Source organism: Rattus rattus, chromosome 8, assembly GCF_011064425.1.
Source record: "Rattus rattus isolate New Zealand chromosome 8, Rrattus_CSIRO_v1, whole genome shotgun sequence".
Taxonomy (NCBI): Eukaryota; Metazoa; Chordata; class Mammalia; order Rodentia; family Muridae; genus Rattus; species Rattus rattus.
The window spans coordinates 104,563,926-104,796,162 of NC_046161.1; the positions used below are offsets into that span (position 1 = coordinate 104,563,926).

Here is a 232,237-nt window from a genome sequence, read left to right on the forward strand (position 1 = left end):
AGGCAGAAAGAGGGCTGGGGATGTAACTTGTGGTAGAGTGTCTGGGAGCCACAGGTTCAATTGACAGTTCCAAAAAAGGGGGGGGGGTACAACTCTCCTTATTTCTCTTCTTTTTGTTTTCCTAGACAGAGTTTCCCTGCACAGCCTTGGCTATCCTTGAACTCTGTAGACCAGGGTGGTTTCGAATTCACAGGGATCCACCTGCCTCTGCCTTTGCCTTCCAAGTGCTGGGATCAAAGGCCTGCAACCACCACACCTAGCTTTCTTCCTAATTCTAAAGTAAGTTTGACCCATATGGAACTTTGAAAGATCTTAGTTTCACTTAAATCATTCATCAAAATACAACACAAAAATCTTTAAGCTGAATTATAACCTCCCAACACACACAACTACCACACCCATCTCCATTCCCCAAGCTCCCAGCAGCTTCTGCCTTTGACTCTTGAATTCACCTACTCCAGGCTCCTTTCCTGCCATCACACAAACACATCCACACATGCACACACCTTTCACCCTGGACTTCCTTAAAGGGAGTCTCAACAAATGATAACTTCATCTGCAAAACTATTAGTACAAGAAGAGGCCAGGCACCTGAGTTACAGCGCTAGTTCCAGGACAGTCAGAGATTCACAAAGAAGCCCTGTGTTGGGGTTGGGGATTTAGCTCAGTGGTAGAGCGCTTGCCTAGGAAGCGCAAGGCCCTGGGTTTGGTCCCCAGCTCCGAAAAAAAAAAAAAAAGAAAAAAAAAAAAGCCCTGTGTCAAAACCAAAAACCAAGCAAACAAACAATAAAGGCTTTGCCAGACTTGGGGGCCTTTAATCCTAGCAGAGGCAGACTGATCTCATGAGTTCAGGGCTACCCTGGTTTACATAGTAAATTCCAGGACAGCCAGAGACCCTGTCTCAACCCGCCCAAAAAAAAAAAAAAAAAAAAAGTCAAGGTTGAAAATAGCAGATTATTTTCATCTATGAACAGATCCCATTAGTATAAAATACAGACTAACACTCTATACAAGTTTCAAAACTGACTGAGGACATGAAGAAAACTCAGGAGAATCTTCAGAAGGACAATATTCATATCAGACAGACTCAAAACTTATGATTTATATAAAACAGTCATAGAGGCCTAAACATAGTAAAGACACATCATTGACTTCAATGAAACAGACTCAGAGGGGAAGGAAATGGGTGATCTGTAACCACAATTTGATAGCAAAATTTACAGCTTACCTGATTTTCAGAAAATGGGAACTTGGGTTCAATAGAACAAATCTGGTCATAATATCTAAAAGAAAAAAAGATAGAAAGACTAATTATTAGCAGAGTAAAATGAGATGAATTTATATAAATCCAACTATATTTATATATATTTATAGAGGGGGGGGGACTGGAGAGAAGGCTCAGCAGTTAAGAATACTGGCTGCTCTTCCAAAGGACCTGAGTTCCATCCAGAACACAATTAGTCGCTCACAACCATCTCTAACTTCAGTTCAAGCAGATCTTCTAGACTCTACATCCTCTTCTGGTCTCTGTGGGCATTAGGTATGCATACGGTCCACATACATGCAAGCAAAACACCCATACACATAAAATTAAAATAATAAATTAAAAGAATAAACCAAAACTATTTTTGGTGGCTTAAATGAGAACAGCTCCCATAGGTTCATAGATTTGAATGTTTGGTCATTAAGTAGTGACACTACTTGACAGAGATTAGGAAGTGTAACCTTGTTGGAAGAGGAGTGGCCCTGTGGTGTCACTGGGATAGACGTTGGGGTTTCAAAAGTCCAGGCCAGCCACAGTCTCTCTTCGGGCTGCCTGTGGATCTGTTTGTAGAACTCTCAGCCACCTCTCCAGCACCATGGCTGCCTGCTTGCTGCAATACTTCCCACCACGCTGATAAGGGACTAAAACTACAAGCAAGCCATGGTTAATAAGAGCTGCCTTGGTCACAGCATCTCTTCACAGTAATAGATTATTACTAAGACTCTACTTGTCCCCAATTACAGTGGCCCACAAATCCAACTTAATCATTTGTTTTAAGGTTACTAAACGCAATCCTTAAACCACACACTAAATTATGCACATTAAAGAGCTATACTAAAATGAAAAAGGACACTCACCACCACGAACAAATATTCACCTCATATTATTCAGTACAAGTCAACAAACACCTACTTGAAAACTTTGTATTTCTTAAAATACTTTATTAAGATGGCTATGTTTGGCCTTGTATGACAGCTCACACCTTTAATCCCAGCACTGGGGAGGCAAAGGCAGGCAGAGCTCTGTGAGGCCAGCTCTTTCTACACAGCAAGTTCCAGAATACCTGTGGTTACATAGTAAGAGCCTGTCTCACTATTTTAAAAAGGTTCGTTATGTCTAAGTTCACATCCCTAATCAACCCATTAATAACTCATCTATCGACTTTCAGACGGGTTAGGCATATCATTACTGACACACACAGCTCCCAAAAAGCTCACAAATTACATGTATTTCAGGTCCACCAACCCAAAGTCCTCACTTCTTGTTCTTTGCAATATATGGTTCACAGAGTAATCGGTATTTCATATAATGCAGTAAATCAACCCTTACCCAAGCCACCACACTCAGGGTGAGCCTTTAAGCAGTAACTGGAGGATAGAGGGTCAAAGCTAGACTTGCTGGCTGGCCTCCTCCCTTCACTTTATTCCTGTCCATACCCCACCACCTTCATCATGACTAACTTTCCAATGAATACTTGTGGGGAAGGTTTCAAGAAGGCAAGCAAGAGAGACAGAGAGCAACATGCATGACAATATGTTTGCCTGCAAACTGAGCAAACTGAGCCCGTACTTAAATGCACACAGAAGCTAATGGGGGCCAGTTATCTCACTATCAAAGGAAAGAATCCCAAATACTGGAGGGGGCAGGGCTGGAACAAACTGTAATTATGGACTGGACTGGAAGTATCAATGTGAACTCATTTTCTTAACACTGTAGAGATAAACAAGAACAACTACAAAAAGAACAATACATTACATTCACTGAGAGGGCCTTGAAGCAATGACACCTCACCAGAACAAGAACACTTAGTGGCCAGATAATCTCCTACACTAACTGGAAAGAAATGGATGGAAAACAAGAACCAGGCCAGAAAGTGATGAGGATGTGAAAAACCAAGAGTGAAGCCAACCAAACCACAAGGAACTAAACTAGTCTTAAGGAGCTCCTAGTAGCCACACCGAGAATAATCTAACAAGAGTTGAGGAGATGGCTCAGTCAGTAAAGTGCTTGCTGTGCAAATAGAAGAATTTGATCCCATACTTATAACCTCAGCACAGGTACCCTGAAGCTCTGTCCAGCCTAGCCTACTCTGTGAGCGGCGATCAGGAGAGAGGCTTGACAGCTGAGTACTGAAGATCTTCCCAAGGACTTGGGTTTGATTCAGCACCCATAGGTGACTCACACACATCGTTTACTCCAGTTTCAGGGCATCCGATGTCCTCTTCTGGTCTCCACAGGCACAAGGCGTGAATGTGATGCACAGACATATTCTCAGACAAAACACCCATATGCGTTAAATAGGCAGACAGACAGACAGACAGACAGACAAGTTTTAAGGAAAATAAACAAGTGGATGCACCAGAAGAATGGCATCCAAGGTTGACTTCTGGCCTCCACATGAATGTACACACAAGCACACAGACCGATGCACACATGTGACCACATCCTGACGAACACACGCACACTAAATAAGTCACACTGACAAATCACAATTCACTGAGGAGAAGAACAGTGTCGTGAAGTAAATAAGCAGGTGTCTGGAGGTAGCGCCACATACCATGTAATGACAAGTAGTAAATCTTTTCCCACGGTAGGTATCTATCTGGCTGGCTGCGGGGATATTCATCAGTAGACACTAACAATGGTCAAAGCTTGTACGTACAGAGCCCAGGACACAATCTGTCACTCGCTATGAGCTAGGGGAAGTGCTCTGCAGCTGTGATCTCAGTTCTGGGGACGCAGAGGCAGGAAGAACAGAAAGTTTGAGGCCAGCTTCAACAGAACAAAGCGATAATAATAAAAGTTTGATGTGGTTTCTCTACAAATGTTTATTAAGAAATATAACCTACTCATCGACTATACGGTCAAGGACCTGCCAAACGTATCCTAACCAAGTCATAAAAAGCCAGTCATCAAATGGCAGGCACCACACCCTAAAATGCCCTGAAAACAGCACGGTCCACCTAGCACAAACACCCAAGCCACGAGGAAATGATACAAAACCTTACCAAGGGGGCCAGAGGGGCCAGATATGGTAGCACATACCTTTAGTCAAAACATTCAGGATTTCTGTGAGTTCAAAGCCAACCTCGTCTATACAGTAAGTTCTAGAACAGCCAGAGCTACATAGAGACCTTGTCTTTTTATAAAAAAAAAAAAAAAAAAAAAAAAAAAAAAAAACACTTTATCAAGAGACATTCACAAAAAAACTAGCCTGAGTTCTTCAAAAATGCCAAAGTCATAGGTGGAGTGTAGAATGGCTGAGCCCCTGCATTTGATTCCTAGCAACCATAAAAGGGAAGGAAAGCCAAGGCTCAAATGACAAGAGGAGGACTACTCGGACTGAAGGACATTAAAGAGGCATTCGTAACTGAAGCAATGCACTGGTGGGAGCCAGACCCTGGACCTGTAAACCTCACCAACGGAGTACCAGCAAAACTTGAATTAAACAGATTAAATAAAGTCAGCAAGCTTCCTGATTAGGAAAGACACGCTGGATTACATATCCCTAGGAAAAATTTTTAAGTACTAAAACCTTTGGGGGGATTACTGTTGTGGTAGTGAATGAGATGTCCTCTACGGTCTCAGGCATTTGAACACTTGGTCCCCACTGATGGTGTTGACCGGGAGGTGTGACTTTGCTGGAGGAAGTAAGTCTCCCGGGTAGGCTTTGAGACTTCAAAACCTCTCACCATTTCTTCTGTGCTCTGTCCCAGCTTGTGGTTCAAGATGTGAGCCCTCAGCTTGCTGCTCCAGCTGCCTTGTCTGATGCTTCCACATAAGGGCGATAAACTCACCCTTCTAGAGCAGCGGTTCCCAGCCTCCTATTGCTGAGACCCTCTACCACAGTTCCTCAGGCTGTGGTGACCCCAACCGTAAAACTATTTCTGATGTTACCTTATTACTGTCATTTTGCTACTGTCATGAATCGTAATGTAAATACTTTTGGAGATAGTGGTTTGCCAAAGAAGTTACCGCCCACAGGTTGAAACCCACTACTCTAGAACTATAGGTTCAAATAAATCCTTCCAAGCTGCCTCTGGCATGGTGCTTTATCATAGCAACGAAAAAGTAACCCCAGTATACTTAAAGTGACATTCAGAATGTTTAATGATGCTGTGCATTATCTGGCCACCAATCAACTCTCGGGCTCAACATCAGGCTACAAATTATACATCCAAGACAATAAATTACCTTCTCTCTGGTTCAGGGCCTTCACTGCCTTCACTAGATCCTACTGAGGCTACAGGAAGGCCCGGAGCACCAGGGCCTGAAGACATACCTGCCACACAGTAAGGCCAAGCTGGATAAACTTTTTCAGAAAAGGGATATTCTAGACTGCTAGTGAAAGGGAAATGCAAAACCTGTGTAAGTACAAGAAAAAACTTCCCTGCCCCTGCCCTGCCCCTGCCCCTGCCCCTGCCCCCCTGCCCCCCTGCCCCTGCCCCCTGCCCCTGCCCCTGCCCCTGCCCCCCTGCCCCTGCCCCTGCCCCTGCCCTGCCCCTGCCCCTGCCCCTGCCCCTGCCCCTGCCCCTGCCCCTGCCCCTGCCCCTGCCCCTGCCCCTGCCCCTGCCCCTGCCCCTGCCTAAACCTCTACCCCAAGCCTAAAGACACAACAGCTGGTCAAGTCTCGTCAACTAGATATATTCTCTGAAATGTGACAGTTTGACAGGAAGTGGTCAACACAGCCAGCACCCGCTGTAGTTTGGCTATTCAGTGTCACCCCAAGACTGACTTGTTAAAAGCTTAGCCCCCTGCCAGTGGTACTCTAGAGAGGTGCCTGAATTAGGAAATGCTCATCCATGAGCTAATCCACTGGTGAGTTCTATGGGCTACTAGGAAGTATCATTTCGCTGGATGAAGATCACGGGCAGCATGCCTTTGGAGGGCACATCTCCTCTCTGGCTGCCCCCATCCCCTGAAACTTCCTAGCTGCCATCTCACACTCAGGCTGCCTCACTCCAGGCACAAAGCAACTGAACCAGCAGCCACAGATCAAAAACCTTTGAAATCATGAGCAATAACAAACCTTTCTCCCTTTGTGTTTCTTGGTAGTCTGTCACAGCAACAAACAATACCCAAATTCTAGTGCACTCTCCTCTCCTCTAGGAGAACGAAACTGTGAACCCCCAGACTGGGGGTCCACTGGGGAGCCAGGCATGGCTGAGCCAAGTAACCGATGGATACGAGTAGCAGCACAGTAAGTCTAGATAGCCGTGGTTGGTGGGCACACCAGCCAACTCAGGAAAAGCACTGAAGCAAAGTGCAGAGTAAGCACAGAACACCATTAGGCCACCAAGACTCAGAACTAACCAAGTGTTGTCTGCAGGTCATACAATAACAGGCAACCCATCAGTCCTAATCCCGACCCCTGCTAGAAAGTAAGCAAAGAAGAAAATATGAAAGAATGACTGCATAGAATATACTGAAACCTTTGTCCCAAGCCTCTTCCTCCTTGAGGGCCACTAGCAAAACCAGAGTTGCATGGGAGAAGAAACCGTGTATATTCCACATTGACATGATCACGAGGTATGAAATGGCTGCCTTAGAACATGTTATGGGAGGTGACGGGAAGAGCAATCAGTCAGTGGAAATCAAAAAGCTTCTGACCAGCATGGTGCAAACTCCAAAAAGATCAGCTATGGCTCTACAAGAGAGAAAGCCCACAAAGCTAACTAGACCACAGGCAAAACTGCTGCTCCTAGAGAGACAGATACAAGAGCTATGTACTTCCGAGAGCGACTAGCTACCCTCTGCTTCCTAACTGTAATTCTGCTACTGTCATGGACGGTAATGTATATATCTGACTCGCAGGGTGTCTGATATTCGACTCCAAAGGGGCTGTGACTCACGGGTTGACAACCACTGCCTTACAGGAACAAATGATACAATGTTGCATGGAGCGCTTGAGACAGCAGCTCACACAGGCCACACACGCCACCCATAGGGACAAGCACTGTGCTGACTTCCCTCCTGTTTTACAAAAGCCAGGCACTTTGAAGCAAATCCACTTTAAAACTCTAATGGGAGAACTGTTTGAAATCTGGCTCCGCTGTCTGTCAACAGATAAAGTTTACTCGGTGCTGGGAGCCGTTATGCCTATGCTAAGGGCTGTTAGCGGCCAGCCATCTCGCAGCACAGAAAGTTCATCTCTGAAGGAAACATCATGGGGTTAAGATGATGACAAAACTAAGGGATGTCTCTGGTCATCACGGTTCCCAGAATTTCTGCACCTTGCACCCGAATCCACCAGCGTCTCTTGCATGAAACAAGATCAATTACCGGAAATTGGATCATAAGGTACCACGGAAATGTTCTCATCATTAAGTACCTGGGTTCTCACCAATTGCAAAAAGAACCAATGTATTACACATGTGCATATCCCCCCCAACACCCTCCCCTTGTCAAAAAGTCTGAGTGGTCTATTATGTCATTCAAGTTTTCGTTCAAATGACTGTAGCTCCTAACTTTTACAACTGTCAATCTGTCACTTGATTATTTTGAACATAGGATGACTTATTTCAAGTGAACAATGTAATAAGTCACCGACATTTGGTTCAGTGTGCCAATTCTCTCCCTTCCCTTACTTAACTATTATTAGGAAATCTGGACGTGGCCCAATCAAGTCACGAAGAGGGATTGTAAAACGAAGACTTCAGTTATAACACCCAAAAAGTGAAAACCGGTCAAACAGCTGTAACCAGACAGACCATTACATGGCAGACGTCCTCCCAGGTAAGGCGTCTAGGTGACAGAAGCCACCCGGAAGGGAGGGCAGGGTTACGAGAGTCCTCTCACCAGGAAAGAATGCTGACCACACCTACGCCGCTGGCCTGAGTCAGAGTGGAGAGGCCAGGCGCGGGGGAGAGGGGAAGGGAGCGAGGCTGTGAAGGGAGGAAGCAGAGCTGGGAAGGAAGGACGCTGGGAGGGGAGGATAGGAAAGGGAGCTGGGAGGAAGCCCCGCGACCCGGGCCCACCTCAGCAGCGTCTCCAGCGCGCCCTCGTGCTTGTCCAGCGGGCGGCCGAGCGCCGAGCGCCGCAGCTTGCTGAGCTCCTCGGCCGCGCGGCAGTACTGGGCCTGCTCCTCGCCGCCGCTCGGATACGTCTGCTGGATGAACTTGACCAGCGGCTTGGCCAGGTCCACCTCCGAGGTCTTCTTCAGCTGCACCCAGATGAACGACGCCATGGTGAGCGCCCGGCCGCCGCGTCGGGCCGGACAGACGAAGGGACAGCGACGACGGCCTAGGCGCGCTCGGCACCGGCAGCGGACGAGCGGACCGACGGGCCGACGGACTGGGCCGCCAGCGCTTGGAGCCGGCCACTTCCGGGAGCCCCCACGCAGGCGCAGTCGGAGGGGCGCGCCGCTTGGTCACGTGACCGTGCCACCAAAGCGTCGTTCACCTGGTCTAGCCAGTGTGGCGCCTGCGCGGTGCGATCAGGCAGTAGCTTCCTGCGATGATTAAACTTTCAAAAAGATTCTTTTGGTTGTTGTGGTTTGGTCTGCTTGATTTGTTCGAGACAGGGCTTCTCTGTGTACCCCTGGCTGTCTTGAAACTCACTTGCAGACCAGGCCGGCCTCGAACTCTCAGAGATCCTCCTGCCTCTGCCTCCCCAATGCAAGAATTAAAGGCTTGCACTAACTACCACCTGGCTCAAAGATAATTTTTAATTTGTCTTTAAATTCTGCTTTTACTTTTTAAATATTTTTATTTTTTTTATTAACTTGAGTATTTCTTATATACATTTCGAGTGTTATTCCCTTTCCCGGTTTCCAGGCAAACATCCCCCTCCCCCCTCCCCTTCTTTATGGGTATTCCCCTCCCCATCCTCCCCCCCTTGCCACCCTCCCCCCAACAATCTAGTTCCCTGGGGGGTCAGTCTTAGCCGGACCAAGGGCTTCCCCTTCCACTTGTGCTCTTACTAGGATATTCATTGCTACCTATGAGTTCAGAGTCCAGGGTCAGTCCAAGTATAGTCTTCAGGTAGTGGCTTAGTCCCTGGAAGCTCTGGTTGCTTGGCATTGTTGTACATATGGGGTCTCGAGCCCCTTCAAGCTCTTCCAGTTCTTTCTCTGATTCCTTCAACGTAAATATTTTTAATTAACTATATTTTTCCCTGTTTTAGTACTTAAAATTAATTTTTAGATCAATATATTCTGCCCTGTGGTGAAATACTCCTTTGTTATGCTTTCTCGTATGAAGTCAGATTCTGGGGCTCTGGGGGTATTGTGATGTACCGTTGAAGGTCCACTGTGTGTGCAGCTCTTCAGTCCAAAGTAGGCAAAGTCTACTTCGTGCAGTCAGCCAGGTAAGGACACAGATGGGAGTCTCTTATAAGAACGTAGCATAAGCGAGATAATTTAAGATACATTCTTCCAGAAGATGAACTTAAAGAATACTCGCAGTTTGAGAAGATGCCTTGACATTTAAGGAGGGCACGGGTGTGGAGGACTTAAGTGGAAAGAGCCCCCCAGACTAAAAGCACGTGTGTCCCATATCTAGAACTTAAAAGGGAAGTAGAGACTAGAGTGAAAGGAAGTTGACGAGTTCATTATGGAACTTTTAGTCAATGTATAGAATCTGTTTAGTACGATCAGTGGTACTTAGGCAATTGATTTTTATATTTTAAAAAGGCCTCCCTCTGTAACTGGAGAAATAGATTAGCAGTTAAAGATTGTTTGCCGCTCTGCCTGTGAGCCGGAGCTGGGACCCCAGCACCCTCTTCAGGCACTGCGCTCAACACCTATAACTCAAGGTGACCCATCGCCCTCTTGTGGCCTCCTCTGGGACCAGCTTCCAAATGCACATACAAAAAAACGTTTTTTGAAGGCCACCCAGAGGACGAGTCTGATATTTTTTTTTCTTTTCTTTTTTTCGGAGCTGGAGACTGAACCCAGGGCCCAAGCGCTCTACCGCTAAGCTAAATCCCCAACCCCAAGTCTGATATTTTTAATGTTTATATTTTTTTCTTATCTTTCATTTATTTGCAGGTATGCAGAGGACAACTTCTGGAGTCAGTTCTGTCAACCATGTGGGTCTCAGGGATGGAACTCAGTTGGTCATGATTGGCAGCAAGCACCTTTACCTGCTGACCCACCTCAGCACTCCTGATGGAGCAGATGTAGATGAACAATATCATCTATGAACCATTCCAAGCAAAACTAACTTGAATCCATCAAGCCTTCCCATCAAACACGCAATTTTTTAAATTTGTTGTATTATTTTTTTTTATGTATGTGTGTTATGTCTGCATGTATGTCTGCGTGCCATGTTTGTTCCCGGTGCCCCCTGAAGTCAGAAGAGGGAATCAGATCCCCTAGAACTGGAGTTTCAGAAAGATGAGCTGCAGGTTGGGGCTGGGAATTGAACCTGTGTCCTCTGGAAGAGCAGTGGTGCTCTTAACAGCTGAACACCTCTCCAGTGCCAAACACACGATTTATAAGAAATACAACAGGTGAAATAACAAATTCTGTGCCATTCTGGAGGATAACTGGTGTATAAGCTTCAACAATGTATCATCCTAGAAGAAACAATGGCTGTGTGGGAAAAAAAAATTTAAGGGACATTACAGCCTGACCCAGATCCTATTCTGAACAGTCAAGCTATAAAACACCTTTCAGCACAGCTGAAGGAGAAACGAAAGCATGGAATATTTGATGAGATGAAGTTGTGTTGCCATGCAAACCTTGGAGGTTATTAAGAAAATGGCAAGTCACAAAACAGTGTGTGTGCAGTAGTATCTCGGTTTTAAAAAGTTAAATGTGTGTATTTACAGACTATGAAAAAGGATTGTACCCTGAGGTTGTGCTGATTATAATCTTTGGAAGTAAAATCATACATTTTTGTCTTCTTATATTTATCTTCATGTAATATTTTTGCTTTACACACATACATTACATTAGTTCATTAACAATGAAATTTATTTTATGAAAGTTTATTTTATTTATTCATTTGCATTTACTTTTTTAATTCGGGGGAAACGAGTGTGTGTGTGTGTGTGTGTGTGTGTGTGTGTGTGTGTGTGTGTGTGTGTGTAGATCAAAGGACGACTTGTAGGAATCTTTTTCTGGTCCAGCTCAGGTCTTCAGTCTCGCCTGTGGAGGTCAAGGACACCTTGGGGGACTCAGTTCTACTACTCTGTGAGTTCTGTGAATTAAACTCGGGTCATTGGGCTTGGAGACAACCGCATTACCTGCTGAACCATCTCACCTGTTTATAATTTTTTAAAGATTGATTGTATTTTTGAAAAGTGTGAGTGTGTATGGTGTGATATGTGGTGTATGTGTGTGCTGTGTGGTGTATGTGTGTGTCTGTGTGTATGTGTGTGTGTGTGTGTGTGATATGTGGGGGGGTGTTGTGTGGTGTGTGTGTGTGTGGTGTGTGTGTGTGGTGTGTGGTGGGTGTGTGGGGTGTGTGTGTGGGGTGTGGTGTGTGTGTGGGGTGTGTGGGTGGTGTGTGTGGTGTGGGGTGTGTGTGTGTGTGTGGGTGTGGTGGGTGGGTGTGGTGTGTGTGTGGTGTGTGTGTGGTGGGTGTGGTGTGTGTGGGGGGTGTGTGTGTGTGTGTGTGGGGTGTGTGTGGTGTGTGTGTGTGGTGTGTGTGTGTGTGGGGTGTGTGTGTGGTGTGTGTGTGGTGTGTGTGGTGGTGTGGTGTGTGTGTGTGTGGGGGGTGTGGGGGTGGTGTGGTGTGTGTGTGTGTGTGTGGTGTGTGGGGTGTGTGTGTGTGTGGTGTGTGTGTGTCTGTGTGTGTGTGGTGTGTGGGGTGTGTGTGTGTGTGGTGTGTGTGTGTGGGGTGTGTGTGTGTGTGTGGTGTGGGGGTGTGTGTGTGTGTGGGTGTGTGTGTCAGTGTGTGTGTGTGTGTGGGGGTGTGTGTGTGTGTCTGTGTATGTCTGTGTGTGGGTGGAGGTGGGTGTGTGGCGGGTGTGTGTGGGTGGGTGTGTCTGTGTGTTGGGGTTTTTTTGTTGGTGTTAGTGTTGGTGTGCGTGTGTGTGTGTGTTGAACTGGAAGTTTCTGGTTGAGTAATGTAATGCAGACTCACATGGTGTTTTGCTGGAGCAGACTCATGTGATGCTGAAGCAAACCCTTGAGAGGACACGTGATGTGTATAAGGTATAAGAAGGACCCAACAGACAGTGACAGGATGCTCGCACTGCTAGCCATGCAACGCTTCCTCAATCTCACATCTTTGGTGATCTTCACTTCCTTGAGAGAGGCACAGCAGAAAACTGCCTTGAATTTCAGCTGGGTCTGGTTGCTTTTGCGGACTTGTGCCTATCTAGTAAAGGCCTGGCTGGACCTGGCTGCTGCCACTGATTCGTGTTTGGTGACACTCTTTGAACTGAACTGTTGGTATCCTGATGACACCCTGGAATCATCCGCCAAGAGCAAGTTTGTTTGTTTGTTTGTTTTTTTCGGAGCTGAGGACCGAACCCAGGGCCTTGAGCTTGCTAGGCAAGCGCTCTACCACTGAGCTAAATCCCCAACCCCAAGAGCAAGTTTTAAACAGGTCTAAAGATTTACCATCTTTTCTCCCCTGCCTTTAGATGGTGGCCTAGAAGGGGCGCGGGGGGGGGGGAGATCAAAGCATTTGAGAACCCTTATTCAAGTGTACATGTGATACACAGACATGCATGCAGGCAAAACACCAATACACACAAAATGAAAATAAATATGTTTTGAGTCAGAATTTCTCTGTGTAGCCCTGGCTGTCCTAGAACTCTCTCTGTAGACCAGGCTGGCTTCGAACTCACAGAGAACCACTTGCCTCTGCCTCCCAAATGCTGGGCTAAAGGGTGCACCACCAAAAGCGTTCTCTTCTAGTTACTTTGGGGTGATGCAGGTCGAGATGAGACAAGGGCACAGAAGCAAGATTACAAAAGAAGTTGCAGTTTGCAAAGTGTTCCAGCAAGACATAGGTCCTGCTGCTGGGGCAGCTCCAAGGCCTGCCGCTTTGAGAGATCAACCAGTGTCAAAATGTGACTGGCCGGCTAAGCCCAAGAGAAAGTGCACCTGGAGTGCCAAGAGGAAGAGTTGAAGTACAACTGGGACCGGGTCAAAAGGAGGCACTTAAAACATGCCTATCACAGAGTCAGGCATGAATTCACAAAGGGGCACGTGTGACCCTAGACCCAGGAGGGGACCTCCTGCAGCATCTGGCTTCTCTCATAGATCCCCACAAGCATCAAAACATTCTGATTTTTTTTTTTGGGGGGGGAGCTGAGGACCGAACCCAGGGCCTTGAGCTTGCTAGGCAAGTGCTCTACCACTGAGTTAAATCCCCAACCCCAACATTCTGATTTTTAAAACTAACTTTAAAAAGCCAATCCATTTGATTGTCCCTTGGGAAAGTAAGATTGATACAAAGTTTCTCTAGGTAGCCAAGGAGGGCCTGGAAATTGCTCTGCAATGGCAAATAACCCCCAATCTTTGATCCTCCTGCCTCCACAGGGGTGCTGGGATCATAGGCCACACCCACCCACCTCGGTAATGACTTTTTATTTATTTTTATTTATTCATTTTACATCCTGACCACTGCCTCCCACTCCAGTCCCCCCTCCCACAATCCTGCCCCCATCCCCCTTCCCTTCTCCTCTGAGAAAGTGAGACATCGAGTCTCTTCAGGGCTTGGCACATTCTCTCCCACTGAGGCCAAACAAGACAGCCCAGCTAGAAGAACATATTCCACGGAGAGGCGACAGCTTTAGGAATACCCCCAGCTCCAGCTGTCCGGGACCCACATGAAGACCAAGCTGCACATCTACTACCTACCTGCAGGGAGGCCTAGGTGCAGCCCATGTATGCGCTCTGGTTGGTGGTTCAGTCTCTGGGATCCTCAAGGGCCCAGGTGAGTTGACTCTGTTGGTCTTCCTGTGGAGTTCCTGTCCCCTCAGTCCTTCCCCCCCAGCTCTTCCATATAAGAGTCCCCAAGCTCCATTCACTGTTTGGCTGTGGGTCTCTGCATCCATCTGAGTCAGCTGCTAGGTGGAGCCCTTTAGAGGACAGCCATGCTAGACTTCTGTCTGCATGCATAATATCATTAATAGTGTCAGGGGTTGGTGCTTGCCCTTGGGATGGGTCTGAAGTTGGGGTTTGGTGTCTCTGCTCCACCCTGAATTTCTTGTGGATGGGTCTTGAAGTCTTTGGGGGTTGGGGATTTAGCTCAGTTATTGCCCTCAGTCTCTGGGTTCGGTCCCACTCCGGAAAAAAAAAAAAAAAAAAAAAGAAAAAGAAAAAAAAAATTGGAAAAAAAAAAAGGGGTTGGGGATTTCTCAGTGTGGACAAGGGTGGGTTTGGTCCAGCTCGAAAAAAAAAAAAAAAAAAAAAAAAAAAAACGAAGAAAGTCTTGTGGGTGGGCTGGTGAACTTATAGCTCCCCCAGGGTTCCTGCCTGGTCACAGGAGGTGGCCCCTTCAGGATCCATATCCCCAATGCTATGAGGTACACTAAGGTCATCCCCATTGATTCTTGGGTGCCTCCCTTATCCCAGGTCTCTGACAGATCCTTGAGATGCTCCCCACCTTCCCACCCCCCTGACAGTTGCAGATTTCCATTCATTCTCATGGCCATCTGGCCATCTCTCCTGTCCCTCCTCACCCCTAGTCCCCTCCCCATCTCCTCTCTCACCAGGTCCCTCCCTCCCTCCATCTGCCTCTTATGACTATTTTATTCCCCCTTCTAAGTGAGATTCAAGCATCCTCACTTGTTCCTTTCTTCTTTAGCTTCTGGGTCTGTGGAGCGTGACATGGTACCTATATTTTATGGCTAATATCCACTTACAAGTGAGTACATACCATGCATGTCCTTTTGGGTCTGGGTTGCCTCACTCAGGGTGATAGTCTCAAGCTTCATCCATTTGCCTGCAAAGTTCGTGATGTCTTTGCTTTTCATAGCTGAGTAGTATTCCACTGTGTAGACATACTACATTCTATTTACCTATTCTTCAGTTGAGAGACGTCCAGGTTGTTTCCAGTTTCTGGCTATGAACACAGTCGAGCAAGTGTCCTTGAGGGATGGTGAAGCATCATTTGGGTATATGCCCAGGAGTGGTGCAACTGGGTCTTGGTGTAGAGCTGCTTTTCTGAGAAACTGACAAATTGATTTTCAGAGTGGCTGTACAAGTTTGCACTCCTACCAGCAATGAAGGTGCTTTCCCCTTGCTCTGCATCCTCGTGGGCTATCACTTGAGTTTTTGATCTTAGTCACTCTGAGGGGCATAAGATAGAATCTCAGAGTTGTTTTGATTTGCATTTCTCTGATGACTAAGGACATTTCTTTAAGTGCTTCACAGCCATTTGAGATTCCTCTGTTGAGAATTCTCTGTTTAGCTCTGTACCCCATTTTTAATTGGGTTATTTGGGCTGTTGTTGTCTAATTACTTGAGTTCTTTAAAATTTTGGATATTAGCCCTCTGTCAGATGTTGGGTTGGTGAAGATCCTTCCCCAATCTGTAGGCTTCCGTTTTGTCCAATGACAGTGTCTTTTGCCTTATAGAAGCTTTTCAGTTTCATCAGGTCCTATTTATCAATTGTTGATCTCAGAGCCTGAACCATTGGTGTTCATCTTTTTACCAGTACTTAAGAGATCTTAGTAACAGCGAAATTTCTTCTTGTTGTGTGTCCTATATCCCCTGAACCACAAGGGGGAGCAGAGGCCCAGGAACATGTAGAAAGATTAGCGTGACTATAGATTGTCTTAGACTTCTGCAGTCTCTGGAGCTGTGGCTCTAAAGGAACAGCTGACGCTCCCTGGCATCAACATCCTCCTCCTTCCCCAACAGAAAGGCCAGCATTGTTTCTAAACACTGAGACAAGCAGAACAGAATCTCCCCAGGAGGAGAAGGAGGGTAAGTGACCTTGGTAAGGAACGATGTGGGGTGGGAAGGCCGGGTACACATTTTGCTGGGCCAAGAGGATGACATATGCTTGTCTGGGTTTGTGAGGGACACTCATGCCACAGTGTCCTAACCCTGCATGGAAATGCAACTCTTGGGTTGGCCAAGCTTCAACAATACCTAAACCCCGGATGATAAGACACCCTCTCTTTCCCGCCATCCAGGGGGTTCCTGTTACCCAGGCACCTTTGCTTCTTTTCTGTTGTTGTGATAGAATACCCTGACAAAGGCAGCATAGGGGAGAACGGGTTTATTTTCCCTCCCAATTCCATGTCACAATCTATCCTTGTGGGGAAGTCAAGGTAGCAGAATTGAAGCAGCTAGTTCTATTACAACAGCAGTCAAAGCCACTAATTAATGCCTGCACGCTGGCGCTCATCGAGATGTCTCCCTTCTCACACAGTTCAGGACCCCCTGTCCAGAGCACGTTGTCTCTCACAACACACTGGTCTTCCCACCGATTAACACAATCTAGGCCAGCCCGATGTCCAGGCGGTTCTACCCACTGCCATAGTGACAGTCAAAGGTAACCTGAGCTCAAGACCCGGGGAACAAATGGCGGAAGAAAGACCAGACATCCCCAACTTGTCCTCTGACTTCTGCCTGTGCACACAAACGAAATGCATGCCAATTAATAAGGTGGAAAGTAACTGAGGAAGAGACCTGATATCAACCTCTGTCCTGCACATGCATGCCATGTACACACATAAACATGTTATATGTGTATACCTCATTATACCTCATACACCGACTATTCAATCAGCGGGTTCCTTTGGTTTTTTTACTTTTTCTATTTGATTTGAGACAGGGTCAAATGCATCGCAGGCTGGCCTTGAACTCATCACAAAGCCGAAAGTGAAAGTGATCTTCAGTCTCCTCCTCCACCACCTGACCTTTCCATTACCACCGTCCTGATTCCTGTCAGCGGTGTCTCCCACTATGTGTGGGTTTGCTTATTTCCCTGATGGCTAAATGCGTTGAGCACTTTTGTCAGTCTCCATGATGCATTTGTGCATCTTCTTTTTAAAAAGCTTTTAGAATTATGTGTCTATGTGTGTGTAGTCTGTGTGTGATTTCGTGCACACATGTTTAGATGCTGTAGGTTAAGGGACTGTTGGCTCCATTTTTCTTTTAGTTAAACATTGTCAGACTTTGATTGTGCCCTTAGCTAGTGGTCCCCTTGTTTGTTTGCTTTTTAAATGGGTTCTTTGTCAATACCCTTATGAATTACACATTGTAAATTGTTTCCGTTGTCCCAAGAATTGATTGGCCATAAAATGTTTCACGATTTGTTAACTGACCACAAACTCGTAAAATATACCTTCCCCACCATGATAAAAATAACTGTGAGATTCTGGGTTTTTTTTTTTTTTTTAATCACTTGCTCGCTTGTTCCAAAAGGGTCCTCTTGCTTCTGGTCTGTGCTGCTTCATTTTCCTGCCAAAGGAGCATGTAAGTCTGGCCTAGCTTAAAGATCAAACTTTGCCTTGCAGCATCTTGGTGTTGGCTCCTGGTTTTCAGCACCATAACATATGGAAGTTAGAAGAGGGGGTCAGAACCCCAGGAGCCAGAGTTGGAGGCAATTGTAAGTCTCAAGTTGAGTGCTAAGAACTGAACTCAGGTCCTAGGGAAGGTCGGCGAGTCCTCTGACCACTGAGCCATCTCTAGTCCTGAGGAAGTGCTTACTCAGTCCCATGTCTTTTCTTAAATTATTTGTCCTGTTCGTTTCTATGCATCTTTCATATATTGTAGGTGAAAGTTCCTACACAGAGAACTTTACACTTGATACCTCACAGTGGTAAAATGACATGGCCTTCCTCCTCTTGAAAATGTGACTAACCAAGATGGTGGCCATGTCACATGACTGTTGCCATTTTGATGATTGTCTTAGTTAGGGTTTTACTACTGTGAACAGACACTATGACCAAGGTAACTCTTAAAGGGACAACATTTAATTGGGACTGGCTTACAGGTTCAGTCCATTATCATCAAGGTGGGAGCATAGCAACATCCAGGCAGGCATGGAGCAGGAGCTGAGAGTTCTACATCTTCATCTGCAGGTTGTTAGTGGAAGACTGACTTCCAGGCAGCCAGGATGAGGGTCTTAAAGCCCACACCCACAGTGACACACCCACTCCAACAAGGCCACACCCACTCCAACAAGGCCACACCCACTCCGACAAGGCCACACCCACTCCGACAAGGCCACACCCACTCCAACAGCGCACCTTCTAATAGTGCCACTCTCTGGACCGAGCACATACAGACCATAACAATGAGGTAACTGGCCAAAATGACAATAAAGCCTCACAGTTACTTTTTTTGCTCGTAGTGAGCTCAGCTCCAAGACCCTCCATGACGATTTTATCCAGTTAGAAATACATCTTCCTGAGGACCACATGGTGTAGAGCAGTGGTAGCCTAACCACACCAGCAGCTGTCCATTCTCCATCCCTCAGCCCTGACCCGAGAGACCCATGGCATATGGGTAGAAGGGAATACTCGACCAAGGAGTTGAACTTAGCATCATCTAGCTCCCACCACATGGCCATCAGTCAGCTGGAAAAGCCTGAGAGGAGAGACTCCTTTTAAAATTGTGTGTGTGCCTGGACACATGTGCATGCCATGGCGTGTGTGTGGAGGTCAGAGGGCAACTTCATATTTTCTCAGCTCAGTCTTTTACTCCTGAGACAGTAACAAGAGAGTGATACCTTTATACCACTGACACGCTGCCGGAGGAAGCCTATTAAAATGACCCTGAACTCTCCTAACATACCGTCCAAAATGTCCAGCACCTAATTTTTTTTAAAAGATTTATTTATTTATTATACATAAGTACACTGTAGCTGTCTTCAGACACACCAGAAGAAGGCACTGGATCCCATTACAGATGGTTGCGAGCCACCATGTGGTTGCTGGGATTTGAACTCAGGACCTCTGGAAGAGCAGTCAGTGCTCTTAACCGCTGAGCCATCTCTCCAGCATCTAATTTTTAACATATCACTCATTATATAAGAACTGAGAAAACTTCACTCTAGTGAGAAAAGGCAAGAGCAGGTGGGAACTCCCAGGATGTCAGACGTGGGAACTGTCTTAGGGTTTCATTGCTGTGAAGACACACCATGACCATGGCAACTCTCATAAAGGGAATTATTTAATTGGGGTTGGCTTATAGTTTCAGAGATTTGGTCCATTTTCATCTTGGCAGGGAGCACAGCAGCATGCAGGCAGACAACAGCTGAGAGTTCTACGTCTTGATCCTCAGGCAGCAAGGAGAGATCATACCACACTGGGCATAGCACAAGCATAGGAGACTTCAAAGCCCACCCCTGTGATGACGCACTTCCTACAACTAGACCACACCCACTTCAACAAGGCCACACCTCCTAACAGTGCCCCTCTCTATGGCCAAGCATTCAAACACATGATTCTGTGAGGACCATTCCTATCAAACCACACAGGGAATGTCTGAAAAGGATTGGAAACAGAAAGTGACTTGGGAGAGACTATGGACAAGCTTGAAGCAAGGGGGAAAGTTTCCGTTAAAGCCAGGCATGATGGTTGTCTTAGTCACTGTTATATTGCTATGAAGAGACACCATAACCAAGGCAACTACTATAGGAGAAAGCATGTACCCGGGGCCTTGCTTACAGTTTCAGAGGGTTACTCCATCATCATCACGGGAGAGAGCATCACAGCATGCAGGCAGACACTGGAGTAATAACTGAGATCTTGATCCAGAGGGAGAAAGAGACTCTCAGCCCAAGTCACTGGGCATGCGTTTTTGAAAGTCCACCTCCAGTGACATAATTCCTCCAGGGCCACACCTCTTATCTCTTCTACTCCTTTCAAATAGTGACATTCTCTGATGACTAAGCATTCAAATATATGAACCTATGGGGACTGTTCTTAAACACTGCGGTGGTACACACCTGGAATCTTGCCCCTCAGTAGGCTGAGGCAAGAGGGTTCTTGAGAGTTCAAGTCCAGCCTGGGGTTCATAGGCTATGTCTCAAATAACAATGAGGTTTCAAAGAAAGAGAAAGGAAGGAAGGAAGGAAGGGAGGAAGGGAAGGAGGGAGGAAAAAGGAAAGGAAAGAAAGAAAAGAACTAAGTGAAAAAAAGTATAGGGACTGGAGAGATGACTCAGTGGTTAAGAGCACTGACTGCTCTTCCAGAGGTCCTGAGTTCAAATCCCAGCAACCACATGGTGGCTCACATTCACTGTATTGGGATCCGATGCCCTTCTCTGGTGTGTCTGAAGACAGCTACAGTGTACTCACATACATTATATAAAACTAAGACCCAGGCCATAGCTCAGTTAGCCTTCGGGAGAACACTTGCCTAGCTACAATAACGAAGCCCCCGCAATCAGAAATAGGGTGGTGCACACTTGTAATCTCCATATTGATGGCAGGGGCAGGAGGATCAGAAATCTAAGGTTGCACAGAGAGTTCAAGGCTAGCCTGAACTACATGAAATTAAGTTGAAACAATGAAGATGAAAACGGTGTTTTGTTTTGTTTTGTTTTGTTTTTGGAGCTGGAGACTGAATCCAGGGCCTTGCGCTTGCTAGGCAAGCGCTCTCTACCACTGAGCTAAATCCCCAACCCCGAAAACAGTGTTTTAAAAACAGTGAACAGGAGCTGAAGAGACGACTCAGTGGTTAAAAGTGTGAACTGCTCTTGCAGGCGACCAAGTTTGGTTCCCAGCATCCACATCAAGTAGCTCCCAACCATCTACAGCCGCAGCTTCAGGGAGATCTGATGTCTCTGGCTTGTGGAAGAGCACACACACATGTGCAGGATGCATGCACACACACACATATTGATAACATACGCACATGGCTTACACACTCATCACTGACATACATACAGACAGACACACAGGCGCGCGCGCGCGCACACACACACACACACACACACACACACACACACACACACACACACACGGTGGGATCAGAACGGACTGGAGAAGACAAGATAAATGGGTGGACCTGGAGTCACTTTCAACAGTATGAAGACAACGGACTAAAATAGAGGCAGTGAACACCACCCTGGGGCCGGCCAGCAAGTGGGACAGTCTGTGCCTAGCGATGGAAGAAGGGTGTTGCCGTAAAAATAAAAAACAGGGAAACCGGGGTTGGGATTTAGCTCAGTGGTAGAGCGCTTGCCTAGCAAACGCAAGGCCCTGGGTTCGGTCCCCAGCTCCGAAAAAAAAAGAAAAAAGAAAAACAACAACAAAAACAAACAAACAAACAAAAAAAAACAGGGGAACTGATTCCCGCGCATACTGGCTCCAGCAGGCCACTGGAACTAGCGCTAATTTATCTCAGATTAGTATCTTTCCTGGTGGCTAAATCTCCAACCCCTATATGTTAAATTCTTAATCTGCAATACATCCACGCAATAAACTTACAACCAATTGATAAGGATATAAACTGCCCACCTGTATAAGATAAATTTGCCTACAGAAATCCAACCCAACTACCTTGGCAATTTAAGACCACCGGATCTGGGTCATCTTTCTCAGTCTCCATCTTGAGCCGGCCTTCTCTCTCCTGCCTTGCAAAAACTTTGTCCCCGCCTATTTTTTTCTACTGTCCAATCATGGCCTTCACTTAACTTGTCTGCCTTCACCTGCTTAATGACATCATCCCTACAGAGGGAATGAGCGGTGAAGTGGAAGGGGAGACTGACAGCCACGGGGAATTTCACTGAAGTTAGACAGGAGCCTATAATTCTAGCAGCTGACTGAGCCCCACCAGTACTTCCTGTGCCGGGGTGGAGGACGGGCCCTTTTGTGTGCCAGGCAATCACCATCTCTGAGTTACACTCCCAGCCCCATAATCAAACTTCTGAAAAACCAGAAACAGAAAAATAAAAAAGAACCCTTGAGAAAAATGAAAGGGAAGTGATGTTCTACCCACAGAGAAAACCAGTTCCCTTTGACAACAGATTACTCATCCCAAACCATGAAAACCAGAAGGAAGCAGGAGAAGGATGCTAAAAAACCGTGAACCCAGAAGTCTGTATCCGGTAAAAATATCCAAATAAAGGGGGAGGGGGGGAAAGAGCATTATAAAAATTATATATGTAGGGGGTTTCTAGAGATGGTTCAGCGGCTCGGAGCACCGACTGCTCTTCCAGAGGTCCTGAGTTCAAATCCCAGCAACCACGTGGTGGCTCACGACCATCTGTAATGAGATCTGATGCCCTCTTCTGGTGTGTCTGAAGACAGCAGCGACTGTGTATATATATATATATATATATATATATAATAAATAAATAAATCTTTTAAAAAATTATATATGTGTGTTGCCGTATGTTTAGTGTATGCACAGTGTGTGTGTGTGTGTGTGTGTGTGTGTGCAAGCATGTAGATGTGTTGGTGCAAATGCAGAAGCCAGATGAGAATGTTGAGCATCCTGCTCACTGGATCCAGAGCGAGGCGGGCAGACAGCAAGTCGCAGGAATAACATTGTCCCCCTGCCTCAGGACTCAGGGTGCAGGGTTTGTGCTCAGGTCCAGCTTTGTACTTGGATGCCGAGGTTTTGAACTCAGTTCCTCAAGCTTGTGTCTCAGGCCCTGTTATTCACTGAGCCATCTCCTCGGCCCATGTAAAGAACAACAACAAATAACTCATGTGACTCATCTGGTCGAGCGTATGGTCTATAGTGTACTCAAGGTCCTGGGTTCAAACAGTCCCCGGCACCAGATAAAAAAGCACCCCAAAATAATTCACCAAAAATAGAAAAATCCTTTAAAAGTAGCCAAAAGAACAAGGAAAGAATCCATGAATTAAAGGAACATTTTTAAAAGGTTGAAATAAAATTCTCCCATGTCCCTCCATGCTAGCTACTTGAACCCTCATGGGAGGGAGGGTTTATTTTGGCTTTGAGAAGAGTAAGGAAGAAAAAACAAAGAAAAGACTAAAAATACAGATGATAACAATGGTACAGTGGACTCTTTGTGCCTTCAGTATTATTGTGTTTTTGCTGTTTTTGTTGTTGTTGTTGTTGTTGTTTAGCCGGAAGCCCAGCACGAGTCAGGAACAGTATTTACCCTCCCACCCATCTGCTCCTCTTCCGTCAACCCTGCCCACACAGAGAGAACTCTGTGCTAACAAGTCATCACCCCTTGGCTCTGTGTTTCAGTGACCAGTCCGAGAGTGCCTGCCCAGGGACTCAGTTCTTGACCATATATGGGCACAGTCCCAGCTCCTAGCAGACACGTCACCACTCCTCACTGAAACAGCTATAAGAACCCCTGGCTTAGCCCAGGTTCACACTGACTTCCCCCTGTGAGACCCGTGAACCAACAGGAGAGCTGCCTCCCAGTAAACCTGCCTTTTTACTCTTCATTTGGCTCCAGTTGGCTTGTTGTGTCTTTGGAGAAAGCCTATTAGTTGTCTGTTGTTGTTTTTGTTTTTGTTTTTCAAGACAGGACTTCTCTGTGTGGCCCTGGCTGTTCCGGAGCTCTTTGTAGACTAGGCTGGCCTTGAACTCACAGGGATCATCCTGCCTCTACCTCCTGAAGCATGTGCCAACACACTTGGCACTGCCTCCAGGATCTCCTATAACCCAGGCTAGCCTTGAACTCCTCACTAGTCAAAGATGAGATTGAACTCCTGACCCTCCAGGCTCCGCCTCCAAAATGCTGGAAGTGATGTTTAGAATTAGTATATCAACTTGTCAGAATCTAGAATCACCCGGGAGATGGACCTTTAAGTATACCTGTATAGGGTAATCCTTAAATTTTAAAAATCTGTGTCTGGTTGGTTCAGCAGCTGAGAGCGCTGTTTGCCTTTCCAGAAGACCTGGCTGGATTCAGCACCCAGCCCTCACTTGGTGGTTCCTGGGAATCTAACGTCCTCTTCTGGCCTCCATGGGCACTGGACATACAAGTGATACACATATGTACATGCAGATATACATCTTTCTTTGAAAACAGAGGAAGAAAGAACCTATCCATCGTGCTGGGGGAAGGCATAGACAGCAAAAATAGGTGGCCTAGTAATCTGGAAGCAGAACAGGAAGTGGGCCACGCTCCAGAGCCTCAAGACCTACCCCTACTGACCCACTTCCTCTGCCCAGGGTCAGCCTCTTTTTTTTTTTTGGTTCTTTTTTTTTCGGGGCTGGGGACCGAACCCAAGGCCTTGCGCTTCCTAGGCAAGCGCTCTACCACTGAGCTAAATCCCCAACCCCCGGGTCAGCCTCTTAACAACATTCTAAAACAACCACGTCAGTTGAAGACACTATTTAAACGCATAAGCAGAGACTAAGGAGGGAGGTTCTGGGGGGGCAGCATTGCGTGGTCACGTGGTCACGTTACTACGCATGCGTGGAGACTCTCACCCCTGGGAACCCAGGGAGCACAGTGATTTGGCTTGGGCAAGTCGTTGGGCAACCCAGATGGCCAAGGAAGCTGTGGATGGGCATAGAGCGGGTCCACCTTGTTCCCAGCATGAGGCAACGCCTGGAAACTCTGAGAAGCAGCCGGGCACTTGTGAGCACTGGCAGGTTACAAACGCCACGCCTTACCTATCGCTCTGATTGAGATAATGAAAATGGAATTTGATTTTATTCCTAAGAAGTACAGGGTGTAGCTGCCTTTCTGTGTCTTAGATGTACCTGCTCTTCAGACCCGGTGTCCAGACCCTTTTGGATGAGTGACCAGTTCTACAAATACGAAAAATAATTTTTTTCAGATTTTTTCATTACTTATTGTCTGAATTGTCTGTCATTTTACTATTTTTAAATTATTCCTCGGGGCTGAAGAGATGGCTCAGCCTTTAAGAGCACTGAGTGCTCTTCCAAAGGATCCACGCTCAATTCCCAGGAGCCACAGGGAAGCCCAGAACTGTAACTTCCTCCAGGGGATCCGAACCTTCACACAGGCAGACGAAGCACCAATGTGCATAAAATAAAACCTAAGAAAGTATTTTTAAAAATTATCCCTCATCATAACCCAAACTTTTTTTTTTTTTTTGGTTCTTTTTTTCGGAGCTGGGGACCGAACCCAGGGCCTTGGGCTTCCTAGGCAAGCGCTCTACCACTGAGCTAATTCCCCAACCCCCATAACCCAAACTTTTAACTTTTCCCAATATTTTCTTTCATTAGAGTTGGAAGACATCTAATATTCAGATTTATTTTAACCACATTTGAAAAGGTGTCATTTGAGCATTATGGTTACATTAGTCAAGTGTTTTATTGGTTGCAAGTGGAAAAAAAAAAACCTCAACTATATCTGGGGTTGCATAGTTCAGTGGTAAAGTGCATACCTAGGGCCAACTCCATGGCTCAGTGGATAAAGGAGCTTGCTGCCAAAACTGACAACCTGGGTTCAATACCTAGAACCCACATCAGGGAAAGAGAGAACCAACTTTCAATGATGTCCTTTGGTCTCCACACAAACAATATAGCAAACAAATGTCCCCCAACACACGATATATTTATATACACACATATACATTATGCATACATATACACATACACATACATGATGCATGCTAGGTTACATCTTTGTGGAATCAATTAGAGAACATTTGCTCATGTTTGGCCCTGGGAATCTGGAGGCTCAGTCTCGAGACACTCGTGCTTGCTCTTTGCGGATCAGGAAAGTCCATTCTCAACAGAGAATTAGGAAAAGCTCTGGAGGAGCAGAGAGACGGCTCAGCAGGTAAGGACACTGGGTGCTCGTCCAGAGGACCTCAGCTCCATTCCTGTACTTGGATGGCAGTTGTCCCGAACTCCAGTTCCAGGGGACCCAGTGCCCTCTTCTGGCCTCCAGGATATTGCATGCACGAAGTGCACATACATATATACATATATATGGGGAAAGACCCACAAATCAGATCCTGGGGAAAAGTGAGAATAAAAAAGAGAGAGAGAGCCCCAGAGAGGGGAGATGGTGAAGAGGAGACCAGAGGAATATATTTATTTAGAGGTCACATCCTTGAACTAATCCTAAGGACAAAGGGAATATTGGGCTTTCATAAGTTTGGGGCCTGGCAGGAAGTTTCACATCACATGATTTATTTCAACATAGTGGTGTACATGACCAAGAGCATGGAAGAACCAGGGACTGGTCGGTGTCATACTATAAGGACTGCTGATAAGCCATGGCACAGACAGCTTCTATCTCCGTCACAGTGAGGGAGCTTCTGGGATTGGCTGATGCCCTCTGGCCTAAAGATGCAGGCTCATATTCTAACGATGTCTGCCGACTGTCCTTGTCAATGTGAGCACGAACGGGCTAGATCCCAGCGGCTAGCGGGATGTAGCAGCACGAGCCTGGTATCCCAGCATCCACAGAAGGCTCGAGGATTAGTAGTTCAAAGTCATCCTCTGCTGCATACCGAGGATGTGCTGTCTAGCCTGTGCTAACTCAGACTCTGTCTGAAAACAGCAAAGCTTAGACACGACCACCACCGCTAGCTTCAAGAGCTCCCTGTCTCACGATTTCTTCCTTTGACAATTTGCTGGAGCCTTCTGATTTCTATCTAAAGATCTTTCAGCTCTGGGAGTTTCTCAAGGTTTTGTTGCTGTTGTACTCTAGAAAAATTTCCACTTGCTGTGAAAACAGACATTTTAAACTGAAAGCATTACTTGCCTTCTTGGGTCATCAGCAAAACTAGGAAAACCAGAGGCGGCTTAGTCTTCTAAAAGACTTATTCTTAGTGAGTAGAATTCCGAGGAAAAGGGTTCCAATCTCCATCCAGCCATCACATAGGCGCGCCTCTGACATGTCCACACATGTCCTGGGCACGGACTCACTCCACCTATCTCAGAAGCTGGAGATTCGAGGTCTGTTTCAGGTCTTACTGTGGTGTGGTAAGGAAGAGAAATGGGCTTATGTACGAAACTGCAAATTCCCGAGACCCATTACCTATTTACCAGTCTCCTTCATTGTTACGGTTGACCAGTTGTGATGCAACCATTCAACGATGTATCAGGAAGAAAATCTAAGGGATTCTTTCCCTCTAGTCTCTGGCTTTAGGGACTGAGGAGTTAAACCTTCAGGCAGCAACATTCCATTCACCTTGGTAATTCATTGCATCTGGGCCCAACCCCAGTACCCAACCCAGAACTCAGATAGATATAGAACAGAGGGCATGAGGGATGGCAACGCTAAGGGCCATGGAGACTAAGCACAAGGAGGAGATGGGATTTAAAATGAAGATAGGGTTTTGTTTTTTTAATACTTTTCTACTTGGATTCTTGTTTTTAAGTGTCTTCCTTCTTCCCTCCCTCTCCCCCTCTTTTCTTATTTTGGGGTTCTTGCACCGACTTCTGAGAATCAGTGTCTCTCCCTTCCCCATCTTCCTTTTTTCTTTTTTGAGAGCAAGGTCTCATGTTGCCCAGAGCTCCCTCAAATTCACTATACAGCCGAGGATGGACTTGCCTGGACTCCTGGTCCTTCTGATGCCTGCCCCCTCTTTGGGATTCTGAGGGAACAAAAACATTGAAAAGAAGTACAGGGTCTCACTCAGTAGCCCTGGGTGGCCTACAGAACTTGCTGTGTGGACCGGGCTGTTTCATAGGATCTTCCTGCCTCTACCTACTGAGCTGATATTACGGACATGCACCCCATGCCTGGCAAACAAAAAGGCTTTTTAAAAAAATTTGTCCTTACAAATACCAGTTAATTCAAAGAGTTCTAAAAATAGGATTTTTAAGTCCCGGATGAAGGCTTAAGTCTTCTTTGGGAAGTAGGAGCTGGAGGAGGTCAAACTGCTCTACAGAAAAAGAAAATGGAAAGAATTTTATGTATTCACTCTTTTTCACGTTGGTTTGTTTATCTGTTCTGAGGGTGAGCCAGGAGCAGATCTCAAGGGTGGAGACAGCTGGGAACGGCTGGGTATGGGGCTTGAGGCGAAGGTTGCTTCTGTGGTTCTTGTCCCCTGACCGTTCATGGTAGACCACTATCTACTCAGAGCCTCGGGACCATTCTTGGTATGAAAACTATGGGATGGACTGATGATAGGGTAGAGTCAGATTGCTGACTGAAGACCAGGAATCCAGCAGAGGCAGCCAGCGGATCATGAGCCCACAGCTCCACAGGGAGTACACGGCGATCTCGGCCAGGACTCGAGTTTCCTTCTCCCTGGGGTGGGGGGTGGGGGTGGAATATGAACAGGCCAATCTTAGCTGGATCTGTCTGAAAACTAACCATACCTGGGATGGGAAGTGCACATCGCATCTTTGCAAGATGCCTTTATAGAGCAACATCCAATCAAGAAAACACCAGAAAAGCGAACCACACAAAACCCACAAAATTCAGCAAGAGTGTATGTGTGAGATCTAGAGCAGGAAGATCAAGAGTTCCAGGCCAGTCTGGGGTTACACAGCAGGATCCTGTCATAAAACAAAGCATGGGAGGGTGTCTTAGTTACGGTTTTACTGCTGTGAACAGACACCATGACCAAGTCTTATAAAGTACATTTAATTGGGGCTGGCTTACAGGTTCAGAGGTTCAGTCCGTTATCATCAAGGCAGGAGCATGGCAGCGTCCAGGCAGGAATGGTGCAGGAGTAGCGGAGAGTTCTACATCTTCATCTGAAGGCTGCTAGTGAAAGACTGACTTCCAGACAGCTAGGATGAGGGTCTTAAAGCCCACACCCACAGTGACACACCTACTCCAACAAGGCCACACCCACTCCAACAAGTCCACACCTACTCTAACAAGGCCACACCTACTCCAACAAGGCCACGCCTTCTAATAGCGCCACCCACTGGGCGGAACGCATAAAAACCCTAACAGAAGGTGTAAGGATACTAGTTGGATCCACTACTATGTAACATTTTTTAAATAACAATTTGCTAAGACAGGGGCCATGCTACAACCACACAGAAAGCTCCTCTAAAAACCTTAATAATTAGTCATGGATCTAATAAGTGGGTTCACTTAAGCCCCTTCTGCTGCATAGCTGCCCTGAGACCGGCGCTGATCCAAGCTGCTATACGCCTATGGTAAAATTGCTGGCTGCAGTTGCATTTCCCATGATGCATAGATCTATTCTACTTTTTCTGTTAAGTTTCTGGCATTAGCTGGGTGTAGTAGCACACTCTTCCAATCCCAGTATCTGGGAGCCTGAGGCAGGAGGATCTCAAGTGGGAAGTCAGCCTAGGCTATGTAGTAATGTCCCCAACCCCCAAAACAAAGCAAAAGAGCACTTCGATGTTAAGGAAAGCGATTATGCAAGATTATTGAGGGCTGGTGACATGGCACAGTGGATACAATGTTCCTGTTTGGGTGTGCTGCTCCCGAAGCCAGGGGAGAATGACAGGCGTCCTGCTACTCTCTCTTACTCCCTTGAGACAGGATCTTTGACTTGATCTGGAGCTTATCCAGGAAGCCCAGCATTTCTTCTGCATGGGATTACACCTGACTTTTTTTTCCGTTGGTGTTAGGGATTTGAACTTGTATCCTCTCTCCAGCCCATCTGGGCTCTTTTTTTTTTTTTTTTTTTTTTTTTTTAGCCAAAATTTTATTTATTCATTTCTTGCATTTGACGTACTCCTCGATGACTGGGCTCTTCTTTTTTTTTTTTTTTTTTAAAGTTTTTTTTTTTTTTTTTTTTTTTTTTTTTTTGGTTTTTTTTTTTCGGAGCTGGGGACCGAACCCAGGGCCTTGTGCTTCCTAGGTAAGCGCTCTACCGCTGAGCTAAATCCCCAGCCCGGGCTCTTCTAATAAGAGCGATTTCAGCCAATTTGCTTTCTCTGTGACCATCCTCCACCCTCTGACCCTTGTGACCACAGTTAGGACAATTAAACATTTTCCTTTGGTCAGGGCATGAATCACACCAGGAGTGCCTCACTATCATGATTTCACGTGACCCCAACCACCTCCTAATATTCATATGGGGCTTTTGGGCTTTGGTGTGAATATGGAGGAAAGGCCTGAGAACTGTCATCTGGTGGTGTGGGCTTCGATCCACATATAAAGGCTTGGGAATCCAACCACCTGTGGCGGAAGTTCAAGTCTGGGTCTAAAGGCCAGAGACCAACGTCAAACGCTTTAAGTGGAGAGCAGACGCTGCCATACTCACTCTCTGTTCTCTTCAGGCCCTCAGCTGATTGGGCGAAGCTCTCCTGTTAGGGAGTAGGGAGGGCAAAGCTTCTTCCTTCACCAATCCCTGGTTTGTACATAAACCCATCTAGGGACGTTAACAGCTACACTTAGAATAAGCACCTGACCTGATAGCTTTGGTACCCTGTGGCCTGGTCAAGTTGACACAAAGCAAACTCCACGGGCCCCATTTTATTTCAGGCTTAGCTGTTATACGTGTGTGGGTGTTGAGATGTGCACTCATGTTTGTGTGGGTGTCATACGCAAGTGCGAACGTGCCTGTGTGTGGAGGCCAGATGCTAGTGTCCGGTGTCCTCAATTGCTTCTGTCTCCGTTTTGAAACAGGGTCTCTGACTGACTGCAAGGCTCAGTGATTTGGCTAGACTAGCTGTTCATCAGGGATTAGGGATTCCCCACTCCACCTTGGAAGCATAGGATTACAGACGCAAACCACCAAACTTGCCTTTTACCTGTTATCTGGGAATTGAACTCATGCCCCAGCAAACATGTTACCAACTGGATCCTCTCTCTGACTCTGAGGCATTGTTAAACTTTGTGCCATACGACTCATGCTTGGTCATATCTTTTTGCTGGTGGGGGCTGTACTTCTAGAATCCAGATGCTCCAGTGCATGGATACATTGTTGTTTTTTGAGATAAGATCTGATTGTATACTCTTGGATGCCATGGGGCTCTCTGTGTAGGTCAGGCTGACCTCAAACTCACAGAGATCCCACCTGCCTCAGAGTCCTCGGTGCTGGGATTAAAGGCTGCTGGTATGAGTGAAGCTTTAAACTGCTTTATTATGTATGTAAGATAATCATTAAGTAGATGCCCCAGAAGCTGATAAAGAACTAGATCAATACATGAGTAGGCTACCTTTTATTTTTCCTTTTTTTTTTTTTTGAGAAAGCTCTTTTTTTTTTAAAGATTTATTTATTTTATTTGTATGAGTACACTGTTGCTATCTTTTAGACACACCAGAAGAGGGCTTCGGATTCGGTGACAGATGGTTGTGAACCACCATGTGGTTGCTGGGATTTGAACTCAGGACCTCAGGAAGAACAGTCAGTGCTCTTAACCGCTGAGCCATCTCCCCAGCCTGAGAAAGCTCTTGAATGTAGCTCAGGGTACCCTCAATCTCTATCTTGGGTTAGCGTTTCAAGTGCTGGGATTACCAGCACATGCCACCAGGCCCCAAGAGTACTATTAATGAAACTCCTTACACCCTAGCACTTAGGAGGCAGAGGCAGGTGGATCTCTGAGTGTGAGGCCATGAATTGGAGGCCAGCCTAGTCTACACAGGGTAACCCTGTCTGAAAAAAACAAAAATAAAACTCATGATATACTCTTGTCTTTCCCGAGTGCTGGGCTTGCAGGTTTATGGCACTGTGCCCAGCAGCAGGTAGGATAGATAGTGTTGCAAGCAGCAGAAACACGAGTTTAGGCAGAGAAGTAACTGCAGTGCTTGGAGAGGTGGTAGCTCAGGTTTGCAGCTCCTTTCAGTTAGACCGAGTGGTCCAGCAACGAGGGCCTTGGATCTCCATACCAGGCTGGATGTAAGTTACTCAAATTTTAAAGAGATCCATTTTCCCTAATGACCCTAGCAGAGAAGTCCAAGGGATAAACTAGCTTTGTTTAGAACCAGCTATTAAACAACCACTACAACCACATGGTCAGGACTTACTCATTATTAGAACGTGACCATGTGTCCCCAACATCGTCAGAGAAGAAAGAAGGACTCCGGCTGCCAACATAACCACAAGAATAACCCCCCAAAATAACCAGCTCTGTTTTCCTGTGTCAGTAAGAGCTAAAACTGAGGCATTCAGGTCAAACCAAGCAGCTCCCTTACCCTCTTGGCAACCCAATGGAGGGTGGTTTTCTTTTCTTTCTTGTCTTTTGTTTTTTTTCTTTTCTGAGTTTTTTTTTTTTTTTTTTTTTTGGAGCTGAGGACTGAACCCAGGGTCTTGCGCTTGCTAGGCAAGCGTTCTACCACTGGGCTACATCCCCAACCCCCTTTTCTGAGTTTTTTACTTCATTTTGTTTTGAGGCAGCGTTTCTGTGTGTAACCCTGGCTGTCCTGGAACTCACTTTGTGAAGATCAGGCTGGCATAGAACTCAAGAGATCTGCCTGTCTTTCCCTCTTGAGTGTTGAAATTAAAGATGTGTACCAGCTCTGGATTTTTTAAAAATCTCTCTCCCTACCTCCTGCCCCCACCCCTTCTGTGTGTCTGTGTGTGTACATGGTGTGTGTGTGGAATATGTTCTCTCTAGAAGACAATGAAGGGTGGTAGTCCGCGCTTTTCACTTTGTTTCAGAGCAGCCTCTGTTATTTTTCTTTGTGTACACCAGACTAGATGGATTTTATTGCTGTGAAGAGACACCATGACTAAGGCAACTGTTATAAAGGAAAACATTTGAGGCTGGCTTTCAGTGGCAGAGGTTTAGTCCATTGTGTTATGGTGGGAAACGCAGCAGCATGCAGGCAAACATGTGCTGGAGGAGGAGCTGAGAGTTCTCATCCTGATCCAAAGGCAGCAAGGGGAGAATGTGTGCCACATTGCCATGGAATAGGAGACCTCAAAGCAGGCGTCCACAGTGACATACTTTCTCCTACAAGGCCACGCCTACTCCAACAAGGCCACGCCTCCTAATAGGGCCAACCCCTATGGGCCAAGCATTCACACCGAAGTCTATAGAGGTACCACAGTGACCCACAAACTTCCGGGATTCCCGTCTCCGTCTTCATCTCCCTATAGGAATGCTGGGACTACAGATGTGCCCACTTGCTGTCTGTCCAGCTTTCATGTGTTCTAAGGCTTACTTTTACCCACTGAGCTCTTTCCTACCCATCACCCATCTCTGGAGTTTCAAAAGGCCACATTTACCTTTTGCTACCCTTCCCCAAAAGCATAGAAAGAACTCTTTGCAACAAAGTATTCTGGGACAGAATTGAGCTATTCTGGAATTCTGTCATATATTTGGTTTCATCTCTACATATGCCCATACATTTGTTTCTAGAAAATTCAGTGTGCCAAAGACTTTTTTTAAAAAGGGTCCCACTGTGTAGCCCTGCCCTGCCAGGAACTCACTATGAACACATTAGGCAAGCATTGCCACCTTCTGCCTACCAAACTTGCTGGCATTACAGGTGTGCATTACTACACCCAGCTACGATTTATGTTCCTGGAAAATGATTTTTAGTATTTATTTTATCAGCTAATACCTCTATAGACGTCTCCATTACACATTAACAATTGCCAGCAGGGAAGAACTGGTCCCAGCACTTGTTAGCTGTGGTGAGGGAGAGATGCCCCGCCCCCACTTGCCACCTGCTGCAGGCAAGAGAGCTGGCCCTGGTGGCTAAGGAGCTGGTGAGCCAGCCCTAGGGGCAGGAGAGCAGAAGTGGCCCCACTCCTTGCTGGTTGCAGCATTGGCCGAGGTAGGGCAGTGCTGCTCAGTTACCCAAGGCCCAATCCAGGGCTTTGAGTTGGCCCACCCAAGCCCTGCCCTCCATTTATGAACTGCTGGAGCTCATGAAGGGACCAGTTCTGCAGATCTAAAGCTGCAGGGTTTCCAGGATGCAGGGCAATAGGATATTCAAGAGGTTAAATTAAAAATTAACAATTGCCTTGTTAATAACATATTCATCTAAATGTAAGGAGGCTTTGATTATGTATGATCCTGAATATATATTTAGATGTCATTTTTACAAGAAAACAACTTTTCAGATTGGCAACTTGTTTTGTCCTAAACAAATTTAGAAATATCATCTAAAGTGTCACGAAACTAACTTCTTTCCTTCCTTCCTTCCTCTTCAATTTCCCAAGGTAATTAAAAATCAGTATCAAAGTTTTGAGCAATTTTAAGTTGAGCTGTATATTTTATCGTGTTTAGTCAGAGTATTCTGTTCTTGAAAAACAGCCACCAGAGTTTCCTTAGACACTTGCATAATTTGATTTAAATGTCACTTTTTTTGTTGTTGTTCCTGAGGAACAGTTCTGGCAATGCAGCCCAGGGTGGCTCAAAAGCTGACTTGTAGCCCAGGATGGTCTCAATTCTCTGATTCAGCCCCCCAAATTCTGACAGTAAAGTTATGTGTCACCATATTGATTTTAAATGCACTTTTTTTCGCAAATACTCTGCCACTAAGCTAAATTTCTTAAATGTCACATTGTTTTTTATTTTGTGTATATGAGTTTTTGCCTGCTTGTATGTCTGTGTACTACCCGTGTGCCTAGGGACTGAGAAGGCCAGAAGAGAACAGTGGATACCCCCTGGAACTGGAGTTTCTGACAGTTGTGAGCAACAATATGGGTTCTAGGAACTAAACCCAGGTCCTCTGGAAAGGCAGTCAGCACTCAACTGCTGAGCCATCTCTCCAACCCCCTAACATACTACTTTTTCATTAATTCATTTATTCACTTTATATCTCAATATCCCCCTTCCTCCAAGTACCCCCTCCCACAATTCCTCCCCCTGCCCCTCCTCTTCTCCTCTGAGAGGGAGGAGTCCCCTTCCTGGGTGTCACTCTACCCTGGCACATCAAGTCTCTGCAGGAGTAGGCACAGCCAGACAAGCCAGGCCAATTAGGGGACCAGGATCCACGGACAGGTAACAGAGTCAGGGACAGCCCCCGCTCCAGCTGTTGGAGGACCCACACGAAGATCAAGGTGCACATCAACTACATATGTGCGGGGTCTAGGTCTTTGGTTGGTGATTCAGTCTCTGGGAACTTCCAAGGGTACAGGAAGTTGACTCTGTTGGTCTTCCTGTGGAGTCCTTGTCCTCTTTGGGTCCCTCAATCCTTCCCTTGACTCTTCCACAAGACTCCTCGAGCTCCATCCAATGTTTGGCCGTGGGTCTCTGCATCTGTTTCAGTCAGCTGCTGGGTGGAGCCCCTAAGAAGAAAGTTATGCCAGGATCTGGGCTGCAAGAGTAGCAGAGCATTGTTAGTAATGTTAGAGATTGGTTCTTGCCCATGGGATTGGTCTCAGTTTGGGTATTTTTTAAGCATTTCCAAAGCAAGGATGAGAACTTATTAGATTTCTGAAAAACAAACTGTAAAGACGCCACCTCACCGCGTGGACAGGAGACTTCCTGAGAGTCTACAAGGACCCACCGATCTCATGTTAAAAACTTCCACTTTATGAAAGATCATTTTAAAAACATTTTGTAACAAAAAAAAAAAAAAACCCTACAAAGTCCTGTAAATAAAATCCTGTCCCCGTTGCCTGCAAATGAATGTTTTAAGCAGCAGGTTTCCATTTCATTTAGCGGAGCTTTCCGATTAAAATTTACTAAAAAGTTTGAGCTGCACTTTGGCTCGCCTGACTTGCTGTATTGGCTATGTTGCTAGCAGCAGGCGGCCGCACTCTGGACGGCCTAGAACAAGGGTACCATTCATCATCTCTCACATCCCAGCAGGGCAGGAGCTTGAGAGACTCCCCCACTTATTTGGCTCTGGTTCTTTCCTGAGGTGACAGCTAAGACAGCAGCCAAGGCTGTGATTGTCTGAAGGCCACGGGGAGGCTTCAAGGTCATCTGGCTTTCACCAAGCAGCAGCCGTCCTGATTGTCTTGACAGGGCAGCTGGCTTCCTCTCAAGAATTACCGAGGAAGAGACAAGTTGAAGCTATTTCCATAGCCATCTTTCGTTCTCATAGGTCAGCTACGCTCACTACAGAGAGCAGTCCTCCCGAGAGCATAGGAATCTACAGGTGAAGATGGGGGGCCATGTTGGAGGTTGATGAGTTATGTTTACTGTTATATTGTATTTTCACGTGGGAACATGCACAGCTCCGTGCTTTGGCCATGTCCCCTTCCCTCCTTAGTAAATAATGGAATAAAAAATTGACAACAAAACAAAATGGAACCTTCAGCCCTGAGTGCGGATTCAGCATTTTTAACATTCCTGTTTCTGAAACTGAAATGTTGGGGTTGAGATCTTTTCCTGAAGAGGTGCTTAAAATCCTTCTGTCCAGCAGTTAGCTCAGAATCTTAAAAAAAAAAAATCCAGTCAAGGGTGTTTTTCAACTGAAGGGCTACATGGAGTCCTGCACGCCGGCACACAGTGAGAGGGCCAATCCAAACCACTGTTGATGTGGAGATGTGACAAGAGGAGCCCACAGCCCCCAGTGTTTCAACTCAGCGGCTGTTTTGGTTCTGTCATCTTACCCAGGCCCTTTCCCGTCCAGGCAAGTGTTCTACCACTGAGTGACATCCCTACTTTTGTCCTCACCGAGTCATTTTATTGTTATTTCGACAAGAATTCTACTGTGTGGCTACGACACATCTATTTCCTAGTGTGCCAACATCGGTGTTGTTTCCAGTTGGGCTGTGCCAAATTTTGAGTAAGCCACTCCCATTGTTCCCTAATACCCCACCCAGGAGAGAACACAATGCCTTTCTTGGTGGACATTTGTTGAAAACAAGACTTCAAACTAGTCGTGTGCTCACTTCTTTCCTAGCTTTTGTATGGAAAATACTCCCATTAGAAAAAAATTTCCTCAGAGTTTCCACTATTTTCACAAATATCTAATAGGCCAGGAAGTCAGTCTCCTGTCTTGTTGAGAATAGACATGTGCTCCTGGGTACATTCTAGTGACTGGTCATGACGGGATTCTCAGGTTATCATTTTCTTTTCTAAAATTCCATCCAATCCTTTCATTTCCCTGCACCTTTGTGCTTTTAAAGATTTATGTGTATGGCTATATTTCCTGCGTATCTATATATGCACTGCGTGTATGCCTATTGGCCAAGGAGACTAAAAGAGAGTGTTAGATCCCCTAGAACTGGAGTTACAGACAACTGTGGCTTGCCATGTCGGTGCTGGGACTCAAGCCTGGGTCTCTGCAAAAACAAGTGCTCTTGACCACTGAGTAATTTCTCTATCTACTGTTTTGTTTTGAGAGAAGATCTCAGTAGCCTAGGCTGGTCTTGAACTCCTGACCCTCCTGCTGCCCATGTGCTAGGATTACAGGAGTGCTCCACCAAGAGAAAGACAGTTCTAAATAGCAACATTCAAAGCAACACCTGCATTATTTAAGGAATGGTATTTTAAAAATTAAAAAAAAAAACTTTTTTTTTTGGTTCTTTCTTTCGGAGCTGGGGACCGAACCCAGGGCCTTGCACTTCCTAGGCAAGCGCTCTACCACTGAGCTAAATCCCCAACCCCCCCAAAAAAAAACTTTTAAAAATACTTATTTTATGTGCTTTTTAATGTGTATGAGCATTTTATATATGTGTGCCATGGGTATGCCTGGTGCCTTTGGAAGTCAAAAAGGGCATTAGATCTTCTGGAATTGTAGGTAGATGGTGGTGAGCTGCCATGTGGATACTGGGAATCGAACCTGGGTCATCTGCAAGAGGAAACCTGATGTCTCTGCCTCCAAGGGCATCCAAACTCAGGATGGAAATATGGAAATAATTATAAAAACCATGAACAACCCAGATGCCTATTGCTATATGAATGGATCAACAAGCCAGAGTATAAAAAAGTATAGAAAAGATAAGTATAAAAAAGATAGAGACCTTAAAGATACACACTTCATGGAAAGAAATACCAACATTTTGCTATGAGAAGTTAGACTCAAAGAATACAGCAGCAGATTGAGCCCTACGGATACTGAGATCAGAGTTAAAGAAATTGGGAGTGGGGAAGGAAAGGAAAAAGAACACAATGTAGAGTTATATAATTTAAAAAAGGGAAAATTACCCTACCATGTTAGAAATAAATTTAGAATGCAAGACACCAAGGGAGAAGGATCAAGAGTCCCAGACTAGTTCAAGTTTCTCAGCTAAACCTATTCTCAACAACACTGGGCTGGAGAGAAGGCTCAGCAGTTAAGGACTTGTTGCTTTTGCAGAGAACCCAAGTTCGGTTCCCACTACCCACATCAGGTGGCTAACAGCTGCCTGTAACTCCAGATCTGACTTCCTTTTTTGTTTTCTGTAAGCAAGCACATGTGTGCAAGTGTGCACATGGTGCGCGCACACACACTCAGGTGCACACATATACACATAAAATAAATCTTATAAATTAACAGCCCCAGCCATCCCAAAACAAAACTCGAGTTTTGTGGTTCAGGCTTGAGAGGTAGGGCCAGAAGTTTAAGATCATCTTCTGCTATAGGGTAAGTTCGTGGACATCCTGTACTATAGAAATCCCTATCCAAACAAAATCTTCCTAGGGCAGATTAGAGGCAGTAGGTTAGAGCGGTCTGGGAACTCTCCGGAGTGAGGTTGGGAGGTGAAAGTGAGTCAACAGAAATGTGGATCCATTTGCAAAAACTCGGTATTAACTAGAAGAAACAGAAAGTCTTCCAGGGCGACTGTGTGGGCGGCTGCAGGAAGGGACAGCCAGGCCTTTGCCGAGGAAGAATACGACCCGTGTATTCCGGTTTTAAAAGACGGCAGAGGCGGGGCAGGGAGAGAACAAGTACCAGAAAGTTTTCTTTTAGTCTTGATGATGGAGGCGGGGCGAAACGCCGGAGACGCCGGGATTCACACAGGGGCTTTCTGGGGTCGCCCACGCGAGTCAACCCACACGGCCCCGACCGCCCAACGCTCCGGTCCTCAGTAACGCCACAGGCCGCAGCCCACGAGGGGCTAGGGCGCGCCGGGAGGCCGGGAGGGCGGGCGCGTCGCTCTGACGTCACGCGCGCGCTGACGTCGCCGGCAGCCGCAGCCTCTGAAGCGGGGCTGGGACCGGGGGGCGCCGAGTTTGATTAGTTTAGGGGGGCCGTCCCCCGCCGGCCGCCGCGCCCCAGGGAGCGGCGCCTCTGGGTGGCGGGCGCGTCCCGGAGTCTTCACCGCCGCGAATCGGCGGTGCTGCGAGGAAAGTTGGCGGCGGAGGGGCGAGGGCGGCTGAGGGGCGGCGGGCGCGGCCATGGAGCCCCGCGGCGCCGAGTACTTCTGCGCCCAAGTGCTGCAGAAGGACGTGAGCGGCCGGCTGCAGGCGGGCGAGGAGCTGCTGCTTTACCTCGGCGCGCCCGGCGCCATCCCGGACCTGGAGGACGACCCGAGCCGCCTGGCCAAGATAGTGGACGCGCTCACCGGCTGGGTGGGCTCGAGCAACTACCGGGTGAGCGGCGGTGCGAACGGGCGCGCGGCCGGGGCGGGCGGGCGCGCTCCTCGCCGCGGCGCTTTAACTCTGGCGCGCTGCCGCCGGGGTCCCGGATCGCGCTGGCATCGCCCCTCGGCTTGGGGTACGGCCGCAGGCGGCTGCTCGGTGACACGTTGCGGTGCTGCTTGGCGCTTCGCAAAGTGGTAACTTGTGGCCAAAGGCTTAAAGACTTTGTAACGTTTGTACACGCCCGTGGGGAACGCCTGCGCTGAGACAGGGCGTTTGTGTACAGCGTGAAGTTGGACAGTCAAGTTCATCTCTTCCGAGTGGTTTCTGTTTTACTTAATCTCCAGTTTCTTTTCTCTCTCCCCGTTCTTCCTCTCCTTTCTCTTTTCCTTTTGGTATCCCTTCTTTTTGCTTCTCTCTCTCCTTTCCTCCGTCTTTCTCTCCCCCTCTCCCTCCTCTCTTTTCCTCTTTCCCTTCCCTTCCTCCCTCTTTTCTTTCGTAGTCTTTACGTGAAGGTTGTGATCTCCCCAAAGCACCTCACCGTTAGCGCGTTAGCGCTTATTCGGGTCCTTCGCATGGAGGGTCCTTCGCTCATCCCATGACATTTATTCACTTTTTCCCCGTAATTGACAGCAGAAAGCCATTAAACGTTCATCTGTTCTCTTGTTTTCACGCACTTGGGGACGAACGCAGATTTGAAACACCATGCAGTATCAGGTTTACTTGATGCTGCAAACAAAGTGGGGAGGAGTGGGGTGAGGTACAAGGAGTAATGGGTGTCCTGTTGGCATCAGGGAGTTGTTAGGTAGTCACCGATGGAGATTAGTAAATATCCTGTAATTAGCTGGAATTGATGGCCGTTACTTTTCTTTTTAGTCTTCTGGTGGCAGTATTGCTTTAGAATGCAGGCAGGAATTTCCCCTGGATGGAACGGGTTCTTAGTTATATATCCAGCAAATAGGCTGTACTTTGGAAGTTTTTATCTATAGAGACAAGAAAAACAAACTGTACAGTTAAGCAGACTTAATGATGAGACCTATAGGAGTTGTAGGATGGTTAGACTTACCAAGATTTAAAATAAAGTTTTCCTAGCATATATTATCAACCACATATAATGGGTTTCACTGTGGCATCTTCGTATGTATGTTTAATGTACTTTGTCCACATTCACACTCACTGCTATTTCCCACTCTTGCTGTTTCCATATAGTTCCACTCTACCTTTGTGTCATATATATGTATATATATAAAATGAATCAGTAAGCTTAGTTAGGGTTATTTAAAGGAGCATGAGTGAAGGGACCGATACAGGAACAACATGGGCATCTTTCTAGTGGCTACATCACTGAAAGAAATGTTTCCCCCATAGATAATGTTTGAGGCCAAATTAGACTATATAATGAGGCCCTGTCTCCAGTAAATAAATAAATAAATAAATAAATAAATAAAGAGAGATGGGGTTTGGGAAAGCTAATATTTACTAAAATACAGGGAGTATTAATTTCTTTTGAAGAAATTAGCTAGCCACCTTACTGTGTAAGCGCGCACATGTTTGCTCATGGCTGTTTTGTGCTATGTTGCAGCATTGGCTGTTGTGGGAAGTCAGCCCTTTCGTAATGTTTGCTCACCTTCAGAGAAAGCTGCTGGGCTTCATTCTCCATACTGACAGTGGATTGCCTTTGAGCCTTTGCCGTCAGATGTCTGTCATAGTGATACCACAGTTTCCAACTCTTCTGTCATCTCCAAGAGTCCTTCCAGGAAGTATCTGATGTTCACACGTTTTCTCCATGTTCCTTCCAAGATACCGTAGCATGAGGCCGCTTGAGCAGTTGGCAGCACCACAGGCCTTATGGCTCAGTCTAAGCACTTTCTGGTAGCACTGTTCATTAGTCTTTATTTCTGGTGCATGAATGAGTCACCCGTCTTCCTTAGGTCAGTTCCTTGGCTCTGCCATTAGATGCCACGCCTTCTTCTCTACTCAAGGACACTCATCACTCAGTTTTCTCTCTTTCAGAAATTTTAGCATAAAACCTTTTCTAATGTTTGTTAGAGGCATTCTATTCTTTTTTTTTTTAAAGTTTATTTTATTTATTTTATGTATGAGTGCTCTGCTGCATGTGTACCTGCATGTCAGAAGAGGGCATCAGATCCTTGTATAGACGACTGAACCACCATCTGGGAATTGAACTCAGGACCTCTGGAAGAGCAGCCAGTACTCTTAACCACTGAGCCATCCCTCCAGCCCCGAGGCATTCTATTCTAATGAGCCTGTTGTTGGGTTTTCTTTGTTCACTTACTTAGTGATACAAGCTCTCATTTTTCACTATGTAGCCCTGGCTAGCATGGGACTCACTGTCAGGGTTGACGGGACACAAGTTTTTAGAATTTTAAATATTCATAGCGATCATGTTTCTAGTTTAATTTTTTTTTTTTTTATTCTTTTTTTTCGGAGCTGGGGACCGACCCCAGGGCCTTGTGCTTGCTAGGCAAGTGCTCTACCACTGAGCTAAATCCCCAACCCCTAGTTTAATTTTTTTAAGATTTATTTATTTTATATATGAGCACACTGTAGTTGTCTCAGACACACCAAAAGAGGGCATCAGATCCCATTACAGATGGTTTTGAGCCACCATGTGGTTGCTGGAAATTGAACTCAGGACCTCTGGAAGAGCAGCCCGTGCTCTTAACCTCTGAGCCATCTCTCCAGCCCTCACAGCTAGAGTATAATTAGTATGGTGTTAAGACAAAGTTGAAAGCCGCTGGATATACAGACGTACAGGGTTTATTTTGTTTATTTTTTTGAGACAGGTTTTCATAGGGCTTAGGCTGGCCTCAAACTTACTGTACATCTAAGGCCATGTGATCCTATTTTAAATGTGGTAGGGTTTATATGAGGAACAGTCCTTTAATCCTTGGTGGGAAAGGAAAAGAATAGCAGAAGAAGCCCTTGGTAGCAAGGGCTGGCTTGGTAGCAGTGACAGTGCTGTGATTTTTTTTTTTCTGTTTCTTTTTCTTTCCTCCTCCTCACCTTCCTCCTTTTCCTCTTCCTCACCTTCCTCCTCTCTCTCTTTTTTTTTTTTTTTTTTTGAGACAGGATGTGGTGGTTTGAATGAGAATGTCCCCCTTAGGCTAATATATTTGAGCACTTGAGTACTCCATCTCCAGTTGGTAGACTATTGAGGAAGGATTAGGAGGGGTAGGGGTGTGTTTGTGTCCGTGTGTTTGTGTGTCTGTGTGTCCTTGTTGGAGCAGGTGTGTCACTGAGGGTGGGCTTCGATGTTTCACCAACCCATACCAGCCCTAGTCTCACCTTTCTCCCAGTTTTCAGGTCAGGATACAAGCCCTCAGCACCATGCCTATCTGCTTCCTGCTCTGATGTTCACAGACTAATCTTCTGAAACTGTAAGCAAGCCTTTGAGTGAATGCTTCCTTCTATAAATTGCTTTGGCTGTGGTTTTTCTTCATAACTGAGTAACTAAGACACAGGTCTCTGTAGCCCTGGCTGGTCAGGAACTCACAGATCTAACAGTTTGAGTTCTGGAGTTAGAGGTGTGTACCACCAGCTAACCATTTGACATGTAATTTGGGGTAGGTCCAGGAGGACTTTGTTTTGGGTTGGTGTGAGGCTTGAGAGGAATAGTAATTAGGGATGCTACCTTCTTGAGCAGTAGGCTAGGCATGCTGCCTGCTGAGTTTGGTTGTGACTAGGTTATGTTGGAAAGATGTTTGGTATCAAAGTTAAAATGTTGAGATGGTTGGGGTCTCAGATCTGGTTGGAGAAGTCATAACTAGAGACTTAAGCTCAGATGGGAGTAGTATATGTGTGATACATGTACTTTGGTATTTGAGTGTCGCCAAAAGCATTGTAGACTTTGTAGCAATACTATGTTAATACGGTTTCCTTCTTCCATATTGTTAAAATGAGAACCACTTAAAAGCAGCCCTTGTGAGTCTTGGGGTCTGTCTTAAGGGCTAAGTTTGCATGATATCATGTACTCTCTAGGATGGCTTTAGGAAGTCTGCATCCTTACTTTCCTCTTGTAGAAAAGATGACCTAAGAAGTGTTTTGACTCGGGTCAGAGCCTTTTATTTTTTTGTACTTCTTAAGGATTAATAACATTACATTTGCCTACAAACAACAGTAAATTGACTGAAAATAGCAACTTGTAATAGTAACCTTTATTCTCCTGAAGTAACTGCTGTCTCTGAGACTCACTGCCTCTGTCTGCTAACCTAGGGCTACTCCTGTAAGCTTCTAAGCTCTGGACAGTCTTACGTAGCCCTAGAGTGAATTCAGCCTCTTTCTGAACTTGCTGTCTGATTCAACTCAATGAGCTGTTCTGCCTCAAACTCTCCACACTAACTGGTTCAATCTAGCCTGTCCCTTCCCCCTTTCTCCCACTCCCCCCCTTTCCTTCCCTATTTTTGCTCTGCTTGACTTCAAAATAACTCCAGCAATCTTTTCTAATCTCCTGGCTCCTTCTCATTCTCTGGCTTGTTCTGTCTTCACCTGTGTCTACCTTGTTCTCCCTCTGTATCCTGGCCCTCTGTCTGGTAAAGCTGCCTCCTTTGTCTTCTCTGCACAGCTCCCTTAAGTAGCTTCCTTTTCGTCTCCTCTTGGGAGAGTTGGGCATTGCCTACTTTGTCAAATCTTTCTCTGATTTGTCACTTTGTCTGCCACTCAGTTAAACAACACTTTAATGTGAGTGCTTCCTTCTACAAACTAATTTTACCTTCGTTGTCTGGTATTAAAGGTCTGTACTGAGGGCTGAGCCACACCATAACTAGAAACAGTTTTTTTTTTTTTCCAGTAAGTAACACAGTCTCATTATGATCAGATATCCTGCATCAATAACTAGCATTTACAGTAAATGCATACTGCTAGGCTTACACATGTGCTAGTAATTTTTTAATTCTGGGTATCCAAGATCACAGCCTATTTGCCATTTGTGTGTGCAGGTTTAGGTGCACACTTGTGCCCCAGTTCACATGTAGAGGCCAAAGAATAACTTACGAGAGACAGTTTCCTCCTTTTTACCGTGTGGGTCCTGGGGATCAAACTCATGTTGCCAGTACCTGACCCAATGGTCCCTGAACCATCTTGCTTGCACCGTTTGGCATTCCTATACCACCCATTAATATCATATTACCTAAGTCCCACTTCCTGTTAAATACCACGTTCTTAAAATATACCTGTTTTATTATATTTTCCTGAGAGAGAGTATGGGTACATATGTGTAGAGTGTCAGAGACAGCTTGTAGGAGTCAGCTTCTACCATGTGGGCTCTGGGGAGAATTCAGGGTGTCAGGCTTTGTGACAGGTACCTCTACCTGCTATGCCATTTTATTATTCCAAGTGTGGGCGTTTGGTTAAGAGAAAGGAGACAAGGTTTTTCTCTCATACTGTTTTGTTTGTTCTTAATTACCTGATGGGCAGGATGACCATCCAGGTTGTTTTAGCTTCTTTTCTTTTCTTTTCTTTTCTTTTTTTTTTTAAAGATTTATTTATTTATTATACAAGTACACTGTAGCTGTCTTCAGACACACCAGAAGAGGGCATCAGATCTCTTTACAGATGGTTGTGAGCCACCCTGTGGTTGCTGGGAATTGAACTCAGGACCTCTGCAAGAGCAGTCAGTGCTCTAACCACCGAGCTTCTTTATTACTTTTAACATTGTCTCTTTATGTTGCCAGTCTGGTCATATCCGTGTGAAACTTTGTCCTGAATGATTTTCAGTATAACCCAGGACATTTTGAATCCTCCTGCCTCAAGCTCCTGTGTGCTGGGCTACAGAGCCTGGCTTAATGTCCCCCTTTAATGCTCCTTTTACAATTCTGTGTGTGTGTGTGTGTGTGTGTGTGTGTGTGTGTGTGTGTGTGTGTGTGAATATAGTTTATTTAGGACATGGAAAGTGGGGTTGGGAAGGAAGGGAGGAGGGGAGGGGAGGGGAGGGGAGGAGAGTCCGGAACAAGTGAAGAGAGGGGGCGAAGGGGAGGGGAGAAAGGACTCAGGGAGAGAAGGGCAGAGAGTAGGAGAGCTCCTTTTACAGTTCTGAAATGACATATTTGGTATCAAGTACTTCGTTCAAAAAAGATTCTTGTAATATCCTAACTACCATAAAGGAAACAGACATAATTTTGTTAAGAGAAAAAAGTGTAGTTTCTCCATAATATTAAAAAGGGATTGGTTCTAGAGCTCTCCTTCCCTTGGATACCAAACATGCTTGGGTCTGTTACATAAGGATGTGTATGCCTGTACATATCCTCCAGTGTACTTGAAATTACTTCCAGAATTTTCCATCTAATGTCAGTTGAATCTGAGAATGCAGAACCTGTGGGTATGGAAGCCTGATGGTATCCAAATGTTCCACCAGTCTGACTAACCAAGAAGATATAACAGTAGTCATGGCTGCAGCCGAACATGTCATTGCTGGAATGCCACCACAGCAGTTCAGACCATTACAGATGAGTGGTTGTTAGTGTCTCAGATGCTGAAAGTGATGATGTTATTGGCAAACTTTATTTCTCCAGTATACCTGGACTTAGAAGTTTGACTAATTGGGCTGGGGAAATGGTTCAATGGCTAAACTTAGCTTGCCATGGAAGTACAAAGACCTGACTTTGAATCCCTAGATCCCACATAGAGACTGATGGTGGAAAGCAGGTACCTGTAACCCTAGTACTTCTGTAGGAGATGGAAGGAGGCGCTAAGTGAATTCCTGGCTAGCTCGCCCAAGAGTACACATAGGCAAAACAAGAAGACACCCTGTTTCCAACAAGGTGGATGTCAAAACCAACACTTGTGATTATTAGCTGTTCCACACACATAGATGTATTGTACCTGTGTGCCCCACCCCATACACATACACACATGAAAAACTGGCTTGACCACCCTATGGAACTTTCATGTCATTAAGACCTCCTTTATATTACTTTGAAAATGAGAGGTGGTTTCTAGCAGCACCATTGTTTAGGGTAGCCTTGAATTTGTCATCTCTTACCTCCACTCAAAAATGGTAGGGTCCTAGGCGTATGTGCCATTACACTTGGCTTCACTGACTCCTCCATCTCTGTCTGTTTCATTTAGCTTTGGTCTTTCTTTTTTTTTTTTTTTTAATTTGTACACAGATTTACCTTTAATAAAGATATATACCTCAATTAATATCAAGACAACAGCAGTGTTTTGTGTTTATTCCCACACATTACAGCCTCTCAGGTGAAAGCCAATTAAGTAGGCCTTTGCTTACTTTCACTGCCCAATAAACTGACTGAAACAATTCTGCTTTTTTGGCTTTCATTTGGATTTAAAATAACAAAGGATTTTATGGAGAAATGAATTCTTAAGGTGTTATGTAAAATCATTTGGTAAACACATAATATAATTCTATTAATTCAAGTACAATGTTAATGGATAAATGTGACTTTATTATTGTCATAGTAATGCCATTCAAATACTTAGATATAACCAACATACGAGCAGAAAGAGAGAGAAAAAAAAAAAAGAACAACAGCTTAAAGTACCAAATGGCACGTACAAGATTTGAAGCTTTTAAAAGGCACAATTCCCTTGTTACCTGAAACTGGAATTAAATTAACCTGTCCCTTATAAAATGGTGTGTGTGTGTGTGTGTGTGTCTGTGTCTGTGTGTGTCTGTGTGATCGCGTGTTTGGGAATGTGTGAAGCATTAAAACTTCTAACTGTTCTTTCAGAATTTTTTAGTCATTTCTTTGGAACACTCATTACTAAGACTTGAAGTGAATATGTATTGTTATTCTTTCATGGAAAGGTAACAGCGACAAACATATATAGAGATTTACTATGATGACAGTGGATTTAGTCTGAGTTTTAAATTTTGTAATTTTATCTCAATTTCTGTGAGATAATTTTTTTTTTTTATTAACTTGAGTATTTCTTATGTACATTTCGAGTGTTATTCCCTTTCCCAGTTTCCGGGCAAACATCCCCTTCCCTTCCCCCCTTCCTTATGGGTGTTCCCCTCCCCACCCTCCCCCCATTGCCGCCCTCCCCCCGACAGTCTAGTTCACTGGGGGGTTCAGTCTTAGCAGGACCCAGGGCTTCCCCTTCCACTGGTGCTCTTACTAGGATATTCATTGCTAAGCTTTGGTCTTTCTAAGTAGCCTTGCTGTTGTGGGACTTGGCTATGTAGACCAGGCTGGCTGGAAGTTATAGAAATTTGCCTGCCTCTGCCTCTTGAGTCCTGGAATTAAAGGTGTGTACCACTATGCCCAACTTCATTAAGTGTTTAACTCTTTTGCTTTCTCTCTTTACTTTTTTTTAGATTTTTTAAAAATTTTGTTTTATGTTTATGAGTGTTTCACCTGCATGCATGTCTACCATATACATGTTGTGTGCTCTTGGAGGTCAGAACAAGGTATTGGATTCCCTGGAACAGCAGTTATAGATGACTGTGAGGCACCATGTGGGTGCTGGGAGTGAACCTGGGTCTTTTGTAAGAACAAGTGCTCCTAAGCACTGATCATCTCTCAAGGCCCATTCTTTCTTAATTCTCACCTCCCTCTTCATGCCTGCCTTACGGTCCCTATTCAATAAAACACAGTACTGGCTAATTCCACTCTTTCAGTCCTGAACCAGTGCTACCGCAGATCAATGGGAAAACGTCTTTAACTGGCTTAATTTACATTGCTGCACTCTGGTGGCCCCCTGGCACTCAAATTATATTTTCTGAGTTCACTCACTCACTTATTTTATATCTTCTGTCTCCTCAGACCACACCAGTGTTCTTCCCTCTGCTGGGACTGTGGCTCCCTCTGCTTTATTCATTTCACTTGTGTGGGCTCATTTGCCTGGCCACTTACTCTATAATATTCTTTCACTAATTTTCTTAGAGTTTATAATTTTTCTTAGATATTTCAAGTTAATTTAAAAAAATCCTAGGAACTTCTTTCCAGCAAGAGGAGCATTGTGGGTGTGTGTCCTTTATGAACCACACGTTTTCTTCCTTTAGTGGAAGACCATCCATGATTATGAATTAAGCTTACATGATAGCTACAGGTTAAAAACTCTTGTCTGGTTTGCCAATGTCACAGGTGAAGTTCTCAGTCGTGAATCTTAAATCAGGTGTGATCATTACTATTTTACTGTGGGGAACCTCCTGGTCTCACAAGCACGGAGGTGGGACAGAGTCAGAAGAAAGGGGAAGAGAAACTGATGGCCTCTGGAAACTCTCTCTTACTGTTCTGTGCTAATAAGTGATGGTTTCTTTTCTCTGCAATGCTAATTAACATTGGTTTCTTTTTTTCTGTTGCTTAAGGGACTCACTTGACAGGCTTGGACTCGTTAACTCTTCATGAACCAGTGAGAAAGTAAAAGAAGAAAAAGAAAATTCATCTACACACACACACACACACACACACACACACACACACACCGTTCTGGTCCTACCACCTGTCTCATCAGCTTTACAAGTGTTCATGCATACTTACATACACACACATATAGCTATACATGTATGTATATACACATATACAAACAAACATACAAACATACATACACATACATACGTTTGGATGGGTGGCACAGAGCCCTCCAAGCCACACACACATTAGGCGGGCAGATGGGGCAGAGCCCCAGAAGCCACCACCTTATTGTTTCTCTCGCTCTTACACCTTCTCAGACAGAAGTTCTTTAGGAGCTGCCTCATAGCTAAGATGTTACACACAAGGGGAGTTACAGAAGGATGTTGATGTTAAGTTCAAAGCATGTTCCATTCTATAAGCTCATTATAGGTTCAGCAATAGCTTCACATGGCCTTGATTTATCATGGTGCACCCCTGTGGCTTCATCCATGGACCTGACCTAGAAAGAATGTTTTTCTTTGATCACAAATTTGTCCCAAGTCTATTCCTCTTTTTAGTGTAATTGTGAAAACTTGTATTTCTTATTATGCAGCCTTTACTTACTAGTCTATGAGGAATGGACACATTCTATTTTTGATTCTGACTTTATTATATCTTTTGGCAAAACAACTAAAACTCATCTCCAAAAACTTTCTAAAACTATTTAAATAAAATCGGTAATTCTATAAAATCATTGATTAAACATCGTTAATTCATGAAAGTTCATCTTCATGTTGATCTGCAGGAAATCTGCCCAATAGGGTGGGCTAATACCCAGGAATCATTAGATTGAATCATAGTGATAGGGAAAGGCATAGCAACAGTAAGAAGCCATCCTGACATAAAATATCTGAAGGCCTGCAAGTCAGAGCTTACCTGTCACAGGCCATGCACAAATGGTGGGCCATCTCCAAAACGTGTTTTTGCCTAGATGGCTCCTGACATTTTATATAGTTCTTTAGCTCTGTAGTTGACTGACATTTCTCTCAAAAAAAAATTTTTTTTTTATTTCATGTGTGTGTGTGCACACACACACTAACGGATCATCATGTCTTGAGGTCAGAGGAATACTTTAAGGAATCAATTCTATTTCCACTATTGGTTCTGGGGATTGAACCAATGCTTGGCTAGAAGTATTTTTACCCACTGAGCCCTCTAGCAAGCCATTGACTGACATTCTGATCTAACCTATTTAAAAGATTATACATTCTTTTTTTTTTTTTTTTTTTGAGCTGGGGACTGAACCCAGGGCCTTTCGCTTCCTAGGCAAGCGCTCTACCACTGAGCTAAATCCCCAACCCCTAAGATTATACATTCTACTGAACTGAAACTAAGCTAAGATGACAATAGCATGTTCATTTGTTAATACCAGTACCGGACGCCGAAGCATTTGGGATGCAGATGCGAGGAGAAAGGGAAAGATTGATAAGGAAAACAGGGAGATGATCCTGGATACTGAATCTTCTCAGGATAATAGCATTCATTAAATTTGTAATTAAAATTAAAGCGTGAAGATGCTGCTGTGTATCCAGGCTAACTAGATCTTACAGTCTTCCTGCCTTAGCCTGCTACATGCTAGGATTGCAGGCTCCTGCTGCCAGGTCTGGCTTTTTAAAAGTTAAACAGTTGTGTGTGTGTGTGTCTTTGAGTATGCCATGCTTGTGGAGGTCAGGGGACAGCCCATAGGAGTTGGTTCTCTACTGGGCCATATGGTTAAGGGATTGAACTCAGGTTGTCGGTCTTGATTGTAAGTACCTGTTGAACCATCTCCCCAGTTCCTGTCCTGACTTATTTTAAATCTTAGTTTTATGATTTAAGAACACACCAAAATAAAACCCTTAAAAGTTGGCTTTAATTGATGGATTTAAAAATAGTTCTTGATTTTTGTTTGTTGCAGTTTGTTTTTGTGTTTAGAGTAAGGTCGGAGCAGTCTGTCAGTGTGTTTATGTTCCTAACTGGGTCTAAATCCGCTTGTTCTGTTTCCAAGAGCAGGGTGTAGCGAAGTGGTACTGCACCTGCATAGATGCATAAAGGCCCTGCCCTTCTGCAAAAAATAAAATAAATAAAATGGACTATTTTTGTGAACCTTAACACTTAAATAAATGAAAGTAATTTTTATTTATGTCTTTGATATGGTTTTTGTTTGTATAAGTTGAGGCCTATTCATTTTGAATGTTGACATCTAATTATAGCAACATTTGTTTAAAGGCTAATCTCTTCCTTGAGGTCCTTTGTGCAGCTGCTAGATAACCAGCTAGTTTTTGTCTATTTTGTACTCTTGTCTTCTATTTCATGAAACTCTGTGTTCATCTCTTATTAATAACTATATTTTTAAAGAAGTTAATTTATTTTTATGTGTGTGGGTGTTTTTCCTGCATGCGCGTCTGTGACCACATGTATACCTAGTGCCTAAGGCCAGAATTGGGCACTGGATCTCCAGGTACTCGAGTTACAGTTGTGAGCTGCTGTGTGGTGCAAACTGGCCTTGAATCTGGGTCATGTGTACAAGCAGTGAGTGCCTTAACTGCTGAGCCATCTCTCCAGTCCCAGCTCTCTTTCTGGATTGCTGTAGCTTCATATAAAGTCTTGAAACCATGTGATTTGTTAGCTTGTTTTTAAGTTTAGTACTGTATGTGTAGCCTACTCATTTACCTTTTCATCGTAAGACCAGTTTAGGTCTCTGAACAAATCCTCCTGGCAACTTTGGGATTGCATTCCTGCAACCTTGAACTTCCTTAGCTCATCTTGCATTATTTTATTAGCATTTTGTAATTTTTGTGTATTGACTTTATGTAATTGTTATAAGTATTTCCCCCGTGTGTTAGTTATTTGTTCTGTGACAGAATACCTAACAGGAGCAATTTCAGGGAGGAAGGACATCAGTTCATCTTGGTCTGGAAGGCACGGAAGCTGGGGCTGTTCTGTTTATGGCAGTGGGAGCTTGTGTTGTGGCTTCTTCATGTCCTGGTGGATCAGGGAGCATAGAGTCCAAACCAGAAGGAGGGAGGGAGGGGGGGAGGCAGGGAGGGAGGCAGGGAAAGATGGGGTTGGGGTTGGGGGCCGTGAGTGTCAGCTTCCAGGCGGCCTGTCTCCAGCAATTCATTGCTGCTACATGGGCTGTAATCCCAAAATGTCCATACACTCTCAAAGCAGTGTCATCATCTGGGGACCAGTTGTTCAGACACTTGACTTTTTGGGGTCCATTTGACATCCAAACTGTCATTGGTTTTACTCCTCAGTTTTGAGTGCTAGTGTGTAGAAGAATCACTGTTTTGTAGCAGGCTCTCACTCTGCAGCCCAGGCTGACCTTGAGTTTGTGACATTCGTGCTTTAGGATTTTGGGTACTAGAATCTTAGCAGGGATCCTCACAGGCTTGTGTTTTGTTTTGTTTTGTGATAGAATCTAAAGCTTTTCCTGATTGTCCTGGTACTTGCTATTCAGACTAGTAGAGATCCACCTGCCTCTGCCTCTGCTGGGACTAGAGGTGTACGCCACCACCATGCCCAGCAGTCAGTTTTTATAACAACCTTTAATCTCAGGGCTTTACTGAACTCATTGGCTTTAGTATTTACTTATAGCAATCATTTTTAGTGATTAAGTACTTAACTTATTTTTGAGATATGATCTCTTGTAGCCCAGACAGGCTGTGAATTCTCTTTGTAGCCAAGGAGGGTGGTCTTGTGTTTTTTTCTTTGTTTTCTTTTTTTAGGAGCGTGGTGGTAGTTTTATTTGTTGGTTTGGTTTTTTGCTAGCTCTGATTCTTTTTTGAACGCATTTTGCGTACTGAGTGCTGGGATTATGAGCATGCCATGGTGCAGTGCTGAGAATCTCATGGAAGGACTTGTACGTACAGTCAAGATTGCAGCCCCAGTTCTCCTGCTTTGTTTTTAAAAGTTTTTGTATTACTATTATGATGTCGATGCGATGATGTGTATTGGTTAGGTTTGTTTTTTTTTTCCTTCTTGTCAACTTAACCCAAACTAGAGTCCTCTGAGAAGAGGAAACCTCAATTGAGAAAATATCTCCATGAGATTGGTCTGTAGGCAAATGAGGCATTTTCTTGATTAATGATACGAGATGGTCCAGCCCACTGTGGGCATTGCCACTTCTGGGCAGATGGTCTTGTGCTATATATATTTTAAAAAGCAAGCTGAGTGAGTCATGGGGAATAAGCCAGTAAGCAGCATTCTTCCGTCACCTCTGCCTTTAGATCTCTTTTCCTTCTTTCTTTCTTTCTTTCTTTCTTTCTTTCTTTCTTTCTTTCTTTTTTTTTCTTTTTTGGTATGGTCTTTCTAGTCCTGGCTGTCCTGGAACTCAGTATGTAGAGAAAGAAGGCTGGCCTCAAACTTAGATTCAACTGCCTCTGCCTCCTGAGTGCTGGGATGTACCACTATGCCCAAAGGTTCCTGTCTTGAGTGTCTGCCCCAGCTTGCCTTCATGATAGACCACAAAGTTTACAGTATAAACAAACTATGATGGAGATGCGCCCCCCTCCCCACTATTCCTCCCTAAGTTGCCTTGGTCATGGTGTTTATCACAGCAACAGAAACCCAACTAGGACTGTGTGTGTGTGTGTGTGTGTGTGTGTGTGTGTGTGTGTGTGTTGCAGAGATGGGGTACTGTGCTGGTGGGGTGGGAAGTGCACATATGCCATGGTGCGTGTGGAGGCTGAGGACAACTTAGTGCTGTCGGCTTTCTCTGTGTGGGCTCCAGGGCTGAGCGCAGGGTGTCTGTCTTACACAGGGCTTTACCTGCTGAGCCAGTCTCCCGCGCCTCTCCTCTTTTTTTTTTTTTTTTTTTTTTTTTTTTTAAATAAAATATATTTTGGATTATATTTTTTTTTTTTGAAACAGTGTCTCACTATGTAGCCTTAGCTGGCCTGGAACTTTCTGGGTGGACCAGCTGGTTTATGCTTCCCCAGGTTTCCATCTGAAGGCAGAAATTGCATATTTATTCATGTATGTTGTCTGGGTGTTTCTCCATGCTGCTTGTCGTGACAGCATATGTCTTTAATTCCAGCATGGGGCGTGGGGAGGCAGAAAGAAGAGAATTCAAGGCCAGCCATGTCTACAGAGTGAGTTCCATGACAGCCAGAGATACAAAGAAGCCCTGTTTCAAAAAACAAACAACAAAACAAAACAAAACAAAACAAACAAATCTTCCCCATGTAGTGCTGTTCCCCATGTATCCTCCATGTCTGTTGTTTTCTACCATGTTCAGTTTGTATGGTTCTGGAGATTAAATCCAGGGCCTTATGCATGCTAGGCGAACCCTTTACCAACCGTGCAGTGCCCCGTTACTTGTTATTTTAGAAGGTCATTTTGTGAAGGTTCATCTTTGGTCCTTTTGGTCACCAGTCAGCTTCCCAGGCCTCTGCTAGGGCCTGAGCCAAGGCTTCTCGTGTTCTGGGTAAGGGCTCTGCTACGGGCTGTCACCCTGTGCTGTAAACATGTTAATCATTGGTTTAAACTTAGGCTTCAGACCTATACATTGTATTTTGTTTGTTGATGGTTTTGCTCTTGATATTGGGGTCCAAATTCCCTATCTTTTGTTCTTTTTCCTGTGCCTCATACTTCTTAGTTGAAAGTTGCAGAGTCGAGAAATTTAAGACTAAACTGAATCGTTTCTGTCATTGAAGTAGTACCTTTTCCTTCTGTTAAGCTTATAGTATAGAGCTGTATAATCAGTGTAGACAGGAGTTGAGTTAGGTCTGTGTGCTGTGTTTGCTGTTGATTCCTGTTTGCTTCTGGTTCCCCTGAGTTACCTTGATGATGGGTTTTCTTCTGTATTCTGATCAGCCCTCTGCTTGAATCCCTGTTTCTGTAATGCTCTCTGCCCTGTGCTCTCGCTTTGTCTTGCCAGCCTGATTGTGTGGTGTGGGACGGCGGACTGTGCCAGGAACATTGGTATGGTTGAGCCAGATCCTGCATAGCATCGCTTGTCTCAAGGATTAAGCTATGCATGTCTAAGTACGCATGGCTGGGTACAGTGAAACTTCGTGTGAATGGCTCATTAAATTAGTTTGGTTCCTTTGTCACTCGCTCCTCTCCTGCTTGGATAACTGTGGTCATTCTAGAGCTAATAACACACCAATGGGCACTGACCCCCTTCCCCTCAGGGTGGGGAATTCACGCATTTATCAGCAAAAATCAACCTGGCCGGGGTGAGGGGGCAGTGATGGGGGCTTTGGTGACTTCAGATAACTTTGGGCAGATCGATGGCTCCTTGTGGCGGTAATGACCCATTTCAACATCTGCCCTATCAACTTTCAATGGTAGTAGCTGTGCCTACCATGGTGACCATTGGTGACAGGGAATCAGGCTTCCATTCCAGAGAGGGAGCCTGAGAACCAGCTGTCACATCCAAGGAAGGCAGCAGGTGTGCAAATTACCCATTTCGCCCCAGGGAGGTAGTGACGAAAAATAACAATACAGGAGTACTTTCTCGAGGCCCTGTAATTGGAATGAGTCTACTTTAAATCCTTTAACGAGGATTCATTGGAGGGCAAGTCTGGTACCTACTACGTGGGGCATACCCTGCTGGTGACCCACACAGAGCCCCATCGGAACTCCAGATTAAGCAAAGACCCAGACCTCCCAGCTCTAAAAGCAGACACTCTGTCTTCTTCCTACTTTTGTTTTCGGGCAGAGCTACTGCACTGACACGTTCCAAATCCAGACAGTCCAACTGACCATTTACAAAAACTCTGATCCACACTCTCCTCTCCCTGCTCCCCACTCCCTCTGTCCCCACCAAGTCTCTGTGCTTCTCTTTCCACTCTACTTTTAGGGTGTACAAAAACACCCCACCCCCACCGCCTTCTAGCAATACCAGCCAAGGAAAAACATGCAGGGAGAAAAAGGGATACCTGCCTGTTAGAGCATACAGCCACAGCCACGGCCATAGCCACGGCATGGCAGAGCAGGCCCTTCCCCCTTTACCTTGGGGAAAAGAGCCCACCAGAGTAAGGACTACAGATGAGATCTTGCTGCTGAGAATTTGAAACAAAAACCACACCTGCAACCTTTAACATAAAATTTTCATACTTCTTTATTTAAATGTTTATTTTTCTCCCTAACAGGAACACCTGAAATAATGTTTGTGCCTTCAAACTAAAATTGTCCTAAAATTCATATTTAATCTACTCCTATAGGTCAAACTGACTACATTAATAACTATTATTTAATCCTTAAATAACAATGTTTTCTTTTACAGGCAAACTGCTACTGCCTATCCTAGACACATAGTTAATATGGGATTTTCTTCCTCAGCCATCCAAAGCAGATAAATTTCCAATTCTTCCTCTGCTTTCCTTAATACAACACAGGCAGCTGCTCACTTAAAGGATTCCCTCCAGGACTAAATTCTTCACCACCCTTGCCTTTTTTCTAGGACCATTACAACAGGCTACGATATGCTCCCAAGCAAACTGTTACACTACCCACCCTGTGCAGACACCCACTGCTAGGGTTCTGCTCACCTCTTACTAATCTACAAGTTAATCTCTACAAAAGGGAGAGAGAGAGCTGCCGCCACGGGCCAGATGGAGACTGACCTGCCATCTCCTTGGACCTGCCTGGGGCAATAAGGCTGCCTTCGTCCAGACACAGCAGCTGAGGACTTCTGAGACAAGCATGCACTGACAGCTTCCGGACCTTCCAGCCACACATGAACTCTCTTACCAGAGCCTAATGGCTACCGAGCTTGGGGAAACTTACATGATGTCTATATAGATAAATCAAATGTTGTTTAAAACCGATGTTAATACTCTCACAAACTCTGTACAGACTCACTCTCAATTTCAATTTACTGAACAATTAATTAACCCAATAATCCCTTGTCTTTCTAGCCCCTACCCCTCTGGCTTATGTTGTGTTTTATTTTGATGCTTACACCCCAACCCACCCCAGATTTTCACTGTAGATAACATAAGAGATAGTCACTCCAATGGCATCTCTCCTTTATAAAAGAGGAGTTGTGGGGCAATGGATTGTGCCAGGAAACTCAGTAAGGTTGAGGGGGTTGGAAGCCCCAGAACCTTTGAGAGGACAGTAGGAGCTTCACCTGCTTCCAGCCAGGCCCCTTGACACGTGACCACACTTCCTACATAGGATTGTGACCTATGGTCACATAGATCAGAACAGTTCTCCATGCTAAGGAGATATCTAGATGGGCCCTGAGAGTTTAGCCAGTAAGCTTCTCTGCCTGAACATTCCTTCCTTCAAAAGGTATTTAATCTCTGGTCTACCTTGAGATGGTATGCACCCATTTTCCACAATGAACAATCAGTAAACAGTTTGAAACCAAGGACTGTCTCTTTTATCAAAAGCATGGAGAAAGCCTTTGTCTGCAGAGCCACTCTGCCTGAGTCTCCCTTGGAAAGTCCTTCCGAGCTCCCTGACAATCTGCTAAGCTAAGGACAGCTGCCGATGAACTAAGCCAGAAGACCCCTCTCCTCATCCGGGGGGCCCAACTCTGTTCCCAACTCCCTGAGACACAGGATTTCCAGGAGTTTTGGAGCCTCTGGTCCCAGGCTCCTCATTGCAGGCTGGCGGACCCCTTACCCTATGACCCTCCATTCTCAACTTCTCTGCACAGTTTCCAGTGGGGACTGGACACTTGGGAGTCAGGGAACCCCAGCTTATGCCTCCCACATCTTTGGCTGCGTTTTCCCACCCCCTGAGCAGTGTATTAGCATTTTCCTCAAGCCGGGCACCAAGAGCAGCACAGGGTAATCTAGGGCTCCTTGTCTAGGCTGCCTGGCAGCATTCCTGTACCCTAGTGGTGAAACCACAATATAGAGTCAGTCTTTGGAGGCTCTTTGCCCTTGAGCCTTGTGGTGAGTGAGGTTTTATCAGAAACAGTCACCTGGATAGTGTGGTTGAGGATGGCTTTCTGTCTCATAGCGGAGTAGACAGCCAGCTTTGGATCCTGCTCCTTCCCTCCACTACAGTTTATTGCCATTGGATACTGGATCTTCTTCCCCCAGGACTTCAAGTTAAGCTCTTCTTTTCTAGAAGACAAGGGGACTGAAAGCATTACCTTTACTGTGTAGGCCATACTGATCTCCAAGACTTCCACCAGCCACAGAGCCTTCTTTAATCTCCCGCCTAGCTATGGGTCTTAACTATCAAGTAATCTTGTTTTTGGGTGCAAGCTGGGGCCTGTGAGTGGGTATGAACTCCTGCGTCTCTGGCTATTTGAGAGATTTTATACTAAGTGCTGGACACAAGGCTCAGCAGTTAAGAGCACAGGCTTCTCTTTCAGAAGACCCAGGATCAATTCCCAGTACCCACAAGGTGGCACAACTGTCTGTAATTCCAGTCCCAAGGAGCTCTGAAGCCCTCCTCTGCCCCCATGGGCACAGCATCATGGATGTGGTGCACAGACGTTCACAGGCAAAACATCCATGTACACAAAAATAATAAAATGCTCAAAAATATTTTTAAAATTTTCCATACTAGTCTACACTCAGATTATTAGCAGTTTGTTAAATACAATGGAATTCTTCCTACCCATTCTTGTCACTGCAACTTCATTTTCTCCTGTCACTTGTGGACGTTTTGTTTGTGTCTGTCTGTCTTTTTTTTTTTTTTTTTTTTTTTTTTTTTTTGGAGCTGGGGACCAACCCAGGGCCTTGCCCTTCCTAGGCAAGCGCTCTACCACTGAGCTAAATCCCCAACCCCCCCCCCTTTTTTTAATATGATATCTGACTGGCTAGTTTACACAGTGATTCTCAATCTGTGGGGCATGATCCATTTGGGAGGTCCAACAACCCTTTCACAGGGGCCACCTAAGACTTATCAGAAAACACAGATACTTACATTATGATTCATAATAGCAAAATTACAGGTATAAAGTAGCAATGCGGATAATTTTATGGGTGGAGGTCACAACAGCACAAGAGTTGTAGCATTAGGAAGGTTGAGAATCACTGCCCTACATCCTCAGTTCTCTCATGCATTCAAGAACAGTGTTCCAGTCTCTACTCTCCAGACAGAAATGGGAAATCCTTTGTTATTAACTTGTATTACTGATTGCTCACTGTTTAAATGTATTGCAAACTGAGAAGTGAGTTGCAGGTATGGTCACTAAGCCTTTGGTAGCCGTCACCCATTTTATCAGTTATTAATTTAGTGCACTGAAACACTATGACCAAAAAGCAAGGTGAGGAGGAAAGCATTTACTCTGTTCTACTGTCTGATATCACTCTTCATCACCAAAGGAAGTCAGGATCCTGGAGGCAGAAACTGGTGCAGAGGCCATGGAGGGTGCTGCTCACTGGCTTGCTTCCCTGGCTTGCTCAGCTTGCTTTCTTATAGAACCCATAACCACCAGCCCAGGGATGGCCCCACCCACCGTGGGCTGGGTCCTCCCCCTTGATGCTAGTTGAGAGAATGCCCTTTGCTGGGTCTCATGGGGGCATTTCCTCGGCTGAGGCGCCTTCCTCTCTGATGGCTCCAGCTTGTGTCACATTGTCACACAAAACCAGCCAGTGCACTCTACATTTATAAATTGTTATTATTGATGTATTTGAGAGTAGAATCTTCAGTCTTATGATTACCTACCTCTAAATATATCAACTCACTAAAAAAATTTTAAATTTATTAAATTTTATTATTTTTTGATACATGGGGTGAAACTCAAAATGTATAAAAATATATAGACATATAATGTTTTTATATATGCATATGTATTTGTATGTATGTATATACACATGTATAATACACATGCATATATAATGTACATATATAAATGAATATATAAATAAATTTTGAACCAGGGTCTCACTATGTGCCCTTGGTTGGTCTGGAACTCACTATGTGGGCCAGGCTGGCCTTGAACTCATAGAGATTCTCCTGCCTTTCCCTCCTGAGTGGTGGAATTAAGGGCCTGTGCTACTATACCCAGCTAAACTTACTTTTAAAAATCTTAGTAATATGTGAAGATTGCTGTATATTAAGTATTATATACTGATAAAATATGCATCAGTAATTTTTACTTATTAAATCTTTCTATTTATAGGTATCATTATTAGGATTGGAGATTTTAAGTGCCTTTGTGGATAGATTGTCAACACGATTTAAATCTTATGTAACAATGGGTAAGTTCACTTTAACAATCATCATAGAATTTGATATAGTGACTTTTACTTGTAGTTTTTGTTAACTAGAGTTTGGAGATTGGAGAAATGGTTCTGTGGTGAAAGCGTTTGTTCTTCAGAAGGCCTGCGAACGGCCGGTGTTAGTCTCACCACTCAGAACAGGGGTTCACAACCATCTGTAACACTAGTTCCAGGAGCTTCCGTGCCCTCTTCTGGCCTCTGGTCTTTGACAGTACTTGCACACACACACACACACACACACACACACACACACACACACTTATATATAGACATATTAAAATCAAGTAAATACAATTAATTAAAAATTTAAAAAAATATAATTTTGAATAACCCAGAGACATTTTAATTTACTAGAAAACCTTTAAAGCTTCTTAAGCAGGTAATTCTGCAGGAGGTATACAGCAGAAACAACAGGACTGCACAGCGTCCTGGATGCTGTTAAGTATTTGTGCCATGTCCTCATCTTTTTTAGTGTCTTCTCTCTGTAAAATGACATTTGTAATATAAACCACATGCTATGGGTTGGTTTTGTTGTTTTGATACAGTCTCACTCTGTGGCCATGGCAGGCCTGAAACTTGTTCTGTACGTGAGCCTGACATCCAACTCACAGAGATCCCCTGCCTCTGCCTCCCAAGTTCTGGGATTACAGGCACGCGTCACCATCCAGGCTACATTGCTAGTTTTTTGTTTGTTTTGTTTTGTTTTTGTTTTTTGTTTTTGTTTTTTTTTTTTTTGGTTTTTTTTTGAGCTGGGGACCAACCCAGGGCCTTGCGCTTCCCTAGGCAAGCGCTCTACCACTGAGCTAAATCCCCAACCCCGTTTTTTTTTTGTTTTTATGGAGAAGTCTGCTCAGACCAATCTTTTTATAAAACCTAAGTTTCTAGTTATTCACGTTTAATCACTAATTAGTATTTCCCATCCTTAGTATTAAGATAAAATTTTTACCGTCAGTCTTCTGCTTAAAGTTCATGGTAGGTGTTTAAAAAATACATGCTTTGGGGTTGGGGATTTAGCTCAGTGGTAGAGCGCTTGCCTAGCAAGCAAAGGCCCTGGGTTCGGTCCCAGCTCAAAAAAAAAAAAAAAAAAAAAGAAAAAAAAAAAAAAATCCGTGCTTTAAAAACATGTTTTATGTATTTGAGTGCATAAATGGGGATTTTAAAAATTAAAATTTTGAGGCTGTGAGAAATTGGATTCTAAGGTGTGTCTGATTTTCTCTTATGTGTAATTATTACTTGAAGTTGTATTGCAACTTCCTTCTGTCTAGGTCCATGGAGCTTTTCTTTGCTTTTCTCTCCCTCCCTCCCTCCCTCCCTCTCTCGCCCCTGTCCCTTTTTTACTTCCTTTAAATAAAAGCTCTCCTCTCTGTGTAGCTCTGACTGGTCTAGAACTCACTGTTTATCTCAGGCTGGCCTTGAACTGTTCCTACAATCGAGAATGGCTTTGAATTTTAAACGCCCAGGCCTCATGGATGATGAGCACTGCCTCTTCCCCAGGCCTCTTCATGCTAAGCATGCCTTTTCCCTATTGCCGACTGTCTTCACCTGCCAGCGTCCAGTAATGACACAGAGGCTTTATTCCTGAACTGTTTATTTATTTATGCGTGCTTAGGCCTTATAGTTTAGGCTCGTTCCCAATTAGCTTGTATAAGTTAATTTACTCTATTACTCTAAAGCTCCTCCCCTTCAGCTCTGGCGCCTGTTTCTTCCTCCATGTCTGGCTGGTGAATCCCACCAGCAGCGGCCTGCCTGCCTGGTTCTTCCTCAAGTCCTGTCTCCTTTCCTTTCCTGCTTAGGTATAGGCCATCAGCTCTTTATTACAGCCAGTCAGAGAATGCCTTAGGCAGTCAAACAAACCTTCACACAATGTACAGAAAGATCACACCAACACTTTCCACCTGAGCCTTCAGCATGGGCTTTCTCATTCATAATTCCTTTCATCTCTTTTGTTATTTAACTGAGAATATTGACTGCAATATTGCAAGGCTGAAATACTGCACTGAAATTGGCACACGTGGCATTTCTCGTCTCTCTATGGTTGTGGGCATGTTTGTGATCCCCTCAGAGTTGTAGCTCTACAGATAGCAGTTTACACTGAAGTGTACTCTGGGTATCTCGTGTCTTACGAATTTTTCAGATCCAGGGTATACTGACAACTCACTGAAGCATGATGGACTGGAGTTGTCACTGAGGTTGAATAGTGTTCCCAGACACTGGAGTGGTGTTTCCTTTACATACATGTGCCTTCTCCCTTCTCAGTTATCTTCTACACAATCTTGAGCAAGAATTCTCCACTATAGTTTAGCAAAAGCCTGCTCACCTATTTTTTTTAAATTAATTTATTTATTATATATAAGTACACTGTAGCTGTCTTCAGACACACCAGAAGAGGGCATCAGATGCCATTACAGATGGTTGTGAGCCACCATGTGGGTGCTGGGACTTGAACTCAGGAAGAGCAGTCAGTGCTCTTAACCGCTGAGCCACCTCTCCAGCCCTCCTGCTCACTTGTTTGGATGACCTTAACTTGCATGTGCTGTGCTCTTTCATTTGCAATACCTCCTCTTCTCTGAAGTTCTTCCCTTCATGGTATCTCAGAACTTTTCAGGTTAATTCTTTATACTCTAGACTTTTCTTTATAGTTTTTTTTGCTATTAACTATAATATTACATATAATATATTAATATTATATATTAATATATTACCTATATTACATTAATATAGTATCTTATTTATGTATGTAATATTATATATAATATATAACGATATAATAACTATTAATTACATTTCATTGGCTCATGCTTTTCATTTGTGTTCCCACTTCACATGTACACCCAGCCTTACTGCAGTGTACAGTTTATTCTTTTAATCTGTTACTTCGGCAGATTTCCTGTTAGTCACCATTGTTTTACTTTGAAGATCTTTCATGAATCTTGAACTTGTTATTACATGCAAGCTTATGTAGTAGGATGGGAAAATGTGACCTTATTTTTTTGCTGCCATTTATTGGATGCCTCCTTAAAGTATTGATTATGTCTGTGAAAGAGTATCATCACATATTTCTGACTCAGGGTAAATAGAATGTCTGCATGCTCTTCAGGAACTGGAGAACTTCAGATTTGCCTTTCACAAGTCTCAACCAGATTACCTGACAGTGGCTCAGTGGGTAAACCTTGCTTCTCAACAAGCCTGGTGACCTGAGTTCAGTCCCCAGGTCCCACATGGTAGAGAAACCTGACTTGTTCAGATTGTCTCTAACTCCATACACATGACATGGCACATGTTCACCCCCCCATACACAGCAGAGGGTAAATAAATACAGAACAGTTTAAAAAGTCTCTCTATAAAAGGACAGGGTTGAATTAAATTGGGGCCTAATGAACAGTTTTTTTTTAAACAAATTATTTTTATTTTATGTACATTGGTATTCTGCCTGTGTGTGTGTGTGTGTGTGTGTGTGTGTGTGTGTGTGTGTGTGAGAGAGAGAGAGAGAGAGAGAGAGAGAGAGAGAGAGAGAGAGAGAGAGAGATCTCCTGGAAGAGGATTAACAGACAGTTGTGAGCTACCAAGTGGATGCTCGGAATTGAACCTGGGTCCTTTGGAAGAGCAATCAGTGCTCTTAACCACTGAGCCGTCTCTCGAGCCTTAATGAACATTCTTTAAACCTTCCTCATTCTCCCAGATCCTTCTCAACTCTTCAACTTTTCTTTCTTCTTCCTTAGAAAGTGAACAAACAGAAAACAAAACAAAAACACCCAAAGAAATACTACAGGAAACATACACAAAACTCATAGAAATACAAAACTGGAAGTCACTGTAGAAAGCAGAAGAGTAAAACCAAACGAATCAAACTCAGCAATGGGAGACAAGTCAACGAGTGCCACTGAGTGCATCTTGTGTTAGTCGTCTGCTGCTGACCACGGGGCCTGCCACAAGCCTGCTTAATATACCCTGTGCGAGTTTATTGGGAAAAAACAATTTCCTTTACAAGTGCCAGTTGCAGATAGCTTCTTGGTTAGGGGTGGACCCCTGTCCACTACCCTTCTTACCACGGGGATCCTGCCTTACTTCAGTCTGTGTGGGTTTGTGCATGCTGCAGTGTCTCTGTGAGCTCAGATGTGTACCGGTCCTTTGGACACTAAAAGTAAAAAGTTGAGAGTCCTATTCAGTTTTATTTCTAGTTCCAAAAAGAGATTTGTACATAGCTCAGTCATCAGAGCATCAGGGACAGTGTGGAAGAGAGTGGACTCAGCTTCGTGTTTAGAGCAATAATCTGTTCACATTGATACGGGGCAGTAACTCTGGTTTTATGGTAACTCAGCTTAATAAAGAATTTTGTAGTTTAAAATTTTTATCAGGGGGTGGGGGATTTAGCTCAGTGGTAGAGCACTTGCCTAGTAAGCGCAAGGCCCTGGGTTCGGTCCTCATCTCCGAAAAAAAAAAATTTTTTTTATCAGATAGTTTAATCCCTAAATGGTGTGGTGGAAACTGTCAAGAGTCTTTAGGAGACTCAGTAGTGAGTTTTATGTCTTGTAAAGTAATTTTACATTTTACAATGCCAGTAAAATGAAAACTACTAACACCCACACTTCAGTTTTCTGTATTTCACCTCTCAGTGCATTCTGTGGTAAATCAACATACTTGTTTACGTCCTCTGGGCTTACAGAATGGAAGTCTCTTCCCTGGGTCTCTAGGAAAGATACAGAGAGTTCACTGTTGTTACCGATGATTCACAGATGTTCACATCCGTGAACAGATCTGCGCATATAGTGTGGGTGCCTTCCTCTGTCACCCAGACTGGTCTTGACTCTCATGGCTGTTTTTGTGCCTCAGCCTCCTGACTGCAGGGCTGTAGGCACAAGCCATCAAAACTGGTGTAAAGTTTTCTGTTCATTTTGAGACAGAGCCTTACTGTATTGATCCCAGCCTTGTCTGGAAGCCTGGGCTGCCTTGAATTTCATCATCTTGCCTCCACCTCTCCAATCTCAAAAACTGAGATCCCAGGTATAAACCACCACATTTTAAGTGTGGCCTAAAATACTTCGTGGTATTAAAATGAACACCTGTTTAGTCCAACTTTTGAGTTTCCTTTTGAAATTAAGTTTTACCTCTCAGGAACAGAGTATCTTCTTACCTTGTTACTATTATATGGATGCCAACACACACATACACACACTCTTTCTCTCTCTCTCTCACACACACACACACCACACACACTCACACACACACACACCTCACATACACACACACACACACTACACACACGCCCACACACACTCACACACACTCACACACACACACACACACACACTCACACACGCATACATTCACACACACACACACATACACACACACACACACACACACATGCTCTCACACACACACTCACACTCACACACATGCACACACACACACACACACACACTCATATACACACACTCCTCACACACACTCACACACCACACACACCACACACACACACCATATACACACTCCTCACACACTCACACACACTTTCACACCTCACACACACACACCCACACACACACCTCATACTCCACACACACACACACCTCACACACACACACACCTCACACACACCACACACACACACACACACACCTCACACACACACCACACACACACCTCACACACACACCTCACACACACACACCACACACACACCTCATACCACACCTCTCACACACACCACACACACACACCTCACACACACACTCACACACACACACCACACACACACACTTTCACACACACACTCACACACGCACACTCTCTCACACACTCTCACACACACACTTTCACACACACACTCTCACACACGCACACTCTCTCCCACATACTCACACACACACACTTTCACACACACACTCTCACACACACACAGACTCACACACACTATTCCAATTACCTTAACTAAAAACTGTGTATTTACTCAAATTCTGGTTGTACTCCCTAATAGTAGTTTAGTCTAATAGTGTTGTAAGGATTAAGTGGGATACTTTTTTTTTATTATTATTATGTTCTGTGATTTAGAAGAAGCAGATTTCCATAATAGCCAGCCATATAGATATTGAATGATTCTTACTAATAATACATCTAAACAAAATGAAAAGATGCTGGGTTAGAACCCATTGGCTAATACTCTACACTGAGCCTATTCCTAGCCATGAGCAGTGTGTATATGATTTAATAGACTAGCGTATTATGGATGGAAGTCTTGCCTGCATGCATGTCTGTCATGCCGTGGAGGCTGGAGGAGGACATGAGATCTCTTGGCGCTAGGATTAGGATCAGTTGTGAGCTGCCACGTGAGTGTTGGGGATCGAACCCAGCTCCTCGGGAAGAGCAGCCAGTGCTCCTAACCACTAAGCCACCTCTTCAGCCCTATGTTTATGATTTTAATTGTGAGGGCCGCTTTTTGTTTTATTGTGACTGGTTCTCTTTATATAATCCAGGCTGGCCTGGGGCTCTCAGTCCTGCTGACTGAGCCTCCCAGTGCTGGGATTAAAGCATGTACTTCCAGACCTGGCTTGAAGGCTTCCCCTTGATTACACCTTCTGTAGTAAACTAGATAGATGCACCCTCCAAACATGTTCATCTCCTTCTTACACGCAAGCTTACGTCTATGTTTTTGTTTCTGTTTATCAGATTGGAAATATGTCCTACAAGAAGAATGTATAATATACAATTTAAAGTCTAACTATAAAACTGACCCTTAGTATGACTGGGTGCAGAAACTCAAGCCTGCCGGGTTCTTGGACTGTCCCTGTCCATCCTTCCTGAGGATGCCCTTTCACTCTCCCAGAGGTCTCCCTTGCATTAACCTCGACAAAAGCATTTACTTGCCTGTCTTTGACCACATACAGAGTTGTCCTGGCTTTGAACAGTGTCCTAAGTGAATATGATTGTACTTATTACATTGAATTTTGAAATTTGTTCATTATTTTCACTTGAACTTATAACTAAGGGACTTAGCGTAATTTCTTATAATTATTTATTGAAATAGTTGCTATTTATAGTTTTGTGAAATATGGTTTGTGATGGAGTTGATTTTCAAATACTTATTCTTTCCCCATTAGTTACCACAGCTTTAATAGACAGAATGGGAGATGCCAAAGACAAAGTTCGAGAAGAAGCCCAGAATCTGACCCTGAAGCTGATGGATGAGGCAGCACCGCCTATGGTAGGCTTACATTTGAATGAGCGTTCTAAGTAGATAGATGGCTGCCCTAGCAAACTAATAAATCATCAGGGGCGGAAATAGTAGAATTGTAAATACTGGATTGTTGCTAAGGTTTTAAAGAAATTCAAATTTAAGGTAAAGTGCCATTTTTCCACTTACCTTTTCTTATTTCAGTTACTTACTGTTTTTACAGAACCGAAAGACTCGAGTGATTTGTCAGTGTGCTGGTTGTAGTAGTGTCAACATTTCCTGGTTTCTCTTACCTATACATTATAAAATACCAAAGTTGTTATTTTGAAAACTACTGAATATTATGTTAATTTCTGCAACTCTTTCAGGAGCAAGAATATTTTTTTTAATAGGCAGTTATCGATTATGTAAAGCATAGTTTATGACAACTTGTGGTTTTTGTAATATAGTAGAAATAATTCTTGCTTAAGGAATGTAGTAATTACATTGGATGCATTGCTGTCAGTAAGAAAACCTAAGCTTGCTCTCTAGAGGCCTGTTTCTTTGCTTTCTTCTCTTTTAAAGTTAGGCTTGGTGGCATGTATTTGTCATCCCAGTGATAGGGAGGCGGAGACAGGCAGATCCTTGGGCTGGGGCTTGCTCAGAAGCCAGTAGTCTGGCTTAGCCAGCTTTGGCATGTTCTAGGCCAGTGAGAATCTAGTGACCAGAAGAACAACACACAAGGTCATCCTCTGCCTTCTAAATGTACACATACATATGTACTTCCACACACATTCACCCCCACACATATGTTCATGGGCATATACTAGTTATGTATTGATCTGTTTTATGCTGTTACAAAATGTCTGAGGCTGTACTTGTAACAAAAAATGTAGTTACCTCATGGCTTTGGAGGTCATAGTTTTGTGGGCACAGTTCATGGAAGGTGGAACCATGTTGGCAGGAATGGCTTCTTCATGTTTTTGAGAAACTAAGAGCCAAGATAGTGGCTCGTTTGTTTGTTTGTTTGTTTTGGAGATAACATTTCTCTGTGTAGCCTCGGCTCTCCTGTAACTCTCTGTAGATCTGGCTGGCCTCAAAATCTTAGAGGGCCACCTACCTCTGGCTCTCATGAGCTGGGATTAAAGGCAAATACCACCACTCTGGCTACTATGTCCTGTTGCTTAAAGGTACTTCTATTAAAAATATTTTATATGTATGTTTGCGTGCATAAATATGTATACCATGTATATGTAGGTACTTGTAAAAATCAGAATTGGAGTTATAGAGGTAGTTGTGTGGGTGCTGGGAACTGAACTCATATCCTCTGCAAGAGCAGCAATTGCCCTTCACCATGGAGCCATCTCTCCAGTCCCCAGGTCTTTCCATCCTAACACTGAGGACCAGGCCTCTGACACAGAAGCACTTGTGCAGAAAACCACGTCCAAACCAGAACATGGAAATGTTTTGAAGGAGAATAAAATAAGCTGACGTGTATACCACGTTGAGAGGGTAGCTTAATGCTCATAAGTATAATATGCACAGTGATACCATGTGACGCTTAAAGTATAATGTCGCATATAGTTAGTGTACCATGAGCACTGAGTTATAAAGGGAAGCCAATTCAAAGGGGTTTAGTGCTTCATAGCAATCCCTTTAAAAAGGCTTTGTGGATAGCCTTTACGGATTTACATTTTAAATTGTTTCTCAGGTAACATCTGTGTATACTAATCTTTAGACATAGATGTAAGCATTTTTATAAAAAAGGGTTCCAGAGTTGAGTTACCTGACACAGGTTATTCTAAGTGAGATGTATGTATGTATGTGTGTATGTATGTATGTATGTATGTATGTATGTATGTATGTATGTATGTATGTATATTTATTTGGTGGTGGTAGCAACAGAACCCAGGGCCTTGTAGATCTCAGTGGTAAATGTTTTGTCATTGAGCTATATACCCAGCCAAAGCTAACAGTTTTAAATTTCCCAAACCTGATGACCCGAGTTCAGAGTTTGGTCCCCAGAATTCATGGTGGAAGGAGAAACCTGACTCCTAAAAGTTGTCCTTGGACCTCTACTCACATATCTACAGTCATGCAAACATATACATCTCATGTAAGTACAGAAGCACATACACGCAAATAGTAAGCACTTTTAAAAAAGATTTTAAAAATCAGTTTTCAGGTTGGAGAGATGGCTCAGTGGTTAAGAGCACTGATTGCCCTTCCAGAGGTCCTGAGTTCAAATCTCAGCATCCACATGGTGGCTCACAACCATCTGTAATGAGATCCGATGTCCTCTTCTGGTGTGTCTGAAGACAGCTACAGTGTACTTACATATAATAAATAAATAAATCTTTAAAAAAATCAATTTTCAGATTATGTTTTTGAATATTTCACATACACACATGGTTGGGGGTGGAGGATGAGAATGTGGATTTGGTATGTTAAGTTGGCTTTCTAAATATGAAGTGACAATTTATGGGACAGTTTACTATGTTTAGGAAGCTAGAGTTGAAATCCTTGCTACACTGTTCCTGAACAGTTGTTTTACATTTTTGGTATAAGCTCATTTTTCCTCTCCCCACAGACTAGGTAGTCATAAAACGACCTGTTCCAGATGTTTCTGTACTTATGTCTGGTATTAAAAAGAGAAAAGCTTTAATTATAAAATGTTTGCAGTTGCTCCATGTGGCAGTCTGTTGTAGGGAATTCACCTCTATTGAGTGCTTCCCATACCACTGTGCCTATAATTGCAGTGTTCTTAGCATCAATGAAGCCGATGTTCTTAGAACTGCTTACATGCTACTTATGGGTCACGGTGTTTCTTACAGTCATTGAAACTTCAAGTGGAAAGTATGTATAAAACTCAGAATTGTGGTTTAGCTGTCAAGCAAGCAGCCCCCCCCACTCCAAACAGCAGGAACAACAACAACAACAAAGCAAGCCAGACTTTGTAAATGGGAGTTGATCTGAAAATCTAAAAGTTTCATCCATTGATATAGCATTAATACTGTAGGTGGAAAATTGCACACCTGATCCCCATGGCTGGCTTACAGTCAGAATTTAGCTGCACTAAGAATATTATATAAATTATGCTCAGGTTATATGTATAAAGTAAGTATGAAACAGACATGAACCGTACATTTTGGGTTGTTTCCTAGCAATAAGGTTTCTTACTGTTATTATGTAAATATTCCAAAATTTGCAAAATGTCCCACATATGGAGCACATCTGATACCTGATGACTTGATTGTAAGGTTAGGAAAAGTTCTGTTTGTCTCGTGCATTTCCTAACTTTTTCCCATGCATGTCTACTTGCTTTCTTAACAGTACATCTGGGAGCAGCTGGCCTCTGGCTTCAAGCACAAGAACTTTCGATCTCGTGAAGGCGTGTGCCTGTGTCTTATTGAAACCTTGAATATGTGAGTCCTGTGGTTACTGAAATGGCCGCCTTTCTCTTAGTCCTTTCTCAAGGGTTTTTACAGGGTGATGGGAGAGAGAAAATAAATTTTAAGTAGTTATTAATTGATTTCCCAAACAAAAATATAAACTTTAGTGCTACTTTTGTATGTATAAGATTTTTTCATGTTAATTTTTGAATTTATCATTTTTTTACTTAGCCATCCACAATCGATGTTTATAGACGTCATAATGTTGATAACTTTGGATCCTTTTTCTGTTAGGATCTGCTTCAGAACTTTTGAACTCAGTGCCGTGTCACATGTTAAGCCATTTCCCCACACCCCTTTTGTCAGTTGGCCCTAGGCTGTGTGGAACACTGTAGGTGACTGCTAGAGGTTTACAGAGTCTCTCTGAGATCTGCCTGGACTCTCTGCCCCACACTTAGTAGTAGTGGGCGGAGTCCTGACAGCGCAGGTGTCACAGGGCTAAGAAGGAGGCAGGAGTGTAAGCAGAGGCTTCTGTTTCCTTTCTAGAAGAGTTTTCCAGGCTGTGAGGTACGTTAGGTAATGCAGACCCCCTTTGCCTTTTCCTGGGGCAAGACTTCTTCTTTTACTGCTCTGGGTCCTTCCTGCTAGCAAGTGCTAGTCAGGGCCTTTAGTCAGCACACCTTCTGAATGTTAGCACTTCTGTCCTTTGCACTCAACCTAGACTTCAGAATATTAGTAAACACAAATATCTGTTACCTTACGTCATCTCACTGTATGATGAGACTCAACTCAGGTTTTCTCAAGTAATTGATAAACTGCTAGGGTGGTCAAACTGCTGTTGAGAATTTTGCCCAGTTGTCCTGATTAGTTTATGTCAGTTTGACACAAGCCATAGTTATCAGAAAGGAGGGAACTTCAGTTGGGAAAATATTTCCATCCGATCTGACCGTTTTCTAATTAGTGATTGATAGGCGAGGCCCGGCCCATTGTGGGTGGCGCCATCCCTGGCTGGTGGTCCTGGGTCCTGGGAAAGCAGGCTGAGCAAGCCCTGGTCATAAGCGAGTAAGCAAGACCCTCATGGTGTTGCGTTAGTTCCCGCCTACAGGTTCCCGCCTCAGGTTCCCAGCCTGTGTGAATGATGGTTGCAGTAGTAACCCTAGCTAGGGCTGTCCAGGTCTACTTTGTGCTGCTTAGCATCACGCTGCTCACTTCTCATCTTTCCTTATCAGTCTGTGTCCATGCTTCCCGCATAGAGATAAGAAGAAAGGCTGGTCGGTGTCCAACACCTTCAATCCGAGTATGAGGTAGAGGCAGGTTGGTCTCTGACTTGGAGGCCAGCCTGGTCTACAGAGTAAGTTCCAGGAAAGCCAGGGCTACACAGAGAAACCCTGTCTTTAAAAACAAAGCAGAAAAGGTAGAAGAAACAGAAGATAACATCAGGATATTTTGTTCAATATTTAGATGAAACTAATTTTTTTCTCCCTTAAATTATATTTAGATTTGGGACTCAACCACTGGTCATCAGCAAGTTGGTGCCGCATTTGTGTGTCTTATTTGGAGATTCTAACAGTCAGGTAAAAATGACTTACCTTCAAGCATTGACTGGTCTTTTTTGAGGGTGGGGAGGGGGCAGCCCTTTCTTGTGCTCTTATCTTAAGACATAACATTGAAGAGAGAGAAGAAAGATAGTGAAAGTTTTGCCTTTTTTTTTTTTTTTTAAATTAAATGAATGTCTGGCTGTTTTGCTCAGAATCCACTGGGCTCACGTTATCTTCCTGCTCTACCCCTCCCAAGTATGGAGAACTCCTGGCCTCTTTTCCCCACTCTCCCTCTCCCTCCCTCTTCCCTCTTCTACCAGGAGTTGTTTGTTTTGAAAGGACCTTAAGTTGCTTGTCAGTACTTGGGCTTATAGTAAAGACGGAAGGACCTGAATGGTTAGTTCTTGAGTTCGGCAGACTCAGAGACTTCTAGTTCCTTCTATAGTCCAGCCTTAGGTGAACTGTGAGGCTAGACTGTTAGCGGCCTGTGTGCTTGAATGTGCGTAGACAGGAGTGGTTGCAGCTGTTGATGGCTGTCTAATTAGGGAAGGCCCTTGTGTCCACAGCGCATCTCTTTCCTCGAAGTGTCTGTGCTTTGGTGAGGAGGCTGAGGTCTGCACGGCCTCAGTCTTCCCCTGAAAGTCACTGTAATATTTCTATAGTTACCTGTAAACTAGCAAGGGCATTTAGGTGACAACAGTAAGATCCTTCCTTCTTAAAAGTCCTCGCTGCCCCTCAACAGTCTATAGTTTCTCTCTTCAATGGCTTTTTATTTATAGACCAAGCTTCTCCTTTTCCTGACCACCCTGGCTTCAAGCTCTTGAATGCAGTTGGTTTTTTCCCACCTTAGTGAGTCTCCCGGGAAGCCAGGGCTGTGGGTGTGCGCTAGCACATCTGACTCTGAGCTGTTATCTGACAGTGGGTTTTTCTAAAGAGTAAGTCTTATTTTTCAGATTGTTCTCTTTAGACCCCATTCTTTTTTTTTTCTCTCTCTTACTTAGAATTTAAAATTTACCATTACAACTTTTTTTTAAGTTTATTTATTTTATTTATGTGAGTACACTGTTGCTGTCTTCAGACACACCAGAAGAGGGCATCAGATCCCATTACAGATGGTTGTGAGCCACCATGTGGTAACTGGGAATTGAACTCAGGACCTCTGGAAGAGCAGTTAGTGCTCTTAACCTCTGAGCCATCTCTCTAGCCCCTCATTGCAACTATTTTTAAGAGTACATTTCAATGGTGTTAAATACGTTTTTCTTGTTTTGCAACTATATCACCATCTACATGCAAAATGTTACTTCCTCAGCACTCAGACTCTGTATCCATGAGACAATTTCCCAGTCCTCTTCCCTAGTTGCTGGTAACTACCCTTCTTCATCATAATTTGACTATTCCATGGACCTGGTGGAAGAAAGTCAGATTGGTCCCATTTAGTATGATGACCACCACAAGTTATCCATGCTGCAAAATGTGTCAGAATTCCCCTCTTCTTCTAAGGTTGAGTAGTTTTCATTAACACACAGGCATCACATTTTGTGTATATAGTCATTTAAGAATAGGATTTTTTTTTTTAAATTTTTTTGGTTTTTTTCCCTATCTTTTGACTATTTTAGAAATAGTGATGTCAAAGTTTTTGTTTTTGTTTTTTTTTAAAGTTCAATTCATATCCTTGGAAGATAGTTTTGTTCCAAGAAAATTAATTAACTGTACTTTAGGTTAATACAATTACTTTTTAAAATCCCAATTGGTAGCTTTTATTCACAGATTTCTATTAACCACATCCTGACTTTTCTTTCTTTTTTCCTGCTGATAGTAGGGATTGACCCCAAGGTATCATGCTTGTGGGGTAGGTGCTCTGCCACTGAGGTCTTAACCCTTTTCAATGGGTTTTTTAGGGCTTTCCTGACAGGCCTTGGCTTTGGTTTTCCATTAATAAGGTGTGATATTATAATTTACTCAGGGACTGAAAAGACATTAAACCCAGCTTAGAGTGTCAGGTTGGGCCTTCTAGTTTATTGTTACCTTAAAATGAAGTATGTGTCACATCTGGATTTCTTTAAAATGTCTTGGGTTCTTTGACAGGTGAGAAATGCTGCAGTATCTGCTGTAGTGGAGATTTATAGACACGTAGGAGAGAAGCTGAGGATTGATTTGTGTAAAAGAGACATTCCCCCTGCTAGGTAAGTCTTCCTAAATTTATTTTTTGCTACAGACTTTTAAAGTTGTATTTTTTTTACTTTATTAAGGTAAATATTATAACTAGGTGTGGTGGTGTATCCCAGCATGTGGGACACAGAGGCAGAGGCAGAGGCAGAGGCGGGCAGATGTCTGTGACTCCAAGGCCAGTGAGGCCTGCATAGAGAGTTCCTGGCGAGCTAGGGATCCACAGCCTGTTCAGTTTTAGAATCCTGAGCTTCCTGGAACCGATCTGTAGACACAGAACTACACCAGTACCAGGCACTTGGTGCTCATGGAGCTTCAGGCTTCCTTTAGCTCTGCCGTGTAAGTGCTTAATATTCTCAGGGTAGGGTGTGTGTGAACTAGGGCTTCTCCGTAGGCAGTCTCACCACCTGCAGAGACAGCTGTATTTTTCCCAGTCTGTCCATTTTCATTTCCCTTTCTTGTCTTCATTTTCTAGGCTTTCCTGCGTGCTGTTGAGAAAGAGTAGAATGGGTTACATTCTTGCCTTGTTCTGATCTTAGAGCATTCTAGTTTCTTAACATTAAGATTGAGGTTACTTGCAAGGTGATATTGCATGTCTTTAACCCAGCACCAGCACGTGGAAGGCTGAGGTAGGCAGATCTCTGTCAGTTTAAAGCAGGTGAGACCCTGTCTCAAAAGAAAAGAATAAAAAAGAATGGTGTTAGTTGTAGGCTTTTGGTAGGTGTTCTTTTTTTCTTTAAGAGTTTATACTTTGGGGCTGGGGATTTAGCTCAGTGGTAGAGCGCTTACCTAGGAAGCGCAAGGCCCTGGGTTTGGTCCCCAGCTCCGAAAAAAAGAACCAAAAAAAAAAAAAAAAAAAAGAGTTTATACTTTTTAGTTCCATTTAATTTGGGTTTTGAGTGACACTCATGTTGGGAGAGGCTTCAGGCCATCTTACAGTCACCTTTTTCTCCACTAGGCTTTTTTGGTTTGTTTGTTTTAACTTTTTATTGGTTCTTTGTGAATTTTACACAGTGCTCTCGGATCCCACTAATCTCCCCCTTTCCCTCATATCCAACCTCTACCCTTCAACCTCCCTACAACAAAGGAAAAAAAACCTCAGTGTGGAAGCTGTAGTGTGTCACGGGGTGTCCCACAGTTCACCCTTTTGTCCACACTTTGCTTGCAAGTGCTCATTGCACTGGCTTGTTCTGGCACAGGCCTCTCTCTGACTTCTACTCTCTCAATACTGGACCCTCACTGGGACTCCTGTGTACTCTGTTGTTGCCGCCCTGTGTCATGGACATCCTAGAGCTTTGGGTCTGTAGGACGTCCCCTTCATGCTCTTCAACAGTTCACTGATAGGGTAGATGTTGGGTAGGCCAATTCAAAGTCCTGGGTCTGGGCCTGAGAGGTATCTTAGCTGGTCAGCTCACACCCCAGGGTGGGCTTATCACCAGCCCCACAACCAGGGCCAGTTCTCCCACTCTCCTGACCCTGTGGCCAGCTCTCCTTCCTACCATAGATGGTGAGGGTTGAGGGAGGTGGGGAGGCCATCACTCTTTAATCCACACCACCACTCGGCAGACAAGAGACAGGGGTCAGCTTTCCAATACTCACACCCTGGGGCTGGCTCACTCGCAACCCCCTCAATCCAAGGTCAGCTCTATTGTGCTGCCTGGGTGAGGGGCAGGGCCAACTCTTCCTCTCTGATGACCTTAGAGCCAGCTCTCCTTCCTGCCGCAGGTGGCAAGGGTTTGTAGGGGTTGGCACACAGTGCCCACTCTAGTGTTCATATTTTTGGGGCCAGCCCACTTACCATTCCCGCAATGTGCAGGTCCCACTCTCAGTACTGTAGCTGGCAAGGGGTAGGATCAGCATTCTGTTCCCATGCCCGAGGGGCTACCTCTCCCATGATGCCCAAGTAAGGGGTAGGTTCAGTTCTACACAGCTCTCAGTCATTAACTTGCCCCCAAGTGGCAGCCCAGAACAGGAACTGCTATCTGGCCTTTGGTGGTAACAGACCCCTACAATTGCAGGGCCATGTATCCAGAAGTGGCCCCCAGTGGCAGCACAGGCCAAGACCCCACTATGGTCCCAGTTGGTATCAATGGCTACTTACATCAGGCTGTTCCTTACTACCCTCAAGTCTTAGTTTTTGCTCTCTTCATTGTACCCAGAGCCTCTGTTTCTCTTTCTCTACCACTTACTTGCTCCTTTTAGTGGCACCCAGGGTCTCTAAGTGTCTGGGCTCATCTCAGGAATGGTCTCAGGAGTGCTATGCCTTGTTTGTGCATTATGGTACCAGGCAGGGGTCATCTTGGGCATGATTCCTCCCTCCCCCACTCCAGGCCATTGGTTATCTTGGCCCAGCCGGCCCTAGTTGTCCCTTGTGAGGGTCATTTGTGACCTGATCCCTTGGTCCTAGGTGGATTCTTCTACTTTCCAGCTTGTTCCTCGTATTGGGAGGCAGTGTGGGCCTTCCTGGTTCAAGACTGATAGTCGTCTCAGGCTAGCTCCCTGCCCAGCCCCATGGCACAGGACTGATTGTCATTGTCTCAGGCTCCTTTTTAAAATTAATCTAATTATTGGAATGGTCATAGGTCTGAACACTGAGTGTAGACATAGCCTCTCTCCTCTGCCACCTCCTGATGTACATGTGACACAGCGGCCACACCTACAATCTAAGGGCAGGCCACTAAGCTATCTTTCTACCTCTAAACATGCACTCTGATGAGGTTTCAAGTATGTGGAGTTAAAACTAAGGTCAGTTGGGCATTTTAAGTGCAGAGATGGGCTGGGCAAAGTGACTTGTTGTTGTTGCAAATCGTCTTAATGGCTACTGACATATTTTCCCTAGAGCTGATTGAAGCCATTTATTTTCTACTTACATCGTTTGTAGCTGTCAGTTATCTGTGCTTTCACCAGTGGTTACTATTGTGAGTCTTATTACTAATGCTCGGTTTCTGCTGGTAATATATGGTGGCTTCGTTTTGGACGTAATATACATTTTTCTGGTTTCTAGTAAAGAGAAGTGTTCATATTTTTTTTGCCATTTGGCTCTTTTTAAAATGTTTATTTTGGAGTGTGGCAGGGGCTAGTTTTTGACACAAGGGTTTCTTATATATGGACCAGGTTGCCTTTGGAGTGTTTCTATATAATATATCAGATATAATATATAGACATAATATATAAACAAATATAAACATATATACCCAAATGCTCCCAGTCTCCTGAGTGCTAGGCTGACAGGTGTGTACTCCCATGAGAGTAGAATTTATTTTCTAAAGAAGTATTCTTTTCAAGTCTCATGTCTGTTTGTTAGTTTTTTTTTTTTTTTTTTTTTTTTTCGGAGCTGGGGACCTAACCCAGGGCCTTACACTTGCTAGGCAAGTGCTCTACCACTGAGCTAAATCCCCAACCCCTGTTTGTTAGTCTTGATTATCCGTTTTCTTAGATTATTTTTATTTTTTATATATGCGAATATATCCATGTGCTGTGCCTGTACCATGGAACCGGAGTTACAGACAGTTGTAAGTTATCCTAATCAAGTAGTGCTAACAGCCGAAGCCAGGTAGTAGTCTGGAAGAGAGTAAGCACTCCTAAGTGCTAATAGGTTGTCCGGCCAATCCCTAAGAAATAGGGCTCAGACAAATAGGGCTCAATCCCTCAGAAATAGGGCTTGGGACAGTCTGTCTGTGTTGTAGATAAAAGCGTCCTTAACCACGTAAGGCCCATTTATCTTATGCTCTGTGACTGGAACTTTTCCTGACAGTGGGGGCTTTTTGTTTGTTTTTTATGTGCATGGCTTTTTTGTTAATTTAAAAAATGATTCATGTGTGAGTGTGGGCCAAGCATTGTTTGTATGGAGAGGTCAGGACAGTGTGTAGGACTGTCTTCTTGCCATCACATATGATTTCTAGGGATGGAGCTGAAGTGACCAGGCTGGGTAGCCTTTTACCCAGTGAACCATCTCACTGGGTCTTTTCTGTTGTTTGTTAAATTTTTAGGATAGCATACAAAGTAAGAAATTTTATTATGGTATTTTCATATCTGTGTCATTCATTATTCTTCACTTATAATCATTTCTATTCCTCACAGCCCCTCAACGTGCTCCTGCTCATGTCTAGTGGGTCCATTCTCTCCCTAGATGGTCCCTTCCCCTTTGCTTTCTTGTTTATAATCTGTTGCCCACTTCCATGGCCTTAAGATCCTGCCTCATGGTCATCTTACTAGTTTCCTGACTTCTACATACATTTTAAATACAAACACACACACACACACACACACACACACACACACACACACACAAAGAGAGAGAGAGAGAGAGAGAGAGAGAGAGAGAGAGAGAGAGAGAGAGAGGCATATTTGTAAAATTTTAAATCTAGGATCTGCATATGAGAGAAAATACGGTACTTGGCTTTCAGTTCCATCCATGTTCATGTAACTGTCACAATTTTTTCTTTATACCTGTGTAAACTCCTGTTGTGTATATATACACCAAAGTACTGTTCATTCACCTGTTGATAGGCATCTAAGAGATGACATTTCTTACTTATTCTAAGTAATTCATCAATAAATACGTATTTCCAGGGGTGGAGTGACTTAGTCTACTCAGTAATTGAACAAGCAATTCACAGGGTAGTTCTGTTTGCATGGCATTTTTTTACCTCAGTGTCGTTCTTAATCATTTGCTAAATGAATGGAGGGAAAATTCTGGGCTTTTGTTTGAAACCATTCCTCATGCAACTGGAGCTCATGTAATCCTTCTGCTTCAGCCTCCTGGGTGCTGGGATTCAGTCATGTGCCACCGTGCCCAGCATGGATGGACTGTGCTGTGATTCCTCCTGATGAAGCTTTACCTGCATGATTGCATGTAGTCACAGTCAATGACCTTGGTGTGAGCCTCGTGTGCCACAAGTACACGTGGCTGCTGTGCTGTGCTTCTCCTGTGTGCAGAATCTTTCCTGTCCTGTCCTTCCTTTCCTTTCCTTTCCTTTCCTTTCCTTTCCTTTCCTTTCCTTTCTTTCTTTCTTTCTTTCTTTCTTTCTTTCTTTTGGCATTTTAAACTTTTAAATGTGAAATCTGAAACACTAAACCTGCTAGAAGAAAACACAGGCAGTACCAACAGGATATAGGTGCAGGACAGGTTAATAATTTTATGTGCATGGAGGGAGGGTGTCAGATACCCTAGAACTGGACAGTTACAGATAGTCCTGAGCTGCTATGTGGGTATAGAATCCTCTGGAAGAGCAGCCAGTGCTCTTAACCACTAAGCTATCTCTCCAGCCCCGAACTTGTTTTATTAATAGTGTTTTTAATCTTTAAGCTACTGGAAACATAAAAAGGTTATAACCTTCAACGGGCTAAAATCTGACTTATTTTTATTTACCCTCCTTTTCCTCTTTCACTATGCCAGTTTTTCTTTTTCTTTTTTAATATTTAATGTTAAGAACTAGCTTTATGCTAACGACTCATTGCTGTGATGGCTCCATTCTAACTTTAATTTTGCTGCTCTCTGGATAGAACTCTCTAAGTCTAAAGTTACATTTTGTTTATATTCAAATTTGTAGTAAAGCCATTCTTTATTTCAAGCAGCTGAAGAATAATTAAATCATAGCTTTAAAATAATTTAGAGATGTTCTCCTTGAGATGTTCTCAGGAGATGTGTGCTGATAGCAGTGTACTAGTTGAACAGTATACAGTGCTACTCACGGCTCACCAAAACATAGCTGAGAGTCAAGAAATAACCTCTTACTTATTGGTCATTGATGCATATCCTCTGTGCAAGACCATGCAGAACAGCAAGAGGTGCTTACGGTGCATTTCCAATGTCCGCATGCAGCATTTCATCCCCTCATAGCATACTCAAGAGTAATTTAAAAAAAAGTAAAATCAGAGGAGCTAAAGTGATAAAACACTTAGAAATTGCTAGATAGTTTTTAAACACTTGAAACCAAATCATATGCTCCAAAAGAGAAATGTTAATAATTTGATCTATCAATGATAAACAAATTTCTCAGTGTTGCAGCATACAGAATCGCTTACACAAATCAGTAGCTTTTTGTATACTTTAATGATTTTTTTATACCAACAGCAATCACAGAGAAAAAGATTTTGGACATAGTCCTAGTCACAGTAACCAAGGGAGTGAAGACCTCCAAGGTGAAAACTTTAGACCTCTGAAGAAAGACATAGAGAGAGACAGTAGAAGATGGAAAGGCATCCCATGTTCATGGATTAGTAGAATTAATACTGTGAAAAGAGCTATTTACCAAAAGCTATTTGCAACTCCAGTAAAATACCCATCTCAATTTTTACAAAAATAGAAAAAGATATTCTAAAATTCATATGGAACCACAAAAGACCCTGGATTGCCAAAATAATCCTGAGGAAACAAACAAACAAAAAATAACTACTGCTGGAGGGCTTACCACTCCAGATCTAAACATGCATGAGAGCCAAACTAACACAAATAACCTGGTGCTGGTACAAAACCAGGCAGCTTAACAGTGCAGCAGAATCAGAGAGCCACACAGGAGTGCCTGCAGCTTCAGGCATTTAATACTCGATAAGGATACCAAAACCAGAAACTGAAAAGGAAAGCATCTTCAATAGCTGATGCTTGGAGACCTGCAGGACAATGGAGTTCCACCTATATCCACCCCCTTGTAAAAAGACTAGCTCCAAATGGATCCAAGACCGAAATGTGAAATCTGAAACTCTAAACCTGCTAGAAGAAAACACAGGCAGTGCCAACAGGATATAGGTGCAGGACAGGTCTTCTGAATTGGATCCCATTTGCCCCAAATTAAGACCAACAGTTGACAAGTGGGACTTCACAAAAGTAAAACACTTCTGTGCAGCTTAAAAAACAAACAAACAAACAAAAACCCAGTTAATTGGGCCTGAAGAGATGGCTTAGAAGTTAAGAGCACTGACTGCTCTTCCAGAGGTCCTGAATTCAACTCCCAGCAACCACATGGTGGCTCACAACCATCTGTAATGAGATCTGATGCCCTCTTCTGGTGCGTCTGAGACAGTGACAGTGTACTCATATACATAACATAAATAATAAAACAAAAATCAAAAAACCAAAACGATTAATTGGGTGAAGAAGGAGCTCACAGAATGATAGAGAAGCATTGCCAATTATAAATCTGACAGTATATTAGTATCCAGAGTATATAAAGAACTCAAAAAGCAGTGAGTGAAAGCAAGCAAACAATGACCCATTGAAGGATGGTGCCTTCTACCTGAACAGAAGAAGAAAACAAAGCCTAAGGAATATCTCAACAATGTTTATCGACCTTAGTTACTAGGTAAATGCAAATCAAAACCACTGAGATTTTATCTTACTCTAGTCAGATTGATGGAACGTCCTCCGACAGATGCTGGCAGGGCTGAGGAAGGAGGTGGCAGTAAAGGGAAACCTTATTGGTTGGTGGTGGGATTGCAAATTGGGGCAGCCAGTGTGAAATCAGTGAAGAGACTTCTCAGGAAGTTAAAAGTAAATCTTGTATTGCCCAGCTATAACCCTCCTGAACATTTGCCCCACAGGACTCGACATCATACTCCACCCATAGCTGCTCAGCCAGGTGCATTGCTGCTGTATTCACAGTGGTTAGAGACGGAAACAACCGAAATGTCTTTCAGTTGACAAATGGGTGATGAAAATAGGGTACATATCCCCATGGAATACTACTCAGCTGTAAAGAAATATAAAATTAGGAGTTTTGCTGGTAAACGGATGGAACTTTAAAAGATCATATTGAGTGAGATAACCCAGACACAGAAGGGCATATATCACATGTTCTCTCTTATTATATGTTCCTAACTACAAATTTTCAAGTGTGCACACATATCCTGGAGTACCATTGTTAGAGGAGAGCTTGGCTAGGAGTGGAGCAATAGTGAAGGGAGCAGCAGGCTACAAGTGCTCTGAACGGGAGAAATGTGCGTGGGGTATTAACAGCCTATGTAAACAAGCCTGTATTGTGTGCCGTCTGTATAAATATGCATGTGTAGTTTAAGTCTCAGAGATGATGAAAACTCCCAACACCAGGCATGGAAACCTTCCTTTGAATTATCGGCCAGGGTTGTCCAAGAGACTCCCGAAACATTCCAGGTTATTGCTGTTGCCCTTGTTTTGTCCCCTAGAGATGGAAAGTAAGTCCTTATTGTTGAATACACAGCACACGGTGAAACTCTAGGCCCAGAAGGACCCTTCACTGGGATCATCTGAAAGCTCCCCCCTGAGAGACTGACCAACAGTCCTACCCAGCTCTGAAGTCTGTGAACCACAACAGTGAGCAGAAGGACACAGTATCCCTAAGGGTTCAGTAGTGCCATGCATACCTTGGCAGTAGCCAGCAGCTCTCTAATTGGACTTAAGACCCACTCAACAAGAGGAAATTGTGCCTGGTATTGGAAACCTAGCCAACTTCTCACAGCTAGTGAAGTCATGGATCTTGGAGAAAGAACCTATAGCCTCCACTTTACTAAACCAGCATAATCCAGCTACACTCCAAATAACTGTCCTTATTATTATTATTCCAAATAACTGTCCTTATACTCACAGACGAATGTAGTCCTCACCGGGGCCTCAAAAAGCAACTTCTTTTTGTAACAGTCAGAGTCCATTGCAGAAAACCGTAACTAATCACAATGTAGAGTTACGGAGCCAGTCCCGGTGGATAAACATCTACCAAGCGACTCTTAAACCTAAGGCTCAGGCGACACTGCTGAAGAGGGGCAGAAAGAATGTAGTAGCAGCCAGAGGAGCAGGAAGCTTACTGTGCGTGGGAAAGGAGTTTATAACTTTCAGAATGTCAATCATAGAGCGATCACATGACCCAACAGTTGTATTCATAGCTATATGAGCAAGGAATAGACAACACGTCTCTACAAAGACCTCTTATGTAAGTGTTTCTGACTGCTTTCATCATAGTTAGCAAACCATGGAAATACCTGTCGCCCACACATCTCTCAGCTAATGAGTGGTTATTCAAATGGAGTAGATCCATGCACCGGAATATTCGGAACCCGGTCATAAAAGCTCCACATCCTGTGATCCCATTTGAATAATGTGACATGTACCTCATAGGTCATGTATGATATACAGCAATAGGAAGTGGATTAAATATTGCCTAGGATTGGGGAGAAGTAAGAAAATGGGGAACAGCTATTGCTAATGGGTGTGTGGGTGTTCATTGAGATGATAAAAATGTAAAAGTTGTAATAATAGTTGTACTACTCAGGGACTGTTCTGTAAACTACTGAGTTGTGCATTTCACTTTCTTTTATTGTGACACTGGTGATAAATCCCAACGCCTCACACTTGTAACACAGATATTCTACTACTCAGCCACACCCTAACTTTGAAAGGCACTCTTCAAAGCAACGAAGTATCTGATACTTGAAGCCCGTCTCAGTCACGCCTAAAGAAGATGTGCTCTGAACACCGCACTTTAATGTACCTTCTTACCTGGGAACCTAGGCTGCACTTACGTTAGAGTTGCATTTCCCTGTCTGTCTTTCTTAGCCTGTAAACCTGAACCTCCCTCGAGTTTCTCTGGGCTCCTATTGTGCTGTGTTCTTTTGGACACCCCTGTCTTTGTTGTGTTTTTCTTCCATTTAATTTGCTACTCTCACCTCACACACAATTATTTAAAACTATCTAGAGTCTTCTTTCCGCATTTTCTTCCCTTGTCTTTAGATTATATATGTAAAGATGTTCTGTTAAGAATAACTCTGACTTTCATTTCAGCATGCAGAAGGCAGGGGCAAGTGCAGTTTTAGTTTGAGGCCAACCTGGTCTATATAGGGAGTGACAGGCCAGCTATGGCTGCGCACTGAAACCCTGTCTCAAAAATTTTTCTAAAATATGTGTTTGAAGCTTAATGACGGGGATTGGAGTCTTGAATGAAGTCTATGTTGTGCTTATGTCATGCTTGTATTTGCTATAAAGTAATGCTCTGAATAGGAGATTAAGTATTTTTAAATAAATACCAAGGCTTCCTGTGAAGGTTGCTGAAGAAGAGTGCTTGGGAAGAAGGGAGGTGAAGGACAGACTAGGAGAGCATAGGAGGAGAGTGCGGCTTGCAGCAAGGTGCAGGTGTAAAGTAAGCTCTGCTCTTCTCCAGCCTCGCCTGGGTGCAGCTTTGGAGGCTTCCGCTTCTCCTCCCCTCTCATGGCTTCTAGAGGTGCTGTTACTCTCCAGCTGTCTCAGCCGCTGCTGCTTCAGTGATGCTGCTTCTGTCTCCCTCCCTCGCTCTGTGCTTTACTGCCTCGCTTTAATTCCGTGCCAGTCCTGTTTCCCTTCTGAACTTTGTTGTTATTGAAGACAGGTTCTTCTGCATACATTGGTTTTGAACTCACTGATGGCTTAAGCTTGCCTTCTGCAGCACCTACTCCTGCTTTCTGCCTCTCAAGCAGGATTACACCCACCCACCAGGCTTATTCTGAGCTTTTGTCTTAAATTTCTTGTTCCCATTTTCCTAATATTTAGAAGAGTTGCTCTTAGGCTTTTTGTCTTTTTTTCTTTTAGTGTTGCGGAGGGAGCCCAGCTCTTCACGCAGTCTCACATTTCTCACAGCCTTATTCTGCTTTGTCTTCAGAAAGCTTTTCCAAATCCTTTCCTTTCTGTCTTTGGCCCATCTGGACTGGTTCTAAGGAGTCAGCTTGCAGTGTTACCTTGCATCTCATGCCCACATCATACCTACTTTAAAGGCTGTTCAACCCCGTGGACGGTAGGCACTGTGTTGTGTAAGAGGTGACCTGTGTCTTTCCTCTGCAGATACATTAAAACTGTTCTTGTTGGATCTGTTGGGGTTGGAAGTAGGTTAAGGTTTAGAAATTGTTTCTAAGGAGTTCCTAAGGGGTTTTTAGCTAAAATATATATTTTTCTTTTTCTTTTATGTGTGGGTGTTTTGTCTGCACGTATGTCTTTGCACCATGTGCATGCAGTCTTGGTGAAGGCTAGAACAACATCAGATACCCTGGGACTAAGTTACAGCTGACTCAATGCCACATTGGTGCTAGGAATCAGTCAAGGGCCCTGGGGAAGAATGTCCAGTGTTCTTAACTGCTGAACCATCTCTCTAAACCCTTCCATCTCTCCCCTCCTGTCCTCGCCTCTTCCCTTTCCTTCCATTCTTTTTTCGATTTTCCCCTACATAATATTTCTGTTGATTATTTGGGAATTTCACACAGAGCACCCCAGTCACACTTGCTTCCCATTCCTCCCAGGTCCACCCTCCCACTCTTGTTCCCTCCCAAAACCACAACCACAAGTCCAGTTAGTGCTGTCCATGAAAGATATTTAGTTATTTCTTTAATAGGTATTGGCATTCTCACCATTTTTTATAGGCTCACTTTATAAGTAAGAAATGGCACGATGTATCTGAAGACTTCACCAGTGTTTTAGAAAATAAAATTATGGAAGAAATGTAAAAGTAAGCCAAAGGTAAACATTTGGCAGTTAAAACCCATGGAACTATGGTTCTCTTTCGTTTCCCAAATATATATCATGAATTTGAGAATAAGCCACAGAATGGCAGGTTAGAAAGTTAAAGAAAAAGCAGACTAGATAAAGTAAAGCAGTGATGGCAAGGTTTCATGCTATCCCACGGAGACCTGTGTGAGCGTGAATGCTCCAGGAGAGTGAATTCTCGGCACGGTTCCTTTTATAAATGAAGGGAATCAATGTTTGCATGTGGGTCATTTGGAAGTGTGGTTGCTGCTGTGTTTGACAAGATTGCTCTCGCTGCCTCCAGAAAAGGAGCATTGTTGTTCCCTGTTCCACTTCTCTCTCTTCTGTTTTTCTCTCTGTAAATACAGCAGTTTGAGGTTAGAATCTGGCATTTATTTTTCTTGGTGAGAGTCCCAAAGATTGTCTTGGAGATTGTGATGTAAATATTGCAAGTCTAGTTGAATATGAAAGTTAAAATTGTCTGTAATAGAAATACCGAATAAAGAAGTTAGTTACATTTTTTTCTGTTTTCAGTTAAGAAGTTTTTGATGACAGCATATTTGACTCCATGTCTGTAGCTCCACATTTGTGGACACGATAGCCACAGATTGTGCCAACCACACATCAAGTACCATTGTGCTTACGATGAGCACCTCTGTTCTAAACATGGGCAGATTGTGGAGTATGTTATTGTCACCTCAACCATGTGGTCACGTGTAGACTTATACTGCATGTTTACGTACTACTCTAGAGATGATTTAAAGTCTATGTAAGGACACATCTATGTGTTGGTTTTTTTCCCCTCCCTGTTTGTGTTCCCGATTTTATTCTGTAATGAGTATGCATTTTATTTCTAGTAAATATGTTTTGCTGGGCAGTGGTGGATCATACCTTTTATCCCAGAACTCAAGAGGCAGAGGCAGAGGGATGTCTTGGCTAGTCTGATCTACAGAGTGAGTTAGGCCCAGGACAGTCAGGACTACACAGAGAAACCGTGTCTCAAAAAAACAGCACAAACAGAAAAAGAATGTATGTTTTGTGGGGTTTTTTATTTTTATTGTTTTAAGTATTAGTTGAAGTGCGGAAAGCGTGGAGAAAGTTAGTGGACTTGGTGCTGTGGGAGGCAGGCGTACAGGAGAGTCCCAGCTCCTGCCCCAGCAGCACCACTGTACTTCGTCCCTTCTTTACGTCAGGTCGGTCTTTCATCTCTGGAGCAGGAGTCTCACAAGCTTTTGAACTGTGTCTGAGTGGATCTGTTACAAGGATGGAACTAGAAAGTTTTTTGCTGGGCTTGGAGAAATAATTTTGATGAAATTGTTTTGTATGAAAGTTGTCTGTTTTGTCAAGGTATCCATACATAGAAAGGTCAGTATTTGACTTCTCATGAGTGGAGCGTGTAGGCTTTGTGTCTTCTTTTTGAGTCACTTCTATAAATAATAAGACAAAGCCCTAGAATCTTTTCCAAGAGATGTGGTAAAGGAAGTTGTTTCTGTTCATCTCTATGTAAAAACAATTTATTCTTTATTCCTAGATTAGAAATGATACTTGCCAAATTTGATGAAGTTCAGAATTCCGGTGGTATGATTTTGAGCGTCTGCAAAGGTAAGAGTAATTAAGTTTTCCAGCTCTTAAACATTTCTGAGATGACTTAGTAAAATGTTAGATATGAAGTTTGTTTTCAAGCCAAGTTTGCATCTTTAATTTCAAAAGCATTGTTTTTGTAGCTTGTAAACTTAGCTAAGGTGTAGCAGCGGACTCTTCTATCCCGGATCTGCACCTTCTTTGAATCGTTGGAGTCGTGAAGATTTTGTAATGCGATTGTACTCTAAAGGGATAACTTTTTGTCTTCGTGTGTGTTCCATGTGTACATCGTGTTCTTAGAGTCAGAGTAATTATTTCATCTTGCTGGGGGCAGTTGGCGGAAAACTCCAGCGTGCTGAGCCTGAGTGACAGTCTGTGAAGACACAGCAGGACTTGTGTACAGTGGTCATCTTTGTCTGCTGAAGTAGAATGGGTTTAGGGAGGTTTGGGATTCGTGTCTGTGTCCACTGATAAGTTGGCATTTGATTTGTGGTTCCTTTCTTTTTTATAATGTTGATAAGTTGTGTTTATAGTCTTATCAAATAGCATCTCCCTAGACTGTACTTATCAGCCACATTTGTGAAGAATAGATTGTCTTCCTAAAGATGATGCAGTTGTTTTTCCCCAAGTGGGAAAGCAGCTTCACGTTAGACAGCGGGCTAGCCTGACAGAGTAAATGGTGTTGGAGGAAAGTTTTGTATGACATTAAAGCCATACAATAGGAAAACTAGCTAACATATCATTTAGGTTTTTCCTCTCTGTGTTCACTTGAGGTCAGGCTTGGTTGTACTGTTTGGTGGGGTGACAATTTGGTGTTCTGCAGGTTGTGTGTACCTTAGTTTATACTTAGATCCTAAGCACACATTGACATTGTTCTCACTCAGACAGCTGTTTCTCACATCTCTTCTTTGAATAGAAGGTGTCTAAGAACAGCATCCTAACTGGTTTAGTTGTTGTCTTTACTGGTGCCTGTAAAAAACCAGAACAGCAGGAAAAGGAAGAGCTGTTAAATTTTGTAACTTGGGGTTTTCATAGCATCCTCGTGTGTTCCACACTATTTGGTTATAACTAAGGACATGTTTAGGTTATCTCAAATATATATGATTTTATATGAGAAAGACTTGAGCATCCTTAGATTCCCTGGACCAATCTCATTATTATGGAGGTACTATGTTGTATTGTTTTTTTAAACAATATATCAAATTGTTTAATTTTACTAATGAAGACTCAGGAGCCAGCCGATGGCATGAAAGCCTGCTATCTCAGACAGACAGAGAAAGCACCCAGCCGACCTTCCTCTTCAGCTGAGGCCCTACCACGAATGCCCTTCTCTCACTCACACCATCTTACAAAAACCTTCTTCAAATTGAATTTCTCTCCCTTCTATTTCCTGTGTGTCTCTCTTCTCATCCTCTTGACTCCCTCTTACTCTATGTTTTTTTTTCTTTTTTTAAAGATTTATTTATTTTATGTGTATGAGTACACTATAGCTGTCTTCAGACACACCAGAAGAGGGAAATCCCATTACAGATGGTTGTGAGCCACCATGTGGGTGCTGAGGATTGAACTCAGGACCTCTGGAAGAATAGTCAGTGCTCTTAACCACTGAGCCATCTCTCCAGCCCTATGTCTTTTCTTAATAATCTGGTATTCATTTCCTGTGGACTGGTCATTTGCTCCAACTCTTGACCTATGGTTGACTTTATGTAATCCTGTTTATGATATTCAAACAGAAAGCTATGAATTAAAGATGTGTGCTAAGGGTGAGCCACACCACAGCTAAAAACAGATTTTTCCAGAAAATAACACAATCATAGTGTGATCAAATATCCTGCAACACAAAATGCCATTTGCTTAGCTCTAAATCTTGGCAAAGGGTTGATGCCAGTGAGGCGTCTGTGTCAGAACAGTGGTGGCTCCTGCTGGGCTTAGGCTGTGCCATCTGAGAGCATGAGGATGGCCTGTGTCCGGGTGGTCAGAGAACAGCTGGTTCTGACAGGTGAGTGTGGACAGGAGTAGAGCACTCCCTCCAGTGACTCACATGGCAGTCTCGTATCCTCTCTGACACACTGGTCCTCAGTGTCTGAAGATGGGCTGCCCTGAGTTGTTATCTCCAGGTTGGTAGCAGCCTCTGAGTCTCTGGTTGAGCGGGGTCAGTGTGAAGCAGGTGAAATAAGAACCACCAGGCATGTGGGTTCCCCTCCCCCTCTCCCCACGTTCCCTTGGGATGTGAAGCTGTTGGCTCCCTAAGGCTCTCCTGGCACCCCTGCACGCCATAGGTTCCGTAGGACGTTGAGGTTCTTCCCTGAGCAGCATTTTCTGATGAGCAAGGGAAAGAGGCAGGGTTTAAAGGAAGCCTTTGTGCAGCTTCGCACCCAGTGTTTGAGTGGTTGATGTGAGAGCAGCAGAGAGGGTACTAATGCTCTCAGAAGTTATTGAGAGAGGGGTGGGGAGGGAGGGTAGGCCTGTGAGCAAGCATGACGTATGTACGAGTTCTGTTTCCAACTCAGAGCCTTGTGGGTAACGGGGAGTACTCAACCACTGAGCCCTATACTTTGGGGTTTTCATTGGTAAGGTTTATTTTTATGTATATAAGTGTTTTCCCTGCTTATATATGTACGCACCATGTTCGTGTGTGGCCCACAGAGGTCAGAAAAGGTCATCAGAGTCCCTGAAACTTGAGTTATATGTGGGTGCTGGAAATAACTGGATCCTCTGGGAGAGCAGCAAGTGCTCTATACTGCGGTGTCATCTCTCCTGTACTTTGTATTTTAACAAAGGTAGGGAGAGGAGAATCAGGAGTTCATGATGAGATCATCCTGAGCTATCTAAAACGTCATCTCAAAAATAAACAAAAAGACAGCTTTCTTATTTGAATTTTTAAATTCACTGATAAATTCTAGGTGGACTTACACTTGTTAAGAAAACTTGTTAACTGGATCTAGAGTCTGGAGCAAAGGCTTAGTAATTAAGGATTACTTGCTACTATTCCAGAGGACCTGAATTTGATGCTCATCATCTCTATCAGGTGTCTTACAAATCACCTGTAACTCAAGTTCTAGACTCTAGAATCTAGACTGGATCTGACCCTTTCTTCAGGACTCCTTGAACACTGCACTTGTAAATCCCCACGGAGGAACACATATACATAATATAAAAAAATAAATTTAAATGAGTAAATAAATGAATGAACCTCAGTCTGTCTGTCTGTCTCTCTCCCCTTCTCCTTTTCCCTCCTGATTGCCCCCTCCCCCCCCCACTGACCTAGTCTAGGCCAGGCCAAAGACTAGCAGGTTCTGTGCTGACGACCCACGAGTGTAGTTGTCACTGTTTATTCTTCTTTATACTTTGCTTTTGGAGGCCTGTGGTCTGCATGACATTGCTGTTTGCATTTTAGCTTTATCATGTCCAAAAACAACCCCTGGTACCTCCCTCTTCTCCTCCCTATACCTCCCTCCCACCCACTCCTCCACCATCCCTTATTGCATCTCACGTGGCCCTGGCCAGCCTAGTACCTCACACGTTTTAAAACTATAGACATGTGCTCAGTCCTAGCTCTGTTCTCTTCTTAACCTGTCTCCTCCCCAGTTCCAGTCCTTTCAGTCAGTTGTCTCCAGTGTGATTTGATTATCCCTTCTCACTAATCCATTGTTTCTACCTCTGATACGTCCTGCTTGCTTGGTTTTTCCACCTTTACTATCAATACTTAAGGTCTCCTTTAGTGGGGTTGGGGATTTAGCTCAGTGGTAGAGCGCTTGCCTAACAAGTGCAAGGCCCTGGGTTCGGTCCCCAGCTCTGAAAAAAAAAAAAAAAAAAAAAAAAAGAGGTCTCCTTTAGTGTTTCCTTGAACCACTGTAGGAGACGTATGTTTGGTGTCAAACATACATAGTGTGGTAACAGTTAGCAGTGGGGAAGATACAGGTATTCCTTGTTCATGAGATTTACATTTTTCCTAAATAACCCTGCTGCTAATTGGGAAATCATTAAATGAAAAAAAAATTTCCACTTATATTGAGAAAAATTGTGATGCATTTTACTTTAACTCAGGATACTTGAATAGTGTGTGTGTGTGTGTGTGTGTGTGTGTGTGTGTGTGTGTGTGTGTGTGTGTGTGTGTGTGTGTGTGTTGGTGACTCTTGGAGAAGTCCACTCCCTTGCTTTCAGGTGTATCTTGTTTAAAAAATCTATATTTAAAACTTCTTAAAAAAAAAACTTGTGTAAAGATTTCAACTCCGCTTCAGCTCAGCACCTTGTGGGACTGAGGGAGCAGGGCTCAAGGTAAGGGCTTGTCTGGGAAATGCAAGCTGGGGGCTGGGGCTAGAGCTCAGAATATTCCCCTGTATACAGAGCTACAGAGCTGTCAGATCAGTCCCCAGTAGTGCTAAACAGTTGTTAATTGAGCAATGAAAATATTTTTATGGGCCATACTGGGAAGACCAATAGTTTATAGAAAAAAGTAATTTAGTAAAAGTTAATTCAGCATTTATTTCTCTACATTTTTTTGTCCCACAAAGTTTTCCACTCTTTGCTTTTTTTTTTTAAATCACATATTCAAAGTAAAATTACTGAGATCAGAAACTCTTTAGGACAAAATAAACGCCCACTGTGAGATGTGGGGAGTGGGTCTTTGGCACAATAGGATGCCACCTCTTCTTCTCACGTGGTGTCCCTACCCAAGGGATATTATCTTGGGTTTTTCAGAGATAACATGAGTTATAAATCTGTTCCACATGGTAGTCTGTGGCCAGAAACTGGTATGGCAGACAGTGTCTTTGTCTGTGACTTCTATAATGGAATAGCAGGTCTTGCAGTATAATGATTTAGAGTGTTTGTGATGAGAAATATAAGCAAGAAACCCAGGGGATTTGAGGTAAAGAGTCATCGTCTGAGCAGTCATTATGTGAAGAAAATAGAATACTGAAATTATAAGTAATTCAGTGATGTTAAGTCAGCTTCTCTCAAGAAGTGTCATATTTCAGTTGAAACTTGATAGCTTTGAATAACTAGTCAAGAAATAATTGTCAGGAAAACACTTTGCTAGAAGAAATAATGACTATGAAAGCTCAGAGGTGAGCAGGTCTTGATTATTTGAAGAACAAAGAAAGACCTTGGCTTCCTGGAGCCCAGTCAGGGAGAGGAGACAGTGTTTGTGGTGTCAGACAGTGAGCAGAACCATGTGTCGAATGTCTCATAGGCCAAGAGAACTTTTGATAGGTTCCTAGAGGTCGGAGCCATGAAGGATTTTGGTCTAGAAAGGGACATATACATGGGGTGACATGGTGTCACACTATCTTCTTGGCTTGCCTGTTGAGAGAAGCCTGCTTTTGTTGCTCTTATGTCCTGCTGTATGGCTACACATTATTCTTTGTTTCCCTTTGGCTTCTTTCATGAGTGCCATTGCAGTGCTCTTGACTGAGGCTCTGATTACACTCTTTGACTTTAGTTTTAAAAGAACTAGTCGGTCAGAGTCAAGAACACTAAATAATATCATCAGACTTGAACATATATCGTTTGGTTTAGGAAATAATGAGAAATGCACATTTGTTTTTTTCTGGGGATTTTAAGAAGCTGGACTTTAATTTTCATGTTACAAAAAACAAATTGGCAGAGTCCCTGAGTATAAAGGAATTAAGTTTACAATTAGAAGGAAAGTGGAATGAAAAGTAAATGTATTGTGTCTGGAAGGCACCAACACCAGCCCAAGAGGAAAAGACGACAAATTGGGGTGCTCTGTGATTGTGAAGGACCTGGTGCTGACATGGAGCTTTCTAGACCATCTCCTAGTACCTGACAGATGTGAACACTAAGCTTGCTGTTGGCTGCAACTGTTTCCTTTTCCTTCATTGTGAAAACACTGTTCTGTCTGAGGTGCTTAGGACCAAGTACAGTTTGGCTTATAATCACAGTAGAGTGATTTCCAGGTTCTCTGAGACAACTGCCAGGAAGAGAATTATTTACCTCAGAGGCTGACAGTAAAGGAAAGCCTAGGACTTAGACTTTAAAATCACCGTGGTAGTCAGCTTACGGCAGTCTGCACCGTAACGTGCAGTCCAGTTTTGTGTATATTCATAGCATGCTCTTTGGTAGCGAGCAGAGACTCTCTTTTCTTAGGTTGATTTAAGAACATGTCTCTGTGGCCGTGAGCCCCAAGGCCTTCTCAGAGCTTCATAATGTGGCGATGGCTCTGCAGCCTGGGTAGTGGGTGCTTAGCTCCCCTGCAGCTGCGCACTGCCTGGTTCTGTCTTCACCAGAAGCAAGCTTTGTTCCGTGTGGCCCTACTGTCCGCGCACAGAGCTGCCTTTGATGGGCTGTCTTTGACGTGATTTGTTTACAGCAGCCAGAATGCTTCCTGCATAATGAGAACAGTTAATCATGGAAACTGGGCTCTTCCTGTCTGTGCACTTGTAGCGGCTTCTGTTGTAAATATTAAAAGGTAATGACCAAAGGATGAAAACCTTTTTTAAAAGGTGCAAACCATCTAATCCATCAGATCATGTGACTGCTACTGATTTCATGGATATCTTTAGGGAAGCAGAAAACGATTGCTGAACACATGCCTTGTGTTTTGATGATTGCATTAAAAGTCCCCGAGTGGGATGACATTTATTGGCTCTCAGAGCTTTTCTTAGATTAAATTTCAGACATCCGTTACAAGGAGAAATATCACAACGTGTATCTAACAGCATATGTGCAGCTAAAGAGTAATGTTGATCAAGCCCTGCTAAGGTCCGCTGAAAAAACGAGGGTTTTCAGCAAGACCCCAGACTTTTATTTTGAAGTGGAGTAGCAGCTGTTGGCTATTGCGGTGCAGAGCTGCAGCGCGGCCTGGGTCACACAGTGCTCCCGGTGCCTGTAGGCTGCAGGCCGAGCCCAGTGGCGCAGGCACTAAGCTACACTTATTTTGCTGTGATATTTGACCTTTCGGTTTGAGGGAGCTCCCTGGACCATCTGAATGGCTATGGGAGATGGTGAGTATGATTTATTTTTCTTGCTGTGCTGTGTTATACACTTCGCTTTAAGGTGATGATCGTTTGCTGTGTAAGAAATCTATTTTCCCCTACGAATGAAGGACATGTACGTGTTTGTGTGTATTTTTGCTGTATGTGGGCTTTTCTTGGGTGTCTTTTTCACTTGATGTGTCAGTGTGGGGTCTGGCAAACATAAGGTGGAATTTGCCTTGCAACCCAAACACGGCTTCCTCAGTCTTTGGTATTGGGTCATGAAGGATAGTGGACGGATAGTGTCATGAAATGTGCCCAGAAGCCCTGGAGGGGGACATGGCCTTTGGGGCAGTGGCAGATTTAGGCACGGAGGTTTGATTATCTAGCTTGATATTTCCTGTTGTATTTGACAGAATTTCAATTCTGTGGTAATAAAATACTTAGAGAAGCAAAATGGCTTGCCATGGATACTATACTAATTAGTATGCTCATGGTTTGTCAGTGTCTTTAGTAAACAGCCTTTAAGAAATTTATATAGGACATAATTTGATCACAAATTGCCTTTGTTGGTGTTTTGGTAAGGGCAGTCTTAAAAACACCTATTTGGACAGTGTTTTATACTTTTCAGAGGCACTTTCATATACTTTATGTACATTGTTTCCTTGGACACAAATGACCAGTGAACTACACAGATATTCAGTGTTTCCATTTCACAGATTCGGAAACTAAGACCTGCTTAAAGATCTGTTCCAGGTCCTGAGAGAGAGCAAACTGGCCTGAATTGAGAGCCACAAATGCTCTGCTATTGTCCTTCAGAACACTGAGTGTTCGAGCTTTTCCTTGTCACTACCCTTTTATTAAGATGCCTAGAGATCTGTTCCACAGTGACATCAATGTCAGAGATGTGTACAGACAGTGTGAGGTTTTACAGTGTTTTGCCTTTTTCTTTTTCTGGTGTGTGTGTGTGTGTGTGTGCGTGTGTGTGTGTGTGTGTGTGTGTGTGTGTATCTGTGTATGTTTGTGTATCTGTGTGTCTTTGTGTGTCTAGGTTATTATTCAGGACTCCTTGCTTGGATTTGTAGATTTTATATATTAGTAGTGACAGTCTTCCTATGATTAGATTATGACCTCTGCCCAACGAGAGTTGGTCCTCTTGACAGTATTAGGAATAGGTTGCAAACTTACCAAGTTGCTGTTATTGATAGTTGTTTAAAGTATTTATGTACATTTAAATAGAAATATGATCATAAATTTTGTATTACACATTGTTATGAGTGATTTTTTTAGAATTTAGATAACTTTTATATGACATTATAAATAAGTTAGATATACTTTATTAATTAAAGTAAAAAACAGTAAATTAATTTCTTATGTACTTAAGAGCATTTCCAAGTTTCTTAGGAAAAGAAAATAACAAAAATGCTTAATTTTTAGGCAACTAAATGTTGGATTTGCTTTGAACCATATCTAGGTTTCACTTTATTTTTTTTTTTTTTCTTTTTTCTATTTTTCGGAGCTGGGGACCGAACCCAGGGCCTTGCGTTTGCTAGGCAAGCGCTCTACCACTGAGCTAAATCCCCAGCCCTCACTTTATTTTTTTTATAGCAAAGCGTTTTAGCTACTCATGCATGTTTACTTGGTTTTTACTTTCCAAATAATACATACATTCAGGCAGGTTAGCAATAGATTAACTTTTGTTTTTCATTCAAAGTAATGACCTCTTGTAAAGTTTTCAACTAATTCTCTTTCTTAAAATAGTAAGGCTTTTGTTGGGTTAAAATATACCTTTTTAAAAAGTCTGAACAGTCGAGAAGGGCATGTGTGCAGCAGGCAGGACGAATAGTTAGCGTCGGGGTGGCCGCCCAGTGTGCTGAGTCTCTCACGTGCAGTTTGAATGTGCGAACACCGTGCACGGTCTCATTGCTCTGCCTATTTGCGCATTTAAAAATTTTAACTATGAACTTAGTGTGTAAATGTCATCTTTTTAAAATTGGAATGATGGTCATATTACAAAAAATTCTGTAAACTTGTTTATGCAGTGAATTCTGCCTCTTATATGCTTTAACATATGAACCTTCACACAGACTCTGTGTGGTTTGTTGCTTATTTGCCTTAGCAGTGGGGACTGTGGGAATGGAACCTGGGGCCTCCCTCACTCTGGGCAGTCATTTTACACTGAGGCACACCCCTTGAAAGCAGTCATTCTGAGTATATTTTCAAAATTTGCTCTATCTGCTCAGCATATGAAGTGTTATAAGTCATATATGTCAAGTGTTACTCTGCCTCCTCTGTGTAAACTGTTGAATCGTCTTCCACTGTACAGATGCAGTCTAACGGTTTTACCTTCAGTGAAAGTTTACATCCTTTGCCATGTATAACTTAAGTTGTTCTGGGAAAGACACGTTTGCTTGGGCTGTTTATGTGAATACAGAGACATGCATTTTTTTTTCCAAAATACTTTGTAAATGGCATTTTAGAGCCAAAAATCTTGCTTTAAATTGTGTTAGCTATAACAATACTCCAAAAATACTTTATTATATACATTCCAACAGTAATACCTACTAGCCAACATTCTTTTCAGTTCAGTGCTTGCTATTATTAATTGTTTAAACAATTTGCCAAACAAATCATATCAGTGAAAAGTGTCTCAGACATTATCAAACATACCTGCTTTCTGGTAACCCTAGTCATCTTCCTATGACCGTGTGTGTGTGTGTGTGTGTGTGTGTGTGTGTGTGTGTGTGTGTGTGTGTGTGTGTGTGTGTGTGTGTTGTTCATTCATTCGTTCTGTGAGTTGCCTTTTAGCTTGCTTTATTTATTTGGTCTTATACTTATACAGGTGCATGCGAAGGCCAGAGGTTAGTGTCTTTCTCCATTGCTCTTGTGTATTTTCTAAGACAGCATTTCTCAGTCGGCCTGGACTTCACTGTGTCAGCTAGGCTGACTGGCCAGCAAGCCCACGGGTCCCTGTGGTGCAGCCTTCCAGGGATGGGAGTGAAGCTTTAGATGCTGTTTGCTGTGCACCGAGCTCAGCTGTTTTGTGGGTGCTGAGTGTTTAGTGTTTGTGCCGTAAGCACTGACCACTCAGCCATCTCCCTAATTGCAAATTGCACCTTGTGGCATCTTTGACCAAATCATTTGACTTTTTATTTGTTTGTGCTTGATCTTTAGGTATTCCAGTTGTGTCATTGGTGGTTTCATTTTAAGGTCAACTCAGATTTATGAGGTCCTGGAACAACTTACTGCATGGTGAATTCTTAAGGGTAGATTTTGGATGTTTTTAACTTAAGTTGTTTCATTCTTAATTCCAAAGCATAAAACTAAACATTTGAGTAATTATGTAATATTATGCTCTTGGCAGTCAAATCAGAGAGGGTTAAATTTAAAGTCTGTAGGATTATTATGTGGTACTAACGCCTGCACTGGGCCACAGACGCATGAGAAAGGAATTTGGCCTTTTGTTGTTCCTGCAGAGTGACTGGAAAGAAATAAGGTTTTGTAATAAGTAGACTTTTTCTAAATTTTAAACATCTCAATATAGTCTATTAAAAAATTAATATTTTAAGAATATGCACAAGTGGGGCAGGCATGGTGGCAAACTACCTCTGCACTCAGGAGGAAGATGCTTTGTGATTTCAAGGCCAGCTTGGTTTATATAGTGAGTTCTAACTCACCTAGTGAGATCCTATTTTTTTTTTTAAGGGAAAAACCCATTTTTAAGGGGTCACCCTTCTGTGAGATCCTCTTCCTTCTAGGATCACTTCTAACTCATTTAAAATTTAGTTTAAGAGGAATAGAATACTAGCAGGAAACTAATGCTGAAAAGATCCTTCTTCCTTGCTCTTAAACATGTTTTATGACACATTAGGATTATATGATATAAATCACAGAAGAGAAACCTGCTTTTTCACCTGCTGATGTAATTTTCTACTAAAAATCAATGATAGGATAAAAAAAATAAATGTATGGAGAGAAAGTAAATTATAAGGAGCAAAAGAATGGATGTTCCTGAGAATCAGGAAAGCCAGTGCTACACCGAACAGTCCAGAAGAGATGATGTTTCAGGGAGTGTTCAAAAGCCACAAGAGGCTGATGGCCACTTGACATAGTCACAGTCCCTACTCTGCTGATGGGCTTTTCTATTCTACCCAGGCCCTAAAAAAGCAGTATTAGCGTCAACGTAAGGCAGAAGACAGTAAGTAGCCAGTGGCTAAAATAAAGTACCCTAAAAGTAGCCATGCTGGCCCTCGCCAGCCAGCCAGCTTGTGCTGCAGCTCTGTGAGGTGCCTTTAAACACATCACAGACTTCCTGAGGCAGTCGCCTTTTACCTGTTGGCAGTAGCAAGTATTTTCTTTCTTTTTTTTTTCTTTATTAACTTGAGTATTTCTTATTTACATTTGATTGTTATTCCCTTTCCGGTTTCTGGGCCAACAACCCCCCAATCCCTCCCCCTCCCTTCTGTATAGGTGTTCCCCTCCCATCCTCCCCATTACCGCCCTCCCCCCAACAATCACGTTCACTGGGGGTTCAGTCTTGGCAGGACCAAGGGCTTCCCCTTCCACTGGTGCTCTTACTAGGCTATTCATTGCTACCCATGAGGTTGGAGCCAGGGTCAGTCCATGTATAGTCTTTAGGTAGTGGCTTAGTCCCTGGAAGCTCTGGTTGGTTGGCATTGTTGTTCATATATGGGGTCTCGAGCCCCTTCAAGCTCTTCCAGTCCTTTCTCTGATTCCTTCAACGGGGGTCCCATTCTCAGTTCAGTGGTTTGCTGCTGGCATTTGCCTATGTATTTGCTGTATTCTGGCTGTGTCTCTCAGGAGAGATCTACATCCGGTTCCTGTCGGCCTGCACGTCTTTGAGTAACAAGCATTTTCAAAACTGATGTTGGTAATGAACTGTACTCTTTAAAGGTTTACATATCTTCTTTGTACTTGTAGAATGATGTGGTTTGATGATCCTAACAATTATTGGCTTGAACATTTGTGATAGATTTCTGACTTTTACGAACCTTGTTTACTATTTACCTTGGTATATTTTATGACATGTTACTTTATTAATGCCAGGAATGGTCCAAATTGTGATTGTCTCTTGCTTGCTTGAGTTGTCGAAGGTCTTAAATCTTTAAAGAAAACCTTCCGTTTATTATTCAAAGGGGAAAAAAAGCTAGCAAAGACTTTAAAAATATTTTAAATTGTTCAGTTATAGCTTAGAATTATTAGAACTCCCACTTCTAATTAAAATTTTTGTTGTTGTTGTTTGAGTCAGAGTTTCTCTGTGTAGCCCTGGCTGTCCTGGAACCCAACTCTGTAGACCAGATTGCCCTCAAGCTCAGAGATCCGCCTGCCTCTGCATCCTGAATACTAGACTTAAAGACATGTGTTACCATGGTTTCGCAAATTAAGTGATTTGTTGTTGTTGTTGTTGTTTGCTTGTTTTGCTAAGTTTTATTTCTAAAGACTTATTATTTTGGTCCCTGGAAGCAGTGTGTTGTTATATGTGTGTATGTGTATGTATGTTGTACTAGTGTGTGAGTGCATGAGTGCACACTTTGATGACATGACCAGAGGTTACTCCCTGGTGAGTGTCTTTCTCAGTTGCTCTCTACCTTACTTGTCTCTCACCAAACCTAGAACCCACTAGTTCCCAGGGTAGGCTGACTGTGAACTCCAGAGGTAGTACTTCTTCCCTGGGGTTACAGAACCGCCACCGCCACCGTGCCCAGCTCTGCGTGGGTCCAGGAGATTTGTACTCAGGCTTTCGTGCTCATACAGAAAATAGTTTTCCACTGAGTGTCCTCCCCAACCCCTGTGGGGTTAATTTTTGAATGGTGTTTCTCCTCTTTCTTGCTTCTGCCTCCTCACACAGCAGTGTTAGTTATTTGTTGGACTTACTGGCTTGTTCCTCGGTGTCTTTAATGTTTCCTTTCAACTTTCTCTTTACTGTGCATCCTCAGAAACATTCTTCATTTTGTCATCCAAACCTTTAAATTTGGCAAATGAAAGTTTAAATGGTTCCAAAACCTTTCATTTTCCTTTTCAGTAGTTCCTTTTTTCTTGAGGAGTGTGGGGGACTGAGACTGACTGTCTGTATCAGTGTGTCTAAGTATCCGTACACCCTACTCACTTGTGGAAGCTTATGTGTATACCACATGTAGGTGTGGACCTTCTGAGTTGAAGGTTTTAGTACTGAAGCCTTCCCATCAGTTTTCAGTGGCTCCTAGTATTTATTTCTGGCCTAGGCACTGTCACTTCTGTAATTCTGCAAGGTAAATAATTTTTATGCTACAGCATAAAAATTCTTGGGATTCTGATTTGTAGCTGGACACAAAGAAGTAATCCCAACACATAGAGGTGGGGACAGGATGATCGTCACAAGTGCAAGTCCAGCCTGGACTTTATAGCAAGACTGTGTCTAGGAGTCAGGGGAAAAAAGAATCCACGTTGCAGCTTTGCAGTGTTCTTCCCAGGAGTTAACCGTCCCTCTTACAGGCTCTTGTAAGCGTGTGCCGACTGTCTTTAGGGCTTACCTCACATAATCTGCCCTTAATTCACATGTTTGCTCTTACACTCTGCTTACAGTACTGGGTACTGGTGCATGGATTTTGAAAATAAAGTGATTTAAGCTATAATTTTTACAGTGTAAGTGTTCAAATCTCAGTGGCTTTATAACTCCTCTTTTCAGCGTGTTTTACACTAGGATTCAAGCTAGGCTTCCCACTGTTGTTGGCTGCTACATCTCTTATCAGCAGGAGAGTTGGTCTTTTTGTGACATTTGTTTAGCATCTCTCAGGTGAGCATTCTCCATACTGCAGCTTGGAGATTGCACTGTATTAGTGCTTTGCTTGGTTGTTTTGTTTTGTCTTTGTTTGTCTGTATCTGGCCTTTTGGAAGTCTCTTGTAGTTGAGGATGACCTTGAAGTCCTGATCCTCTGGCTCCCTCTCCTAAGTGCTGTGATTACAGGCTGTACCATCACCTGGATCTGTATCTGTTGTATTTCCTGAAACTTGAAAACACTTTGAATGGCTTGATCAAAACCAAGTCTGATTTGAGCGTTTTGTTTTGTTGATATCGATTCTTCAGTGGTGCTGTTTTGTGTGACTAGTTTGAATGAAAACAGTCCCCATATGCTCATATATTTGAACGTTTGGTCCTCCTTTGGTAGGACGTGTGTCGTTAGATCCAGATTTGGATTTCTGTCACAAGACGTATAATATCTCGTTGTCTTTGTATATCTAGTTATCAAGCAGATCCTTCCTTTATATTTGTGTTTATCCTTTTAATATCCTCTGATTCCAGTTCTTTGTAGGGGATCACACTGGTCTGCCTTGTGGCTTTGAAGGAGGTCAAGAACATAAACTGATGAGTGAAGAGGCTGCCCCAGTGCTGTAGACAGGTGGTGCAAATCCAGCCTTAGAGTAGCGGCGGTGGCAGCAGCAGCAGCAGCAGCAGCAGCAGCAGCAGCAGCAGCAGCAGCAGCAGCAGCAGTAGCAGCAGCAGGGAGCAGTGGGTGGGCTTCCCATACTGCTGGGAGTTATATAGGGCAAGAATTGTTGGTGGATGGTCGATGTGGGCATGGTTGACTGTGTAGGCTGTGAGTCCACAGTTTGAACTTGAGTAGCAGAGATAGCGATGTCATTTATCACACTGGTATGGGAAGACTTCGAAGTAGTGTTGGTAGAATCATCTGTGTGAAACTGGAGGTGCCTTTGACACCTCAAAGAGGAGACGATTTCCTAAAGGTCAGGTCAGAGTAGCTTAATCTAGGCCAGAAGTGGGTACTGGAAATTTGGGAACATTTTGAGGATACTTAACCTGGAAAATCGGTGAGACACTTCAGAGAAGCTGTGGAGTGCAGAGGAGACTTAGACACACAGTGGTTGGTTTAGACAGGAATTACCTATGCAAAGACTTAGCGGGGGACCCTGTGGGGACAAAGGAGAGGCCATAGAGCATCCTGTGAGTTTCCTTTGACATGAGTAGTGTAATTATATAGTGCAGCAGTCTACTAACCCTCTTGATAATTCACTGTCAGTAAGGATCATGCTCAGTGACCCTCACTGGCCATCTAAGAGTGCAACAGCCCGAAATCCAAAGTCCTACTGCTTGTCGTTTTATTAGAATAAGAAGAATATAGTGTCAAGTGAAAGAGGAGCTTCGATGTAAGAAATAATTAATAGGAAGTAGAGTGTGTTTCTGGTATGCAAATTCCTGGTATTGAGAGTTCTTTTTGAACTAGTTGTTTTACTGAAGAAAACCCACACAAAATTAATACTGTGAGACCTATGTACTTTTTTGTTTTGCTCGTTTGCCCTGTGAAATGGAATAATTTTTATGTTTTATATATTAGATATAGTTACTTTGGAGTACATTATTGTACTAAGCATAAAGGAGGAAGTTTAAAAAACATTCAAAATTATGGCCTGCCCTCAGTTTTAAGAAAAAGTATAGTGTGTGTATGTATGGGTTTGATTAAGGTTTAAAAAATCCTGGGAAAGGGGTTGGGGATTTAGCTCAGTAGTAGAGCGCTTGCCTAGCAAGCACAAGGCCCTGGGTTCAGTCCCCAGCTCCAAAAAAAAAAGAAAAAAGAAAGAAAAAATCCTGGGAAAATTGGTGTCATTGCATACAGCTGTGATTCCAGGATATGGCACATGGAGGCAGGAAGGTTATAAATTTGAGACCAGTCGAGTACACATGGTGAAACCTTGGGGGTACCTGTTGTTCATACTTGATATGCTGTGTAATAAGTCCTTTCAGGCATAAGGCAGTCAGGCCCCTGTAATCACACATGCTGTTAACTTTTGTCAATGTCTGCAGATTTACACAGAGTAAAATAAAAGAACAAAGAACAAATAGACACGTGTTGTTTCACTATGTTTTGCCATAAGCTGGGTTTAGGTTAGTTTAGATTTTGCCACCAAATGAAATTAAAAGACAAACATGGTCACCCTGGGCAGCAGCTGAAATGTCTGGAAGACTTAGGTCAAGGACTCTGAGTCTTGATAATTCCATATTGAATCCTTAAAGACACAAGAACAGAATTTCAGGAGATATGATACTGTGTCCAACAACTCTGTGTGGTGTAAGCAGAGTCAGTGTTCCAGAAAGTTCTTCCAGATGAGTTGTCGTGAATGATGGAACCACATTGCTATGATGTTATCCCAGATGTTTACCTTTAAAAATCTCTGACTCTGGAAAAACTAAGGAAAATATAGCAAGTAGCACAGAAGGTGTGTGTGTGTGTGTGTGTGTGTGTGTGTGTGTGTGTGTGTGTGTGTGTGCATGCGCATGTGCCTGCCTATGTGTTGCCTGCACGTGTACATCTGCACTGTGTGCATGTAGTATCTGCAGAGGCCAGAAGAAGGCATTAGATCCCTTGGAACTGGAATTACAGATGGTTGTGAGGTGCCCTGTGGGTGTTGGGAATGGAATCCTGGTCCCCTAGAAGTAGGGCCGGGGCTCATAACTGCTGAGTCATCTCAGGACAGCCCCATCACAGGATATATTTTGCCAATAAAAGGAAAGCAGAGAAATAAGAACAGCCCATTGACCAGTGCTTTATGCTCATGGAGCAGCCCTCCTTTACTTCCTGTTTAACAATTAAACATTAGAAAATATTTATATCAGTATCCGAAAATATTCGTTAGTAAAACTGAGCATTTGTATAAAGGATTTTAAAACATCTAATACTGAAGAAACTTGTCTTTAAGCACTGGTTTGTGTTAAATTTAGATCCAAATTTTGTGGGGTTTTTTGTTTTTGTTTTTGTTTTTTAAGGTTGCTTATGTTTGTGAAGTACTCACCATTCCCGTTGCTGTCAGTTTTAAATGCTATAAGAACCAAATGCCCTGTTTTCATATAGAATGTTTTCTTTACATGTCTATTAAATGTCTAAACTTGAAGGTCGATCCAAATTCATACATATTATATTTGTGTTTACCTTTTTACCTAATTCAAAGCAAAACTTTGAAATCAGTTTTATTCTTGTTGGGCATCAATGGGAAGAGAGGCCCTTGGTCCTTGAAGGCTCGATGCCCCAGTGTAGGGGATGCCAGGTTGGGGAGGCAGGAGGGACTGGGTGGCCGGGTGGGGGAGCACACTCATGAAGGCAGGGGTTTGGGGGATGGGATGGGGGGTTTCCGAGGGGAAACCCGGAAAGGGGATAACATTTGAAATGTAAATAAAGAATATATCCAATAAAAGAAAAGAAAAAGGAAAAAAACAATTTTATGTGTCATATGTTTAGTACTGTCTAGCCTGACTGGTAATGATCTCACCAGTAATTTCAGAACTGGTTTCTGATATAAATTTGACCGTTAAAAAACTCATTCTGAGCCTGGTGGTGATGGCACATGCCTTTAATCCCAGCACTTAGGAGTCAGAGGTTGGCAGATCTGAGTTCAAGGCCAGCCTAGTCCATAGAGTGAGTTCTAGGATAGCCAGGGCTACACAGAGACACTCTGTCTCAAAAAAATCAAGATGGATGGATGGATGGATGGATGGATGGATGGATGGATGGATGGATGGATGGATGGATGGATAGATAGATAGATAGATAGATAGATAGATAGATAGATAGATGGATGGATAGGAAGGAAGGAGAAATTTATTTTTGATGGAGAGGCAGGTAGATATCTATGATTTGATTCCAGTTTTGTTTACAGGCTAGTTAAGTCTACATAGTGAGACAATGTCTCTAAAAATTGAAAATCAATAAGCCTTCACCTATTCTCTAGTTAACTAAGCTTTTTATTATGTTAAGTTTAAGAAGTGAAAAATCACATGGCTGTCTTTTTATCCCAATGCCAAACATGGTTTAACAGCCTGAAAATGTTTGTTGGACCCATATAACTCTCAGTAACATTGAAGGAACACATCTGAAAGACCGGCTGAACCTGCTCCCTCTAGACAGGAAATTTAAGTTTTCCTACGTGACCTAAAATAAATGAGTTTCATTAGTGAAAATGAAAAGCCCAAACAAAGCCTGCTTTTCAGAGCTTTCTTAGCTCTGGGCCTAGGAGTGGGCTGACAGCCCAGCAGAGCAGTGCGCTCCTGCCTCTACACATGCCTTTGAAGGTGGCAGAGGGAGCCTGGGCTCCTTCTGTCAGTGCTCTGCTTTTTCTCCTCTGCTGTTGTTCGTCCTTCCTCCCTCTCCTGTTTTCCTTTTGTCTGGTTTCCTCCATTCCCCCTGGAGTCCATCTCCTCCTTGTCTTTCCCTCTTCTGTCTGCATCACTTTCTCTTTATGCCTGGACCAAATCAGAACAACAATTCAGTTTATTGTTTTGCTAAGTCTTATTCAGGCCACACAGACAGGCTAATACATAGTAAACTAAACTGTTCACTTTTCTTGCCCTTTGGTTGAAGTAGTTTCATGTGCCAGATAAACTTTTTGTGACACCGTCTAGGAATTTAGGAGGATAGATTTTTTTTTTTTTACTTTTAAAATTATTTTATTATGCAGCATAGTGGCCGTAGCAGAGCCATGCACACAGCATAGTGGCCGTAGCAGAGCCATGCACACAGCATAGTGGCCGTAGCAGAGCAGAGTCATGCACACAGCATAGTGGCCGTAGCAGAGTCATGCACACAGCATAGTGGCCGTAGCAGAGTCATGCACACAGCATAGTGGCCGTAGCAGAGCCATGCACACAGCATAGTGGCCATAGCAGAGTCATGCACACAGCATAGTGGCCATAGCAGAGTCATGCACACAGCTCAGATTTCCATACACTCACCCTCTGGCTGTGAGAAATGTTCATGCTTTGCCACAGTGTGTATCAAATTTTTTTGAGAAATAAAACTTTATTGCTATTTCTAGTCTGTTCATCCTTTTTCTCTCATTTGAATAATAAAACGCAAACTAGTGTTGCTTATTTATGAATGCATCTAAATATAATAAATTGTATAAAGAGCTTCTTCTAACTAGAGAATTGACATTTAAAAAATTAATTCAAAACTTTGAAAATGTGTGGAACCAGATCCCACACTGCAGAGCTCTTTCAGTCCCCTCACTTGTCAGTAATTGCTCCATGGCCTCTCCCTTGATCTCACCACCTGTGTGTTCCTGTCACCCCTTCCTCCTCCATCTGTGTTGATATGGCCCATTTCCATCTCTTTCCTCTTCAGTCCTTGTCATGTAGGCAGCACCACACCTGCTCAGCAAGTGTGTCGCACACTCAGCCCTTTTTAACGTCAGCTTTCTGCCTCAGCCTCTGTGAAACACTGGTGTGAGGACGAAGCTGCTGGCCGTCATGGTTTCCATTTGCTTTTTGTGGTCACATGTTCTTTCCCAGTCTGCAAACACTGGAAGGCCTACTTCATATGTACCAGACAGGGTCTTCTGACTTGTCTTACTAAGTATCCCTTGAGTTGTGTCACGTCTCCGGTTAGCCCTGTTTCCTGAATTTAAGTTTTGGCTACTATGTTTTTATCTGTAGAAGTTCTACTTAACTGACAGATATCTTTTTAAATAGTCTTCCACTCCTTACAGTTTTCCTTGTAGGAAAACATGCCTTTCTGTCTCCTCTAGAAATGCAGCTTTTAAGCACACCTGGTCATGTTAATTGTTTACACTTGTTCTTGCTGTGATGTCTTGTTTCCTCCTCGGTTTCCATCTCTTCTTCATCTCCTTTCCTTCATCTGTGTTGATTTTTCCTGTTCTCCATCTTGTTCCCTTTTCCATCATGCAGACAGACAGCTTCTTCATCCTGCTCAGATGTTAGTTCTCCTCTAGCACCTTTGGGCTGCTCCTAGGAACTTTGTGTTTGCTCTTACAGCCCTCAGAAGCATTTGATTTGATTCACTTCTTGTCTCTTTCTGCCCCTTTCCCTCTCCCCTCTTACTTACCCCTCCACCACTTTTATTCATTTAGTTATCCTTTGCTTCTGTGTGATGCTGGTGCTACTGGTGATGGTGTAGGGTGTGTGAGCATATGCTAATGAGCCCATGTGGGCATGGGAGTGGAAAACAGTCTTGGGCTTCAGTCCTTTTCTTTCTTGTTGTTTGAAACAGGATCTCTTCATCTTTGCCTGCTACATAGGCCAGGCCAGCTCCTGTAGGAGCACTGGGCTGATGGATATATATGTTTCGTTTATATGTATATGTCACTTCACCCAGTTTCCTGTGGGTACTAGGGATTCGAATTTAGGGCCTACACGCATATAGCATGCACTTGACTCACAGAGCCATGTCCCTGAGTGATTGGTTCTCTTTTGAAAAAAGTTTGGAAAAAGAAAAATAGACATAGGAGAATTAGCACTGACTTGTGGTTCCCCATATCTTATGAGTTCTCCTTTGGTGTACTGAGTTTTACCTGTGTGTCACATGGTTTTCACCTGCTCCTTTTACCATACAGTAGCGTAGAAAGCTTTGATGGGTTCATTCTATCTAGTCTGTGTTCTCTTGTTGTCAAACATTGTTTGCTGTTAAGATTTTTAAAAACCAGGAATCTTATCAAGTGAGTGCAGTTGTTTGCCTCTGGAATAGTTCCTCAAAAACCTTAGTAATACTTTTGTTAGAGACTGAAAGCAGACGCTTGTCTAGACATTGCTGTACGTGTTGACGCTACACAGTAGTGGTCCTACCAGCAAACGGTATGGTCCTGCCTTCACTGGTCATGAGCTGGACTGGGAAGGGCAGCTCAACAGCAACAATAGGAACCAGAAGAACAGCTAGAGTAGCTCTTAGGATGTTGGGAGTTTACAGTTAGCACCCAGAGAAAACTTCATTAAGGTGACAGAGAAACAAAGACATGGAGGTTTGACCGAGATGTAGAGAAGCATTCTAGGTAGAAGATATATGGGTAGAGACCCAGAACACTCAAAACCTCTACATTGATTGTAAAAACAGGTTTAATTTGAGGATTTGTGAGAATTAGTTCGTAAACTCCTTTATGGTAAGAGAATGTGAAACCTTATTGGTAGTAGGTAAAAACTGATTGTTCTCTTCTCTCTTGTTTTTGAAGACTTTCCTTTTATGAAGTGCTAGTGTTTTGTTTGTTTCTAGTACAGGGAATCAGACATAGGACCTTCAACTGCTCTACAGCTGCTCTCCTACTCAGCTGATTCCTAAGCCTCTGCTTTCTATTTTGTGTACTTGAAGCTGTTTCCAGGTGTGTAAATACTCAGTTTTTAATCCCCCTGTTGAACTGCCCCCTTTATCATCTTTATCTCTAGTATTGCTTCGTTGAGCTGCTTGGTTTGATATAAATGTTACCTACTCCCTTTCTGCCTTGTGCTTGTGTCACGGTCTACCTCCCCCCACCCCAAATTGTGCTTGAGTCGTCTGTCCCACACTTGCCCTTGTGTGGCCTATCCCCCCTCTCTAACTTGTCCTTCTGTGGTCTTTACCCCCACTTGTCCCCATGTGGTCTGTCCCCCTGTCCTGTCCCCATGTGGTCTGCCTCCAGAGTCCGGCTTTCCAGCTTTACTTCTCTTCACATTTCTCAATCAACAGAGGTCGTCCTGGCAGCCTTTGCTCATACACTTTAGTTCATTTAAATTTAAGGAAAATACTTGCAGATTTAGAATCTATTTTATTTTTATATATTAAATAACACTATAATAGAATGTTTTGATGTAATTTTTAAAAAGATTTTTTACTTGAATTACATGTATATGTGCATGTCTGTGTGTAGCATGTGCATATGAGTGTAGCTCAGTGAAGGGCAGGAGAATGATTGGGAGTCTCTGGAGCCAGACTCACAGGTAGTTGTGAGCTGCCTAGCGCTGGGACTGGGAACTCAACTGGGGTCCTGTGCAAAAGCAGTAAGCACTTAAAGGGCCCTCTGTCCAGCCATGTGGTTTTTATTTTGTTTTTAAGATTTATTTTTAGTTTATGTGCATGGGTGTTTTGCCTGCATGTGTGTCTGGGCATCACATGTGCTCAATGTCTGAAGATGCCAGAAGAGGGTGTCAGATCCCCCTGTAGCTGAAGTTACAGACCCCCGTTAGCCTTCACGTGAGTGCTGGGAACTGAACGCCGGTCTTCTGAAGATCAATCTGTGGTTTTTTTTGTTTTGTTTTTTGTTTTTTTTCTTTTTTTTCGGAGCTGGGGACCGAACCCAGGGCCTTGCGTGCTAGGCAAGTGCTCTACCACTGAGCCAAATCCCCAACCCCTCAATCTGTGTTCTTAACTGCTCAGCCATATTTCTAGTCTCTTTATTGATGCAGTTTAAACACAAGAAAAAAGTCAAGTTATACCCTCCCCCAAAACGAGATTATTTTTAAAAATTCACGCTTTCTAAGTGGGTCAGTGAGACAGATGTGTTCAGTGACTGTTTGTGCCTAATTGATCTTGTGTTATGGGCAATGGAATGAAAAAGAAGTTCAACGTTGAAGTTTACTGCTTCAAAGAGTAATGCATATTAGATTATTTTAAAATGCAAAATGATTCTTGGTACTTCAGCATACAGGAAGTCGAATTCACATATTTACACAAATATATAAATTATTTCCTATTACATCTTTTTTAATATCTAAATCCTTGCATACTTTATATAAAGATCTAATGTTTCTATAATTTTTTTCTCTTTTATGTGTACATTTACCCTAGTTTTTTTATATTTGGTTTTTACCCTAGACACAGGAATTGGCAAATTGTTGCTTATGGGCAAGTCCTGGCTATCTCTTGTTTTTCTATGTGAAACTGAAACAAAGCCATACCGACTTTTTACAGTTTGTATGGTGCTTTGTTCCCATATCATAATTAAGCAATTGCACTAAAGAACATTTGTGTATAGATCTTAAAGCCTATATTTGCCATGTGACCCTTTTTATTAAAGAGAGAAGTTGACCAATGTGATTGTTAGGAGATGATCTTGTCAGTGTGGGGGAGGTATCAGGCTGCACGCTCACGATTTCTGATGTACTACAATGGATTCATACCTGAGAATCTGAATTTTGGGGGCTGTCAAGATGGCTCTGTAAGTAAAAGCTTTAGTTGCAAGCCTGATGTCCTGAGTTCAGTCCCTTGGATCAATATGATCTCCATATGAGTGCCGTGGTGCATGGGTACAAATACATAAAATAAATAAGTGTAACCATCATTTATTCCATCTCTAACAAGTGTCAGCAGTGCTGAGCTTTTATCTGAATACCACATTTTGAGGAACACTGCTATAGTATATTACTACATCCTCTAGATACCGTATTACTAAATACATCTTTGATTTCCTGTGGTCTCAAATAAATACATTAATAATAAATTACATGTTGAACATCTCTTATCTGAAATACTTGGGACCAGGAGTGTTTTCAGATTTTTTTCCCTTTTCTGTGTTTAGAGTATTTGTATGAGTCTGTTTATATTTAGCTGAACATTCCTAATCCCCCAATTCGAAATACAAAATGGTCTCACATCTGAAACTTAGCATTATGTCATGAGAAAGCACTGTATTTCCAACAGTTGCTATTTTAGATTTTTTAGAGATGCTTGGCCTGTGGTTTGTGTGCTACTTGTAATAATGCTGAATCTGTAAAGCCTTTAACTTTCTCCTAAGAGCACAGCTTTAGAATAGGTACAGACTCTGAGCAAACAAAATGTCTGTGAGCAGTGGGATGAGTGGGCACAGTAAGCCGTGATACCTTCATACCAGAGAACCCAGGGACAGCCTGAACCTTCCAGGATTATCTACCTGTGGTGACGAGAACCCATGCCACAGTAGACACTGTACTTCATTACTGTTTTGTGGGGATGCAGAACTGATGGGTGTGAGAGTGCTTATAAGAGCCAAGGTGGAGGCAGTCTTTACAGCTGGGTGCTGACTATACTAATACATTTGTTTGTGAACATTTATTATTTGTTTCTTGGGATTGTATGCTTAGCTTTGTTATTTTTTTTTAATCCTAGTAGCTCGAAACTGTTAAGAGTTAATTTTTTAAATGCTAAGGACACTTAGACTTTTCAGTTCTTGTGTGTATAGGAGGAGAACATGGTTTCCATGGGAACTTCTGCCTCCTCCTTCAGTGCCTGACTTTCTGTAGATTTCTGTGTCTGTTCTATCTTGTGTGTGTGTGTGTGTGTGTGTGTGTGTGTGTGTGTGTGTGTGTGTGTGTGTGTGTTTAATAGTGAACCAAAAGAAGTTTATTCTGAATTGTTTTGGTATTCTTAATAGAGAGATACATATAAAATATAAAGCACAAGTTCTAAGTTCCTTAATTTCTCCATCCTGGCTTCCTAACTGTGTTATGGCAAAAGGATGTTGTATTTAAACTGGAAGAATCGGGGGCTTGGGGATGGAGGGTAGACGTGATGTTAACAAAACATTTGCTGAAATAGAATGTGATCTCAGACTGTTTATTTTTTCCCCCAGTAATAGTCTTAAAATTTGTTGGGGTCTCGTCTTTGTCCCTGTCTAATAGTTATACTGGTGGTGAGTCTTGAATTCAGGATGAGTGGGCATTTATATAGTGAGAACAGAAAGGACAGGAGGAAAATTCTCACGTATTGATCTGGAGTCTGTGGTAAAGCTGCTTCTCTGCCTCACCCATCTTGTTTGTCATGGTTGGTTTGTGCAGGGTCCTAGAGAAAACCGTTTGTCAGCAGAGTGCGTGGCATCTCTCTTGTGAGTGGGGGAGGGAGGAGTTGACTGGAGGCTGGTGGGCTTGTGTGAGGAGAGGACAGCAGTGTGACTGTGCATATTCCAGCTGGAGCCTCAGAGTCACTTAAGAGAAGAGACTATTTGGTTTCCTTTCTGTCGCTCCCGTAGGCAGCACATTGTGAGGTTACATACAGAGTTAATTATGCACAGCAGTGAGCCCTGCTGTTCCCATGCTTTCCTGATGCGGTAGCACACAGCACAGTAATTATTGCTGAAACCCAATGTCCTAGTTACATGGATTTCCATGGGTAGAACGCAAGAAACTACAAACCTAGATTTATAAACCTTTAGCATGAAATGCGTTTACATTTTTCATAGAGGATGCATTGTAAGTGTATAGAGGATTTTTTTAGATGCATGGAGATTTTTTACCTTTCATCAGGCAGTAGCTGCCATAAGATGATGTCACCTTGCAGCTGATTGGCTGTTGCAGCACCTAGGGCAGGGAAGAGAAAGAAAAATGCCGGCACAAACCTCAGTGGCGGTTCTGTGGTTGTTTCTATCTATTTTTGATAGAATCTTTGATTAGTATCAAATTTACTGTATTTGGCCATGTGAACTATTAGGAGCTATTCTAGGGTGAGGGAAATTCGGAGGAATGAGGCGGCTGATTTGCAAACGGATCTGTGATTGTAAGTTGCAGAATCTGGGTATAGGAATAAGGCAGGGCGTGCTAGAGGATTGACTATGGGAGGGGCTGGCAGAAAATGCTTATATGAGCAGCAAAAAACAGAGATGCTTTGACTGCTCTCAAGTTAATATGTCTCCTTTAATGTCTGAGTTGGAAATATGACAATATGGTATTTTTATTTTAAATCACAGAGGTTATTTTATGTGGTGTTAAGCAATATATAAATATTTATTCAAAGAATCTTTATTTTCTTATTATGTGTCTTACCTAAATAATGATTTTTATCCATAGCTTTATTTATTTTGAGTCTTCCTGGAAAATGGAAAAAGCTTCCTTAAGGATTTATTTTCTTTTGCTTTGTGCAGATAAAAGCTTTGACGATGAGGAATCAGTGGATGGAAATAGGCCATCATCAGCTGCTTCAGCCTTCAAGGTTCCTGCACCTAAAACTCCTGGAAACCCTGTCAACAGCACACGGAAGCCCGGTTCAGCAGGTGGCCCTAAGGTTGGAGGTAATGCAAATGCATCTCAGGTCCATGTGCATGCTTCATGCATTGTGGTGCTCAGTGCTTCAGAGCAGTGTGCTCTCCATGACTGCAGCAGAAATGCAGGGCTAGAGACAGTGTTACACATAGAAAGTGTACTGCCTTTTAGAAGATGACTACTATAAATGGTAACTTCTGGTAAAAACATGTATGAATTTGTGTTTTCTTTTGGGTGCTTATTTTTCAGATGCCAGGTTTAAAGGAAAGATTCAAAGAAGTAGTCTTTTGGAGTGTGTCTTTGAAAGGGAGTGGTATTTCAGGACTGGGTCGATTTTGGGTATTGTAGCTGTCAGAGCTTTGAGGTACAGAAATAGAGTATGTTTTCACAGTGTCTAGGTGTAACGGACACTCCAACATTTAAAATGGCTGAATACACTGAATAATTTGTCACAACAGGAACTGGATGATGATGATCAAGGAAAACTGCCTCAGAAATGGTTTCTGGGTTTGATAATAATAAATAAGGAAGTGGGGGAAGCAGGCTTTTACGCAGTCGTGCAGCACCTCTTGGAGCTTTTTAGAATCTCTGCCTTAATTTTTTTAATGGTATTTTTTCATATACTCAGTAGGATCCATGTGTAACTTCCTGGTGTGATTTTCTGTAGGATCTGTCTGACAGAATGAGTCTGTAAGGACAAATACCTATTTGAATGGTAGAGGTCACTCATCTTAAAATACTGACACGTGTGTGTGTGCTTACACACACACACAGTATCTTGGAAACATTTCGTTTATAGTAATTGATGTGAAAATCAAGGTCTTTACAGTTTTTGTGTTTTATCTTTTTGTCTGTGGTACTTTGATTAACAACAAAACTGAAAGGAAAATAAAAACTGCCTGTCTTCTACTATGTTGGTTCTGAAAGAAGCTGTGTTCTATTTTAGCACAACCAAACATGTTTTCTAAATCATATGATTAGAAATATAGGGATGTATGCCTGCCCCCCCTGCCCCCCCGTAGCTGGGGGGTCTCGCTATGTAGCCCTGGCTGGCTGGAACTGGCTGTGTAGACCAGACTGGCCTTAAACTCACAGAGATTACCGGCCTCTGCTTCTCGAGTGCGGGTACGGAGGATAAGCGACACCGGTATCTCGCATTTAGACTTTAACTCTGATATATCATATAATGAGAAAGAATGCCCATAAGCGTGTTCTGCACTACTAGTGCTGTAGCACATGATGCTCTGTGACACCATCTGATCTTCAGGAAGATGCATGTGGTAGTCTTTGGTGTTCCCTAACAAATAGCGCTGTTCATCCTTACAGGGGAGGTTTTTCCTGATCTTTAATGACTGAATTACAGAATTCTAACCTGTGATAGTTTCACAAAACCTTTGCTAAAAATAAACTGTATATTAAAAATGTATGAATTACTATCTGGGTATATATTTGCCATAATATTTAGCATTCTTATGAATCCTGACTAGTAGTTTATAATTCTGGTTTTATGAGTTAATTCTGGAGTAATTTATTTATCACCGGCCACGTGGTTCTCTGATATGAGAAGGTTTTTCTTGAAGGACTGACTTAGTCCCCTTAGCCTGTGGCTGGCAGTCTGCAGTCCTTGCAGGTAGGAGTGTGAGGTAGGCCTTGTGTCATCCTCCTAGACAGTGACTCTCCCTCCTCCTCTTTCTTTTTCCTCTTCTCGCTCTTCAGCATCGCACATTCATTCTCGTTTCTCTTGCTGTCAATGCCCACTTGAGTGTCTCTCTGGTCGTGGGCTTTCTGAGATTGTCTTCCTTCATGGCCTAGGCTGACCTCTAAATCGTAACTTCATGTGGGCGAGTTACAAGGACAAGCCTCCGTGCCAGGCAGCCGCCTGTTCTAAGAAACACATGTCTGGCCAGAGAGTATTGATGTTCTGAAATTAACGCATTCTTGGCTGTCAGTCTTTCTTTGAGAACTTACCTATAGATGCTCTGGTATTGGCCGAGACGCTGACTTTTAAATTAGCTGTAGGGAGTTTTCTTAGAGTCACTGCAGCATCTTTCTTTCGGAAGAAACCTTGGCCCTCGCAGAGCGGCTCTGCCTAGTAATCCTGGTGGTGCCAGCTCCAGTGTGTGAGGACAGGAGCCGGCTGTAGATAGAGTCAGGAGCAGAAGTCACGCGCACTAGCTGTAGTGCGGAGAGAACTCCTTAGTCACTTCCACACATGCCTGTATGGCATGAGAAGACAGAAGTGGCACTACTTGTATTACATCACTTTGTGTTCCCCTTTCCTACCTGCTATTTTATCCTGCTTTTTCATGGTCTTAAATTAAATTATTAAATTAGTTAAACATGTATGTGTAGATATTTAGATTGCCTTTAGTTTTCCTGCAACTGTCAACTGTTGCCACTCTTTCATGTATACCTTTTCACATGTCTCCAGCGCCCCTGTGGCTAAGGCTTTGGTGATGCTGGTATTCAGTTGTTGTTTAGTGGCCTTGTAGTGCCGTACCCGTGCCTGTTACTGAGGCATTCCACAGTGCCTTGGTTTTTGAGGGCAGTAGAAGTAAAGGACTTGTGCAAACAAAAGAAATACAAATAAATCTAATTACGAACAGTCTCTTCCTGTCCCCGGGCTTCCCCTGTAGCCTCAGCTGGCCTGAAGCTTTCTGTTCCCCTCCCCAGCATCCTGAGCACCAGCATTGCCGTTGGGCTCCACCTGCTTGACTCAGTGGAATGAGTTTCTGGAGTTTACTGAATGAGAAGATAAGGACATTTTAAGGTTGGGGTTGTTTGTTTGTTTAAATTTGGCAGAGTTCCCCAAAAGGGTCATAAACCCAGTCGTGGCTGAAATAGTTCTTGAAGAGTGTGTGTCCTCGCGGCCTGGCTCCTGTCCCTTCCTCCCCTCCCCCTCTGAAGGGTTATGGCTTATATGCTTTTCACGTAAGAGCCTCAGGACTTTATTGTCTTAGTTTAATTGATGAACAACTTAGTCTACAGAAATAAAGTAACGTACATAGAGTTGAATAGTTAATAAGCAAGCAAAGTATAAAAATAAAAATCATCTTGCTGTTGCTGTTGCTGCCACACACTCATTTTTGTGGACAAATGGGGTTTGCTGGCTCTGTGTCCCCAAAGTCTATCAATGACCAATAGTGATCAAGTGTGTCACAGTGGAGCTTAGCAAGTAGGACTCCAACAGGACACAGTAAGCAAACCTGGGACTTTTACTTTGTAAATGTAAAGATCTTCAGATATTTTTGTGTTGAAATTTATCCTTCTTCGGTATCCTTTAGCGTGGGGTTGTTTCTTTTTAATGGTTGCCTGGAGCCCAGGCTAGCCGTCCGCTTGCTGTGTGGCCAGGGCTGACTTGGGGAAGCCTGGTCTTCCTGCAGGTAGTACCGAGCCTGGCTTTGAGATTGGCTTTTTGAAGTTCATCTCCTGACTTACAGGATCCTCTACTACTACACCAGTTGTTTGGCTGCTCTTTGTTTTGTAAAATAAGAGAAAGATTAGATGGTGGTATAATTCCATAGTTTATAATTAGCTTTGGATTGTGAGGTTAATAACTTGTCATTGAGACATAGAACTGGACAAATCCTGTTTTCAAAAGTCCTTTGCCTTTTCTTGCTTAGTTAGGTGACCATTTAATTGTGTTTGCGTTGTTTTCCTTTAATACCAAGGCTACTTTGAACCTCAGCACTCCCCAGTGGAGTCCACTCTGGACTTAGCAGGCAAGGTCAGCCCGGAGCAGTAGGTAGACGGCAGCTTTAGCTTTCAGCTCTCATTACTAGGAAGACCAGCATCTCAAATCTGCAGCGCCCCGTCTCCTCACGGAGTTCCTTGTTTATTATTCGCTCGTCTGTTACACAGTGTTTTGGCACATGTATGCCTGTATGCCAGAAGAGGACACCAGACCTCATTACATATGGTTATGTGCCAGTGGCCTGCCTGGGGTGAGAAGGTTCCAAGGGAAGACAGAGGTGGGGTGTGGGTCAGGGGGAGGGGAAATTTATCTGTCTCCCGCAGTACTTCTTCTGTCTACAGCTCTGCTAGTCTAAGGCCGAAGGCTGCAGCCAGCAAGGGAGTTAAGAAAGAAAGCTTAATTTGTAGTGCTCCCTTCTCTGGCTCAAGAAATTCTTCATGTCCAGGTGAGAAACTTGGATTTGTTAACTCTTCGTGCGCCAGAGAGAAAAGAAAAGGAAAGAAAAGGAAGAAATTGATTTACACAGAATACACACATACATTTTGGTTGGGCCTGAGCACCTGCCTCAATCAACTCCACAAGAATTCATGCTTACATACATACATATATACCTACATAAGTACATATAGACAGACAGACAGACATATACATATGTACATTTAGTGGATGGGGCAGAGCCCACAAGCCACCACTTTATTTCATCTCTCTGGCCTTTTTATAGTCAAAAGTTCTTAGAAAATTACCTCATAGATAAAATGTCATAACAGAAGGGGTTGCGAAGGATGTTAATAGTAAGCTCAAAGCAGCAGTTCACTCTGCAGCTCACTGTAAGTTCAGAGCAACAGGTTCCCATGGCCTTGCTTTATCACAGTGCACACCTGTGGCTTCATCCTTGGACCTGACCTAGAATGAATGTTCTAACTTGATCACAGATTTGTCCCAAGCCTATTCCTCTTTTTTAGCATCATTGTGAAAGTTCCTTGTATTCCTTTTTTTTTTTTTAATTTTATTTATGTATACAGCGTTCTGCCTGCATATATGCCTGCAGGCCAGAAGAGGACACCAGATTTCATTACAGATGGTTGTGAGCCACCGTGTGGTTGCTGGGAATTGAACTCAGGACCTCTGGAAGAGCAGTCAGCACTTTTAACCTCTGAGCCATCTCTGCAGCCCCCTTGTATTCCTTATTATGCAGCCTTTACCTACTATTCTATGAGGAATAGATATAGTCTATTTTTGATTCTAACTTTATTATATCTTTCTGGCAAAACAACTAAAACCATTTCTTAAAACTTTTTTCCTAAAATTATTTGAATCAAATCAGGTGTTCTATAAAATCATTAATTCATTTAAACAGTCTTTTTTTTTTTTTTTTTTTTTTTTTTTTTTTCGGAGCTGGGGACCTAACCCAGGGCCTTGCGCTTCCTAGGCAAGCACTCTACCACTGAGCCAAATCCCCAACCCCTCATTTAAACAGTCTTAATTCATGAAAGCTCATCTTCATGTGGATCTGAAGAAAACCTGCTCAATAGAGTGGGCTAATGCCCGTGAATCCTAAGGCTATGTGATGATGACAGGAAAGGCATAGCAACTGCACGAGGCAGTCCTGAGATGAAGTCTTTTGGACATTGCTTCTTAGAGCTCAACCATCACAGACCATGCAAAAATGATGGGCCACCTCTAGGAAAGTCACCTGCTAGCCTTAGCCTCTCCTAGATGGCTCATGACAGTTAGGAGCTGCCATGAGGTTGCTGGGACTTGGGCTAGAAAAGCAGCTATTGACCTCTGAGCCATCTCTCCAGCCCTCTTTCAGTAATTTCTAAATTCCCACTTGCTACAGATGATGCTAATCATTCCCTCTCCTCAGCATACATACATTCATACATACATACATACATTCATACATACATACATACACACACACGTGCACACATACATAAAGAATAAGCGTGACAGGACTCACACTTACCTAATTTCAAAGCATGTGCTGTTGATGAGAAGCAGAAGTTCACTAGTAGGTCTCCATGTCTTTGTGCTGTAGCTCAGCTCGTAGAGCGCTTTCCTCACATCCATGAACATGAACCTCATGAGCTCAGACCTCACATGACCCTGACACTCAGAAGTAGAGGCAGAAGTCTTAGAAGTTCAAGTTACAGTAGATGTTGCAGGCCAAACTGGGCCGAGACCCTTTTGATAAAGAAACAACCAACAGAAAACCTTTCTGTATGTGTGCTTTGGTTTTATTTTCCTTCTTTGTTCCTCCTTTGATGATGAGGAAACATCTTTGAGTCAGAAGATGTTAGCACTAGGGGTTGGGGATTTAGCTCAGTGGTAGAGCGCTTGCCTAGGAAGCGCAAGGCCCTGGGTTCGGTCCCCAGCTCCGAAAAAAGAACCAAAAAAAAAAAAAAAAAAGATGTTAGCACTAATGAGGTCTGAAGGAAGTTCTGACCGCCTGTTCATAAGTGGAATCCCAGAATTGACTGCTTTCCCCGAGATAGTCAGCTGTAACTGGGATGGGCTGAGGACCCGGTGATGCACCACTGTCAGACTTCCTTTTGCACAATTTCTGGGTCATTTCCTAAAGAAAAGTTCATATATATGTTTTTTACTTTTTGTCTCAAATAGTAGAAGTTTCTTATTAAGTTTGGAATTTAGAAGTCAGCTAGTCACCATTCCAACTTAAAATCTTTTTGAACTTCCAATCTATGCCTCATAAAGTCCCCCAATACCAAGAATCTTAACTTTACCTTCAAGGTAAAAATGATTTGAGAAAATACAAGTTACTGTGAGTAGCCGGCTGCCTGTTTTGTCACTGTGTGGAGGAATGGATGGCTTTTACTCTGGTCACATTTTTAACCTTAGTAGTTTTCCTCCTATGTAAATCTTAAAGTGTCACAGACATTTCTTTGTACAAGATTTATTTTTTGAGGCACTCAGAATATTTAGGAAAAAAGATGACAATTTTGTTGGTATCTGAATATGTGAGTTGAAGACCCATACTCTACATGTAAATCCCTGTTTCCATCTGCAATTGCCTGTGGAACTCACTCTGTGCCCCACTCCATGCTCTGTCCTGAAAACACCACAAAGAGAGATCAATTCAAGTCGTATTTCTGTGACGGGGTCTCATGTATCCCAGGTTGGCCTTGAACTGGCTGTGTATCTTAGGATCACCTTAAAATTCTGATCCTTTAGCCTCCAAACACATAAGTGCTAGGACTGCAGGTGCATGCCCCTGCACCCAGGTTTTTTTCTGCTGGGGATGTTGGGGCCTGGGGCTCTATGCGTGCTAGGCAGTTCCTCCTCTAGCCCCAGTCTGAGGTTGTTAACCTAGAAAGACACTAAAGTGCCTGTTCATGACCTCATGACCCAGAGATAATTACTGGCAGCATATGAGTTCCCATGCTGAATCTCCCTGTTCTTTTTGATGAAAAGTGATGTGTTAGAACATTGTAAAGCTTTATAGACACAAATCTATTCCAGTTCTGTCTCAGAAAGATAAATTTATCATTAAGAAAAATTGCCTGTGTGGGACATTTTCAGCCTCATTGTAACTGTCCATGTAAATAGAGGTTTCTAATAATGCTGCAGTTCCAAGCTCGTGCTTATGTCTGTGTGCAGTCTGATGCAGCTGGATTCTTATTATTTCTGTAATGTGCATATTCTGAATGAATCTTTCCTTTCCACTTAATCTTTTTAAAGATATTTTTATATATTGCTTGCCAATGAAAAAAGTTTGGACACATAGTTCCATTTTAAATATAAAAATCATGGTAATTGCTACAATAAACAATATAATTACATTTGAGGGGCTGGAGAGAGGTGCTCAGCAGTTAAGAGCATGCACTGCTCTCAAAGGCAAAGCACGCTGCTTCCCAGCACCCACACTGGGCTGTTCACAAGTGCCTGTAACTTCCACTCTGGGCAGCCAATCCCTCTGCCTCTGAGGACGGCCCCTGCACACACTTGCACACACTCATGCATTGCGTACAGTTTTAAGTAGTCTTTCAGAACCTCAGGCAATACCTTGCCTCCGTAGTGTCATCAGGCAGAAGTGACTGGTTCTCTGTCCTTCTACAGCGTCAGTCCTTTTTATTATGTAGGTCCTAAAACTAGATTCTCTCCTCATTAAGGAATGTGTTTTCAGTATTAAGAATGGAAGCTATTACCTCCACTTCAATATCTTTTCTTAGTGTGTTTTCTGCTACAATATGCCTTAGACTGGATAATTTATAAAGAGGCTTACTATCTCTTGTACAGGGTGTTGGACAGTGTAGGATCTTGTTACTGCCATGTGCTGAAGTTCTTCTGCTGTGGAGGACACCACATGCCAACAGTGCCCAGGTTCTTTCCCTCTTGTAAAGGGAAGTCTCATCAAGCACCCCAACTTTCACCTTCTCCCACAGAGAGAGTCTCTTAAAATACTATAGCCTAATTTGGGAAGCACAGTAAGCATCTGGCACAAGAAATTGTGGGGAACACTTTCAGTTGGTAGCCAGGATTTTAAAAGCTATTTTTTTTTCATGTCATTAAAGCCGTTTGCAATGTCATGACATTAGGGAGAATGCAAATCTCATAATATGACATTTTTTGTGTCTCTATTTTGTAGAAAATTCCACTAAGTGAGATTACTTAATCCAGTGTCGTGTGTCTTTACATAGTATTATTTTACCTTCTCCACTTTTGTGTATATAACAGCCTTATTAGCTTTTGCCATTTTTATATGTGAAATGATTTCTTTTCTATCTGCCTTACTTTTGGCCAGCATGTTTACTAAATATGTTTACAAACATTTTTGGTCACATGTTTACTAAAGTCCTTCACAGTTTCTTTTTACGTTTATTTTACTTGTTTGTTTGTTTGTTTGTTTGTTTTGTGTGTGCACGCATGTGCTCGCATGCCAGTGTGTGTGTGTGTGTAGGATTGGAGGAGTTTGTTCTCTCCTGCACAACTCGAGTATTGAGGATCAAACTCAGGCTAGCAGAAAGTGCCTGAAGACGCTGAACGGTCTTGGTAGTCCCTGAGCCTTGAGTGTGCTTCTTTGTAATCCTGAGGCACGGCAGTGCACAGACAACACTAGCCGCACGCTCTTGGGATCTTTTTCTTCTAATGAGGTATGGAAATGCTGTTTTGTCTTATCAGTTGATTGGATTTTTAAAAAATGATAGATTCTATTTTGTCTTTCTTTACTCTCTTCTGGCATTTTTGCAACAGGCTTCACATATTTCTTAATTATGGTATCTGAAATACCCACTCTTTTCTGTTTGACTCCAACTTTGCCTTATTCAATAAAGACTTGCTTAATGCCAGCACTATGGAGGCAGAGAGGCACATCTCTGAGTTCGAGGCCAGCCTGGTCTACAAAGTGAGTTCTAGGATAGCTAGGGCTACACTGAGAAACCCTGTTTAAAAGAAAACAAAAAAAACAGAAAAGAATTCAGTAAAATTATAAAAATAGTCTTAGTTTCCTATAACAGTAGGATTTTTGTTTTTTGTTTTTATTACATTGACATTAATATACTGGGAGTTTATTTTGTATAAAGTGGCAGTGTGCCCGTCTTAACTTCCCTGTATTTCTTTTTTTTTTTTTTTTTTTTTTCCTTTTCTTTTTTTTTTCTGGAGCTGGGGACTGAACCCAGGGCCTTGCGCTTGCTAGGCAAGCGCTCTACCACTGAGCTAAATCCCCAACCCCTCTGTATTTCTTTAAACATGACCAGTTAAGTCAGTACAGCTAAGTAGAATATTCTGTACTCCATTGAAACGCTACCTTCGTAACGGGTTTCTATAGGGTTTTTGTTTTTTTGTTTTTGAGACAGGGTTTCTCTGCGTAGCCTTGGCTGTCTTGGAATTCACTTTGTAGACCAGGTTGGCCCAGGCTTTGCCCAATTTGATTTTCCATACTTTTTATTACTAAGAATTTTTACAAGTAGCACAGTTGGTAAATAGTAAACTCTTATCACTTGTATGTATAACAGTAATTCTCCATATTTGTATAAATTGTCTTCAGATAGATTTTCACAGCTATGCTTTTGTGTAGAGAAACATAACAAAGTAAATGTAAACCATGCCATTTCACCTCTAATTAGTAATGACATCTCTAGAGTTAGAAGGCATGCTCAGTTATGACTGCGGTACGATTGTTGAATACAAGAAACTCATGTAATGTTATCTCTAAAATAGTCCCATCACCAGTTTTCTCTCTGTGATGTTGATATTTTAAAGTCTTACAGTTGTCTTTTTGGATTGCCCCAAGTGTTTTCTGACTTCTTTCTGATGTTATTTAACTTGTTCCTATAGCCCCTTTATTTTATATAAATTTATTTCTAACATACATGACTACCTCTCTTCAAATACTTCATTCCATATTCAAATTTCAAGTGTCCTCTAAGAAATTTTCAAAGTAAAGTAACCTTTTGCCTTCAAAGCAAGGATGTATTTATACTCTCTCACATAGTTGGTGACTTAGTTCTCAGGTGATTTTGTCTTTCTTTAAAATGTCTTGTCTGACTTGGGTTAGTGCCTTTAGTCCTGTGTCTGAGTTCTGAGTTTGCCTACTGCTTTGCTCTTCTTCCTGCAATGGCTGTGCAGTCTGTTGAATTTTTGTTGCTGCTTGTGGTTCTTTTCCTCTTAATGTTTGGACTTTGTTTTTCAGTCAGCTAGTTTTATCATCAGAAAAGCTTCTTTCTTACTTCACTTTCTTCTTTATTCTGTCTGTGTAGATGTTATTTTGGCATTTCCTGCGTAATGTGTAGTCTGATTTGGATTGAAGCTTTGCTCAGTTTAAACTGGCCCTCTTCTGTTGGTCTGTGGAAATGCATACACATGCTGTGCCGGCTTTCTACTTCAGAATCCGGAATCATTTTGTCTCTCTGGAGCCTTTTTGTTTCTTCTTTTCCCTTGCCCTCCTGTCTTTGGAGGGGTACTTCCACCTTTTAAGCACCACTTAATTATGATTCTGAGTTGTCTCTGGTGGTCTTAGACATTTCTTTCCCATGCTTCCTTGTGGTTTGCAGCTTGAAATGTTTTTCTTCTTCATTATCTTTTTTTGTTAGCATGTTCTGTAGTTTTATTTACTTTTTTTAGTGTCTGTGGATTTATATACAACATTTGCTTGAATATTTGCTTTGACTAGATATCTACATATTCATGGAGTCAGGGTCTACTGTAAGTTTTTTTGGTTTGCCTCTGGGTTTTTACAGGGAGGCCTCATTCTGCAGCCTTGGCTGGTCTGGAGCTTGCTATATAGCCATGACCTCAAACTCACAGAGCATCACCTGCCTCAGTGCTGGGATTAAAGGCGTGGTTCTCAACTGTAGTTTTTCTACTTGATAAATGTTTTTAAGCTGAATACTCTGTTAGCATTGTTAGTTCTGGGACCTTAGTGAACAGACTGTATCTTCCCTACTTTTTCACTTTTGGTTAGTTGCTTATGTATTCCATAGGCGTCACCGGAATCTAGCCTGTCCTGCCTATGTAGACCAGGCGTATCTTGAACTTCTGATCTGATGGCGTTTGCCTCCTGAGTGCTGGGACTACAAGCATTATTACCCTTTGCCTGGATGAATCCAGGTTTCTTTGCTATGGTCTGAGTGTGTCTACCAGTTGTCTATGTGGTGTAGACTAGCTCCTCAGGGGGCATTATGGAGAAATGGCATGTAACTGCAAAGAACAGTTCGCTGAGGATGCTCCTCTTATAAGGGATTGATTTTCATGGCCCACATAAAGAGTGGGCCCCAATCCGTCTGCATTCACACCTTGCCACTCTGATTGTTCCTCTGTGTGTACTGCTAGTGCATCATTGTCCTGTCGTGGATGTTATGAGGCTCTCGAGACTTGGAAACTTCCAACTTCTGACCAAAATTGGGTCTGTTTTCTTCCCAATATTCCAGTCTCAGGCATGTTGTCATATTAATAAAAAATATGCAGATACATTGATCATATTTAAGTGTTTTATAAATCTACAGGTGTGTTTTGAACTTTCCATTTTATTCTTTACTTGGTCTATCCCTGCTCCACGGTTCTGTTATCATAGTTATTTTAGTTCTTAAGGTTTTACATTTCATAGATAATATACCCAGTTTGTTGTTTTCTGCAGGGCTGTCTGAATAGTTCCTGACTTACTACTCGTCCAAGTAATTTTTAGTCAGTTTGGCAAATCTGCTTTTGTGAGCCTATTTATTACCGCTGTACCTGGGCAGACTGGGCATCTTTATGGTGACAGTTTGTCCTGTCATGAATGTGAAGTTTATCTTTGTTTATTTATGTGCTTTAAATGTCCAATACCTTTTTGTATTGCTGTGATAAAGCACCATGATCAAAAGCAAGTTGGGGAGGGAAGGATTTATTTTAGCCTAAAATTCCATCTCTGAGGGAAGTCAGAGCAGGAATGTAAGCAGGGAGAAGGAACTGGAGGCAGGAGCTGATGGAGAGGGTAGGCCCCTTGCTGGCCTGTCCTCGGGGCTGGCTCAGCCTGCTTTCTTGTGGCTCCCAGGATCTCCATCACCAACAATGGGCTGAGGACTTCTTCACCTTCAGCCCCGCCTTGTAGAGGCCTTTTCCTCTTAGGTGCATCTAGCTTTTGTTTTAGGTCGGCACAAACTGGCCAGTGAACCCTTTGTTTCTACCCTAGATCAATTTGGTTGGTTTATTCCTAGGCGCCCCCAAGTATGTTTTTTATTAAACTTTGTATGTTTTCAAGTTTGGGTTTGTATGTCTGCCACTGTCTCCCGTGCTCACAGAAGAATTTGATTTGTATGTATTGGTTCTGTAGCCACCTTTAAATTTAATTTTAGTGATTTGGATGGGTAGGGTATACTGTCTCACACGCTTTGAACTTCTCCCCAAGGACATTACCTCTTCCTGTATGGAGCGTGCTCTTCAACAGCAACTGTCTGAGATGAGCGTCAGCTAGACCGGAACCTCCATTCTCACCAGACAGGCTTTGGTGATTAATTCTATTTTGAGCAGCCCAGCTATTTAGAGTCTGTTTCACAAAAGGCGAGTTTATTCCATATGATATCATAGACTCTTTAAAATGCCTTAGATTTATCATTTCTGTAGGGTGCCATCCTATCTTGCTATAACCATATTCCACAGTTAGCAAGCATATGCTGTATGACTACTGGGAAAGCTGATGGTGACTCGTAACCCAGGGCTGCCCCTCCTCCCACTCTGGTGGCAAGGTTGGTTTTGAGATTAACCTTTTCTCTCAAAACAGGCTGTTTCATCAGATTGTTTTCCCATTTCAGACATTCTTTCTTTCTCAGGCCCCTTCATTTCCACCCACAATTTTTCTAACTGCTCAGCCATTCTTCCATATCCTTGTTTGAAACAGAATATATGAAGAAGAAAAAGGCAAAACAGAAAATCCCCTCTGGGAGAAAAATGAGAGCTATCTCAGTGGTAGCAGCTGCAGTTAACTTTGTGCCTTTTGAAAAGGGGAAAAAAAACCTCCATTCCTTCATCCCCTACCATCTTCTCTACAGCACTTGAAATCAGATTTCCCACTCTCCCTAGCCTCCTTGTAGTGTGACTTTTGCTACTTGGTGGCTTCTTCTTTCTACCACCCTTCTTCACCCTTTCAACCCTAACACTGGAGAGGAGAGACAAGAGGATACAGGGGAAAGGAGTTCCCTGAATAAAGTCAGAGGTCTGAAAGAGGGTGAGGTTATCATTAGACTACTTCCTGCTGATTGAGGTAATCAGGTCCCTTAGAGCAGGTGCGATCTTTGCCATCAGGACATCTAATTTATTATTCTTATTTTTCTTTGGCCATGACTAATTAACAAGTGGCAACCGATGACAGCCAACAACCCATCCCACCGCTCAGGGCCCTGTCACTTACATATACTAAAATAAAAGTCCTCAGGATTCCCTCAGGGCCCTATCACTTATATATACTCTAAATAAAAGTCCTCAGGATTCCTCTCAGGGCTCTATCACTTATATATACTAAAATAAAAGTCCTCAGGATTCCTCTCAGGGCCCTATCATTAATATATATTCTAAATAAAAGTCCTCAGGATTCCTCTCAGGGCCTTATCATTTATATATACTCTAAATAAAAGTCCTCAGGATTCCTCTCAGGGCCCTATCACTTATATATACTCTAAAATAAAAATCCTCAGGATTCCAATGTCATACGTCACAAAATTGATCAGCAGCTGGCAAAAGTCATGTACCTGCTTCAGCCCGAGAAAAGTCATAGTTGTAATCTTTTGTGGTTTTGTTTGTTTGTTTGTTTGTTTGCTTTTCAACCAAAACTCCAAAGCTCCCCTTCTCCTTTTTATTCCGTCTCTGACCCACAGCTGACTGTGAATATTAGTTATCACAGTGTTCAAATATTTCAACTCTGGGAGCACTTCAGACTTTGAATTTTCAGATTAGGAATACTCAGTATTTTTTGGTGAATTGTGAATATGAAAGTGGGGCTGAAGAGATGGCTCAGTGGTTTAGAAAGCATATTGCTGCTGCAGAGGTTCTGAATTTGGTTCTTAGCATCCATACTGAGTGACTTACAACTTCCTGAAACTCTAGCTCTGGTAGATCTCACGACTTCTAAAAGGCATACATAGGCATACATGTAGACAAAACACACACACAGAATAAATAACTTAAAACACTGAAAACAGGATTGTGGGAAGCAAGCATACACCAGCTATTATCCCTAGAGCTCTGGGTACCAATGTGGAGGCTGCAGTAACTAGAGCTTACCTTCATACCCTGAGATAATGCTGTTGTGGTCGGGAGCAACTTCAGAAACTCATAGAATGGTCTCTGACTATTGAGTACCCGGCCACAGATGGGACATCATATCACCCCCTTCCAAGGTTCATGGGACATTGTGGAAGAAGGGGAGGGAAGAATGTAAGTGCTAGAAGAAGCAGGAGAGAAGAGTGTTTCCCTTGAATGCACTCTTTAAGCATCATGTACGGTTACGCTTTTTAACTCACAGCTACTTTGATTACATGCCCAAGATTAAGTCTCAGAGCAGTGCCATAGAGAGGGAGGGGTCATGACGCACTGCTTCTCCTTGATGAGTTTTACACAGTTAATGGATGATGATGATGATGATGACAATGTGAGAAAGAGAGAGAGACAGAGACAGGGAGAAACAGAGACAGGGAGGGAGGGGGAGAAAGGTGCTCCTAGTGTAGCTCATGCTTTTCTAAACAAACTCTGAAACAACCCTAATTAAACTCTTGCTCCCCACCCCAAAGTCCCAAGAATAAAGAGACATGGCTGGGAAGAGACGAGAATCCACATGTGATCAGTAATGGAAGCAGAGGCATGCATTATAGAAACAAATTACACAGTGTATGAACATGGCGATTCTAATCGTATCTAATTAAGATGCTAATAAAAACCTGTAGAACTTTAAAGAGATATCCATCAGTCTTGGACTCAGCTGTCTGCAAAAAGGGATGAGCTGGCTGGTGCTGTCTTCCGAGGACTGTGAGCAGATTCAGCGAGGGTTAGAAAACTATCAACTGGAGCAAGTGGTCTTCCGGAGTACTAGAGTTTTACTAAGAAGAACAGAATGCACCCCTCCACCCTGCAGAGGGGGTGGGTCCCTAATTCCTGCAGCTTTCAGTTACATCACCTATTGATAGAGCTTAGCAGAAAACCAACAGAAGACACTGTAGTGGGCTTTAGCTCAGCATCTCAGAAGAATGGAGGTGGAGCTGAGATCGTAGCTTAGCCATCAGCTCTCATGGTTGCTACTTACCAGCTAGGGCATAGAACACCTCACTAACATTGCTTGTCTGGGCCTAATGAGTGGAGGTTATATAACCAAACCAACACCCTCATCTCTTTCACGCGTGTTCTAAACACAACATCATGTATGGACTTTTGTTCCTGTTGCTTCACATCAGTTTTTTTGAATTTATTGTCATTTAAGGTTGCCAATTAATGATTGATTTAGGATTTGAGAGATGTTTCTATTGTGTCATCCAGACTGGCATTGGGTGTGTCACAGTCTTGCTGCTCAGCCTTCCAAGTGCCAGGATTACAAGCTGGGCTGCCACACCTGACTGACTATTCAGTTCTTCGCCTCAGCGTTCCCCTTACTGTGTCCTTGCCAATGCCTGGCATGGTCATGGGGTTGGGCTTCTGCCGTCATTGTCAGGGAGGAGCCAACTACTACCGTGTGTCTGGGCCTTTCTGGAAGTTGCCCTGTTTTAAAACATTTTTGTATTCACTGGAACATCCTCCAAAATTGTGTGATTGTTCATATCAAATGGATCTTTCACTTTGTCCTTGTTGCTAAGATACCTAAAAATATACAGTAGAAATTAATTTCTTTTTAATTAACAGGTACTTCTAAAGAAGGAGGGGCTGGAGCAGTTGATGAAGATGATTTTATAAAAGCTTTTACAGATGTTCCTTCTATTCAGGTAAGGTGTCCAGGGAAGAGGCATCCCCCATGGTACTGTCTCTGCCTCTTCGTCTCCTTTTTTTGTTTTTGTCACTTTAAAATTTTTTATTTGTGGGGTTGGGGATTTAGCTCAGTAGTAGAGCACTTGCCTAGCAAGCGGAAGGCCCTGGGTTTGGTCCCCAGCTCCGAAAAAAAGAAAAAAAATTTTTTTTTATTTGTGGGCAAACTAGAGTGCTCAGGCCAAGCACTTTACAGTGCAAGTCTGACCCTGAATCCCACATAATGGAAAAGGAGGGGACCATTCCATAGTTGTCTTTGCCTACAAACATCATCCATGAGAAGAGGAAATGTGACAGGAAATCTAGTAGACTCTTTCTGTCTAGGTTATGCACTAGGATGAAATGGCTGTCTTTTAAAAGTACTCTGACCTTGGAGCAGTCATTGTGGAAGACAGTGCTGTTTTCTGTCATCTGTAGAGTTCTTTTTCTGAGTAGGCCTCACAGCCCTCACAGAACTGTGCTCACAAGACAGGCGGGCACACCTGCAGTGTCTCACACTGCTGAGTGCTACAAACAGTAGACAGGAAGTACTAACTTTGCAGGGCATGGCGTTTTCCTTCACCAAACATAGAGGTTAGATTAGCGGCTGTGATATGAGGAACTTGTACCCAATTAACCATCAATAAGCTGCCTTTTCAAGATTTTCAGTCCACAGACGCTGGATCTCCCTGCTGCCAGCAAGGCCTTAACTCATCCTTGAGAGACCCTTTCTTCTGTCCGCCCACATGGCCAAGAACACCAACATTTCATAACATTTAGCTGGGTAGTGGTAGTGGTGCATGCTTTTAATGCCAGGTCTCAGGAGGCTGAGACAGGAGGATCTCTGAGTTCCAGGGCAGCCTGTCTACAGAACAAGGTCTAGGATAGCCAGGACTACTACATGGAAAGACCCTGTGTCCAAAAAAAGAGAAAATTTTAAATGTTTAAAAAAGTTTCCCCTTAAACGAATGTATAAAAGATATATTAGACATTATCAAGACATTAATCATTGTATAATTTAATTTTCAAATTAGTTTTTCAGTAAAGTTTAAATAAAAATGAAAGTACATTGCAATGTCAGTTATAAAGTTCATAGTTTTCACCCCTAGGGAATGTTTGGAGGCTGACAAGCAGACATATGAAAGTTCTTCCCTGGAAGGACTAAAGGAGTCAAAATGACCGTGCTGTCAGTCATTTCCCGTCAATGAACAAGTAAACACTGCAGTGTTTATAGTAGTAAAGTGACATGGCCTTGGACCAGTGCTGCTCGGCGTATTCTTCTACAGCGCTAAGTCTGAGATTCTGTCCCTTCCGGCCCTGTGTGAGTGGTTTATGTGTCCTTACTGCTGCTGCTGTTCAGTCCGTTCCCAGCTTCTGCTAGCCTGTGCTCTGCTGCAGCGAGGGGTTCTGTTGATAAGGTTTATCTGTTTGTTGCTCTGAGTTGTGTTGTTGTTTTGGTTGTTGAGCGGGTTCTTCTGTGTAGTCATGACTTTCAGAACTGGCTACGTAGACCAGACTGGCCTCAGATCACAGAGGTGTACCTGCTTCTGCGTCCTGATGAAAGGTTTTAACCTTTTGCTGTGACTGAAGGCATGCTTTTGTAATGATCCTCCTGCCTCCAACTCCCAAGCATGCTGGGATTGCAGGAGCCAACACGCCAGCTTTCACAGGAGCCTCTCCAGGGTGTCATTGGTGTGGAATTGCGAAGCCATAGCTCGTTTGTTTCCCTAGATTTTGCTGTATGGGGTGACTATACCACTGCTAAGGAAGGTGTGATTAGGTAGCTCATTTCCAGAGCTTTTTGCTGTGGGAAAAGGCTTCTTCCCTATAAGAAAGTGCTTTATCTTTCTTTCTTCTAAGGTTTTTACCAAAAACCAAGAAACCACACACACACACACACACACACACACACACACAGAGAGACAGAGAGAGAGAGAGAGAGAGAGAGAGAGAGAGAGAGAGAGTGTGTGTCTGTCAGTCAGTCAGTCAGAGAAAGAAAAATGAAATGTGCATTTCTTCACACTCTGTCTGTTTGTCCTTCCTGCCTGACAGAATGCTGCTCTGTCATGGATGTCCATGTTGAGCGTGTTCTTGAAAAAGCGTGTTCTTTGTTTGCACACTGCCTTACACTGTGTGAGCTTTGTTTGCACACTGCCTTACACTGTGGGAGCTGTTAGGCCCCGTCAAAGGAAAAGCTGTCCTTAAGTTATTTAAGGTCTTAAAAAGTTACAGGAAAGCTTTAAAAATGCTTCTAGTTTACGTGTATTTGAAACGGATTTTTCTCTTAAGATTTGTTCTCTCTTTGTATTTTGTAGGCTTTTCAAATAAGGAAATGGTCAGTGTTGTAGGAACAGTTGTGGGACTTGTGTGAACTTGATCATTGTTCATTGTCCAGTGCGTTCTTCCAGAATGGGTCCTTAGAGAGTCACGGAAGCCATGGGCTGCGACCTCAGGAAGGAGAGCAGGCTTCCCAGCCACTGTCGCCACAGCATCACTGCTTCTAGAGAGTCTGTGTCTTCAGAGCCCGTGCTGTCATTAAAGTAGAGCTTTCCTTTCATTAAACTCTAACGTAGCTGGGGCTGAGTCAGCTGTGCTTGCTGTCCTCATTGTGCTGCACTGCTCCTGTGAGACCTTGCCCTCTGGCCAGACCTTACTGTTCCTTGTGCTGTTCGGGACATCTGTCTGCCATTACCGAGGGGTCAGCTGCACTAGCTCTACAAGCATCTTACCTTAGGACTTGTTAGTGTGCAATCAAGGATGTTATGATGATTCAGTTCGGCAGTGCCGATGGTAAGCACATGCCTGCTATTTCCACACCCTAAATGTTGATATATTCTTCTTTCTTCTTTTATTTTCCTTTAATATATTTTAAAATTAAAATATAATAAATCTTCCTCCTTTGCTTTCCTCCCTCCAACCCCTTCCATATTCTCCCTCAACCTTCTCAATTTGATGACCTCTTTTATATTATTGTCACATATACAAAGATGGACAACCTTGAGTTCATTTTTCTTGATTATGTGTGATTATGACTTAGGACTGACCATTTGTATTGGATAACCACTTATGGGGCTCTGCTCTCAGAAATGCAAACTCTCCCTCTCTCAGCAGCCACTAGTTGCCTGTAGTTCTTTGTCTGAGTGAGATTTTCCTCCTCCTGCATTGGCTTCTCTAGTGATACTGTCATTGGGCAGCTCTTTAACAGCAGGCTCCCCAGTCCTCTGGCTTTTACTGTCTTCCCACCTCTCTCCTGTAATATCCCCTGAACTTTAGGGTACCCTGTATCCATTGGGACTGGGCTCCCCACTGTGTTCAGTTCTGTGCTAGCCTTTGCCGTCTCCCCTTCCCTCTCCTCTACATCCCTCCCTCACTGCTGCTCTCTCAAGATTTCTTTTATTATTTTAAGTGCATCAGTGTTTCGTCTGTTTGTATGTATGTCCAGCACATGCATGCCTGGTGCCTACAGAGGTTGGAAGAAATTGTTGGATTCCTTGGGATTGGAGTTACAGATGGTCGTGAGCCACCATGTGGGTCCTGCACATTGAACTCAGGGCCTCTGCAAGAGCAACAAGTGTTCTTAACTACTGAGCCAACTCTGGCTCTGGTTGTTTTCTGTAGGGACCTCCATTTGCTGAACAGAGAAGCTTCTTCGATGAGGAGGGAGAGCTATGCTTACCTGTGCACAGAAGGATAAGCGTTAGACTGCAGTCAGGAATTATGCAGTAAAGCGGCCGGAGTTCTCTTCTGAGATCCTTGACCTCACGAGTTTGCAGTGGTTGGCTAGGTTTCCAGCAGCAAGCATGTTTTCCCTCCTGTTAAGCGTGCTTTAAGTCCATTTGACAACTTTTGATTACCACAAAGATTGAGTTACTGCTGTGGTAGCTTTAGGTGTCTGCATGCTGTCAGTGTTCTGAGTCATTGGTACCACACTGGATTCAGTCAATCACATCCCTTCCTCGATAGCTTACATAGTACTTTCTGGCACTGTAGAAGCCAGAACACAGGAAGGAGGCTTTCAGGTTCATTCTACCTTGATCTGTCCAATTCCTGGGTTTTCAGCAACAGCACCTTCCCTTCAACCTCTGTGAGGGAACTGAGGGAAACAGCAATACAACATCCTATATTGTTTTGGAAATCACTTGGGTTACTGTGAGCAACTTGAATGGAGCTTTCTCATGCCTGGTACTAGGGCGTTTTGTTAGGTAAGCTATGGCTTTTGTAGGAAGTTTTGTCAGCCCGAGTGCTATAACTTCATTTAAGGTAGTTGTGGGTGTGGGTGTGTGGGTGTGTGCTCACATACATACATTTACATACATTGTGTGTAATTTAATTTTAGGTAAATATAAAATAGTATGGTCCCCTGAGGTTTTACTAACGGCCTTGGCATTGTCATTCAGCCCTCCTATATTGATCACCTTCTTCCTCTCCCCCTCCCAGTTAGCCTTCCTCCCCATTTCCCCTATTTCCTCCTTCATATTGTACTTGGTAACCTCCTTTCCAATTGGATGAAACATCAGGTTTTGTGTGAGTGTGGTGTTGTTGATGTTGTTGTTTGGTTTTTGGTTTTTTTGAGCTAGGGTTTCTCTGTGTACCCCTGGCTGTTCTTGAACTCTGTAGACTGGGCAGGCCTTGAACACAGACATCTGCCTTCCTCTGACTGGATTAAGGACCCGCCACAGCTGACTGAAACAGCAGTGTCTGACCACCTTTCCACCTTCGTCCATGCGCCGTCCGTCTCCCACACTGCATGCTCCTGCACGGGGCTCTGCTGCTGCTCCACCACACACCACACACCACACACCACACACCACACACCACACACCACACACCACACACCACACACATGGCCGCAGCATCTATCTTTCCACTAACCTGTGCTTCGCTTCTTACCCAGGCTTTGAAACTGTAGTTTCTTGCAATAACATCGTTCATAATGCATTGATATCTTAATAGTTTTGATTTTTAAATACTCCTTTTGCAAAAGCACAATTATGGATATTTCTAAACTTTAACAGTTTTTCCGTTTCATAGCCCAGAAAGTTTGGCTGCAGAAAGATAGTTACAGAGCACACAGCTCTTACTACATACCACAAATGCTCAGCAGTCCCACATCCATGCTGTTCGGTCATGTCTGTGCTCTCTTGGAAGTACTTGTTTTCTGCAGCCATCAGAAGGCTGCCCTGTGATCACAGGATCATGGGTTATGGCCCGCCTCACCCCAAGCCAGTGCCTCCAGTGTTCCACAGCCTCCTGGTGCCTTCTTTGTCACCAGGCTCACAGATTTCAGTGACCTGTGTGAATTCAAGCTTCTGGTTTTCTGGAGCTTTCTAGGTGTCTCTTAAACATCGCTGACTTTTACTATTAGAAAAGAAGTGTGCGGGGCTGGGGATTTAGCTCAGTGGTAGAGCGCTTGCCTAGGAAGCGCAAGGCCCTGGGTTCGGTCCCCAGCTCCGAAAAAAAGAAAAAGAAAAAAAAAAGAAAAGAAGTGTGCTAGTAAGATGTTTGCTGGATAAGGGAGCTTCCCCCCAAAGCTTCCAACCTGAAGTTGATCCCTGGAACCCTCATGGTAAAAGGAAAAAGCCAGTGGCACAAAGGAAAAACTGAAGGAGGTGTGCAGTTTGGTGGCTGGGTGTTTGCCTAGCATCACAAGGTCCCGCACTTGATCCCCAGAAGTTGGGAAAAAATAAGAAGTTGGGACTGCGTGTCTTCCAAACACTGCTCTGTTCTAGGTCCACGTCCTCTCCTGTTGAGCTGTCTGTATTTGATACTTTTTTTTTTTTTTTCCCGGGGCTGGGGACCGAACCCAGGGCCTTGCACTTGCTAGGCAAGTGCTCTACCACTGAGCTAAATCCCCAGCCCCGATACTTTTTCTTTAAAGATGTTATTTAAAAAATTTTTTCATGCTAGGCATGATGGTATACACCTTTAATCTAGCATTTGGGAGACAGAGGCAGGTGGATCTCTGAGTTCAAGGTCTGCCTGGTCTACAAAGTCAGTTAGGACAGCCAGGGCTCTGCTAAACAGAGATAGCCTGTCTTGAAAAATTTTTTTTTCATACAATGTATTTTTCCCTTCCCTCTAAACCTTCCTACTTCCAATTTTTTTTCTCACTAAACAAGCAAACAATAAAAGCACACACAAAAGCATGGAGTTCATTTTGGGTTGAACAGCTATTCCTCCTGAGCACAAGTGCTGCCCCGGCCTGTGGTGATTACCCAGTGTCAGTCTAAAGCTGATTCGGGGGCTCCAGAGATGGCTCCACAGTTACGAGCATTTGCTTCTCTCGTAGAGGACACAGGTTGGATGTGATGGCTCACAGCTGTCCTGAACTCATGTCTAGGCTGTCTACTGACCTCCACAGGCACTGTGCACACATGTGCTGCATGTCCATGTGTGCAGGCAAAACACACACGCAAAACCTAACCGTGGAAAGTCTCTGTCTCTGTCTCCCTCTCCCCCCACCCCCACCTCTGTGCGTGTGTGTGTATGTGTGTGTGAGAGTGTGAGTGTGTGTGTGTGTGTGAGTGTGAGTGTGTGAGTATGTGTGTGTGAGTGTGTGTGTGTGTGTGTGTGTGTGTGTGTGTGTGTGCATCCGTTTGCATCTCCCCTTCTCTGCACCTGCATTTGCTTCCTTACGTTTTCCCAGCTTCTAATCACTTACCATCCTCACAGCACCCAAAGCAACTGGCCTAATTGTTTTCTTTGTTCTCGGTTTTGTTGTAATAGTTGTAAAACAGTGTTTCCCACTTTCCTCCCCTCCTAGCAGTCTGTTTCAGATCCATTTCCTTTGCAAATGGATCCTTCTTTATTTGGTCAGTTAATATTAAAGATGATTAAGGGTTACTGGACCCTCTCTTCCTACTTGCATCTTGTTGCTTCATGACTTCTTCAACAAGTGGCTTTATCTAGCACCTGTATATTGATTATATCTAATTTTACCTCTAAGCCAAACGTCTCCTGAGCATTAAAGTCATTTCTTTTAGGGATCTCAGATATATCTCATACCCAACCTGTCTAAAATCAGAATCACAATCTCCCTTCTTAACACTTGATCTTCCAGTGTTCTTTATGTGGAAACCGTCATTCAGTCAGCTGTAGAAGTTAGAAAACAAGGGGTCATTCTACAACAGATTCTTAACCCAGTGTTTGTAGACCTAGGAGAGACACGAGGAACACAGGGACAGATGACTTGAAAAATTAGGGAGTTACTGGAGTGAAATTTTGAGTTAGTTTTCCCCTATTTCGTGGTTTAGAGAAGGTCTTTACATTGTCTTCCAAGATAGCACCTTATACAATTAGACGTGGTATTTATAATAAATATATTATGTTTGTTATATATTATAAACATATATGCTTAGTCTATTCTTGCACGAGCCATTTTCCCAATAGTTTTACAAAACTGAAGTATGTCTTTTAAACAGTAGTTTGTAACAGTATATAAATGCAGTTTTGGGAAAGTGCTTCTTTTTCGGTTCCTTGGACATGTGCTCCATTGGAAGCATTCTAGAAGCATGTTTGATGTTGTTCATGTGGGGACAAGTAGCAAAGAGGGCAGAAAGGAAGGTTATTGGGGCATCTGTTGTCTGTAACAGTCTCCACTGAAAGTCTAGTGTGAAATGGCCTTACTGTATGAGAGAATTTCCAACACTGGTGCATCATTTTCTGTTGTTTACAGCAAGAAATGTTCTAATTTTAAATATTTTCTTTTAAGATCTATTCTAGTCGAGAACTTGAAGAAACGTTAAATAAGATCAGGGAAATTCTGTCAGATGACAAACATGACTGGGACCAGCGTGCCAACGCAGTAAGTCCTCATTCTTTGTCTTCTTCATAGCGCTCCTGTTGAGAGCAGCTGACGGGTCGTAAGTTAAAACCTGATGGGCGACATTTATAGGCGTGATCGGCTTTGGGTGGCCTTTTCTTCTTCTGTTTTTGCTGATCACGTCAGTGTGTATCCCACAGCCTAGTAGTCTATCCCCTTTGGCTTGTGAGGTTGAGAGAGCTCTGGCCTGGCCTCTCTAGAGTCACCCAGCAGCTTCCCAGCACCATTTTCAGTGCAGCCTGAGTCATGAGGACTGGCCAGAGAAGAGATTGGCTTCTCCTGTGGGTTCAGGATTTGTTTAATATTGACCTAATTTCGCAGCTATGTGTCTATTCATCTGACTCTTAAATATAGTAAATGCAGGTGAATTATTTATAAACATTTTGAGCTAGGAATAGTTTATTTATAGTAGATTTCTTAAAGAAAGTATTAGATAAATCTTAAAATAATGTTTGTGTTGACATTAGTTTTATATTGTATTTCACATCCTGTGATGTCAATTTTGTCAAATGACAGTGACTCTTCTCAGTATCCCCAAGGCCAGGAAAGGGCCAATTTGAAGATGCCTGTGCTCTCAAAGCTTCCAGTCCAACTAATCAAGTACCTTCCTGACCAGTAGTGCTTTTATGACATCATGCAATACAGACGGTTTTTCATCTCTGTGTTTGGAAGTCTATAGTTTTGAATGTTTAATATATTGTTCTTAACACAGAAAATAGTGCTCTGACTTTGTTTAAATATGGTTTTTATTTCTTTTCAAGTTCTACAACACACATAAATCACAATTTAAAAAGTTACACAACTTTTCCACCTATGACCTATGGAGAAACATCACAGATTAAAATACATGAGATGAGCTTGAATCTGAAGGATTTTTGTTTTCCTTTCAAATTAGTCATTCAGACATAATAATAATTCAGTAGTCTGAATGTTTTTTGGAGTATGTCATGTTCTTTGTGCATTCAGATGTGTGTGAAAACAAACGTAATACTCTCCACTCCTTTTATTAAACTAAGCCACGCTTAATCCCTTGCTCTGTTATAGGTAACAAAATGTACCTATGCAATATACATGCTTGCACATGTTAAGCATATATTGGTTGGTCAGATATTTACCGAGTGCTAATAGATGTGTACATACATTCTTTAGTTTGATATATGTATGTATAACTCATTAAACTCATTCTCATTTGACCATTATTCAGATTTTTAAGATTTTTTTTTCTTTTTTCATACTAATGATGTAGGAGGGGGTGTTTTTGTTTATTCAGATAGGATCTTTCTGGTATTTTTGCCTTGTCCTACAGCTTGCTGTATAAAGGAAGCAGCCACTCAGAAAGAGAGACACAGACAGACAGACAGACAGACAGACAGACAGACAGAGACAGAGACAGAGACAGAGAATTGGCCTACCTTTGCCCCCTGAGTATGGGATTAAATTAAGTCACCACCAGGCTCAGCTTTAATGCCATAGTTAATGTCCTTCTGCTCCCTTTTTCCTTTGATATGGTGTTAATAAGTATTCCATCACTGAACTGAGGCCCAAACCTGCACATTCTTGTAGCAATTCTGTGCCGATAGGCTAGAGTACTTACATGTGGGTTCCTCTGCACATCCTTGTAGCAATTCTGTGCCGATAGGCTAGAGTACTTACATGTGGGTTCCTGGTAAAGAGTACACGCAGTTTTATTTCAGTCGATGAGTAAAGGTTTTAGTCCTTCACACTTTACTCAAACTTTTTGTGAGCATGTATTTTCTCTCTAGTGCTATCAAGTTTGTATGGTTTCTGCCTGTCTGACGTACAGAAAACATTTTTCTTCCAACGTTGGCTTCCCTGTCATATGCAGCTGAATACAGCTTTATATATTTACTCTACCCAGTTGACTATTAATTTTTCTTTTTCTCTATTTTCATTTCTTATGTGTTGATTGTGTCATACTTGCTTAGCATGTGTGAGATCTTGGGTTTGCGCTTAAACACACTCTTTCACAAACACACACACATGCACACACAGCAGGGAAGAGAGCAGGAGAGACAGGGATATGAGACTATTACTAGGTAATGACAGTGGTTGTCCAGTGTTGCGAATGTACTTAAATGCCACCAATTAAATATTTTAAAATGGTACAGTTTAGTGTTTATTACATTTCACTGTACTTTGAAAAAGAATGATTAAAAATTTAAATCTACTTTTACGTATAAATGTACCTGTCCACGTGTAACTACACTTGTAATGCTGCTCTTCCAGGAAGCTTTTGGTTGTTTATTTACATGGTGCACTCATGTGACTACAGCAAGAAAACCTTCAGGTTTTAGATGATGTAATTTGGATACCTTCTTTGTAGGCTGCGTCAGCGTTTGTATCAATAATGAAATTTCTCTTTCAGCTTAAGAAAATCAGATCACTACTTGTTGCTGGGGCTGCACAGTATGACTGCTTCTTCCAGCATTTGCGTTTGTTGGACGGCGCACTTAAGCTGTCTGCGAAGGACCTCAGATCCCAGGTGGTCAGGGAAGCTTGCATCACCGTTGCGTAAGCTCGTCTCTCTTGGGCTGAGGGTTTCTGTTTGTTCTTTACACAGGGTCTTACCTTCTTCAGTCTTCTTCAGCTTTCCCAAGTGCTGGGATAAAAAAGGTGTGCCACCATATCTGGCATGCTTTTTAATTTTTTATGAATGAACATAGAACTCATTAAATCAGATTTCATTAAGTAAAGCAGTACTAGGATCGCCCCCAAAGATGCTGATATATGAACCCAAAAATCATTTATATTATACATACAGATTCAATTATTTGGTTTTTTTTCTTCTTTTCTTTTTGTTATTTTTTAAGCGTTTTCCTTTGCTGAGCTTGTGGCACTGTGATAAAGTACTTGCTTACCACGTGTGAGCCATGGAGTGAGGCCCTAGCACGAGATATCTCACATAATCTTTACACAAACTGTAGGTGTATAGGGAAAAATGAGTGGGTCTAGAATTGGCTATACTCAATTTTCTCATTCCTAATTTGTCTATTAAGTACTCCATTTCTGATATCTTAGCAAATTAGAATCCTAACCATTAATTTATCAAAATTGATTTGTATATCGTCTTCCCCTGAAATCCTATTTACCATTGAGTACCGTTGTTTCATAGATGGTTATCAGCATATCTTTTGAAGACGGGGAGCCCAGAGGTACCTGTAGTACATCTTCTAATTACTATTGTGTTACTGTCCTAAGGAAAGAAAGGGGATGTAAAAATTATAAGTATTTCAAGAAAAGGAAGAAACTGCCAGCCAGGTGATATAATTATCCTATGCAGGGACTCTGTGATGACTTGTAATCAAGAGATGTTAGCAAAGTTGCCCTGTGAAGCCAGTATAGTAAAGTAATGCTATAAACAACAAAACAAACAAAGCAAGAGTTAATCAGTGTAACCTTAAATATACGTAAGAGCCAATAAAGTGGCTCAGTGGCTGAGAGCACTGGCGGCCAAGTCTGCACCCTAAATTCAGTTCCCTGGCCTCAGACGGTAGGAGAGCTGAGCTGTCCATGTTTGAGTCCTCTCACTTGACTTGTCTGCCATTGCACTTATATGTACACAAAATAAGAAAATAAGTTTTAAAAAGAAGAAAACCAAAATATACTTGGACTAGGAAAACTGCAGAGTATGTAAGTAACTTTGTTCTGTACTCCGAAGACAGAGCTGGGATACTTTAAAAATACAAATTAAGAGGCTGGAGAGACAGCTCAGCTGTTAAGACCACTGGCTGCTCTTCCAGAGGTCCTGAGTTCAATTCCCAGCAACCACATGGTGGCTCACAACCATCTGTAATGGGATCTGATGCTCTCTTCTGGTGTGTCTGAAGACGGACAGCAACAGTGTACTTATATATAATAAATCTTTAAAAAAATACAACATAACAGAGCAGTGTGGTCATAGCTGTCCTGACCTGCCACTGCCTTAGACATGTAGGGTAGAAGTAGGGACTTACACACAGCAAGGCAGCCTCACTAAATTAGGGATCTAGAGAGCAAGTTTCAGAAGGTAGGATAACCAAGTATGCAGAACAGTGGAGAAAAGAGGCACACAGCCAAAGAGCTGTAGAAATCTATGTAATCCTGAGTCTAGCTTAACACCGATCTGTTCACATGAAAGCTACAGCTACCTGGGAAGTAGAAAAAAACATTTCTCCCAACACTGAAGCAGACCCCAATTCCCAGGGCTCATTTAGGAAAACATTCAAACCTGACTGAATTCCCAGAATTCTTGTTAGCACACAGAATATTGAGCAAAGACCCCAGTAAAGTCACTGTACAGGATCTGTACTAAGCCTCTTGCTGCAGGCCTTACCTCTTTCAGCAAGCTTCTCAAAGCTCATTCCCATGTGTGTCACCTGCCCACTGGAACAGAGCTCACACTTCTCAGAGGAAGACACTAGACTTGAGCTGAGAGGTTGGGAAACTGACTTTATACCTGAGCACTCGGACATAGGTCTAAGGCTGCAGTACCTCTCTGAATCAAAGACCTAAAGGTTGGCCCAGCTGACAGTCAACTTCTGAACACAGTGATAATGTCTCTAGTCCCAGCACTTGGCAGGTGGAAATAGGAGGGTCCAGAGTTAGAGATCAACTTGGCTATGAGGGAGTTCAAGGCCTGCATGGGCTACATTAAGACCTTATCTCTGAAAAATAAAACATTAATCAAATAAAGATTCTGTATATGTTGAAATTGATGAACATCACAAACATTGTCAAGGTTGTCATTACCTATAACTTCTTCTCTAAGTGTTTTAACTGAAGCTAGACAGGGATCATAGGGCTGCTCAGTGAGTAAGCTGCTTGCTGTGCTAGCATTTGGGTTTGCTGTATGCCCTTCTAATTTCAGCACTGGGAAGATAGAAACAGGAAGAGTCCCAGACTGGTTGGCCAGCCAGCCAATGTACATCTTAGTTGGTGGTCCCAGGCTACTGAGGGGGAATGGATAGTATTCCTGAGGATGACTACAGAAGTAGTCATCCATACTATACATTTGTGCACATGCGCACATAGAGCTAAGGGAGGGAGGAGGAGAGTGGTGCTTAATTACAGATGTAGAAAGGGAATACAATTGTTCTTAAGATTAGTGAATTTTAGGAGATACCTGAGTTGTATTTTTAGTTGTGGATACTTAAATCCAGCCCAGCAATACCAGAATATTTATGACAACTGCCGCTCAAAAACAAAAACAAAAAAACAAACAAACAAAAAAACCCCAATCACTCAAATCAATCAAAAAGGTAATGTTTTACAAAACATTGCTTTGGGTAAGATTTGGAACTTAAAAAGAGTTAAGCATTTTGGACTTTAGGTTGTTGGGGCATCAAAATGGAAATATCTTACATGACCCACAATTTTACTTAATGTTTACTTTGAATGAATAGTTCTATTCTGGGATCGCATAGCCTGTGATCTGAACATGTCTCTACACAGGGAAAGTACCAGTTTTGTCTTTGGACTGCCAGTTATTAGATAGGAAAAAGAGAAGAAGGTATAGTACCTAGAGGGTGGGTTCAGGTTCAGCTCATGGCAGAGGCATGGATAAAACCCAGCCTGGCCTCGAGTTCTGAGACCTCATCAGCCAGGCATGTGGTGCACACCTGTGCTATCTGTACCTGGAAGGGGAGGAGGAGGATGAGAAGTGCAGCGCCATCTTTGACTACATATCAAATGTCAGGCTAGCCTTAGAATATAAAACTCTTTCTCAAAAGAAATAAATCCTTTCTGTATTTAATATTTAAGTAGTTTTTGTGTTCTTTTGTAGCCATCTTTCAACGGTTTTGGGAAACAAGTTTGATCATGGCGCTGAAGCCATTGTACCTACGCTTTTTAATCTTGTCCCCAATAGTGCAAAAGTCATGGCAACTTCTGGATGTGCAGCAATCAGATTTATTATTCGGGTAGGTTTCTTACAGAGTCTCTCCAACACATGTCCTTAATTAAGTCATATTATTACTGTTTTTACCTCTAAAGGAAAGAAAATTACTTTTAAGTTATTTTTCTGATAATAATTATAATTATTGTTAATTATAATAAAAGCAAAGCAATTATTATAGAGCACATAATAATACAAAAGATTACAAAGTATAATCATTTGAATATGGACCATAATGCACGTGTACACTTTTGTCTGTGATTGTAGATGTTGCAGGTAGTGAGGAAAACAGCACATTCTTAGTGTGGGATACTAGATACCTAGAGATTTTGATAACAGTGTTATAATTTCCTAAAATATCAGAAACAGGGTGCTTAATGGCTAAATCAAGAATGGGAAAAGTGAGTATAGCCACAACCTAAGTGATACATTTATGCTAAGTTCTGTGTTTAGGATAAGCACTTTACTGCTTACTTCACTAAAGAAGAGCATACGAATTAGAAACTGGGGACCATTGTCTATAGCTTCCTTGAGTCTAAGAACTGCGTTTCACCCAGAATGAAAGTTCTGTTAAAATCACCATTACATAGTAGACTGTATCACAGTAGTTAGGAGTGTAAGTGTACTGTGGTTGTCATCTTGGTTATTAGTTCTGTGCGCGCGCGCGCGCACACACACACACACACACAGAGAGAGAGACACACACAGACACAGAGAGAGAGAGACAGAGACAGAGACAGAGAGAGACAGAGAGAGAGACAGAGAGAGAGACAGAGAGAGAGACAGAGAGAGAGAGACAGAGAGACTTCACAAGTCTTTCTGTGCCTGTGAACAGTTTGTCTTTGCTACATATTGGTAACCTGGCAACTGTCTCTTAAAAACTATCCCATCACCATTCTTACTCTAATTAGGGAATTTGAGTTGCTTTAGATTGATTTGCCCTTTTGTCCTGGCTGTCCATGACTAAGTGTAAGACAACAGAAGCACTCCGTGGTGTGCACAGTGTTTGATGCTTCTGTACAATATCTTTTCCAGCATACCCACGTACCCCAACTTATACCTTTAATAACAAGCAACTGCACATCAAAGTCAGTTCCTGTGAGGAGGTAAGTTTTAGGGGAAAGAGTTTTTAGTATAAATTTTACCATTAGGTAATTCATTGAATTCAAAGTTTAGTTTAACAATTAGTTATAACTTCTTAATATTACCTTTTCCATTAAATCCATGATACAAATTTTCAAATTTGTTTACCTTTACTCCTAAGTCAGTGTGTATGTGCCATAGTACACTCGTGGAAGTGAGAAGACAGCTTTCCAGAATCAGTTCTTCTTTTCAACTGTGTGTTTCCTGGGACTCAAAATCAGGATACCAGGCTGGTTGTGAGCACTCTTCCTTGCCTAGCCGTCTCTCTAGCCCATGATACAAGTGTTTTAACCACATGCCATTTAAGGGAAAGTGGATAAAGCAATTGCTGTGATTGTAATGTTTGTCACTTAAGCTGTGGTGTATTAGTTCACTGGTTGCCTTGTTTTCCAGGGTGTAGAGTTAGAAATAGCTAGAAGTCTACAAGTTTCACTGTTGTATATCTCAGCGTATATGTAAATTATAAAGCTAGTGAGTTCATTCTATAGATTGTAGATTGAACATTAAGAGTTCATAATTTTGTGTGTAGAAGACAGGAAATAGACAAATCAGCTTTGTTGGTCCCTTTCTTTCTCTCCATGGTTTATGGAAACAAACATTCATTTACTTCGAAAGAAGGCCTTGCAGTATAGCTGTGCTGTCCCTGACCTTAGAATTGTTCTGCCTTTGGTTCTCAGCTGCAAAGATTTCAGGCTATGCACCACCACACCTAGCTTGATTTCTTCAAAACATATTGCCATCAGTGATTAGGACCAAAGGACTAATGGGATGGGTACATCTGTGGTACAGCACTTGCCTAACACTGGAGGACCGAGGCCGCAGTGAGTGTAGGGAAAGGACTTGTGTCTTTAGACCCAGTATCTGTGCATTGAATGTTGGAGAGTGATCAGTTTGCACAGCGATTTGTCATTGGACAATGGCTGAATAAGGCATTATGTCCTTTATGTCGCCTAAAAATGCTAGACCAGTTCTGTAGTCGCCTCTTTGAAATCTTTAGGAATCAGAAAATAGGAGCCCACAGGGGAAATCTGGCTAATGGCTCCTTTTCCAGAGCCTACAAATGGAAAACAAAATGGCCGAAGTTGAGAACTAGAGGTTAGGAGAAAATGCATGTGACTTCGCTTTAAAATTCTATGTAATTATCACTGCATATTTCCTTACATGTGTGATGTGTGTCGGGACTACAGAGCACATATGAAGTCCAAGGACTGCTTTGTAGAATTTGTTCTCAACGTTCGCTTTGATATGTGCATCCCTCTTTCTGGGCTCCATCATAAATTCTTCTATTTAACAAGTATTTTGAAGTTAAATTATAGGACTCAAACTCTCTTTGAGCTGTCTAGCATGATAATAGCTAAATCCTTTAAATTTGTTTTGTTTTTCTAATTAGGATAATCTGAAAGTGAGTCTGGTGTGTTTCATTTAGATGCAGAGTACAGTATGGGGAAAGAAAGCGATGTGTTGCTCACAATGTTTAATTGTAATGTGACATTTGTTTTTCAGACGTTCATTTGAATTTTTAGATCTGCTGTTGCAAGAGTGGCAGACTCATTCGCTAGAGAGGTAGGCACCCACCCGTACCAGCACACATAAAGAGTTTCTTCCTCCCTTCCTTCCTTCCTTCCTTCCTTCCTTCCTTCCTTCCTTCCTTCCTTCCTTCCTTCCTGTGACAGCTGGCACACAGAAGATGTTGTTTACATTAGGTCTCATCTGTCTAGGGTGTTTGTTCTTGCTTGTCTTACTTAGAGCTTGGATGCTGTGCTCCTCCTGTGCTTCAGGTTTGGTGTTGGGTGACAGCCCCTTAAGTAGATTAGGTTATGTATGATCCTCCACATTGCATTGGGTAGCATTTTACAAAGCACATATGAGGTAAGTTTCATGAGCTGCAGTCTTGAAATGGCTTCCTGTTTTAAGTAAGAGAATTGTTTTGAAGAGAAATCTGTGGGATATTTCTCCACACTAGCCGAGGCGTGTCACTGGACAGCATGTGCTTTAACTCTGGGATGCAGGGAAGCACGAACAGCTCATTGGCTCTTCCCAGGGCTATGCATGTACTATTTCGTGACACTTTTCAGTTTTGAAGCCTCAGCAATAAGCTACATTTTTATTGACCATATTGTTGATTTCTATTTTAATGGATTTTCCACATTTATTTTTAATTAAAAAAAAATTATATGTGAGTGTGGGTACCCCAGGAAACCAAAGGTGTCAGATGCCCTGAGGCTGGAGTTATAGGTAGCTACGAGTTGCCTAGCGTGGGAACTGGGAACCAAACTGATCATCTGTAAGAACAGTATGTGCTCTTAACTGCTAAGACCTTACAGGTCTGGTGTTTTGTTTTTGTTTTTGTTTTTTTTTTAATTGAAAATTTTTTTTAATATAGGCACAAGTAATTCATGTTTCGTTTGATTTTTGGCAGCTACTCTTTGATTTATTGGTTAGATCAATGGTTTTCAGCTTCTGAGTCCTGACCCATTTGGTGGTCAAACAACCCTTTCACAGGAGTTGCATAACAGATACTTACATTACAGTTAATGACAATAGCAAAATTGCAGTTTTGTAGTGGCAACAAAATACTTTGTGATTTTGTGGGGGGCCACAAGATGGGGAACTGTACTAAAGGGTCACAGCATTAGTTAGGTTGAGACCCACTGGATTAGGTCAGATTCGGAGCAAATCATTTCCTACAGTAATGGAAGAGTAAGGAACCCACCACACAGGCTTTCCACCATCAAGTTTATATTAAATTTAAATATCACATATTTATTTAACTGTTGTCAGGATTCTATAACAATACTTACTTCCAGATTTGTAGTCTCAGAAGTACCAGAAAGAAGCAGTGTATGGGTGAGCTGTCAGGGAAGACTGTTAGAAAATCCTCCGGTCTTTGACCAGGCCAGACCTGCAGTTCCAGCTAGTGGGGCTAGAACCTAAGCCAGGCTATCCAGGCTGCATAGAAAGACCTATCTCAATAGGAAAGGAGAGAGGGCCATTAGATGTGGAATTGCACACTTGTAACCTCAGCACGCTGGAGGCTGACGGCCAAAGATTCTGAGTTCAAGACCATCCTAGACTGTGTGGTGGGAAGTGGGGTGGGGATGTTACAGTCTTAATTATTTGGCTAATTAATCTTTCAGTTTTCCCTCTCCTTTGGGGTAGGTGTGTATTATATGAGAATAACTGTTATATGTGGTGAAATACATATGAAATGTTAATGTAAAGGTGCCTTTATTGTATAGACATGCAGCTGTTTTGGTTGAAACGATTAAGAAGGGAATTCATGATGCTGATGCTGAGGCCAGAGTGGAGGCAAGAAAGTAAGTTTGTACTGTATTTTTGTGACAATGTGATTAGTCATATTTAAGGTATTATGCTACTTTTAAGGAATTATGTTGAGAAGTGATTCTATCACCAACTTCCCAATGACTCTGTTGGACTAACTCTCCAGCAAAATTGAAGTGCATTTTATTCACTAACGCTGGCTAGGCATGTCATAACCTACTAGTTGTGACCAGTGCAGTCACCATCAGAGACTAGTCACCTTCCATTGCCAATAAGAAAGCCAAATTTATTGAGTAGGAACTATGCATCTGATACTAAGGAAGGCTCTTGGTACCCCACGTCTGCTTTGAGACAGGTTCTCACTCTGTATCCTTGGCTAGCCTGGAATTTAATATGTAGACCAGGCTGGCCTTGAATTGACAGAGATCTGACCCCTCTACCTCCTGAGCACTGGTATTGAAGACATATGCTACCACAGCTAGACTCTTTTTAATTTTTTAATCCTGAAGCTAGTCCTTCAAGAGGGTTCTGTCTCCATAGCTGCTTCTGGAGTTTGAGGTCCAGGTCACTCAGGGACATGTGAGCTATGAGTGGCCACAACTGGGCTGTGAACTGAGATCTGTTTTTCTCAAAACCTTAAGTTTTTCCATTGGAATTTGTTCAGTTTACACAGTTTTTACCTGACACGAAGACTGCATTGAACATGTGAGTTTGTGTTCCTGTAGTCATGACCAGCTGTCATTGATGTCCCTTTCTTTCTTTACAGGACATACATGGGTCTTAGAAACCACTTTCCTGGTGAAGCTGAAACATTGTACAACTCCCTCGAGCCATCATATCAGAAAAGTCTTCAAACATACTTAAAGAGTTCTGGAAGTGTAGCTTCTCTTCCACAGTCAGACAGGTCCTCATCAAGCTCACAAGAAAGCCTCAAGTAAGGCCATATGCTTGGACACTCATGTGTTCCTCTCCCCAACTTGCATAGCTTGCATCTACCAAGACCTTGAAAACTGGTGACCTTGTTGTTGATTTCTTTGGTCTATGGTTAGGTTAATGAGTCCCATTTTGTTTCTATATGGAAGTGTGGGAACACTTGACTTCTGTGCGGTTTCGATACCATAAAATAATTGATGTAGTGAGTAGTGTGTTCCCAGCATATGACAGTGGAGGGGTCACATGAGGCAAGACTGGTGTGCCAAGCTGCCTGTATGCTGGTAAGAGCCATGCTGTCTCTGTCTTCTAAGTGAAGTACTTCCAGGTGCAAGTGATTGGTAGTGCAACATTGAGTTATCTGTGCTGAAGAGCAGAGTAATGTAACCTGGTCTCCATTTGTTCATTGTCAATTATTTCGTTTCATAGCTAATTCTTGAAAACAACTGTTTTTAAAGGAAAATGTCTCAACTTTCTTGACAGCTGCTATTTCGTTCTTAACAGAATGATTAACCAAGTCTTGTTACTAAAAACATTTCTTTTTACCTTTCAGTCGTCCTTTTTCATCTAAGTGGTCAACAGCAAATCCTTCAGCTGTAGCTGGAAGAGGTAATTACTTCTTTGAGTAAGAGTTACATCTGATGTTGTTCTAAGCAGTAGTGCCTAAAGTGCTTTGATGTGATCTACAGTAAGAAAATATTTTCATGGCCCAGTGTCACAGATCATGGGCACACACTGTGACTCTGGACCTGTCTAGCAGCTGAGGCTTTGGGGAAAGAGTTTAGATTTTTACTGATCCACTGTGTCTCTTGTGTTTCATTGCTTTAAAATGTGGGTTAGGACCCACTCAGGTGACTTTACAGCTGTCACTGAGGTAGGGCTCACAATATATTCAAACTCTTGTAAAAACTAGACCTAAATGTCAGTCTAATGTCTTGACTCAGACTTCCTAAGAGTAACAAAACTCCACTAATTTTTAAATATCCCTCGTCCTAGACTAACTTTTCTTGCATTTTCTAATAGTAAAGAATAATAACTCTCATATATTTTAGTGTTTTCTTTCCACAAATCAGTCTTAAACATCTCTCTTCTGTTACCAAACATCCTTGTCAATTTGATAATCAAAAGTCATTTTTTCCATGAGAGAAAAATGAAACAAAGAACTATTCAGAATTACTGAAGAAAACTTTTATCTTAACTAAAACTGAGCATTCTGACTTTAGGGTGATGTTTATGGTGTTGGCCACTGGGCCCCTGCTGTCTTGTGGACTGTGTGTTGCCACAGATGATGAGTTCACGATGATTTTGAGTTCATGTGTCCTCCTTTTCTTTGCAGCTATTTAAGTAATATAGGCTAATTTGTTTTCTATAGTATCGGTGGGAGGCAGCAAAGCCAGCCCCCTTCCAGGAAGCCTGCAGCGCTCTCGAAGTGACATTGACGTGAATGCTGCCGCTGGTGCCAAGGCGCATCATGCTGCCGGACAGGCTGTGCAAAGTGGGCGTTTAGGCGCAGGTGCCCTGAATCCAGGTTCCTATGCATCACTAGGTAAGACAGCTCATTCCCTCTCCTGTGCTCTCAGTGACAACAGAATAAAATGCCACACTTATTTCTGGTTCATTCTCGCTTGTTTGGAATGACCTGTGTACTCGTCAGCCACCTGGTCTGGGCTTGTCTCCATTGTTTTCCTCCTCATCTTGATCAGACATACTGTTCTTGATTCCATCGGTGCCTGTGGAATTTCCATAACTGCACTGAAGACGCACCTCCCTGGTGGTTACAGAGGAGAGACTCGGGCTTTGAAAACATCTGCTGTTTCCTTGGTCGTATTTCTGTCCCTTTACCTTTGGGGCCAAGGGAGGACTGTAACGGGCCTCTGTGACTAATCAAAGCTTAGGCATACATTCCAAATGCCGTTCATAGTTGGTTTTTTTCTGTATGTTTTAAAAGTTTAAGGCTAGTTATCCATGTTGAGTCTCTGACCCACACTTCTGTTTTTTGCCTCATGGTTGTAGTGCAGAACACTAGCAGATCGGTTACAGGCGTACAGTAAAGGGCACAGAGATTTGGTGAATGCCAGAATGGTAGTGTTTTATAAGTTGCAACCTGTAACACACCATGTTATAATACATCCCAGATGACCAGACTCTTGAACAAAATTGTAATACAATTTATTGAAAACCTAACAGATAAGAATTCATCTAATCTCACATCACTGAAAAAATTTCTAAATCTAAATACACCATGGTCTTAATTTAAGTCTAATATATGAAATATAAACTCAGAGACTGTTTTTGCCACCCTCCACAAAAAGAAAAAACTAAAATAAGGTATAAATAGATCATAAAAGTAAAATAGATATCAAATTTGCCTATAATATGAATATATTGGAAAGTTTGAGACTGTGTTGGACTGTTGATGAGAGCATGATGAACTGGTCTTTCCCACACAGTGCTGAGTCAGTTAGCGATGGTGCAAGACTCCTGGATGGCAGTTGAATACTTGAAGCTTTGTTAATTGTTTAGAGTTTGGATCCAGGGCCAGCATGGTGGCTCAGGTAAAAGTTCAGTAACATCCTGATAAAAGGAGAGACCTTATTCTTGTAAATTATCCTCTGACTTCCATATGTTTTATAGCATAAATAAAATATATAGATAGGGACACGGACACACACACACACTTTCTCTCTCTCTCTCTCTCTCTCTCTCTCTCTCTCTCTCTCTAACCCAATAACTGAGTAATTAAATAATTATACCAAAAAATAAAAGTCTACCTTTTCCTCCAGAAAGTGGCCTCTTGCATGCCCTTTGAATCTGAGTGTCTTTGGATTGAAGACATACCCACCACTCTAGCTGTGCATATTTACTGCATATGAGCTTGTGCTCTTATCCTGGTGTGGTGCTCTAATGGTGCATACATATGCTCTCGCTGCCACTGAGGTTCCTGACTGCGAATATCTGAGCCTGTGGCACCCTTAAGACCATGGAAAGGACGGCTCAGCTCCCTTTTGGTTCTGTTCTCTACAGTGAGGAGTAGATCCCCTCCTGGTGGAGAAACTAAAAGGCCTCAGCCTCAGCAAAGCTGTGAGGGGTTGGCAAGGAGGGTTCTGTCAACCTAAGGAAATGAAGTAAAAAAATAACTGGGGACCCAAAAAAAAAAAAAAAAAAAAAAACCTGTAGAAGGTGGTGGAGGAGAAAGAAAGGAAGAAAAAGAAGGTAGAGGCAGCAAAATAAAAGCAAAACAAAAAGCCAGGTGTCCTGTTGCATGCCTTTGATCTCAGGACTGGGGAAGCATGTTGACCTCTGAGTTCTGAGCCAGCCAGGGTTACATAAGGAGACACTGTTTCAATAAAATAAAGGGAAGTGAGAACAGGATTAGGAAGAGGCTCTCAGTGTGTAAAAGCACTTGCTACACAAGCATGAGGATATGAGTTAAGATCTGAGCACTTGCCTAGAAGCTGGGCACGGCAGCACTCACCCCACCTCTGTGCCCACGAGACCCTTTAACTCCGTACTGCTCCCATACCCAACCTGGTTTATCATGTCGGAACTTACAGAACTCAGGATCACGTCCATTTTTCTTTCAATCACTTACTGTATTCAGTTTTTCACAGGTTTCCTGCTAAGTACTGAGGATCTGGATATTCTGGACTTAGCGATTTTTCAGTTTATTTGGTTGCTGAGAACTAGGGGCTAATGATTTGTTGACTTTCATGCATTGGAGTTGAAGCTGCTACAAGACCTCACACTCAAAATGTTTAGGAAACAGTTGAGATGGAATGGGTGCAGAAAGAAAAGGTAACATTAAATTCCATATAGTTTCTCGTGCAGTTGCCACTGGTTAATTTGCTGCTTTTTTTTTTTTTTTAAGCATTGAATTCTGTGGCACAAAGGTGGCCTGTGTGTTTTGAAATTTACCTAGAGGAAATTTTCTAGAGGAAGCTTAGTGTCATATAAAATGTCGTGCGTGCGTGTGTGCGTGCGTATTTTGGAGTATAGCTCATGACAAAATGCTTATCTAGCATACATAGGTATTCTTAATAGAGAGTTTATGGAACTGCCTGAATGGAAAAGAAAACAAATGATTTTTAGTAAGGTCAGTTAGAGAAAAGTCAAATTTTAGTTGGTTGTAGAAGAAATTGGCACCAGAGTCTATAAATTTGCCATGCCCGATGGCCAAGAAAAGATGAGAAGCTCTGTAGTTCTCTCAGCTCTGACACTCTCCTCTTCCTTGCTCAAGGATCTTTGTGTGTACACCAAGGTGGTCAGTTAGCTTAGGAAGAAAGTGAGGATGAAGAAAGTGCATCCTGATGCATCTCCTACAGATGGTGTGAGGTGTGCATGTGTTGTCTGCAGTGAGCAGAGCTGGGAGGCAGCCCTGCTGTGAAAGGCCTGAGCCAGGGTAGGAAGAAATGGGGGCGGGGCACAGACTCTGGCATGGTGTTTGCAGGACCAGGTGGGGATTGGGAAGAGCGTCTTTGGAATATTGTGATTGTCTGCCTGAGAGCTCTTGGTCCAAGAAGTAACTAAAGGTTTTGAATAGTCTTGAGTACAAGAGGAGGAACATTGCTAGACTTGGCATAAGGACCACAATTTGGGGCTTGTAGGTGAGGTTTATTAGAGTGGAAGGCTACACAACGTAACCAGTAGGGAGAAAGCCTTGGAGGTCTGATGTGTGCTTTATAGTCCTCACCCCAAGAGCTAGGCTTAGGAAGAAAGACTCCTTCTTCTGGCATGAAATGCTACAACATGTCAACCAGTGCTTCTGCTAAGGAAGCTCATTTAATTAAGACTTCTAGTCCAGGGTGGGGTAGGGAGAGGGAGCTGGTCATATTGGCTCTTTGCTTCCTCAGCAAGCCACAATTATCAGAATTCCAGACACCCAGAAGAAAGTTGGTGCTCACCACAAATCATACTGTTTGCATACGGTTCGGGCTGATTGCTATGGCAGTTGAGAGTCTCTGCTGTCCTGTAACCTTGTTATCACTGGGGCCTTGAGAGCTGAGTTAGCAGGGTCCAGCCTCACACACAGGATCTGCAGGAGAGCAGCAGCCACATGTGGTGGTGCATAGCTGTGACTGCAGCACTCTGGAGGCTGGGACACGAGGATTGTCACATGTGGGCCTCAAAAACAATAGCATTGTCAGTCCTACTATGCTACCTTTCTTGTGGCAGATATTAAAGGCCTGATCTTCACTGGTACCACCTGATCACAAGCTGTGTGGGTTTTCGCTAGGAACTTGTGGGACAGAGATAGACGTTTTTACCCAGATGTGTGATTATAGGAGCTGCAAGTTCAAAGGAAAGATAGATCTGTGAGAGGCCAGATGGCAAAGTGAGCCTATACAAGCCAATTGTTGTTTTTTAAAAAATGGGGTGGGGTGGTGGAGATTCTAAAGTCTGTTTCTAATATACTGAGTTTTCCTCTGTTCTTTGCTTGCTCTTTCATCAAAGAGGACACTTCTGACAAGATGGATGGTAAGACTTTTATCATACTTTCCCCATTGCTACTGGCCCTTGTTGATTCCTTTGCAGTTCTCTGAAGTGTGCTGTTTATGTATCGGGGACTCATGTGAAATGGCTGCAGGGCTCCCCAGCTTAGCTTTGGAGTTGCTTTTATCTGCTTTGAATTTCCTTGTACTTTCTTTGAAACTTAAGTCAGTTACCTAAACTATTTCACATGAACCCTGAAAAATAGGCCTCATATTTTTAATTTCTTATTCCCTTTTACAGTACTGGGTTCAGAAGGAGGAAAGGAATCTCTAGGTCTGTTTAACGTGTTAGTTACCAGCTGACGGAGAGGGGCAGGGACTGTGTCACAGTTCATATGTTGATCGTCAGGTGTACATTCTGAGTTTTTAAACTAACATTTAATTAAAACTGAAGTTTAAGCTTTGCTTTTTAAATTCAAATTATTGCAGCCTGTCTGTGGCTGCTTCGGTGTAGTCACAAACCTGTACCATGTTTTGTCAGACACTAGGGATAAAACCATTCCGGCACTCTCTTCCTGTCAGGGCCGATGGTGTGAGCTGGGGTCTCAGATAGGTTACCGGGTTTGTGGGAGAGACGGAAGCAAAGCACCGTTTCTCTCAGTTATTACATAAACTGCGAATTCATCTCATTTTTTCTATTTTAATGAAATGGAAGCTTATTTTAATCTCAGGATAGGAATGTGTTATTTTTAGTATCTCCATTTTAAAGTACGTCATAATTAAAACCTTTTGAATGGAAATGACAGCCATCCGGAGGGGACTTCTTTCTGAACTCTTAGACGTCCTTGAACCTCTCTATATTGCTGGAGTACTGTGAAAACTTTTCACTAACCATCAGCGTGCTTTTCTTGTTTGGGGCAGAGTTAAAACCCTTTCTGAGGCGTCCTCTGGTATCCGATGTGCTATCCCCCGTGTCCAAGCCTTCATCTGACAGTGTGGCTGTGCAGTCTCACTGCCCCTTAGTGGGGGTGAGTGCTGCTGGCTTTCATGCTTGCTCAGCAGGTCACACACCCGGCCGTTGAGTGGATAAAATAGCTGAGCGTTACTGTCAGGCCCTCCGATTTGTCTGTGCTCTGAGGAAAATGTTAGGCAAGTGCGGCCGAGGTCATGGGCTTGATTTCTGTTTTGCTCTAGTTCCCTTATGAAAACCTTTTGAAAATGAACAGAATGTTGGGTCTGCATTAGAGAAGTCTGTGTAAAACTTTATTTGCAAGGAAATGTAATCGGAGTTAAATTGTTCTTAAGTAATTAATTTCTCGGATTTTTCTCACCCTCTCAAAATTTAAGAATTTTGCTGTTTTTAGTTTTCTGGCTTTAACTTTTTTGGTGTGAACTGTGAATTCTGTCAGATTACTCTTTCTCACGTGAATGTCTTCAAAGCTAAATTCATTACATTCTGCTCTCACCTTTCAGATGAATCTTGGGGGAGGGGATTATAAGGTAGCATTTTCAGAATTTGTTGAAATACTGTTTTATTTCTCTTATTTAGGAACAGCATCTGAAGATGGTAAGAAGTAAATACTTATTAGTAACACAGACCCTCCACCTCACAGTTTTCATGGGTAGTGTGCACTGGAACTAAAGCAGGCTAATTTATCTGCAGACCCTCATTTGCCAGCCGTGGTAGCTTTTGCATTCTATATTTGGTTGTGTTCATTGTGTGTAAATTTTTTTTTCTAATTCTTCATCGTGCAGTTTTGCTTTATATCCTGAGTCATCTCATGCTAGAAAAACATTACTGTTTAACATATTTAATAATATCTAGTATGTAATTCCATTTTTCCCAGTAATGGCAACAGAAATGCTTTTCTTTTTTTGCCTTTTTTCCCCCCTCTCTTTTAAAAAGTTAATGCCATGTCATTTCTGCTTCTTAGGAATGCTGCTTTATCATCGGAAATTAAGTACTTTTATTTCATCTATTTTGAAGTGTATCTTTTAATTTTTGAATCAGTGACTACAGAATTGGTCTCTGATTCAAATTCAGTTTAAGAATATAACTACATAGACATTCCTGAGTCAGTTCATATTAAAAGAAAAATTCCTTCTGAGTTTGTAGAAATGAAAATAATTTAGTTTTTGTATTTTTCCTTCCTGAAGACTATCTCATTAAACACAATTTTTTTCCTAAGTTAGACATGAACAACATATTCTTGAGTATAAAACCAAAAGCATGTAATTGTTTTTGTTTCTATATTAACTGTGGTGGCTTAAAATAGTTTTAAATTGGATTACTCCAAAAGTATTAGTTCTGATACTGACAATGAATGGCAGCTTACTTAAGTACTTCTAATTTAAAGCATTAGTATGTGGCTAGAATGTAGGTGGATCCTTTATTCAAAAGTAATCATTCAGTTTCTCTTCACTGGTCTTCAGTCATGAGGAAATTACGACCTGCCCAGAGCAGACTCTAAAGCTCAGGGGCCTGCAGTGTGGGCTCCTGGGGCCTTGCTGGTGATAGTGTTCAGGCAATGCCCAGGATGCTCTCTCCTTGCGTCTGCCTCTGCTTCACTCCCAGCTCCTACCACTCCTCTGTCCACACTCAGTCCTCATGTTCTAATCCAGCCCCACTCTTCAGCATGCTCCTTTCCCAGTCAGGACTGTCAGATTAGATCAGTCACAACTTTTGGGACTCCCTAAAGTTATGCCTCTTAATTTACAAAGATTCTAAATGCTTTTTCTCTTCTGTGTTCAACATAATGTGCTCTTGTGCTCTGCCTGAGAGGCTGGAGAGCCTTGCGCACCTAGCGGTGGGGATTTGACCAGCTCCCATCTTTACTACTGGCAGCTCACTCAGATACTTCAGCTCTAGCAGGAGCCCGCTGGAGTGGCGAGCATCTTAATAAGACAAATCTCAATGGGGTTGAGGCCAGCCTGGTCTACAGTGTGAGTTCCAGCAGGACCAGAGATCCTGCCCTATACCCCCAACCACAAATGAGCAAAACAAAACTAAACCTGGAAATACAGTGGAAATAGTTGTAGTGTGGTTCTAGAGCAGGGCTGAGATGGAGGTAGAGGTGAAAGGAATGGGTCTGGGAAAGAGTTGGCTGATGGCAACTCTTCTGCAGCTTTCTTTAGAAGTACACTGTCTGGAAGATTGTTTAAGTTTTGTTTATCTTTAAAGCTCCAGTGGATATTTGAAAACAGTCCTAATTTTCTAGAAACAGAATGGGAGGGATTGTTTTATGTTCTCGTCTTTTGAGGGTCTCATTTAGACCAGGCTGGTCTCTAACTCAAAGAGATCCTCTTGCCCTGCCTCCCAAGTTCTAGGATCAAAGGTGTGTGCCACCATACCTGGCGATTCTATTCTTACACAGCACATGTATAAAGAAGTATCTTTGGGCTTGGTGGTTTATAGGCTGTAGTCCCACATACTTGAAAGATAAGGCTGGAGACTCTCCGAAGCCAAGGAATTTCAGATAAGCCTAGGTTAGATGCAATCTTAGAAAGCAAACCCTAAACTGTACTTTTAAATTCTTAAGAGAAATATGTAAATAATGGCTGCCTTGCTTCAGAGTTTAAAAATATTTGAAAATAGTGAAAGTCCCCTTTCTTAATACTAAATACTGTTACAGGAAGTGTTTTAATTGCGTAAATATTTGTTCCTCAGGTCGGGTGAGAGCCAAGCTTTCTACACCACTTGTTGCTGTGGGAAATGCCAAGACCGATTCTAGAGGGAGAAGCCGGACAAAAATGGTGTCTCAGTCCCAGCGTACGTACTGCTCCCGAGTCCCCCCTGTTGTCGGTTGGTAGGGTGAATGTGTCATGTCACTGTTAGGAAGTGAGCAATGGGTACATTCAAAGCTGACTCGGAAAGCTGCACGCCACATACTGAGCTCTCGTTCTGTGCTTTAGGTTCATCGTCACCTGACAAAAATGAAGGTATTTCTTCAATGTTTGGGGTCAGTTGTTGTGCATGTTTGGGTTTGGTTGTTTTTGTTTGGTTGGATTTTTGTTTTTAGAGTGGGTGCTGTCTTGTGTCTGTGTTATCAGGGGCCACAGCATTGATCTCTACCACTTAGAAGGAAACCTTCACCTTACATACAGAAGTTTGCATGGAAATACTTTTTCAATATGAGTCTTTAAAGTCAAGGTTCACATTCTACTCAGAAACTTGCAGGCGTGGACAGTTATGCTTTACAGAATGCAAAATAATTTCATTATAACACCAAAATCTGTTTATATCTAGCAGATGCTATGCAAAGACAGAAAAGTGGTATCTTCTTACTCTCCCCCAAAATTTGTTAGATCTTAAATTTTGGCTACTATTTTGGGTAAGTGAATAGTGATTTATCAGGGGAATATAGGCTGAATAGCTAGTTCTGATTAATTTCATGGGAAAGTTGAGATTATGTTCTTATGTTTTATTGCTCACCGAGTTCCTTATGAGAAGAATTAAAAAGCACAATCATAGGATGAGGTAAACAAATGGCCCACGTCTGTCTGTCCCAACAGGTGCCTGTGTAGTGCATTTGACTGACTGATCTTTTGCTGCTCCCTCTGTACTGACAGGCCGCACTCCGCACTCTCTAAAACCAGATGATTTTTCTAAGAAAGTAAAGAATAAGTCCTTTCTGTAACCTAATTATCCTGGGCTTAAAGACTGCTCCAGATGTCCTGTTTATTTTATTAGTCTGATTCCTGCACCTTGGGAACAAGGGAGACAAGTAAGGCTCAGAGGCATTAGGACACCTCAGCACAGTGTCATGGTGCCACCTCTTTCTGGAATCAAAATGTCTGGCAGAGAAACCTTGGAAGCTTTTTGCACGAGTCTTGAAATGAGCAGAAAGATTTGGTATAGTTTGTTTCAGAATGAAGACTATTCAAAAACAGCCAGAATAAACATAGTTCTAAGGCAGATCTCTGCCAGATCAAAGTGATGGTAATCCCACATTCTCCTGTGGGTCTGTGCTTTTGGAGTGATTCTTAGAGAGCATTAATTAGCAGTGTAGCCTCCCTTCTTGTATGTTGCCCAGACCAACATCAGTACAGCCTGGAAGCTAGTTAAGGTAAAATACAGGGTCTTGTAGACAACCAGAGTCAGATCGCCAAGTACTCTGGGTTGCTGTGAAGTTTGCAGGCTTTGGAGCTGTGCTGGCCACACTGCAGTTCCGGCTTTTCTAGGTTCCTGTATTTTTCTGTACCCACCTGGAAAAGGAGGAGGATAATAGCATCTACCTCATGGGATTGTCATGAGCATTAAATGCTTTAGCATATTGAATGCAGTTAAAACAATGTGTGCCCCAGAGTAGGTGTCATGAATTACCTGACAATATTATCCTTGTTATTATTCATAATATGATGAAAAATGAATTTTATGATGCTGGTACGTGTTTTTATACTTGATATTTTTACTGCCCTCATGAAACAGAAGTAAACACTGAAGTTTGGATGTTTAAAACTTAAAGGAAAATAAGGATAATCACAAATTGTCCAAGCTAAGATTTAAATTAAAACTTAATTGTGAGATAATTGCTATTTTCTGACGTTATGGCCTTTGTTGGGACCCTCTTTTTCAGTCAAACTTCAGATCACTATAGTGAAAAATAGGATTATTCTACATTTGGCTTGTTAAACTTCATAGGACTTTAAGATCTAGAGACTTTCCCACAATATAATCACACAGATCTTAAATCATATTAGAAAGATTTTATTTGTTTGCTTGCCTCTTCATTTGAATGAGTTTGCATCCATTCCAGATTCTTTATTAAATAGACGTGTGATTTGTATGCAGGTTTCTTCCCAGCTTATGTGCACAGGAGTCTCATGTGCCTCCATCCTCACATCGCACTGACTCATTATGTGCACGGTGCTTCCATGGTTCTGTGTTGCATCTAGAAAGACAGAATCTCTTGGTGTGCTCAGGCTCTGACAACAGACCTGATGGAGAGCCTTGGAGATTAAGAAAGAGCTAGGCCCGCTCTGTTGGTAGCGCCTGGGTGTGTACCGACGACTGCACAGCCTGTCAGGAAGCTTCCTCCCTCCCGCCTCCTGCTTTTCTGTGACTCTTAAGAAAGATGAAATGCTTAGCTTTTTCATCTCCACTTTTCTTCAGCTATAACATGTGGTGTTTGTTCCTAAATCTCACTTTAAATTAAATGTTTAGAAGAAAATTGTAAACATTTAACAACGGATTTCTTAGTGGATAAGCTGAAGAGTGTGCCTTGGCTTTTGCAGTTTCATTCATCTGCTTTGTACATGAGTGTCAGCTGTATACCTGTTATGTGTACCGCTTTCGTGACAGACATGTGTGCTATGAACTTTTTTTTAAAGTTTGCCTTTTTTGCGTTAGATTTGTTTGTTTGTTTGTTTGTTTGTTTGTTTCCTGAGAACTGACTAAAGCTTTGTTATTTTCACCTGCCATCCATTTTTAAACTGCTTCTCCCCTCTTCGTGGATTATAACCCTTACCCTAATTCTGCCTTTGCACTTGTTCAGGATCACAATCTGCTAATACCATTGGTGGTAAGAATCTCCAGACTTTATGTGTGCACATCTCGTTGACTCACCTAGTCTCATTAACAAGACTGAGTTCTATTCAGCAGAGACTCCTATGCATAATACTCTCAGGAGTTCTCTTTGGCTTGTCTTTCTAAGATCACAAAAGCTCTAAAAATTTTGAAATTATCCAAGTTGACTCTACAGATATAGCTATTAAGAGGAGAGAGCAATCTCTAGTAACATTTTGAAATGTTACAATACAACAGAAAATAGTTATTCAGGTTGAAGTTTTGCCTTTGGGACATTTCTGTTCCATGCTGCTCTCTGGGGTGAACACGCCCTTTTCTTCAACTCTGCTGGTTCTACTAGAGAAAGTGCCTCAGCACGTTAAGTAGAAATGACTCCAAACAAGCCACAGGCTCTGGAAATGTCTCATTCTTTGGGTGAACAAAGCATAATGGAGAAGAGAGGACTGTGTGTACATGAAGTGAACACTTCCAGCTTCCTTCCCTAAGGTGAGGGAATGCGTGAGCTTAAATATCTAGAGAGTGAACTTGCACAGGTTTCATCAATTCAGTAAATGCAAAGTAGAAAGAACAGTCAAGATGCTTCTAAGTTGATCTTTCCTGTCTGCTGAATAGACCCACATTTCACAGAGTTCGTTAGTTTTCCTTACCAGTACCCCCACCCACATGAATTTATTACTGATTTTAATAAAATGCATACTGTATGTACTCAGTTCATTATAGTTTTTATATCATCGAGAGTTTCTCATAACTTCCATCTTGCATTGTGAGTTTGTGGCATGTTGGGTGTTTGGGTGTTTTTGTGTGTATGTTTAGTTTATATATTGCATGAAGAAAATAGATGCCTCAGAAATACTTCAAAGAAGAAGAGAGAAGCCAGATTTGAAGATCCTTCACCTGCAACATCATGAAATTTTTGAACGATCATTTTAAAGTAGACTTGAGTGATTTCTCTATAATTTAGAAGTCATCTACTCAATCAGTAATTTTTTTAATTTCACAGGAAGCAATGCTTCATTTTATAATATTGCTATCCCTGGTGGAATATATTTTATTTTGTGTGCTGAAAATATTTAAAAACTGACCTAGTATGAATTGAACTAAGCAAATGATGCCCAGAAAACTTAACAATAAGGAGAACAGTTGGTCACAGCTAGCTTGTTCCTGTTTGTTAACCTGCATTGGGTGACAAAATTTGGAGCTTTTAAAGCCATGTTTTTTGTAAGTTCCCAAGAACTTGTTCAAGTTACTTTAAGACAGCTGGCTAGGATTAGAAATGGCATCTTCCATAAGGAAGATAAGATAGCCTCTAAAGCCCTCTGAAATACCTGCCTCCTAGTATACAGTGCCAATCTTGTTGTTTTGATGGGTGGTTTTGTTTTTGTTTTTTGTGGGGTTTATATTTGGTTTGGGTTTTTTGTTATTGGGTTTGTTTGGTTTTTTTGTTTGTTTGTTTTTGGTTTTTATTATTTATTTATTTATTTATTTATTTTATTTTTTGGCTTTTTGAAACAGGGTTTCTCTTTGTAGCCCTGGCTGTCCTAGACTTGCTCTGTAGACCAGACTGGCCTCAAACTCACAGAGTTTCACCTACCTCTGCCTCCTCAGTACTGAGTTTGAAGGGGTGCAGCAACACTGCCCAACACACGGTGTCACTTTTGACAGCCAGTATTCATTCCCATTGGCATTTGAGTCTTAAATCTACTAGGTAGAAATAAGACACCATTGAGTATGTCATGTAAAAGTGTGCAGTGTGAACATTGACTCTTAACAGTGGGTAACAATAAAAGTAACAGAAAGCAGTGGTAAAAGTGGGTAACAGAGACAACATTTCCCTTGAAGATTTATTTAAATGCAAGGTTTCTAAAATATTACCATTCGGTTGAGCATCTGATCCATGTTTTTATGCAGTACACACATAAAACACTTCGCTAGACAAAGTGATCCCTCTTAAAAAGGTAGCCTTGGTGGTTTTAGTTGAAACATGGGTTTCTTTCTGGGTATGGCCTGACATACCTACCACCCTAGCATGCAGGATGTACAGGCGAGCAGGTTGCTTCAAATTCCAAAGCAGCCGAAGATGCACAAGAAGGCAGGCCCCTGTAAAAATTTATCTCTTGGGGTTGGGGATTTAGCTCAGTGGTAGAGCGCTTGCCTAGGAAGCGCAAGGCCCTGGGTTCGGTCCCCAGCTCCAAAAAAAAGAAAAAAAGAAAAAAGAAAAAAAATTTATCTCTTAACTTTGCTTAATCTATACACAGACCTCTGAGAGTTAATCTAGCTCTTTCTCTCTAGTCCCTGACCATATATCTGACTTGTGTGACACTTAGTTCTGGTCTACCCTTGGAACTTGGTATCCTAGAATGTGGCCAGCCAAGAGCCACAACTAGCAAAAACAAATTTCTTTTCCTCAGCTGGCCCAATTTTTCCAGCACCTAATTTAAATTTAGTGTTTCTTTTATTTTTGACAATTTCATCCACTGTTTACAATGTGTCTTAGCCCTATAGTCTCCCTACCTTTCTCCCCTCTTCCTCTTTCTTGTCTCTCCTTTACATTCGTGTCCATTTAAAAAAAGACTTGCTGAGTCCAAATAGCGCTACCAGTATGTGCAAGAATGTGGGGAAGCAGTGTGCCCTTCTAGGGGCCACAGTGGGGCGGTGGGAGGACTCTGCCTTCCCCATTAGCCATCAGCTGACAAGAGCTCTTGAGCTGGGAGTGGGGCCTCCTGAGCCTTTCCTCCCTCTGTGCATGCCGGAATAGTAACTCAAGTGTAGCCAAGCTGTGAGGTAATGAACACAGTAGGCATGGCATAACCCCCAAGTCACATTCTTTCCATGACTCCTTCTGCAATGTCCCTGAGCCTTGGTGTAGGTCACCTTAACAAAGAAGTTCCATTTATCTCTGAGCATCAACAGTTACATAGTCTAAGCTCTTTGTCTAGTTGAGAGTCACTGCACACTAGAGAGAACCATCTCTGACCAGATTTGAAAGCAGCACAGTTTTTAATTTTTAAAATTTAAAAATTTGAATAGCACCAAATGACCATGCCCATTCAGATATTTCATGAGGCAAGCTATTTTAAGAAAAAGCAAGTTGTCACTGTATGTTCAAGGCACAAATAGAAGCAGTAATAGAACTAAGAGTTTCCACCCTTGTAAGTAAAGCTTTTCCATAGAGCATCTAAGCCACAGGAAACACACTGTCAAACATGGGAATGCCCTGGGGATCTTCTTACTGTTTGTCTTAAAATCCCAGTAGGCCTGCCTTTATCAAGCATATGCCTGAGGTGGCTTACCCTCAGCGCTGGCATACACAGCGCATTTTCCCTCAGCAGGTTATGTTCGTGTATAAATCTCAGTCCATTTCTTTGGTCTTAGAACCTGCCGTATCACAATTGTCTTGTATCTTTGCACGTTACCTTGGCATCAGTGTTTGCATATTTTTATGTGTTTCCTGTTTAGCTGGCAGCAGATCTGGGTCTCCGGGAAGAGTTCTAACCACAACAGCCCTCTCTACTGTGAGCTCTGGTGCTCAACGAATCCTGGTCAATTCAGCTTCAGCACAGAAGAGAAGCAAGATACCAAGGAGCCAGGGCTGCAGCAGAGAGGCCAGCCCATCTAGGCTTTCAGTGGGTAAGTCTCTGCAGGGCCACCTTTGGCATCCTGGAACGTTCAAGGAGAACTAATGTCTAGGTTGCTGAAGTATAGGGTATGAATTGAATTTTGAAAGTGTGAGGACTTTGAAAGGGGCCTAGCATTGTCAAGCCCAAGGTCACGGTTTTGTTTCATCTGCACCTTAATTCTCATCCGCACCTTAATTCTCATGCCTTTCTACTGTCTTAGCGCTGCCAGCTTCATCCTTACTCTGAAGCTGAAACATGGCGGAGTGGGAAGAACGCTTGCTGCTTCCGCAGAGCCTCTGAGTTGGCTCCCACATCCATAGTACACAGTGGGCAGCTGACAGCCGCCTGCAGCTCCAGCTCCCAGGGCTTTGGCACCATCTGTCCTCTGCAGGCACATGACTCTCTCACTTGTGCCATACACTTCCACAGACATGCGTGCACACGTAAATCATCTTTTTGAAAGCTGTAAATAGTTGGTGCCTGAGCGTACGATCTAATCGGGGCAAAGGCAGATGATGGTGACTTTAAGTCAGCCTGGGCAACATAGCAAGACTGCCACATACGAAGACTTCTCTAAAGTGCTAAGAGTAAAGTTTGCTCATAGGACACAGCTGCCGTGATCCCGCCTCCTCTCACAGTCCACTGTGTACTGCATACTGCAGTGTGGAAGGGACCGCCCCGCTGTACAGAAGCAAGCTCTGCTCGAGTCCTGCCAGTGGCTCCCGTCAGCTGCTCTGCGTCTGCAGTGAGGCATCCTGTTCTCCCAACAATTTCTGACTTTTTGTCTATTTTGAAAACTTATAAAAGACCTCATTCCCTTCTCATATCTTTGTGACATTGTCCTCTCAGGAAGCCTCACGACCTCTGGAGCATCCTCTTTTGTGGGCCATGGCCTGTGCTCTAGCCCAGCTGTCACTTGGAGACTCCTTTTCACGGCTTTCCTGGGTGGGATGGACTCATTTTTCCTGATCTACTACTCACTTGCTTTGCCTCTTCCGCATTCTCAGACTCCTCAGAAATGGTTGAGGAGTCCAGGTCTTAGAGCTGCAGAAGTATGTCACCATTCAGTTCCGTGCTGGGAACTTCCTGTAGGCCTACAGATGTGGGGTTGGGTCCTTGGTAACACCAAGGGTTTCTGGGCCTTTCATCCTCACTACTTTGCTTCCTTTTGCTTTCCAGACATTATTAGATTCTCTATTATACCTTCAGTCCATACTCTCAGATTCTTTTGGCTTTTTAAAATCCGTATTTGTATTTTGTGTTTTTATTTATAAGGAGTAAATAAGACATGAATTGAAAGCTTCATAGTTTGAAACTAGCCTGGGCTCCATGGTTCCATAGACTCAGTCTGAAAGGAGAAAAGAATAAAAGAGCAATTCATTTTCAATCCCAATACAAACAGGCTTGTTATTAATCAGTTCCTTAAAAAAAGAAAGCTAAAATTTTGAAAAGCTTAAATTCTGCCTTCTGTTTTCTCTTGCTGTGCTGCTGCTGCTATTCCCTGTCAGCCCGGAGCAGCCGGATTCCTCGGCCGAGTGTGAGTCAAGGCTGTAGCCGGGAAGCTAGCCGAGAGAGCAGCAGGGACACAAGTCCGGTCCGCTCTTTCCAGCCCCTTGGTGAGTGTCTGAGCAGGTGTGAGGCACACTGCTTCCCGAGGGAGTGAGCTCTCCCCTGCGGAAACCGCCATACTTCTGGGCTTTAGTGTTCCTCCTCAGTTGTATCTTGGCTGTCAGTCTCAGGAGAGAAGCCAAAGGAGTGAATACATGGCAATACCCCTGCCCTTTGTAACTTACCTTAAGTGAGCAAGTCAATCATTATATTAATGGAATCCTACCATAATCAAGTCAATGTCACACATAAATTCAGAATATTGAATTCAATTTCTTCACTAGGGAGGCTGAGTCAAAATCATAAATAGTCTACATATTTGTCTCTAAGAAGACAAACAAAAAGGAAGATTGAATTCAAAACCTGTAGAATTAGAACATGTGAGACAGACAGACAGACAGGCAGGCAGACAGATAGACAGATGTGATGTCCAGAGGGACATTTTAAGGGCTGAGCATGTCTCACAGGGGAAAACGCAATTCATAGCAACAGGAAACGCGCGGCCCCTGGTGGTGGTGATGGCTGGTGACATCAACTGCTGGCATGGAGTTGCTGAAAGGCAAGCTGGAGGAGAGCCTCACTTTCAGTATCTCTCCTTGTTGTTTATTGTAAAAGGTGAGGAAACGGGAAAGGTTGGTGTTAAGGCAGGAATGAGGGTGCTATACCATTTAGACTGCTTCCTGCTGTCTGGGAGGCAACAATGACATCTTTGACTACCCAGGAAAAGTGGGGTGCTGGTCAAATCCCAGGAGAGCAGCTGTGTCAGTCAGTGTCCAGGCTCCGTGGGACCATCTGGGCTGGGAAAGTACAGGCCTGGTGTATACATCTGTGAGGCTGGACCTGGCAGGATACTGGAACACATAGATGTTAGGGCAGAAGATAAAGAGTTGAGGAAAAATTCTTTTTCATGAGTATACGATTGAAACTTTTAGGCCCCATGATCCTGGTAGTTGAGGGAGGAAAGTCCCAGGATAAGGAAAAGTGAAAACTATCTCACCCTCAGGAATAAGTAGTGTAGATGGGAGGGTAAGCTGGCTGTTGGCTGACAGGAGGACTTACCTGGGGTGCATTTGACCCGTGAGAGGTACATTCAAGTAGATGCCGTGAAGGTTACAGGGATTTTCAAGTGTACAGTAGAGATAAGTTTTAGACATGTGACCATTAGCACTGTTTGTGATCTGTAGTGAGGTCCACATTGTAGAAGAGGCAACAGAGTCGCACTTTTGTGTCATAGTAGAGACTTGGGAATCAGTTTCAGGTTAAAATTGTGAACACAGTTGAAGGCATGCCCTGGAAGGACAGAGACCTCCCATGCAGCAGAGCCGGGGTGGGACTTGGGGAGCTCACTTGATCTTGATTTTTGTAGGAAGACAGACCCTGACAGCAGAGTTTTCCTCTATCCAGAAGACTGGGGGTATGTAGAGTAGACAGATGTTGTTAGTACACTGAGAAACACTTTGAAGTTTATACCTGAAGACGTACCAGTAGCCTAGCTAGAAAGGAATCTGAAGCAATTTGTGTTCTTTTCTTTAAGTCTCACACCCTCGAACTTTTATAACACACATTTACCCACCTTCATTTATACCTTGCCTTTACACACCTTAAAACACACCTTCTTAGACCCTAAAACGGTTTTTAGGTCCTCACAACTTAAAGCTTAGACCTTACATAAATTTTATACCTTTATTTTTTTTAATTATTTACCACAAGACACAGGTGGTTGATGACTGAGAAGAGTCTTTGTAAAGCCAGTTCCTTTAACTAAAGGAATAGTAAAAAGTTACACTGAAGTTTTATTTGTGAGTGTATCTCTTTTCTGAGTCTAGTTACACGGTAACCTGTGTCTAGGCCTAGTTGAAGCTGTAGGAAAGGGAGGCCTGAGGCCTGATGTTACACATGAAGAGAACTGAGCAGGCGGCTGAGGCCTTGGTTGCTGCTGTTACACTAACAAAGGTGTCACTAGCCTAGTGTCAGCATTATCAGAGACCTGAAGGGGATGAATTTTACCTGAGTAAGCAGGAACTACAGACCAAGCAGCTTCCAGTCTATTAGAAATGACAGACACTCCCTGGCTGCCTACAATGTCACCTTAGGTTCCTCCATGGCCATTGGGGGCAGAGGCCCCAGGGCAGCATCAGTCTTTGGCTGCCAGGCCCAGGAGGTCTGACAGACCCCTGGGAGAAGAAACTTGGGGAGACTTGCCTGTCTGTCTAAGCAAAGCAGGATAGTCAACCTTCCAGTGTCCTGCTTGTCCACAGTTTGGATCAGGACCTGGTAGCGCCTGAGGTGAACTGTGGGGTTTTGCCCTTTGGCCTACGTTGCCACATTTAAAGCAAGCTCAAGGAGGAGGTTCTTTGTGTCCATCATCTTCTTTGGAGGAGATGTTGGGGAAGCTGCCAGGAACTGGCGTGTCTCTCTATTATGAAAAGGTTTTTTATTGAACATTTTAAATGCCATATTCTGTAGCTCTGAAACAGTCGAGGGCCACTGTCTATTAATTCTATCTGAACTAGACAGGCTTTCTTGCCTTGAGTTACTTGTTTTTGGCTTAACTTTATAAACATATAGAGGGGACTAACGCTTATTCCTGTAATTAATTACATTAGAACTAGCATGACTACAAATACAGTTCTGAACACATTAAAGAATTTCATCATTTATAAGGTGACTGACCACTAACTTAGATAATAATTCTTAAGTATCTGTAACAGTCTTTAATAATTGTAGCTTTTATAAGACTAGAACTTTACTTTTCATCCCTGTTAGGTTTGGCCTTAAAAATAACAATTTTGAGTTGAAGTTCTTCACTTATCAAGTTTATCATAGACACACTTCATAGAGACTGACAACTTCACCGATTCTTTTATAGTATACCATTATAGAACATTGCCGTTTATTCTATGGTTTGGTTTAGCCATAGCTAAAACTTAAAAGATAAAGAAGCTAGACAGATACTACTGCAAACCTGAATTGACCATAGGAATTTATAATTCTTGACTGTCAAATATACCTTATTTATCAAACACACATTTCTCATCTAAATTTTCTACCACCTTGATGTTAAGCAGTTGGCGAAGACTAAGTAGTTAGACATCTTGAATTAGCTTTTGCTAGCTCAATAGACCTTTATAACCTTACATTTTTATCACCATAAATAGTACATTCTAAGCGAGAGTTGAATCATATATGTAGTATGTGTAGCAAATATACCCTTACATTTTTATCATACAAGAATCCATAGGAATCCAAACTATTTAAAACTTGTTACTGCTTCCTTACTCTAAAAGGAGTGCAATGGTAAGTAGAGAGCTCATCATGGCTGAGAAGTTCGAGCCGAGTGTTGCTTTATACCACATGGTCCTCTTAAGATGATGAAGTAGCATAGCGCATACTCTTTAGTCTCAGTAAGACAGTTGCCAGCCATGTGGCTGCTTACATCCTGACAAGGTCACCAGCCAAGGTGAAGGAGAGCCACATGGTTGCTATTTAAAAGCATTTTTTTTTGTATTATTTTCTATTATATATATAGTTGATCTAAGTTACATACATACCTACATGCAGAGTTTATGAAGAATATTTATCAGCTTTCATTAATCATAAGAGTAGGATGATGTTAAAATGAAACATATGTATTTTATTAAACATTAAAATGCATTTATGTGGCAGTTTAATTCTAGATATAAGACAAGGGTCAGCTTTATGTGCTATCAACCTGAACAGAGGTCCGAGATGTAAAGTACGAGGGTTAGGTTATAGAGTGATATTTCGGGATCTACATTACGGATTTCTAATGGGCTTTTTTGTAGGGTAGTAAAAGTCTTTTTTCAGTGTGCATAGCTTCTATTTTTCAACAGTTTATTCCCAGATACAAAACTAATATTCTTTGGACCATTATGAATAAAATGTTTGCCTTAACATAATTAAGTAAATGTTTGACTAATCTAAAATTTGTCTGTATACTTGTGAAAACAGAGATCTTGAAAGAATTCAGTTGCAGTTATAGCAATTAATAGTGTGCTTTCCTCACACATGGCGACCCGTGCTCCAAGTTCCCTTATGTCTTAGTCTGTCTAGGCTGCTCAGACACTGCTGTAGCTCAGTACTTCTAAGTTACCAGGACTTATCCCACAGTTCTGGAGGCTGGGGTGTTGAAGGCGAAGGTACCCAGTGTCTGCTGAGGGCCCTGCTGGCTCCTGCATGGTGGAGAAGTGCTTCCTTAGCTCTCTGCAGTGCCTTAATGTTCTCATAACCAGAGTGCCTCTCAGAGTCAGCACCTTCCTTTAACACTTGGGCTCAGTATCTCAACATAAGAATAGAAGAAGGGCACAAAAATTCAATCTTATACTGAAATAACTCTCACTAGGTGTTAAGACTGAAGGACTTGATTATCAATAGTTACCATAGTGGTTTTTTTTTTACTACAAGTGTTTGTTTTTGTTTTGTTTTCATGCTTGTACTTTGACATTTCCCTCCATCTGAATACTTGCCTTTTCTGTCTCCTATAGCCTATGTCCGTCCACTTAGGTGTAATTCATATTTGTGTCAGGGTTGATCTTGCAATGCTACTGGAGTTCCCTTGCCGTGTGGTGATGCTCTGACCATTAACTATGAGGGTGACACCACTGCTAACTAACTCCTCGCCTGACAGTAGTGCTGCCATTATCCTTGTCTCTGTGGTGATAGATGAGGTTTGTATGGTCCTGTTATTCCAGCCTCCAGACACCATTCCAGATCCACTGGTGCCCTCTACGCCCCCGATGTGTGTGGGGCCGCAGGTGAAGGATGAGTACATTTTCACTGTCATCTTTGCGTTCATCCCAGAGTCTGTCCTTTTCCGTTTTCATCACATAAGATTCATTTCAAGTTAATTTGTGTTATGTAAATTTAATTTATTAGAGAATAATTCACTTATGTTTTTTCCTCCACGTAACTATCCTTCTTCCCTTTAGCAACCTTAGCATTTTTCTAACTGGCGGATGGGCATTGGTTGGTTGTTTATTTGTTTGGGGTTTATTTTTGGTACAACTTGTATCTTTTTTAATATAGAATTGTTTTATGTTCTCAGTTATGTACTTCATCTTTATATATGTATGTTTAAAAAAAAAACCAAAATGGTGGATGAAGTGTTTTAATTGTATACAAAACAGTCAGTGGGCAGGTGAGAATTTGTCTAGTTTGTCTATATGTGTCAGAACATTGGACACAAAGTAGTCACTTGATGGTTATTGAACAGTCTGTTTTAGCTAAAGAATAAAATGAGTTTTCCTGAAGGAGACATTACTATTAGAGCTTTTCTTGTGGTGAGTTGCTGGTGTGACTTCACAAATCTCCCCCTGACTGTTATTGATGAGGGAGGTCTGGGTTACTTTATGGTTCACTTCATTTAGAGAGCCTTGCCTGAACTGGCAGAGCCATCTTCTCCTCCTTCTACTAAGTAAACAGTGGTTCTTTAAATTCATTTCTCATTTGTGAATAATTTTGACTGCCTTTTCCCTTTTACTCGACCAAAACTTCATTGTGCCCAGAAAAATACAATATTGCTTTTAAAATGCTTTGTCCCATTGGTTTTTTTTCTTTCCCCCTTAATAAGAGTTGACTCCCCCTCCCCCGGCCCCCAACCCTTGCATTATCATATCTGTGACTCTAAAAGCTGTTTTCCTTCTTTTCTGATGAATTAGGTCCAGGATATGGGATGAGCCAGTCAAGCCGGTTGTCATCCTCTGTCAGTGCCATGCGGGTCCTAAACACAGGCTCCGATGTGGAAGAGGCGGTAGCTGATGCCTTGGTACTCTTTCCTTCATTTCTCTATCCATGTAGCTGTTCCTATTCAGAGCCTCTGTTGGAGAGGGGATGGCAAATGCTAGATTAAACCTGAGAAGCCAAAATGTAGGCAGTGTAGGAGGAGAGTAGTGTATTAATGATTAATCCTTGCTAATATTCAGTATTTTAAGCCAGTTCCAGTAATCTTACCTAGGTATCAGGAACAAAAATCTTTTATTGTCTTTAATAATAGTATTCGTGCATATATACTTATAAGCATGCAATTTCAAGGTTATCTTCACATTGAGTTTATAGGGCATTGACTTGTTTTTGAGGCAAGGAGTCCCTGTGTGGCCTTGGCTGTCCTGGAGCTCTCTATGTAGACTCTGCTGCTCTTGAACTCACAGAAAATCACCTGCCTTGGACTCCTGAGTGCTGGAATTAAAGGCATGTGCCACTATGCCTGGATTTAATCTAAGATATGTTCCTGATTCTTCTGTCTTTTTTTTTTTTTTTTTTGGTTCTTTTTTTCGGAGCTGGGGACCGAACCCAGGGCCTTGCGCTTCCTAGGCAAGCGCTCTACCACTGAGCTAAATCCCCAACCCCATGTTCCTGATTCTTAATGCTCCACACATTAAACAGTAAAGTTTTAAAACACTTCAGGATTGAGGTAGTTGTAGGAAGAATGCAGTCTACTGTATGTATATACATATACGTATTTCACATATGTATATACACTGTTCTTACATGATATTATAAAAACTTGAAATGGTGATGTGTGTGCTATTGTTTGGTTAACTCCCCTAGTCTTTCAACTTGTGACTTACAGTTGGGGGTGTGGCTGAGTGGTAGAGCATTTGTTTGGCTTACCATGCACAAGGCCCTGTGTTCAGGGTGACTCAGATGATGATGACAGTAATCCTGTTTCAAAGAATTCATTCATTTCTCTTGGGGGAGTCCAGAGTCAGAGCCCTGCTGATGCTGCATTTCTATCTGAAGTCTAAGGAAGGCTCCACCTTTGTGTTCAGTGGTTCCCTCTGCAGGAGCCTCTGCATCTCAGGCAAGCAGCACACCTCCGAGTTAGCTCCCTGGACCCTCAGAGTTGTTTCGAAATTTAGAAGTACAAAACTCACCTTAAAAAACAGACCGATTTTGTGAAAATTAATTTTAGCTATAGAGGTGAAAGGCACATTTTAAACATGTTCATTGTTAATAGCTAGGATTTATTGCATGTCCTAACTTGTGATAATAACAGTGTTGACTTTCTATTTTTTTTTTTTTTTTTTTCCGGGGCTGGGGACCAAACCCAGGACCTTGCGCTTCCTAGTCAAGCGCTCTACCACTGAGCCAAATCCCCAACCCCTGACTTTCTATTTTTACCTCAGCTTCCAAAGTATTTGAACTGATATAGTTAAAGACTCTGTTCTTCTGAACTGAGGATGTGTGGATCACCTTTTCTGATGTGATCAGTCAGATGTTTTAGTTCTTATTACTCCCCAATCATGTTTTTTCAGGTAGCTTGTTTTGTTTTGTTTTGTTTTGTTTTTTAGTCTAATGATTTACTGCTTAGCTTCTGCTTGCATAGTTTTAGGGATTGGCTGTGTCATTCTTGGGTTGCTGTTTATTCAAGTAAGAAGATAGCTTCAAGTTATGTGGAAATATTTAACCAAAAAAATTGTTGTCAAATGTATTTTGACATACATGGATGTTTTGCCTGAATGCAGGTCCTTGCACCATGTGCAAGCCTGGCTCCTATGGAGGCCTGAAGTGCAGATAGATGGCTGGGAGCCACCATGTGGGTGCTGGGAATTGAACTCAGGACCTCTGGAAGAACAGTCAGTGCTCTTAACTGCTGAGTCAGCTTTCCAGGTTTTTTGTTTTGTTTTGTTTTTGTGTGGTTCTGGCTAGCCTGGAATTCACTATATAGACCTGACTAATGTGGAACTCACAGATTTTAGATTAAAGTTGTGCACCACCATTGCAGGTATGAACCACACTGTTGTGAATCAGAATTGTAGTCCTAGGATCCTACTTTCATCTTGCATAGCACAAGTGAACTATCAAGTTTTTAGAAAATTTCCAATATTAAACCAAAGTTGTACCTGGGAAAAGTTTAGTTTATAAATGGCAAAAGGTCTATAACTAATAAAAATGGTTTGAGTTTCTTTGGGAAACTAGTGGGCTTTTTGTTTTGTTTTTTTTGTTTTTTGTTTTGTTTTTTTTGTTTTTTGTTTTGTTTTTTTTTTTAGCTTTTTGGTTTCGTAGCTTAGGTGTTTCTCTCTGAATTGAAGGACACTGACAGGACTAGAGATAGTCCTGACAGTAAGAGGTTCCTTGTTATCTGTGTTATACAACTGGGTATTTCTAATTGTAGGCATTGCTAATGCCAACTTCACTGTGCTGTTTAGCAAAATGTTCTTCATTATTTTCAATTTCTCTCTTTAAAAATTGACTGCTCTCAGCTCTTAGGAGACATACGGACTAAGGTATAGACACCGCTATTTTCTGACATCTTATGATATCATAGCTTGTTTTCTTTGCCTCATCAACTTAACAGATAATAGTCTATAAAAAAATTAAAGTGGAAGTAATAAAATCTTTAGCTGTCCATCTGTTTACTCTGTCACTGTGATTGTCTGTGGGGGATCCTGACTGAACATAGTGTCTTAGGGAGGTGCCCCTTGTTCACACCTGAAATGAGTCATTTATACTGGAGTCTTTCGTTGACCTGGTCCTGGAGCCCACCTGAGTTAGCGTCTGTAGGCCAGGACAAGAGTTAGTGAGAGCAGCAGCTTCCGAAAGCATTGGTCGGTTGTGTTCGGATAGTAGAGGTCTCCTATCTGTAGATGCTTGGAACCTTTGAATCGCTGTGCTCGCTGTGCTCTGTGCTCTGTGGCAGTAGCCCCACCACTCCCTAGCCAAATCCAAGTACCAGAGTTTGCACAGTTTTTTTTTTTCCAGTTTCTGCATGGAATTCTCAAAGATCTGTTTACCTCATGCTACTTTTAATATCAAAGGCATAATTGGCAGTTAAATAAAATTAAACCTTTCAGTTAAGAAATCAAAGGAACCTCAACTGCTTTCTCATACAGAATATGCTACAGAATATGGATTACATTGGGAAAACTCTAAGGACTAGAGCCATCTTGCTTTCTAAAAACCCATACTTATCTTGAAAACATAAAGGTTGGACCAGAGGGGAGAAATGGCAAGAGAAATAGAGAAGAGGAGATATATATATAACACATACACACACAGTGTTGAGCATAGTATTTTACGTAAGAAAATTGTGGTTTTGCTCCCCTCAAAAGGTGGTATTTTCTTATTACCAACTCATAGTTCTAGTACAGTTTCTATTAATTTATATTCTGTTTGTTCTTGCTTTTCATGTAAAGGAGAAAGCACATGCCTTTGAGCATCTCCCGCTTGACATATCTGGGCTTGCTCAAAGTCACTTCTCCTCTACTGTCATCATAGTTAAACAGTTTGTGTTCTACTAACTTCTAAAGCACTTCTTGAAGAGAAACTAAATATTGACATTTTATCTTTACAATGATTAGCAGCATGTCCTCCACTGATCTAAGACAGAAAAAGTCCTTTTGTGTTAAGTAAACACTATGAAATACTCATATGTTTGTAACTACTGCTAATGTAGTTTTTGATATGTAACAGAAAAAACCTGCTCGAAGACGGTATGAATCATATGGAATGCACTCAGATGACGATGCCAACAGCGATGCTTCTAGTGCGTGTTCAGAACGCTCCTATAGCTCTCGAAATGGTAGTATTCCTACCTACATGAGACAGACAGAAGACGTGGCAGAAGTCCTCAACAGATGTGCTAGTTCCAATTGGTCAGAGAGGAAAGAAGGCCTCTTGGGTCTACAGAACTTGTTAAAAAACCAGAGAACACTAAGGTGAGAAGTGTCATGAAGTACTTGTCCTAGCAGGCTAGCACCTTCCAACTTGGCTTTGTGAAATGTGTCAATAGTTATGTCAAAAGTTTTCCCAAACCATACTCGTTTAGGGCCACTAGTTTGGTAATTCACTAAAACTGCTGTGATTTGCTTGCGCCGATTACTGAAACATTTTAAAGCACACCTTTCAGGTTTGGGAGATGACTTGCTGAGGGAGTACTGGCTTTGCAAGTGTGCGGGCCTGAGTACAGGCTCCCCAGACAGCAGGCAAAGCTGGACACAGTAGCGCATTGTAATGTAGCGTTCCTAGGAAAGATGGAAAGTGGAGGCAGGAGGATAGCTGGAAACTCACAGGTCAGCTAGCCTTGTGTCTCCTCAGGCAAGGAGTGACACCTAGGACCTCCACCACATAAGCAGGCACCACACAGACAGAGGGTCAAAAAATAAAACACTTTTTCATTCCAAATAAGTTAGAAGGTTACTCACTTTGGAGTTGACAGTGAGGTGAGATGAAGGGTGGTGGAGGACTTTCCTAATGGTTTAGTTCGCTCCATTCTTGCAGCTTTCTCTGTCTTTATGGATGTGATGCTTTAAACCTGTGTGATTGACCCCTGAAGAACCCAACTTCTACCTAGGTGTTTGGGCATGTGCCTTTTATTCCAGTGCTGTGGAGGCAGAGACCAGTGTATCTCTGAGTTCAAGACCAGGGTAGGCTACAAAGTGATTTCAAGACCAGCCGGGGAGAAAGGCTCAAAAAAAACCCCAAAACAAAATACAGATATAAGGGTTTTTTTTTTACATATTTTAAAAAGTATTAGAAATACATAATTCAAAGCCAGTGTTTATTTTTATACTACCTAATTATTAATTTTCAGGTACACATATCATATTTCATGACTCAATACAAATAAATCATATTATCAAGCGTATTAGGTGCAACATTTAATTTTAAATGTAAAACAGAATGGGCAGTTTGGAAAAAGGTAGAACTTAAACATTGTAACATTTAATAAAATTCAGATGTGGTTAACTACAGTCTGTTCATTGCCATCCTCACAGTGTGGGTTGCAGCAGAATTGTTACTGCATTTCACAACCGTACATTTATCCTAGCCTGTTAAATCCACAGATCTCTCAATTTCCAGGAATAGTTTGTATAGCCTTTTGTTGTCATTGTCAGTGGACTTAATTATCTGTAGGCTTACTTTTAAATGACTTCATCCTATAGCAAGATATTAATCACCTTTTTTTTTTTTTTTTTTTTTGGGCAGTCGAGTTGAACTGAAAAGATTGTGTGAAATTTTCACAAGAATGTTTGCAGATCCTCATGGCAAGGTATGTTTTAGTATTCAAGATGATTTATTCCTATATGGTATAAAAAAGAAGAAGTATAGTAGTAAATAACTATAAGCCGTTGGTAGTGATGTTTTCCATCATAATTTCAGTTGTTTCATGTCATGCATTATTTAGAAATTGTTCTTTTTATTCACTCATTCCAGCTTCTTTAAAGGAAGACTGAGGGGTGCAGTTAGAATCTCGACTCTCAGGATGTAGACCAAGAATGCTGTGCAGGCTGGATGGTCATCAGTAGAATCTGAAGTTTTACCACTAGAAGCAGAAGTTTTAAATGTCAGCCGTGGGGCCTGTCAGTAGTGGCACATGCCTTTAATCCCAGCACTCCAGAGGTAGTGGCAGGCGGATCTCTGAGTTTGAGGCCAGCCTAGTTTACAGAGTAAGTTCCAGGACAGCCGGGATTACACAGAGAAACCCTGTCTCAAAAAAACAAAACTCATTAAATAAGTAAATTAATAGAATAGAGCAGAGCAGAGCAGAACAGAACAGAACAGAACAGAACAGAACAGAACGAAATGAAGCGAAATGAAATGAAATGTCAGCTGTGGGGCTGAAGCGGCAGCGTGGTGGGTAAAAGCGCTGGCTGCTCTTATAAGGCACTGGATGAGCAGCCGTGCTTTGGTGGTGGTGGTAGTGTATTGCTGTTTGTCTCTTTCTTGAGACAGGATCTCACTGTGTAGCCTTGGCTGGCCTCAAACTCAGAGAGATGCACCCTTGCTCCACCTGTAGGCTGGGAAGGTAGACAGCGCCAGACAGCTTACAGACAGTCGGTGCTCTTAAACTACTGAGCCATCTCTCCAGCCCCAGGAACCTGTATTATTTAGATCATCAAGGTTAACTGACTGAACATTAGGACTGCTGAAGGGGTAATGTACCAGCACCCTCTAGAGAGCCCTCACCTGCTCTGCTCTCTGCTACATCTGGCCCATGGTTCCTCTCAGTACTCAGTTGAGCCTCATAGTCCTTCTCATCTTGGTTCTTACTCAGTTCTTCACTATAACTGGATCTAACACTCTGTCTCCTAAGACCCCTGCCACATTTCTCTCCTCGCCTTTCTCTTTTACATGGATGCCAGCCCTTAAGCAGGAACCATATTTCCTGTCTCTGACCATATTACTTTTTGCTGAGATAGAAGGAGCTCTCACCTTGAAACGCTTGTTCACTACAGACATGTAGCGCCCATCTTTTGTGATATTGTACTCATAGGCATCTCAACCCCTACTCTTGCAACCCTTTAAGGCAGTTCTTCATGTTGTGGTGACCCCAACCATGAAGTTATTTCATTACTTTGTCATAACTGTCATTTTGCTAATTATGAATCGTAATGTGTTTCCTAATGAATCGTAATGAATCTGTGTTTCCTAATGGTCTTAAACAACCCCTGTGAAAGGATTCTCTCCCCCAAAGGGTCCTGTCCATAGGTTGAGAAAGGCTGCTATGAGGTCTCATCTACTTGGCTTTCAGGAGGTTCTTACAAGTTCCAGTTGGCCGCTTGACACTTTTGTTTTACTAAGCTTCATTTTGGAACTGTTCTGCACTTGGTGGTACTTTTTCTACCATTTAAGAAACATGGCTGTGGGCTGGAGAGGTGGCTCTGGTTAAGAGCGCTGACTGCTCTTCCAGAGGTCCTGAGTTCAATTCCCAGCAGCCACATGGTGGCTCACAACCATCTGTAATGGGATCCGATGCCCTCTTCTGGTGTGTGTGAAGACAGCTACAGTGTACAGAAAAGAATTCGTTTTTAAAAAAGAAGCAAACAAACGTAGGTAAGATAGGGAAAATAGTATTTTCTTCTGTTCTGAGTCCCTCCTTCCCTTGTGCCCGTTTCTTCTGCTCTGGTTCTCACACCCCGTCTCTGCCTGTTTTACTGATCCTGTTGTGTAGAACGCTGTACCGAAATTCTCCTTCCACGTCATACTTTGTTTATTATTTGAAGTGTGTGTGTGTGTGTGTGTGTGTGTGTGTGTGTGTGTGTTGCTGTGTAGACTACCTGACCTGGAATCTTCTATATAAATCAAGCTGCCTTTGAACTCAGAACTCACAGAGATCCCCCTGCCTTTGCCTCTTGGCATTATTATTACATAATGCCTAATGTAATACGTTAGTAACTGACTGTGAAATTGTATTACTAAAAGTGTAGTGTAGTGGAAATGGACATGCTTATAGATGCAAAGGTTTGCAAATATTTAAAATATTTAAAACACAGATGCAGAAGTCTAAGATACAGGGGGCTGGCTCTGTCTTTAGCCTTTCCCATTCTCCCTCCTGTGTTTCCCACCATTTGACTACTCAACTTAGGAGTTTGCATTCCTGTAACAATACCACTCCTTTTGATTCTGCCTCTGAATGTCCCTCCACTCCTGCTAATTAAGGAACAATCATCTTTTGTCAATTGTGTGTGTGTGTGTGTGTGTGTGTGTGTGTGTGTTCATGTATTTTCTTGTGTACAGGTACTTACGGCTGTGTTCGTGCAGAGATACCGGAAGAAGGTATCTGGTGTCCCCATTTGTGTACGCCTTGTTTCTTTAAAGTAGAGCCTCTTCCTAAATCTGTAGTTTGCCTGTTTCAGCTAGGCTGGTAGCCAGTAAGTCCTGAAGATTCTCCGTCTCTTTTTCTGACAGCAATGAGATTGCAGGTACAAGCAAGACCGCAGCTTGCTCTGTGAGTGCTGGGATCAGAACTCAGGTCCTCTTAGGGAGCCACTCGCTGACCCCTGAGTTTTTATTTTTACTGCTGTGAATCTATTTTATGCCTCCCCAACTCCCTAATATATGTGATAACATGTACTGAAACTAATTTTACCATGTGGTTTCAGCATTTGCCTTTCTTTTTTCTTTTTTTTTCTTTTTTTTTTTTTTGGTTCTTTTTTTCCGGAGCTGGGGACCGAACCCAGGGCCTTGCGCTTCCTAGGCAAGCGCTCTACCACTGAGCTAAATCCCCAACCCCAGCATTTGCCTTTCATAAAGGAATTCTTTAATTCCACCCTCTTACTGCTCTACTAGGACCCAGTTGAATGTTTTCAGGTCATCATCTCTGGTTCTGACAAGCATTGTAGCCAGGTCAGGGAGTGAGCTGCTTAATAGTCTTGGAGCAGGAGATGGTAGCACTCTTACTCACAAAAGGTAAAGTGTGATGGGAACATGTGTTTTTACTTGCGTAGAATTACAAAACTTCACAGAAGTCATATAACTTGTCAAGGTACAGGGAGAAGATGAGAAAATAGTTTTAGATACTATGGTTTGGAACCAAATTTTGACACTGTTGATAAATGGAAATGAGGTTCTGTTAACCTTTTTTTCTACAAATTGATCCACAAGGAGAGAGGATGGTGCAACAAAACAGTATTCGTACTGGGCTGGGTCTGGTGGTCCAGGCCTTTAATCCTGCCACCTCCGAGAGTTCGAGGACAGGCTGGTCTACATGGTGACTTCCAGGACAGTGAGGCTACATAATGAGACCTTGTCAAATAAACAAATAAGCAAACAAAGAAATAAGAAAGATTTGGGAACAACAGAAACAAAGAACTCCTCCCCCTTTTACATTTCCTTTACAAGGAAATAAAGGAAACTTGCAGAGAAACCCTGTGCCTTTCTCCTGTGTTGTTCATGTAACTCTTGTTTTAAAAAACTTTGAAAAACATTTGTTACTTTTATTTTCTTCAGTGTTTTTCTCTCCCATACAGGAACTTTGCATTGATGGCGACTAATTTGTGTGTTTTTCTTTTTTTCTTTTTTCCTTTTTGCATGCTGTCCCCTGTGTTGGAACTCTCAATAGAGAGTAAGTTGGTTCAATATTTGTTGAAAAGCTAACTTTACTGCATGACTGTGGAATTAACCCATTTTCTCTGTTTTCTCTCCTGAAGAGTCCGTGCAGTGTTGGATCCTTTGCAATCCACGAAATGCTATTCGCAGTTCCGCAGGCTGTCATTCTATTTGGAGATGTGCTTTTAATCTACTAATTGATCTAATTTGATTATGTTCTTCTGTTCCATATGTGATGGCTGGCACACCTAAAATAAAGCAGGCTTCGATAAGAAGAGGCTGCCTCAATTGTAACAGTCCAAGTATTTGTTTCTCTCCTGAAAAGTTCCAGTTGTAAAATACCAAATTGATCCATTGGAGACTTAAAATAGTTCCCAAGTTTTGAGATTATTTAAAAAACAACAACAGGGGCTGGAGAAATGACTCAGCAGTTAAGAGCACTGACTGCTCTTCCAGAGGTCCTGAGTTCAATTCCCAGCAACCACATGGTGGCTCACAACCATCTGTAATGGGATCCGATGCCCTCTTCTGGTGTGTCTGAAGACAGCTACAGTGTGCTCATATTCATTAAATAAATACATATAAAAACAAAACAAAAAAAAAAACAATAACAACAAAATCCCTACTACCCCAAATATACTTTCTGATGTTCTATTATCATTCTGTAAAAGTAAGCAAGGGTAATGGACCACTAATTCTAAACTTCATCTTGTGAAATACAGTTTTTATTCCATCTAGTATATTAACATGTGCATTTCTCCTTTATTGGTAAGGAAAAGAGAGAATATTGATTGACTTCTGAAATGAATTTTCTATGGTAGTGGAAAGGTTTTGTATCATTTTCAATATATTATGGCTATGGCTGTGCATATATGTATGGATATATGCACACATGTTTATATGCATGTGTGTATGAATACACATAATGTCAGCATGTGCATTGTTAGGATTTCATATGTTTAGTTTTATGTGTAGTAAGCTGTAAATCATATCTGTGTGTTTTAATTATAGTACTTAGCATTTTATTTAACCAGAAGAAATTTCTATCTGGGACATTCAGAGAAGTTTTCTGGAAGGAAAGAACAGTTAAGACTTGGGAGAAGTCTAAATATAGATTGTGCAGTTATTTTGAGTCAGGAGGATTGCAATGAATTTCAGGCCATCTCGTGCTACATAATAAGACCCTGTCATGGAGGTAGAGGATTGTCTCAGTTGGTAAATGCCTGCTGTACATGAGTGAGGACCTGAGTTTAATCTCAGCCCCCACACTGTTAAAAAGCTGACTGTGGAGATGCACAGTTGCACTCTAAAGTGCTGGAGAGGCAGAGGCAGACTCCAGTCCAGAGACCCTGTGCAAAAGTGGATGGCACAGAAGAAATGACACCGAAGGCTGACCTCTGGCCTTTAAATACAGGTGTATACATGTGTGCACATGTGACCATTCATACAGATGACTACTGTGGGGTGGGCCTAGCAATACCTGCCTTTGACCCCCATCACTAAATAGGTTGGATCAAAATTTTCATGAATTCCAAGTCATTCTGGAACACATTTTAAGACCCTATCTCAAAAATGAATAAAATATGCATAATTTTAAATTTCTGGGTAGAATAATAATAATATAATTGAGAAAATCTTAAGTAGTACTGTGCACAGCTAGTCACATCACACGCTCCAAATAGGTGGTAGAATGTGCCTCTAATTCAGCACTTGAGAGGCAGAGGCAGATGGATCTCTGTGAATTCAAGGCCACTTTATTCTACATAGTGAGTTTCAGGTCAGCCAAGGCTACATAGTAGAACCCTGTCTCAAACAAGATGTGTGGCTGTGATCTAAAGTAGCCTAAACAGCTCTTAACAGACTTTGTAAGAAGACACGTGCTGTACATAAGGGGTAGAAAGTGAGGGAATAGTAGGAAACAGAGTTTTATGAGATGCGTATGAAAGAGGAGGCACGGTTCACGTTGCCAGCTGCTCCAAGGCCAGTTTGGGGACATACAGAACTAACTGGGAATGCGGAGTGATTTCATTTCTCTCAAAGTGGCATTCCAGTAGTAGTAAGAAAGAAGCATGAATTGACAAGCATCCTAGAGGTTGAATATGCCTATTGTCTGGTTTTGTAGAGTTGTTTTGAAACACAATTGTACTAATTTTGTACGTGACCATGATACAGTGACAGGGCTGTATAGTTTCTAGACCCATGGCTTGAAAGGCTTCAGACAATTATTATCTAGCCTGTTACAAAAATGATTTCGTGATCCTAGAATATAGGAAATAGAATAAAGTCAGGTCTGGAGGTCAGAGGGCTTTGTCCCTATAGCAGTAGTTCGGGAAGCAGACTTTGGGAAGGCCAAAGAGAGCTGTTCTGAGGGTGAAGGAGACCACAGTGCTGTTGAAGAGACAGTCAGGGTGAAAGCATTTGGGACATCAGGGAAATTCCTACCAAGAAGGACAGAAAGAAGGGGAATCGAAGAAAGCAGCGTCAACTTCGAGAAGGCCCAGTCATACTGTGTTTAAGAAAAAGCCCTCACAGCTCAGGATAAACAAAGGATCAAGTAGGGAGGCAGAGGTGGCAGAGACGCCTCGAGAACAAGGTATAGGACTGATGAGATGGCTCAGCAGTTAAGAACATAGACTGCTCTTCCAGAGAGTTCGATTCCCAGCAGCCATCTATAAAAGGATCTGATGCCTTCTTCTGGCAATTCTGTGTACATGCAGACAGCACGTGTGTGTGTGTGTGTGTGTGTGTGTGTGTGTGTGTGTGTGTGTGTGAGAGAGAGAGAGAGAGAGAGAGAGAGAGAGAGAGAGAGAGAAGAGTGTAGAGGAGAAGGTAGAAATTGGGAAGATTGGCTGTAGGAAGGAGTAAAATGAGATTGTCCTTAGGGAGGCTCGTTAGGTTAGCGTGTAGAGGTAAATCAGATTCCAGTGGGAGGCAGTGACACGTGAAACTCTACTGTGAAACTGTCTAGAAGCCACATGGCTACAGCATAGCCAAAGCTAAATGGCTGTTGACCACTTGGAACAGGAAATTTGAAAACTGACTTATGCCTTCCAGTGTCTTAAGATTGTTATTGGTTTTTTGGTTGCTTGTTGTTTTTTTGTTTTGTTTCGCTTTTGTTTGGGTTTTTTTAAGGGGGGGGGTGTGTTTGTTTGTTTGTATTTTTCTATTGTAGTGGTGCATGCCTTTAATTTTAGCAAAGGCTAATGGATGTATGTGTGTTCGAGGCCAGCCTGGTATACAGTGTGAGCTCCAGGACAGCCAGGGCTACAGGAGAAACCCTGTCTTGAAAAAAATACAGAGATGTTCATGCCATGTTTTCATATGGAAAAAGGTACAGTTGGAACCCTCAGACACTAGGAAACAGTTGAAACCAGAGTGAAAGCAATTCACAGACAGTAGCTGGGAGCTCTTAAGCCTACTCCTGGAGAGAAACCTTTCTGGTCCTATGTTGGCGTCTGTAATGCTTCTACAGCTGATTTCCGGTGACCAGCAACCTCACAGTGCTCACTGAAAACTTAGTCCCTCCCGCTGACACCTGATTCTGTAACATGTGACTTGTTGAGGAATATAAAAAACAGCTGCAGCTTGCTGCCAAACATTTGCCAGATAGCCAGGAAGAGTGAGTGCCAGGTTAGAGTCACAAAGTTGCCACAAGCTATGTCTAAGAAAATTCTTTTTACAGTCTTCTGGGCCTAGAGAGCCCAAACAGGCTGAAGGGCAGCACTCAGCCAGCACTCGGTGGGGTCAGTTAGGAAAAGAATGGGAGTTAGAGGGGCTCTGCCTCACAGACACTGCTGGGTAGACAGCACCAGCAAACTCCAGCTGACTTCACTGCTGCCGCTTCAAATACATAGCATCTTAAGAAAATAGCTAAGGTGTTTCTTTTTTTCTTTTTAGCCAACTTCCAAGTGTTAAAGCTTAGTTCTAATTCTAAATAGAGGAAACTTCATGGCTAACATGAGTGGCAAATACTAGAGTTCATTACAACTACATAAAGGAAATGCCAGAAATATCATTGAGAATGAAACAGTTCCAAAGTAGCAGTTACTTGGGAGATTATGGAATATTTTATAACAGTAAAATGAATATAAAGTAGATAAAAATAAGCAAACAGAAGTAGCATGGTTTTAATCACCTGTTCTGGTTTTGATTTCTCTCAGTCGAGCATGAACATGAATGACTCTTAAAAACAGTTTTCTTTTACTTAAAAATAAGTCTTCCTGTATAATACTGACTTCTTACGAGGAACAGAACTTTGTCAAAGTCACTTTTGCAGAATATTTTAATGGGACATCATATGTGAGTATTAGTTTATCTTTCCCTTAAGTTTTGTTTTCACCTTATACAATATTGGTATTTTAATCTTGGAATCAAGTGTGAGATCCATCAGTATATGTCAGGCATGGTGCTCACACCTTTAATCCCAGCATCCAGGAGGCGGAGGCAGGAGGATCTCTGAGTTCTCGGGGCAGTGTGGTCTATAGAGCCAGTTCCAGGACAACTAAGACTACACAGAGAAACCCTGTCTTGAGAAATAAAACATAGAACCCACGGGCACGGAAACAATTAAAAATTAAGTTTTAATTGAATTTTAAATAGATTCTTTTAGTCTCAACTTTATTATATAAATACTTTTTGTTATTTTAGGCTATTTAAAATTACCTTTGGGGCAGTCTTAAAAAATAATAAATGTCACACCAAAAAGTTGATGCAATTTATCATCTTCAGAAACCTGAGGATTTCTAATCAGCGTATGGCTGTAGATGCGATTTCTACGTTATGATGACTATAAGTCAATGATTTCCTAATTTGCTCAGTACCATTCTTAAAAGCTGAGTGTCCTCCAAATATACACAGCAGCTCCTCCATTTCTTAGGAAACGAGTCTCAGTTTAACCAGCTTAAGCTGTGGCGTTGTCGATAACGTTAGGTGTGCCAGCCATTACGGGCAGTTTCCTTACCAAGTGATGCTGCATGGACTAGCTAACTGTCAGACTTCTGCAGAAGCTGGTCACAGCGCAGATGCACTCTTGTATCAGACTCCACTGAAAAGCAAGAGAGAGGGTTTTTTTTTTTCCGCTTGGCTGCCAATCGCTGTGCCTCAGATTCCTTTTTCCCATCTATTTCTGTTTTGAATTGAGCATAGAGGTCAATATTTCCTCTTTCTTCTTCCCACTTCCCCCCTTATCAACTACAGGTGTTCAGCATGTTTTTGGAGACCCTAGTAGATTTCATACAAGTCCACAAAGATGATCTTCAAGATTGGTTGTTTGTTCTGCTGACACAGCTGCTGAAAAAAATGGGTGCTGACTTGCTTGGGTCTGTTCAGGCAAAGGTTCAGAAAGCCCTTGATGTTACAAGGTAATGTTTTCTGTTTATATTTCAAGTTTAGCTGGTGATAATCATGAATACTTAATCCCTGTGTTGAAGTTTTATTAATACTTGTTTGAATACTTGAAGCTGTTAGCTTATCTTAAGTAAAATGTAAAGTGATGTGTAGTCCCAGCACTTGAGAGAGACAGAGGCAACAGCAATAAAGATAAAGCTAGAAACCTGGGCCTGGTGATGCAGGTCTTTAATCCCATCACTTGGGAGGCAAAGGGAAGCAGCTCTCTGAGCTTGAGACCATCCTGGTCTACATAGTGAGTTCCAGGACAGCCCAGGCTGCATAGCTATGTAGTAGGACCCAGCCTCAAAAATAAAAATAAGGAGCTAGAGTAACTGGTTAAGAACACTTCTAGAAGTCTAGGCTTCAAGTCCAGATACCTACATGGCAGCTCGCATCTGTCTAGAACTATATGGGATCCAATTCCCTCTTCTGGTGTGCAACTATACATGTAAACAAAACACCCATATACATAAAATAAAGAAATCTCATTTAAAAATAAATTAAAATAAGCATGTGTGTTTAAACATGTATGTGGGGCAGGCGTGGTGCCACTCATCTACAATCCGGCATGTGGGAATCAGAAGGATCAGGAGTTCAAGGGCAGCTAGGGTTACAAAGAAACACCCTCTTTCAAAAAGGAAACAAGACAAAGCACAAAGATTATTTTAAATAGAGCCAGGGACAGTGGCAAGCCCCTATAGTCCCTTTTGCTGGGACACTGAGATGGGACGATTGACATTGACATTTGAGGCCATGACATTGAGGCAAGGAATATAATAAAAGCTTATCCCCAAAGACAGCAAAGGCCAGTGATGCATCTGATAAAAGGCATTGGCTTTCAAGCCCTGTAACCTGGGTTTGATTCTTCACTACCGAAAGGCAGAGAACCAGCTCCCACAAGTGCACCATAGCACACATGTGCCCAGACACAGATAAATAAATACAAGTGAAAATGGGTGTTTGTTATGAAACAGGGTTTCTCTATGTAGTCTTGGCTGTGAACTCACAGAGGTCCAAGTGCTGGGACTAAAGGTGTGTGTCAGCAGCTGAAGAAAATTAAATATACAATTAAATGTACGTTGTCTTGACCTTTCAGGTAAAACATCTAACTGCACATGTGTGGGGTGAACTGAGGTTTAATTTTATGTGAAATTAAATACTATTCCGAAATGTTAGAGAATGTTTTCTCATGCTATTAGCTCTCCAGAACCTCCTTTCAGAAAGCTTTACACCAGTGGGGGCTTCTCCCTCCATGAGACCACTGTGAAAGGACTCATTTCACACACCCAGATATGAGGTTGAAATGAGTCTGCATTCAGTTGTTTAGTGGTGGTGGGTTTTGGGACAGAGTCTCAATGTGATGTGGCTCTGGCTGTCCTGAGGCTCACTCTGTAGACTAGTCTGGCCTGAAACTCACAGAGATCCTCCTGCTTCTGCCTCCTGAGTGTTGAGACTAAATGTGTGCACCACCACACTCAGCAGAAACTCAGATCTGAAGGAGAAGAACCATGTCTGAAAATACTGGACTTTTTATTTTTATTTTCTACTTTGTATCTCTATGTGTGAGCTGTTTCTGAGGAGGCAGAAGAGGGTGACATTGGCTGCTGTAGAACTGCCATTAGAGGTGGTTGTGAGCTGCCCACGTGGGTGCTAGGAACCAGGCTCTGTTTCGCTGTGAGGCAGTCTGTGTGCTTTTAACCACCAAGGCGCTGTCCAGCCCCAGAAGTGTGGACTGTTACTGAGTACAGTTTTCTGACTAAATACATATAGGACACAAGCAAAACACTGTTGTTTCTTAATGCTTTACTAAGTTCAGATGTCGTTATTCTTGAGCTGTGTGTGCTTCATGGACTGCCACTTCAGCTGTCCATTCTCACATGCCCTCTGGCGGCATGACATGTGGTGTTCTGTTAGGCCTTTCCTTTGGAATTTGTTAAAGTGAAGACTTGTCAACTTAACCTGCTGTGGGGTTGGCTGTTTTCTAACGTTTTGGTTTTTGGTGTTGTTCTTTTTTCAGGGAATCTTTTCCAAATGATCTTCAGTTTAATATCCTAATGAGATTTACAGTTGACCAGACCCAAACGCCAAGCTTGAAGGTAAAAATTTGTTTTCTTCTGAAATATTACAATGAATTGAAGTATTTTATTAATAAAGTTAGATAATATTTGTATTTTTGTCACAGAAGAAGCTGCTCAATCAGTAGGCTTTGTTTTTATAAACTTTCAGATAGTCACGCCAGCACTGCGGGACCAGCTTCACTCTTTTTGGAGCTCAAAGGTTTTTCTTTGGTTTTTCTTTTAGCCTGCATTATTTCTTCTCATAACTCTCCGCAGCATTTCTGATAATGCTCTGTGCATTGATGTCAGCACTAACCTTCCTAAGTCTTTTACACATGCACATACTTGATTTGAAATGTTCTCCAGAGGCTTGACCCGTCACTGGGAAAAGTTCTCTGGATAAACACATTTTAAAATCATCAAAAAATATGGTCATCTAAACCTATGCTGGTAATACAGAGTTACTTGGCAAGATCTTGTTTAATCTTACATTTCTGATTTCCCAATTCTTTTTTCTCTTAATTGTAGTTTTTGGAATCTGATAATTATTTGGGCAAAATATAGCATTGCCTAGGTACTGATTTTAGTGACCATACATACATACATACATACATACATACATACATACATACATACATGCATGCATAAAGTTTTTTTTATGCATAAAGTTTAACTCAGTTTGTTCTCCCTATCTGAAATAATAACGTTTTCTGTAATGTGAAATGGCTGAAACAAGTATAAAGTTTATACCAGAACTATATTTCTCAATTTGCTAGTTGTGTGAAATGTAAATAGATTCTATTTTATGATTTGAAATGATTAACATTAGAAAAGAAATAGTTTCTACCTGGGATATGACTTAATTGATGGATGCTTGCCTAGCATGCACAGAGCCCTACAAAAATGTTTTTCATGAGCTGATCCATTGAGATTAACGTCAGGAAATAAGGAGCACACTGCTTGAACAGGTCTTGTAGTTTCTAAGATCACCCTAAGATCCCTTTCCCCTTACATCTTGTGATGCAGTTATGCCTCAGAATCACAGTTATTCCTACAGGGCTGGCGTGCACTCTACACAGTCCCATCTTCTCAGAGCCACTATATAAAAGGGACCCCCATGGGTTTTTGTTTTGCTGGAGTTTTTTTAAGTGACATGCAGGTAAGGCTTTATTTAATATTAATGCATAGTGCAGCCCATACTACATCTAAGACAGTTTGGGAGGAGAAGGCTTAGACTCTTTATCATTGTTACCTATAATACTTGATTAACAAACGGTAATAAAGGATTTGATGCACGTCTGTAGTAGGTAGTCAGGAGCTGCTGAAAGTATGACAGTGTTTTGTGTGCCTGTGCAAATAAAGCCTGAAGTGATCTTTAGAAATGGAAGTCACATGTAGTAGTATAGACCTGTGATTCCCACATGAGGCACTGAGGCAGGTAGATGATCAGTTACTTGTCACTATGGGCCACACAGAGTTCCACGTAACCTGAGCTGTGACGCTGTGACCCGAGAGACAGGCAGTAGGAGAGGCAGAGTGAGCTTGCTGAAAACCTAAATGTAAAGACAAGAAAAAAACAGGGATGTGGGAAGCAGCTGAGAGAAAACAAGCTTCCTGTGGGCCTGGAATCAGATGCTGCTTTTGGAATGTGTGTTTAAGTTCAGTCAGTAGCAAAGCCATGGGAGCCATCTTTGTTATACTTTTAGACAAGAGGAATAAGTTATAATACTGCCGTACTTCATGCCCATGTGAGAACAACTTGAAGATGGCTGACAGGATTAATTATAAAGAACTCAGTCACGGTGGCTCAGCACTTACATTCAGGGGACTGGAGTTGGTCTCCCAGCAATCAAGTCAGGCAGTTCCCAAATGCCTGACCCCCAGCTTAGGGGGTTCATTAGCGTCTTCTGTACCTGCATATACATGGCATACACGTTCACATAGACCCACACACATACATGTAGATAAAAACTTTTTTAACCATAAGAACTTAAAAGAGATGAAAGGATAGAGCTCAGTGGTTCAGAGCAATCATCTCACAAACATAACCAGAGCTTGGATCTGGGCAGCCAGAAACAAGCACGCACGCACACACACACACACACACACACACACACACACACACACACACACACACACACACACACACGAGCACATATATTCACATAGAAACACATACACAAAATGCCTTAAAAGTTTTACCAGGTTGCTGAGTGTGGTGCACACGCACCTTTAATCCCAGCACTCAGGAGGCAGAGGCCAGGGACCAGTTTGCTCCATGTAGCAAATTCAAAAAGAGCCAGGCTACATAATACAGAGACCCTGTCTCCAGCTAATAATAATAATGGTAAATACAAAATGAAAAATAATTTAAAGGAGTAAATCTTTTTTAAAGAAAGAAGGTAGCGGTAGATTAAATAACAATACAAAGTTATTTTAATTAAATTAACATGCAGTTGTTAAATATTCAGGAATGGAATATTTTTCCAGCTTGACAAAGATGCTGAAGGATTACATGAACCTTTTCGACTATATAGTTTTGGGTTTTGAAGTGGAATGTATAGTTGCACTGTTAGTTACGGACTGCATGACTTGTGAGTTGTCCTACTAGAATGGGAATGTTTCAGTTGCTATGTTTCTGCGGTTGCTTGCTTATTATAGTTAACACCATGTGTTGCTGGAAACCTGTTAAAACTGCAGGACTTGCTTTGCATGATTATAAATGCCTTGAATCCCAGCACGTCAGAAGCAGAGGAGAATGCATCTCTGTGAGTTCAGTCCCCAGCCTGGCCCACATAGAGTTCCAAGCACCAGGGCTACATACTGAGATTTACAAAGTCTCACAGCAAACCTGCCCACACATGTAAACACACATACATATACACAACACCCAGAGTGCAAAAGAAACAATGTTAAAGGTGATTTGAAGTCCTGTTCATGTAACTATGCCAGAGTGCTTGCCTGACATTAGCAAGGCCATAGTGGATTTAATCTCCAGCAAGGCAAATAATAATAGTAATAACAATTTTTAAGAATAATGGCAATAACAACTTTAAAATAAAGGACCTCAAGAGGCTGAAGAGGACCTAGGCTCAGTTCCCAGCGTGTGCATGGCCGCACATGGCCTCTACAACTACAATTTCAAGGGATCTGATCATCTTCTGGTCTGCATGGGCACCAGGTATACGTATGGTGTGCATACATGGAGGCAAGTGCTCATACACATAAAAATAATCCATAAAGACAATCGCAGCACTCGGGACGCAGAGGCAGGAGGACATCTGAGTTCAAGTCCAGCTTAGTCTGCAGAATAAGTTCTAGGACACAAAGGAACTGTCTTAAAAAAAAAAAAAAGTTAAATAAACAACCCCGACCTTGAGAGAACTATCATTAATAATTGCTTACTAGAAGAATTAAAAATGGCTGAGCCTAGAAAGAAGCATGTATGCCTCAGAAACAGGCCCATTTCCAGCCCTTCAGCTACCTTTCATGCACTTTACATAAGGGAGTGAGTTGGGGGAGCCGGGGATGTAGCCCAGCTGGTGCCTGGCTAGACTGCACCAGGTGCTGGGTTCTATACCCGCACCTTATTTTTTTTTTTTTCAAATTATATATATATATATATATATATATATATATATATATATATATATTTTTTTTTTTTTTATTGAGTATTTCTTATATACATTTCAGTGTTATTCCCTTTCGGTTTCCGGGCAAACATCCCCTACCCCTCCCCTTCCTTATGGGTGTTCCCTCCCAACCCTCCCCCATTGCCACCCTCCCCCAACAGTCTAGTTCACTGGGGTTCAGTCTTAGCAGGACCCAGGGCTTCCCCTTCCACTGGTGCTCTTACTAGGATATTCATTGCTACCTATGAGGTCAGAGTCCAGGGTCAGTCCATGTATAGTCTTTAGGTATTGGCTTAGTCCCTGGAAGCTCTGGTTGCTTGGCATTGTTGTACATATGGGTTCTCGAGCCCCTTCAAGCTCTTCCAGTTCTTTCTCTGATTCCTTCAACGGGGGTCCTATTCTCAGTTCAGTGGTTTGCTGCTGGCATTCGCCTCTGTATTTGCTGTATTCTGGCTGTGTCTCTCAGGAGCGAGCTACATCCGGCTCCTATCGGCCTGCACTTCTTTGCTTCATCCATCTTGTCTAATTGGTTGGCTGTATATGTATGGGCCACATGTGGGGCAGGCTCTGAATGGGTGTTCCTTCAGTCTCTGTTTTAATCTTTGCCTCTCTCTTCCCTGCCAAGGGTATTCTTGTTCCCCTTTTAAAGAAGGAGGAAGCCTTCACATTTTGATCATCCGTCTTGAGTTTCATTTGTTCTAGGCATCTAGGGTAATTCAAGCATTTGGGCTAATAGCCACTTATCAATGAGTGCATACCATGTATGTCTTTCTGTGATTGGGTTAGCTCCTCAGGATGATATTTTCCAGTTCCAACCATTTGCCTCTTAATTTCATAAAGTCGTTGTTTTTGATAGCTGAGTAATATTCCATTGTGTAGATGTACCACATTTTCTGTATCCATTCCTCTGTTGAAGGGCATCTGGGTTCTTTCCAGCTTCTGGCTATTATAAATAAGGCTGCGATGAACATAGTGGAGCACGTGTCTTTTTTATATGTTGGGGCATCTTTTGGGTATATGCCCAAGAGAGGTATAGCTGGATCCTTAGGCAGTTCAATGTCCAATTTTCTGAGGAACCTCCAGACTGATTTCCAGAATGGTTGTACCAGTCTGCAATCCCACCAACAATGGAGGAGTGTTCCTCTTTCTCCAAGATCCTCGCCAGCATTTGCTGTCACCTGAGTTTTTGATCTTAGCCATTCTCACTGGTGTGAGGTGAAATCTCAGGTTGTTTTGATTTGCATTTCCCTGATGACTAAAGATGTTGAACATTTCTTTAGGTGTTTCTCAGCCATTCGGCATTCCTCAGCTGTGAATTCTTTGTTTAGCTCTGAACCCCATTTTTTAATAGGGTTATTTGTCTCCCTGCGGTCTAACTTCTTGAGTTCTTTGTATATTTTGGATATAAGGCCTCTATCTGTTGTAGGATTGGTAAAGATCTTTTCCCAATCTGTTGGTTGCCGTTTTGTCCTAACCACAGTGTCCTTTGCCTTACAGAAGCTTTGCAGTTTTATGAGATCCCATTTGTCGATTCTTGATCTTAGAGCATAAGCCATTGGTGTTTTGTTCAGGAAATTTTTTCCAGTGCCCATGTGTTCCAGATGCTTCCCTAGTTTTTCTTCTATTAGTTTGAGTGTGTCTGGTTTGATGTGGAGGTCCTTGATCCACTTGGACTTAAGCTTTGTACAGGGTGATAAGCATGGATCGATCTGCATTCTTCTACATGTTGACCTCCAGTTGAACCAGCACCATTTGCTGAAAATGCTATCTTTTTTCCATTGGATGGATTTGGCTCCTTTGTCAAAAATCAAGTGCCCATAGGTGTGTGGGTTCATTTCTGGGTCTTCAATTCTATTCCATTGGTCTATCTGTCTGTCTCTGTACCAATACCATGCAGTTTTTATCACTATTGCTCTGTAATACTGCTTGAGTTCAGGGATAGTGATTCCTCTGAAGTCCTTTTATTGTTGAGGATAGTTTTAGCTATCCTGGGTTTTTTGTTATTCCAGATGAATTTGCAAATTGTTCTGTCTAACTCTTTGAAGAATTGGATTGGTATTTTGATTACCCGGACCTTATAAACTGCACTCGGGAGGTAGAGTCAGCAGAAGAGAGAAGTCCAAGGCCAGCCTCAGCTACACAGTGCATTTGAGGGCTAGAGGCCTCGCCTTAAATCTAAAAAATAGTTATGTTACCCACTGCGATCCCAGGCTCGTCTTTCCATACCTTATTGTCTCACACAGCGACTATTTCCCCAAAAAGAAATGACTATGTAGGACTAGCCATCCGACAGCAGGCTCAAGGAGATGTTTGCTAGTTTGTTGAGGAAATCTTTAGTAGTTCATACTATGGAAATGGAGTGCTAAAAGTTCTAATGCTCATGAAAACAGGACTCCTCACTTTGCCATGTAAGGTGGTAAGTAACTGCACCATTCCTTGGGGGTTTTTTGTTACTAATGGCAATTATTTCTGATGCGTCACCCAGTGCCTCGTGTCCATCTCACTGCCCTCTTTGATTGTGCTTTCCTCAACAGGTGAAGGTGGCTATCCTTAGGTACATAGAAACTCTGGCAAAGCAGATGGACCCAGGAGATTTTATAAATTCCAGTGAAACTCGCCTGGCAGTGTCTCGGGTCATCACTTGGACGACAGAGCCCAAAAGCTCTGATGTTCGAAAGGTTTGTTTGAGTGGGATGGAGAGATAATTTTAGGTCTTTTTTCATTGATCTTTTCTTTTTTTTTTTTTGGTTCTTTTTTTCGGAGCTGGGGACCGAACCCAGGGCCTTGCGCTTCCTAGGCAAGCGCTCTACCACTGAGCTAAATCCCCAACCCCTCATTGATCTTTTCTTAGACACAAGCGTTGTGTTTATCATTCATCATCAGTGAGAACCTGGCCTTCCCTGTGCCTCGTTCACACCCTTTCCAGCTGTCCCTTCGACACAACCATCCGTACTTGCTGCTGTGCAGTCTGCTTTTGCTTTCTTAAAGTCTGCATTGCTTTTCATGTGCTCTAGTTCTATCTTAGAGTTAACTGTCTATCTTGATTTTCATTTCCTCGAGTTATGGTGTTTTAAGACAGTCTTATATAACCTGGGCTAGCCTGGAACTCACTCTAGCAGATGACCTTGAAGTCCTGGTCTTCCTGCCTCAACCTCCCAGGTACCAAGAATTCTGCCACATCATGCCTAGCTTGACTGAGCTTTTAAACATGTCTTGTTTGGTATATGTTAATATTGTTGGTATATGAATATTTTTAACATTTCTGCCAAGGGCTTATGGCTAGTATTTTCTGTTGACTCAAAAATATATAACTTGTTTGTGCTAGGAAAATGACTCCATTGATAAAGTATGTAAGAACTGAGTTTATATTCCTAGCACCTACATTATCAAAAAATCAGGCATGGTAGCACATGCCTGTAATCTGGGTGCTGGGAAGGTGGCAGATACAAGAAAACTGCTAGGGTTCACTGGCCAGCTAATCTTTCCTAGTCATTGAACTCCTAGTTCAGTGACAGATCTCAGAAACTAAAGGGGAGTTGGGGACGGTGGTGCACACCTTTAATCCCAGCACTGAGAGGCTGAAGCAGGCGGATCTCTGAGTTGAAGGCTACCCTGACCTTTGGTCTCACATGTGGACACACTTTAGTACACGTACAGATGCATGCACAGCTGCACACATAGACACACACATGTATATACCACAAAACAGAACAGAAAGCACACTAAAGTAAATAAAAGTGAAGGCATGGCATAATAAAACTAAGAGATACAGCAGAAGCTGCATCGTGAACAGAACTCAGGGTGCATAGATGTGTATGCAAACAAAACACTCACTCATACATGCAATGATCGTGTGAATGAGATAGAAGCGAGACTGGCACACACCTTAACGCAGAAGATGGAGGTGGTCTACCTAGTGTGTTTCCATCCAGCCAGTACTACAAAGTGAGACCTTTTCTCAAAGGAAAAAAACAGCAAAGAAAACTGCACCCTGACGCTGCTGCGTGACCAGCCACCTTGTGCTCCCACTTAACTGTCAGTTGTGAGCCAAAATAAACCCTTCTGTTCTTAAGTTGCTTTTGTCAGATACTTTGTGACAGCAACTAATCCAGCACTGGTAATAAATCAGTTATCTAATCAACCATCAATGACAGTGAGTCAACAAGAGTAAAGCAAACCTGAAGCAAACAGAAATTTGTAGCTGAGAATATAGAAAACAGAGATTGCACACAGAGGCGCATACCTTTAATCCAGCCCTCAGGAGGCAGAGGTGGGCAGTTTTCTATGGATTCAAGGCCAGCCTGATGTACATAGTGAGTTCCAGGACAGCCAGGGCTCTATACAAAGACCCTATCTCCAACAATAACAAGGAAGCAGCAGGACTGGTGAGATGTTCCAGCACCGAAGAGTCCTTGCTGCTCTTGTCAAAGACCCACATGGCAGCTCACAAATGGCTGTAATCCTCGTTCCTGGGGATCAGACAATGTCTGGCATCTGCAGGCTCTGCCTGCACTTGGTGCCCAGACATCCATTCCAGGAGCGTGCTGAGTAGTGTTGCGTTATCTGCATACAGCATGCTTTAGCTACTCTCCTGTTATATAGTCAGACTCTAAATGCAGAGTGCAGAGTGTTTCATAGATGGCGTCAGAAACGGCCCAGAACAAGGTGTGTGCACTGGACGTGGTCCTGTGGTTGAGCATCATCTCAGCCACTAAATTATCTGATTTGACTTCAGATGTTACAGAACACCTGACTAACCTTATCTTGAGATTAACTGTAGACTTTTTAGATTAGCTACTTAAGAAAAGACTAGGTCTTGCTAGTTAAAGAATCCTAAGAGCCAGGCCTGGTGGTGTGCACCTGTAATCCTAACACCTAAAGCAGAGGTGGGAGGGTCGCAGACTCAACGGCCTTCAGGACTCCCTAGTACAGTCATGCTCTGTTTTGTTTTGTTGGTTGGTTGGTTGGCTTTTTTTGTTGTTGTTTTTTCCTTCTTATGCTACCCTTATTTTTAATTATCATACAAAGTAGCATGTTTCCATATGGCATTGTCACGTGTGCTTGGGTTTTGTTAATTCCCCCTCTTCCCATTCCTGCCCTTACCCCTGTGTTGTCTGCTGCCCATGTCTTTTTCACATATTGAGAAAGTTTAAGTTTTGTCCTTTATGATCATTTATAGGGAAACATAAAACAGTAGTGTATGTTGTAACAGTAGTGTATGGAATAACCCTGCAATGTTTGTCGTTACCCTCAGAGTCCCTTCCTAACTTTAGAAAATAAAAGGTAGTTTTTATCCTCTCAAAGAGAAAGAAGTTATGAAAGTCAAGGCTTGACCATCACATTTCTTGCTCCGTGGGAGAGAGGGTGGAAGCTTGTGCTGTCGAGGAGGAGAAACGGAAGCCCTGGAGAGCCAGCATGCAGCTCATTTACTTTTTTACCCCTTTGTTCCTTTGTAGGCAGCACAGTCGGTGCTGATTTCTTTGTTTGAACTCAATACCCCAGAGTTTACAATGTTACTAGGAGCTTTACCAAAAACTTTCCAGGATGGTGCTACTAAACTTCTTCACAATCACCTTCGAAACACTGGCAATGGCACTCAGGTATCCTTACTTGTTTTGTTGGCTTTGTCTGCTGTTATGGCTGATTTAACAATGGTTGCTTTGCTTTGCATGAAGTTAACTTGATTTTACTATGTGATTTTTACATCTGCATATGGCAACCGTTTCTGAGCAGGATTAAATATTGCCTCGGGAAAAATAGATTTTCTTGAACCTATGGTGCTTTTTTATAATTTGTGTACTCTGGGATAGAAGTGAGCAGTGGGCGGTTGGAAGGAGAGACACATGTGAGCAGTGTGTGTCCAGGGCACCGGCAGCCTTAGAGTGTGCTAGAACTCTAGGACCACTTCTTGTTTGAGCACCAGCCAGGGTGACTCATCTCAAGCCAACAAGTAAGGTTGAACAGAATCATACCAAAGAGTTACAGGCTCGTTGGTCTCTGGGTGTCAGTATGCAGGACTTGGTTTTGAGGAAGTGAACTATGTAGATGTATGTGTGATTTACATAAAATGGCTAACATTGAATGAGAGTTTTAAAGGAGGGGCCTTTGATAACAAAGGAGAGTGAATGAATGCAGGTGAACTTGATGGCAAGCTTAAAAGGATGAGTTCAGGGTTGAAAGGGATGCAGGATTTTTAAATATGGCAAGACATTTCAAAACCCAGTTATACATGACTCAAAGGTGTAAAATGCTGGACTCCGATGGTTACTGACTCAAGACAGTGACTCCAGGTTGGTGGTCTCATCCAGATGGGATTCCAGATGCATGCGTATTCTGGAACAAGCTTTAGTAAAGAGTTACAGAGACATTTCAGAAGCTCCTCAGAGATAGAAAGGTTTCCAAGAGAGGAAAAGAGGCATCAAATTTCTTGTCTAGAGTTTTTATAGAGCTTTGGCAGAGAATGGACAAGTCTGGGTTGGAGTAATTGCTATGAGATTAGTTAATTCTCTGACGTATTGTAGACCAAGATAATGAAGCACCCACATGGTATTTGTGTGTCCTCCCAGCCCAGCCAGAAAGATGCTGATGCACAGTTTATGTTCTGCCCACCCAGTAAAACATGGTTGAAGCCCTCTGTCCATTTCTAACCTCAGATTTGTTAATGACCTTGGTCTTCCAGCTGTTACTTCTCAGATGTTGTCTGACCTTGCAGGGATCTCAGTTGCTAACTCTGTTGAACTCTGTTCCTCCTGGCTCCTAGATGCAGTTAACTCCTTGTCTTCCAAATAACCTGGGTTCCCCCTCCTGAAAGAGGTGAGGGCTTCCTCAGAAGCTCTCTTTACTTAGTCTGTTAGAATTACCCATATTAGAAATGTGGATATATGCAGGGTATCCTTCGAGGGCTAGAGATGGGGAACAGCCCTACCATCACTGCCGTAGAGCCCGGACCCAGCTCTGCACTGCTTACTCAGTTTACTCCAGCAGTTACCCAGCCGGAAGCCCTCTGTTCCTGCCTCACTGTTGTAAGCGTGCCATCTTCCTCTTACCCTCACCTCTGTCCTCAGAGCAGCAGTTCTGAGCAGTTTCGAGTGTGCCCTTTTTTCCTTTGCTGCCAACAGAGCAGCAGCCTCTGCACTGAGTGTCTGAGAGTGATGTCTTGTGAGTCAGAGAGAGGCACTTCCTAAGCAGAGAGGCAGTTAATTGAAGGAAAAACACATATTAATAACATGAACAGATTTTACTTCTTCAGTGTCTTTGGGAAAATCATTTTAAAAAGAGACTCAAAAGGAACTGAATTATCAATCTTTTTTTAAATTTATAGAGGCAGACACGTCTTTGTGAGTTTGCAGCCAGCCTGATCTGTATATTGAGTTCTGGGCCAGCTAGGGCTACATAATGAGTTGCTGCCTCCAAAAATAAAATAAAAGCTAGTATAAATCCTTGAGAGAAAAGATATTAATATTTGAGAGACAAAATTGGGTTAAAAACAAATGGGTATGGTGATGTACTACCTCCGTAACCTCGCACTTGCCAGGTGGAGGCAGGAGGATCAGAAGTCCAAGGCCAGTCAGGGGTACATGAGGCTGGGACGGGGCAGAGTGGGGGGGGTGAGTAAGGAGATGAGGGAGAAGACTGAGGAGGTAGGTTTCTAAATGAAGACACATTTTCTCCCAGAAACCAGACATAAGTGCACAGAGGTTTAGAAAGCTGCGTACAAAGACGGTACTTTCATAGTGTTCTCTCTCATGACTCTGCCCCTTCCTGACGACCTTGTAGTTGCATTTCCCTGGGTTGATGCTCTTTTTACTCCCACCCTCAGAGTTCCATGGGGAGTCCTTTGACGAGACCAACACCTCGGTCACCAGCCAACTGGTCCAGTCCTCTTACTTCTCCTACCAACACGTCACAGAATACGTTATCTCCAAGGTGAGATGACTGTCCAATCTCTATTCTTAGAAAGACAGAGTAACTATAATCTCAGACTTTCATCTGACTTGAAATGAACTGATTCTAACAACTGTAAGTGTATGTGAAATCTCACCCTTTAAATGGTGATATATGGGGTTGGGGATTTAGCTCAGTGGTAGAGCGCTTGCCTAGGAAGTGCAAGGCCCTGGTTCGGGTCCCCAGCTCGAAAAAAAAGAAAAAAAAAAAAAAAAAAAAAAACAAAAAAAAAAAAAACCTAAATGGTGATATATAGGATGAAAGGTATTGTCTTCTTTTCATTACCCCACTCAGTATGGATGGCGAGTATCAGTTATGGTATTAGATAGCACACTGATGACTGCTGAAAAGTCGGAGGGACTTGAACTTAGTTAGACAAAGCATAAAGAGAATAGTGAGAAGAATTAAATATATCATGAATACATTGTGACATTATATATGCTTCTCAGAAAAAATGTGACTGAGATATTGCTGCTTAATACAAAAATAAAAAAAGGTAAAATTTTCACATACATAGCTCAAATATGGATATATTGAGATTAAAGTCTCCTTTTTTTTGAATTGGGTATGTGAGTGCAGGTGCACATGGGGCAAAAGATGCATGTGGAGGTCAAGAGACAGCCTGCGGGAGCTCTCCTCCTCCTTCCACTGTGGGTTCCAGGGATCCAGCTCAGGTGTCCAGGCTTGCTCAGCAGACAGGCATCCTCACCCAGTAGGCCACCTTGCTAGCCCTAGAGTAAATTCTTGATTCATTACGTTAGTCAGTAGCCACCGTGACCCTTTTGGTAGCCTTTTGTAAAATGAGTCTTACAACATCTATTACAATTACTAGCCGGAGTTTTGTTACTGATCATACATCGTGGCTTCCTTCATCAGACTATCCATTAAAATTACAGGGTATTAAATCAGAGTTTAAGAAACTAAAATGTACCTTTGGGTTAATACATTTGTGACAGTTTTGCTGAGTAATGCTAGCCTTAGTTAAATTTAGAATTTGATCATAGAATTCATCACATTATGGTCAGTGTTCATGTATGTTCCCTGCCTGGTCCATTTTAATGACATAGGAAATAAATGCTCTTTTTTAAAGAGCATGGCTACCTGAGTTCAATCCCTAGGTCACCATGTAAAGTCCACAGAGCTTCCTCTGACCTCCTTTATCTTTTGTTCTCGACAAGCAGAAGTGGCATCTGTAAGTAAGTGAGGTACAGCTAGTTCCTTTTTCTACCGAGGGCTGCTCCCAGTGATCCCAGAACCTGTGACCTCTCCTGCTGGCCTCCAGCTGGCCATGTGTCAGAGGGTGGCTGTAAATCCTCTGCCCCGAATCCCTGAGTGTTAAGAACACTGGTACTCATTGACAAACTCCATTTGTTTCTTCTTCAACTAGTGCTGTTGCTGCTCGTTAACCACAAGGGCTTCCTGTAAAGGGCCACGTGGCAAGGATTTTAGGCTTTTAATCTAAGTAGTCTGTGACCTTCGTTCAGTTCCGCTCTTAGACTACCACAACAGTCCCAGATAGTCCCAGCATACACAGTCATGGCTGTGCTCCAGTAAAACTTCATTTATGCATACTGAAACGTGTATAACATCCACATTATAAAAACATTTATAAAATTATTTAAAACTGTAAGCTGTATTGGCAAGACAGCTCAGTAGGTAAAAGTTCATGCTGCAAAGTTTCTAATGACCTGAGTCATCGTGATCCACATGGTTGGAAGGAAAGTTTCAATTTCCAAAAGTTGTTTCACACACACACACACACACACACACACACACACACACACACACACACACACACACACACAATGTAATTTTAAGACCAGACATGGTGTTCCATGCTTTTCAGCAATCAGGAGGCAGAAGTAGGAGAATCTCTTGACTTCAAGGTTAGCATGGTATGCATAGTTCCAGGAGAGCCAGGGCTACACAGAGCAACCTTATCTATCTGTCCCCCAAAAGACTTTAAGAATAAAAAAATACAGTGTTAGCTGGCTACAGTGATATTTGCCTATAACTTTAGAACTTTGGAGGCAAGGAAAGAGACTCTTGAGTTTGAGGCCTGGCTTTGAGTTATAGAGTTAATTCTTATGTCAAAAATAGTTTTTATCTTTATAAATATCCTATACAATATCCTCAAATGTAGTTCTTTCAGCAGGGTCAAGTTTAGCTGGGCTGCCTTCAACCTGCCTGTATACTGGAGTATTCCTGAACCCCTGGCCCCCCTCCTTCTACTTCCCCAGGGCTGGCATTAGAGGAGTGCACCACCACATCCGCTCGTTTGTATTCTAAGAGTATAACTGAAAATTAGTAGCCAAATGTGGTAGCTTACATCTCTGATTCCAGCACTTTGAAGGAGGATTGCAGTGTGTTCAAGACTAGCCTGGGCTACAGTGTGAAACTCTAAAAACTAAATAGGAACTGGAGAGATGCTCTTTGGTTGAGAGCACTTGCTGACAGAGAGCCTGGGGTTGGGTCCCAGCACCCACGTGACAGCTCACGGCCATCTCTTAATTCTACTTCAGGGGATCTGATGCCGTCTTCTGACCTCCAAGGACTCTACACACACATGGTATATATACATAAATGCTGGCAAAACACTCATACACATACGTATAAAAATCAAATCAAATAATAAAGAAAGTACAAATTAATGCTATCTTCTTCACAGTGCATTTGATTACGACACAGAGAACATGAATTCTGAAGACATTTACAGCTCCCTTAGAGGTGTCACTGAGGCAATCCAGAATTTCAGCTTCAGAAGCCAGGAAGACATGAGTGAGCCACTGAAGAGGGACCCTAAGAAAGAGGATGGTGACACAGTGAGTGTTTGCATGTCCTTACCGTCTGTTACCTTCATGCCTAACATGCCACATCTCGTGAACACGCCTACATTGTAAGCTACTTTGGAGTGGGGTGGCAGGGTGTGTGTGTGCGTGTGCGTGCGTGCACACGTGTGTGCGTAGTTGTTGGTTTATTTTAAACTTTGCTTTCTGGTGTGTTCATGCAGAATTTTTTAGAAGCTAGTCTCTCTCCAAGTATTTCCTGAGTATCAGCCACCCACACACTAGTGAGTTTTAGATGTTAGATCTGTAAGAGAGCTGTGCCCTAGAGTTCTTTTTAGATTCCTAACTAAAGATGTTTACTGTGGAGTTTTGGTTTAGAATGTGCCAGAGAGGAAAGTCAAGTGTAGTTTACACTCTGGTGCCAGGGAGTGGAGGCCTCTGTCAAATGAGGAGAGTTCTGTGAACTAATAGCCAATGTAGAGGCAGCTAGGAACCAGCTTATGTGGTTGAAGATTTAGAAGAAAGCTACTGTAATTGGGGCATTAAAAAAGAAGGAGTACAGACCACAGACATCAATACGGCCCTCGGCTGCAGGGTGACAGACAGACACAGGACTCAGTTTTCTTTAAGGAGCTGGCCACTGGGACTTTGACCTTGATCCGTGGAGTAGATGGGCAATACAAAATGGACTTTTTAGTTTCATTCTTTTTTCTTGGAAGCGATTAGAAGGTAGGGGAGTAGACCTGGGAGAACTAGGAAGTGAGTGTGAAACTCCCAAATAATCAAAAGTATTAGCTTGGAAAAAAATAAGTAGGGGGGAAAAAAAAAAAAGACAGAAGTGGAAGGCAGTCGCAGCATATGAGTTAATCATTGGCCTGAACCCTGAGCCTACTAGATTATGCTTCTTAACCACACGAGTCTCATGGTAGAAGTTTATGTTTTCCCCATATTAATTGTAGTAATAGCAGTCTGCACCATCAGTTTATGTGGTCCAAACAGAATGTTATAACCTACTTATCTGACATGTGATACTCTTTGTTATTTAACTGGTTTCCTTTGCTTCGGTACATTAGTAGGTAAGTTTTCCTTCTGCCTTTTTCCTTAAGCCATCCCTTCATTCCTGTTGAGCACATATCCTGTTGCTCAGTATCCACAAGCTGCAGTATTTCAGCACAGGAAGGGCTGTGCGGCTCGAAAGGATTCCCCACCTGCCTTTTCTTTCACTTCATTTTCCCTGGACCATAAAATGGTTGTCAGAAAGTCTTACCACCCACGTCTGAGGTTCCCTGTCCTAGACCTGCATGGATTTGCTACAGCAGTAGTAAAGAATGTTATTACTTCTTTGAAAATATTATATAACCAAGGTGGTGCCTCCAGTAGCGCCAAGAGCAATGCTTGGCTTATACTGGGTGCACACAGACTACATAAAGGATGGAGGATGTGGGGACAGTTCCCAGCTGCCAGCGTGGCGTGCAGTCATTCCGTTGATGCCGAGGATTGTGTCTCTGGTGATAATACTTTGGATGTTAGTATTTGTATTAATATTGGTGTTTGGACAAGGGTGTTGATGAATCTCAACTCTATTAGCATCCTCTTTTTTTGTTTTTCGGTTTTTTTTTTTTTTTTTAAGATTTATTTATTATGTATATGATGTTCCACCTGCATGTCTGCCTGCAGGCCAGAAGAGGGCACCAGATCCCATTACAGATGGTTGTGAGCCACCATGTGGTTGCTGGGAATTGAACTCTTCCTCTGGAAGAGCAGACAGTACTCTTAACCTCTGAGCCATCTCTCCAGCCCAATTAGCATCCTCCTAAAAGTTATATTTCCCATTAAACCTTGTCCTTTGGGAAGAAAAGGGCATAGAAATAAAACCTGAAAGTTGCTACTAAAGTAGTTCATTATTCAAAGGTAGTATAGAGTGGCAATTTGGAAAAAAATGTTTTATTGATTCTTTGTTGGTTTCACATCATGCACCCCAGTCCTTCTCATCTCCCTGTTCCCTTATATCTGCCCTTTGCTCTTGCAGCGCCCCCTCCGAAATAAAACACGCACACAAACAAGTATGGAAAATGTCAAGGAACTGTAGTGTCACAGTGTGTCCTACAGTGTATCCCTCTGTCTACACATCTTCACATTAAATGGTTATCGCAGTGAGTCATTGGTCACAGTCACTATTGGATCCTCACTGGACCTCTTCCCCCATAGCATGGAGACACAGCGTCAATTGTGCTTCCATAGTGAAGGCCTCTGTGTCTTCGCTGGCATGGAGAAGCGGGTGCTAATGTCTGTTACTTGGTTGAACCACTGGCAAGGATAACATCACTGCAAGCAACACTGTGATGGTTTTCTTGCCTCTCAGCTATGGTTTCTTCAAACTTTCTCATTTTGAATATACATTGTGTTATATATTTTTATAATATGTTTGAATATATATGTTGTAACCGTGCTGGTTGCCACTAATTTCTTTTTAAAGTATTGTTACCTTTGCTTGTTTTTTTAACTTTCCTTAAAAGCCTGTGTACTTGTAGAAGCCAGAAGTGGGTGTCAGGTCTCCCTGGACCAGGAGTTACAGACAGTTGTGAGTCACCGTGTAGGTGCTGGGAACTGAACCCAGGTCTTCTAGCCTGAGCTCTTAACCATTAAGCCATTTCTCTATGGCCTTAATTTTCTTCTTTAATAAAGTTTGTTTGTTTATATGTATGAGTGTTTGCCCTGCATGCACGTGCACCATGTGCATGCATTCTTGGTGCCCATGGAGGCCAGAAGAGGCATCTGATCCCCTGAACCTAGCATCAGGTGGCTGTGAGCTACCACGTGACGATAGCAAACCGCGCTTGGGTCCTCTGCAAGAGCAGCGCACGCTCTCGTCCACTGAGCCACTTCTCCAGTCCTGTGGTTACCTTTGTTCTATTTTTATTTTTTTCTGTAATTTTTCTTAATGTATGAGTGCTCTGTCTTAATATAAACCTGCACACCAGAAGAGACCATCAGAGCCACCCGTGGTTCCTGGGAATTGAACTCAGGACCTCTGGAAGAGCAGTCAGTGCTGTTAACCACTGAGCCATCTCTCCAGCCCTTGTTATTACCATTCTTAAATAGCCTCTTGAACATTAGAGAAACATCATTTGTTAGTCCTGTTTTTAAGATTAGCTTTACTTTATTCATGTGTATGTGTGGGAATGTATTCACTATGTGGGTTCCTATAGAAGGCATTGAGTCTCCTGAAACTAGGGTTCTGGGTAGTTATATCACTTAGTTCAGGGGCTGGGAATTGAACTCAGGCGCTCTAGAAGAACAGGAAACTTCTAAGTCATCTCTCCAGCTGCCAAGAAACATCTTCTTAGAGTATGAAGGAGGTATTAGTAATGAGATAACTAACTTTCTCTGTCCTCCTCTTCCTTCCATTAGGTATGCAGTGGTCCTGGGATGTCAGATCCAAGAGCAGGAGGCGATGCCCCTGACTCCAGCCAGCCAGCTCTTGATAATAAAGCAGCTTTGCTGCACTCAGTGCCACTCCACTCCTCTCCGCGCTCCCGTGACTATAACCCATATAACTACTCAGACAGCATCAGTCCCTTCAACAAGTCCGCCCTCAAGGAAGCCATGTTTGATGATGATGCCGACCAGTTTCCTGACGGTACGTCAGGGGTTACAGTGCATTTGGAGGACTGGTTTAGTGAAACAAGTGGATCTCTTTGCTCTTTTATTGTAACTCTTTAAAGTATCCGGACTTGGGGAATGGGTCTTCGTAACTTGTTACTGAGACAAAATGTTTAACAACCTCTCCTTAAGGAGGCTTACAGTTTCAGATCAGAACCATCACAACCACAGAGGCATGGTAGAGGGAGCAGGAGGCAGCGGCTCACATGGTCCATGGTCAGGACACCCGTGAATCTCGATGCTTGCCTCACCTTCTCCTTTTTGTCACTGTGGAGCTCTGGCCTGTGGATGGTGCTCCCATATTCAGAGTGGATCTTCCTTTTCATCTAAACTTCTCTGGCCCCAAGTGTATGTTTCCATCATGATTCTAAATCTCCTCAAATTGGCAATATATTCACCTCACTTGTGGGTGTTTATTTATACTACTGAAACTGGCTTCAGTCTCAAGGTCTAATGGTTACTAATCTGCATAGCTGGTTGGATGGTTATTATTCTCTTAAGTAAATGTTCCTTGTCACCTCTGGAAAAGAATAGTTGTCATTGTACACTCTCCTCCTCCGATCACAGTAAGCAGTAAGGCACAGCCAGGAGACAGGAACCATGAAAGCACAGACTATCCCGAGTGTCTCCTTCTGATACAGAGGTAGATTTGTGAGGGTGGGTGCCAGATCCCCTGTAGCTGGGGTCTAGACAGTCGTGAGGTGCCAGTGCTCTCCCTAAGCCGTCTCTTCAGCACAGGCTTTTTACTCCAGTCCTGGGCTGGGGAGCTACTCTTGCAGAGGACTTGAATTCAGTTCCTAGCACTCACTTGGTAGTTCATAACCATTCAGAACTACAATTCCAGGGCTCTGGTACGCTCGCTCTTCTGTCCTTTCAAGCATGCATATGATACACTTGCACACGCTCAGTCAAACCTTCAGACACATGAAATAACATTTTAAGGAAGAAAAATCAGAGTTCCAGTGCTATGTGACCTTCTATGATAAATTTGAAATTCTCCCTCTCAGGGCCATACATGCTATGTATGACGTGTTCACATGTGCGTACACACACACGCACACATATACACATACACACATACACACACACACACACACTAAATAACACTTTTTTGTAAAGACATAAACTAAGCATAATTATGCATGCCTATGAAGATTTTTGGCTCTAAGTATTTATAAAATAGAAAAGACAAATCAAAATGCTTTGCCAAGACTGGAGACACGGTTCAGCTGTGAAGAACACTCACCGACTGCTCTTGCTAAGGACCCAAGCTTGGTTCCTCGCACCTACATCAGATAGCTCACCATTACCTGCAGCCCCAGCTCTAGGGAATCTGATGCCATCTTCTGTCCCCTGAATGCATTTGCACACAGCTGGCGTACGTACACACTCAGAGATGGACACACACACATACACATACCCATAGATAAAAATTGTAACTAAAACCCAGCCCCTCTTTCATAACAATTGGTCTCAATGTGACTCTGAAACATAAAGAAAATTATATTGGTCAGGTAGGATAGTAGGGTAGTATGTGCCTGTAATTCCACCAGTCATGAGGCTGAGGCAGGTGGATTTCTTGAGTTCAAGGCCACTCTGTTTTCTGTAATGAGATCCAGGACAGCCAGAACTACTTAGTGAAACCCTGTCTTGGATGGATGGATGGATGGATGGATGGATGGATGGATGGATGGATGGATGGATGGATGGATGGATGGACGACGAGTTAAAAATAAAACCTTTATTTTGACTCTTTTCTAAAATTTAAAAAGCAAACCTACTAGCTCTAATTGATAATTGCTGTCCGCTGAAGCATTCTGACCCATGGAAGGAATGATAGGATTAGATTATCAACAGTTTTGACTCCTAAACTAATTGCTTCAGAGGCAGTCAATGAATGGCTCAGCCCACGGTTGAAAGATTGCTGGAGAAGCTGACAGTGATCAAGCTGTAACCACTTAAGTCACTGGAAGTGGAGTGTGCAGACACAGCCTCCTGGGGAAGTGCTCACTCAGCAGCATTAGGGGGACAATGCAGAAGGGTGGAGAGGGGCCGTAGGAGTGACTCTCTCACTGAGGTCTGGGGACGGGTACTCCTGGGTCCTTGCTCTGTCCTCTCAAGTGTTTTTGTAGTTGAAAATGTGTAAAGCACATTGCTGATTCGGGGATGGCAACTGAAAATTAATGTTTGTTCTTGCAACCAATGATAATTGTGCCACTTTGTGTTCTAAAGTCATCGTCTCCATACCTCAGAGTCGTCCAATACAATTACAAAATTCATATTTTATCCTTTTGACAGATCTCTCCTTGGACCATTCTGACCTAGTTGCAGAGTTGTTGAAGGAGCTATCTAACCATAATGAACGCATAGAAGAAAGGAAAATTGCCCTGTATGAGCTCATGAAGCTGACCCAGGAAGAATCGTTCAGTGTTTGGGATGAACACTTCAAAACAATATTATTGTTACTGCTTGAGACCCTTGGGGATAAAGAGGTAAATTGCAGGATATATAAACTGTATTCTGCCTGCCCTGCTGAGTATTCATTTATTTCTACTTGGTGGAGGACTAGGAGTCACACCCAGGTCCTTCTCAGCCCTTGTTACCTGGCTTACCTGTTGATCAGCGTATGCATGCTGATGGCATGATGGACAGATGGACGGATGGAGCGAGTGATGGACGGATGGAGTGAGTGGTGGACGGATGGAGTGAGTGGTGGACGGATGGAGCGAGTGATGGACGGATGGAGCGGTGATGGATTTTGATGGGGAGTGGTGGGAGCGGATGGGTGAGTGGTGGATGGATGGACAGTGGTGGGCCGGATAGAGCGTAGTGATGGACAGATGGGTGAGTGGTGGACGAATGGAGCGTAGTGGTGGGCGGATGGAGCGGTGGTTTAGTGGTGGCGATGGGCAGTGGTGGGCGGATGGGCGAGTGGTGGGCGGATGGAGCGGTGGTGGGCGGATGGGCGAAGTGGTGGACGGATGGGCGGTGGTGGGCGGATGGGCGGTGGTGGGCGGATGGAGCGAGTGATGGCCGGATGGGCGAGTGGTGGGCGAATGGAGCGGTGGTGGGCGATGGGTAGTGGCGGTGGTGGGCGGATGGAGTTTGGTGGTGGGCCGGATGGGCGGTGGTGGGCGGATGGGTGGTGGTGGAGCGGATGGAGTGGTGGTGGGCCGGATGGGTGAGTGGTGGCCGGATAGAGCGGTGATGGGCCGGATGGGAGTGGTGGGGACGAATGGGCGGTGGTGGAGCCGGATGGGCGAGTGGCGAGTGGTGGACGATGAGCAAGTGGTGGACGGATGGAGTGAGTGGTGGACCGGATGGAGCGAGTGGTGGTGGCCGGATGGAGCCAGTGGTGGACGGATGGAGCGAAAGTGAGCAAATGGTAGACGATGGAGCGAGTGGTGGACGGATGGAGTGAGTGAGCGAGTGGTAGACGATGGAGCAAGTGGTGGACGGATGGAGTGAGTGAGCGAGTGGTGGACGATGGAGCAAGTGGTGGACGGATGGAGTGAGTGGTGGACGGATGGAGTGAGTGGTGGACGGATGGAGCGAGTGGTGGACGGATGGAGCGAGTGGTGGACGGATGGAGTGAGTGAGCGAGTGGTGGACGATGGAGCGAGTGGTGGAGTGACGCTTCACTGCTGGTCTCTGCATATCATTCTCACTCTGAAGTTCTGTTTCTTTCAAACATTTTTTTTTTTTTTTTTTTTTTTGGGCTGGGGGACGGACCACGGGCCTCAGGGTTGATAGGGCAAGCACTCTACCACTGAGCCAAATCCCCAACCCCTCTTTCAAACATTTTTAAGAAGTTCCTGGTACTTAGAAGGAGATATGGTAGACTGTATCCCACAGAAAAATGAGGAATACTTGTACATATTTAAATATGTTTTCAGGTGTAAGAATTCCTTTCATTATCAAATGTTATTCCTTTACTTATTTTAATCCCAGTGAAGCTGAGCACTTAGGAGGCCGAGGCAGAAGAATGGCTGCAGGTTAAGAGCAGCGTGGGTGTCAGGGCGACTACCAAGTCCTGGCAGCCATGTGCAGGACTCGCTGCAGAGCCTGTACTTTTCTGAATTTTAGCTTACAAAGCATACAATTTTTCCTTTTCCTATTTTGTCTCATTTTTGGTGCCTCACTGTAAAGTCATGGGTTTCTCTCCTCTTCTCCACCTCTTTTTTCAGTAGGTTCCAGAGATTTTAGCTTGCCTGTCCTATTTTATTTTGTTTCGTTTTTCTCTCTCAAACTCTGATAATATGGTCTTTAATATGGTCTTAAGCATCAAAAGACTAGAATCTTTCTTTTTTGAATCTGCATGTGGGACTCGAGTGCCTACTGCTCTTGAACCAGACCCACACTGAAGGCCAGACCCCTGCACTGGACCACTCACGGCTGGCTCTGACTCCAGTTCCACATGCTATGCCGCTAGCCCCTGAAGGCACCTGACTCGCATGCACAGAAACAGACTTATAATTAAAAATGAGATATTGATGGAGTAGCAAATGCCTGTAATCTCAACATTTTGCAGTTGGAGGCAGCAGGATTACAACTTTGGGGCCAGCCTGGGCTTCATTGCAACTTTAAACCCACCCTGTCTCCCAAGAACAGTAACAAAGGCAAAAGTGATTAAAGAGCTTTCAACATAGATGGTGCACTCTGCACCGTGTCCATCATACAGTGTCCCTCCTCCCAATCTTACGATGCTTACAGAAATTGAAGATGTGGAAAGATTTTGTACCATCCAAATATTAAAGCCATTTAAATGTTTCTTCTTAGCCTACAATCCGGGCCTTGGCGTTAAAAGTTTTAAAAGAAATCTTAAGGCATCAACCAGCAAGATTCAAAAACTATGCAGAGCTAACTGTCATGAAAACGTTGGAAGCACATAAAGATCCTCACAAAGAGGTGAGTGACCAGCACACTCAGCGACTGTCGCATTATGATGATGATGGGGTCACATGAGCCGTGGAAGCACTTCCCAGGAAGTACTCTGGTGGGGGGGTTAATTTTATTTATCTTGTATGTTTGCATGTTGATGTGTGTGAGCATGTCAGTCCTTTCCTTGCTCCTTTATGTGTCCTCTGGGAATTGAACTCAGGTCACCAGGCTAGTGTGACAAGCACCTCTACCTACTAAACCATCTCGTGTCCTTGGTTTTGCTTGAAGTTCACTATGCGATATAGCTGACCTCAAAGCAAATCTCTTTCCCACCCCGTTCCCACCCCGTCCCACTCCACCCGCACTTCAGTTTTCTAAGCACTGGAATTGCAGATGTCAGTGGACACTTCCAGTTAACAGTGCCCTGCTTAATCATTTCCTGTGTAAATACTTGATATTTGATACAGTGCTTGATTAAGATGTGAGCACGGGGCTGGGCAGTGGAGTCAGTCAGAAGAGTACGCATTGCACAAGGCTGAGAGCCTCAGTTTAATTCCCAGAACCCACATGAAAATGCTGAGTGTGGTAGTCTAGTCTAATCCCAGGTCCATCCCCAAGGTTGCTGATTAGCTGACCTAGCTGAATTGGCAGACTTCATGCTAATGAGAGGCTCTTTCTGAAGAAATAAGCTGGGGACTGGCAAGATGAAAACACTTGCTGCCAAGACTTATGACATGCATATGACACACACAGTAAAAGGAAAGAACCAACTCTTGCAAATTATCCTGAGACTCCCATACCCAGGGATACACACACACACACACCCCACTATAATTTAAATTTTTATTTTGGAATAGGATGGGTGACTTCTGTGGAATGTCACCATCTCTGGCCTCCACATACACATTTGTGAGCATGTGCTATATCATGTAATACGTGGAGACCAAGACCATCCCATCAAATATGTCCAGGGTAATTCATCCAATTTCACTTTCTCCGGGTTGCTTTCATTTTCTAAAAATTCACCAGCCTGCACTTTCACACAGCAATAAGAATTTGCTGTTTAAATAACAGATGAAAATAACAAATTATAATTTTTTTAAAATTTCTTTTAAAAGATTTATTATTTAAAGTACACTATAACTGTCCTCAGACACACCAGAAGAGGGCATCAGATTCCATGACAGATAGTTGTGAACCACCATGTGGTTGCTGGGATTTGAACTCAGCACCTCAGAAAGAGGTGCAGCCAGTGCCCTTAACCCCTGAGCCATCTCTCCAGCCCCACAAACTTTCATTTTTGAGTGTGAATCACCTACAAGACCTTTGTCTCTCTGACAGTTTTACTCAGTAGAATAAGAGCCGTGTAAACCTCTTGACATTCTCTTTCCATACAGAGCACAGTGGGCTCTGCTCACCATTACTGCCTGCATTTAAGAGTATTCATATTGCCGTTACATGAGATAAAGCAAAACAAATGAATGCATAAAACCATGGGACTGTTTTTGCCAACAGTGAAAGAACTTAAGGAAGAAAGACAGACAGTAGAGCCCAGTGCTGACAGCTCTAGACAGTTGCTAGTCTGATCTTAGCTCCTGTCCTGTGTTCATCTGTTTGCTGCAAGATTTTCAGTGCAAACCCAAAGTATCAAGTCATGTTAAATGCTTAAGGAAATCTGTGCTTAGGATTTACATTTTTCTCCTAGCTGGCTTTCCCTTTCGTTCTAGGTGGTGAGGTCTGCTGAGGAAGCTGCCTCCGTGTTGGCTACTTCCATTAGTCCAGAGCAGTGCATCAAAGTGCTTTGTCCAATCATACAGACTGCTGACTACCCAATTAATCTGGCTGCAATCAAAATGCAAACAAAAGTGATAGAGAGAGTGTCCAAGGAGACCCTTAATCTGCTCTTACCAGAGATCATGCCAGGTCTAATACAGGTAAGCTGCAAGGCTCAGACACGTAGCCAGGATGTGTGTGGCCTTCAGTTATTCTACATGGGTTTCAGGCAACACTAGTTGCACAATCAAGTCTGCAGTGCTCAAGACAAAGATGTTGCTTTGCGGGTGTAGGTGGGTCGGTTTACCTATGGTACAAAATAGGTATCTTAAAGGTGCTACATATCTATCTCTGCAGTACAGGATTTGCTGGTGTTAAATATGTAGCGGAGTGTTGCATAGCCATCACTACTGTTCATGGTCACAACTGCTCGTCATTCTACACTAGAATTCTGTACCTACTAAAGAGTAAAGTACAGTTCTTCTAACCTCCATCCAGGTCCCAGTATCTTTATTGTTTCTGATTATTATAGATTTTTCATATATGTAAAAACCACAAATATTTGTCCTCTTAATAATTTGTAGTTTCATTAATTTTATACCAGATTTTTACTCCATCTTTTAGGAATTTCCATGTTTATCCATCATTAAAGTAAATGTTTGGGTTCTGCTTTTCTTTCCGCTCTTTATTACTGTAACTATTACAGTACTGGTGTCCATCGACCAACAGAAATCTATTGCCACATTTATCTTGAAAGTGATGATACTGATTAACACCACGGATGTGCTATGACCATGACTTTGTCACTTATCCCAAGCAGATAAACGTTTTAGCAAAAATGGGATATATTTTGCAGTATAGCCACATACTGTAAAACTTTAATATTCTAAAATGTAAGTTTAGCAGCTGAATAGTACCACATAGTGTATATATGAGTCTTTTTAAAAGACAATCGGTAGTTTATTCTCTTGCATTTATAGTGCTTTATTTTCTACTTTACCCGAGCTTTATTGCTCACGGTGTTTGCACAGGGCTGTGTGTGCTTTGGTAGTAAGCACGGCCTGTACATGGTATGTAAACTTTATACACAGCGAGTGCTGAAGTAACATTTCTTCAATGAAGCCTTGGGATGTGCAGCTGTTATTTGCCCAGAGCTCTGCAGCTCCGGGTTCCTTCGCTTGCTTACTTGTTTGTTTGTTGGTGGTTTTGAGAGACAGGGTTTTACTCAGTAGCTCCATGCTGACCTCAAACTTGTAGCTGTCTTCCTACCTCAGATTCCCAAGTGCTGGGATTATTGGCTTGTACCTAAATCTATAGGTATGTGCCTCAATTCTGATTAGTTCGATGCAAAGCCTTATGATACATAACTACTGAGAACCAATCAGAAGAGCACAAGAACTGTGGAGTGAATTGAAATTAGAGTTTGTGTATTACAAACCTTTAAAGTTAGAGTATATAGGTAGTAGGGCTAGAACAAAGAGCAATAGCAGTGCATAGCATTTGACTATCTGTGCATGATTCACCCAGAAATTATCCCCGCAGCAGCCAGGATTGCAGGGAGGGGGGGAGGGGATATGATTGAATGAATGAATGGACAGACACAGTGGTAAATACCTTTAAATCCCAACACTTGGGAGGTAGAATTATGTTCATCTCCATGAATTCCTGGCTGGCTTGAGAATAGGAGAACAATTAGCTAGATAGTGGTGGCACATGTGCAGAGACAGAGGCAGAGACAGGCAGGTTTTGAGGCCAGCCTGGTCTACCGGGTTTCAGGACAGCCAGGGCTACACAGAGAAACCCTGACTCAAAAAACAAAACAAAAACAAGAAAAGAATGGGAGACAAAAATTATAAATTCGTATCTGGTAACAGTCAGAACATATGTAAAGGTATAATCTAACTTAACAATAAGAGAATGTTTTCAATGGACAAAGGACATTTCTAGGACATTTCGGTAGACAAGATACACAAGTAAAACAGCCAGCAAACAAGTGGAAAAGTTGGTTCTCATTAGCCCTTATGGAAATGCTCATCAAAAACACAGTGGGAGGCAGGGGGGAGGGTGGGGTAGCATAGAGAGAGCTCAGTGGTTATAACAGTGCACGGCTTCCCCTACTCACCCACCCCCATACACACACACTCTTTAATTATTATTCTGTGTATATAAGTGTTCTGTGATTGCATACATCTGTGCACCACATGTGTGCTGATGTCTGTGGAAGTCAGAGGCCTTGGATCCTTGGTAACTGGTGTTTTAGATGTTTGTAAGTTACCATGTGGATGCTGAAAACAGGGCCCAGGTCCTCTGGAAGAACAGCCAGTGCTCTTAACCACTAAGCCATCTCTCCAGCCCCTCTTGCAGAGGACCCAAATTCAGTTCTCAGCACCCATATCAAATTGCTCATTACCACCTGTAACTCCAGCTCCAAAAGGATCCAATACTCTCTCTGGCTGCGACAGGAGCTGCATTCCTGGGTACAAACTCCTACTTAAACACACATCCACGGAATTAGAAATAAAAGTAAACTGAGAAAGGATGGAAGGAACAAAGCAGCCACAGTGAAGGGCTGGTAAAATGACTCGGTGTGTAAGGCACAAGCCAGAGGACCCGAGAGCCCACATCAAAGTAGGAGAGATCCTGCTCTAAAACCTTGTTGTAGTTTGAGTAGTGGCCCTGAAGATACCTGATTCTACTGTAACTTATAGATGCTACCTTTTATGAATACTGTTTGCCAGTATTCATAAAATAGTGAGGCATGCTGAGGGTGAAGCAGCCCTGGGTCTTTACACTGCTCTCCACCTGCAGTCATAGGTCTCATAGTTGGGCGAGGCCAAGAGAGTTATACACATCACAGACAGGATGGAGATGACAGTGAATGGAGACAGACTCGCATGCAGTGGCCTGTAAGACAGGGAATTTGAGGTTTAGATTAAGCGGTCACAGAGAAAGACCTCCCGATCATAGCTCTGATGCCATGCCTCTAAGTTCCTTCACAGGTTTCCCCAACCAGAATGAACCCATACCTCATGCAGCTCCCCAGCTGGCCCTGCCTACCGCCCCCTCCTCTTCCTCCCTCCTCCTCTTACTTCATGTGTTCTTGTTTTGACTTTTGAAACAGGATCTTACTATATATCTCTGCTGTCCTAGAACTCAGCCATCTCTCTAGCACCTTGTCCATCCTTTTTGAGATTGAATTTCATATAGCCCACACTGGCCTTGAACTTGCTATAGAGTTTAGGGTGACCTTGAACTTGTGATCCTCCTGCCCTCTGCCTTCTCAGTGCTGAGACTAAAGTCGGGGGCCACCATACCTGTTTTTTGCAGCGCTTGGCACCACATCCCAGGTCTTGTGTGACCTAGACAAGCACAGCCCCAGCTGAGCTTCCTCCTCACCCCATCTTCTCCAGGGTCCCCTAGCTTTCCTCCTTCTTTAGCTTCCCATTTATTTCTTCGCAAAGTATTTTCTGAGTTTCGTTCTTCACCCAGCTCTCTCCTGACCATGGGGTTCAGGAGCTCTTCTGGAAGGGTCCTTTATGTCTCATGGCTCAGCATTGTTCGCCTGCTCACATGGCAAGCCTTCAGCATTCGAATGTCAATGCAGTACTGTTCGAGGGTTTCTTACAGTTGGAAAGTCACCTGGTAGGAGGTGGTAGGAAGAACTAAACAGCACTTAGGTCTGAGTGTGCCACTCAGTGGACCTGAATTCATTCAGAGAAAACAAGCCTAAATTTACAGTACTATAGTGTAGTAAAGTCAGGGTTATGCTAAATGGATAAAATTAATTCATATTATATAAAGATTATACAAATTGAATATTTATGCCTTTATTATGAAGAATTTCTTTTAAAGAAATTGATAATTTTACTGTCCTTTTAGATAATATGACTTTAGTAGAGACGGACTCATAGCTTGGTAAAGTGTTCATGTATACGTAGTTAATACCTCCTGTTTTGCCCACCCATGGGATTTAATATTTCATGAATAAATGCCTAGGCTAGAAGCTTTGCTTCTTCCTGACCAACTCATAATTTAATTGTCCATTTATTCTATTCTAAATCATGCCATGTGGCTGGTCCTTAGTTCATGATACTTCTTCTATGTCTGGGGTGAATCTTCCATAGCTAACTCAAATTCAGAACACATACACACACCCTGCCCCTGCCTCCCCAATGTCCCATCTTCTATCACTGCCTCAGCAAATTGGCCAATAGCTTTTTTTCTTTTTTCTTTTTCTTTTTTTTTTTTTTTGGACAGGTGATGCTTCCATAAAATAAGTTAAAGGATTCATTGTATATATATATTTAGATAATTGATTTCATATTCATGAATAGGATTTCTGTGGACTCTGGGAGAGAATAAGGGTGTATCCAAGCATAAGGGAAGTACATTATCTAGACTTTGTGAAGGTAATTTAAAGAATGGGGCAAGCTGGGTGGTGGTGGTATAGCCCTCTAGTCCCAGCGGAGGCAGAGGTAAACATATCTGTGAGTTCAAGGCCAGCCTGGTCTACCGAGTGAGTTCCAGGACAGCCAGGGTTATACAGAGAAACTCTGTTGAGAGATGGGAGACTCAGGGTAGGGGGAAGGGTGGGGGTGACAGGGAGGGCTGGGGCTAGGTTACAGAAAGGCCTTGACTACCAAACCACAGCATCTGATAGCTCCTTACTAAGTGAAGAGCCTTCACTCCTCCAGAGCTAATGCTAAAAAGGTTCTCTGGAGAGTCTTACAAATGGGGTGGGAAAGGGGCAGGTGCAGACCTGTAATTTCTAAGAAAGGAGGTGATAAGAACACTGGTGGAGTGTGAGATGGATAGAGAAGAAAACTGTACCATTCCTTGTCTGAAGGGTGGAAAGTTGGTGCAGGTGAGAATACATTCATGTTAGACTCTCTTCTGGCCTTCCTAAACTGTCAAAGACACTAACATAACCTCTCTTCCTCAGGGTTATGATAATTCAGAAAGCAGTGTCCGGAAAGCTTGTGTCTTCTGCCTGGTAGCTGTCCATGCGGTAATTGGTGATGAACTAAAGCCACATCTCAGTCAACTCACGGGTAGTAAAGTAAGTCACCCTGAGCTCTCACGCTAGCAGCCATGACACTCTGGAACTTACTTCTCTTTGCACATTACAGGGTAAACCTATTACCCAGCTCTCAAACTTCACCGAGCCTTCTTTTGCCTTTATTTCTCCAGCTGCCTTTTAGCCCTTTCTGCTCCTAAAGAGCTACAATCACTGACACCAACAGAGATGGGGATGATTGGGAGATGACAGCAGTTTCCCACTCCCACACTTAAATCCTGAGGAACCACACACACACAACCCCCAGACTGTTCCATTAAGAAAAGATTGTTGGGGGTTGGGGATTTAGCTCAGTGGTAGAGCGCGCAAGGCCCTGGGTTCGGTCCCCAGCTCCGAAAAAAAGAAAAAGAAAAAAAAAAAGAAAAGATTGTTGTAGTTATTCACAAATTACTTTATAGCTCCCAAAATGTACAACACTTGAAGCTTTGAGTTTCTTGTTTTGGTTTGTTTTGTTTGGGGGCTTTTTGTTTTCTGAGATGGAGTCTCACACTATAGTGCTGTTGATATCGTCCGTGGCTGTGTCTGTGACAGACAGGACTTTATAACTTACCTCCTAGCTCAAAGCCACCTGTCTTGCCCTGGAGAGCCTCTCTCTGGCCAAGAACTTGGCTGTTTTTTAAGCCTTCTCCCATACCACCACTGAAGAGACTGCCAGAGTGTCCTCCACCAATGCTACCCCAGCGTGGCCCGTAGTTTAATGGGGTTGGCCATTGTATTTTTGAGACTGATTAGAGGGCCCACCACCAACATAACAACCAGAACTTCATATTGCTGTCCTTCACTACCATAACCACCCCTACTCCTGTAACCAGGACCACTGCAACAGTGGCCACCATCACCTCTCCTGTAGCACCTGTGCAGCCACCTCCATTACTGTAGCTTCCTGTCCCACTGAAAATTCCACCATGGCCAAAATTACCTCTTACCCCAAAAAATGTCCAACACAGCCCAGAGTATCCAGGTCCACCTCCACGGTCTCCTTGTGATCCAGCAGACCACATCTCTTACACCGGAAGACCCTTTGTGCTTACAGTTTATACTCATTAGGATTCCTAAGCAGAATTTTTACCAACTGTCTCATCATTACAATTCAGAAAAACAAATTTTTTTCCTTTTTCTACTGGGTCCTAACTTTGTGTTTCAATTTTGCCATATTTCTCAAGGTAACCACCCCCCCACCCCCCCACCCAGTTATCTGTCACACGCCCACATTCTCTTCACTGATAAGTGGGTGCTGTGACTGTATGTATGCCCATCAGCCTGGTGTGACCGAGTACACATTGCTGCCTACCCTCTGCACCCAAGCAGAGCCCCTGGAACGCTTTGTGTGGTCCCCACACTACTGTCTCTCAGTATGTTTCGTTAAACTGTCGTCTGCAGTTCTGCAGCCGCTCTGCTTCCTGTGGATCGTGGCCTTCGCTTTCAAGCTCTGAGGCTTGATACTTGGAGGCCAGTCTAGGCTACATAGCAAATTACAGGCCAGGCTAAACTACAGCCAAGACCCTGACCCACAAGCAGACCGACAGTGATCAAACACTCTACTCCTCTTCTCTCCAGCTTTGCTGTCTTGTCTTGTTTGGGGAATCAGGGAAAGAGCAAGTCTTCAGTGGTCAGACTCCCAGTGCAAGCTGCCCTTGGGTTGCAGCAGTCACGCTGTCGTCTTTGAGTGCTGGGTTACAGGTGTAAGCCACCACTCCCCCAGCTCCTTCTGTGGTTTTACTGTGACCCAGATTAACATGCAACTTTGACTTGGTATCTTAAACTAAAATTTTCTGGTTAATCCTAAAGACTTAAAAAAAAAAAATAAAGTCTGTTTGTCTTATTGTATTCAGATTACCAGAGCTGGGGCTGGAGAGACGGCTCAGTGGTTAAGAGCACTGACTGCTCTTCCAGAGGTCCTGAGTTCAATTCTCAGCAACCACATGGTGACTCACAACCATCTGTAATGGGGTCTGATGCCCTCTTCTGGTGTGTCTGAGACAGCTACAGTGTACTTACCATAGATAAATAAATCTTTAAAAAAAAAAAAAAAAAAAAAAAATTACCAGAGCTTTGGAACTGCTCTGGCCTACAGGATGAGAAGGAAGTACAGTGGTTGGATTATAGCTGAGGACAACGGACTGCAGACGTTTACCTGCATGTAGAGTTTTCCCAGACCCTAACAATTGTCATCACTGTGATCGGATTTATATTCTAAGTTGCAAAAAGCCAAAATAAAAATAGACATGGGGTAAGGCATGAAACTCAGTTGCAGACTGCTTGCCTCACATATTTGAAGCCCTGTGTTCAGACCCCAGCATCACACAAACTGAGCAGGGTGGTGCACACCTGTAAACTAGCTGAACCCAGAGGGTCAGGCAGTGGCGTCATCATCAGGCACACGGCCGATTGAGGACAGCATGGTCGCTGTCTCTGAGCACACCTCCTTCAGATCTCATAGGTGCACATAGGATTCCTTATGAGTATATTACTATAATGAGAGCACTTTGTTCAAATGGTCATATCACTTTGATCTGCAGATGAAGCTGCTGAACCTTTACATCAAACGTGCACAGACGGGCTCTGCAGGAGCCGACCCCACTACTGATTTTTCTGGACAGAGTTAGTGCTGCACATGAGCCTCCCAGGTCTCTGAAAGGACAACTGCCTGCCCTCCTCAAGGAAAGGAAACTCAAGTACAGCTTTGGGACTCAGCTACGGTTTCCCAGTTCTAGCCTTTTGTTTCGTTCTGTTTTGTATTTTCTGTAACAGAGGGTGTCCTCAGTCTGCATGTAACTTTATGATAGTTATTCCAAGTTCAGGAGAAGCAGTATTAACATCAGTTGATCAGTACAAAGTAATTTTTTAATCTAATTCACCATTTCACATGTTTGTACTTCTTTGTCTTCCCATTAACCTTTGCCAGTGTTATGATTGTATAAATTTTTTAAAATGCTGGTTAAACAGGAATGCTTAAAGCTTTAAAAGTTTAACAGTCTAAACTTTTTTTGCCTTTATTCAACTGCAGAAGAATATTTTTATTGCTACTTTTGTTCCGTATCATGTCCTATGCTAGAAATACTGACAATAATGTGAGACAAAGCAGGGCTACTTGGAACTCCAGCCAGACTCTGTTGATGTGGCGGTGTACATGTCGTTAGCTGCGACTTCTTTGGGATGACCTCAAAGAGAAATGTCATAGAATCAGCCAGTTCTGTAAGACTGATAGTGTCTGTTGGTTCTTGATCTTGCCACCTTTATTTAAAGCCGTGTCCCTTCTTTTACCACGAAAGAAAGCTGCACCCAATCACCTGCCTCGGCTTCCGTGGGGATTAGTACAGTGCCGGGTTTGGTTGCCGAGCCTTTGGTTTATCTTTGTTGTGAATGATGCTTTTTGTTGTATTTATTAATATCAAATTCACTTATGAATAGACTTGATAATGGAAACAGATGAAAAAAAATCAAGTGCATGTGTGTCTTTGACTGTTCTGTTTCTCATTTGATAAATTAATTATTGACATGGGAGTCACCAGCACCTTCTTGTTGAATGGTGGAACCTGGTTTCCTTTGACCATGAAATTGTCTCATAAAAGCACGATCCTGACGAGAGAGAAGACGGTGCCGAGCCCCCTGTCCATGGCTCACACTCTACCTCTTCAGGGCTGACCCTTTAACCAACCCGCTGCCTGGAGTGTCTTGGAAAACTACTTCAAAGGTGATGTTTTGTTACTTTTTAACATTTTTTTAATCACCTCTGCTAACGTTATTTTCATGTGCAGCCAACTTTCAAATATCACCAGTTTGGGTGAAAGGCCAAATTAGGTCATTTGGAACCAGGATACTATTGATTTCTCATCTTGACTTTGGTTTTGTTTTGTTTTTTTTGAATCCTAACATGAGGTGAATGTGACTGGAAAGCAGATGGCTGGGGGAGCAGTTTGCTGTTGTTACAGAGCTGCCTGTACTTCGTTCAGCTGGAAAAATGTAGAAATGTATGTAAAGGGCGTGAGCGGAGAGAACTGGATGGGTGATTGGTCGGAGAAGCTTTTCCTTTCCTTCCTTTTTGTTCTGTTTTAGCAGCAAGAAAAGATATTACTCCATCCCCTCTCCCCTACTGTAACAGTTTTGTTTTCTACTGTTAATGACATTGTGTATTTATAGTTCTATGCTTACCGTTGTGCATATACTGGCAATAAAACTGTACATAACATTACTTGAAAACCTTAACCATGTAGCTCAGCTCTTTCTCTCACTGTGTAACAAAGATATGGGTTCTTCTGTAAACATGAAACTTCTTGGACCAGTTACGTCCCCTGAGTTTTGTACATGCATTTGAGTTGCAAAGATCAGGCCTAGCAACTACAATACAATATATGTAAGTATGGGTTTCCTACAGCTAGGGCATTGAACTCTGCTCAGTAGTGTTTTGTATTCAGTGTATTTCATAATCATTTTGAACCAGTATATTGATTTGGCTTGTGCTTTAAAATATTTTAATTCCTGTTGACAGCTGAGTGACGTAAGCCTTGAGCCCTAGACTGTGTAGAAGAGCAGCAGAGTTTATTGTTTCCAAATGGAAGCCAACATAACAGTGGGGTGGTGGTGCACACCTTTAATCTCAGCATTGGGAGTAGAGACACATGGATCTGAGTTGAGATCAGCCTGGTCTACAGAGTAAATTTCAGGATAGCCAGGGCGACACAGAGAAATCCTGCCTCAAAAAAAGAAAAAGAAAAGAAAGAAAGAAAGATGGATGGAAGGAAGGAAGGGAAAAACATGAAAATTGTATAATTTGGGGGATGGATATGGATGAATAGCAGAGCCCTTGCCTAGTGTGCACAGGGCGTGGGTTCAGTCCCCAGAGCCACAGACAAGTAAAAATTAAAAAAAAAAAAACTTTCATAATTTCAAGTTGATACGACTGAAAAAGTTATTGATATTGAGATCACTTTGTACAGTATATGTCTACTTTGTTCATTTCAGAAGCATACTTAGATATCAACTGTTAAAAATGTCATAAAGCTACTGTTCAAATGTCTTTAGCTGAAGAACTGGCTCGGCAGTTGAGAGTGCTTGCTCTTTGTATTAAACGATATATAGAAAGGGGATTTACTAGGATGACTTACAGGCTGTGGTCCAGCTACTCCAGCGGTGGCTGCCTATGATTGGAAGGTCCCAAGAATCCAGTGGTCGGTCGTTCATTCCTGTGAGGCTAGTGTCTCAGCTGGTCTTCAGTATATGCTGGGATCTGGAAGAAGTGTAAACTTGCTCGGTCTGGAAAGCAAGCAGGGATGAGCAAGAACTTCCTTCTTCCATGCCTCTCTATATGTTTCCAGCAAAAGGCATGGTCTTCCCACCTCAAAAGATCTAAAGATATGTCTTCCTATTTCAAAAGATCTAGATTAGAAATGGATCTTTGTATATACTTCAAATTAAACAAAATTCCCTCATGAGCGAGTCCCTTTGGGTGTTTTGATTCCTGATGCAGTCAAGTTGACAACCTAGATAGCCATCACACTCTTCCAAAGGACCTAAGAGTTCACTTCCCAGCATCCCCTTCGGATGTTTCATAACCCTCTGTAACTTCAGCTTCTGAGGACCCAATACTCTCTTCCCACAGCCACCCACACATGTATATGCATACAAACAACACAAATAAATAAAAATAAAACTTTTTTCTAAGTCTTGCTTTCCTCACCCAAACTAATACACAATACGTTCATTGCATTACTGAGAATTTATTAGAATTGCCCACAGCCATCCCAGCTACTTGGAAGCTGGAGCAGGAGGATAGTTGCATCTAGAAGTTGAAAGAGCAGCCTGAGCAAATGGCTAGATCCTTTCTGCACAATACGTACACATATTTTTTAAATATATTTTATGCATATGTGTTCACTGTAGCTGTCCTCAGACACACCAGAAGATGGCCATTAGATCCCATTACAGATGGTTGTGAGCCACCATGTGGTTGCTGGGATTTGAACTCAGGACCTCTGGAAGAGCAGTCAGTGCTCTTAACCGCTGAGTCATCTCTCAATCTCCACCTACACATATTTTTAAGTATATTTTAGTTTCAGATTTTTTTTTTTTTTTTTTGGTTCTTTTTTTCGGAGCTGGGGACCAAACCCAGGGCCTTGCGCTTCCTAGGCAAGCGCTCTACCACTGAGCTAAATCCCCAACCCCTTAGTTTCAGATTTTAAAACCTGTTTAGTTCTTCTGGGTTTCAAAATCTTGCAGACTTGTGTGCTTTTTGTCTTGTTTTTCCCTAAGGTATAGTGTAACTATGGAAAAGTCCTCTGTTGTAAGCAGCCAGAGAAGGCACTCTGTAGTTTCTCATGAGGTGGCTTTTTTTGATTGTTCTTTTCACTAATATTGAGCAGGATGGCGAGTTCACTTCTCACTGAGTGGTTGTAGGGGAAAAATATCTCAATTTTCAATACAACTTACATACCAAACATCCTACCAAATAACTGGTTTCCCGCTGCCTTCATTCCCTTTTCTGTTGCTGTGGTAAGGATATTCTGAAAGGATGTGGGGCTGGAGAAGTAGCTCACCAGCTAAGAGCACCGGGTGTTCTTCAGAGGACCTGGTTCAGTTCCCAGAACCCTACAAAGTTATTGATTCACGAAATTCGTATGGCAGCAGTTCCTCCTTAATCAACTAATTCCCCATAACCACACAGACTATGATTTATTTAAGTCACCTTGAGCCAATACTGAGCAATTATTATTCCATTCTAAACCTCCAAGCTGATCAGACTTCCTCCCAGACACTATTCCCATTTACTTGAATTTTCTCCGTGCTCTCCTGATTCAGCTCTCTTCTGATGTTTTCCCCACCTCCCCCATGGCTCCCTCCTTTGCTTCTTTATTCTCCACCCCTAAGTCCCACCTAGTCTCTCCGAAGCCCTGTGTTGCTCATTAACTTTTACTGGCAAGACCAAGAATGAATGAGGAGCAGTGCTCATACAAGCTTGAGACAAGAGCTTCGAAGAATACGCGTTACACACTGTGTGCAGATTGAAACAGGATATGAAGGTATGAGAGCAGAGAAATCGGCATTTGAATGACACAGGTAAACTTCACACCCTGAAAACATGCCTCATGCCTACATGCCACATGGCATTTCACACCTGTCTGCAATTCCACTTCCAAGGGACCTGACACCACCTTCTGTGGCCTCCTGTGACACAAACATGTCCATGGTATACTTGCATCCATACAGGCAAAATACACGGATGTAAAAGAATAAGTGAACTAAAATACCTTGATAAAAGCAGGTTAGAGAAAGCCCGGCAGGAGGTTGAGTGCTTGTCATGGTCCATTCACAGTCGAGAGGGAGAACCAGGGGTGAATGAATGTACAGGCTTCCTCTGCTTCCTCTAACACGGGTTCAGGATCCGCTTCCTAGGGAGTGGTGTCACCCAAAGTGAGCAGACTCCTCCATTGGCTCTTGCTTCCCAGGTGATTCTAGGCTAACCATCACACCAACTCAGTCTGTGAGTTTTCTCCTACAGCACATTCCGTTCACAAGTTTCAGGTTAACACTAGATGAGTTATTGAATTACTCTCATGGAAAAGATAGTGGTTTGGAAATTGTTGTTGGGTGTTGTTACTACTGTTGGGGTTGGGATTGTTTGGAGGCTCTTGTTTTCTCCTTTAAAGACATGGTCACTTAGAGCCCTGGTGACTTCAGACTTACCTATAGCTGATTGAGCTACTGCCGGTCAGACCCACAGCTCCATGTGTGCCAGGCGGTCTAGCAGTCCCTGCTCCAACGTGATGGGCTTTATTGCAGAATACTGCTGTCAACTCCGGAGTCCACAGAAACAAATGGAAACTGAACACTCAGGGAGGCTCAGGCTTCTCTTACACTGAGTTTTACCCCAGGCTAGCAGCACTTCAGTAACCAAGGAAAGCAGACCAGTACCTTCTGCAATGGCTGGCTAGTACATTTAAAAACCTGAGAGTTCTCAGAATACTGCATGGTTACGCTTGCGTACAGTACCTAGAATAATCAGAATAAGACCAGACAAAGTGAGAATGGGAGTTGCCCGTGTTGGGGATCAGGAAGACAGAGCATTCAGACAGGAAACACAGAGATGACAAAGCACCTGGACTTCAAGCATCCCGACTACTACAGCCTTCCTGCACTCTCTGCTCCTCTCTGCCCCAGACCTGAATGTTTCCACCTATGACACCACACCAAGCATTTCACTTGCTGACTGCAGACCTTCTGTTAGAGTGGTTAACAGCCAGGTATGATGGAACACACATGTAATTTCAGCACTTTGTAGGCTGAGGCAGGTTACTGTCAGTTCCAGGCCAACTTGATAGTGTGTTGCAGGATATTTGATCACACTATGAACCCTGAGGATGTGTTATTTATTTGGGGATGAGGGGGGTGGGACGAATTTCTAGTTGTGGTTCAGCTCACTTTTAATCCCTCTGGCTGGAATATAGTCATACTCTTTAGTGCGTTTTTTTTTTTTTAAGATTTATTTATTATATTCACTGTAGCTGTCTTCAGAAACACAAGAAGAGGGCATGAGCTCTCATTACAGATGGTTGTGAGCCACCACGTGGTTGTAAGATTTGAACTCAGGACCTCTGGAAGAGCAGTCAGTGTTCTTAACCATCTCTCCAGTCACAATGTTTTTTTTTTTCTTTTGTTCGGAGCTGGGGACCAAACCCAGGGCCTTGCGCTTGCTAGGCAAGCACTCTACCACTGAGCTAAATCCCCAACCCTTCCAGTCACAATATTAATACACACCTTTAGTCCCAAAGAATGAAGGTAAAGTTGGTTTGTAGAAGGAAGCACTCATATTTGAAAGTGATGTCCAATTGATTGGCAAAGTGACGGATCAGAGAAAGATTTGACAGAATAGGATATGCTCAACTCAGAGAGAGAAGGGAAAGGGAAGCTACTTAAGGGGCAGTGCAGAAAAGAGGAGGCAGCTTTACTGGGACAACTGTACAGGGACAGGTTACAGAGAGAACAAGCTAGATACAGGTGAAGGCAGAAGATCAGAGCAGATTGCTACAGTTAGAGATCAGGCAAAGCCATCAGCAATTCAGGAGAGGGGCAGAGGAAGGAGGAGAGGGAGAGAAGCCAGATTGAATCAGTCACCATGAAGAGTTCTAAACAACAACAGGGGAGTTGAATCAGCCGGCAAGAGTTCAGAAAGACAGAAAGGGTGAGCTTATTCTGTAGTAAGTCTCAGGCTGAAAACATTCTAGGCATAGATTAGATTGTACAGAGGCTAGAAGCTTCCAGGACTAGACCTAGGTTTACAGACTGGAAGCAGTAAGCCCCAGAGACAACAAATTACACCAGGAAAAGAAAAGTTACCTTTACAATAGTTATTCCAGGTCAACCAGGGCTACATAGCAAAACCTTGTTTCAAAATGCGCGTGCATGCACACACACAAACATACACACAATGAATAAGTAAACAAATAGGCAGACAAACAATAGAAAGCAGGCCAATCTCTGGGAGTTTAAAACTAGCCTAGATTACATAGCAACTTCCAGACCAGCCAGAACTACGCAGTGAGACTTGAAACACACAAAAGGCAGAGAGATGGGGAGATGTCTCAGTTAAGTGCTTGGGAATACAAGCATTTGGGCCCGAGTTCAGTCCCCCACGTCCACACAAAAGCCAGATGTGGTGGTGCACACTTGTAAGCGCAGCACCAGAAAGGCAGAGAAGGATCCCTGGGGCTCACTAGTCAACCAATCTGGCCTAATGGACGAGTTCCAGATTCACTGAGGAAAGCCCCACCTCAGTGAGAATAAGATGAAAATGACTGAGGGAGCCAGCTTGTCCCAGAGGCACCTGCATGCAAGTGCACACAGGAACACACGTTAAGACACTCAGATTTGGGGGTTGAGGATTTAGCTCAGTGGTAGAGCGCTTGCCTAGCAAGCGCAAGACCCTGGGTTCGGTCCCCAGCTCCGAACAAAAGAAAAAAAAAAAAAAAAGACACTCAGATTTGTCACTTCACAACTAAGAGCAGCAGATTCCACTACCTGGAATTGATGTGTCACCATAACAAACACTGGAAGGACTAGGGCTCTGGTGTCAGGTAGCAGAAACTGGAAGGCCTCAAAGAGGTTGCTTCCTTAAGCCTAAAAGGCACTGAGGAGGTTACGGGTTGAAACTGGAGCCGATGAGAGCTCTCAGTTTAGAAGTTAAGGGAAATGTTCCTGGAAGCCGGAGGAGAAGAAATCTTGTTCTGCAGAGGAAGTGCTCTGGCAGCACAGTGGCCACAGTTAACATGGAAAGGAGCAAATGAGCCAATGGTGCACACTCTAATCCCAGCACTTAAAAAGCCGAGGCAGTAGGAACAGTTCAGATTGGTCCTCAGCTGTCTGCTGAAACTAGTTGAAACCAGCCTGAGTTACTCCAGAGACTATCACAAACAAACAAACAAAAAACCACAAAGGGGGATTGGGGATTTGGCTCAGTGGTAGAGCGCTTGTCTAGCAAGTGCAAGGCCCTGGGTTCAGTCCTCAGCTCCTGGGGGGAAAACAAAACAAAACAAAACAAAAACAAAAACAACAACAATAAAAAACCCACAACGGGCTGGGAAGATGGCTCAGTGAATTGACTGTTGAGCATGAGGACCGGAGTTTAGATCCATCCAGAGAACCCCCCCAAAAAAGTGAGTACAGGTGGCTTAGTGGTTGAGAGCACTGCTCTTCCAGAGGACCTGGGTTCAATTCTCAGCACACATGGTGGCTCATAACAGTAACTCCAGTACAAGAGGATCTGACGCCCTCTTGTGGCTTCTGCAAGCACGGCACACACACAATGCACAGACCTACACAAGGCAAAATAACTGTACAGATTAAAAAAGAATGTAAGCTACTCCCTCTCCAGAAGACCACAGATTTCAGAGTAAGATATATACACACACCGCAGCATCCTCATGGAGGTGTCACAACTGTAGGGAGTTGGTTCTCTCCTTCCACTCATGGGTCCTGGGACTCAAACTCAGGCTGTCAGACTCGGAGGCAGGTGCTTTTACTCATCTGTATCCCCAGCCCCAACTCACTCGCTGATTCTATTCATTAAACTTACACTTTCAATGGTTTTCTGATATTATTGGTTTGCCAGATTTAATATGAACTGCTTCCCATCCTGGGAATGAACCCAAGGCCTAGAGCATGCTAGACAGGCATTCTCCCAGTGAGAGGGAATGCCAGGCTCAACTCCATTTAATTTTGTCTTGCTTTGTATTACTCGGCAGCCTTAATAAGCTGGGCTTTGCCACTTGTCCTTCAGAAACAACTGAAAGGCTGGAGAGATGGCTCATTGGTAAAGAGCACTGGTTGTTCTTCTAGGAGACCCAGGTTCGATTCCCAGCACCCACAGGATGGCTCACAACTGATATAACTCCAGTCACAAGGGACCTGACCCTCCCTTCTAGCCTCCATGGGCAAACTGTACACTGTACATGCAGACGAAACACACATGCATAAAATGAAGGAAAATCAAGAGACAAGCGTAAATAGCTTTAAAAACACTGTAGTACACGTAAGTCGGTGTATAAATGTTTGTGTGGTTGAAATGACGTTTCTCACCTGGGATGACAGCACTCCCTCCAAGAGCCAAAGACCACCTAAGCAAAGCTCCAGTGCCAGGCACGATTAGCCTTCTTTTGACTTGTTGCTCACAGTCATCCGGAGACTCCTCAGACATTACAGTCTATTGCTGTTGCCTTCCTTTGTCCCCTAGAGGTACAAACTTAGTCCCTGTTGCTAAAGGCTCCAAGCACTTCAGATGCAGGCCCTGAAGCCTGCTGAGCCAGATCGGACCTGAGCAGCTCTTGTCTGAGGACTAGCTTTCATGCAGTGCTGTGCAGCTTCCTAAGGAGAGAAGAAGCAACAGTCCTAACCAGATAAAATGACCCTCACGACAAGATAACCCTAAGGGTATGGTGCTGGCAAGTTTGTGTCATTTTATTGGGTTCTTATACCTCAACCACCCTTCCGACCCTTATTCCACCCTAATAACCTCCAACCCCCCTCCAACACTAGATAGGAGAGAAAGAAGGTTACAGTGGAATGGGGACGTAGCCTCTATAGGCTACCTGCTGATTAAGGTCGTTGGGTCCCTTGGGGCTAGTCCAGGCTTCATCATCAGAATGCCCAGTAGTTCAGCAACGGCAGATGAAGCGGGGGAGCAGCGTCCGCCACAGAACCTCTCAGGCCTGTAGTGTTTATACCTTCTCCAGAGTCCCCAGAATTAAACTATCTGCAGCTGGCAAAAATCATGCCCCCTAGAGCGGGAGACAATCATAGTTAATGGCTATGCGAAATCTGAAGTAGCCCTATATCCCATACCTGAGATTAGAACAAAAGCATATTCATATAACGCAACTGGGTTTTTAAAGAAACCAAAAAGCCCTCGCTACAGTACAGCTGTGACACGCTTACTCTGCTGGTGACCAGTAGCTCTCTACTTAGACTGAAGGCATGCTACGCAAGAAGGAGATCATGGCTACCGATAGAAACGTAGGAGAACCCTCACCCACCAATTTACTAAACCAGCCAAGTACCGAACTGCATTCCAAATAATTGTCCTTACAGCCTCGGATAAATGTAGTCCTTGCCCCCTCATCGAAGAAGCTTCCCTTTGCAGACAGAAACGGTGACAGAAAACCACGATCCACAAAAATGCAGGACTGTGGATCTCAGTCCCAGTAGATACACTTACAATATGACTCCTGCACCTAAGGCTCGGGGAGCCTTTCAGGACAGGGGACTGGGATTGTAAGAGCCAAAGAATGAGGGGGTTTACAATGAGGTTGTGTCTTCTAGTAAGGTCAGCAGCTATACCCGGTGAGTGTCTCACCATCATGACTGCCAAAGCATGTGCTGAGCAAGGACAGCATCAGTAGACATGCTAAGGTGCACGGGAAGGGCAGCAAGTGCTTGTAACCACTGAGCCATCTCTACAATCCCACCACTCCCCTCTGCATGCACACATTTTTTTAAGCCAGGATTCTGTGAACTTAGGTTGGCCTCAAACTTTTGTTTCTCCTGTGTTACCTCCGTAGTGCCGGGATTACATGTCTGGTGGTTTGATTGAGAATAGCTTCCATGATGTGTGTGTGTGTGTGTGTGTGTGTGTGTGTGTGTGTGTGTGTGTGTGTGTTTGAATGCTTGATCCATAGAGAGTGGCACTATTAGGTGTGGCCTTTTTAGAGGCAGTCTTGCTGTGGGGACCGACTTTGAGGTTCTATGGAGGCTGCTCTCCCATAGAAGTTGAGTTTGGTTCCTAAAACCCACACCAGGTAGTTCCTAACTGTAACTCAGCTGCAGCGGATCCAGCGCCCTATTATGACCTTTGTAGGCACCTGCACGTATCCATACACAGACACACGCATTAAAGAAGCTTGCTCAAGCTACATCCGGTGTGGCACACAGTCTCTACCTGCTGCCCGAGGAACAAGATGTAGATCTCAGTTCCTTCTCCAGCACCATGCCTGCCTGCATGTTGTCATGCTTCTTCACAGACATGATGTAACGGACTGAACCTCTGAAACTGTAAGCTAGCCTTAATGAAATGTTTTCCTTTAACTGGGTCATGCCTTTAACCTTAGCACTCGGGAGGCAGAGGCATGTAGATCTCTGAGTTCAAGGCAAGTCTGGTGTACAGTGTGAGTTCCAGGACAGCCAAGACCACACAGAGAAGCCCTTTATGAGAGTTGCCATGGTAATATTGTCTCTCTACTGCAATAGAAACCCACGAAGACAACATCCATGCACCATCTCACTGCTTCCAAAGACAAATGTTTGACAGAGAAAAAGTCTCTCATTTTCTTTGGGTATGTTCTTGAATAAACCTAGTTCCACTAATTTCTGTCTCCAGGTCTTTCAATAGAGTTCTGAGCTGAATTAACCTGAAAGTCCTTGGTTTTTTGTTTGTTTGTTTTGGTTGTGGTTTTTTGTGTTTTTTTTATTTTTTGTTTTTGTTTTTTTGGAGCTGAGGACCAAACCCAGGGCCTTGTGCTTGCTAGACAAGTGCTCTACCACTGAGCTAAATCCCCAACCCCAGTCCTTGTTGTCTTAAGACTGGGTCTTGGCTAGCCAAGAGCTCAAGCGTGAAGACCAGGCTGACATAAACTCAGAGATCCCACCTGCCTGGGCTTCCAGTGTACTGGAATGAAAAGCATGCCCCATCACCCTCCAGCTCTAATCTTAAATGTTGGCAAATGTTAGCTTTCAGAGGCTGTGCTTCTCTGTATGTGTGAGTACTCTAGTGCACAGGTTGATTAGAGAGACAGCACAATTACACTCATCCCAAGAATCAGAGGATTACACACACACACACACACACACCCTCATTTTCCAACAGTTAATAATAGACTTGTCGAATCTATGTTGCTGGACCCACATCTGTCTGTTTACTACTCAAATTCAATTCTTTGAAAACAAAATTTTCTGGAAAAGAAATAATCAAGGGCCAGCTTGGAAGGAGCAATTCTTCTCAAAGCTTCTTGTTAGGGATACCCAGACACAGAAGACTTCCAGTAGCAAGTAAAAGGAGTCACCTGGACACGGAAGTCTCTGTGCTTAGTGTACAGCCTTTGTCTTTTATTGGTGGTATCTGTGTTTCTTGTCTTCATGTTACCTGAACCTTAACCTCCCGTTTTGTTTCGTTTGTTTTTTTTAGAACAACATTGGTTTTCTTCAAGTTAATTCTCACAGCAATTTGCTTCGCTTAGGGCACAAAATTAAGGAATAACGAGGGTATCATACACTCTTGTGCTATGTGAGTCACCAGATGTTCTGGGCTCTGCAAATTTGTTTTGGGACAAGCCCTTGAGACAAGTATATAACCTTGGCTCACCTGGAGCTCGCGAAGTAGACCAAGCTGACCTCGAACTCAGACCAGCCTGCTTCTGCCTCCGGATTAAAGTTGAGTTTAGAGGGGGCGGGGAACTTTTAGGGAGGGCTGACTGGCTTATTCTCCTGCCAATCAAGATTTTCTGCACAACAGACCTAGCTTACATCAGAGGATACGTAGCCGCTTTTCTCTGGAGTGGGGGCAAAAGCCGACGAAAGGGTATTTCCCTGAACCGACGGAAGTAGGACCTGGAACCACTTCCTCCAGTGCGGGCCAATGAGCTCTTACTTATGGCAGCCAATTTAGTCCCTGAGAGGAA

General features: G+C 42.8%; 2 protein-coding genes and 1 pseudogene across 29 annotated transcripts in view; 1 reads left to right on the forward strand and 2 right to left on the reverse strand.

The window, feature by feature from the left end:
* Positions 1–8,609, reverse strand: part of Pdcd6ip (programmed cell death 6 interacting protein) — a 54,774-nt gene extending 46,165 nt beyond the window's left edge. Inside the window, exons 1-2 of one of the 2 annotated variants that reach the window (XM_032910945.1) lie at positions 8,242–8,609; positions 1,229–1,283 (exon numbers count right to left, since the gene is read on the reverse strand). In XM_032910945.1, coding sequence (XP_032766836.1) covers positions 1,229–1,283; positions 8,242–8,450 — 264 coding nt within the window. In that variant the 5' untranslated portion in view covers positions 8,451–8,609. The remainder of the gene's footprint in view (positions 1–1,228; positions 1,284–8,241) is intronic. The other variant, XM_032910946.1, reaches the window with a different exon arrangement.
* A 30,333-nt stretch (positions 8,610–38,942) lies between these two features.
* On the forward strand, positions 38,943–221,547 carry Clasp2 (cytoplasmic linker associated protein 2). Of its 27 annotated transcripts, XM_032910949.1 has the most exons (43): positions 38,944–39,304; positions 59,696–59,774; positions 66,893–66,996; positions 70,279–70,370; positions 71,836–71,911; positions 73,961–74,058; positions 87,025–87,095; positions 112,610–112,756; positions 128,740–128,819; positions 136,550–136,642; positions 139,047–139,192; positions 142,443–142,578; positions 143,589–143,659; positions 145,200–145,259; positions 146,936–147,013; positions 147,745–147,912; positions 148,462–148,517; positions 149,281–149,454; positions 153,360–153,383; positions 154,887–154,904; positions 157,005–157,106; positions 157,250–157,276; positions 159,832–159,858; positions 163,320–163,490; positions 164,989–165,096; positions 169,801–169,863; positions 170,767–170,873; positions 173,311–173,334; positions 174,521–174,765; positions 176,036–176,099; positions 179,892–179,894; positions 185,075–185,238; positions 187,284–187,362; positions 193,490–193,633; positions 196,412–196,555; positions 198,775–198,881; positions 201,568–201,721; positions 205,097–205,325; positions 207,647–207,840; positions 210,128–210,256; positions 211,957–212,163; positions 216,945–217,061; positions 219,599–221,547. In XM_032910949.1, the coding sequence occupies exons 1-43, from the start codon at positions 39,110–39,112 to the stop codon at positions 219,683–219,685; spliced, it is 4,662 nt and encodes a 1,553-aa protein (XP_032766840.1). In that variant the 5' UTR covers positions 38,944–39,109; the 3' UTR covers positions 219,686–221,547. The 27 variants fall into 27 exon arrangements, with proteins under 27 accessions (XP_032766844.1, XP_032766846.1, XP_032766843.1 ...); XM_032910953.1 differs by lacking the exon at positions 173,311–173,334 and having other exon boundaries at positions 38,943–39,304; XM_032910955.1 differs by lacking the exon at positions 159,832–159,858 and having other exon boundaries at positions 38,943–39,304.
* Positions 76,593–76,715, reverse strand: LOC116908417 (annotated as a pseudogene).
* Positions 221,548–232,237: the final 10,690 nt, after the last annotated feature.

Coding starts and splice junctions, on each gene's coding strand:
- Clasp2 (XM_032910949.1), top strand. CDS start 39,110: ATGGAGCCCCGCGGCGCCGAGTACTTCTGCGCCCAAGTGCTGCAGAAG. Junction 66,997..70,278: donor ATGAGGCAGCACCGCCTATG/GTAGGCTTACAT, acceptor CTTTCTTAACAG/TACATCTGGGAGCAGCTGGC. Junction 74,059..87,024: donor AGAGACATTCCCCCTGCTAG/GTAAGTCTTCCT, acceptor CTTTATTCCTAG/ATTAGAAATGATACTTGCCA.